The sequence below is a fragment of the Clytia hemisphaerica genome, unplaced genomic scaffold, assembly GCF_902728285.1.
Source record: "Clytia hemisphaerica strain Z4C2 unplaced genomic scaffold, Clytia hemisphaerica genome assembly, whole genome shotgun sequence".
Lineage (NCBI taxonomy): Eukaryota > Metazoa > Cnidaria > Hydrozoa > Leptothecata > Clytiidae > Clytia > Clytia hemisphaerica.
Window position 1 is genome coordinate 58445 of NW_027103888.1, and position 288358 is coordinate 346802.

Genomic DNA, 288358 nt, shown 5'->3' on the forward strand with positions numbered 1-288358 from the left:
CCCAAATTTGAAGTGAGAATGTTTAGTTGATACCTGATTCTTGAATGGCTTTCAGGCTACCTGAAAAAGAACAAGTATAAAAAGTTACAGCTTTCTGGAAATTTGAAATCTCTTGCGTCTAGAAAATTGATTATTTCTTAGTAGATTTTCCTAGCATCGCTTGATCTAACCCACTCACCCTGTAGCGTTAGTGGCTCCTTAACTGAATCAAGGTCAAGATACCAAGACAATTAATAAGATCCTGTTCAAAAAAGAATGACACATTGGAAAAATGCAATTTTTGTTGATTTTGGATAATGTCTTGTAACTTCTTAGCAAATGTTTCACGAGAGAGGGGAAAATACAGGATTGTGGATTAGGACTCTAGGAGTTCACTGGAATTTTTTTTTTATCAAAATGTGAAGTTTTGAGGCTAATATTACCCTTTCTCTATCTTTTTTGAAATAGCCTCAATTAAGCACTTATTGAATATCCACATTTGGAACTGGTTCAAAGTTGAAGATCACAGATTGAACTTTTCTAAGATATACTTATGTGAAAGAATTTCAAGTGATAAAAATGTGAACAATTGTGGCTCGAACTCGATATATTGATATTTTTTCAATAATTAAAAAAAATATATAGCAAATAAATACTAGTGATGAAAATAATGAATCTGGTGTTCTTGAAAAATTAGTAAAAAATAGAACATATTAAAAGTATTTTACTTACTAAAGTCTATTCACGATAAGTGTGCACTCTTTTTTCTTTTACCTATAACTTTTGAAGGAATTCTTCAATCTTTATAAATTTGGTGTCATTGGAAAGATATTACTGAGTGGAACAATTTAAAATAAAAAAGTCTTTGAAAAAATCCTAAAAACAAAGATGAAAATGAAGAAGAAAAAAATGAAGATCTTTTAGAGAAGTGCTATAACTTTCATTTTCACTGGAGAGATTCTTTGATCTTAGGAGGTCATCGCTGTGAAGAAATTTCACTAAAATATTTATTCAATATAAAGTTATGATACAAAGTTGATAAGTGATTGACCCCAAAAAACAGCAGAAAACAGCAGAAAACAGGGTTTTTAGACGTCAATCAGCTTATAACTTTGTTTGATATCTTTTGATTGAATGATTATATTTGAGAAATTTTTTCACAGTGATGACGTTCAATAATCAAAGATTCACTCCAGTAAAAATGAAAGTTATAGCACTTCTCTACAAGATCTTCATTTTTTTCTTCTTCATTTTCATCTTCGTTTTTAGGATTTTTCAAAAACTTTTTTATTTTAAATTGTTCCACTCAGTAGTATCTTTCCAATGATACCAAATTTATAAAGATTGAAGAATTCCTTCAAAAGTTAGAGGTAAATGAAAAAAGAGTGCACACTTATCGTGAATAGACTTTAATTTGTGAAATCATGCGGCTAATATTCACACTTTTTTGAAAAAAGGCCCTTATTTTAAATGGTAGCCACACCCATTCACAAAAGAATTCCAAAGACCTGAATTGTTTGAGACTATAGCTTGAAGATCAAATTTTCACTTTCTGAATTCAAAAGTATCAACTAATAGTTGCCCTGTGATTCTACGTGGCTAAAAAGACTTACTACAATTTCCGGATTATTAAAAACGCTACCCACATTTTTTCACGTTGTGAGTGAAAAAATAACCTTGTCTAAACATTCGAAAATTCCATTGGCTTTCTTTTGATACCTTGCATGGCTTTCTTTAAAATTGATATGTGATTAATTGTGGCAATAAAACATGACAGGGGAAATCTATAAATTAGGCTTAAAATGAAGAAAAACTACTAGTTGCTAAGTATGCAAATAGCCACACATTTAACACAAAATCATACAGGAAGTGTTACAAAAAGTATTTCTATGGAATTAGCCACATATTTAGCACAATATCCCAAAATTCCATAACTACAGCTTTTTTACATGGTGAATAAAGTCAGTACGTAAAATGCCTGTTGAAACGTTTTTCCTCAAGTCAAACATCACAATTGCAAGAAGTATTTAGCCACTTAAAATTCACATTTCTGATGTTGTATCCTTAGAAAATGAAAACAAAACCATTCAATAAGTATCATCTCAAGCAAAAAACTTTCAAATTCCACGATTAGACTTTTTTTATTCAATACTTTTGTCTCTGGGTGCATTTTAAGTCTATTAACCACATTATTTCACTTTCAAGGATCAATAGGCCACATTTTTTCACATAATCTCAAAATTTTATTATTCAATGTAACCTGTGTAAAATTTGGGTGACTGATCTTTTAAATTGAAGTTGCTACACCTTTTTGAAATTAGTTGGTAGAATTAGCCACTCAAAAAATTAGTCACAATCTTTCACACACTTTAAAGGTTAATTACTAGCCACTGAAGATCACTAGAAATTTCGTTTCAAATGCAAAAGAAATTTTTGTCATTTTGGGACAAGAGAATAAATTTTTTTAACTGTAGCCACAAAATATCACATTATATAGCCTTTTAAAATCATCACTAAAAAAGTTGAATTATGTCATTCTCTTTTGAACACGATCATAACATAAAAGCTTAAGAAATAAAACAAAATGGCTAATGATCAACCTGATCATCCTGTTGATCAGCCAACTAAGATGTTTATTCAATTCCCTTGATAATTGTTAGGCTTTGATTTACACGCTACTTAAAGTAAAATAATCCCGCGCATGAAAATTGGCCAGTGTATGAAGTCTGGCAAAGTTTCCGGAAAATGGTCTATCAGATGATGCCGCAATCTAAAATGTTTGTCTTCTCCCTGTAGATCTTTTTCCTGGGAAGTTGCTGTTCAAAATAGTTTTTGAGTTTAACATGGGTGATAAAGCACTTTCAAAGCATTAAACTTTGAAATGCATTTCAGTAGGATGCTAAGTGTGGCTAACTGTTGGAGAGTCACACATTGAATGTCATTGAACAAATAAAGTGATTCTAACTTTTTGTGAAAGTTTTTGAAAGCAAAATTTTATTAGCTTTACTTTACAAATGTTGTTAAAAAGTGACAATGGAGTATTTTTATGATAATTTCACTTTTTGAAGATTTCACATTTGACGTCTCCTAGGTATAAAAACTTGAGATAATGAAAGAATCAATCACCCAAGGACTGAAAAGCCTTCAGTAAGTATAATCAAGCTTATTTTTCTAGAACAGTTATTATCTTTTTTACCGATCATTTCTTTTGCATGTTAATAATTAAATAATTAAGTTTAGATTCAATTATAAATACTCATGTCAACTTTTTGACTTGGAAGTAGTTTTGAAAAGATGGAAACATAACAATAATGATTTTGTCTTTCAGGTATGACAAGTTGGGTAGCTTGAAAGTTAAAGAAATGCTTAAGTCAGCAGATTTAGACTCAGATTTCATTCAATTAGTGTGCTGGCTGGTTGATAAATTGAAAAGCTTGGTTGATGTTGACATTGCAAACATATCTGGTATAAAATTTTTCTTGAATGTATAATAAACTTACTGTCTACTCTGTAAGCCAACCAGCAAATTGAGGGTAAACTATGTGACCTTGAAAATTTGAATACTACTTATCCTTTCACCTTGGGTAAAACATTGAAAAGAATAATATTTGTTTGTTTGTAATGTCTTAGTTTGTCGTCTTACTGTATTTTCAAAACGTGTTTATCATCTTTATGATTATTTTTATAAAACTTTTTTGTAAAGCAGAGAATAATCCCTCCCGAATCCCATGCTAGGGTAAAATAAATTTAAATTTTGAAAAACATTCAGATAAATAACTTTGGAAAACTGGCAAAAAAAATCCTTAGATCATGAAGATAGCGTATTACCTGAGGACTGGAAGATGGCGCATGTCACGCCAATCTACAAGAACAAGGGTGCTCACAACCTAGCCATAAACTACCGTCCAGTCAGTTTAACATCTATAGTATGCAAAATGATGGAGTCAGTGCTACGAAAAGCAATTATGGATCATCTTGTGGAAGAAAATCTTTTATCTGAAAAACAGTACGGTTTTATTGGTAAGCGATCAACAGTCACTCAACTTCTTTACTACATTGACCAATGTTGTGAAACGATGGCAGAAGGCAAAGTTGTCGATTGCATCTATTTTGATTTTGCAAAAGCGTTTGACACCGTCCCTCACAGGAGGTTAAAGAAAAAACTGGAATGTTACGGGGTAGGTGGAAGTCTACTAAACTGGATAACATCGTTTTGTCAGATCGCAAGCAGCTGGTCAAAGTCAACTCAGCCAAATCAACAACTAACCCTGTCGTAAGTGGGATTCCTCAAGGAAGTGTACTTGGACCTCTGCTATTGTCATTTACATCAATGATTTGCCAGACAAAGTAGTTTCGGATGCATTTCTCTTCGCTGATGACACGAAAATAGTGAAGACTATAGATTCGGTAGAAGACTCTATCGTTGTACAAAGAGATATCGATGAAATGGAAAAGTGGTCTCAGGATTGGTTACTCACGTTCCATCCTGATAAATGTCATGTCTTAACAATAGGTAAATTCGCCAACATCAAGCATGCACACAGATACCAGCTTGAGGTAATGAACTTGAACATGTTTTTGAAGAAAAAGACCTCGGCATCTTGATCGATTCGGAACTAACTTTCGAGGAGCATATATCCAAACAGGTTAACAAAGCAAATTCAATCCTTGGAGTCATCAAAAGAAGTTTTAACGACTTGAGTCCTTCGGCACTTTGTACTCTGTACACCACCTTTGTCAGACCTCACTTGGAATATGCACAATCAGTATGGCAGCCAAAATTACGTCGTAGTATAAACTTGATTGAAGGTGTTCAAAGACGGGCGACAAGACTGATTCCTCAATATCGTAATCTCCACTACGAAGAACGTTTAAAAAGACTCAAGCTTCCATCTCTTGAGTTCAGAAGGCTTTTCAGTGATATGGTGCAAATATATAAGCATATTCATTTTTACGACCCACAGACAACTCGGAACAAGTTTGTTAAAAAATCCCGTCCAACCAGATTCCATGATCATGAATTTGTTCCAAACTTTGCTGATGATGGTTTTCGTGGGGCTCAGACAAAATCTTTCTACTATAGATCGATCCCAACATGGAATGCACTACCGCGATTTGTCATCGAGTCGACCTCAATCAAATTGTTTAAAGAAAGCCTAAACAAAGCGTGGGAAAAACACCAACTAAGATACTTGACATATTAATATTGTAATTAGAAATCGGTTCGTAGAGGTCCACCTCGGGCCTGTGAGCTTGTATACATCATAATAATAATGAAGTGCAGTATGCTGATCTTGGGTCGCCAAGTGAAAATTAAGAAACAAAGATATAAAACAACTATAATTTATTTCTCTTTATTATATTTTAGGCGAAGCCGATACCTTCTGTCTTGAATTAATTGGCATCCTTCGTGATTTGGGTAAGCTTTCAAATGTTTTTTCGATACATTTGGCGCCTAAAAGCCACAGCTATTCTTACCATAAAGAGCTTATAATATACATGTCCTTTGTGATTTAAATTTTTGTGGTTTTTATATAAATCATTTTCAAAAATTCACTATACAGAAAAATACTGAATTTTCCTCTGTTTTCTTTTTCTAGCATGTCCTTATGCAAGTATTATTGGTGGTAAGGGTTTGCAAACAGAGAAAGGCAAAATGTTCACCCTAGGTATATATTATATTGTAAAATTTTCCTATGATGAACAAAATTAGAATCAATTTTAACTGTCCACACTCCGTGTGAAACATTGAGACTGTTAAAGACTTGCTTTATTATATTATATTGCAAGTATTTTGTGCTAATTCTCAAATTTTAGGCTAGACTCAAATTTGAATCGCAAAAAACAACTTCAAGCACATTAGGTTGAAAAAGTCTCAATCTTCGAAACCTCAAAATTCTTGAATCTTAACTTTTAAAGGCTTCATGGTAGTTTTTTGTCTTATTTAAGATTACTTGATTTCTGAATTACAAGCAGCACGTATGTGTTCAAGTATGAATGATGATGATTCTAAAATGGTAAGACCAGATTTTGCTCAGAGTGTTGTTATTTTGGAGAAACTTACCCCCTAAGTAACTATCCTTTGAACCCATTATACTTCAAAATTTTATTTACATTTTTTTTATTACATGATTGCATGAAATGAAAGTGAAGCTTTTTCGGAAAGTGGTTCTTTACAAGAATAAAGCTTTTTAAGAGAGACTTAGATCTTTTTTGAAATAGGGAATAATTTCAAGATTATCAACCAGGCTATTTCGAGTGTTATGTTCTGACCACTATCATTTTCTCTCATTAATCCAGAAAGAAGTCGAAAGTCTAACATTAGGTTTTGTTTGTTATATTTTTAGGATGTGGACAGTGGGTCTGCAGTCTCCATACCTATCGCAAATATCATGCAAACTTTGAATGTCCCGATGAGTAGTAATAATAATGTGAACACCCTTTTTAACGATATTAATCAAAAGGTATGTTGAAATCATCACGTTTCTTTTTTTTGATTGAGGATTTTTCACAACAAACTTTTTATTACAAAGACTCTAATGAAAGGATCTTTGTTTTTAACAATAGTCATTCATAACAAGTAAATTACTATTCAAAGTCATTAGCCTGAATTATTTTCATATGAGGCAATAAAGTTACTGAGATTTATGCTAAAGTCAATCAAAACTATTTTTACTCCTTGATCATATAATTTTTTTTTCTTCAAAACCTTAGCTACAAGAAAGGTTGAAAACATTACCAGTCGATCACCTACAAGAACCTTTACTGAAGAAATCTCTAAGCGAAGAACAATGGGTAGGCTTTTCAATCGTTTTACTTTTCAAAATCCTTCAAAATTTATTCTTCATATTAGTTGTCGTTCATGTGATTCCTTTTAGTTGTATGTTAAAAGTTGTATGCTATGTGAAAAAGATATTCTTGAAGAGAAAAATCTTTCAGGTTTTTGAAACGTTGAAAAATAAAGATAAAAATGAAGATGAAGATTTTTTCTTCTGGTTCAAATATCATGACATCAGACTTTTTTAGAATACTCTATTTTGAACCTTGCTTTTTCAACTTTTTAAAAGTTTTTATCATCCTTGGAAATATTTTTCCAACAGTGTAGGCGAAAGGGTTAACTCTTCTTCTTCCAAATGTCAAATACTGGCTCAAAAGCCTTCTACACGTTTATTGGGCACATGTGACCAAGCTTTAGAGACATGTCTCAGGACTGTGGACTTTATGTCATTTTTTCAACTTTCAGTCAAAAGTTAGTCAAATCAACGATGCGATGTGCCAAGACTACAAACAAAGACGTGAAGTGTTGATCAAACGAGTTGATGTCACTGTTCAATCCTTCTGCTGGTCCGAAAAACTAAAGGTATCGTCAAAAACTTTCGTCTAATTAAACAGATGGGTGAAAAAAAGACGAGGTGACTGGGACGCCTAAATTACAAAGGCATCATTTAAGAAATAGAGGAATAAGGAAATTTAAAGCTTTACTTTGTGACCTTTTCCTTGCTAGATTTGACCTTTTCAAAGCCAATTCCGAGCTACCGAACATTTTTCGGAACAAAAATTGACGTCTGTTACTAGAAAGATGTTCCCCAATGAAAAAGAAAAGAATTCTCTCTCGTTCGAATTTTAAAGAACAGAATTATATTTGAATTAAAGAAAATTACAGGGAGAACTTTCCAACTGAAAGGGTCAATACTTAAGTTCGAATGACAGAAAAATTCGAATTACAAAGGTTCAAACTAGAGAGAGTTGACAGACAGTTTTCACCATTTTCTTTACTTTAGTCTACGCCCGAACAAGTTGCCACTGCGTTCCAACCCATCAGACAACAATTACACGCAGATTCAATCACATCCACTGCTGACATCCTTGCCACAAGAACTGGTAAATCATTAAACTTATTCATTTGAATAACGCTGACGCTACTTTTTTCAATTTGAGATTTTTGATATTTTGATCAAGGAGCGAGCCTAGAATCACAAACTTTTACATTTTGGACACACACACTTACCCTAATACAAATGTGTGTTACCCCATTCATTATCATTGACCATACAAAAAGAGGACGTATATACTGATTTCATTTTCCCTCCTCAACTTTAGACCTTTATCCAGTCGAGAAGACCAGTAGTGGTGCAAGTCGAGAAGCCACCAAATGTGATCTCAACAAGATCATCATACCTAAGGTATTGTTCAGGAAATTGTACAATCCTCTTTACCCATCTGGTACGAAACGTTGTTTCAACGTTCATTCGACATTAAATGATGTAGTGGATGAATGTTGACATAACGTTGTGTACCAGCTTGGTAAGTGTGTAGCGAAATGACCTCTTTCTCGGCCTTTTTTTGAAATTCTAAAAAACGGTTTGAAGAGAAATCATAGATTTGAACATCCCATATCTCTCATAATGCTTAAGACTAACCTCTTTTCTAATCAATTCTATTCCCCATTGAAGGCTTTGTCAGACTATTCTATCCAAGCGAAATGTAATTTTGAAATCTGACTGCTATTTGAGGGCACTCTTTGGAGTATCCATTGAGTAATATGGAAAAAATCTCACAACTTAATAAGCGGGGAAGGGGCGGGTTGGAATAAAAATATCCTGGGTGGAAAATTCTTGAAAAGGAGGCTAATACAGCAGAATTAGGACAAAAGAGGGAACTTTCAAAAACATTTCCCCAAATATTAATAAGCGGGGGGGGGGCTGGAATAAGAATGTCCTGGGTGGAAAATTTTCGAAAAATTAATTAGCGGGGGCGGCTATTAGGTACCCGAGAGTAGAGAAATACAGATTTGACTTTATTTACTAAGGTACCGGATAGAGGTGGCCGCCCATCGAAGCAAGCGCCACCTCCTGAGATGCCCAAGTTCATGAAGAGAGTTGCTGACCCGCCCCGTGGCGGTGGCGGCGGTGGTGGTAGAGGAAGAGGCGGATACAGAGGTATCCTTTCTTTTCACTAACTTAATATAACTCTTTTCAACTATTTGGTATGAATTTGAAACGTATTCAAAAGTTAAGACAAAAAGAAAATTTAGGGTTTTAAAATTGTTTTGCTTTGATCCATTTCTCTCTGCGTGTTTTTTTTTTTCATATTATAAGTATCATTAAAGGGAAAAGCTTTTAGGATCTTTCAATCTATCAATATTAGAACTGCGAGCTATAGAAAAAGACTTGTTCGATTTGATCTTGATCAACAATGTTGTCGGTAGTCATTGACTTCACAGCAATAAACTGGTAAACTTTAGCCTTGATTTTTTTGGTCGGCCAGTTTCACTAAGTTTCAGTTGTTAAGTTGATTTTAAATTACCAATGAATTTGTTTGTTTTAGGTCGAGGTGGCTCGTCTGATCGAGGTGGCGGAGGTATTTACTCTCGTGTTTTTCTTTAAAAAAAGTCTGAAAGTTGAGATATGTTGTACACCTCAACGATAAGAAAGTTTTTTGAGATGGTAAGCATGTTTTAGCATTAAAAACAACAAAGACTTATACAGAATTTTTTGCTATTATTTTGAGCTGAAATTTAGCTCAGTGTTAAAAAAATACGAAAAGAAACGAGAAAATCTTTTTCATAATTTTTAAAAATACGTTCTTATATCATGACCCGATTAAAGTTTATTGAAAAAGCCTTAGATAAAGTCAGCCCTGATAACGTGAAGGGATTTGATTCAAGTTTACTGGGCTTGGATATTGTTTAATGTCTTTTTCTGTAAGTGCGCCAATGTAATGACTTCAGACATATGACGCCATTCAATCCTTGTAAATTTGAACACGAGTATTTTTTTTGATCTCCTCAATTTTACCATTAGGAGGAGGAGGTGGCGGTGGTGGTGGAAATGATAGTCAAGGTGGCGGTGGAGGTGCAAGAGGCGGTGGGCGTGGTGGATACAACAGGGGTGGAAGTAAGTTTAACGTTTTTAATTTACTTGATTCAAAAACAAATATTTCCTTGTGAATTTGAATCTCTTTGTACCTTTTTTGAAGTGTGCTCTTTTTTTGCTACAGTCTGGAAACCATGTTACTTAACCCACTAAATTAAATTCCTTTTACATTTAATTCCAGAATCTAATTGGCGTGGAAAACAAGGTGGAAGGGGTGGCGGGCGCGATTATGAAAGCCGCCCTTCTTCAGGTGACAGTAAAATGTATTACAGTTGAAGGAAAGTTGATGTCACGTATCAACCTGTTGGATCACCTGTTAGTATCAATTCAATCAAACTAGCTTTCGTCCAGAATATATCGAAAGCGATGAATGGTACGATGGCAGGAGAGCATTTTGATCAATCAATCCTCTCTCGATTCGGCCTCTTTCAATTCGTACTTTGTAGATTGTTGAGTTAAAACTTTGGTGAGAGATTTCAGTCTCTGAATTGTGAATCTACCAACTACCATTGGATGGTAACGAAGACAATTTTGCACAAATCACAACTTTTTGGACCTACCTAAGGTAGTCCTTTAAATTAACCCTTGTCCGTTCGTTCGTCCGTTCGTTCGTTCGTTCGTCTGTTGCCAGCTTTTCTCGGGATCGGCTCATTAGTTTTTTCTAATTTTTTGCATAATGATGCAAAATGGCAATGCCCAAAATGTGACGGAGCCCGATTTTCGGAAAAAAATTTTTTCCGGCCGAAAATGGCGGAAATATGCCGGAAAAACTGGTTTTTCGGCATTTTCTGGAGATTTCATCATTAGTTTTTTCTGATTTTTTGCTCAAAGATGCGTATTAACAATGCCCAAAACATGGTCTAGTCCGATTTTTGAGAAAAAATTTTTTCCGGACGAAAATGCCGGAAATATGCCGGAATCGCCGTTTTTTTCTGGATTTTCATTGGACTTTTCCATATAATTTGTTTTTTTATCAAAAAGATTATCAAGCAATGCCCACCATCAAGCATCTTTCAAATGTCAATAAAAATTGTTTTGAAGCCGGAACTTTCTAAAATTCGCCGAACAGCCGATTTTTTGCCGGAAAACGGTATTTCTTGAATTTCTTGAGCTGTACTTTATACTTTTTTCATGAAATTTTGCACTGATGCAAAATGTTAATACCTAAATTGTGACGGAGCCCGCTTTTGAAAAAATTCATTTCGGGGCCGAAAATGCCGGAAAAAAACTGTTTTTTTGGCATATTTCTCGAATCATCATTAGTTTTTTTTCTGATTTTTTGCTCAAAGATGCGTATTGACAATGCCCAAAACATGGCCGAGTCCGATTTTTAAGAAAAATTTTTTCCGGCGGAAAATGCCTGAAATATGCCGGAAATCGCCGTTTTTCTTGATTTTCTTTAGACTTTTCCATATAATTGGTTGTTTTTTCATTCAAAAACATTATCAATAGCAATGCCCACCATCAAGCATGTATTTTCAATAAAATTGATTTTTGAAGCTGGACTATTTTAAAGTCGCCGGACAACCTTTTTTCGCCGGAAAAGACAGTATTTCTTGAATTTCTCGAGCTGTACTTTATATATTTTTTATGAATTTCACACTGCTGCAATATGACAATATCTAAAATGTGACGGAGCCCGATTTTCGAAAAACACTTTTTTCCGGCCGAAAATGCCGGAAATATGCCGGAAAACCGGTTTTTTGACTTTTTCTCGAATTATCATTATTAGTTTTTTCTGATTTTTTTGCAGAAAGATGCGTTTTAGCAATGCTCAAAAATGGCCGAGTTCGAAAAAAAATTTTCCGGTTGCTGGAAATCGCCGTTTTTGCAGATTTTCATTGGATTTTTTCCTTGTATTTCTATGTTTTTCACACAAAAACATTATTGATAACAATGCTCACCATCAAGCATGATTCAATTGTCATAAACTGATTTTTGCGACCAGAACTTCCTATTTATTTTTCCCTACAACCCTTCTCTCTCCCCCCATCAACAATCAATGATGAATTTATTGTGTTGTGTATATTCGCTAAATGCTATATTTTCTGACTGATTTTTTTCATTTTTCTTTTCGCATTGCTAACTAACTTTCATCATCAGGTAGGTCCATTCAGCATGTTGCTTGTTTGAGTTACACTCGGTTGAGTTGAATATTTTTTTAAACTGAAATGACTGAATAGGAATGTATATGTCAGATATGATATGTTGATATGTTAGAATAAATACTGGCCTCCATTTAGGCAAGGGATTTTAAGGGGTCTTTAAAATTCGAATAATTCCTTAGGGTCAATTTGTCAGCTTTCGTTATGAAAATTTGAGTTCTGTTTTGGAATTTTATAAATTTTGAGGTAAATTATTATTTAAAATGATAGCACGATCATTATACTAGAGTTTTTTATTGATAATTTTTCTAGGTAAATAATACAAACAATAATAAATTATACAAGATATTAAACTTTAAAAGCAAGTGCTGATTTCGTTTTAGTGTTTTGGGAAAACCATTTAAATAAGAAAGTTTGTGTTCACTTTGGTCCTGATATACGCGCAAACTTTGCCTAATTCAAATTTTCACGTTAATTCGAAAATGAAAATCCTCTAGATCTCGAGATATTACTTACACGTAATTCTCATAAACTTAGAAAACTGTTCGAAAAACAGTCTGTTATGCCAAATACCTGACGATCGCGTAACGATCGTGAAGCAGTCTGTAGTGATTTAAGAGTCTGTAGGACCCTCCAGAAACTATTTAAGACCATGTTCACACGTTACTGTTCCGTTTTGCTCCGGTATGATTTTCGTTACGGATCGAGTGTGTTCATATTGATTTCGGAACGTTTCGGAGAAAGAAAACAGAGCAGCTCCGCTCTGACGAAAAAAGTGGAGCGAAACCGTTTCGATATGTTTTGCTTTGTAACGTTTCGAATTTTGACGTTCACACTTAGTTCGGAACCGTTTCGTTTCGGAAAGGAACGGAACCGTATCGTCTGAACATGGTCTAAATTTGGTCTCGCCCTGTGTGTTCCGTGACTAGAGTTTGGTCTGGCATAAATTTTTTTTCGAAACAAGTCGTCTTAATCGATTGGAAAAACAAAGTTCACCAGATTGTTAAGTACCTTTGACAAAAGAAAAACTAATCGATTAGTCTTGACCAAAAGCTTTCGAATAAATATAACAAATATTACCGACCCTTAAAAAACAAACATTACCGTAACATCTTTATAAGCAAACCCGTGTTTTGGGGTTTTTTTTTAACTTTTTTCAAGGATTCTCGAGGAAAAAAGTTTTAGACCAAAAACAAAACGATTTTTTAAGTCCTCTAAAATCATCAATTTAGTTGCTTATAAAAATATCCATATCATAAAAATCTATTTTTTCACGGAAAGTTATCATTCGACTCCGCGCCCCCTTTTTTAAATTTTGTTTAACTGTTCGACAGTTTCCTTTTTCAGAAAATATTGAATAAATAACTAAAAAGACGTTGACTGTACATCTTTTGAACGTTATCGTAAAGTTTAATCTACTGGAGTTTTCTCAAGAGTCGTTTCTATATGATTGATTCAAGAATAATCACTTGTTCATGGAAATCCCTATAAGCCAATGAAATTAATTTTCCTAACTGGGTGTTATTTGTTTTTCCATGCAAAACCGTCACTAGACGGTAGGTTCCGCCTATATGGCGGACAAATGATTTGTTATTGTTGATATCCTTCACAAAATAATTGGAGATAGCCCAATTTTATGATCTAGTTGAGTTTTGGGGAAAAGAGGCGTTACTACAGCTACTGTTGTCCAGCAACGAACTTTGCAACCAAGCAGCATATCTTTCATCTTTGATAGTAAGTTAAAGGGGTCATTTTGTCATTGCTAAGACCCCTCATTTATTAGTAGGGAGCCGAAATATTAGGATTTGTGACAACTTTGGAGCGTAAAACCCTGAAGCTGTCTATTGTGTAGACTAGCTGCTAAGGCCTGGAAATTTTTATGGGATAAAGTCTGACACTTCAAGTAATAAAACTGCGAAAAGGCGGAAAGTGAGTGAAATTACCAGGTTTTTACTTTTTTCTAGTTTCGATTGTATACTTTAATCGTAGAAATTTTAGCGAGATTAATTTTAGCGTATATTAGCGAGTCAGAAAAATCTAGATTTTTTTTGGATTTATTTTAGCGAATCACGATTTCAAAAATTTCGCGTGGATAAATTTTAGCGAATACTCGTATTACATTATTGACTGAATTCGTTTTCTAGCATTTCTTTGCACTGAAACCCTTTCTATTGATAAAAATGTATCAAGGCAATATAACCAGAAATTTCGCGCGGATAAATTTTAGCGATCTGTCGATTCGGCGTGTTTTAGCGAGATTTATTTTAGCGAAAATAGGGAAAACTCGCTAAAACGCTAAAATTAGTCTCGCTAAAATTTCTACGATTAAAGTAGTCAGACTTTACCCCAAATAAAAACTTAAGCAGAATGGGCTGTTCCATAAAAAAACATACTCTTAGGTTCCAAATAAACGGGCCCCCCCCCCGCTTGTTAATTTTTTCGAAAATTTTCCAACCCCCCGGACCTTATTAGGACCCCCCCGTTTATTAATTTCTAAGAATATTTTCAGCTGTCAAAGAGAATACCCCTTATTTTGCTCTAAATAGCCTGATTTTAGCCTATTTTTACCTTATTTTTGGGTTTCAGAAGTACAATTTCCAACCCCCCCTGTTTATTAAAATCTAGAAAATTTTCCATCCCCCCCCCGTTTATTCGAACCCCCCCCCCCCCGTTTATTTGGAACCTAAGAGTACAGGGGGTGGACGAACCTTTTCAAGTCAAAAAGAAATTATTGAAAATGTGTGGATAACCACTGAAAAATGGCAAAATTTGCAAAAATACCCTTGAAAAATTTCTTTTCATACCTTTTAAAGCATAGATGGACGAACTAAAATCAGTCTTTTAAACCCTGGAAATTTTAGAATAACTTTTTACCCTGTTGGAAAAATGAGAAAACACCCCCTGGAAATTTATCCCAGATTACCCTCTAGAAATGTTCGTCCAACCCCCCCCCTCCCCTGTGTAAATATAAAATGGCTAACTAAAAAATAATTTACAGTCTTTGATTTCTATAAAATTGCAACAAAACTATTTTTTCTGCAGATAATATCCTATCTCTCAAAGTAACAAATTCCTTCGGGGCAATTACAGAAGCCAAATAGTCACTTCAATTTCTACTTTTTTTTCAATTTTAGAGAAAAATGTCCCGGGCCACAATCCTCATACAAATCGCTATATGCGCATGCGTGGCAATCGCTATTGTCCAATCGCAACAGGAGACAGCTGAAGTCGTGCACGACATAAGCTCACAAGCCCGATGTGGACTCGTGTACGGTCTTGTATCTACCGATTGCCGATGGGAATCGGGGCTCTCATTCAATGCTGATCAGGAAGTTCTTGGAGGACGGATAGCCGCATATAAAATCCTTTGGCCCAAAGGTTGGGGAATGACCTGGTACGTACCGGGTGTCAACGATTTAGATAAACGGTACAACGTTTACGGGAATTCTCTTTGTAGTTATGAGAAGAAAGATAACTCCATGCGAAGAAAATGGGCCTATTTTACGAGATATCCACATATGTATATTTTATGCAAACATCGTGAAGACAATCCCAATCGTAGGCGACAGACAAGGCGATCTTGAAATTTTCAGTAGTTACCAGCACCAAACCACAAGACAGAAACTTTATAGATTCCCAAAGGTTTTGGATTTCTTTTTTCTTTTAAAAGTGTTGGAATGAAGTTTTCCAACTAAGCTTTCTGTATCCTAAAGGACTTTGAGCTCAATGGCCACCCTTTGATTTTGTAATCTTTATATTCCCAACTTTAAATATGATAGCTTCATGTATATTTTATCAAAAAATACAAAAATTACGAGAATATACTTCCTTCAAAATTCCAGAAAATTGACGACTTTGGTGATATTCATAACCTCTCTGGTGCATTCCCTCCAGATGTTCAACCCTTTCAGAACGCAAAAAAAGCTTTCTTTTTTTTTGACAAACAGAAATTTTGTTTCCTGGATTTTCTGAAATTTCGATTCGTCTAATCTTGATTATCGAATGTAATAAATTTAGAAATATCCTGTTACTCGAAATCTTTTATATCTTTCGAAAAGCATGTTTGACATTCATCAAATCTCGAAATGAAAATGTAATCGAGACATTTAGGACTAATCAGTCCTCAGAAAATGTTGAGCGAACTTTCTTGAAAATAGCCGTAAGTACGTTAGTACGACAATGATATTTGAAATTTCTGTTTATAACGGTTTAGTTACAGACAATACACCCCTGTGTCACAGACCCACTGGGATCCCAGCCCCACTGGAAAATTGGCAAACATTTCGTCCCCGGTGGGAAAATACCCTGGAATTTCAACCCAACTAGAAAATTGACTTTGATTTCATCCCTGCTCGAAATTCCATGTTCGAAAATTGCACTCCAAAACCATTCCCAATGGATTTTTCAAACTTAGAACAATAGAATTTCTATCCCCATTGGAATTTCAATTGGAATTTTTATCCCCACTGAGACAAAAAGTTCCACCGGGGCTGTGAGACAGGGGTGTGACAATGAATGATGTAATGTATTGGTTAGGGTTAGGAGGCTAGTTAAAGAGGAGTGAGGAAACTATGGAACAAACATTACGATAAAGTTGACGTCTTTGTCAACTGTGGAAGTTGATGATTGATTGTGACAGTCAAAATAACATTGATTCACATAATATACCAGTTTATGTACAGTATTGAAAAAAAAACCAAAAAATAAAAATCATTACAAGCAACAAACCTTTGTACAAATAAAAATTCAATGTTGTAAAAAGTAATTTCTAGATCAACATACTAAATTATTTTAACTACACGTTCTTTATAAGAACTATAAGAAAATCAGGCTTCGATGGCCAAAATTTTTAAGAACAAGTTATGAACTTTTAAGGCTTTGGGGACTCTAAAATACCCAATTTCTTAGGAAAATGGACAAAAATGCTCAAAAAATGTTGAAAATAAGAACATGTTAAGAAGATTTTTAGGTTTAAAACTAAAAAAATTAAGAACATCCAACCGCTTCCAAAATTTAGGATGTTCATATACTATTGTCGAATGAAGTAAATTAGTTTTATTTCAATACTAATAGTTTCACGCCGTGGAGACGATCATCAGTTGAAAATAAAATCTAAAAAACTAGAGTTCGTTTAAAATGTTTACTCTTAGGTGCCAAATAAACGGCCCCCCCCCCGCTTGTTAATTTTTCGATTTTTTTCCAACCCCCCCCGGACCTTATTAGGACCCCCCCGTTTATTGATTTTTGAAAAAATTCCCAGGTACCAAAAGGAAAGTTCCTTGTTTTACTCTAAAAAGCCTAAATTTAGTCTATTTTGACCCCTTTTAGAGTTTTTTAAGGTCCATTTTCCAACCTCCCCCCCCCCGGTAATTAGGTCCCCCAGTTTATTTAATTTGAAAATTTTTTCCAACCCCCCCGTTTATTTGGCACCTAAGAGTACAAAGAACAATGTACCGGATGTTCTTATAGAAAAGAAACGTGTAAAGTTAAAGTTCAAAGTTGGTGCCTTCGGTGGTGAAGTTGAAAGTAAAGAAATTTTACAGGATCCACCTGTCTATAGTAAGGTTTAACCCGCTATACTTTAAGCATACCGGTAAAATCACAAACGCGAACTAAAAATTCTATAATTTCACTAGCCTGTTACATTTTCTATTTACGTTAGTTAAAAAACACCCTCGATGTTGGAAGCAGGATCACAACAACAACATCAATGATGTCTATAATGTTGTTTATTTAGAATATCTTTTGCTACTTCTAGAGCTACGATCGGATGACGTAATCCTTACAGTAGTAGACGAATCACGTGTCGGTGTGTCATGGTAACGCGCATGCGTAGGAACATTACTGGCAATCATGCGCGGTGATTCCTTGAGTGGCGAAACACGATTGTACACATTAGCATTTGAGGGCGGTGGCGTTATTTTGGGTGTTGAATACGTGTAGCGGATTTCCTTTACGGGCGTTTCATGGGCGGATTTTGATCTATGAGACGAAGTCGACGCCAGGTTCAAATAACGACTATTCGAAAAACGCCCAGATTGAGGTGTGTAATCGTCTACCGTAAAGTTTTTCTCCGATGACGTCATATCATCGTCCGTGACGTCATTGCCATCGATTTCTTTGTCTAATTTTTTCAACGATTTCCCGAGAATGGATTTGATGTTTTTAGTGTCTTTTGATATTGTGTTGAGTGATTGGTCGAAAGTTGAACGTAGTTTTGTTACTTGGTCGTCTCGCTTGTAATAAAGATCTTCCAATCGTTCACGTTGTTTTCTTTCAGTTTGTAGTTCTGATCGAAGTAAAGTCATCTGGAAGAAAAAAGTGAATAGATATCACGTATATAGAATAACCCTTACTGATTCAAGGAGAGATTGAAATTATAAAATAAACTTTGGCTCGGACCCGTCATCTCGCAAATCTAGTACCCCCCCCGGATAAAGTATTATACATATTTGTAAAATAAATGAAATTACTGAGAATGAAGTGCTGAAATAATAGTTTTCGGTCAGGTTATAAGAAAAAAATAAGCTCCAAAGCACCGAAATTCCAGAAAAGGCTGTGCCTGGAATGGTTGGAACTGAAGGTAATGCACGGAAAAATCACGAAAATAGATTATAAAAACACAAACGAAAATGAGCTGGGCCTCAAAAAGGCTACTGGTTCTTACAAAAAAAGAAAGTATAAATCGTGTTGTATCCCTTACCTGATCTTGGAGAATTTCGTATTCTTTTCGTTTATTGTTTTCTTCATATTTTTCTTGTAATTCTTTCAACGAAATTCGTTCGTTTTCTAGTTGTCGTTGGAAGCGTGCACATTCTCCCATGCTGTTGAAAAAAACAAGGCAGATAAGATATTTATGATGTCCATTGCACATAGAAGTATTAGGCGTGTCTAAAGGTGGATTCTTTTTCAGCTGACTGGAGTGTATCTGTTTTTCTATTTTGTTTCATTGACCAAAACGTCCAAACAACGTCAACTTGACGTCTATAACATCCATGCAACGATGAACGTTGAAACCATAATGTGTGTCATGATTGGGCCAAGAAGACATTTCAATAATATGAGAAGTTCTCTAGGTTTGAATAGATATAGAAGACTGTTTTCAAACGCTTTTTTTCTGGAGAGGAAAGGGTTAAGAGCTTAAACCCTTTGCTTCCATCTAGAATTTCAAACTCTTTTCAATAGTAAAGAGTAGTGGATGAGATATAAGGCCAGAAATTGATGTAAAAGTGATTGCATTTTTACCTGAATTCTTTTTCATCTTCAGACCTCACCAACAACCGTTGCAAATCAGATATCTGTTCTTTCAATACACTTCTCTCAGCCTCGCTTTCATTCAAAGCTTTCTCTAAATTCATTTGATTTTTCTTCATGTCAAAAAAGTTCTTTTCATACTGTTTCCCATCATGCTCTGCTTTCTCAAGTGAAAAACGCAACGAATTGAAATTCTCAGCAGCCTGCCCTGTCTTTTTGGTAAGTTCAGTAATCAAGTCCTCTTTCAAGTGTAATCTAGAAAATGAAAATATAATATGACAGTCAAATCCATCTTAACTTGTGGTAAAAAAGTTGGGTGAAAACTGAGATAAGATGTGAGTAGGATTATATTATCTTCTTTTTTTTTTGGAAAGACTAGCCACATTTTTTATAAAGTAACCTTGAAAAAGATCTGCTTTAGGCCATTCAAATTATTATTATTAGGCGTTCCCCTTTACAGAGAAACAAAACCACGCCTTATAAACCTTACCTTTTTTCAGAAGTTTGTAAACCTTCTTTGAGTGCTGTTTTATCTTGTTCCAGATTCTTGATTTTGATGAACAAATCTTCAATAACTTTTTTTTGGTCCTCAACGCGTTGTTTCAACATCAAAACACTCTCTTCGCCCGTTACTAGTTTCCTCTCTGCCGTCATATGAGCCTCGTTTACAAGATCCAGCCTCTTTTTCAATTCTGCATTATATTTATCCAAATCCTTGACATGCTTCTCCAAATCTTTGTTACTATCTTTAACCTGCTTCAATTTAGTTCCTAGCCGGTCTCCCATGTCTTGTTTATCATTCAAACTCCTGTTAAGATCATCCAGTTGGTTTTTCAAGGTTGAAATCTCGACTTCTTTTTCACCCGATTCGTTACGATATAATCGGTTTTCTTTAACAGATTTATCTTTCAATTTCTGATTATTGGCTTGTTGTTGTTCCAGCATTTCACTCAAACGATCCGAATAAGATTCGAGGTGTAAAAGTCTCTTAGCTAAATTCTTGTTATCTTCAATCAATTTGTCTAGCTCTTGTTTCAACTCTCCATTCTCTCTCGTTTTGCGCATCAAATCGTCCGCGAGCCTCTCCTTATCACCTTCCAAGCAGTTTTGACTTTTACGCATGCTGGACTCGGCTATTTGTTTTTGAGTCTCAACTTCATGTAGCCTTGCTTTCAGCTTCTTTCTCTCTTCTTTATGACTGTTTGAAAGGTTTTTTATTTCTTCGTTCATTTGAGAGATTTCGTTTTCCAGAAGCGCTGATCTCCTTTCGTAATCGCTAATGATCTCTCGTAAATCATCATTTTCTTGTCGCTTTCGATCGAAGTCTTTTTCCTTAAAAAAAAAGACACATGAATAAAAGTTCGAGTGAAGTTTACAGGCATTAATCGGCTAAACTGGGCTCTTCTCAATTGTATTGGTTTTGAGGAAAAAACTAAATTTCAATTTTTGATAAGAAAATTTTTATTCAGATCCAACAATTTTAGAAACAATAGATTCACTGCCAGATTTGGCAGTCAAAATATGTAACATGAAAATCTAAAGCCCGCAATACCTGAATTCTGAGAGTCTCATTAGTTCTTTGTTGTTGTGTTTCGAGTGTGTCTTTTAAAGAAGAGATATTATGCATGTTGCTTTGCGCTTTGCTTAATTCGTTTTTCAGCCCATCGAGTGTATCGTTCAAATCGTTCACAATCGTTCGCTCTTTGACGAGTTGACTCGATAAATCATCGATTTCATGTTGATATTTATACATTTTCGATTTATTCTCGTTGAAGAATGCTTCGATTTCTTTGGGTGTTAGTATGGTGTTGGTGTTGTTGTTGCTTTCAACTGAAAAAGAAAGTTATATTCGATTTATGATCAATAAGATTTGTGATAGAATTTTTGACTGAAGATCGTAACGAAAAGTCGCGTAAACTTTGAGTATCAAACAATTCTTATCTCAACTTCAATTTATTGTTTAATAGATCTTTACAGTGAATGCTAAGAAAAATAATAACTTCTATAACTTGACATTTTGAACCGCCAACTACTCTAAATTAAGAAAGGCCTTCCTAGATCTGAAGATGCAACTCTTCTGGCATGTTTTTAAACTAAAGTACTTTGACGAAATATGACAGTATATGCTGAAAGATTTTAAAGTTAGGAGAAAGACTTTTTTCATTTTTATCGAAAAGCCTTATGCCTATAGATCCAAGCTGAAAAGAGCAGAAAACCAGACGTCTAAACTAGAACTTATTCTTTTTTCGAATTCCCTTGAAGAGAACATATAAAAGACAAAAATGCAAAAGGTTTTAACCATCGAAAAATCTTTGCACAAAGTTTATCTGCACTACAAGTCAGCTCTGTCTTCACAAAGCATAAATAAACTAAACAGCATATGTCTTTTTATAAAGCATCACTAAATATGAAAAAAGAATTTCTCCATAAAAAACCTTATCCCGAAAAGATCTCAAAGCAAACTCCAAAAAAAATCATCTACAATACTTTCTATACGAAACTAAACTCCAGATTTATGAAAAATTCACAAGTTTCAAAAAATATATATTTCCCCATTCATGAATTATACGACTTCAACAACATAACATGTTAACTACTGACCAAGGGGAACATAAATTCCAAAGTCTCTTGAATTAAAAAAGGCTCAAAACAAAATCTTCCTTTTTTCGACTTTACTTGTGAAAAACTGATGTATGTATTTGCTAAACGGAATGTAAACACGAAAGCTAACAACTTCCCCTGCTAACAGAAGAATAATGACTGTTTGCATAAAAAACTTAGATATTTTTCCAAGCGAAGTCTGCAATTAAACTTTAGAAAATTCTTTACACACAGTCAAAGAGCCAGGGAGGGGGGTCGGTAGTAAAATCTCAGACTTAATGACGTTTACTACGGTGGTTGTGTGACGAAAATCGAAAAAGAAAATTTACTACCCAGGGTAGTTAAATACTAAAATGGGTGGTATCTATGTGTTAGATGTTGAAAAAATTTTACTACCTGGGTAGTTAAAACTGCAAAGCAAATTTTAGCTATTTTTGTAATTCTTTAAATTTTTTTGATAACTTTTCTGAAAAAATCTGAAAATTTTTATTACTTGAAAAAAATTTTCTGTTGGAAAGTTGTTTGCTGCAAACAAAAAATTCACGAGATTTTTTGTCAATATAAAAAAGACTTTAATTCTAAAAAGGGCAAAACATTAATTTTTGTACAAAATGAAAAATGTGTCACAGAAATAATTATTTTTTAGTTTTTTTTGTAAAATCAGTCCGAAAATTAGGTGGTCTTTATGAAAAATTGTCCCAAAAACTTTTACTACCATGGTAGTAAAATACCTCTTCCAAGAGTCTGGGTGGTGGTATGTAAAAATCTTTTTACTACTTTTACTCCATTATTCACTTTACAGAATTTGGAATAAGTACAATAAGATTGAAAACACAATACACCCCCTTCTCACAGACCCGGTGGGATTCTTTCATCCAGTGGGGGTATGAATAATGGACTAAAACATGATGGGGATTAATAATCCCATATTCTTTACCGCTGGGGATTTAAATTCCATTGTTTTCGCGTCAAAAAATCAGGAAAAATAGCATACTATTTTGTTTTATTTGATTATTTTTAGTGAGGACAAAACTTGGAGGATAGTTTTCCACCGGGGCAATATTTTGGATAATTTTTCCAGTGGGAAGGGGTCCCAGTGGGTCTGTGAGAAGGGGGTGTCACAATGTATTTTCTAAAACCAAAGAACCATAATTACCGGTCGTAGAATTGCCCTCTTGGTCATTGGTGACTGAATGTTTCATGCTTCTAACCAATGAATTCTTCAACTCCGAAAGATCAAATTCCATATCTGTTTTCTCGTCCTCTACTTCTTTGACGCGCTGTTCCAAAGCGGCCGCGCGCTCGATGACTTGTTTAAGTTTAAAGTGTTGTTCATCTTTCTCCCGTCTGGTGTCATGGTAAAGAGTTTCCAACTCCTCGCAACGCTCCATCAGTTTAGATTCGTTGAAAGATACATTTTCTAAATCTTGTTGTAAGTTGTCCTCACGATTTTTGAAGTATTTTTCTGATTGCTCGGATCTGTAAAAAAAGAGAGAAAAAGATTTATAAAAATTAAGGGTAGAAAACTTCGAAAGTGTGAAATTTCAAGCACGAGGACAGGTTTGGAAACTGGTCATTTTCAACCCTAATAATAAACCAGACTGGGAAACGTGGTTTTCTTAAAATAAATAGTGAAATTTGAGGTTTAAAATCAAATTGATTTTAATTTGTTCTTAAGTATCGGTAAAAACTGAGCCTCACGTCCTTATACAAAAAATACTCTACCTCTGGGTCAACGAATCAATTTTTTTCTTTAAATCTTCAATTTCAACTTCATTCTTCTTTGCAATGTCTTCAATTTTCGATTTTTCACTTTCCAACATCTTCACTTGTAAATTAGCAGTGGTCAGTTCAACCGTAGCATTATCATATTTCTTTTGTAATGTTTTCAATTCTGCTTTGAGATCAACAAGCGCCTAGAAAGAGAAGATTAGCGAAGAAATATAATAACTTTATATCATCAGGTTGGCATACCTAGCATGTGATTTACCAACCAAAGATAGCTAAGATGATTTCAATATTGATAGGGCTTATTAGGTGAATCCATGTTAACTCTCTCTAATTCGATCTACACCGGACCAAAAGATTATTTCGAAATAGAGAAAAATTCGAATCCAGCTGAGGCGACCAATACTGTAGCTCAAAAAGATTCGAATAATAAAAGTTTGATTATAGTGAGTTGACTGTACGGCATATTCAGCCAAAAATTCAATTGTAGAAAGTTAATTTCATGTATTAAGACAGTCACATCTATAAGAAATCGAACGTAATAATACCTGGTCATTTTCTCTTGATTTTCGATAATTGATATCCGACTCGTTCTTGTAATACATGTTAGATTCTTCTAATTGCGTTATGCGTTCGTTCAATATGTAAATTTCACCTTGAAGCTTCAATCGTAACTGGAATGTAATGGAGGATAGATGAGACAATCTTTTGTTTTTTAAGAACAACTTTCCAAGAACGACGAGTTTCAAAAGAACATTAACACAAACTGAAAAAAAATCGTGCTCCATCGCATTTTGGGTATTGTCATTTTGCAAAAAATCCGAAAAAAAACTAATGAGCCGATCCCGAGAAAAGCTGGCAACGAACGAACAGACGAACGAAAGAATGGACAACGGTTAATTTATAGGAACTCTGAGGTAGGTCCAATAATAACAGTTTAAGATCGATCCTGAGCCTGGAGTTGCTAAATTTTAAGCGAGTAAGTGGTGAAAGTAGTAACAAAAGGGTATTAACGCCTCAAATTTGCCCTAAAAATAACGAACAGTCGAACTTCAAAAGAAGTTTAGTAGTTCTGATAAGAAAATAGCTAGACTATACCTTGTCTTTTTCAATGATATTTCTTCTTTGTTGATCAATTTGTTGCGATAAATTGACTCGTTCAAGAGCTTCTTCTTTCAACTTCATTTCCAAACGAACGATCTCCTGTTCTTGCATCATGTTGATCTGACTACCTGTTCATTGTGGAGGTCGAGAAGATTATTTGGAAAAAGCTCGACCCGGAGGAGAGGTAATAATGGGTTTATTACAGGGAGCTCGAGTAACATATCACTCTGAAAAAACGACCGAAAATGTTATTTTTGATCATATGGTTAAATTCTTGATTAGTTATATAATACATGGTTTAGGTGACTTTAAATTATTGTTTATCTTACCAACCTATTGACATGATTTTTATTTAGGTCGACATCAGATCACAAAATATTAATCTAAAAACGCTCCAAAAACTGTGAAATAAACGTTGTAATAGTCCACAATAATCATCACATTTTCAAAATATTGAAAAAAATTATCACGATATTGCTAATATCAAACGACAACAAAGCATAAACCAACGAATAAATGATACAATCAAATATATTGACACTTTCGATTTAGTACCATTGAAAACGATTAAAAATGGATGTTCGTTTAATTTGAGATGATGTGTTATTTTTATGGCAAGTTCTAATAAAAAGTTTGGAGAAAAATAAAGAGTTGCTGGAAAAATCGGATCAGGTGACGTTATCGTGGTCGGTGTCGTTTAAGTGAACTAGTATATTTTACAAGTTCACTTAAGCGACACCACCCAAAATGATAGTACCGAACTGACGATGGCACATTTCAGAAAGTGGGCCACCGTCTAAGATATAATTTACTGACCAGCCAGAATTCACTAGTTCACTTAAGCGACACCAACTAGTTCACTTAAGCGACACCCGCTAGTTCACTTAAGCGACACCCACTAGTTCACTTAAGCGACACCCAATAGTTCACTTGACCGACACCTACTAGTTCACTTAAGCGACACCTACTAGTTCACTTAAGCGACACCTACTGGTTCACTTAAGCGACACCTTCTAGTTCACTTAAGCGACACCAAACCTTACAAGTTCACTTAAGCGACACCCGCTAGTTCACTTAAGCGACACCTACTGGTTCACTTAAGCGACACCTTCTCTAGTTCACTTAAGCGACACCAAACCTTACAAGTTCACTTAAGCGACACCCGCTAGTTCACTTAAGCGACACCCATTAGTTCACTAAAGCGACACCAAACCTTACAAATTCACTTTGCTGGCTTGGATGATCTGCTGGCTTACCCAAGCCTCGCAGCAAGTTTAGCTAGTTCCGGACCATCGCGCCGTATTCTTAGCGGCTATATCGTTCAAGATAGGTCGAATTCTTTGCGAATTTCACGTCACTGAGATGCTTTTACAAGGGAGTTTTGTACAAGCATAAAGTCAATAAAATCAAAATGCAATGCAATGCTTCGCCGCCAAGAAAAGTAGGTAAATCGTAATTACCATTCACACCTATCAAATATAAATGAAATTGAAAATGACGTCATTACGAAAATAAAAATTAGTACCTTAGAGGTGGCTCCTTATCTTGAGGTCGAGATTTCGTTTTATAGCATTATATTTTGGCTTTTTGCTATAGCATAATTTTGCTGGCTCAGCAAAAAAGGACATTTTTGCTTATTAGGACAAAAGGAGAAAACGCATTTAAGCTTATTTGCCACTGTTTTTGTCTAAGAAAATCCAATTTCGCGAAAACTAATTCCTATGAAATAAGTCAATTTTAATGATTTGCAAAATTAAATTCCATGTTAGGTTTCCAGAGGAATGGAAAACGGTAAAACGCCAATAAATAAATTGAATAATCATTGCGGTCATAAACGTTTCCCTCGGCTCCTGTCGGGGTTTTTTTTGTCTTAAATGGTACTGAAACCGTATTCAACAACCACGCACTCGGTATTCAGTAAAAATGTTGGGGGCCTCTTATACTCTAGGGGCTGAGTTAGGTCCCGTATGCGCATCGGCGTATAGTCATTTTTTCTTTTGATCATGAAAGTATAGCCCTTGAAGAGTCAGAAAACGTGTGTGGCGTTATTTGGATCAGGCTCAAATTTCCATAATGGCGGATTTTAGATTTCAACCCTTTTTAGCCCTCTTGCTTGATTTTTTTTCTTTTTTTGACTTTAAACATAGACATATTATATACCAATCGATCACAAATTTTATGCTGATTAAGAAAAAGGTCAAAATCATGGTCTGAAAATTTCGTTATCTGGAGATATGAAGCACTTTCGATTTCGATTTTTTGAAATGACTACTTTTGGTTCCAGATTTGCGTGGCTGCAACATTTGATTGGCTTCCTTAATTTACTTGAAATTTTCGGAGGGTCTTGCCTACCGTTCAAATAATAAAATTCAGGAAAATTTTTTCTCTACATGAATTTCGAAATCCATAATGGCGGATTCAAAATTTTCTTTCGTCACATGGGCTCTTAGGCTCTGCTAGCCTAAGAAAAATATTTTTTGAGCTTAAAACCCTGCATATTATACACCAATCGATCAGAAATTTTATGCTGATTAAGAAAAAGGTCAGAACTATGGTCTGAAAATTTCGTTATCAAGAGAACCGAAGTACTTACGTTTTCTAAGTTTTGAAAACGAAAGTACTTCATAGCTCGAGATAGAAAAATTTTAAGACCATAGTTCTGACCTTTTTCTTAATCAGCATAAGATTTCTGATCGATTGGTATATAATATGCAGGGTTTTAAGCTCAAAAAATATTTTTCTTAGGCTAGCAGAGCCTAAGAGCCCATGTGACGAAAGAAAATTTTGAATCCGCCATTATGGATTTCAAAATTCATGTAGAGAAAAAACTTTTCCTGAATTTTACTATTTGAACGGTAGGCAAAACCCTCCGAAAATTTCAAGTAAATTGAGTAAGCCAATCAAATGTTACAGCCACGCAAATCTGGAGCCAAAAGTAGTCATTTCAAAAAAATCGAAATCGAAAGTGCTTCATATCTCCAGATAACGAAATTTTCAGACCATGATTCTGACCCTTTTCTTAATCAGCATAAAATTTGTGATCGATTGGTATATAATATGTCTATGTTTAAAGTCAAAAAAAAAAAAATTCATGCAAGAGGGCTAAAAAGAGTTGAAATCTAAAATCCGCCATTATGGAAATTTGAGCCTGATCCAAATAACGCCACACACGTTTTCTGACTCTTCAAGGACTATACTTTCATGATCAAAAGAAAAAATGACTATACGCCGATGCGCATTCGGGACCTAACTCAGTCCCTAGAGTATTAGTTTCATGTAAAGAAATCGTATAGAGGATAGGCTGTGAAAAAATTTCGTTCGTTGTCGTTTCGTTGTCTTTCCCTTTTGATGCGTTTGCCTCTTTAAGGAAAACTTAATTTTCATTTGGGAATTGAAATGACTGTATTCAGATGAAAAAATGATTAAATTTTTACGAAAAATCGTTTAATGGAGGAAGGAGAGTGAACAATAATGTCATTACTTCGGACAAGGCTAGAACATGAGAAATCAATGAAAATCTTGCTCGTTGTCTATCCAGTGTCTATAATAAATTCTTGGTTGAATACATTCAGCTTAGATTTGAAAAGGAAAGCGGGGCGATAAGTCCGTACTAGCCCCGCTTTTTTTGTAATCGCCTTGATATGAACGAGGATTTCCGGCCTTTTTTACGCCGGCCCTTTGGCGTTATTTTTGGACCGGCATAAAAAGGGCCAAGATATTTTGCAATTTTTAGCTAAAATCGGCGTCAACGTTTGATCATTATTTCTCAATTTGAAGGGTTTTAGGTGTGGTTTAAAGACAAAAATTATCCATTGTTTTACTCCATACCGTATCACTTCGAATAAATGCCCAGGGCGTTTATTAATTTTTTTGGCTTTTATGAGGGGCGTTTATTCCAGGGGGCGTTTAAAAGAATGGGGCGTTTATTAAATAATTTGTATCCAAGGCCATTTTGTTAAAGTAAATTCTCGGGTAAGTTATGGCATGTCTGAAAAACTGAAGATTACCATAATTTTTAGATCGCATTAGTCGACAGAAAATGACCAAACAAATGACTGAACATGAAGGGTACTATGATGAAGTTTCTAACCTGATGTGTAACCTAATTGTTTTTTCGCTAATTTTCGCGAAAAACCGTAAAAACTGATTATGACGTCATTATCGATGACGTCATAAAAGCTGAAAATTGAATTGCTCAAAAATGGTTTATCCAATTGCATTCAAACTTTCACCAAAGATGTATCTCACTAAAGTTGATCATTTGAAAAAAGAAATTTTTCAAAATTTTCATGACGTCAGCAGAAATTAAGAAAAAAGGAAAAATCCTATCTTTTGCTGACGTAATCAGAATTTTGAAAAAAAGTTTTTTTCAAATGATTGACTTTAGCGAGATACATCTTTGGTGAAAGTTTGAAGACAGTTGGATAAACAACCCTTGAGAAATTCAATTTTTAGTTTTTATGACGTCATCGATTATGACGTCATAATCAGTTTTTGCGGTTTTTCGCGAAAATCGGCGAAAAAACAATTAGGTTACACATCAGGTTAGAAACTACATCATAGTACCCTTCATGTTCAGTCATTTGTTTGGTCGTTTTCTGTCGACTAATGCGATCTAAAAATTATGGTAATTTTTAGACATGCCATAACTTACCCGAGTTGGGAGCTTTTTTGCCTTTTTGTTCTTCTGTTAGTACAAATATGTTCTTTCAGAGATGTAGAACTGGTGTCAAAATTACTTTAAATACTAAAAGAATACAATCTTTAACACTGTATCTAAGTTTTTCTCCATACGAGACTTAATTACAGCTGATTGTTTCAAACGCCCTTCCCAGAGAGGGAAGGCGTTTATTCAAAGGGGGCGTTTATTTGGGGCGCGTATATTAAAAATTTTTCCCTTAAAGAGGGGCGTTTTTTGGAGGGACGCTAAAAAAAGGGGGCGATTATTCGAAGTAATGCGGTATCGGATATCCGCGGTATCTAAAACAAAAATCAGTGATTTTCAATGGAAGGATATCCCAATGCAATTTTTTTACTATATATATCATTATTTACTAATTTGAAGCATGAGTAGCCGTTTTTACAAATTTTGGCGTTATTAACGGCCCTAATTGGCGTAAGCCAAAATTGTGGCGTAAAAAGAGCCAATAAGGTAGTTGAAAAGTATCGTACGATATCTTTGGAGCATTTTTATTGGTAAAATATCGTACGAAATTTTTAAGCCAATCAAAATGAGAGTCAATGGAATGTTTTTTATAATTTGGAATGTTTTAATAATTTCCGAAAAAAATAAGGAACAGAAAAGGAAAAAAATCAAACTACAGAAGAAAATAGAGGAGACCATACGTCACCATATAATAATTTTCCCTAAGATAAGAAAGTCCAATCTGTTTCCAATGCCAAGTCCAATGCAATGTCATCTTTTTGGAAACAGATGTCTGTTTCCCAATTTATCATGTCATCTCCCTAGAAATATTGATCTGTTTCTCTTTAATGACGTCTCAGCTGGAGCGGGGAAACAGATAGTTTTAAGGAAAAGGTCTTTCCTAGATAACCGAATCTGTTTCCCCATTTTTCGAAAAAAATCTCTCTCCTGGAAGAGGGAAACAGATATTTCGGGGAAATGGGCTCGTTGGCTGCTTCTGGAATAACATGGTATTCTCGGGTAATCTTAGTTTCATGAACATTTCAAAATTAGTATTTATATACAGTAATATTTTGAAATGTTTTCAATGAGCCTCGAGGCTATTAATACCGAATAACCTTCCAAATCATGTTATTACTAATATTTACCTCTATCAAACGTATTGCCCACGCAAGCTCGGTCAATATTTTACGGTATTGCCCTCGTAAATAGTTAGTATAGGATTAGTATAGAAAATGGCTCTTCTTACTATTATACAATAATGACCGGTTACTGAGAGTTATACTGAGAAATGTTGTCCGAGGTCGTTGCGTTGACCGAGGGCAATATTTCTCAGTATAGCCCAAAAAAAAAACCAGTCATTTTTGTATTTGTTACCCTTTTCTTTCCGCTTCGGTTGATTTTTCGCACTGTTTTTCTGTAGGGGAAAATAACGAAAGCAAAAAAAAAAAAAAAAAAAAATTGAAAATAGTGAATGATAACGAATGATTTCAACGCAGTGTTCATTTTCCTTTGAAAAAACTGACGTCACTGACGGGCAACCTCTTGCAGTGTATAGGCCTGTAGTCAATTGGTCAAGCGAAATTGGACGTAAATGTCATGTAAGACCGCGTCAAAATACAAACCGGTTAACAATAGAAAGGATTGACTTGATAATGTCTTCTTTGGAACAGCCAAAATTGACGTCAAAAACGCTAATCAACAAAATCTTGACCTCAAGTTAAGAATCTACCTCTAAGGTACTCATTTTTATTTTCGTAATGACGTCATTTTCAATTTCAAGCTTTAGAGTTGATAGGTGTTAATGGTAATATAACAATAGTTATAGCCGCAAAAGACGGCCACCTTAGTTTAGTCTCTTCGTAAGTCTCTCTTCGCTTCAATGCAACGACTTCAATCTAATTCCGAGCGGGCCGCAAATGACCCGAACGGTTGATGATATTTCAGCCATCTGAAGCCTGGCGCTTTATTTTCCTCACCACGGGTATGACTATGAGTCAGAAAACCTTTCAATACTGCCCACCGATAGAATCTTTCATGGCTTACTTAATGACCGTTATATGGATAATAATTACGATTTACCTACTTTTTCCTGGCGGCGAAGCATTGCATTGCATTTGATTTTATTGACGTTATGTTTGTACAAAACTCCCTTGTAACAACATCTCAAACAGCATCTCAGTGATATGAAATTTGGGTGCAACTGTGCAACTGCAAGCCCGCCAGAGAAATCAATCTATCCTGGACGATATAGCCGCTATGAATACGGCGCGATGGTCCGGAACTAGCTAAACTTGCTGCGAGGCTTGGGTAAGCCAGCAGATCATCCAAGCCAGCAAAGTGAACTTGTAAAGTTTGGTGTTGCTTAAGTGAACTAGCGGATGTCGCTTAAGTAAACTTGTAAGGTTTGGTGTCGCTTAAGTGAACCAGTAGGTGTCGCTTGAGTGAACTAGTAGGTGTCGCTTAAGTGAACTAGTAGGTGTCGCTTAAGTGAACTAGTAGGCGTCGCTTAAGTGAACTAGTGGGTGTCGCTTAAGTGAACTAGTGGGTGTCGCTTAAGTGAACTAGCGGGTGTCGCTTAAAAGTGAACTAGTAGGTGTCGCTTAAGTGAACTAGTAGGTGTCGCTTAAGTGAACTAGTAGGTGTCGCTTAAGTGAACTAGTAGGTGTCGCTTAAGTGAACTAGTAGGTGTCGGTCAAGTGAACTAGTGGGTGTCGCTTAAGTGAACTAGCGGGTGTCGCTTAAGTGAACTAGTTGGTGTCGCTTAAGTGAACTAGTGAATTCTGGCTGGCCAGTAAATTATATCTTAGACGGTGGCCCACTTTCTGAAATGTGCCATCGTCAGTTCGGTACTATCATTTTGGGTGGTGTCGCTTAAGTGAACTTGTAAAATATACTAGTTCACTTAAACGACACCGACCACGCTAACGTCACCTGATCCGAAAAATCGATTTTTAATAAAATATATCGATATAGTTTTGTTTGATTGGTTGAAAAATAACTTTTCCTGATAATTATCTGACTCTGTTTACCCATTGAGCACTTTGACATCATCGATTTGTCTAACCTTGATTAATAAAATATATCCTTTAAAATTTCAATTGACTCCCCTCCAAAAACCATAATATGATACTCAAATGAAATAAGTACCACCGCCTACATAAGGAAACAATTTTGCCTGGCTGAATTTTCCTAAACAACTAAATAAATCCCCAATTCGTGATATTAGTCAGTCATATTTTTCTAACGGAGTCCGGGAGGTTCAGACGTCATCTTGTCTTACGTATATCAAGAATATTAGTTCCTGCCAAAGGTTCCCAAAAGACACTGTCTCACAGCCCCACTGGAACTTTTTCTCCTCAGTGAGGATAAAAATTCCTATTGAAATCCCGATGAGGATAGAAATTCTATTGTTCCAAGTTTAAACATTGAATTTCGAATGGGGATGAAATCTAAGTCATTCCAGATTATTTTTCCTACGGGGACGAAATTTTTGCCAAATTTTCCAGTGGGGCTGGGGTCCCAGCGGGTCTGTGACACAGGGGTTTCAAAAGAAACATAAAGAAACATACCTATTTCTTGTTCTTTGGATAAATCAGATACTCTTTGTGACGTAATCAGACGGTCTGTTTCTGATTTTTTCAGCTCTTCTTCTAGCTTTGTGGTTCGGCTCTCTTCAGTATCGACTTTCTCATGAAGTTGTTCAATCTCTTGCCGAAGAATGTTTTTCTCTTCAAATCGTAGGAGCCTGGAAAGAGAGAGCAAAGAAATTTAAAAGTTACAAATGCAACGAAAGACATAATTTTTCAAAGAGTTGATTGTGACATACTTAAAACATCAAAATAAAATAAAGCAAAGTTGTTACAAAAATCCCCGAGTTTCCCAAGTCTGTCTCTATCCTGTACAGTATTTACTTCTGTAAAAAGAAACATGCCATTAACATCATGACTTCACTGTCCCCAGACAATTCAACATTAAAATGGGTTATTACGCACGAGCGAGCGCAGCGAGCGAGTGCGATTCTTTTGGCAAAAGCGCGGGAAAAAAAGCTGATATGCGGAGTGATAAAATCGATTTTTACCCTTTTTCAGCCTCGTTTCCATTCAGACTTTCGTCGTCGTGTGCAACTGTCTTAAGTCCCAATATGGAGAATTATCGCCTGTACCCGACTGTCTGTTGGAAGCATTACGTAATGGATTTTTTCCAAATCTCTTTTTAAATCGAGCTCCGGCGTGAATAACAGTAGGATGTTTTTCGTACGACGATGAATACGTCATTTCTTCGAGAAACGTCGAAGGAAAATATAAGTATCCTTCTCGATCGGGAAACGTCGCTCGGTTCGAAAGCGTATTGTTGATCGGACCATACTGCCTTTTAACAGTCAAAACAAAGATGGCGGCAAAAATAAACAACTGGTTGCTACCGCTCTTTCAGGCTCTTTCGCTATTTTTCTTTGGTTTTTATGCTTTAATGAGTTGAATTGGATCATGATTTTTGTCTGATTGTTACAAGAAATGGTTGATGATGAAGTTTTCTTATTATTCCTTCCTGAATTTGATGTTTCGTTTGGTTTGGCATGATGAGAGACTGATGCAATCTCTTCTTGAAAAACAGGATATTTTATCTGGTCGATATTTTATCAACTTTCACAACAAACTAACTTCAATTTTGCCCGTATATTTACACAAATTCTAACAAGGCAGTTGACTGAATATTTGTGGATAAATCTGACCATGCTATATTTGAAAAATTTTGCGACATCAAAAAAGTTTGAACTCACTTTTTTATGATGGTCAGATGGTAGATGCGGCACCCAAGGAAATGGTTGTGGTTGGATATGAACTGGTTAGCTTTAATGTAAAAATTTAAAACCAAAGCAAAATTTACTGATTGATGATTGATGTTTTAAAAATGCAACGTGGAAACTTTTGGTTGTGAATTTGGACATTTTCTTGCACACGTGCGTTTGAAACGCGGAAATTTTTGCTGTGAATTTGGACATTTTCTTCTACGTGCGTTTTAAACGTGGAAAACTTTTGGTTATGAATTTGGATATTTTTTTCCATGTGCGTTTAAAACGTGGAAATTTTTGCTGTGAATTTGGACATTTTCTTTCACGTGCTTTTAAAACGTGGAAATTTTTGCTGTGAACTTGGACATTTTCTTCCCCGTACGTTTAAAATGTGGAGAATGTTTGTCGTTAACTTGACATGTTCTTCCACATGCATTTAAAAAATGTAGAAAAGTTTTGCTGTCAGGCAAAAAAAAAAAAATGTAGTGTTTCCGGAATGCGGGTGAATGAAAAAAGCTTTGATGCGGCCAGCCAGAAAATAATTTTTTATTTGATTTTTTTGATGACTTAAGTAATTATATAAGATCATTGAAATAGAACTTTAACAATAACTTTTATGTACAAACAGTATGAAGTAAGCCTCGAATACTAATGTATCAACTACTAACTAACAAACAATTCTTGATCTACAAGTGGGAATATCTAACCAAACTACTTTTAAAACTTAAATGCTCCAACTTGATTTCTTTTATAATGAACTATATAGATGAACCCATAGTCTGCAGCCATAGATCAAAAAATATTATTTTTCCCGGTTGGTTTCCAGAAACGCTACATTTTTTTATTTTCGCCTCAATTGAAAATTTTTTCAAGCAATATCCTGGCATGAAGACTTTTTTTCTTTTTGGAAATTTTGGAAATTATGATTGCCAATTATATATGTGACACTTTTTGCTTTTGCAGCATGCTTTTGAAAATTACAAAATGCCTTCTGCTAGGGGAATTTTTTCCTTTCGACGTTCTTTCAGATTATGAAAATGTTTCCCAGTACAGTATGAGATTTTTTTTTCTTCTTTTGCATTACACTTTTTTTTATAAGAACCAGTAAAATTTTTCTGAGCCTCGACTGTTCTTTTTTTGTTTTTTGCACTTTGAGCTTCTATCATGTTCTTATTAATAGGATGTAAGTCAGGTATTTTAGGAATTATACCCAATTTTTATTACTTTGACCCCTAAATTGATTGAAGTTAGTAGTTTCAGGCTCAGCATTGTTCTTAAATTGTTCTTATTTTTTGGCGATTTTGAGCCTTGTTGTTCTTATAAAATTGTTCTTAATATTAAAAAAAGTGTATGTTTGAAATTATGAAATTGTTTCCCTGTTTTGAAAGTATTTTACTTTTTGACATGCATTTCAAAAAATATAACTTTTGGATGCTATAATTTTTTACCTTTTTTTCAATATTTTATATATTTTACCTTTTCTCCAATATTTTATATATGAAAGTATATGCGAAATATTTCATCTATTTTGAAAATATAAATTTTCCTTTGGTTTTCTTATTGTAAAATATTCTCAATTTTTGATGAACAAGATCAATTTTTGTAGATATTCATTACCCCCTGATTTAAAAAAACGAGAAAAGAGAAAAAGTATTTTAGGTTGAAATTTTAAGATATTTGAGTTAAAAAAACTTCAAAAAACCAGTTTGTTTTGAAAATAGAATATCAACTTTCTTTTGGTTCTTTAGAGTTTGTACATGTTTAAAATGCATTGATAGAAATTTTCCTTGCACTCGTGACGATCATGAAAATTACCAAAAAAGGTTTGTTCGGCTGGGTAGAACTTTTTAAAATTGTATCATAAAATTGCTAACTTTCTCATTCCCGGGAAAACATACCTGCCCGATCTCCGGGATCTTTTCGCTTCTAGGCGTCTCCTGCAAAAATCGGTGTCTACTTTTGTGGCGTTATGGTCCTTTTCCGCTGTACACTAGCAATCGGAAAGTTTCGCTGGGAATAAGGAAGTTTAGCAATCCTACGGTATGCAGTGTAAAAAAACCTTTCGCTTGCGAACACGAGATTTTCGTATCGCGCGTAACCCCTTTTACAATTGATATCAGAAGATATCGCAAGTAAGTCAAGAGAGACGAGCATCACACAAGGCTGATGAAATTATTTAGTTCGTCAAACTAAAGATATTTACAGTAACACGAGGTACTCCTTTTTCCATGTCCAAATGTCCAAATTTTAATTAACTCTGAACTATTCAAAGTACAAAGCAGGGGACTGGCTTACTAAGAGACCCTCGTATTAAAGTAAATCTCGTGTCACTCATGATTTTTAAATGATAAACAAAAACAATAATATACCAACCTCAATTCTTCGAGCTTCTTCTTTGCACTTTGGAGTTCCTTTTGTGAAGTTTCTACTCGTTCCTGAAAAAGTCGTAAAGAATTTTCATAAGCCTCGTAGTCGAAAGACATTGTGTAACTTCATCACAACTGAGTGACAAAAAATCAAGATTTTAAGTTTAATTTATAAAGAGAGTGTTTAGTGATTTGTTTTAGCATTTTGAATAGGTAGCCATCTTGGACTTCTTCCCTGTCAAGTTTTCTATTAATTTTAAAAGGGGGATTTTAAAGCTGTTCTCTTTAAATTCTAAAGCTTAATTATTTTCAACATAAAATCTAACGAAAGCTAAATTATTGATTGGATGTTTCGAGTTGAGATAGAAAAAGACAAAGGCCACTCCCAAAACCTTATTAGGGATACACTGTGCGGTACTATACGGAGCCAAAAAGACTTTTGATAAGTTTTCCCAGAGAGATGTCATGCAGCAATGTTTTGAAAACCCCGAAGCAGGTAAATTGGCAGATGTTATGCTTTCATTTGACAGTAATTTTGCAGCTTTTTTGTGCAAAGGGAGAGACTGCTGCGCGGCCAAATTTCTAGCGTTAAGTTTAATTTTAAGGGTTAAAATTTAGGTTATTCAATTACCACAGTTTAAAATAAATTAAAAATTTATGATTGATTTTAAAATTTAGATTTCAAACCTGTATCATATCTTCAATTTGTGAACACTAAAAATTGAAATTAGAAAATATTGGTTATTGTCACTATTTACCGTAATCATTACAATAAACTTTTCCCAGTCCGAACCTTTATTTAATTCGATAGAAGGCCCCTTTGTCAGAAAAAAATGGGAAAAAATGGGAAGAAAAGGATAAAGGAAATGCACGTTTTTTTCATAAGGAACACGTTTATAACAAACTTGAGGCTGCAAATGGTCCGAAAATAAGTAGGCTAAGTCATATCTTCCTTCGTTTCGAGCGTTAAAATCCTACTAGTAAGGCTTAAAAGCCTGGATTTGTCTATTGTGTAGACTAAAAATAAGGAATTGTTAAGGAACTGGTCAGGCTGAGAATAAAAAAACAAGTTAAGGAACAGTGAGTCAAACTTGAACTTGCACGAATTTACAAAAGCCTAAACAAAAATATGACAAAAAATTGACGAAACAACATTCAATAAACATACAATGGACTACCATTGAAGAATTCAATAAGGAACATCTCTGCTGAAATTTTCTGGAAAAAAAGGGAAATCCAGGATTGGAGCCAAAAAAACGTGTAAAACAATTTACCTTCGAGAAAAGTTCTTGATATTTCGAGGACGAAGATTCAGTAGAAATTCCACTATCCCGACCACCAGACTGTTCAAGCATAGATGAAGATGGTCTAGGTTTTATCTCACCCCCTCCCTCAACACTTTGATGATCAAGTATACAATCATCATCTATATGTAACATCAATTCATCATGCTCGACATTTTCACGTTCACTGTCAACAAACTGATACTGTTTGTTTTTGTTGATTGAATCAGTTGAAGATTTTCTTGATTGAGATATGTAGTTTGGTTCAGAATTGCTCGTATTTACGTTGGTAGAATCTACAATTTTCTGATGACCAGTGATATGGTTTTGTAGAGCAACTGTGATTTGTTGTTGATGTGATTTATCAACTGTTACACGGTTAACATCGATATTACGTTGCTGTTCTGTGTTCCTCTGATTTCCTCCCCTTAAGAAATCCATTCTTTAAGAGTTGTGATAAAATTGAATTTCCACAATCACGTTTAATGATAAGATTTCTTTCTCGAATAAGATATTCTTAATGGGTTTAGCAGACACTCCAATGTCTGCTTGTTGATTTAAGATACAAGCTATTGAAAATGCAAATTGATATGATATCAAATTCTAAAAAATAAGAAATATACGATCATGCTGAATCAAAAGTTATGTTTAAATTCCAAGGATTTCAAGCTGTCAATAAAATAATGGAAAAAGGAAAAAGTCTAGAAGTCGAAAATGAATCACAAGTCTTGAAGAAAGAACAAAAGCACACAATCCCAAATAACTTAAAAAAACACTTTTCAAGTTGTCTACCATTTTGAAACAAACTGAATACAAACAAGCAAATCTTTGAAATTTAATCATGCTCAAAAAATATATATTAGCTTTTAGTAACAATAAAAACATGTTTTACTTCGATTCAAAAGTTCTTTCAGCTGATTTCAATTTTACTACGCTCTCCCTGTATTGTAGACGGTTACTATGTAATTAAAAATGGTGGTTATTTTGCTGAGATTACCCTCAAATTTGATAACTTGTTGAAAAGAATTCTCTTTTTGTAATCAAATATAATAACTCACGGGAATAAATACAATTAAACTTAAAAAAACACATGATAGACGATGGTATTCAAAAGTAAAGTTGAAATATTTTTGACAGTATTTTAAACGTTATTTTTTTCCAAATAATTTTTTCCCGAAATTTACCGATCACTGTATAGTAAGAATCTTTATAAAAATCCTTTTCGTAAGTAACATGACACAAAATATATTCCAAAATCAATACAGAGTACAGAAAATGGTGATAAGAATTCTCTCTAATTGAAAAAAACATAAGTACATTTTACATTCAATCCCATTCAACATTTGTCCGAATTATAACGTTCTGATTCTTGGAGAGATAAACTAGTCCATTTTTCACACGAACTCTTGCCAGGTTTCCTGATTATGATCAAATTGAAAACAGCATGCCAATTTTTTGGGGAATTCTTCATTTTGATAATCATAATGAATATTTAATTTGAAGTATCACCCATATTTAAACTTTGTATGTCCCGCTTCATGGAAATTTGTAAACAACACAGCATTTTTCAGTCAAATCTCAACAGAAAATCTCCCATTTATATTATATTCTTTGATAGATGACAACCAGCCAGTTTGTATTTCAATCCGTTTCTAGATGACATTTTGATGTCCAAAAACGTAGCGGATAAGGACTGAAAACCCATAATCCTTATGCGGTTTTATACTCAAATGTGATAGGACATGTAAAACATAATTTCCAACGTGATTCTGAGTTTTACAATCCCAGATGGTGGCACAGAACGTCGTAACAGCATTCATCTGAAGTCCCTAACATTCATAAGACGTTTGATGAACGTTAAAACAACGTTGTCGTTAGATGAACGTTAAAACAACATTGTGTGCCAGCTTGGAATCATCAACCTTTGTAATGGATCCGATTCCCATCAAACTCTATCTCAGAATTCTGAAGTTGCATAAAAAATCAAACTTATCTGTTCGGTTGACAACGAATGAAATCCACTTGTACATCTAAACTTTGTTTCTTATGAAATTTATAGGTCTTTGGTAAATCGTACCTCAATTCTGCCAACACTTCTACTGTGCAATTCATCTCTTCAGCTTTTTTGATCACGTGACTTCGGGTAGAGGTTTTGTGAAGTGAATAGACAGCATTGTTTGCAATCGAGATAGCTTTTTGTAAGAAGTACATGTCAATGCCTGTAAAGTTGAATAAAAGTATCCAAGTCAGTTGCAAATTAAGTGGCGGGTATGTAACGGGAATTTTATACACGAAAGGCACCTTCTATATCAAAATCACTTTCGGGGGTGTGCAATCTAATAAAATATAAGTCTTTACTATTATTCAAAAAAAAGACAGGCACTCTTTGAAAAGAAAGATTATATGTAAAAAGTATTCTTACGCTTTCGATTTTACTTTGTAAAAATTTAAATAAGTTCAAATCGGTGGACATTTTCGAGGCCAGAGAAAAACGTCGGTGAGAGATCCAAGAAGGGTTTACTAGTCATATACTAGTCATTTTATTAACACGAATTGAAAAATTTTGTGTTAATAAAAACCCCCTTAATTAAAACCAGCCGCTGTTTCCTTGAAAAAGCAGAAAAATTCATTTTAGTTTTTTGCGTGTTAATTCCAAGGCAGTTGAATACTTGCCTAGTAATATTCGTGTAATAAGGTAACTTCCTTAACAATTTCCCCATCATAATCAAACGGCGAGTTTTATAAAAAGCAAACCTTTATTGTTTTTGGTCCCAAAGGGTGGATTCATCACCACAGTATCAATGTAGCGCCTTTCCGTCAAATAATCTAACATCGTGGAGCTCTGCATCAAATCACAGGAGATTAACTCTACAGTTGATGTGACATCAAAATCATCCACATTACTTTGGCATATCTCTAATGCATCAGAATCGACGTCAAAACTGAAAACTTGACCAGCATCAAGCATAGCTGAACCTGTATTAAGACGAAAAATTATTAATAGTCTAATGTCGTCGTTTTTTCCTGAAAAGATGGTAGCATAGCTGAACCTGTATTATAACGAAAAAATTATTAATAGTCTAATGTCGTCGTTTTTTTCTGAAAAGAGGGTAGCATAGCTGAACCTGTATTAAGACGAAAACAATGATTGATAGTCTAATGTAGTTTTTCTCCTGAAGGGAAGGATACTAGAAAGGGTTGTAAATTTACAGATAATAATACAATGAACTTTGTATTAGTAAGCCCGACTGGTAAACAATTTCATTAAAATCGTGAAAATTTGAAACGAAGCGGCAAATTTGAATCAGACATGGTCCTCCGATAGTTACGACAATCGGGCTTACTATTTACAATTTTCAAATGACAGTTTAGAAGCCAACCCCCAAAGCAGCCCAAAGACTTTAAACTCTGCCTATCAAAACCAATCATTTTGACCAAAAACCTTTTATTATCTACTATGTGTTCTTATGATTTTTTGTTAAGAACTATTTCTTGTTCGTGTATTTTTGTTCATCTATAAAGTTTCTTCAATCTGGCCTGCCAAGATGCAGTCTGCAGTATTGACGAATCTCAAAAGGACAAAAAGGTTCTCTACCAACCCCCCCCCAAAAAAAAATCTCCTGATTGAATTTAGTTGGGAAGAAGTTTCTTTACGTGTACACAAAATAATCTATTCTGGTATTATTCTGGGGTACCATTTGATGTCAAGTGAAAATGTGAAATAAAAGGGAAAGAAATCAAAAAATATATTTGATGTTTACAGGAAAAATCTTTAAAAACGTAAAAGTAGGAAATTAACACCCTACCAATTGAAAGTACTCCACAGCCACATCCAAAGTCCGCTACAATGTTATTTGCAATGTCATCAAAAGTTTGGCTCATGGTGTACAGCATGTGTGACGCAATATGACCTGAAGTGACGTATTGTTCCAAATGCACTTTTGGATCATCAAACCCTTCCACTTGTTGCAAATAGCTCTGCAGTTCTTTTAGCTTCATTTTGTCTTTGTATATAGAATCGATGATTTTGAAACTATTTACTATAGCTGTGGCTGGAAAATCAAAACATTTGGTTAAAAAAGAACAATCTGATTCAAATTTCGGAGTAAAAGAAAGTCTCTTTCCTCATCTTTAAAGTATGTATTTATTGTTATCAACAGGGGGGTCTTGCAGTTACTCCTTGACACTATGTGGAGTAACTGCAATTTTGGACATTTTCTACAGACACCACCACCCTTGCAGTTATTCCATAGTGTACTAACTGATTTTACCCTCAAAATTGGTGTATACCACCCCCAAAAATGCCAAATTTGGCAATTTTTTCACTGAATTCCTCATTTTGATACCATTTTACTGGGTATGTCTTATTAACGACCGTTCAAGATTTAAATATCTCAATCATTTTCCAAGTTTGTTAAAATATCTATCATGCCTTGATTGAAGAAAAAATTTTGTGATTTTTTTTTGACTTTTGAAAAAAATGTTTTGAATTTTTTTGCTTCCGGAATTTTTAAAAACCTAAAATTTTAAGTGAAAAATTGTAAAATGTGCTCACTTAGTACACCATATCCTACCAAAATCGAAAATTTTGGGCTTAGGCACCACCCATGTTGCAGTTAGTCCACTGGTGGAGTAACTGTTTTCCCAAATTTTGGTTTATATACCACCACGGTAGTAATTGTCATAGTGTTTATATAATAACTGCATGACCCCCCCTGTTATCAACAATGTGTCAAGAAAAAAACACAGAACCACAATTTAAATTAAGAATCTTCATGAATCGTCATTCTTTCTATGATTTAATTACTGGAATCCTTTTTCACAAAATCTATTTAACTGCCTTGGGAATCAAAAATCTAAAAACCAAAAATTTTCATATTACAATGATTATAATTTAGTGTAATTAATGATTTTGGGGATTTTCAAAAAAACTCATTAAATCTGTTCTGTTTTATCTTTCAAGAATTTATTTCATAAATAAAAATTTAAATCTTAATAAATATGATAAAAGTGGAAAAAAATAATTCTAAGAAATATAAACAAACAAAATTTTACACTCTTCTATACAAATACTCGTCAGGCATGGTGGGCAAAAAAAATGCAACAACTTACAATATCTCTTGAATCTCTTGAATTGTAGTGTTTTCTCAGAGGAAATCAGTAATTTCTGGTCTTTTTAGTTCTATTTCCTTTAATGAATCTTTATAATGCAGCAGTGATTTGCACTTCCACCAGCATACTAGGCTTTGCTAGGTTGCCGCCAGTGCAAACTCTCACACCTTTATTTTGAGAATCGACCCATGCATTCCATACAGCATTCATAGCTTGAAAATCAGTATCAATATTTTTGAGCCAAATTCGAGCACTCAAAATGCGTTCACGTCCTAAACCATTTTGATTAAGGATTTTATCAATTTTAAACAAAGTCTGTTTTGTTTGCTCTGTGATTCCACTTTCATCAAGTTTATCAAGCTCGCCTACTTGTCCTGTCACATACATAATACCACCATGTTTGACAACTCTGCTGGATCTTGGATCTTGAGTACCAATACGTTCTATGGTAGATTTTTTAGCTTTTTTTCCATGACTCACGAGACAATAGAGACCAAGAGATGTCACACCCCCGATAACTCCACCTATCAAAGCCGGTAATAGTATTTTTTGGTCCATTATAAATTAAACTTTAGAAAAAAATTGGGAATAATTAGTTTCACATTAGAAGGAGAGAAAATTAAAATAAATTTTGATGGGTCATTTATAATGATCGAGTGAATCAAAAGATATGATCAAAAGAGTAAATTCTTAGAAAGTGCTCAAAAACGTCAAAAAGAGGCCTATTAATTTTTTATCAAGAAAGACAAACAATGATGACCACTTTCAATTTTGTTGCAAATTTTGATATAAACTTCTTACAGGGATTATTTGTTGTTATTTTTTGTATCAACTTATGTCAGCATTGTATTGTTGTAAAAGGAAACAGAGAGGTAACACTAGCCTAGTTTTTAATCCTGATATGGGAGTTTTAGTCAAGGCTGTCATACATCACACCATCACTCTAAAAAAGGCACAACAACGCCACCACTTAAATCTGGGGGCCTCTCTCCTTTTAAGATAAAAGTTTTTAGTTTGTTCAGTTTTCAGTCAGCCAAATGATCAGATGTTTTTGTAAAACTCTAAGAAAAATGGCTAAAAACTACCTTGGTTAACTAACTAAGTTGGTCTAATGTCGACATTGCTCTTCTAATTTCGAAACCCTTCTTTGGGGCTAAGAATAATAGGAAGGTCAGAATCAAAAAATTTTTCCTTTTGAATGCTAAGCAAAGAAATAGAGTTTCCATGAGCGATTATGACCATCCTATTATTCACATCAAAATTTGTGAAAATAACATTGAAATGGATAAAGATCAGCCTTTCTAAGCAAATTCACCACCTCAAGCAGCCTCAAGCTTACACACAGTCAATATATACAGATGACCAATACCTGGCATGTCTAAAATGCATGAAACATAATGCATATTGCATATTGTATTATGCATAATAATTGAAAAATTTCAAAATAATTAGTTTATTCTGCCAAACAACTTTCTTTAGACCTTTTGCTAGGTGTGGTATCATGTTGAATAACAAAAAATTACAGCATCACAACAATTACACATTAAAGCATAATTGGTAAACTTGTGTACCTAAATACTTTCTATTGCAGGGGGGGGGTCCATGTACAAAACAGCGGCATGTATCAGTACTTTGTAGCAAATTTCGATTTTAAACACCCACCCACCCCTATAGTACAAAATGTACAAAATACTATCCAGCAAACTCCCAAAAACACCCCAACACCCCCTATATTTTACAATATACTATCCAATACTATCCAGCAAACTCCCAAATACACCCTGACACCCCCTGTATAATACAATATACTATCAAGCAAACTGCCAAATATACCCCAACACTCCCCTTACATAGTACAATATACTATCCAGAAAACTACCAAATATACCCCTACACCCCTTCATAAAATAAAGATTTTGAGCCAAAAAACTTGAAACTTTGGGGCAAGTTTTTTATTTTTCTCATAAAAAAATTTTCAAAAAATTTTCTCGAAAATTGACAAAAACAATTGAGAATTTAAAAAAATTTGATTTTGGCTTTTTAGTACACAAATACTAAGCAGAAAATCCGAAATTTGACCCTGACACCCCCTGTATAGCACACGTATACTAAACAGCAAATCAGAAATTTGACCCTGACACCCCCATGTATGGTGCACAAGTACTAAACAGCAAATTTTTTTTGAAAAGACCCACCCACCCCATGATACATGCCGCTTTTTTGTACATGGACCCCCCCTGTCTATTGTTTCGATGACAGGCTTGATGACAGGCTTTATGACAGGATTTATGAGCAGAGCAGTTTATGCTATATTGTAACTTATAACCTGAGCGAGAATTTGCTATATAAATCACATCTCTAAAGCAGTAAAATCTAGAACAGATTTGGCTTGCGTCCAGGGAGACCTCTATCATTTTAACGGATAGACCTGAATTCCAAATAGTGGTGAACTGGAACCAAATATAGATTACAGCAACCAAAACAGAAATTTTACACATATATGAAGAACGTGGGACCCAGGTTTTGGAGTTCATGTGGAGGAAAGTGGCCAAAATTGAGTTCCAGTTTCAATTGAGTTTAGATTCCCATCCCCCAGTTTATATGTTTATAAATAAAACCCTCTGAGTAAGCTGTTTAAAAAAATAACTTTTTTGCATTAAACAAAATTACAGTATAGAAGATTATAGCAACGTAAAGCTATCATCAAAGATAGTCAGTTCCTTGATTAATATCTCAACTAAAAAGACTTGAAGATAAAAACTGTATTAAAGAGAAATTCCATAGCCTATGGCAAACAAAAGAAAACCAACTGTTATTTCCTTGTGTGTAACACAGTATAGCCTAGCTTGTTTTAAAAACTAAAATTTCAATGCTTGGTTATCCATTAATCCCTTTTTTCCTCGTTATTAAGCATTACTTAAAATTTTAATTTTGGGGCCTGAAATGACGCGAACACAACTTATTGGTGACCCAGACCCTACTTTATTTGGATTACCTTTTGCGAGATTAAATTTTGCGAATTTTTGCCATTTTCGGGAAATTAAAACTCGCAAAAACGCGTGAGATTCCTGAATCACGAAATTAAATGCATCACAAAATTTTTGAAATCACATTTTTGGTGGGTAAGCCAGTCCAAAGTCTCCATTTATGACAAAAAAATGACTATTTTTCAGCTGTTTTCAGGCTTACTTGCGAAATTAAATCCACGTAAAATTTTAAATTAAATCCAGAAAATTTTGCAATTTTTTTTGCTTGGGAAATTTAATCTCGCAAAATTTAATCAGATTAAAGTATCCGCTGTTGTTATTCGTAGAAATTGCACATCGTTAAACCAAAAATATTGGCTATAAAGAAGCTAGTTTGTCCTACCATAAGTTGGTCAAATGTTGGCATCACTCATCTAATTTTGACACCCTTCTTTGGGGATTGGAACAATAGGAAAGCCGGAATCTCTTATTGGAACAAATTGTCTTTGCTTAACGCTCAGAGAGGAAAAATCTTTCTTCTATCAGTGATTCCAACCTTCCTTTTATTCCATCTCTAAGGCGGAAGTGACAAATATCTTCATTTCGCGTCCTTGTTGGGTCTAAAAAGTGAGTCGGTCGGTCGGTTGTAAAAATGAATGAATTTCTTCTTCTCGTCCAACCTCCATCATCCATTTTAGGAGTGTATTCTTGCAGGAAACTGCCAGCCAGCAGCCAAAACATCTGCGTGTTATGGGTGGTTTCAAATTATGACCTTTGAACACTGTGACCTTCAACCCAAAATGAAGCATGTAATGATAAAAAAGTCAAAAGGGGGGGGGGGGGTTCGTAGGGGTTTGAAAAACCGTTTTCCCGTCAAAATCTTTGCTGAATCCCGGAATCCCGAAAATTGAAAAAATAATAACACCGTCACACTGGCTTGTACAGGGCAAAAATGTACCTAAATACCGTCACTGTCTGTTTTTAAAATACCGTTTTCCAATCTCTTTTTTCGTCAAATCCCGTAATACCGTACTAAAAAAGGGCCAATCCTGTCACACCGTAAAAGTACAAACCCCCCTCAAAATGCTGCGAATGCGCTAGAAATCGCTCGCAAAAAATCAGCAATAATAAAATTTTTGAACGAAGGAAATGTCATCAACAGAAAAAATCCGACAAATTTACCCACTCACCGACTCAATTTTTGAGGGGCGGTGGGGCAAAGCGAAACGAAGATATTTGTGAATTGCCGCCTAAGGAAGGTCAAGGATGTCGAAATTAGAAGACGGATGTTGACGTTAATTAGACCAACTTACGGTATATTGTCAGCCAGTCTGGAAATGGTGCACGATACTCCGAATATATTCGGCGTGGGGCTCTAATTCCTTTTGGCGTATTGGCGTAAGGAGCAGCTACAAAGTAAGATATTGGCGTAAGTCTAACCTTTTCAAATTTTTATTTCCAGGACAATACACGACGGCAGAACACTGGAGCACTTCTCGCCATTTTCGATAAGTTTAGCAAACGGCAATATTCGATTCATTCTTCTCAGTAATCCGTTGTTCACCCGAAATTCATCCAATTATAAATCGTAAGTCTAATGCACAACGTTTATTATCAGCTTCCAGCAAAACGTTGAACGCGGATGACGAAGCGGAAGAATAATACCGCCCGCCTCAAAAACCACCCGTCCGCCCGTGAGATCGCGGTTTACCGTTCGCCTTTATCGTTTGCCTTTTATCTTTTAGCGCTGGATTATTTGGTCTGTAATTATTTTTTTAAGGAGATCTCATTCTTTTTTCATTAATTCGCGAATCTCAAAGAAGTCCAACGTACTTCCTAGTCCCACAGCTAAAAAGTCAGGGCAAATGAGGTTTATGCGGACTAATATTAGTAAGATTGTCCAATTTAGCTTTCTCCCGAACAGTATTTATCAAATATGAGATATCTTTCAAGCTTTTTCAATCATCAAACCAGGAAAAATAGTCGATTCTAAGCCAACTTTCAGGCGTGAAAATGCTTAACATCCCGGAGGAAAAAGTCGCACCTGCGGCGCTCAAATTTTTCCATCGTTAAAAAATTTTCGCCTACGGCGTAGGAATTCGAGATTGTCTTTATGCCTTCGGCGTGGCCTTTGTACCAATTCCACACTGGATTGTCAGTTAAAGTAAACAATCGATTCTATCTATTGCCTTTTGATTAAGGATTCATTGATAAATCAACAAAATTTGGCTTCAAAAATAACAGAACATTACAACCTTTAAGAGCCATTTAAAAAAAAAACCTTCAGGAAAAATCAATTCTGAAATTTTCTTATATTTTAACCAGAGCTTAATATTCATTCATAAACTGAATAATCTATTGTGCTGCCGTGGTTTGTATGACGTGTTTAGGGCATTAGGATGACACTGTCTCTTTATGGACTTAAAGATTGTCTCTTATTTTGCTAGCAACTTGCAAATTGAGGTGGCAGGCTATATTTTAGAAAGGCAGGGCATAGTCCGTTGGTCGGTGGCCAAAAAGGGCACTTTTTCTTGTGTTTTTCTGCTAAAAAGGCTGTTTTTACCAAAATATTAGTGTTTTCAGGAGGGGAAGCGTCCGATGACCGGACGCTAAAAGGGCATGAAAAATGGCCTGGGTGGAGTCTCTGGATTGATGCTCTTCTTCGCACAACCGTTATACAATACGGCAAGTTTTAAGTGGAGTCTGGATCACTTCACAACCCTTATCAGTGCGTCACAAACAGCCATATAAACAAAACTCAACATTCTCACAAAAGCTGTCTTTTTGATTTCCCAAACATTCGTCTAAAGCGTTCACTTCCACAATAATTTTATTATGTAATTGCAATTTCGGTCAGTCCACAGTCGGCTTCAACATATACACGTGTTTTTATTTACGTGACCAAAGTGCCTACTAAAACAATCCGGGGGTAAGTGGCGAAGCAACACAGCAGATTGTTCGTAAAGTAAAGAAATATCTTTTGGCATTGACAATCAAATATAATATATTATACTATATTTCCTTATAATTCAAAAATCAAAAATTCATTTTTCATTCGCAAAAAATAAAAATAAAAGAATAATGAATCAATATTACATACTAAGACGCCCCCGTCTTTAACTCTCGTTTAATTTCCGATCTCGGAACGTGCAAAACGCCCGTCCGCCCAATATCCACCCAATCAGCTTATTTACTTTAATTGTCCTTTGACTTTCAAAAAATAGTATTTAAAAATTATGAATTTATAATTACAAAAAACAAAAAGTTTGATACTTCATTAGTGAAATATTCAATAAATTCCTAGTTTCAATTTTCAGTGGGGCGTTCTTCTAGGGCTTTGTTTATCGCGCAATTTTTGCGTCACACAAACTTTCTCGGCCGCTCGTAATAATTATGCATTGCCAAATTTGGTTCTCCATTGGCAAGTCAGGATCGATGGTGACGTCACTAAGCATAAAAAAGAAAGGATTTCGTCAGTTTTATGCATATATTAATTTGCGAGATATTCTATTCGCTGTGCGAGCGCACTTTTCGTAGACTAGTCAGAATACTTTCTTTTACTCGCGGGATTGATGGTAACTTTTCATCTTTGTTATTTTTAAAATGAAGCACAACCGAAAGAAAATAAAACTTCAGAAAGTTGCGTATTTCCAGTGAGTAAACGATTCTGACAATTAACAAAATTGATGATGATGATTTTTTTTCGGTCAGGCAAATGTCTCGTATTGGGGGTTCTAGTCTTGACCCCTAAGCCTACGCAAGATTGAAGCGTTTGGGTAAACGAGACAAAACTTTAAAAAAGCTGGTGTTTTGAAGCGCTTCCGTGCGATCGAAATATCGCTGTTTGTGACGCACTGCTTATACAATATGGCTAGTCTTAGAATCCCCCCCAAACACAACATTGCTCTCGCTTTTCTTGCAGCTTGTCCATCATCAGTCGGGTGTTTAAGATAAAAACTGCAATTATTGCTCTTTTCGGAAATTATTGCCGAAAACGGCAATTTTTTTAACGATGAAATGCTGAATCAGCAGAAAAATAAAAAAGTATATAAATAAATGAAAATTGCCGTTTTCGGCAATTATTGCCGTTTTTGCAAATAAAAGTTGATTTTATTATTGAACACGTGGTATTTGACACCCTCGCGATAAGTAGGCCCACTTTGCCTCGTTTAGTTTTGTTTTCAACTGGTTTTTGTTGGAAATGCAGATAGCAAAATCGCATCGAGTCATATGTAAACAAATTTACAACGGGAGTTTTGTTATCTCTTTCTGGCTGTGTTTCGGCATCGATGCAGGATCTTTTAACTTATTATTTTAGAACTTTTCATGTTATTGAGCAACGAAAAATTGAAAAAATCACTTTTAAAAATCCGAAAAACCTTTTTCTCGATGCAATTTTACTATTTTCAAACACCTCTGACATCTTTGCCCTTAAAAGGACAACACATTTTGCTGATTCAGCATTTCATCGTTAAAAAAATTGCCATTTTCGGCAATAATTTCCAAAAAGAGCAATAATTGCAGTTTTTATCTTAAACACCCAACTGATCATCCCGCATTCAATATTTCGAGACTTGCACGAGCGTGCTGCTTTTTTGGCCTTGGCAACACATGGCTTTGCAACCCTTTCAATCATCAATAATGAATAAGGTGGCATGAATATAATGAAATACTCTTCGATATACTTAGCCTGAACATTTGTGTGCGCTTCTATTGAAGTTCTTTCTTAATATTTAACTTTCTTAGAGTGAGATGATATAAGTGCAGTGAGTGTGAGCAATCTCCACAGCTCATTCTACCATTTTGAAGCAAAAGTGAAAGTGAACTTTTTTGGCGCGAAAATAGGGCGGTTCTAAACGCCAAAGGGTGTGAAGCGGGCGCTAGTATAAACCATAATGGTAACCGCGTAGCCAGCGAAGGTTTGAGATTTTTATTGAGATTTCTTCATTCATCCAGATAATTTCATTCACCAAGTTTTAATCTTGATTGCATTCTGTTTGGTTTAGTTCATGGTTTGTTTGTTTGTTCAGATTATCAAATTATATATCCTCTTAAATTCAGTCTGATTCATAGTAGCTCAATTTCAAATTTGCATTAATTAGAGGGCAAGGGGGGGTCCCCAGTTAGCGCGACTCCAGAAGTCATGCAACTTTCGTTGACGTCAAACCAAATGTTTCATTTTTCCGTGAACTTTGAACCCTTCGAAATTTTTTTCTATGTATGCTAAAGCGTTCCTGTTTTTACTAAATGAAAGCCCGTGATCTTATCTTGATCGGGAGAAAAATAAATTGCAACTATCTATCGATGATGAACATGAACAAATGTGTCTGGAAACGGAGGAAAATGTAGAGCCCCCTGCCCAGTTGGCGACCGGTCTAGTTGGCGACCCAACGTCTTTGAACCCAGAAAAGTCATACAAAAATAAACCTCTGGAGAATTTCTTTTGGTAGTTATCTGCCTTGACCTATTTCCCATACTGTGTAAAAAAAGTTCTAGAAAGGAGCGAGTAGAATCCGAAAGATTCAACTTTGCACGGATGCACATGAAATACCCGGTTTTTTCGAAGAAAATAAAAACTACCTGTGGACAAAAAAGGTTGGTAAGAAAAAACGCTTCAACTCCCACTCCAAAAAATACTTGTCCAAAACGATGAGTATGTTAGAAAGCATTTCTGTAAAAATCAGCTCGATACAGTTTCCTGCGTGTGAAATATTGATAAAAAAGTTGATGCAATCAGCTTCGAAATTTGACGTCCAGTCTGCGACCGACCAAACTCAAAAAATGAAAAAGAATAGGAGAATACCTACTCTACATTGCGATCAAAACATTCCAGACGCGAAGAGAAAAAAAGAAGACTTTACATTGCGATCAAAACATTCAAGGGGCATGTCCGCGGTCTTTAACCTGACAGCTCCAATGCGAAGTTTCTAGCTCCGGATTGAAATAACAAGGGAAACCGGTATATTGAATCTCCGGGTAGACATAAAAAATTCCCTCGTTTTTATCAAATGAAGACTCTCCATAGACTGCCACTTTCAAAACAAAACAAAAACAAACTTTAGAAAAAAATGGCAACTTGAAGAAAAATTCTGAAAAAACATGCCGAAAGGAAATGTAAGTGAGCTATTTTAAAACAAAAGAACGAGTGTAAATAAATTTAATACGGGAAAGCTTATGAGTTTTCTTATTATCCTGATCAATTAATATGACCTTACCTGCAAGTATAGCACTGATTTTCTCTTTCTTGCGATCGGTCGCAGACTGGTACGTCAGTCGGGAACTGGGCACGGCCTAATTGGAGTTGAGTCCCGAGTGGGATTCGACTTTTCAGACAAAGGATTTTCGTCGATTTTGTACTTAACCATAAATTTATGTCTTTACCTTTTTGGGTTTTCTTTGGAATCGATTCTCTTCCTCTTCTCTTCGTCATTAGGGATCCCTCGTCATTATGCGTTTAAAATAAGTCCATTCTAATTTGCCAGAACCTGATTTCAACGTCATTGTAACACGCCCGGAAAAGTACCATACCGATTTAAATATTTGGAAATGATTGTCCGTGTTTGTAATACTCTCGGGTACCTTATGGCCGTCCCCCCCCCTGCTAATTAATTTTTCGAAAATTTTCCACTACCCATATTAATTCAGTCCCGAATCTAGCCACATATTTAACACGTTCGGGACAGTCCCGAATTCAACCTTTTTGTTATCAAAATCGGGACCGTCCCGAATACTGCCTTCTTTATAAACATTCGAAAACGTATTTTTTTAAAGAAGTCGGAATACTATGTTAGGGCAGTAATTCCAAAGTAGTGTATTCCGCCTTCTTTAGAAACACTCGAAAACGTATTTTTTTAAAGAAGGCGGAATACTATATTAGGGCAGTAAGTCTATAGTAGTGTATTCCGCCTTCTTTAGAAACATTGGAAAGGGAATTTTTTTAAAGAAGGTGGAATACTATGTAAGGGCAGTAAGTCCATAGTAGTATATTCCGCCTTCTTTAGAAACACTCGAAAACGTATATTTTTAAAGAAGGCGGAATACTATGTTAGTGCAGTAATTCCAAAGTAGTGTATTCCGCCTTCTTTAGAAACACTCGAAAACGTATATTTTTAAAGAAGGCGGAATACTATGTTAGGGCAGTAAGTCTATAGTAGTATATTCCGCCTTCTTTAGAAACACTCGAAAACGTATATTTCTAAAGAAGGCGGAATACTATGTTAGGGCAGTAAGTCCATAGTAGTGTATTCCGCCTTCTTTAGAAACATTCGAAAGGGAATTTTTTTAAAGAAGGCGGAATACTATGTTAGGGCAGTAAGTCCAAAGTAGTGTATTCCGCCTTCTTTAGAAACACTCGAAAATGTATTTTTTTAAAGAAGGCGGAATATTACGCCTTCTTTAGAAACATTCGAAAGGGAATTTTTTTATAAAAGGCGGAATACATTGTTTGGATTTTTTGTTCTAATATTTTCGCCTTCTTTAGAAATTTTGAAATAAGGAAAATCGGGACTAAAAATTTCTCGTTGCCTTATATACTTTTACTTGAGTCCCGAATCCAATATGTTCGTAAAGTAAATCGGGACTAAAAATTTCTCGTTGCTATATATACTTTTACTTGAGTCACGAATGCAACCTTTTCGTAGACCAATTCGGGACCGTCCCGAATCAAACCTTTATATAGACAGATTCGGGACCGTCCCGAAATTTACATTTTCAAGACAAGCTATCATTAGCCCGTATAAATAAAGATCTGCCCCACACTTCCCTGATTTTCAAATTCAAGCCGCCATATCCATCTTTTCAGTGACTCAGATATTAAATATGTATTATATTACTTTTACTTGAGTCCCGAATTCAATATGTTCGTAAGGTAAATCGGGACTAAAAGTTTCTCGTTGCTATATATACTTTTACTTGAGTCCCGAATTCAACCTTTCGTAGACCAATTCGGGACCGTCCCGAATCAAACCTTTATAAAGACAGATTCGGGACCGTCCCGAAATTTACATTTTCAAGACAAGCTATAATTAGCCCGTATAAATAAAGATCTGCCCCACACTTCCCTGATTTTCAAATTCAAGCCGCCATATCCATCTTTTCAGTGACTCAGATATTAAATATGTATTATATATACTTTTACTTGAGTCCCGAATCCAATATGTTCATAAGGTAAATCGGGACTAAAAGTTCTCGTTACTATATATACTTTTACTTGAGTCCCGAATTCAACCATTTCGTAGGCCAAATCGGGAATTTTAATTTAGTCCCGAATCCAAACATTTCGTACGCAAAATCGGGACTCAAGTAAAAGTATATATAGTAACGAGAAACTTTTAGTCCTCGTTTACTATATAATAGTATAAATCAAACCATCGATCAATTTTTTTTTCATCGATTTCGACTTCCTAACTACGTCGTTCTAGTTCGGGACAGTCCTGAGCGGGACTCAAGTTAAATTAGGCCCTGGGCACCAGTACCGCTCGCTTTGAAAGTTTTTTATTCTAAGAAGATCGCCACAAACGAAAAATCAAAACAAACACGAAGAGCATGTTAAAAGTTGTCTAAACGTTGGTCGAAAAGGATTTTCAAAAATGTTCAAAGTAAGTGAAAAATTTGAATCAAAAAATTTCAGTCGCCAACTGGGCAGGGTACTCTATTTGAAGGCTGAAACTTTGTATGTTTATCAGAAAAAGGGTGAGGAATTCAAAAATCACATTCGCTAATTTCAGTTCTTTCATTTTCATGTAGTTTTTTTCACTTTTTTGCTTCTTTTGCATGGGAATGTCCCAAAAAAAGTTTTTATTTCTGCCAAAATGGATTTTCTTTTCATTTGGGGTTTCCCCTTTCAGAAAAACTTATTCAATTCTTTACTCATAAGTTTTTGTTCCTCCATTTCCAGAGGCCCCTTGAAAATGGGTCCTACCACCGTTTTTGCAAATTTTTTTAATATATACATATTACAATTCCCATCGCCTGAAAAGCGAGCTTTCTCAAGAAAATGATAGTACGGCTATTGTTAAATCATATATCTAGCCTAGGAAACCCTATAAATGACCCCTCTAATCGATAGTACTCTTCGAGACGCATCTGTTAACACTGGTATCTTTCGCTGAAAATTTTCTCAAAAATGCTGACATCAGCATAAAATATTGCATTTTTGAAGACGTATCAGCCAATTCCGGGAGAAGTCCACCAAATGTGACAAATGACCCCATTTTGGAGATCTACTCTTCAAGCTCTCTGGCACAATCAGTTTTAGCTAAATGAGAGCTTCAAAAATCGACTTTCTAAGGACCCCCAGGCTAAAATGACCCTACCCCCTTCAAGCCCCCATAAAAAATTTTCCCTAGCTTTGCCAGCTTGGCAAAAACTGGTTTTGGGGTCCCAAGGGACCATATGAATATGATGGGAAAATAAAATAAAAACCCATATTTACTACTTGTAAGGGTTGATGCAAAAAGGCCCTTTTCGCCGCTGGACTATTTTCAAATTTTTCCAAGCTATTTTCCTAACCTTTTTTTTGACATTTTTAGTCAAATTTTTGACACTAAAATTTGAATATCTTTACAACCACTCATCCTCTAGAGGCCTATGACCTGAATTTTCTTTCTTTTTCAAAGCTCTACAAGATAGGATAGGTTTTGAGAAAAAAATTAAAATTTGAAAAATCTTCTGGAGTTGCTGCCCCAGTGCATGAGCGTTCGTGCGCCAAACTTATTTTTCACTTTTTTCACTTAAAATCCTTTTTGACCATCTTGTAGATGAATTGAATCTGAAAATTGCGGTAATATTCGATTGAGATTTGATTGCGTTCGACAATCGAATTTCAATCGGTCGATTGCGTTCGATTTATTGGTTCGACTGGTTCGATTGTCGATTCCGTTCGATTGAGATTGTCTGGGCATTATAGGCCGATCATCGATGCGATGATGGAATTTGATTTTGTCTTTCATAGTGTGCAGAGGGGTCCAGCCCCAGCATTTTTCAGGGGGGCTAGGGAAAATAGCCCCCGGCTAAATTCTAGAAACATAGCCCTACCTTGATAGCAGCGACTCCAGAAGTCAGGCAACTTTTGTTGATGACGTCAAACCAAATTTTTCCGTGAAATTTGAACCCTTCAAACTTTTTTTCTATGTATGCTAAAGCCTTGAACTGCGCTAAAAATAGTAGATCTAGCTTTGACAGATCATTTCGATGGAAGTTGTTGGAATGTTTACATGACTCTTGACAGAAAATCCTTTTTTTTTATTGTCAATGATGACAGTGCGGTTATTTAATTTTGTTAGATCTGGCAAATTGATGTTTGTAAGTGCACTTTATAGTGTTGATTCCCATTGAAGAGTCATATTCTGGTTTTTATGTTACTAGATGCTGTTTTAGAGCTTTAGAGCTAGCCTGTATGGTAAACAAGTAATCAAATTCCATCAACCTAATAACATGGCATGGGAATTGATGGAATGAGAATGGGGGCGGGGTGGCTGAGGGCCCGTTTACATGGATTTTCGGTACGGTCTGAGATCCAGACCAATCTGAGATACTCTCTTGGTTACATGAAGTGTTTGAAGGTGAAAATGTACGCCGAAAATATTTTAAAGACAAAGTCAATATGTGCACCAACCGATTTGTTAAATTCTGTGGGGGTGGTGGTGGGCGCTAAAAATCGATTTAAAGCATTCAGTACGATTTTGTCATCCAAAGGACAGCTAGATTTTGGTATACCAGCTGGCCATTTAGCTTTGGGCAAGTTGAAGTCACCACCAAAAATTATACTTGGGTTGGATCCAAATGCTGTCAAAGCCAGTTTTGCTCCGTTGAATGGGGTAGTAAAATCATTGGCCATTGATGGATTTCCATTGCTTTTATTGTCTGGTTGACGGTAGACAACCAACAAGGCCATATTCTCAGCTTTTGAGTATAGACAGAGAAGTTGTACTGTTTTTGAAGAGTATGAATAAAAGTTCTTCAAATGATGCTCCAATGTATTTCCTCATATAAAAACATACTCCACCAGTGTGTCTTCCTCTGCTTTTCTTCCTTCTTGAAGAGTCCACATCGAGTTAGGTAAGCACAAAACTGCTGTTTAATCCAAATACTACAAATATCAGTTGATACTGATTCTAAAAAGTTACAGCCTTTTTTGCCTGCACTACAGATTATTGAGGTAGACTTTAACTGCCTTCAAATAACAATACTGCATAAAAGTTATAAGAATAGCTGACAGACATAACAATTGGAACCGTCAATAAATTTATTTACAGTATAATCTTGTGTGCTTAATTGTAGGGGAGGGGGTGGAATACACCATTGTCAACACTTTTGAAATATGTCAAACTTTAATTGTTTGTACTTATTTTTTATTAAAAAAGGCTTGCATTTTCTCAAATTTTGAAATTTAATTGTTATTTGGAAGTAAAAATCTGAAAAATGAGCAAAAAGTTAGCAAATGAAAAAGAAATTGAAAGAAATCGTTTGGAGAAAAAATGGAAAGGTGTCATTCAACTAGTCAGTGCTCTAAATGTAAAAAATGCAGGAGGAGCCTCAAGTTCAGGTAGAAATTTATTTTTTCGAATTTTGTCAAAATATTACTCTTTTTTCAATCTGTAAGGAAACTAATTTTCATGGTACCGTAAATCCTCGAATAAGCGCCCCGCTTGAATAAGCGCCCCGCTGCTTGAATAAGCGCCCCGCTGCTTGAATAAGCGCCCCGCTGCTTGAATAAGCGCCCCCCTTTTAGTTAAAATAATATTATAAGCGCCCCGCTCGAATAAGCGCCCCCCTTTGAATAAGCGCCCCTTTCGAATATTGTTATTGATTGAATATGATATTGAGTAGATACTTGTGTCTTAAAAAAAAAGCGATTAAGAATAAAATGATAGATATTGTCAATTGGATTTTTCCAATTTTTCTTTTATTCATCCTTTTTTGAAAAATCAACCCTTTGAAACAGTTAAGTTTAAGCAAATTCCGAATTTGTTGATATACGAATTTCTGAAATAAAAAAATAAGCGCCCCGCTCGAATAAGCACCCCGCTTGAATAAACGCCCCCTTAGAGCCTGAAAAATTAAATAAGCGCCTATTCAAGGATTTACGGTAATTTAATTTGTACGCTTTTAAATCTTTTTTTAACCGCATAAAAAATGAAAATTTCCTTAAGATGGATCATGGGTGATGCCTTTGGGTGGACACCTAGCAAAAGAGATGCAAGCCTTGGGGTCACCTCTGACTGCAGTCAAAGACCTTACTTTTTCTAAATTTTCCTCTATTTAGAAGAGATTGAGTTGTTTAGTTGTTTTTACCTGGGAGAAGCTGAGTTGGAAAAAACAATTGAAGAAACATTTAAGAAGCATGGCAATTTCCTACATTTAAAAATCCAAAGTGAAGCCCTCAAACAAGCCTACAGTTATCTCAGTGCTGCATTGACTGCTGCTAAGAAAGCTAAAAATAAATATGTAAGTGATATTATTTTCAAAAAAACACTTACTTTACATTGGAGCATTTTGTCACAGTCATTTTAAAGCAATCCCCAAAGAGCTTTCTTTTCTCTAAATTTTATTAATCGTTTTATGTAAATTTCCTACACCATACTTTTTTTAGATCCCAAACATAAAAAGCAGTTGTAAGTCTGAAAATTACTTGTCTGTCTGTTAACGTCTAAAAAGGGAATAAATTTCCTTCAACAATTGTTTCTGAAAAGTAATAACATGAACGGGATTCTCTATATAAGGTTTGATATTCAGCAAAATTAAGAAACAACCATTACTTAAGATATCTTTTCATCGTTTTCAGCCTCGTTTACTGCAAGACACTGTTTTGTTACTATCAAAATATCATTTTGTCATTGGTGACTATGATAATTGCTTGATGTACATCAGATCAATGGAAGATATATCGTTGGAGGGCATGCCAAGAAGAAGCAAATGTATCTTCAGTGAAGCTTTTGCATGTAAAGGTAACAGAAAAAACTTTTCACAAAGAGCTAGACATGCCAAAAACCAACCTACAAATAAGGGTAGTACGTTTTTTGGATTGTTTTTTGTATCATAATACAGTATTCTTAGAGTCAGATTGAATTGAGGGAATATTACAAAAAGACTTGCTTATTTTATATTTTAGACTTTCTTTCATTTTTAATAAGGAAACCGTTATTAAGTTTGAAATGAAGTTATCCAATATCTTGTTTCAGCCATTGCATTGGAACTTCAAGGTGACGCAACAATTGATGAAATGAATAAAGATGCTATTCAAGCGTATGAGCGGGCTGGTGAAATTGCACTGGCCATTTGCATTGAAGAAGAGAAACAAGGATCTATGAAACGAAATGTTTCCACTGCTACCAGTAGCCATACAACACTATCAAAGTTGATGGAATTTGCCATGCTACGTCCAGGTCACATGTTTGCAGAAAGTGGGTGAGAATCTTTTGTTTTGCAGATAGTTTCAAGACATGAAAATGTTAGAACTTGTTCAAGAGAGCTCTTCCATTGTTCTTTTAAATGGCTTATTAAAACAGTTTTCAACCTTTTCTTTAGAATGGTAGACGATGCTATCCAAAACTATCGAGCTTTGCTGAAAATCATTGAAACAAAAGCAACTGCAAACACCAGAAAGGTTTTTATATAGAAATGAATGATTTCTATTTTATTCAAATAAATAAAGCAAACATTTACAGATTACCTTTGGGGGAGGGGGCAAGCTTTTGAAAATACATTACGTTAATATTATAATATAATTCAAACCTGATTTGTCATGATTTTAAACTTATTGACACCGCCACCCCAATACCAATTTTCATAAAAAGGGGGGCATCCCCTTAAATTAGTTTTTATCTAAATTACAAGAATTTTCAAAATAATGGGGAATACGACACCACTTCTCGGTCTATCACTTTGGTACCTATGTAATGTGCAAGAAATGAGTCTCCCTTAGTGCCAGCCCCCCCCCCTACTAGTTGGGGGGATTACACCCTAAATTTTTCCCAAAAAAGGAGAGGGCTGGAAGTACACCACTTTCTTAGGGGGGGGGTGGCTTATGTACTTGGGGGGAGCTAAAATCTCATCACTTAACGTGGAGGCTAAAATAATTCAGCTTAATAGTTGGCTTCAATTACTCAAATTGAGTAAAGTGTCTAGGGTCAAAAGTCCTGGGGGATAACAAAAAATTCATAAATCTTTGGGGGACTTAAAACTCAGGGGGACCTAATTTTTGCCTAGGACCTAAACCCAGGCTGACGCTATGCATTCAAAGTAAGATTTCTGACGCTCTACGAATTTTTCAAGAATTGCACAACTTACATTAACATCATTCACATCATGTAAAATGTCTTTTTTTCGTTCAGATGGCTTGTCGATATTTGGCACAGATCCTGCTGTCGTGTTCTTGCTCACAACTGTACACACCACCTTCATCAATGAGTGATTCCATATCAAGATCCAATTCAAATACTGTCACTATGATGTCCACACCCAGAAAAGATAGTCCAGACTTGTTCGCCAACAACTCCCTGAAAAGGAATACATTGACAGACAGGTATTTTAAAATTGTTCATTTCTGAATAATGGTTTGATAATAATGGTCGTTAATTGGAGTATACTGGTCATCATAGTGATCCCTTTTAACCCTATAGGATTGTGTATACACATAAGGCCCATGCCATCAGGATCTGTGTGATTGAGTTTTTTCTGTAGCAGGTGTTTCTAAAAGTTCTATTTTCTTTACCACAGTATGTTTTGTCCACAAGATGAAGTTGAAGAGACATTGCTGGTGTTGCTCATTGCTGAAGCTTTGGTATGTTGACATCTATAACGTTCACAACCCACGACAATTTAATTGTGTTGCAGTACTTAAGTTGATTCCTGCGTACTTCATGCATTGTTAAAGCAAATTTCAATTATAGAAGATATGGTGTTTTATCCTCCCTGCTACAGACCGGCTATCGTTTTTTAGCTGAAGTATTTTTTTTGTAATAATGAGAGATGAATGTGGTAGAAATGATACACGGTGCCTTGTCAGCATAAAAACACGTTTTCAAGTGCAAATTTTTACCAAAAACTACTTTTCTTCCCATAGCATTTGCAGCAAAGTGAGGTGAAACACACAGAAGAAGACAGCGTCAGTAAAGAAAGAGTGTTGAACGAAACGAACATGATCTATGATTCTAATTTGTACTGACGAAAAAAAGGGCCAGTATTGTTACTTCAATGTATGTGTATTTCTGAGATATTCAAAGAATTTCTGTTAAGTCCCTCCCAGAGATTGGGTGGTAATGCATACTTTTGTATGCAACTCACCTAGATTGCTATAGTTTACCAATTGTTTTCTTAGTGTGATGAAGATCTTCTGTTTAAATACGTCTGAGCATCAAGCCCTCGTTACATACATTAGGTTCTCATTCCTCCATATCTGTAGAAAGGCAAAAGCTCTTCTATAGAACTTTGACAGCGAAAACACTGTAGCATTCTGTAGAATACGGGGCTGTATAAGTAGGTTCTATAGGCGTTGACTCGATGAATTTCTTAAAACTACCAACTGCACCTTATTTTATTCTGTAAAGTGTTTAGAGAAAACAATGAAGCTAGCATATGAAGAATTCAATTTATGGTACAACTTTGGATTGTCTTTGGTTTGTGCTGGAAAAGTAAGGGTCCTTAAAGCCAAGTTTACACTAAGTTCTCATTTTATATCTGCGATTAAGTTTAATATCCTTGTAAGAATAAGTAAGTTTTCTATAATGATCGTTCGAACTAAACAAAGTTTTTTTATTAACTCATCATTAGCGATTAGCGAACACTTTTTTTTTAACACTCTTGGTGATATGTCCAGTACAAGAGTTTCGAATTATCCCGCTGTTTTGATTCCGTGTACGCGACACGAAATAATGTCAAGTAAACAAACTCTTTGATTGGATAATACAATAAGGAACGCAGTTTTCAGCCAATCAGAATTTACTACTTTGATATTTTTTCGTGTAAATTACACAGAATCAGAGCAAAAAACATTCATTTTGTACGAAATGCTGTAGATGTAAAATATTTTTGCTGTATTTATTGATCATAATCTGCTAAATTATTATTTTTTTGTTTTGCTTTACTCTTGGTTTTCTGTTCGTCAGTTTTCAAGGGCGTTACTGATGTTTGAACAATGTCAAAAGCTTCAACCAGAAAATGCAAACGTTCTGATGTTCTGTATTAAATTGTGCATCAATCATCTCCATGAGGTATTTGAAAGCAGTGTTAACATAACATTTCTATACCAAAGATATTTAAAAAAAAAGTCTACTAGTTTGAATTGAGAAGCAAAACTTTTCATTATTAAAAAAAAGGTCGTTCTTAGTTTTCGAGCTTTTTTATATTGCAAACGTAATTAATCGAACCAATCGAACGGTATTTTTAATCGAACTTAATATGATTTGTCAAACTGAATCGAATACATGTTTTTTTTTATAAGCAAGTGTATGCCCCTTGGTCAGGCTCGTGTATGCTTAAATTCTCAAAGCATTCAGGCATGGATTATGCATATTATATGCTTATGAGTCATGCTTTTAATTCACCCCGAGCCAAGTTTTAGTGGAATTTTAGAAATTTTGTAAAAATTTGCTCAGATTTGGGAGCAGTGGTAGCCGTAGAATGTCTTTTTTTTACTTGACCTCGACCAAACCATTTTAAACTGATAAAAAATGACAATTTGAAAAATATTTCAGGCTGACACATATGCTTATGTTATGCTTAGGAATTCTGCAAATCTGAGCCTTCATATGCTTATAAGCGTTATGCTTATAAAAAAAAACATGTAATCACAATTTAAGCGACTTTTGAAAGATCGATTAAATAATTTATATACTATATACTATATAGCAAATTTGTTCTAAAATTAAATAATTTAATTGACCTTTTGTCTTTCGGTTAAGTTCGACAAAGTTCGATTAGTTCGGTAACCGTACTGTTCGATTAAATTACGTCTACCTTATTGTGAAATTCGGTCCAGCTACTCAAAATATGTGAAAAACAAAATTTCTTTGGAAAAATAATATTTTCGCTAAAAAATGTGAAGATTCTTCTAATCAGAGAGAAATTTAGACTAAATCTTATGAAGAATTTTTCGAAAACATTGTTAATAGTACGAAGATGGGATAAATTATGCGACCCGCGTGTTGGATATTTCATCAGATGCTTACATCAAAGCGAGTGCAAGACTGGCCATGGGAATCTGCATGTGCGTTCAGCATTCTGTTTTGTTACAGTTGTTACCGTAGGTTGGTCTAATATCGACATCCCTCTTCTAATTTCGACACCCCTTCTTAGAGATAACAATAATAGGAAGGTCGGAATCACTGATAGGCAAAAGATTTATTCCTCTCAGATTGCTAAGCAAAGAACATTAGTTTCAATCACTGATTCCGACCCTCTTGAAGAAATTAGAAGAGGGATGTCGATATTATACCAACTTGCGGTAGTTTTCTCTAAATCTTACACTTTCGACTCAAACTGAAATATTACTTATATATTTATCTATAAGAATCACTATTTATAAGCATAGATCAATGTTCTTAGCCAAATTATTATTTTATTATTATTTTTTTCATAAAATGAAATTAGAGCGCGATGGTTTTGAGTTTTCTGAAACACTTATTATTATTTTTGGCTGAAAAATGAATCTTTATCTATAAGAATCACTATTTTGAGCATAGATCATTGATTAGCCAAATTATTTTTTTGGACCTCCTCCGGTGCCCGGTGGAGGTCCTAGAATTAACCCTTCGTTTTCGGCCGTTCGTTCGTCCGTCGCCGTCTGTTACCGCTTTTCTCAATGGCCTCATTAGTTTTTTTCTGATTTTTGCACAATGATGCCAAATGGCAAGCCCAGAACGTGACGGAGCCCGATTTTTTGAGAAAAAATTTATTTGGGCAAATTTGGGCCAAAAATACCTAAAAATAGGGTTTTTTGGACTTTGTTCAAATCCTGTCATAGTTTTCCTGATTTTTTGTACAAAGATGGAGGGCAAGATTCTCAAAAGAATGGCTGAAGTGGTTTTTTTTTCCCGGAAAATTCTTATTCGCCTTAAAAAACGGATTTTCGTATTTTGGGGAAATTCCCTTTAACCAAATAAGAAAATATAGCTTTTAACAATGTTGACTCATTTTTTTTCTGATTTTTTGCACAATTATGCAAATGGCAATGCCTAAAATGTGTCGGAGCCGATTTTCGAAAAAAAATATATTTGGGCAAATTTGGCCAAAACTGCCTAAAAAATAGGGTTTTTTGGACTTTGTGCAAAATCCTGTCATTACTTTTTTTCTGATTTTTTGTACAAAGATGGAGGGCAAGATTCTCTAAGAATGACTGAAGTGGTTTTTCCCGGGAAATTCTTATTCGCCTTAAAAGACGGATTTTCGTATTTTGGGGAAATTCCCTTTAACCAAATAAGAAAATATAGCTTTTCTCAAAGTTGACTCATTATTTTTTTCTGATTTTTTGCACAATGATGCAAAATGGTAATGCCTAAAATGTGACGGAGCCAGATTTTCGAAAAAAAATATATTTGGGCAAATTTGGACCAAAAATGCCTAAAATAGGGTTTTTTTTGGACTTTGTGTGCAAAAATCCTGTTATTACTTTTTCTGATTTTTTGTACAAAGATGGAGGGCAAGATTCTCTAAAGAATGACTGAAGTGGCTTTTCCCGGGAAATTCTTATTCGCCTTAAAAGACGGATTTTCGTATTTTGGGAAATTCCCTTTAACCAAATAAGAAAATATAGCTTTTCAATGTTGACTCATAATTTTTTCTGATTTTTTGCACAATGATGCAAAATGGCAATGCCCAAAATGTGACGAAGCCATATTTTTAAGGAAAATTATTTTGGGCAAATTTGAGCAAAAAACAGCTTAAAAGGTTTTTTGGGCCTGAATGGTTCAAGTGATTTTCGTATTTGGGGAAATTCCTTTTTACCATTTTACATTATTCAACACACAAGCTTTATTTTTCCATTCTGAATTTTTGTACAATTATTGTCACTTTTTTCTTATTTTCATCTGATGTTAATCATTAGGTAGGTCCATTCAGCATGTTGCTTGTTATTATTATTTTTTCTAACAGAAGAAAATGTCACGGTAGAGCGCGACGGTTTGAGTTTTCTGGAAACCTTATTTATTAAGCTGTGCATTTTTCTGATAGTGGTTTTTATAAAGAAAAGCGCTTAATAGCTTTTTTATTTCTTTTTCAAAAATATTTTTCAATAGTGTTGATAGTTTCTCTCAATAGATATGCTTTCATTTTCTTTATTTTTTTGTATTTTGACCAGTTATGTCTTATGTGTTTCATTGTTTCAATGTTCACTGATTAGTTTGATTACCAGGTAGGTCCATAAAAGTATCGCTTGTCTAGGGTTTAAAGTATATGTGAAGAAACAATAAGTTTAGACTGGGCTGCGGTTATTCACTTCTCTATTTTTAATTGCATTTACTCAAGCTATGGCTACTCTTGATTTGTCTGATTTGTCTTGTTGTTTCTCAATCGAATCAAAATCTCTCACTCTCTTTAGGAAAATCCTTCGAAGAAAGCCAATGTTTACTCAAATCAGCTGCAGAAGTTTTAGAAAAGTGAGTCTCTAACACCTATCTAGAACTACACTGGAAGAGAGGAAGCCTCTTGGATTTTGGGCCTATTTTCGAGATAGCTTTGGAGATTCTCTGCATCTTTCACTAAGTCACATTTTGATTTTAATGGTTTATTTAGGGGAAATCCAACCTCTCCGATACTGGCTTATTCTGAAATAGCCTAATCCTCATTCACTTCGTGGACAATAGAAAGAGATTAATTCCGTACCAATTAATTTTTGCTTTTTAGAGCGAAAGAGCTTGACAATAACGATTCTGAAATACTTTTCAATTTGGCTTGGACTCAAGTAATGTCTAAACAAGTAAGTAAATAGAGGGACGAATAACTTTGAGGTTCGATTTTGAGCCATCATTCGAGAGAAAAAGTTTGTCAGATTCTTGTCAAGATTTGACTGAATAACTAGGCTCTAGCTTATCTTCCTTCGTTTCGTGCATAAAGCTCCTACTCTTCGGGATGTGTGCACTGCTCTTGTTTGGAGTATTGAATTTTTCAATTTACATAACATGCGCAATGAGGTTTTAATGAAACAATAGGGAGTTTCGAAACCTAAGCCAATATTTTATTTGAAATCTATTAATAAATTTCCTTTTGTAAAAAACTTTATTATGTTTGATCAATAATCAATAAGCGAATATCCGATGGGGGTGACTTAGTGGGTGCCTTTAGAAGTGCCTGTAGATCAAGGGTGCAAGCAGGTGCAAGGCCCAAAAACCTGGAGCTGTCTGTTGTGTAGACTATTGAATGATTGATTTATAAGGTTGAAAATGTGAAATACGGAGACCTCTAAAATTGGATTCTTTTTAACTTATATCTTCAATTTTTTTTTAGTTATCAAAAGGTTTTTCAACGTTGAAAGAGGCTTTGGTTGTTAATCCATCGGACATGAATTCCCTTCATTTACTGGCTTTGGTCTTGTCAGCACAGAAAAAGGTGAAAAAACTGTTACTAAAGCCATGTGATTAGTGTTTTCGTGGGTAGAACCAACTAACGAAACCCCAGAAAAATTCACTTAACCTGTTGATCAAAATGAAGATATTTCCATCTCCTTCAATCGTAAAAGGGGTTACGCACGATGATTACCATTTTCGCCTTACGCCATCGTACCGCCCCCACTTCCACCCATACCATTCTGATATCCGTACATTAGGCACCTGCTGAGATTAGAGCAAGAATCATCAGTATAGCTGATGTGTTATTCTACGTAAACTGGGTATTCTTATAATGCGTAAGTCGTTTTTCTAACGGAAATACGCCGAAAAAGGCCGGGATTTGACAACTGTCTGTTACTAAAAAACGAAGTTTATTTCAGTAATTGCAATATAAATCAACCCACCAAGAACATAACATTTTCTTTCTTTTTTTTCAGTACAAGGAAGCTTTAGATGTGATTGAAACAGCCATCGAAGAATACCCTTACGAGTTTTCGTATGTTCAAACTATTTTCATGATTTCATTAAAATTTTAATATTCGACATTTGCAATATCTCTAGAGATTATTTTTTATAGCCAGGTGTTATGTCTTTTTGACATTATTAGTCGGTCAGCTAGACAAAATTTTGGGCTCCGGAGAGGGAGTAAGCCTAAGGTGGTTTTTTGGTATCCTTAGGCATCCTAGTTGTGGAATTAGTCGGGTGGACTGGTCAAATCGGTAGCTTAATATGATTTTCAGGGCCAAATTTAGGGTTTGTTGGTCAAAAAATGTTGTAAAATGGGCTTTTCCAGAAAAAAACCGTATACCCCCTGTTGAGGAGGTCCATCATTTTGTGGCTGGAAATGCTGTAACCCCCTGGAATTCCGGGCAATTTCAGGTTTGGGATTTAAAAGGCTACCCCCGTGGAATTCCAGTTATTTTTGACAGATTTTTGTATCTCCCTATGTAATTCCGGCACATATCAAACCTTACCCGTGCTTACCCCCTTGGAACGGAAATGGACCTCCTCAACAGGGGGTATACGATTTTTTTCTGGAAAAGCCCAATTTATATCGAAATAGTTGTGATATGTTTTTTACTCAAATAATAACGAAAAGGCAAATTATGGAAGTTTATTAAAATGGCTTAATCCTATAAACCAAAAAAATTAATTTAATCTAAGCGCCTAGGCCTGGGGAGTTTATTTGATGTAAAATGGCAGGTTTACGCCAAGACCATAGGCTTCATACCAAGAGGTATGAATCTGATCATGGCGATAACTGATTTTGCCGATGTAGCACTATTTTTTATTTTAGCTAAATGGCATTGTAAATTCGCCAAAAGTCTCCTTAAGGTGTTAGCCTTTTGGACCCCAACAGAATAATCAGCTTTTAACACGTGGCTTTTTCACTACAAACATTGCATGTGCCAATATATTTCTCATTTTTTACCTTCCAGGTTGTTATTAACAAAGGTGAAATTATCAGAACAATGTCATGGTCCACAATCTGCCCTTGTTGTTTGTCACGGTTTGCTGAAACTTTGGAATGATCTTTACTATGAAAATGAACAGAATGAGTTCGAGTGAGCGTTCAATTTTGTTAATTTTATAATTTTATCAGCGGTTCGATTTATTCGATGTCTTAATGAATATTTTAAAATTTAGTTTTTTAAAGGGATAATCAGATGGTCTGAGATATTTTGCCTGCAGATAGCTTCTAGGATTTTAGGAAAAACCTCTAAATTTTTCGGTGTACTTATTTTCCTAACTCAAGTTATGCCAATTTGAAATCTCGAAAAATGGGACTTTTCAGGGACTTTTCACACTTTTCTCTATTGTTTTCAAGCAAAGGTTCAAAATTTCAAAGTGGCATAACTTGAGTTAGGAAAATAAGTACACCAAAAAATTTAGAGGTTTTTCCTAAAATCCTAGAAGCTATCTGCAGGCAAAATACCTCAGACCATCTGATTATCCCTTTAAGTTCTCATTATATACAACTTTTAAGGTCACTTCTAGACTAGAGTCTACTTTTCTAAACTTTACTCTCCTTGAGTCCAGTGAAATAGACTAGAAGCACTTTGCTAGAAATAACAAAAACACTTAATAGATTTGAAAAATATGTTGAACGGTAAAAAAGAATGCGGCTATTATATTTTGATTTTTCCCGACATGTTTCGGAATCGGTCCGTTCTCAAGGGAATGATATTTCTATAGAAAAAAAAAATTGTTTTTATACAAAATTATTTGACCTCAATTTGGACAAATACGTCATTTAAGGCGATTTCGGCTTGAAAATGGGTTGGTGTAAATGGGGCCATCCGATAAGTTGAATTTGGTCTAAAATAAACGTGTAGATCAGACTTATAGATTTGAAAAATATAATTAAGAATGAGAAACCAACCTGGATAAAAGATTTGTAATTCCTTATTTTCAGGAGAGAAGAGCAAAACACAGAGGAGACGCTTGCTAAAAGTCCCTCCTTCTCCATGACGAAAAGTTTGAACGACTCCAAACTCTTAGATGCAACTGCCAGCATCAAGAAAATGGCTCTCGTTGATACTTCTAGTTTGGATGGTAAATATTGTTCCGATTTTATTTTTAACACCGAATGGGTTTTTGTTTGTGCTGGACCCATTTTGATAAATGCTTTTTTTTACATTCTATGCGATAGAATATCATATTTCCATATTTCCATAGCACTTTTAAGTTTGACCACAGTCGAGGGCGATCTAGAGGCTTCCGTTTTGTTAGGGGGTAACTCCTCTCCCTGGATTTCTTGATTCTTTCTTTCATTGCTGTATCAAGCAGAGTGACATCAATGACCACTTTGTAAGTCTCTGTCATTTCCCGGAAGTGATGATTGTATGATTGTATGATTGTAATTTCGTTGTCATAAAAAAGTGTGATTATTATGTTTTCTTTTTCTTTTTCTCCCAAAGACGATGGCACGGGGAGTATTGCAGCCTCTGTGCGTATTGAAAAAGCTTTATCAGAAGCGCCTAGTGGAACTCTAACCACCACACATCAAGTTGGCATGACACGCACAATCGCTATGTTATCCAAATTGTGGCTTATCACTGGTAAGCCAACGTTTGATTCGTATCACAACCATATTTTTTTACTATCTTATTTTAATTTCAAACAGTCCCGGACTACGCACGTTTTTATGAGAATGTAATCTATTCATGATGAAATTTGCCAAAGAATTTAGAATATACTAAGAATGTCACCATCCTGAAATTTACTGATACTGAGAATGGCATTTTTAGAGCATTTTACCTGTGAGGGAATATACACGTTTTTTTTAAGAAACTAGTTTTACCAAGCAGCCTCAATGTTTCTTAAGAAATCGGCCTTTTGAGCCTTAAATGTTTCTTTCATGTTTCTAAACTTTTTGACATAATCAGCCTATTTTTCATTCAAAGAAAATAAATATTTGTTTTGATTGGAAGGTTCTTAAAAAAAATGAATTAAAAAATGTTATTTTCTCATTCTCAGCCTCAGCATGTTTTTTAGATGTTTCTTAGTTTTTAGGCATTCTGAGCATCATGTTTCATAAAAGTGTGTTTCTTAAAAAAGAAAAAACGTGTTTGCGCGTTTTTTACTTCTGACAAAATGATAAGCTGACAAACATTACATTGTACGAAAATTCTGCTTGCCTTATTTTAAACGATATTTCAAGTATGAAAAATATGTAGTCTGATAGGAGTCAGTATGATGGTGACGTAATAGGCTAAATTTGTAAAAAGTTGGAAAGGGGGGCTCAAAACTGTGAAAAATCTTTTTGATGTCTTTTTTTTTCTTAGCGGAATGTTTCATCAATCTGGAGGATGCGACGCAAGCCGGTGGATGTATCTTGGAAGCGTCTTCAATTTTCCCTCTCTCTCCTGATGTTCTCTATATGGTATGCTCCTCCAAAACATTCTTCTTTCTTACAGGGTGTCCATAAAAAAGACAATAAATGTAATTCACACATTTTAACGATGGAACATTCCATTTTATATCCATACACGGGAATTGACATTCCCAGGGAATAAAAAATATTTTAAGGGGGTTTTCATTCGTCCATCGTCACTTTAAGGTATAAAAATAAATTAAGAGTTTTTTCGCAAATTTTGCAGGGGGTATCCGCACATTTCCATGAAATATTTTTTTGACTTGAAATTATGGAATTGGAATGGCCCAATTTAGTTTATATAACAATGAATTATTAAATTATATACCATCACTTTCACACAGTCAACTTTTAGAATGACATCCGTCTATCTGACGGCCTTATGTATGTTCAAAATGCTGGTCCGATTGACTGAAATGTGACAGGCTTGTTCCTTGGGAATACACGTTTTTTTTTTTATTAGAACACCTAAAATTTGGCTGAGCCTGGATGTGCTTATTTTTTTAGCAATTTTCAGCCTAAAATGTTCTTAAATGCGTTCTTAATTTTTCAGACTACTCTAAATCGATAATATGATACAAAATAAAGAGCACTTAAATTTGGCAAAATTTGGACAATATTTTTTTTTAAATATTTTACGTTCAAAAAGTTTTGTACAAAATAATAAATTGGGAATGATTTCTTAAGGGAATATTGTAATGCATTGGAGACCACCCCTAAATTCGGTTAAAACTGCTTAAAAAGAGGAAAAAATTGTAGTTTCTTGTCATTTTTTCCAAACTGAGGCTGGGCATGTTCTTAAGATGTTCTTAATTTTTCGACGAATTTCAGCCTATATGTTCTTATAAACTAGGTTCTAATAAAAAAAAAACGTGTACCCGGGGTACTTTTTGAAAACGAGGCTAGCACTTTTGGTTAGCCTGGACACTTAAAAAAATGAAAAAAATATTCGACCATTTAAGTCTTGTTACCTATGTTTGCTTTCCTTGTAGAGAGGCCGTTTAAATGAACTCCAAGAGAACACTTTGGAAGCCATCGCTTGTTATGAAAGCGCGTTATCCATACATCCACATCACAAAGCTGCTCGCCAAAGAGTGGTGAGTATATTAACTTATAATAAGCCTTCGCTTCTTCATTATGCAAACTGATGAGTGAGATAGTGTTTCATTAAAGTTTTTTTTGAAAAAAAATTGCCTAATCGGTTATCAGCTTGATTTTTCCCAACTCTTTTCATTCATAGGAGGTCTCAAAAATTGTTTATCCGTATTCTGTGAAATTTCTGTATTTTTAATCAAACTTATTCTTCTTTCAGGGTTTGTTATACCACGAGAGAGGAGACTGTGCACTAGCTGAAAAGATTCTCAGAGCATGTATTCTGTATGATACAAGCAATCATACTGCTTGGTAAGAAGAAAATTCACTCTCCGATTGCTAATTAGGCTGCACGCATCCCCAGAATTTATTTTGTTATAGGGGATGCGTATCGTGTATGAAATTCTCGTCCGAGAGTTACCTCAAATTTGGGGTAACCGAAAGTTGCATAAATTTACATAATTTTGTTACATCCAATCACAGAAAGAGAAAAATGACGTCATTGTGTTATTGCTTTCATAATTATAAATTTTCATTCATTAAACAAAGAAAAAGAGAAGTCGTTGTACAGCTGTGACACATAATCAAAAAAGAGAAAAGAAAAGACGGGGGTAAGCTGGGACAGGAATATCTTAGACGATACGCATCCCCTATATCAAATCATATCAGAGGGGATGCGTGCAGCCTAATTGCTAATGAGCTTTTCCAGAAAAATTTGAATATGGGGGATTTAGGATATAACATTTTTTGGAAATTTACCGCCCGGACATAGTGGCCTTTGACCCCCCCCCCCCCCCCCGGACAGCAGGTCTAACCCCCTGGGCAAGCAAACAAAGGAAAATTACCGCCAAACCTGCGCTTACGGCCAAATATTTTAGGTTTTTAGTTTTAAATTTTCAGTTTGATCGACAATTTGGTTCGGAAAATTTCCGAAGGAATCGAAAGATTTCTAAAAAGGACTTTGACCGCTAATAACATGTTTGTTCGAAAAACAATGGCCAAGTTCCGGTCTTTAGCCGGTAAATCGTAAAATAATGTTTAAAAAAATTCGAACTATCGTATACAGGATGTCCGGCGGCAAATATTGAGACAAAGTTCTTTTCAGTCTTTCAATCATTCATTATCCATTACAAGTTCTATAATACCCCTTAAAGTATAAACAAACTTTTTATAGAATTTATTATAAGATTCATTGGAGATATACATTTTTCTTTTAGGAACGATCTGGGTATTGTATTGGAGTCAACTGGTCGGTTTGATGAGTCAGCAGATTGTTTCCTTACTGCTCTTAGACTGGAAGGTTCGGCTCCAATATCCAGTTTTACATCAATACCGCGCGCTTTTAGAGCATTTGACACATCGTAAGGGATGGAAAATAGGAATATAGTTTGAAATGTCTTCACATGGTGCTTTTTATTAGTTTACAAACATTTCCCAGTTTGTCCGAGAAAAAACGAAGCTTTAACCCGCAAAATCGAGGGCGGTAATGCTGATTTATCGTCGTCCTCAGCCGGCCAGTCGGTCGATCAGGGTCTAGACAAATCGAAGAATGACACAGTTTCTGCCATAGGAAAAAAAGCATACATACAGCTCACTATTGTTTGACATAGCAACTTATTGTTGGAACTGAAATTTTTAATTTAATTGTATTTTTTAAGTGGTAGTAGTACTTTCGGGCCAATTGGACGTTATTTCTCATTTGTGAATCTTGCCCAAAGAATGATGCGATGGGAGCTTTGTGCTCATCCTCTAGCGAAAAGAGTTTCTCATAGGAAGTATATCTATAGAGGTCTGCGATTCAGACAAGGAACTTTGTTAACTAGACTTACCAGTGCTCTAGACTCATTTGTTTAAAAAATTGACAAAGTTGTCATAGTTACCTTGCTGATCTTGGGTTCTCGGGCATGACGGTAAAGGTTTTTCTTTTTGTTCAGTGTACGGTTTTTTATGATTTATTTTTTAAATGAATTGGATTTGTATAAATTTATTGATTTGTAAAGATATTTAATTTATAAAACAAATTTAACTATGACTATACTTTGCTTTAACACTATTCATACTAGGCTTTTAGGGGCGGTTCAAAACTAGGGGGAGGGGCTTTTCCTCTACCACCCCTTAAGTTTTGATCTAGTGGGTCTTTTTAGATGAAATTTGGCACACAAGATCCTTGTCACATAAGGTAACTTTCGACAAAATTTTTTTAATGACGTCACTCATCATTTTTCCTTTGTTTTTATAAATAACAAATTTCCAACCCAAAAAGCCTAGGTTTCCAAGGAGGAGTCTCAATTTAACAAAAATGTAATATCCACATGGATTTTTAACGTTTTCCAAACTGTTTGGAAAATAAAGCCTGGAAAATTGTCATTTCTACATTTTTTTTTTTTTTTCACTTGATTTTTCAAGGGCATTGGTTAATTTATTCTACAAAACCTATGGGTAATTTACGTTTTCCAAATCAGCTTAAGGTAATCGCTTAAATTTCCAAACTTGGAAATCGAAAATTTTTTCCTGTGATTGTCAGGGTGTCACATGCCAAATTTGAAAAGAAACTGATGAGCCAATCACGAGATATAGGGGCCTGAAAAAATCTAGAAATGACGTCATCAATCTTGAAACAATTAACTGGTGACAGAAGCAAGACAATGAAGCGTCATTTTCTTGACTAAACTCGGTACTTAGGTTTGGTACTCGTTACTTCCATTTAAGCACTCGTTACTTCTTGTTACTCCTCGTTTCTTCTCGTTACTTCTTGTTCCTCGTTATAGTAACATCTGCTTTGGTCTACAATTATGGACAAAATATTTGAGACAAATTGGATTTCCCGGCGAAATTTTAAACACTACATACAAATGATTTTTAAGTGTCTTAAACTACAGTTAGAAAGTAAATTTTTAACACGAGACTAAAAGACTTACGTTACGGCCTTAGGATCTCAGGATTTAAAAGCTCAAATTTGCTCCAAGAAGACTTGGAATATACGGGGGGAGGGGGTACTTAGGAAAATGGAGGGTACGGTATGTGCCGCCCTTAAGGGTACCTTTTTGGGATTTCCAAAGTTCCGCTAAGGCTCGGAAAATCAGAAAATCAAATTTCAGTCCCACTAAAGGGTAGGAAAAATTGAAAATTTTCAACATTTTTCCCCCAGAAAGATCGAAATTTGGTCAAATTTTTCCCAGTAAGAGTTGTAAAATTCACAAAATTTTCTCGAAGCCATCAAACCCCTCTAAAGTCGAAATATTCAATGAATTCTCGTCCGAACTTTAAATTCTGAAAAACGTCAAAACACACTAAAATGTCAATATATTTTGAGCTAGACGACTAACTCAGACATAGTAGAAATAAAGCAAAAAATAATGGAGAGAACAATTTTAGTTTATACCGAGTTATACCATGAAGGTAATAAAAATATAGATGGAGAGTCAATGCCTTGTGTTCTATTCTGATTTATCATCGGAAGCAAACAGCTGTTTGGTTGCTTTGGGAATAAGATGATTAATTTTGGGTATACTCGTGGGAATATTTAAGATGAATGAAAAGACATTACATTTTTAACAAGTATATTGAAATATAATAGCCTTGTCATGAAAAATTGAAAAAAACTTCACATAATAAGCACAATACTCCAAACTTCTAGGGGAAGCTGCCCATAATGCCATCGATAGATTTAAAAAATAATTACATGTTACGATTAGGAACCTTGTATCGATCATTTTGTCAGAGTATGAAAACCGCTGCCCACTTAGACGTGAAGATTTTAAGATAAGAAACTTTCAATGATAATGTGATGCAACTCTCAATGTTAACAAAATGCCAGCCCAAAAATGTGTCCTTATGAAATTAATATACTCTTTTAGTCTTACATCAGCTGAAACTTTTTCGAATTACATTTTAACAAGGATTTTCGGCAAAATTAAGTTTTTCAAAATCAACCAAACAGTCTCTTTCTGTTTGAACCAATGATGCATGCATCTAACTGAAATATAACTGTTGGAAAAAAGAATTTTCGAAATATTTGATGACGTCAGCAAAGAATACAATCCTTACTTTGCAATTTCACTTTAAGTCCAAAATCCTTATTTTAAGGCACTTTTTGGCCCAACTTTTTTTCTCGAAAATCCGAATCGGCCACATTTCTGGCATTGATAATACGTATCTTGATGCAAAAAATCGGAAAAATAACCAATGATGAAATCTCAAGAAAATCCCGAAAGACCGGTTTTCCCGGGTGTACCATCACGCCACTGAACATCATGATGTCCAAAATTTTAGTATATCTCCCCTCTCCAAAATTTTGAAAATTGACCACCACCAAATTTAACAAAATCTTTTTTAGGATAGGTATTCTATCTATCTAAAATTAGTTAGCATTTTTAAGTAAAATCTAGGTCAAACACCTATAGTAAACCTTTTAAACATTTTGTGTGCTTGAGTTTTCTTACCGAATCATCATAAATCTCATGATCTTTCTCATTTTTAGGCCGGACAGAGAGTGAGTTGTTGACTTTTACTGGATAAAAAAAAGGATGGAACTTTCATATAAAAATGTTTCCAATCGTTTAGCATGCGTATAACTCGAAAAATTCAATATCTAAGACCTGGAATCTCAAAAACCGCAAAATCGGTATTTTACAGACTGGGCCCCTTACGGTCGTTGAGAAGGAATACAGCCGCTTTAAGACCAACTAACTGTCAGCTCTTTACTGTGATTTGACGTCAAATCTCGTCTTGATCGTACTGACGTCGGTATGTTTTTGAACTTCGAGCGGCTATATTTCTTTGCGTGTTTTAGTCAGAGAGTTGTTGTAATACATTTTTTTGCTCATAATTTCATGCTCTTTCAGATGGTACCAATCATTTTAGTTTATTTTGGCTTTTGAAAATCAGCTATTTCTCTACCCCTTATTTCCCTAGGCTGCTGGCATCCACCAACAGATTCGTGCTCATTATAGAGGATGCTTAATAAGCTATATTTCCTTTGTCCAGAGATTTGCCGCCTTTAGCCGATATACGGCTAAAGACATTTCTAGCTGGCGAGTGTCTACAAATAAAATATAACATTACGTAATGTTTAAATTTTCTGTGAGACACCAAATCATAGATTGGAAAATATATTTTGATTTCGGAAAAAAAGTAGGCGGAAGGAAGTTTGCTTGTTTTTCTTCCTCCTTTCTTGTTTAATGTGGAGATTTTTTTTGCCCCCGCAACGAGCGTAGCGAGTGAGGAGGCCTTCATAGCTTCACGCAAGGATATTGGACAGGAATCTCGAATCTTTGCGCGCGTTTGTTCGTATTGTATGTTCCGGCCAATTAAGTGTTCCGCAAAAATATGGCGGTAAATTATACAGCGGTAAATGTTATACACATTTTCATATTACGTTATATGCTATTACCATTATTATATATTGCATTTCATTAGTTTTGATTTAGGATTGAAAAGCTGAAGCGAGTGTTATAAATGCAAATTATAGAAAAAGTATATAATTACACCATAAGAAGGATTACAATATTACTTTTGCAAATCAAAACAAACAAAATGGCAGACTGGTTATGATGATGAGCTGATTCGATTCATTGAATGGAAAAAGTGTTTGTATGTCTAATTTGTTTCTTGTCTTTAAAACTGAATAAATACTGTAATTTAGTCAGAAGTTCATTTCAGCAATGATTTCAATTCTTTTTCGGGAATCTTTAAAGAAATTTGCTCAAGTTTTCAAATGTACATTTTGTTGATATTTTTGTTCAAACTTATCAAACTGTAATTTATATTGTCTGTTATTTTATTAATAACTACCTTTATTGTTTATAGAGCTTCTTAAGCTTTAAAGACCATTATATGGTCGTAACTCGGGAATATCTTTCTTAACTCGGTAAAACAAGATACCGGCAAAGTACAAAAAAGTAGAATGTAGCATATGAATCCAAAATTGAATGTGAATCGATGTAAACAAACTTTTTTTTTGGTCTTCAAAATAGATTTACCTCACTTAGAGTGTTTTCACTGTTTGTTCAGTTTTCAGTGTGGTAAATCTATTTGGAAAACCTGAAAAAAGTTTGTATAGGCGCATACATTCAACTTTTTCAGTTGTGATAGCCTACATAATAACTTGCGCTCCAGTATTTGGTGAAATAGCTCCAATTCTGGCTTTCCAAGTTAGGAGGGACCTTCCCGAAGGCATTTAACGGTGGTTAGACTAGGCACACAGACAGTCATACAGAAACACCATAAAGTGAAAGTATATAGCTATAAACTCAAAAAGTCTAGCTTCCTGAAGGCACATCTCTTCATTGTCTGCGCTGCGATCATCTTAATAGATTCAATCAGCTTTTAGTTTGGAGAAAAGATTGCATCATGAAAAAGTACTATGCACTTTAAAAAAAATTAGGCGCATTTCAACTTTTCTCGACTGTACGTCTGAATGGACCACAATGGCATATCTTTATTTTTCTTTGACCAACAACATAAAAGATTTTGCTTGAGAAGTACAATCAAAGCGTAGGCAAGTGGAGTCCGGGCCTTAGCTAGGATTGGTTTCTATTTCGCCCTATTTAAGATGGCGCAGAACTTTTTGATAAATTTTATCCGCAGTATCCTCTTGACTATTGTTTATTAGGCAAAGTAGCAATAGAGAATCAATCAATCAATCAATCAATCAGTAATTAAATCAATCAATAATCAAATCAATTAATTTTCCTGATTATTTTTTATGTTTCAATCTTTAAAGCATTAAAAGCTTTATCTCGTCAACCTGTTCCGACAAGCTCGTTTCTTGAACCCATCTTACATTTAAAATCTATTCCATGTAAATTGGAAGTTTGTTTGCTACCATGTACAAACCACTCTCAAGGAAGATACTCTCGGGTATCTAATAAACGTACATGTACGTTTATTAATTTTAACAAAATTTTCCTCAATTTCAAGTGCCTACTTTTGTTTCTAATGATAAATATCCATCTTTGACTTTTGAGGTTTGTTCTACTCGTCAAAAGAAAGCAAATTACCCATATTTACCCCTAACCTCATTAAAAAGATCCTTCAATTAGGTTTGCATGCCTCCATTTTCGACCCTGTACGTTTATTCGCTACTGTACGTTTATTAGGTACTCGAGTAGTCTAATTACTCTGATATGGTTTCCACATGATAGCAAAAATGAATGCCAATTTAAGTGGAATACACTTTAGCTTGCAAAACATAAGAGTCATTTCTTTTTAATTAGATTTTTTCATGTCTTCGTCGAAACCTTAATTATAACTAGGCCATCGTTTTTATTTATTTAGATGGAGTGTTATTGTTATTATTTTCAGGAAAAAAGAAAATCTTTTATTTCTTCGTTTAACCAAACGTGTAGTTACTTACTATTTTTTTGTCCCCATGCATTTCTTATAATCTTGCAATTGACATTGTTATGATTATACAATTTATTATAGAATTCTTTAAATATTATATTGCTGCGGTGGCATGTTAGTGTAAGCTATGTACTAGTTTAAATGAGAAACTAGATTTATTGAATTTAAGTGCCGTGATGTATCTTCTTTGTGCACCAACAAAATTTTGCTTCATAAAACTACATTTTTGATGCTTGAATTTGGACTTGTATGAGTGTATAATTTTTTACCACACTAGATTCGTTGATCACTTTGGCTCCAGATGATTGTTTTGTCAGTTCTACAGATATGTTGCAGATTATTTCAAGGTATTCTAGTTATGTATATACAGTACATTTTGGGGGTCATACTGAATATTTCTGACATTAGTTCTTTATGATTCTACAAAAGGGAGTGTTGTTGTTCCTTCAACAAGGGCCTTTAAATGTTAAAACAAACAAAGAACTTTTCTTCAGCTTTGGCATTTCACTTTTTAATACTGTGTGGCATTTGTATCTTTTCAGGTACATCTTTTTTTTTATAGGCATAACGCTTATAAGCATATGAAGGCTCAGATTTGCAGAATTCCTAAGCATAACAGGAGCATATATGTCAGCCTAAAATATTTGTGGTGGTAATTTTTATATGTTTAAAAAGGTTTGGTAGAGTTCATATAAAAAATAGGACATTCCACGGCTAGCTCACATTCCACTGCTCCCAAAATCTGCGCATCAGATTGTTTTTTATCTTCTTTCTGTTTTGTTTTTCTGGTCTGGGATTTTAATTTCGAATGTAAACATTCCATTGAAAACGTTCGAAACGATCATTTTTGCGTACGCATCAATGTCAATCAAATTATTAACTCGCCAAGATTTCCTTTGCGAACCGGAAAGCGGTTGGTAGATCATTAAGCAGAGAGTCTAGGTAATGTTCTAGTTGGGGAGTTGCTAGTTTCGGGTTGGGATGTTCGTAAAACTTTACGGCGACCGAAAATTTTCTAATTTAAACTAATGTAGCCCAAAAGTACAAATTTCAAATTAGCCAGTACCAAACATATTATTGACTTTAAGATCATGAAAATGGTAAGGTGCTGGCTAGCAAAGCCAAAATTCTTAGTAGGTTAGTACTGTTATGTTATTGTCATAATGCTGACAACATGACACGTTACATGCTGATAAATAACGAGATTGCTCACGGGAATTTCTAACCCGTGCGAGCAAACCCGCACCTGTCAATCATTTTTTAGACCTGTCAATCATTTTTATCTGCTTTTCTTTTCACTTGTGGTTTCGAAAAAAGTGTTTGTAAGATAATAAAAAAAGACGAAAGTCGATTTTTATGCATTTTTTCTAGTTCAAAGTTTTGGAATACTGGATTTTCAAGAGAAGGGAAAGTCATAACTCTTGACTCTTGACTCTCCACCCACTAACCAACCTGATCCATTTTGAAATACTGTACTCGAGTCAAACTGCACTGAGGTGACTGACACTACTTATAAATTTTTGTTTCTTAAAAATATAAAGGGAATTTCCAAAAATATCAATAAGAGCTCATAAAACCAGAAAAAGGTTGGTCAATGCTGACAAAATAACACAAACTTCAACGCACCGTATAGGATTCGAACTCTCAAAAATGACTTTCGCATATCTGATAGCTCAACGCCTTATCCACTCGGCCACCCAATAAGTTGATGTCGGTCAACAATGATTAAGAAAGCTTTATCTTTATTTGCCATGTCCTGTTTAATTTTATTTAATATATTAATAGCCGTAGTCTGTTGTATGTCAGTTTGTTTTTTGTTTGTTTTTTGTGTGTCACTTTCGTTTTAGACAGGAACCCGTCTGCGTATTTTTTTTAAATCTGATGAATACTTGACGGGTCAGAGCTGTGAGTCCGATTTTGGACTCAAAAAAATTACAGTGGGAAATTCGAATTTAGCGCTGTCCTCACTTACTAAAATAAAAAACAAATTTCGGAAGTTGCGCTTTCTTTAAGAAAGTGTGACCAGTGAAACAATAACAGAATTTGATTGGCTGTGTTTTCAACCGTTATTAGGATATGGGAAATTCAAACTGTCAGCCCATACCATGCTATATATTTCGCCATCAGTATATAGCATAAGAAATCATAGCATGGATCTCCAGGCTACTTTCGTTTTCGCAAGCAATGTTCTTTTAAAAGATGACTTTTGCTTCTTGCTCCACAAATGTGTTAAATCAGATTCGCGCCGTTTTATAAAGACTTTGTTTTGATTGATAGATTAGACTTTTTTCTCTTTTTTTTCTTTCTTTTCTTTTTTGTTTTATGTTTTCGAATGTAATTAACGACCTTATTTGATTTGAGACATTCGAATTCTTTTCAAAACAAAAGAAAATCTTTTAAACAGAATCTGTTAAAGAAAAGAACAAATATAAAATAAAACATAAGAATCACAAGGCAAGTTTGTAGAACAACAGCAACATTAAAAATACATTCAAAAAGGCGGTAAAAACTAGAGTTCTTTCTTCGTAAAAAGGGACCTTTAAACATCTATGTCGATAATTATTTTGCTGTAAATCTAAGTCATTGTTGAATTTGAAAAGTTATCGAAGTTATGACGAAGTTATTTTATAAAAAGCAACATAAAATTGCGCAATCACGCTTTTTCTTTTTTGTCTGCGTGTCCTAGCTGCCTTCCGGGGGGACTATGGTTGCGAGCTGACTTTCGGCCCTGCCCCTCGGACCCTTAGCAGAATAAAGAGGAGAAGAAACAAGGGAAATTGTGTGCATTTTAATTCACTTTTTGGAAGTAATTTGACCAAATTTCTATCTTTCTGGGGGCAAAAAGTTGAAATTTTCCTATTTTTCCGATTCTTAGTGGGACCGAAGTTTGATTTTCCGATTTTTCAAACTGCCACGTTTCAAAAAAGGCACCCTTAAGGCCGGCACATACCCATACCCTTCTCTTGCCTAAGTACCCCCCCCCCCCCCCCGGGCTGCCTTTTTTTCGACGAATCACGTGTCAGTCATGTCTATTATTTCACTCCGCTTATCTTGACATCAAACTTTGAAGAGAATTTTTCTCTTTAATTTTGATTTCATCGTGTTTAAGCCACCTTCCCAACATCCAAAGGACTTTAAATGCGTTCAGCAAACAGCTAAACCGGCGTGCGACGCCGGGTACCGGCTAGTTTTATTTAACTTCTTAAACAAATTAAACAACTGATTTTAGATCATTTCCAACATGCAGGAGCCGATAACTCATCGAGATTTTCAGGACTCTTTTAGTCTTTAGTGGGACTGCAGCAAACGGGTTGTAAACCCTGCTAGTGCCTTTAAAATTAGAACTTCGATCTGGGGGGGTTAGGACACTCTCCAATCTCCTTGAATTCTCAAAAGAATGAAGAGAAGAGCTTTTTCTAGTATACAAGTACCCATATACAGCAGACAGGATTCACAGAGCGTACACGCACGGGCGATTAAACACGATCACGCGGAATGCGGGTCAGAAAATTCCCGTGAGCAATCTCGTTATTTATCAAAAAGTGACACGTTCTTGTAAAAATATTGACAAAATCTTTAAATACAATGATTGTCAAACAAATTCCCCAAAAAATATTGATCATACTGCAAGTGATGCTTATTGTATAAAAGGATATAAGTTGACAGTCAACTTAGCCTCAAAAAATTCGTAGAGATAGCTTATAGAGCTAAAAAAATAATGACACTTTCTTTTGTCATTTTATCATTGGAATTGACACTTTTTAATAAAAATTTTGATCACATTATAAAATACAATGGTTCTAAAGTCACTTTAATCAAGAATTATATTTATACTCAATGTGATGCAGGAAATATAAATGGATATGAATTGACAGTACAAAATAGCTTTCCATGCTCTCAGCGCACGTGTTTAAGGCAAATAAGCATATTACAGGTGGTATATGTATTATAGGTATTATATGTGTTATATATTACTCTCATATTACATTTACTTTCCAAATCGTACTTTTGATGTATGTTATTCTTTTTCGGTAGCCGGTAATTTTTTAACTCCCCAACTCGAAACTAGCAACTCCCTAACTCGCGACTAGAATAGTTTCCAAACTCTTAAGCAGACCTATACTACCTGGGGTTTTATAGAGGTCTGCGATTCAGACTATTATTTCCCTTGCACTTTTGCCTATGGCGTTACTATTTTAGAGATAGGAAACAGACCGACCTGGCACATTGAAAAGGAGCGATTTTAATCAATAATTTATCGATAAAACAAGTCGATGGGGAGAAGGTTAAAATATCGATAATTTGTCGATAAAACAAGTCGATGAGGAAAAGGTTAAAATATTGAGATTTTTATCGATAAAACAAGTCGATGAGGAAAAGGTTAAAATATCGATAATTTATTGATAAAACAAGTCGATGAGGAAAAGGTTAAAATATCGATAATTTGTCGATAAAACAAGTCGATGGGGAGAAGGTTAAAATATCGATAATTTGTCGATAAAACAAGTCGATGAGGAAAAAGTTAAAATATCGAAAAATTATCAATAAAACAAGTCGATGCGGAAAAAGTCAAAATATCGATAATTTATTGATAAAACAACTCGATGAAGAAGAGGTTAAAACATCAATAATTTATCGATAAAACAACTCGATGAAGAAGAGGTTAAAACATCAATAAATTATCGATAAAACAAGTCGATGCGGAAAAAGTCAAAATATCGACAATTTTTTGATAAAACAACTCGATGAAGAAGAGGTTAAAACATCAATAATTTATTGATAAAACAAATCGATGCGGAAAAGGTCAAAATATCAATAAAACTCTATAAGTTTAACTATCTGCGCAGATAGTTAAAACATCGATAAAATTATGTAAAAAAGAATGGATGTGTATTTTTTGAAGATTTTTCTGTTTTCTCAAAAGTATTTTTGTGGTCATAACTTTGAAAGTGTTGTCATAACTTTGAAAGCGTTGTCATAGCAACAATTTAAGAGTTCTGTCCACTCAATTAAAAAAATCAAATAAAAAAATTGTGTAATAAAATGAACAATCAAAATCTGATGATGAAACAAACGCGTAGGGTGTTGGTGGGGATAGCTAAAGCAGAAAATGTACCATTTAGTGGTCTTAATAAGAGGTCATTGATAGATCATATTCAACACTATCGTGATACAGTGGGTACATTGTATAGAGAGAAGAAAGGCGATCTGAAAGCTCTTGCTAAAGCAGAGGGTATTAGAGGTTATGGAAGTTTAAACAAGCGTAAATTGATAGATACAATTTTGTATCATCGAAGGGTAATACAACCTCATATCGAAGATCTTAGTAAACTTACAAAATCAGAGCTAGTCAACTTGGCTAGAAGGGAAGGTCTGAAAGTGATTGGTGGAAAGAAGGTTCGTATAGCGCAAAATATTGCACAAAATAGAGTCTCAAGTAGACTAGAACCTATGAGGCACATTGTTGAAGATGTTGCTAATAGTAAAGTTGTTGAATTGGCGTTGTCAAAGCGATTTAGATCTGAGGAAATAGAAGGTGCATTTGATGGTGGATATGTTAGATTTAGAAGTAAAGGTGTTGAAGAACATCAAGGCGTTGTTAGTGTAGAGGAATATACACAACGAACAAGACACCATGTATTTAAAGTGTTAGAGGAGATGATTAGACGAGGGGAAAGTTGGAAAGTTCATTTAGAAATAGCAATTTTGTTTAGAAGGCGAGATGGAAGCGAAGAAACGAGGAAAATAATATGGTCAAATCCACCACATGTTATTATGGAAGGTTCTGATATAGAAGAAGTTTTAGATGAAATGCGTGCGTCTTTGATGCGGCAATATGAAAGGATAATTAATACAATGGAGGCTAGTGATTTTGTGTTTATACGTGTGATTGAAATGATGTATCACTGTCACAGGGTGGATTTGAATCGAGGAGGATCATATATTGAACTTCCAGAATGGGTTAAAAATAAGAAATGTTGTATCAACCCAAAAAATGAAGATGATGAGTGTTTTAAGTGGGCTGTAACTGTTGCTTTGCATCATGATGAGATTGGAAAGAATTCACAGCGTATATCCAAGATAAAACCATATGTTGATAAATATAATTGGAATGGTATTGATTTTCCCACACCGAGTAGCCAGTGGAAGAAATTTGAGAAACAGAACCCTGATATTGCTCTGAATGTGCTTTTTATTGACGATGAAAAAAAGAAAAAGATTCGACAAGGATACATCTCAAAATACAACATGGAGAGATCCAAGTGCGCAGATGTGTTGATCGTACAGGAGGAAAAGAAGAGGCATTACGTGGCGATCAAATCAATATCAGCTCTTCTTAGAGGTGTAACTTCAAACCATGACGGAGACTTTTATTGTCGCAACTGTCTTGGTAGTTTTGCAAGCCGAGATGCTCTAGAGCTGCATGTTCAAGCATGTAAGGATCATGATTTTTGTTATGTAAAGATGCCTGAGGAAGGTAAAAACATTTTAAGATATCAAGAAGGTTCTAAATCGATTAGAGTACCATTTGTGATTTACGCTGATACAGAATGTATACTTCGACCAATTCAAAGTGTACAAGATAGGGAAGATAAACCATCAACTCGTAATGTTGCAGAGCATGTAGGTTGTGGTGCTGCTATGTTGATAAAATTTGCACATGGTGAGTATGAAAGGGCGTTTAAACATTGTAGGGGAGAAGATGCAATCACAACATTTTGTAAAACTCTGAAAGTTGAAGTTGAGAGAGTATTGAGATATAAAATGCGCAAAATGGAGCCTTTAACTGATGAAGAAAAACTGAATATCGCGAAGCAAGAGCATGTCATTTATGTAGAAAGAGATTTGAAGTATCAAAAAACATAGGAGATCGTAAAGTGCGAGACCACTGCCACTACACAGGGAAATATCGTGGAGCAGCCCATAGTAGTTGTAATTTAGCGCATAGAATACCGAAACACGTGCCAGTAGTGTTTCACAATTTGAGCAACTATGATGCGCATATTATTATTCGAGAATTAGCGCAACAGTTTGATGTTGATGAAATGGAAGTTTTAGCGGAGAATACTGAGAAATATATAAGTTTTTCGGTTCCAATTTATGTTGATATTAGAGATGAGGATGGAAATGTTGTGATGTATGAGGATAAGACTGGAAAAATGAGGAAGAAAACAAAGAAATGTATGCTAAGATTTATTGATAGTTGTCGATTTATGAAGGCTTCTTTAAGTAGTTTAGTGGATAATCTTGTTGGTACAAATACGGATGGTATCAAGTGTTGTGAAGATATAGATTTGGAATTAGTGGAAATAGATAGCAATTATATGGCAAGATTTGAATGTGAAGAATGTAAAAGCATTAAGACAAGACAATTGGAACGGGAAGCAATAGAAAAAAGGTTTAGCAATTTACGCATAAGATGTGTTAATGATGAACATTTTAGATTGTTTTTGCGTAAAGGTGTATATCCTTATGAGTATATGGATAGTTTTGAGAGATTTGAAGAGGTAGGTCTATCTGAAAAAAAGGCGTTTTATAGTCACTTGAATTTGAGCGACATATCAGATAGAGATTATCAACATGCTGTGAAGGTATATGACGCGTTAGAATGTAGAGATTTGGGTGATTTTCATGATTGGTATTTATGTAGCGACGTGTTGTTGCTAGCAGATGTATTTGAAAATTTTCGAGACACATGTCAAAGCAAGTACGGGTTGGATCCCGCTCACTTTTACTCTGCGCCTGGCCTATCATGGGCAGCAGCTTTGAAGTTTACACGTGTGGAGCTTGAGCTCTTGACAGACGAAGACATGCTGCTGATGTTCGAGAAGGGGATCAGAGGCGGCATGTGCCAAGCGATCAATCACTACGCTCGAGCCAACAACAAGTACATGGGCGAGCGGTATAAGGAGAATGTTGAGTCGTCACACATCATGTATCTCGACGCCAACAATCTCTATGGGTGTTCGATGTCTAGAAAGCTGCCTACAGGTGGCTTTGAGTGGGTTGAAGACCCTGAGAGTATAGACATTTTGGGATATAGCGACGGTGACATTGGCTACGTGCTGGAAGTCGACGTCGACTATTCAAAGACTCTGCACAAATTGCACAACGAGCTTCCGTTCCTTCCTGAAAAGATGAGACTAGGCAAGGTGGAGAAACTAGTATGTTCTCTCTATGACAAGGAGAAGTACGTCGTGCACATTGATACGCTGAAGCAGGCCATGGAGCACGGCTTGGTGCTGAAAAAGGTGCACCGAGCAATCTCGTTTCAGCAGAGTGCATGGTTAAAGCCTTACATCGATTTTAACACCCAAGAGAGGGCAAAGGCCAAGAATGACTTCGAGAAAGACTTTTACAAGCTAATGAACAACAGCGTGTTCGGCAAAACGATGGAGAACGTTCGTGAACACAAGAATATCAAGCTGGTCAACAGCGAGAGGAAGCGCAAAATGTATGCCTCGAAGGTTAACTACAAGAACACGGTGCGCTTCACCGATAAGTTCATGGCCATGAACATGAGACGGAACAAGGTCGTGATGAACAAACCGGTCTATCTCGGCTTTGCGATTTTGGACTTGAGCAAGACGGTGATGTACGAGTTTCATTATGATTACATCAAGCCGAAGTATGGTGGAGCAGCTAAGCTAATGTATATGGACACCGACTCACTGGTTTACCACATTAAGACCAAAGACTTTTACGGGGACATCGCGGACGATGTAGAGGCCAGGTTTGATACGAGCAACTATCCGAAGCCCAAAGATGAGAGCGACGTCAAGTATCGCCCGCTGCCCATTGGGCTGAATAAAAAGATCATAGGCAAGATGAAGGACGAGCTGGGTGGTAAGATCATGACAGAGTTTATTGCCCTGAGGCCGAAGATGTACGCTTATGAAAAGCTCGACGGAGGAGTTGACAAGAAGTGCAAAGGAACCAAGAAGTGTGTGGTTAAGAAGCAAATTGAGTTTAAGGACTACAAGCAAGTATTAGAGACAGGAGATATCCAGTATAGAACGCAGCAGCGGTTTGTTAGTGAAAAGCATCGAGTTTATACACAGTCTGTGCGGAAAGTAGCGCTAAGTGCAGATGATGACAAGAGAATACAAGCTGGAAATCAAACATGGGCTTATGGAACTTCAGTCGGTATTATATGTAGAGAAGAATTGGAAGTTAAAGCTTGGCATTTTGATCGTGCATATGACTGGTGTTTTGATGAAGATCATAAACAAGAGGTTTTAGAGCTTGATCACATTGTGGCATGTTAAAAGAACCGCTAGAAAAGACGGGATAACTATGCTTGCAAGAGGCTATATTGAGATGTAAACATTAATTAGTGAATGAAAAAAATTCGCTAATTAGTTACAAGTCATTAAATAGATTGTCAACTTCCGAAAGTAATTTTTGATGATTAGACACAAATAGGTTGAAAATACTGCTTAGTAAATGTGGTGGTTGGCCGAGTGGTTAAGAAGACAGCTTTGTAATCACAAGGTCCCGAGTTCAAATCTCACGCAGTGCGAAAGCAATTGCAGATCTCTCATGTCCTGGTTGTAAAACTTGCATGAGTGCGCACTCTCCCGTAGTTGAGTTGGATAACGCGGATTGGTTAGACTTCGGTCTGACTGACAATTGTCAGTGTCAGGTGGCTCTGGTCCAAAGAGACATTCAGGTTACCGTCAATTCGATCGAAATTCAGCAATAAACGCCAGGGCAAAGAGTGTTAGCATGAATCATAAAGATTACTCGAGAACAACTATCGCACATAATAACATCACGCATCAACAATCATCAATGGATCTCGAAGATAAAAATCCATGGGGATTCTCTGGAAACAGAGTTTTGACTTTTTTTGAAAAAATAACCATAGAAAACAACTGTTTAAAAATAAAAAATGATCATAGAAGCAATTTTCGTATTACCAGTTTATGTTGTAATTTTTGTAATTTATTTTCGCTTTCAGTCTATAATAAAAGCTATGACAGAAAAAGCAAATGATATTATATCTGAATTGATTTCTGAAACAGAGTCTCAGAGTGATATTAGCAAGCGTGATTTTTTGTTGGAAAAGATTAAGAGCGGAGAGCCCATTGCGAACTCAAAAACCCTATGGACTGTAGAGCGACTCGAAAAAGCCTCAGACAAGGTTGTTGATAAGCTGTTTGACAAATATCAAAATCCTCCACCAGTCAAAATCAATAAGCAAGAGGCCTTAGAGTTAGGAAAAACTATCTGCCCTGTGGTCATCGAAATGTACGCGGAAGGTCTGAAAACTCTCGTAGATCAGATGCCTTATATCAAAGGTCGCTATATAATTAACAGTGAAAAACTCAAAAGAAACATATCAACAAACAAACTATTTTGTGATAATTTAGCGATAAAAATAGGATCAAAAATGATTGAACAAATGGGTGAAAACTCTGCCACGCGTGTCGGTGTATCTTTAGCGGCAATGACCTGGGATGCTTTGGAGAAGAGAGAGGAAAGAGTTGAAGTTGGCGATAGTTCTGAAAATAAAAAAGATGAGTGAAGAAATATATAAGTGCGATGAATGTGGAGATAGGTTTTTCATGTATAAAATGGACTCTCTTGACGCTTGGAACTTTTATCATATTATACAACCTGAAGATGAATATACATTTTGTAAAGGCTGCGTGTATAAACTTTTATATAAGTATCATCGCAAGAATGTACTCGATATGAAAGACTTGGTTGAAAAATGGTAATTTGTAGCGTGTTTGCACTACAAATAAATGACTGAAGAAACGCTAAGCAATATTTATTATCAGCCTGAGAATCTTTGGACGGGGCGCAAAGCCATCAAGTTGTTACAAAAAGAGTCTGGAGAGCCGTCCAAAGTAGTAAAGACTTGGCTAGCAAAGCAAGCTCTCTGGCAAATTCATTTACCAAAGCCGAAGAAGATTAACTATGCTCATTTTTACGTTACAAAACCAAATAGAATACATCAAGCTGATTTACTGTATTTGCCGCACGACAAAGTTTATCAAAATACATACAAATACACCCTAAATGTCATCGATATTGCTTCGGGATATAAAGCAAGTCGACCTTTGCGAACAAAAAAGGCGAGTGAGGTCGCAGCGATGTTTAAAGACATTTATAGAAAAGGGCCTTTAAAATATCCAGATGAACTCCACGTTGACTCTGGAACTGAATTTAAAGGCGATGTTTTGAAGCTGATGAAAGAGCATAACGTGCCTGTAAAAAGTGCTGTCACAAAATATCATCACAACTTTACTGCTTTTGTAGAGAACTTTAATAAGCAATTAGCGGTAAAGTTATTTAAACCTCAAGACGCGCAAGAGTTGCGCAGTGGAGAAGACTCAAAGATCTGGGTGAAGAATCTGCAAATGCTTGTATCAAAGCTGAACAGCACCAAGCTTGAACGTGTTGGCATGACGCCTGCGAAGGCAGTTAAGCTTGATAGTGTTGAGTTGAAGATCAAGCCATATGAGTCGGAGAAAGTCGCTTCTACTGATGGTTTATATAGGTATTTGCTTGAGCCTGGAGAGGAGAACAGTGATAGCAAAAAACGAGCGACTGACAATATTTGGTCTAGGGAAACTTTCAGACTGGATCGCATAATAGAAAATTCAGGACAACGCGTCTTATATTACCTCGGCGAAGGTCCTCAGAGGGCCTTTGTACGAGAAGAGCTTATGTTGATTCCTGAAGATACACAGAAGCCTCCTGAGTTGGTAAAAGATTGGTAGATTGCCTACCCATAGGGCGCACCAAAGGTGTAGCGGCTCAACAAGAGCAGCCAAAGCGATAGTTGAAGAAATTAGAGAATGTAATGTGTTTACATGCTTATTTCTCATTCCAAGCAACGTAAGTACTGTAGAAAATTTGAAAAACTCAAAAGTTGTACTTAAAAAATATATAATAAAGAAATGGGAAACAGTTTGTCGAAGGAAGAAGAGTGCGAAAAATGTTTGATATACGAGAATAAATGCAAAGAATATGAGCGTCATATCCAAAAAATTAATGAGTCACACTTAGAATGGCGTGATTTAAGTGAAAAATTACGTAAAGAAGAAGTAGAGTGGGTTGAAAATTTAAGTGAAGAATTACGTAAAGAAGAAGTAGAGTGTGTTGAAAATTTTTACGAAGAATTACGTAAAGAAGAAGTAGAGTGTGTTGAAAATTTTTACGAAGAATTACGTAAAGAAGAAGTAGAGTGTGTTGAAAATTTTTACATTGAGCGTTTAAAAATAAGTGAAGAATTACATAAAGAAGAAATAGAGTGTGTTGAAAGTTTTTACATTGAGCGTTTAAAAATAAGTGAAAAATTACGTAAAGAAGAAGTAGAGTGTGTTGAAAATTTTTACATTGAGCGTTTAAAAATTATATCTGATGCAGCTGTGAAAGTCATCAAAGAAGAGCGAAGTAACAATTAAGTGCTCTTAGCAGAGCCGCAAGCGATAAAGTGAGTTTGTGCATTGGTGGTGCCGCTTTAAAGAGGATGCAATCCAAGATTTTTACAGAAACCACTTTAATTTAGACGAAGAAGGGCGAGAAATATTTGAGACAGCTTTTGATATAAAAATCAATGTTAAGATTTAAGTAAGCCCGCAGACTTACTTAAACTGTAACTTTACGAATATTTATAAGCAAAAATCCCAACTAAAGTCATTCCACCGATAACTAGCGCAATTTCTGAATCTTTTTGCTGTCTTGACGGATTGTAAAAATCACTTAATTTTGGCTCTTTCAAAGGAGTAAAGTGATTTCCAGTCACTTCATGATATCTTTGCATTGCAGCCCCGAGATCAGTGAAAGTTTGTTTGGCATGACGTTGATCACGAAGAGTTTTGTTGATATAATCTAACCTTTGCTGACGTGAGTGTGCATATTCATCTCTTGCTTTGCTTAGTTTTTCCATAGCAAGATTGTGACGTTTCATCTCTGCTTTGCCATGATCTCCGAGTTGTCCAAAAATAAAGTTTGTTCCAGAGAACGCTAGTGCGTTGACTAGTGCCCCGCCTGCGATAACTGCTAAACTTGCCATTTATTTATTAGCCATTTTTTGAAAAAAGAAGCCATTTTTGAGCTTTTGCATAGTCGTAAATCAGATCAAATCCCATTATAGATGCTGTTATAATTGCAGTATTTTTGAAGGTTAAATTAAGCGATGGTTTGCTACCTCCCATCATGTAACCCACACCCATTAGGCCTAACGTCTTAAATAGGCCGTCTTCAAACGAATGAATTAATTCTTTCTTATCGATTGTAGACATCTTTATTATATATTTTAGTTCATGCGAAAAATGTCATTTTCTGGTTTTGCAACAGGTTGTGGCGTTGGATTTGAAGTGTTGCGTTTCCAGAGAAAAACTACTGCGATTCCCGCTAATGCGACAGCTGCACCTATACCATAGACGCTAGAACTTGAAAAAGTACTTGAAGAGGTACTTGAAGAGGTACTTGGACTCACTTCATTAGTACCTGCGGCTGCACTTGAATTCACCTGATTCTTGTTCTTAAGCAAGTCTTCCTTGTTTTTGCGGTTCCACTCAGCAAGTCTCTTGCCTGCTGCAACTCGACCGTCATTCTTAGTTTTCACGACTTGTTCGCTCATCTTTATTTAGAGAACTTTAAACATTCTTGGATGTTCTAGTCGAACGTAGAGGCAAGCGTGTTTCTCACGTTTGAGCTGCTCTTTAATTTTAGCGAGTTCTTCAGAGTTCATCAGATTTGTCTCTTCGTCAATTATCTTTAAGTCAGATTTTTCCGATGGATACCAGGTGAATAGCTGTTTTTTCTGTCGTCTAAGATTTTTTGGAACTGCTGTGTAAGATTGAGTTAAAAGCCACAAACTGTGCTGACGATGCCGTCCAGAAATAGCCAACTCAAGTAACGGTTGACGCTTTTTATCCAAGGTTTCATCTGATATCATGTCATCAACGATAAACAAAGTCTCTTCACCTGAAAACAGCTCTGAAAGTTTTTCAATGAGCTCGAAGAGATTTTTCTTAGGCTCAAATACAAAAATGTAGCCATCTTTCCAGATCCAAGATCTTTCGAGATAAGTCTTGTTCCATCGTAAAGTAGGGCATAAAATTACAATGTTTTCAAAGTGATGTTTATATTCTTTTTCGATCAAATCGAGAACTTTTTGCGTCTTACCACAGCTTGTGGGACCTGAGAAAATTGCAGTGTGAGGTTGTTTTACATAACTCATTTATTTTGTGTATCCTTGATACACGAAACTACTTGGTTTACTTAGGCCTCGACACTGTGAAATCTTCCATTTGAAATGTTCAATTGAGCATCTTGAAATACAAAAATGTGAAGGTTCAACTTACCATTCCCAGTTCCGGCTACTCGATGTATTCCCAAAGTGACACCTTCAGATAAGTTTTGTAAATTAGCTCCGTTGCCGTGTTGAGTGGCATCTGTGCTAGGTCTCAAGTCGAGACAAAGAGCATATTTTTCAGTTAGAAAATCGCCTAAAGATACACCGTTTTCATTAAACAATTTTAGTATTTGATCAAAAGTGTTTTCTTTCTGCATACCCGAAGCATATAAAGCATTGACTTTTTCTACACCTTCAATTCCGATGCTAACCTTGGTGATGTCGAGGTTCTTAAACTTCTCTGTGTGAGCAAACTGTTTTCTGTCATCGGGATCTATAGCTAGAATCAGAATATGAGACATGCTCTTGGATGGAGCATTAACCGCTAAGTTTACGACAGTGTCAGACTTGTTGATTGACATGAACCGATGTTCAAAGACTCGTGTAAAGGGCAAAGCTAGCCTTTGGTAGACGTTTTTCATTGAACTAGCCAGGCTTGAAGATGTCACCTGATCCCACTCTGTGCGAATGTCAGTCACCGAGTAGTCGTAGTCAGCATCTGTTGCTGCTGCCAAAGTTGAAGTGCTACCTAAAATGATTGCCTTTTTATCGTTGAAGGTCAGCTTGATTTCAAGCTTGTCGGCAAGCGACGCCTGATGATAAGGTCCGATGTCATTGAGCAGCTCAAAGTCTATGGGGATTCTAAAGCGATTTTCATATGTTTTAGCAATCGCCGTTTCTTCAGACGTTCCGGTTGCCGCTTTTGAATCTACCCTTAATTTGAGACCATTTTCTGTATGAATGCCTTGAAAAATTCGTCTTGATTTGTCTTTTTTTGACAACCAAAAGTCTTTATACGTCATGATCTCGTCATAGTTGTTGATCGAGAGCACTTCGTTTCCCTCGAAGTAAATCTTGAACGTTTTGATGATTTTTCTTCCGACGTTTGGCACAACGCTCCTCGCCTTGTCTTTATCACCCTTGAGGTTCAGTGCAAAACTAATAAAAAAGCTACCAGGCACAACAACATCGTGTTCTCCCAGGTTAGGAAATCTAACTTGAAGTGTTTGTCCCGGTTCAATAGAGCTTGGATTGTGAGTAACAACCACATGTTGTCGGTGTGCCCGACCAGCTTTCATAACTCTCCTGTTTCTGTAAGGATCAATATCTACCATTTATTTTATAAAAGAAATGATTGAACCAGATTTCATAGATGAAGAACAAATTCCTCTTCTTCATAGAGAAGATAATTTTGACGATGTATACGATGACAACATAGTCAATGAGACTAGTTTTACAAAACACGATGATATAATAATACAAAACGAAGCTACGCAAGCAGAACTCCGCTTGCGTGAAAAACATCTCGATGAAAAAGAAAAGCGAGTCAATGCCTTAGAGCGCGTATTTCAAGTCGAAATATCTTCCGAAGAAAGATCTAAATTTCGACTTGTCAACGACGTTCTACAGTATGAAAAATCGCCTGGAGAATACACAAACGTGACAAAGTCTAACGGAGAGTTTCTAGCCGAAAGCACACTTCGAAGTCGTCTCGGTGCCCACCTCGCTCAAAGGCTCCTCGGAATTGAAACATCTAAAGCAGCTAAAAGTCGATTTAAATCAATGCTTAAAAAACTACCTACAGAAATTGAAATGGAAGATCTCACACCACAAAGGCTTGAAGAAGTCCTCAGAGAAGTAGTTTCAGTTGCAACCAACACCGACCTAGACACGAGAGAGTTTGACGGCATCGACAACGCTCTCACCAGAATGAAAGGGGAGCTTTTAAACAACACCTCAAAGCTCTCCGAAATTGACAAACACATTGAGCGAGAACAAAAGAAGCTAAAAGACATCGATGAAGATGCAACTCTCGAAGATCACCGAAAAAAAATCCAAGATCGACTCAAAGATCTTCAGCAAGAGCGTAAAATCAGGCTTGAAATTGCTTCTCAAAATAGAAAAGAACTCACGAGTCAAATTGCTCGTATTCGAGACACTCTCTATGAACTCTGTGAAGATGATCTGAGCCTGCGAGAAAAAGTCAAGCTCGTTTTTAGAGAACATGGATTAACCATAACAGCCGTACTAACTGCTGTTGGATTGCTTATTTCAACTATTATCACCTCTTTAGCAGGAAGTGGTAGTGCAGGAAAACCTTCAACTCCTTCCAAAAATCCAAACACAATCAAAGAGTGGGTCAAAAACAAGTTAAAAGCTCTGGCCAGAGTCCTAGGTAGACTCGCAGCAAAAGCGGCAGCTGCCATTCCAGGGATCATCGGATCGATCATCGCTGGCATCTTAAACTTTCTCAAAAAAGCTGTCGTTGCTGCAAGTCAGCACGTATGGCTGTTCCTTACCTCTATCGCAACGTTAATAGGCTATCGCTTATTATACCCACCACCAAAAAAGCGTTAAAACACTAATTCCTAAAATGATGGCTGTTTTTTCATCCTCGTGATCATCAAGAGTATGAACCCTTTTGACATGTTTACTCTGCACCTGGTGCACCTGCTGCACATGCTGCACCTGCTCATGCTGAGCCGCCAGGCGATTGTGCCCTACCGGATCATGCTGAGCCGCTACACCTTTGGTGCGCCCTATGGGTAGGCGATCCGCTAGATGACTTTTTGTGACTGAACTCTGCGGTGTCTTTTTCAAAAACACCAAAGACGGTTTTGGTAATATAGCCTTTCCCAAGTTAAACCCAGACTTGTTTATCACAATCTTGTCGTTGTAACCGTCGATGACTTGGTTAAGTGGTTTCAACAGCATATCTGACGGCAACATATAAAGACCTTTGCCAACGCTATAGTCCAAGCTTGATCGCGCATATTTCAACGTGTTTTGATATCTCGAGACGTCGTCTTGCAACGATACTGCCTTGTTAATGACGTCTGATAAGTTATCGTGAAACAATCGCTGAGCTACTATTGCCTCAGCGTCATTTCCGAGTATGCCATGTCGCGCCCCAGCTTGCGAGGTCAACACGAGGTAAGTGTAAGCTCGGATGCTCTCGCTAATCTTTTCCAAGCCAGCTTTGGTGAATCCGTGTGAGTCAGGCATGATCCACTTAAAAGGTGACGCGTGTGAATCTTGCCACTGGTAATAACGACCTGCATAGATGTGAAAGTTTCTCGACGTCCCATACTCGTTAGAAACTCTGATGGCTTGCTCTTTTGAGCAGTTGTTGTTGTATTTATCGAAATTTTCCTCGTTTGGCAACGGAGCCAATATCCGCCTCAAGATCCTTCTAACATGATAATAGGCATGGAATCGATAAAGAGCTCTGACGAGGGGCTGCTTAGCGTTGAGGTGCTTCACAGACACTCCGAGAGCCGATGTAGCGCAATGAACAGCAAAGTTCAGCTGCGTATCCCAAAGCTTTAGAGGGTCGTGCTGCATGTTATAGGCGCTCCTTGCGCTCTGAAAACCTCCTGCATCGTAAAAATCTCCATGACCGTAATACCGATATGTGCTCGCAGCAAAAAGCGATCCTTCCAGTTTGATGTCGAACCCTGTTGAAATCTGATTGTCATCTTGCACAACAATACGTAGCTCTGACAAGTCTTGTCCTGTTATTTTCTCCTTAAATCCTCCTGACTGAGCATAGTGTGCTTTTGAATTGTATTGAAAATTCATTTATTTAAAAGAAAGGCGATGCAAGTCATATTAACAAAATTAGATCCCATAAAAATTGAGAACCTCCCTAATGGAGAAATAGACCTTCAAGAGCTAAAGCTTTGGCCAGGCTGGACTCACCCAAAATTCACAACCATTCTAACTTACCAAATAGCCTCTGATAACTATGCTCTCCAAGTAATAATGAATAAAAATTACACCTTTGACGTTCTCGCTCAAGACATCAATAATGCTCTCAATCAAAACGATGAACAAATCGTAAAACTTGATCACAAAAACGGGAGAGTCACTTGGCAAGTTTTACCTCCACCTAAAACTGAAAAATCAAAATTATCAACAGGAATGATAGCCTTTCTAAGGCCACACAACATAAAGCTATCAGACGAGCTCGTCAACCTCTTTAAACTAAACGGTGTTCAGGCAGACAAATATGGCATCATGACTGGTAATCCTATCGATAAATCCTCAATCTCGTTTTGTTTCTCAAACGCTTCCACCATCGTCTTCACATGTGATGAATGCGATAAAAAAACCATCGTAAACAACCAAAAAACCAATGCCATTGTTGCAATGCCCGTCACAGCTGATATGGATGGTTATCTTACAGCTACACTCACACAACCGGCTACTTTAACATTTAGCAACAACTTTACAAATCGCCTCAATTTCCGCGTTCAAGATGAACACGGCAACAATCTAATAACACGAAAAGTATTTTGCAGGCTTAAAATAAACCATGAGCGTTTATCCCGAGAAAATTTACCCTGATATCGCAAGTGCACCCACTGATGAAGGGCCACAACAAAGTCAAAATTATCGCCTCAAAAAAATCGAAGAGGCTGAAAAATTCTTACAAGATGAGGCAGAAAAAAGAGGTAAGCTTGCAAAACAGTTCAAACGACGAGCGATTGCTTCGACGATCAGTGATACTTCTCTAATCACTGCTATTACAATTTTAGAAGTTGCTTCTGTCGCGACCTTAACAACAGGAGTTGGAGCTCCTATAAGCATCGTTCTTGCTTCAGCTGGACTTTTGCTCGGTTTAGGTTCTGGAGTCATACACAAAACTCAAAAGGTTTTTGAATCTAAGACTAAAAAACACGACAAAATCAAGACCTTGGCAGAATCTAAACTGGATTCAATTTCAAACCTAGTTTCAAAGGCAATTAAAAACGCACACATTTCCCACGAAGAGTACCATTTCATCTTAAAAGAGGTCGAACACTATCGCGTCATAAAAGAACAAATACGAACCAAATCCAAAAAGGTAGCTGATGCCATCACTGCAGAGCAGCGCGAAGCTATCTTAGCTCAAGGTCGAGAAGAAGGAAAGCAAGATTTTTTACGCAAAATCGCTGCTACTTCAGATATCCCAACTGCCAATGCCATGTAAGCTTTGATCTGCCGCCAAAATATAGTGATTTGTAAAGGTGTGATTCCTTACAAATTACATGCTAATATCTCACATAATCAACTTCATAGCCACAAACTTCGCCAGTTTTCTCATCAATCTCCAAATCATCTTCATATACAATTTTACCCATTTCTGCATGCTCATAGCCAAGCCGCAGGCGATCAGCTTTAAATTTCAAATGCGTGACAAACCTTTGCAAGCTACACTTATCACACACTTCAAAATCTGTCTGCGTTCCAACACTTACCTGGTTCTTGCGCAGCTTTTTCGGTACTGGCTTACCTTGCAGTGCTAAAATAAGATCATCCTTATTCATCACGGAATACCTTTTTATACCCTGCGTCTTCGCTTGTTGTCGCAACTCCTTTAACTGTGTCATTTATTTTTATGACACAGTTAAACAACTTTCATAACTTATAATACCATATCATAACCACTGTCTTCCTCGTCATCGCTCAGCTGACTCTCAAAGCTAGGGTCTCTCTTCGTATATTTACACTCCTTCAAAAAGACCTGCAAGTGATAATTTGATCCCTGTCTATAAACGCTCCCTACCTTCAAAATTCCAGTCGCAAAACAAGACCCGATGTTGCTAGGTTTTTCCCATGGGTTTCCCTTAAATCTCGTTCTAATTTCACCATCCCAAGTGATAAGCTTTGGATTGATATACTTGCCATTGTTTAACGGTTCCCCCTCCAATTTTTTACCTAAGAGGTCTTCAATTTTCTTCAAAACAGCTTCATATTGTTGAGTCCAAACTTCATCTTCACCAACATTAAATCCCATCTTCCACGGAGAACTTTCATTATATTGTGAAACTCCTGATGAAACACAATCTTTTGGAGTTTTGATATATAGCGGCACAATCTGGCCTAACTCTACTTCATAACCAATAGTGTATCGAGTATCATGCTTATTCGCAACAACTCCCTCACTGACTCGAATCTTTTCCAAATCTACAATGTTAGTCAATTTATATTCGCTGTTAAATTCTTTGCTTGCAATTTCGATCTGACCAAACTTATACATTTATTATATATTTTTTGAGTCCAACTTGCATCAACTTTTAATCTTTGTCACTAGAAATCTCGTCATATTCCCAATCTGTCGCTTCTACACAATCTTCACCAGACAAGCGATCATAATAACTTCTCTCAATTGAAACATTGCTATCTTTGAAAAGTGCTTTTCTAAGGTAATATTCGTCTTTCTCACCTTCCCAGTCTTCAGAATTGAGGCTTTTTTCAATTTGAAGCAATAATTTATCACGCTTGATTTTCAATCTCCTGATCTTGTCTTTTGGAATCGGGCGAGTTATATATAAATCGGTGATTTGTGATTGAAAATTTTCAACTTGATAAAGTTTATCAAAATACCATTTACAATTATACTGACAGCTACATTCAGTCATTTATTATAAATTCAAATCCCCCAAATAACAACTTTTTAATTTTTTCTAAAGTACTTATGTTGCTTTGATTAAAAAATAAACAAATAAGCATTTTGATGACGTCATAGTTGGGAGTTTGGATGGCAGGTTGTTAACCTGCCATATCAGCTACCAACTTAAGTAGAAATTCATCAAAAACAAACTCTCTGCGCAGATAATCAGGATATCATGAAATCCTCGATTATAAATGGCTCCTATCATCAGGGCAAAAATTTTTTAAAATCCTAAACTAACATCAACTTTTTTTATGACCACAAAAATACTTTTGAGAAAACAGAAAAATCTTCAAAAAATACACATCCATTCTTTTTTACATAATTTTATCGATGTTTTAACTATCTGCGCAGATAGTTAAACTTATAGAGTTTTATTGATATTTTGACCTTTTCCGCATCGATTTGTTTTATCAATAAATTATTGATGTTTTAACCTCTTCTTCATCGAGTTGTTTTATCAAAAAATTGTCGATATTTTGACTTTTTCCGCATCGACTTGTTTTATCAATAAATTATTGATGTTTTAACCTCTTCTTCATCGAGTTGTTTTATCGATAAATTATTGATGTTTTAACCTCTTCTTCATCGAGTTGTTTCATCAATAAATTATCGATATTTTGACTTTTTCCGCATCGACTTGTTTTATTGATAATTTTTCGATATTTTAACCTTTTCCTCATCGACTTGTTTTATCGACAAATTATCGATATTTTAACCTTCTCCCCATCGACTTGTTTTATCGACAAATTATCGATATTTTAACCTTTTCCTCATCGACTTGTTTTATCGATAAATTATTGATATTTTAACCTTCTCCCCATCGACTTGTTTTATCAATAAATTGACAATATTTTAACCTTTTCCTCATCGACTTGTTTTATCGACAAATTATCGATATTTTAACCTTTTCCTCATCGACTTGTTTTATCGATAAATTATTGATTAAAATCGCTCCTTTTCAATGTGCCAGGTCGGTCTGTTTCCTATCTCTCCGCGAGAATGATCGCTACCGAAAACAAAAACACTGCAGATAAATACCGTGAGTATCATCACAAACACAGCTCGAATAAATTTTAATATTGTCTCTTTGAAAACTTGACCTCTGATACTCAGGGTAGCAGATAAAGGCTTCAGACACGTTACGGCTATTATTATATAAACCACTTTTTACCGCGAAAAATCTGGTCATTTACTACCAGTTTTGAAAATTTCAACCAGCGACCCCTTGCAACAAAACCTCAAAACCGGCGGACCTGAGGAGCCAGATTTTGCCGCAGAAAACAATTTGAGTTCCGAGAAGAATCGTATCCAGTGAAATAATACACAAATATTGCATAATGGTAGCCGAAGCACCGGCGATTAGACCAGCTTACAGCTTTTTTCAACATTTAAACGAAACCAGACGAAACCCTGCTTGGCTTTAGATTTTACTCCCAAAATGTACCATGGTGAAACAAGTCTGTGATTTTTTGGCATAAGAAGGTATGATATTAATATGTCTAATTTCTTTTCCTTGGAGTCTTCTGTTGCACAATTTTTTTTTCAAGTGATTTTGATTGAGAATTAGAATTACTGTGACGCGTGAGAGTGGTGGGGAGTCGGCAGGGTCGTAGCTCCGGCGTATTTCTATTTCTATTTCTATATATTTATTTGCATAAATTCATTAGAATTACTTTCGCAAATATTTAACAAAATATTTTTTAGGAAAATGAAAAAATTTAAGTCTATTAAATTAAGTTTATTTAAAATGTACATATAATGGTTAAAATATTAAAATAGTAAATAATAAATAATTGATAAGTAAGTTTAAATAGTAAGTTAAAAATAGTATTTCCAGAAAAACTAACAGTAGTTAGGAATTTAACGAAGGCAGAAATTTGCAAAAGTTTGTCGCGAGGTAGATTATAGACATGACTGAAAATTAGACAGAAGCTTAAGTGTTTTGTCTTAAGTAATTGAAAAGTGTATATGATTATAATACTTATTTAATAGTCAAAGAGTTTCTAAATTCGTCCCTTTCATTTAAATTTACAATTCCATTGTCCAAGCTATTCCATAGCTTAATAGTGAAAGGAAAAAATGAGTTTTCATAAACTTTAAGTTTTGCATGGATCAAGTTATATCTTACATTAGAAGTCCTTTGTCTTTTTGGTAGTAAAGACTTCTCCATGTATTTAAAGCCATTTACGCAATCAAATAACATTTTCAAACAAGATAAGTCTCTTCGCGTTTCAAGAGAATCGAGATTCAATCGTTTAGCCATTGCTGTTGGGCTGTAATGGTATGCCCATTTGTTCTCAATCCATCTACAAGCTTTGCGCTGGACCATTTCGATCTTGCTAGATAACGTTGTGTTGTTATGAGGGCACCAGACAGGGCTAGCATATTCGAGAATTGGGCGGATGAATATTTTGTAGCATTCGAGTTTGGTCTCTTTAAGACATGATTGAAGGTTGCGTTGCAGGAAAAGTCTCACATTGGTAGCTTTAGAGACAATCGTGTTAACGTGGTCTTTCCAATTTAGCTTTTTGTTGATGGTTACCCCTAAGTATTTGGCTTTGCTGACTGTTTCTAGTTTCTCATTGTGGATGAAGTAATCACGGACAGTAGGTTTTACTTTGTTTGTTATTCGCAAAACTTTACATTTCTTGGGATGGAATTCCATGGACCAATCGTCCGGTATTACTATTCGCCGGAATTAGCCAGAATGAACCAGAGCCACCTGAGTCACCCAGAGCCAGCCAGAGCCAGCCAGAGTGACCTAGAGCCAGCCAGAGCTACCCAAGAGCTAGCCAGAGCCAGCAATCAGCCAATCAGAATCAGTCATTTTGTCCTTATAAGGACAAGTTATGCTAAGTTAAGCTCAGTTGTCAGTTATGCTGCAGCCACCAGCGGATTTTTCCAAATATCTGTTCTTTTTTTCCAGGAGAAGAAATTTTATGAATAAATCTAGGAAACATATCCTAAAAGAACACCAAGGAGAAATCCAAGAACAGCCTAGAAATCTAGAAAATATCTACTCAGAAAATCCAGGAGGACACATATTCAAGTAAACTACATCTAATTTTCCGGGAATTTTCCAGCAATGTTATGAAGAACACATCAAATTTCCTGGAGACCTCTTTTTGTTCCAATAGTATAACCACCTTATCTCTAGAGAACAGCTATTATTTTCCAGGAGCGTCAAATTTCTGATAGAGTTCCCTGCCCAGTTACTTTTTACTTTTTTGAAAATCCTTTTCGACCAACGGTTAGACAACTTTTTACATGTTCTTCGTGTTTGTTTGGATTTTTTATTTGAGGCGATCTTCTTAGAATAAAAAACTTTCGAAGCGAGCGGTACTAGTGCCTAGTTCCCGACCGACGTACCAGTCTGCGACCGATCGCAAGAAAAAGAAAAATTGGTGGAAGGGCGGGACAAAAAAAGAATGAGCATCCCCTATAAACAAAACTAATTTTTCTTCAAAAAATTCAAACTTGAGTTTTATTTGTTATAAATCACAAAAATAATATTTTTTCCCGACCGACCGACCTAAGGTCGGGTGACGGCAAACTTACCTTTTTTAAATTCCAATAAGTATATTCACGTTTTTTAATAAGCACATCTAAATATTGGCTGTTGCTGGATGTGCTTATTTTCTTGGCCATAGGTTACACTTGCAAAAATTGCTATTTAAAATTCAGAACTCGGTATACTTGAAAAAAATAAAATAAAAACCCGGAAAACTTGGAAAAGACGAATTTAAACCATTAGTAATCTCATTTTTCACGGAATGAAGTCACACGAGGGGGAGAGATCGAACATACTCAAATAAAAACAAATAATTTATCAACAAAATCATTTTAGTGAGTTAGAACACAGTGTTTGTTTTTCCCTCGAAATCCAGAAAATCTATTGGCTAAAACACAAGTCACATGACTATCCGCGGCAAAGAATGGTTTTGAGGGAAATATGGGATAAAACTTCGACTTCAATTTCGAATTTTTTTGAAATTTACCGGGTGTAATGAGGGAAATTACAAATTAACGTAAGCAAAAACGTCAATCGAATTTATTCAATCATAAGATTACTATTTCTTAAGGTAGTATAAAATGCTTTACAAAATGCTATGCTATTTTTTCAGCATATAAACAAGAAAACGGATATGATATCAAGATAAACAACTACCTTAAAGGGGAATTTTCGCGGTTTTGGGTGGAGCAGAAAAGTCAGGAAAGGCAGAAAAGAGGAGTCTTTCACAGTCATCCGCCAAAATAAGTTTTCGCTAAAATTTAAAAACATGCCATTCGGCAGAAAAGTTCCCTTGAATAAAATTCGTTAGTAGAGTAAAAGCTTGTCTCTCGCCGTAGAGAGCCAAACGTAAGGTTCAATTAATTTCTGTCAAACAAAAACAATAAGTTCAGTTCAGTTCAGTACAGATTAGTCAAAGTCTAATCGAGCTAAGTACAGACTAGTCAGGACTAGTATGCTCTGGGGAGAATGAAAAAAAAAACGTTCAAGTGGGAGAGGAGAAATAGAAATATCAATGGAAATACAAAGTACAAACTATTATCAAAAAAGTTCCGAATACATCAAATCACGTTAACACCGAAACTTGCAAGTCTCGCGATAGCATTATCTGGAAGTTTTTTCCTAGTTTCTTCGTCGACTATAATTTTTTCGTAGGAGAAATCTGGAAAAACTTGTCGTAGACATTCTTCCTTGAAGTGAACGTACACGGTTCCAGTTCGTGAGCGTACCTTCCTTTTGCTGTCAGTCCAGACGGACACTCCAGATGTTTGAATGATCAGCAAATCCTTTTCATTACTGATTTTGCGTATGCATTCTGCTGCATTGCAACTAAAAAAGTAAGAAGTAAAAAATAGTTTAGTTTACCTTGGTTAAAAAGAGTTAAAAGTGCAATATTATCAAAAAAAAAAAAGAAGTTGAAGATTTTTCGAAACTTGAAATGAAAATGATATGAATAGGAGAAAAATCAATTTCTGGTGGGATTTTATTATAATTGTCATTCTCGAAATGTCGATTTTTTGAGAGACAATATCATTCCTATAAAATTAAAAATGAATTACCTGGAAACATTTACGTGCATGCTTTTTAGACGCAAAACCATGGCTTTCTCTTCCTTGGCTTTCGGGTTTATTTTAGACAAATCGAAGTCTTTCAACACCTGTGAAGAGAACTGGTCACCAGTTTTCTTGACACAAAGCTTTGGTATTTTACTTGGCAATACACGCTCTTCAACAAAGACCGGTTCTTTAAGATTTCGTTTTCTGCTTTTCTGGCTGCCTGGCTTTCTACCAACCGCTCCAGATATTTTGTACAAATCTTTCGTTTTTGGTATGTACTTTCGAAATCGCGCCACATGATCGTCTCTTTCGTGCTGTTTCATGGCATACCAAGCCCTGCTGTCCATCTAAACACAGAAACATAAAAATCTTGAAATTTAGACCCGGACTTCCCAGCAACTTCAACCCAAAGTGAAGCTTATTATATATCTAATAGGAAAATAATTTTAACTGTTTTTGAAGACGTCACTTTTTAGTGTCATTAAAAAAGATCAAGAAAATTAGATAAACTGATAACCTAAAAAAGGGTGCCATGTGGCGGTGCTAAAAAATACATAATCTTTCTGGGAAAAATTATGATGCAAGCATGTATGCTTAAAAGTCTCTAAACATTGCGTTTCACTGCTTTAAAGCAAGTTCTGTCTTTGAAACGGTTTTGCCTGTGGATTCAACTGTTCCTATAAAAAGGGATGTCACCTCAGTGGGGTTTTATCAAGTTTCGACTTGTGAGCACTTATAAAAAAGAAAAGGTATGGAGTGAAATTTCAACTAAAATTAATTTTTTTCTCTGTTAATTTGCTTAACCTCTCTTTTATTTTTTCCAAACGCCACAAACTTTTTGTGAGTAGCTCGACCCGTATCAAAATATCGATTTCCCCTGGTTACAAATAATTTACCTCAAAGCATTTGTATTCTTGTGAAAGTCTCCAGTCTCCTGATTTCGTGATAGCTCGCTCTTCTTCCAATCGTTGACGTTTAATGAGGCTTTCAATAAATGGGATCAATTCGATAACTTTTTTCTTCTCGGATATCTTTGATTTGAGAGAAGAGTGAAGAGACTCGATCGCATTGTTGTAAAACAAATCCTCAATGCCACTCGATTCTCTAGCAGATTCTATGACGCATTCAATAAACTTCGAAGCTCTGTTACGTGAGAACCAATTGTGAAATCCATCTGTGAGCGAGTCCCAGATTTCCTTTAGCGAAGAAAGTTTGGCTTGAAAATCGTCTTTGTCTAGCGAAGAAGCCAACCCAAGCTCTTTAGTGATACCATCATTCGAGCCATAGATGTCACGCAAAATCCTCTGGTGACCAGTTCCTCCGATCTTTGATAATTTTCTTTTATCGGCATCACGAATATGCTTCACACATAGCAGACTGTTTAGTTCCGGAAAAGCGATTTTAAAGCCTTCGTACATGGCCTTTTCCATATCAGTACCTAAAAGAAAATAGGCCAGAAACGTCGCAATCGCCATAATCATAGCGTCAGCTCTCTAATTTTTTTTTGGAGGGGGGGGGGGGAGTGGGTTAAACCAAAAAAAAAAAACTCAAAAAGATGGGGCTGAAATTATATACCAAGTATTTGGGTCCAGCAATTACAAAGGGAAGGTTGGGTCGAAAAACGATTTTATGGCATGATCAACCGCGACATTAAAATGCACAAAAAGTTTTTTCGACTCGTATCCAATATACATAAAAATCATGTCTTTTTTCGGTCTTTTTGGCGTAAAAAAGCCTAATTCATCTTTCAAAGCTTCGGAACCGCGAAATTAAAATGCCGCAACATACACTTTTTCTCTTGGACAGCGAAATGCAATTTTCGGCAAAAAAACAGCGAAATTAAAATGACCGCGAAATTGTCATGCAATAAAGTGGTCTCAAGACTGTACTGTAACAAAATCTGACCAAACAAAGGAAAACTCGCATAATTCGAAGCTCATTAAATCGAATGAAATCCATTCGAATGAAAAAAATACATGAATAAAACTGTATGATATAAAAAAATGAACTATTTTGCAATTAAGGGAATAGTAGTTAGCATTTGATAAAAAGTACTTACCTAGAAAACCTAGGGTATTTTTCAACCCAGACACAACCATGTCAAGTGCAAAACGAGCAAATGTTTCAGTTGTCTTCTGCATATGCAGGAGACAAGGCCCATAAAACCAAGGGTGATCGCCCTTCGAGTTGACCAATCGCAGGTTTTGATAAGCTGTATCTGTCAGCCATAGGTCGCAAACGTCAAATGTTGTGTCCATCACCAAGGGGCGCGTCTTTGTAGTGCAAAACATGTTGATATCATTGATTTGTTGGTCATCAAATGCAGTAATAAAGTATTCGTTTGGAGTCAAGACGACGTTTTTATTAGGGATTCAGGGTTCATCTTCATGTGCTTCACTATCTGAAGCATTTCATCTACGGTGACATCATCTACTTCGGTATCTCTTATATCGATCGTCTCAAATTTATTCTTCTGGGCAAGGTTGTAGATCTGAAAAGGAAAATATTACCTTGTGAATCATTTTTATGTTGGCCATTTTATTGGCATAATTTTTGGTCTTTGGGCGTAAAAAGGGTTAAAAGTGGACTGTGTTTTCCTAATTTAAAGGGCCTTAAGGTGGAGTCCTGGTAATTAGCCATTTTTTGACTAAAAATGCTCTGATTAAGCTAATTTTTGGACCTGAGGTAGGTTTTTATGAACATTGTGTGACGTCACGAATCGAAAAACCCATGTAAGGTATATGAATAAAAAGGCAATTTTCAGTTTTATGATAATGAGCATCCATTGATCTAATAATCTCCTTCGTGTATAATCACAAAATGAAGACTATTTATTTAATCAGCTCTGCCAGTATTGAAAATAAATTTGCATCACTTCTAAACATTGATAATCAATCCTTAAAGGTTCCTTGCCGCAATTTAAGTGTGTTGTGCCATTGTACTAGCTGACAAGGCACGTGCTTTTCGGTAAGTTCAAGTTTTTGTTTTGATTTAGAGAAAACGAAAGTGGTGAAATTCCTGATTCAGCCAAATGCGCATGCTTGAATACTTAAAAAAAACAGCAAATTTTGCAAGGTCAGCATTTTTTTGTATGTCAACATATAAGGAACCTTTAATAAGGGTTCCCAACAGTCCCTCAGAATAAATTTCCCAACTTCTGCCTAAAATCATACTCGCTGACAAAGGCTAGTTTTCCCTGACTCAAGATAAAATAAAGCTTTGTTTGTGACCGAAATTTTTATATTGTAATAACAGTAATTTTCCATTTCATTTTCCAACAGTCCTATGGTAGTATATGTAAATAATATTTTTTAATCTTTATTTTGATTATACCTGTTTCATGTTCCTTGGGAAAGAAGATACTGATGTACCATTCATAGGGCCTCCTGACGATTCAATATTATTGATGTAAATATCCTGTGGTCTTTCTCCATTTTTCAAGTTGTCTTTCATGGTATTGATTATCCTTTTTTCAGTTCGGAGAAAAGGAGTTTCTTTCATTATTTCAGTTTTTGCGTTGCCATGACAGGGCACAGTAAAATTGCTTTCTTCTTCTCCTGATTCCCACTCATAAATGACCAAACAGTAGCGTAGTGATACACCATCAACATTTTTGATTCTACAAACAACATTTGTGAATCCTTTGTAAAATGTGTGTCTACGGTAAGTTCGATATAAAACATACACGTTATCTCTATTGACAAACTCGTCGACATATCGTTTTCCAGTTCTTCTTTTGATAAAGTAACCATTTTCATTTTCGTTTTTGTGAGCAGTGTAACAGTATCCGTTTTCAAAATACACGTGATTAGTTGGAGAGCCCTCGTATGTGTACACTCCATTATCGTCAGCCAAGATATCATCGAAAGTATACTTGTTGTTGTCTACTAAGTATATTCCACTTGTTTTTCCTAAAACAGCAATAGAGTTACATAAATTACATAAATTTTTGAAAGAATGAAAAAAAAACCCTGTAGTAGGGGCCAATTTGTCGCAAAAAAGCTTGTTCAAGAAACAAGTGATAAGTTTTAGCCCCTCGATTATCTTAAAGCATAGTTTCTCCTTAAAAATTAATTTCAAGGCTAAGATTAGAGGTGTTGGCAAGGTTGTCAATAGCTAAATTTAATATTTCAGGAGATAGAGCAAACTCAAATGATTTGATGAAATTATCAATAGAATGACATCTTTATGAGAAGAATATTTTTCATTTGCGGGCACCCCCGCTGCGCTGTGAAAAAGAAGTTTGAAAGTTAGAAGTAGAGTTAGGAGGAGCTGAATATTGATTTATAGAAAAATTATACTTTTTAGAGAATCAACACCCAAAAAAACACATAAAATCAACTTGTCAACAAAAAATTGCAGATTTATTGCACTGACCTTTTGGTGGTGATGGACTACCATTAAAGAAAAGATCCTTGTCAGGTGATGATGCAAAGATTTTGCCGAAGATATATTGGGCTGTAAACTTTCTTGTCTTCTTCTAAACATAAGGATACAATCATGGACAAAGACTGTAAGACAAAAGCACAGGCTCGGCTAGCTCAACTTTCAGTCAAACATGATGATACATTAACTTCATTAGACATGGATTAGGAAGAATGACTTCTAAGACTCAGATAGGAAGGATCCGCTGAATATTGCAACATGAGGAAGGGGAACATATTTCTCGATAAGATAATTACTTCAAATAATTCAAATTTCATTTGAAAGAATCAAGGAATTATTGTATAAATCATCTCAAGGACCCTTGAGAGCCCGAGCACCACCGAAAGGATATTTGAAATTTTTTGAAAAAAAAATTACAGAATTTTACGCAAAAATTAGTTACTGTAAAAAAATTCTCCATTAGAAGTAAAACAATGTTCAAATGCAATATTATATAAAAATGATTGAAAAGGAAACCAAGTCCATTTAGTTACAAATACTATATCGATCAGAATATTAAAGTAAAACTTCTCACCGTTTTGCCATAAGTTTCTTTAGTACTGCTACTGGTTGCTTTTTTGCAACTGGGTGCTTTTTTGCAAACGGGTGCTTTTATAGTACTGGGTAACGTCTGTTCACTGTGCGATATTTCGTTAATGCTTTGTGTGATCCTGTATAAAAAAATTGAATGAATTAAAGCTTTTCAGGCCAGTTAAATGTTTTTTTCCAATGTGCTTATAGATATATATAGAATTTGGCCCAGTTCCATATTTATGAGCAAACATTTTAGCAACTCAAAATTTCAAACCTAAACTCAAATCTTCTGTAAAGATAAAAGGTTGGTTTCTGTAAAGAAACAATTTCATTGGCAAAAAACATTTATCTCATAAGAAAAGCTCATAAACGAACAAACAAACGAACGAACAAACAAACGGGCAACGGTTAATTTATAGGACCCCAAGTTCCGAAAATCAATAATTCTTTTGATGGCCGCCACATGCAAAATTGGGGGCAAAGAGATTAAAGTTAAAAAAAAAATGCAAGAAGGTTTTAAAGATTTGAAAAGTGCTGTTAAGCTAAATTCCAACCGAGAATTGCTGAAAAATAGGACAAAAAACTTTTAGGAAAAGTTGTATAGTTGTTTTCCTCATCTCGCAAAACGTAGTAAAAATAGTAAATAAGAATATCTACCAGCCCTTTAAGCTAATTCTTTAACTTAAAATATGAGCATCTAACCTGTTGGCTGGTCTCAATATATTCTGATCCATTGGTATGCTGCCACCACCCAGGTCACTTATCAAAGCTAACAGGTTTGTACTAGAAAATTCAAAACACAAATTTAATTTTTATAAATAAACAAAAACAAAACCATGAAAAGGCATCTCTGTACTCAATTGAAAAGGTTGGTTTAAAAGGTGGATAGGTAATTCCCCTACAGTTAACATTTGGAAAAGAAAAATTCTCATTGGATCTCCGCTTTCAGGGCTCCCAGTCAACTTTTGTACTTACAAGTTAAGTAAATAGGACAGTTTTTTTTTAGTTGAAAAATAGGACAAATAAAGACCAAAATTGAATAAAAATGCTTTCAACGGAATTTTTTGACACTGTGTTGAAATTTTTAAGGACATTCTTGTGTTAAATGTTCTGTAGATATATGTTAATCGATAGCTTATTGAACACTTGGAAACAAATTGAATGTTACCCACCACCATGGTAATTTTTTTCGATTTTGAAAGATGTGAAAAGCTACATTTAAATGAATCTACTTTTCTGTCTCTAAAAGTCTTGGGGACGGAAATATTTTCAAAAACAAATTAGAATCGGGTGGGAATAAAGAAGTCCTGTGTGGAGGCTTTCAGTTTCTGAGATTTTTTCTCAGCTAAATACAAGGGTTGAAAGATGGAAAATATATTATAGATTTATTTGAACTTTTAAATTAAAGAAATCATGAAATAAAAATTAAAATACACGCAGCAATAAGATGTATACTTAAGATATTCAAAAACAGAATCTATAAAACAATTACACATCGTGTTGTTCATCCGGTTCACTGGTTAGCTGGTTTGCTGGATCATATGATTTAAAGAATGAGCTATGAGAAATAGAAAATAAGAGTTTTCATTAATGAAAAAAATGTTTCAGATTCTGAGGACTACTTTATTGCATGAAAGTTTCGCGGTTTCGTGGTTGAGGTAGAAAAACTGTGAAATTAAAATGCCGCGAAAAACGATTTTATGGTCAGCATAAAAAATCTGTTTTTTCGACTACGTATCTAAAATATATAAAAGTTGTGTATTTTTCTAGTCTTTGAAGTACAAATTGGCCTATTTTCACCTTTTACTGCTTCGGAACCACGAAATCAAAATGCCGCAAAATACACTTTTCTCTTGGACCACAAAATTAAAATGACCGCAAAATTTTCATGCGATAAAGTATGTAAAGGTTTAGATGTATACTTAAGATATTCAAAAACAGAATCTATAAAACAATTACCCATCGTTTTGTTCATCCGGTTCACTGGTTAGCTGGTTTGCTGGATCATATGATTTAAAGAATGAACTATGAGAAATAGAAAAATGAAAATGACCACAAAATTTTCATGCAATAAAGTACGTAAAGGTTCAGAATACAAAATGTGGTGAATCTGGACAGAAAATCAAAATGCTAAGGCTTTAGTGAGTCATTTTACCAAAATTCTTTAATTATTTCCCATTTTGAATAAGAGGACGTATGGTAAGCAGAAGTGAAGTAAAGTGAACTTTGGTTAAAATACACAACCCTACTTGTTGTATACCTGTGCATAGACATGTGAAGCAGTTCATGATTTTTACAAATTCTTTTCCAAAAAATATCAGCTAATTAGAATTAGCCTCAGGCTAATTAGGACCCAGCAGCTGCAAAACTTTTTAGGTGAAGTCAAAAGTATAACAGGATCAATATTTCACTTTGGTCTCTAATTCCACTTTACCTAGATGTGTAACCAATCCCTATTCTGCATGGATTATTTAATATACACTGTAAATCTTATTCTAATGACATCTTTCAATAAAATTTCCTAAGATTGTATAATCGCAATCCTTATTTTTTGCCTAAATTAGCCTAACCTCAAATCATCTTTAGGAAAATTTCCATCAGCTGCAGTACACCTTTAAAAGAAAAAATGCTTAGCATATAATTTTGTGCAAGTAGAATAGATAACTTAAAACACTGTAAAATTTAAACAAGTGTGACTCTCAATTTAGGCTACTACAAATAGACTACTAAATTCAAGCACATAATATACAAGTCTAGGGTTGACTACAGACTAGCACAATACAATCTGTACTAACATGTTTATCTCAAAGTTCATAGTGCCTTCACATTCTTCCCCTGTTGTTCTTTCTTCTTCTGCTTCTCTCTGTTCATCCAAATATTCATAATAATTAGGCTGAAAAAAAGATTCTATATATAATAAAAGCTGCAAGACAACGACTGTGGGAAGTTTGAGAAGTTTCGAAATCTAATCATTTAATCTAAGCCAAACAAATAAAAAACAAGGAGATAAAATTCTACCTATTCCAAAAATTTTACTCTATTTCCAGAAGAAACCACAATAACCCCTCAACAGAAAACAGCTGAATTATCTATCTACGCTAACCTTTAAAAATGCAAGAATTACACCAACCGTTTTAGCAACTCAAAATGGTATGGTAAAAAGCTTTTTAAACTCATAAGTGGGGGGGGGTGTATGGAAATTCAGTGTCACTGTGTTGATCCTATATTTCTTTGGTTTTTCAGCGAACGGCCTATTTTATTCCGGTGTTTCAGTTTCCAGAAATCCTATCCTGCATCCACTTATAAGTAATTAGAAAAGACAGTTGGCAACATTTCTTACCTCATATTCTTGGACATCTTCCTCCATATAATCTAGGATCACATTCTGTACCACGACTGGTACTTCTGTGATCCCTACATTGACCAGGCCAGCACCTTTCCTGTTCCAAATATCTGTAAGGTAAAGTACCGAAAAAGTAGACAAAGGGATGGTTTGGGCTACACATTAGCTATTCAGAGGCATCGTTATTCTTAAGAATTAATAGAGATTTGTATGTAAACGATTAAATGATTGTATGTAAAAGATTTGTGTGAACTTTTTGACTAGGCACTGAGCCAACCAGTTACTTTTCGGGATTGATCAAATAGAGGCAATTGAAATCATGAGACTACTGCCTAAAGTGAGCAAGAAAAATACAGAACAAAAATTCAGACGATTCATTACCATGTGACTCCTGCGTTGTAAAAGGTTGAACTGTAAGAGGAGGACAATGGGTCCCCATGTTTGAGGCTTGCAATTTAATCATCCTTAAATCATCGTAGTTGTCGACCAGGTACTCTTTGGAGTGCCTTCCAAGGTGTTCTTTAGGAAGAAACTTTTCCAGTGGCCCAATTGGAAGGTGTTTCAACTAAAAATGAATGAGTTGTTTTGAATGGGGTTTTAAAAGCACTTAAGAGCAATTTTGCATATAGGAGAGACCCTGAGAAGGCAAAAGTTTAATCATGGGGGTCTTGAATTTTTCTTATTTTTACATATATCATAGGGTTTGGTATAGCTGGGAGACCCGACTTCTCTGTCTATGTGGTTTCAAAAAAATATCAAAGTATAGACAGTAGTAGCCGGGGATTATACAAGATGCAAGAATTAATCGCAGAATTTGATTGGCTAATATCTTATTGTTATGATTTGATAAACAAAAGTATGACGTCAAACAGCTCTATTGTTTCAAGAAGTGGCGCAAACTTTTGAATTGTTTTGAAAAAATAACGGTTTTTTCTTTTGTGATTTGAAGTGATTTGAATCGAGTCAATAATTCCATACTCTGTATTTCAGTGAAGTTGTTGGGATTTTAACAGGATAGAAATATTTTTGTAACAGAGTATGGTCTCCAGACTAGGTTTGGTAAGAAAAATTCACAGCCAAAGTTTAGCAGTTATGGGCTGTTAAATACACAAATTTTTAAATCCTTAATATCTCCTCATTAGCATCATAGAAATTACACCATATTTGACACAGTGATAGGTCCTCACAAGAGGCAACTAAAAAAACAAAAAAAAACATCAAAAAAATTATGTCCATAATGGCAGAATTGCTGATTTCAACCAATACTTAATCTCCTCATTGTGCTGACTTTTCTACTATTTATTATACGTTAATTCTATTATACTTTAGGTCCTTATTTTTAATGTTTTTTGATGACAAAACACGATTCTGTTCAAAAAAGAATGACACATTGGAAAAAAGCAATTTTTGTTGATTTTGGATAATGCCTTGTAACTTCTTAGCAAATGTTTCATGAGAGAGGGGAAAATACAAGATTGAGGATTAGGACTCTAGAAATTCACTGGAATTTCTTTTTTATCAAAATGTGTAGTTTTGAGGCTAATTTTATCATTTTTTGAAATAGCCTCAATTAAGCACATATTGAAAATCCCCATTTGGAACTGGTTCAAAGTTGAAGATCACAGATTGAATTTTTCTAAGATATACTTATGTGAAAGAATTTCAAGTGATAAATGTGAAAAATTGTGGCTCGAACTCGCTGTATTGATATTTTTTCAATAATTAAAAAAACGATATAGCAAATAAATACTAGTGATGAAAATAATGAATCTGGTGTTCTTGAAAAATTAGTAAAAAATAGAACATATTTGAAGTATTTACTTACTAATTTGTGAAATCGTGCGGCTAATATTCACACTTTTTTGAAAAAAGGTCCTTATTTTAAATGGTAGCCACACCCATTCACAAAAGAATTCCAAAGACCTGAATATTCACTTAGTTCTGAATTCAAAAGTATCAACTAATAGTTTCCCTGTGATTCTGCGTGGCTAAAAAGACTTACTAAAATTTCCGGATTGTTAAAAAGGCTACCCACATTTTTTCACATCGTGAGTGAAAAAAATAACCTTGTTGAAACTTTCGAAAATTTCATTGGCTTTCTTTTGATACCTTGCATGCCTTTCTTTAAAATTGATATGTGATTAATTGTGGCAATAAATGACAGGGAAAATCTATAAATTAGGCTTAAAATGAAGAAAAACTACTAGTTACTAAGTATGCAAATAACCACACATTTTAACACAAAATCATACAGGAAGTATTACAAAAAGTGTTTCTATGGAATTAGCCACATATTTAGCACAATATCCCAAAATTTCATAACTACAGCTTTTTTACATGGTGAATAAAGTCAGTACGTAAAATGCCCGTTGAAGCGTTTTCCTCAAGTCAAACATCACAATTGCAAGGAGTATTTAGCCACTTAAATTCACATTTCTGATGTTGTATCCTTAGAAAATGAAAACAAAACCATTCAATAAGTATCATCTCAAGCAAAAAAATTTCAAATTCCACGATTATACTTTTTTATTCAATACTTTTGTCTCTGGGTGCATTTTAAGTCTATTAACCACATTATTTCACTTTCAAGGATCAATAGCCCTCATTTTTTCACATAATCTCAAAACTTTATTATTCAATATAACCTGTGCGAAATTTGGGTGACTGATCTTTTAAATTGAAGTTGCTACACCTTTTTTAAATTAGTTGGTAGAATTAGCCACTCAAAAAATTAGCCACAATCTTTCACACACTTTAAAGGCTAATTACTAGCCACTGAAGATCACTAGAAATTTCTTTTCAAATGCAAAAGAAATTTTTGTCATTTTGGGACGTGGGAATTAATCTTTTTAACTGTAGCCACAAAATATCACATTTTATAGGCTTTTTAAAATTATCACTAAAAAAGTTGAATTATGTCATTCTTTTGTGAACACGATCACACATTTAGATTGTTCAAAACATCAAATTCAACTTCAAACTTGCTCAAAAATTATGTTGGTGAAGGAAATTGATAAGCTTTATATATACCCTGTAACTAGGATGTTTCTAGGGAAAATCGGTCTAAATGGTGTATGCAGCAAATTCCTTGAATATATGATGGTTAAACATCTAAGTTGCTCAGAGTCTCATTTTATGATTCAATTCAGCTCAAAACCAAGTTAAAACGGCTCCCAATAGACTCAAATACCTCGTAACTAAGGCGTTGCTAGGGTAAACCAGTCCAAATTCACTGAAATGAGGGAAACTCCTTAACTATGGCCTATGTGATGATTATAATACATTTTCCAAATTGCTCAGAATTTTATTTAAGGCTTCAATCCAGCTTATGGCCAACTGGAAAAGGCTTTCATTAGGCTCTTATGTACCCCGTAACTAAGGCGTTACTAGGGGAATTCTGTCAAAATACCAACAAAGCGGAAAGTAAATAGCCAAAATTGCCAGAAATATAAAAAAAAAATGTTCCTGGGATTTTTTCTGAAACGAAATTAGAAAGGCTATATTTCCAGGTGCATTAAAACTGTCAAAATAGCTTAGTGCCGCTGTTTCCCAAAATTCATTTGAAACTGGACCACCAAGATAAAAGAAAAATTGACTGAAATCAGCAATTCCACCTGATTCCACCATTATGGATCAAATTTCTTTGATGCTTTTTGTTTTTTTAGTTGTGAATACTTTTTACCACCGGACAATCACTACACTGGACACCATTGGACAAAGTCTGGTGGGTATTATTTTATAGAAACAGAAGTGTCTGTTGTATAAAAGTTCCAAAATCTCACACAGGACACACACCAGACACAAAAATGTTTGTTGAGGGCCAAAGCAAAGGAATAACTTTGGACACCGAACAAAACCAACAGACAGTATGATTGGGTTTCGATCGTTGAATCGATTACAGTAAGTAGCCCTAATGTTGTCAACAGCCAAAATATTGGATACTGTAGAATTTATTAAAAAATGTTAAGTGATAACCAGACGATCTCAATCGAACGGAATCGACGATCGAACCAATCAAACCAAATCGACCGATTGAAATTCGATTGTCGAACGCAATCGAACGTCAAAATTCTGGGTAATATTCGATTGGTTCGATTGTTGTTCGACTGGTTCGATCGTCGATTCCGTTCGATTTAGATCGTCTGGCTTTATTCTTGCAGCTTCCCAACATCCAAGCTCTCAAACATCACAAGCCAAATGAAATTACTTTCGATTTCCCGTAGAAATTATGCGATGAACAATCCGGGGGTCAATGAATCGACGATCGAAAGCAATCGAACGCAATCGAACATCAATCTAACGCAATCGAATATCAATCGAATCTGAAAATTATGGTAATATTCGATTGAGATTCGATTGCGTTCGACAATCAAATTTCAATCGGTCGATTGCGTTCGATTTGGTTCGATCGTCGATTCCGTTCGATTGAGATCGTCTGGTGATAATGACATTGTGGAATTCTATTCAAAATGAATAATGGCAGAATTGTATTATCGTCGAATCGATTACAGTAAGTAGCCCTAATGTTGTCAACAGCCAAAATAATTGATAGGATTTATTAAAAAATGTTAAGTGATAATGACATTGTGGAATTCTATTCAAAATGAATAATGGCAGAATTGCATTATGATTACACTAAAACCAATAATCTATGAAAAAATCATAGAATAGAATTCCAAAATATCAATAACGCTTTACATTCTTCCAACATTAGGAAGGGGGTGTTTTAAATTTTTAATTGAAGATACAGAAGATATGAACATATAAAAAATTATGGCTTAGAAGGGCACACACACCAGACTGACTACTGACAGACTGACAGAAGGGAGGGGGAGCAGACAGTTATTTTCTTTTTAAAGAAGGAAAGATTTGGACAAAGACACAAACTGAATACTGTAATTGAAGATATTAGCTTGTGTGAAATGTGTTAACACTAACCTTTCCTTTCAAAAAAGCCAGAATTTCATCCATATTCTCCTATTTTTAAAACGTCTACCACTTTGAAAAGGAACTACGCAGACGAATGTGCCGCTACAATGTTTTCATCGAGGTATATCTCTGGTCTCACTAAATTTGAAAAATTACAAGGCAAATTAACCGCGTGAAGCTGAACACAGAAACTTTAATCTGATTGGCCGATGGCTGGCTCCGGCTGGCTCCGGCTGGCTCTGGCTGGCTCTGGCTGGCTCTGGCTGGCTCTGGCTGGCTCTGGCTGGCTCTGGATGGCTCTGGATGGCTCTGGGTGACTCAGGTGGCTCTGGTTCATTCTGGGTAATTCCGGTGAATAGTAAGACCGACCAATCGTCTTCCCATTTTTGTAACTTGTCAAGGTCGTTTTGGAGAATAGTGGTGTCGTTTAGGCTACGAATGATACGGTGTAGGAGTGAGTCGTCAGCAAATAAAGCAAGTGTGGATTCGGTTGTGAGTGGCATATCGTTAATATATATGAGAAAGAGTAATGGGCCCAATACAGATCCCTGTGGTACTCCTGATTCAACTTTTGATTGTGGGGACGTAGATCCTCGGACAACAACACATTGGGTTCTGTTGGATAGAAAGTCAGTGATCCACGATAATATTTCATTTCGAATGCCGTAGTGATGTAATTTGATGAGTAGCTTTCTGTGATTAACTTTATCGAAAGCCTTGCTAAAGTCTAGAAGGACTGAGTCAATCTGTTCACTGTTGTTAAGGGCTTTTGCAAATTTATCAACCGTTGCTAGTAATTGTGTTTCGCATGAGCGTTGTTTGCGAAAACCGTGTTGAGCATCACTAAGTGTACCGTCTTTCTCCAGATGGGTCATGATATGGCTGAATAGGATGTGCTCCATGATCTTGCAGGAAATAGAAGTGAGGCTGACTGGTCGATAGTTTTCAGCAGTTGATCTGGGTTTGTTTCCTCCTTTGTGAATTGGAGTGACAATGCCTTTTTTCCAGTCTTCCGGTACTTTCCCTTGTTTAAGTGAGGCGGTGAATAGTTTAACATATGCATCTGTAATCTCTTCAGCACATTCTTTAAGAAATCGAGCAGGTATATTGTCAGGTCCGCATGCTTTACCGGAATCAATGTTTTTCAATAGTTTTTCAATTCCATTTCTTGTAAAGTTAATATTGGCAATGTCTGAACCTTTGGGACCGTTGATTGTTGGAGTTATACCATTGTCCTTGGAGAAAACACTGCAATAATGTTGATTGAGAAGTTGGGCGATTTCACCATCATCTGAATGGGTTTGTCCATTTTTGTCAATGAGTGGTGCAACTCCAGCAATATCATTTCGTTTAGATTTGATATATTTAAAAAGTTTCTTTTATTTCCTGTTACTGTCTCTTTAACGAAATTGTTTTTTGTGGTGTTACAGATCTTTCTATAGTGTTTTGCTGCTAGTTGAAATTTCACCCAGTCTTCATCTTTTCTTGTTCGCTTGTAAACTCTATACCGTCTGATTTTCTGTCGGTTAGCTCTTTTGCATATTTGATTGAACCAGGGTTGATCAAAGCGTTTTTTTGTTGTGGTTGTTGGAACATGGCGCTCTTGACATACTTTAACCATATTTTTTATACCGTTCCAGATTTCATTTACTGGGGTTTCGTCAGATGTTGTATTACAAAGGATTCTGCATTATCTCTAACGTCGTTACGGAGTGCTGTAAAATCAGTTCTGTTCCAGCACATCACTTTGCGTTGGATCGGTTTATGTCTCTGAGGGTGGCATATCATGTCTAAAAGTACGGCAGTGTCGTGGTCACTAAAACCTGGGACTGGTGAGCAATTTGACACAAAGCCTGGTCGGTTTGTGAGCATAAGGTCAAGTATTGCTTTCTTGCGTGTTGTAAAATTGACCATTTGATGAAGACCTGAAGTTTCAAAGACTTCAAGGTATTGTTCGTTTAGTTCTTTCGAATACTGATTGGAAGTGATACTGTTGGTGTTCCAATCTATATCTGGCAGGTTGAAGTCACCCCCTATCCAAAGATGATGATTTTTGTATTTCTTACAGATGTCTGTTATTTCTTCTGCTAATTGTTTGTTTTGTTCTTTAGAGTTATACATTGAACGGTAACATGCTGAGACTATGACAGGTTTCTGATGTGTTTGTATTTTAACAGTTACAATTTCAGGTACTTTGTTGGGTATTTGGTCAACTTTCATCCAATCTCTGTAGATGATTATGACTCCTCCTTTTCCGTCTTCCCTATCTCTACGTTCTGCTAGGTAATGTGGTGGTAAGAATTCAGAGTTTTTGGTACGTTCTTTAAGATGAGATTCGGATCCAATTACTACGTCGATTTGGTGGTCCTTGAAGAACTTTTCTAAAGAGTTACATTTGCTCCAGATACTTTGAAAGTTACATACTAGAATTCTGAGTTTATCGACTTTCTTCTTATTCTTTTCATTATTGTCAGGTTGGATAGCAACATCGGTATCAGACTCTCTGTTCTCGTTCTCAAGAAGGATGGTACAATCACTACAGTGCCAAGGAATGTCTACGTCGTTTGTGTGTGTTATGAATGTTTCAATGTCCATGGAAACACATATTTGATGGAACCATTGATCACAGGTGTCGCATGCTATTGCATTTTCATCTTGTTTGAATGGTTGTTTGCATGGTTGGCATATCATCTTGGATCATCAGTTGTACGGTTGCCGCCTTTTAGTGGACGGGTTTCCGTTGATTGTATTTATTTTAGTTTTGTTCTCTAAAATCTTTGACTTATTCACTTGTAGTCAAAATCAGGAGTGATTGGTGTTTTTTTTAATGTCATGCGTAACATTTCCCTCCTTTCCAGACTGGGTAGCAACTTGCTTTCAAGAAAGTCCGTTAAAATACCTATCAAACTGTCTAATTCTGTTACCGTCAACTGCTTTAACTTGGGACAATTTGGTCAAAACATATAGGACTGGGTTTGATTGATATCTAGCCTAGCCTGTGTTTTCACCTACTGTTAAATCTCTTTGACAACAAATTTGTTTTGATAACTCCACCAAGTTTATCAATCATACATTCTGTCATAACATATCACGATAACTTTCACTGATAGTGCGCCCTTTTTAACTTTTTTGTTTTCATTCAAAATGACTGGACGCCGATGGGATTAAATTAACAAATAACGCTCGACATCGTTTTGCCACTAATTTAGTCTATTTTGTTTCAGATATTTGCGTGTGTTCCACTACTGATTTTTTCATATTTCGATTTTTAAAAAGCCTAGAAATCTTTTATTTTTTGATACGCTGTTCATTAACTCAAATCAAATGACTTTGGAGGTTCGGGTGAGGCGGCAATCATAAATATCTTATATCGACATAAAAATATCGACTCTCGAAAATTGAGTAGAATTGAGTCGGTGAGTGGGTAAATTTGTCGGACTTTTTCTGTCAATGGCCTTTCCTTCATTCAAAAATTTTATTATTGAAGATTTATTGCGAGAGATTTCTAGCGCATTCACAGCATTTTGACTTTGTTTATCATTACATGCGCCATTTTGGGGTCCGGGGTCACAGTGTTCAAAGGTCATAATTTTAAACTACCCATTACACGCGGTTGTTTTGGCTGCTGGCTGGCTGGCAGTTTCCTCCAAGAATCCAGACGTCCGCTCGATAGGATCGATCATCGGAACGGCTCGATGACGGATAGATATGTGATCGATGGATTACTTAACGATCCGGATAGGAGATCGATTGAAGATCGATACTCAAGATTTTTTTAAGCTCATGATTAGTTATCGATTATTTATCGATCTATCATCGATCTTTTATCGATCTTATCGACCCTATCAACTCATACCGTGAGTGGTCCTAAATCCAACAGCCCTGCCTAATTCCGATGGGGACTTTCAAAGATACAAACTAAAATAAAAACAAACCTTTTGCTGTGATGCAACGAAGATACCAAAGTGTCAAATAAACTGAGAGATTTAATACATTGAACCCATTAAATAACACATTGAACCCATTAAATAACACATTGAACCCATTAAATCAAATAACATTAGTTAATAACATTTTGAACACAAACAACGGATTCAGAATAAAAGGTAATTATCTTTACAATTCACACTTTTTTGATCATATTAATTGACATCTTGACATTTAAGTCATCATTGTTAGATGTTTTGTTCTTGAAATAGTTTATCGTTCAACTTGGAGAGGGAATGTTTATAAACATATAATTTTTTTTCATAACAGTTATTTGGGGGGTCGGAATTAGGCAGGGCTGTCGGATTTAGGACCACTCACGGTACTCGATTTACGATCGATAACAAATCAATTAACGATCGATGACGAATCGATTAACGATCGATGACGAATCGATATACTCGATTGAAATACTAGCTCGATAATGGATCAACGAAGGATCGATACTCAAGACTTTTTATGGCTGAATCTTCAATCGATCTCCTATCCGGATCGTTAAGTAATCCATCGATCACATATCGATCCGTCAACGAGCCGTTCCGATGATCGATCCTATCGAGCGCGGACGTCTGGAAGAATGCACTCCAAAAATGGATGGAAAAATGGAAACCTGAAAATTTTTATGACCGACCGACTCACTTTTTAGACCCAACGAGGACGCGAAATGAAGATATTTGTGATTGCCGCCTGAAACGGTGGCCAAATTGCTGTCCCATGTTTTGTCAGAGAGTCCCAAGTTAGAGCAGTTAGGGGTCTTCAACAAAAAACTTTGGAATTTTTATCAGCATTGGGCCAATAAGGGGATGGGGTCCATCTACTCTACATACCGATAAAAAAACAAGTATTGGCACGAAAACCTTTTTAGCCAATTTCTTTCTGATTTCGTCCACCAACGTACTCCACTGAAAGCATACAATTTCACTTGCTTTCACCTTCGCGCACAAATTTGCAACTTTAAAAGTACAGTTTTCATAGCTGTCAACTTTGCCTCGCAAAAATGCGGGAGAGCTTCAAGCTGTAAAAATTTTCCCCGATAATCCAATTTTTCCGAATCATAAAATCAGGAAATCGAGGGAATTTCCTCGCAAAGTCCGATTTTATCGGAAATTTTTTTCATGAAATCGGGGAATTTTTTGTCTCAATTTTCCAAATTCAGGAAATTTTGCCATATTGCTTTTTCAAAATCTGAACTTTTTTTTCAGGAAGTCGGAAAATTTTTGGAAATGCGGGAGATGCGGGAGAAAATCCTGAAAATGCGGGAGATTTTACTGAATTTTTTTCCCGAGGGAGAAAACGTTGGGTTGGCATGTGGGAGTCTCCCGCCCAATGCAGGAGAGTTGACAGCTATATATGAGTTTTGAATTAGCTTTGATAAAAAAACCCTTTTTTCATTGGCCAGCATCATACTGCCGTTTCTTTCGAAATTTTGCGACTTCATCCCGTCTTTTTAACTTTTGTTTTGATTAACAATATCAATGCGGGTATGAACAAACTCAATGTTGGTGCAAAGACATAGACAAAAATTCGACAATGGCGGGTGGATAGGCGAGATCAATGCAAAGGCGGACATGATTGTGTTTTCGAAGATGTAAAAGTTGGTTTCGAAAAATTTTGGCTGATAAGGGCAAGGGGGGAGGGGGTCAGAAGCTTATCAGCCCAATGCTGTTAAAAAATTCGAAAGTTTTTTGTCGAAGACCCCTTAAACGGTTTCTACTAGGATCAACTTTTATCAAATCCCTTTTTTCGTAATTTGTGTGTTTCTAAGATTACTTTTATCAATTTACCACCTTATCTATTACTGTAACAAATTGTTATGGGTCACTCCTTAGTTTTATCTATTACCTTGATTTTATCTATTATAATAGCTTTCTGTGTACCATAATTTGGTCTAATGTCGACACCCCTCCTCTAATTCCGACACCCTTTTTATCAGCTGAAATTCATAGAAAGGTTGAAACTGTTTTTCTTTGCTTAGTGGTCAGAGAGGAATAATCCTTTTTCAATCAGTGATTCAAGTTTTCATATTATTCCTTTCCCTAAAGAAGGGTGTGGGAATTAGACGAGGGATGTCGATATTAGACCAACTTACGATAACTTTCAAAAGCTAGCTTCTTAGGTTAGAAAATATGATCTTGTTGAAAAGTTATGACAACTGAATGACCGAGAGGAATTTGAGTTTGACCAACTAGATTTTGAGTTTGACTGACTGGATTTGATTTCAGTTGGACATAATACAGTATAACCTTATCTCTTCATATAAAATTTACAGGAAACACATATTTGGACTTTGAACCCAATGCTGCACGCAAGCACTTAAGCTGAAGTCCCACAATAATATCAGGACAAAAATCTGTTTTTTGAAGTTTGCAAAAAAACGCCGCACAGTTAAGATCTTTCATTCAAATTTAGTAGGTGTAAAAAAGCAGTAAAAATACAACTTTTGCATATTTTCTTTTTTTGCAAAAATTCCAAAAATGAAAATATAGGGATGATGATGATTGAATACTATCCACTGATGATCCGTGGGAACTATCTGAACCGCTCCACTCTTTGCTTGAGAAAATTATTGACGGATTAAAAATCTTTTCAACAGTGAGAAGATGGCCTTTTCTCGACTCAGCAATCCTCAAACCTTGCAAAATGGTAGAACTCGTCTGTGACAGATCATTTTGAGAGAAGTTGTTTGAAAGTTTTACAAGGTTTTTGTCAGAAAATCCTTTGTTTGATTGTCAATTGATTAGTATTGGGTGTTTAAGATAAAAACGGCAATTATTGCTCATTTTGGCAATTTTCTCAATGTATGAAATGCTGAACCAGCAGAAAAGTAAAAAAAGTAAATATATAAATGAAAATTGCCAATTTCAGCAAATTTCGGCATTTATTGCCGGTTTTGGAAAAAAAAATTGATTTTATTATTGAACACGTTGTATTTGATACCCTAGCAATTAGTAGACCCACTGTGTACGGTTTAGTTTTGTTTTCAACTGGCGTTTGTCGGAAATGCATATAGAAAAATCGAGTCATATGTAAACAAACTTACAACATAGGGTTATATGTTTTTCTTTCTGGCTGTGTTTCAGCATCGACGCAGGATCTTATTATTTTGGAACTTTTAAATGTTATTGTAGAGCAACAAAAATTTGAAAAAATCAGTTTTAAAAATCCAATAAAACGTTTTCAAAAACTGCCGTTTTCTGCAATAATTTCCGAAAAGGGCAATAATTGCCATTTTTATTATCTTAAACACCCAACTGATGTTAACTGTGCCATTATTAATTTAGTTAGATCTGTGAAGGTGATGTTTGTGAGTGCACTTCATAGTTTTCATTCCCATTGAAGAATATTCTGGTTTTCATGTTACTACTGTTTTGGAGCTTTAGATTAGAGCTAGCGTAGGCAACAAAGTTTGATTAAGAATTGGTAAATAACGGTAAAAATACAGTTTAATTAGTTTGAATAGTTACTACCGGAATATAATGTTTTATATAGTGTTTTATATCTGCTCAGATCTGCTCAAAATTGTATGCATTGTTTATTGTTTTTGATTTGTGGGTGAAATATATGTTATTTAGGATCGGGAAGCTAGCTTGAGTTTTTGTTGAATTTTCCTTGCTGAAGACAGCTATCTATCACATAATAAACCTGTAGCACCTGCCCCAAACTGCCCAAACTGCCACATTCTTAAAAACTGGCTCTTAATTAAAGCAGCTGTTGTTGCAGCAAAGTTGATAGTATTTAATGGTTGTAATCACTATGTCAGACGTGATGTCTTTAACCTCTATTCACTGAGTTTTCAGTACACTTATACAAAGGCCTGATTGCAAACAACTCTTGTTGTGAATCATTATATTGCATCCAATCAGATTCTAGTATTTTCTCTCGCAATTATAACGATAATTTGCATGGAAAGGCGGGCATGTTTTTGCCAAGTTTGTTTGCAACTAAGCTAATAGCATTGTAAGGAAGCAGAACTAAGGTGATATTATGATTTGATATCATGATTGTTATATGTTATAGGATAATGTATATTATATGGTACATGGATAATATGTTTGTATAATATATATTATAGCTGGGTCTACCATCTTGCCCTGACAGTAGAGATCATTGTTTGAACATGTGGCTAGTCTAGATCTCTACTGACCCCCAGTGCACTTCTCCTTTGAGTTCCTTGCTGGGAGATTGGGCCGAGTGAGCTCTCCTCCTTGTGCCATGTGGTTTTGAGAGTCCATTCTCTCCAGCAAGGGCAGTTGAAGCCTGACCATCGACAAGACAACAATGAATCTTCATATTCATCTAACTAGGATATTGGCATAATCCAGATCAGCTAAAATAAAGTTTGGTATTATTTGGATAGTATGTCTTCATTGTCAAATATATTCAGTCTTTTTATAACATCATGTCTTCACCTATCGTTCGATCTCATCCAACCCACACTAGCGTTTTCCGCTTTCTCACAGTATACATCTTTAAGTCAAAATGATACTTTTAGCTTAGAATCTTGGCTGCATTCAAAGTGGCTTTTCTTTGATGTACCATCTAAGAAGCAAACCAAAAAACATCAATATGTAACTATCTATAAGAAGAGAAAGAGGCTGTTATGTTGATTTTGAAGAATTTGAATCCTTTTTAAAATGTGATTTGAAATAGTTTCAACTGATGTAAAACCAGTTAAGCTAAAAATGATAAAGTGGATTCATAAGAATACATTTTCGGGCCGATATTTTGTGAACATTCCTTTAAAGGTTTCTTCTCTTAAAATCTTCATGTTTGAAGTGGTTTTAAAAATGATTGATACAAGTTTCCTTATTGTAGCATGGTATTCTTTTTTAAATTTATCGATTGATTTTATTGGCAGCCCCTAGAATTTTGGGGTAATGTCCTTATATTATCAAGTTTCTCTAAATTTTTCATGACAGGCTATTATGTTTCAATATACTTGTAAAAATATAATGTCTTTTCATTCAGATTCTATCATTTTGAGTATTAAACGATACACATAATATTAATCATCTCATTCCCAAAGCAACCAAACAGCTGTTTGCTTTGGATGATATTTCGGGATATAATAAAAGGTATTGACTCTCGAACTTGTTTATCACCTTCATGAGCAGACCATACGTATTTTACATACAGTATTTTTTTCCTATTTCTTGCACAAAGATGCATAATTAGCAATGCCCATAACATGGCCGAGTCCGATTTTGGAGAGAAATGTTTTTCAGGCCGAAAATGCCAGCAATATGCCAGAAATCGCAGTTTTTGCAAATTTTCATTGGACTTTTTCCTAATATTTCTTTGTTTTCTTCACACAAAAACATTATTGATAACAATGCCTACCATCAAGAAGCATGATTCAATTGTCAATAAAACTGATTTTTGCAACCGAAACTTACTATTTCTTTTTTCTCTACTACCCTTCCCTCTCCCCCCATCATCAAATCAATGTTGAAATTTAATGCGTTTTTGCTAAACCCTATGTTTTCTGATTGATTGTTTTTATTTTTATTTATTGCTATCTAACTTTCATCATTAGGTAGGTCCATTCAGCATGTAGCTTATATCTTTCTTTTTTCAGTACATAGAATCAACCAAGATGAACTAGGACAATATCCATCAAAATGGCTACTGGTATGTTTTTACTATTTCGTAAGCTAAAAATGAAAGATAGGTATATACCTTGTATCTCTGAATTTGAGTGTCATGATAAAACCTTTTGGCCAGCTATGAGCCTTGTTGAGTCTCATTGGGATGAAATTATACACACTTCAACTTAAAGTTTCTATTTTAGGGGTATTGGGACCCGCTTTTAGTGCAAACATGCACCAAAATAATTTCAGAGCCTGGAGTGAATTAGGCTGGACTGAAAAAAAATGCAATAACGTGCTTTTCGAATTGATCACGACATGCATCAAACTAGTAGTTTATAATTAGAGAAAAACTAAACGCCCTATCTGAAAATGAAAATCAACAGTCTGTTTACATTTAGGTAATTTTAAATGGAAAGCTCAATCAAGTTCAGGTGACGTCAAACCAACATTTAATTCCAGCCTTAGTTATAGATTATTTTCTCACATCTAGACTGACAGTACTCTTCAAATTAAACATAAACTTCTAGTATAATAATTTTAAGTTTTTGCTAAACAATTCCTCCTCTCTCATAGCTGTCACTGCAGATGAATACAAGACCAAATATGAAGCTCTTGTCTTGGAGAAGAACCAAATGGAACGTGACTTTGGTCAAAAAAGGGCGCAATTTCGTCAATTGTATTTAGATGTGGAAGGTACTTTTTTATATCCTTTATTTGCTTTTTCATACCTAGTGGATTAAATTTATGTGGTTTAATTTTAGCAATTTTCGCAAATTTGGGCCATTTTTGCGAAATTTAGTCTTTGCAAAAAATTTAAGATCAGCATTTTTGCAAAAAAAACCCTAGGAAAATGAAAGAAATTAGGTACAAAAGAAACTTAATCACCTTTTATTCGCAAAACAAAAGTCCATGTGAAAATTAATTCACTAATGGTACTAAATTTTGTTTTGACCTGTATGTAATATTCTCTAGATTTATCTTGTATCTTCTCTTGTTTTTTTTTTATATCCAATATGCTCTAAGTAAAGAACTTCGATTTCCCAATGCTTTCAAAAATGTATGTAAGACAATGTTTTTTGTCAACAATAATATTTCATTGTTTTAATGTTTTTCTATTTTATAATATGTATTTTGTTATTGTACCAAGGCAAGTTGAAGAATGAAAAGGAGGTTGTCAAACAGTTAGAAATCCAAACCAAGGATTTGACCAAAAAAAATGAGGATTTGAAGTCAGAGAATGAGGGGATTCGTATTGCTGCTCAACTAAGCAGTGAGGAACAATCACAATCTATGATCAATTCACACCAAGAAGAAATTGCATCACTGCAACATATTTACCAAGGTATTTTATTTCAAAACACACAACTACACCCCTGACTCACAGCCCCCACACCCCATGAAACTTTTTTACTCATTGGGGATATAAATTCCTATTGAAATTCCAATGGGGATAGAAATTTTATTGTTCTAATGAATTGAAAAATCCAGTGGGGATTGTTTTAGAGTGCAATTTTTAAAAATTGAATTTCGAGTGGGGATGAAATCAAAGTTAATTTCCCAGTGGGGCCGAAATTCCAAGGTAGTTTCCGACCGCGGACGAATTTTTAGCCAAATCTTCCAGTGGGGCTGGGGTCTTAGCGGGTCTATGACACAGGGGTGTTACAATAACTATCCTTACGTACAAAACTAAAATATAGGAATTTTTTTAGTTTGAGGGAGAGAGTTTTAGTTTACATCAGAGGAGGAAAGATTTCGTGTGACGGTTTTGGAAGTATTTCTACGGATTGGATTAAATTGTTGCTTTGGCTAAACAATTAGATTTTTATCCTCTATGTAGCACCAAAGCTCCCTTGATATCGAAAATTTAGAGATTTTGTCGTCGGAAATAATTCTATAAACTTCGTGATAAAAACATACTGATTGTAGATGATAAGAAGCCAGATTTGAAGTTACGAGTATCGATTAGGAAAATTTGTTATGTAATATCTGTAACTCGATGTTTATGTGCACATTCTAATCGTGCATAAGTACTTTAGTTTCAAAAATAAAATCAACAAGTAGATCTATAATATCAACAAAGCTCAAGATTCCTTGATACTTATAAGTATCTAAGTTAAAATGTCTACAATGTTGTTATTATTACAACAAAATTTATGGTATCTTTTGAATGTATCTGTTAAGAAGACTCTTTCAAAAGTGGAATGATTATCTAAAGATTTTCAAAAGTAGCGGTTGTTTTTGTTTCTGAACTATACCTGTTTGAAATACTTAAGTATGTTTTCAGCCAACAGGCTTATTCATCTTAAACAGTGAAACAAACACAAAAAGCCGGACAGACAGACAGACAGACAGACAGACAGACAGACAGACAGACAGACAGACAGACAGACAGACAGACAGACAGACAGACAGACAGACAGACAGACAGACAGACAGACAGACAGACAGACAGACAGACAGACAGACAGACAGACATTAGGTTACATAAGGCAACCACAGTTACATAAGGCAAGCATAGATCCAGTCTACAGATCGAAGTACTTTAAAATGAAAGGGCTAAAAACCCTTATAAACAGCAACGACATTTCTACGTAATTTTAAGGATAAAAACATGGTGACATTTGAAGTTAAGTGCATTTGAAGCCAACAACTTTTAATTTTTCAAGATATATTTCGAAACTCTAAGGTTCCATCATTAGTTTTACTAATCTAAAATTGAAATAAAAACAAGCTAAGACAGGCTAAAATACTGTAAACAATCATTAGCAAAAATTCTGAAATCTCTAAAAAGTGTACACTATTTCTACGAATTATTTCTTTCTTTTTTTCTCGTTCTCACAGAACATGCAAAAGAAAACCAAGCACGCCTGGCGAACCAGTACGAAGATGAAAGAAACAAACTCATTGAAACCATCAAACAATTAGAAAATAAACTCAAAAATAACGATAACAAAACGCTGGATTCAACAATAGCTTCATTAGTAGAAAACCAAGAACAACAAAGTTTGATGTCTTCTCTCTCCAACACATTCATTAAGAAAGTCAGCAGTGCAGGACCACCACCCAAACTGAAACAGGATGGCACTACCACAACTAAAGACCAATCCCTTGATGTCTCTCAACAACTGGTTTGTAATATTTAAGATATATTTTTTAAAGTTTTTAAACTCAAGTGGGTTTATCTTTTGTAAGCAAAACACTCTTATCATTAGAGTAATTTAAACTCGAAAATTGCAAAAAAGTAATTCCCGAGAACAACCCTCAGCTTTGAATGACTTGTGATTTGAATCAAGGGTGAAATGGAGATAGAGCCTAGAAGCTTGCCCATGACATATTAAAAGTACAAATTAAAAAGAATTTTTGTTCATAAAAGTAGCTCTTTTTGGACCTACCTCCGGGTTCCCCGGTGGAGGTCCTATAAATTAACTTGTGTTCGTCCGTCCGTCCGTTCGTTCGTTCGTTTGTTACCAGCTTTTCTCGAGATTGGCTCATTAGTTGTTTCTAATTTTTGACACAAAGGTGCAAAATGGAAATGACTAAAATGTGACGGAGCCCGATTTTCGTGAAAGGAAAAGATTTTCCGGCCGAAAATGCCGGAAATATGCCGGAAAAACTGTTTTTTTGGTATTTTCTCAAGATCTTATCATTAGTTTTTTCTGATTTTTTGCTCAAAGATGCGTATTAACAATGCCCAAAACATGGCCGAGTCCGATTTTTGAAAATTTTTTTTTACCGGAAAACGCCGTTTTTCTAGATTTTCATTGGACTTTTTCCTTACAATTGGTTGTTTTTTTATTCAAAAACATTATTAATAGCAATGCCCACCATAAAGTATGTTTCAATTCTCAATAGAATTGATTTTTGAAGCCGGAACTATTTAAAAATCGCCGGAACAACCTATTTTCGCCAGCAAGATAGTATTTCTTGAATTTCTCAAGCTGTACTTTATATTTTTTTATGAAATTTTGCACACTGATGCAAAATGACAATGCATAAAATGTGACGGAGCCTGATTTTCGAGAAAAAACAATTTTCCTGCCGGAAATATGCCGGAAAAACCGGTTTTTTGACATTTCTCAAGATTTTCATTCTTAGTTTTTTCTGATTTTTTGCAGAAAGATGCGTATTCGCAATGCTCAAAACATGGCCGAGTTCGATTTTTGAGAAAACAATTTTTCCGGTTGAAAATGCAGGAAATCGCCGTTTTTGCAGATTTTCATTGGATTTTTTCCTTTTATATTTCTATGTTTATCACACAAAAACATTATTGATAACAATATTCACCATCAAGCATGATTCAATTGTCAATAAAACTGATTTTTGCGACCAGAACTTTCTATTTATTTTTTCTCTGTAACCTTTCCCTCTCCCTCCATCAACAATCAATGATGAATTTATTGCATTATGCATTTTCGCTATATTCTCTGACTAATTTTTTTGGACCTACCCCGGTGGAGGTCCTATAAATTAACCTTTGTCCGTTCGTCTGTTCGTTCGTTCGTTCGTTTGTTATTAGCTTTCCTCATGATTGGCTCGTTAGTTTTTTCTGATTTTTTGCACAAAGATGCATAACTATAAACCCTCGAATGTGACGGAGCCCGATTTTCAAAAAAAAATTTTTAGGGGCAAATTTGGGCCAAAAAACGGCTAAAAAACGAGTTTTTTGGACTTTGTGAAAAATTAGGTCGTTCATTTTTTCTGATTTTTTGCATGAAAGTAGGGTACCATCGTAGGTAAAAGATGGCTTAAGCGAATTTTTGCAAAAAAATTTTATTGGCTCAAAAAACGCATGTTTATCTATAAGAATCACTATTAATAAGCATACATCAATGTTCTTAGTCAAATAACTCATTTTTTTAATGAGATTTTTGCTCAGGAGGGCTTACTTTTAAAGAATATGTGTTTCGACATGAAATTTTGGTTGCTTGGCGTGTTTTTATAAAATAACTGGCCAAATTCGATATTTTTTTATAAGTACATTATCAATTACCTAGGTATTAGCTTTTCTCGAGATTGGCTCTTTCATTATTTACGATTTTTTTAACAAAGATGCATAACTATAAACCCTCGAATGTGACGGAGTTCGATTTTCAAAAAAGATTTTGGGCAAATTTGGGCCAAAAAGCGGCTAAAAAATGGGTTTTTTGGACTTTGTGAAAAATTGGATCATTAATTTTTTCTGATTTTGCAGGAAAGTAAGGTACCATCATAGGTAAAATACGGTTCAAGCAGATTTTTGCAAAAAAATTGTAGTTGGCTCAAAAAACGCATGTTTATCTATTAGAATCACTATTAATAAGCATACATCAATGTTCTTAGTCAAATTACTCAATTTTTTTTATGAGATAGATGTTTTTTTTGCTCACGAGGGCTTACTTTTAAAGAATATATGTGTTTAGACATGTTTTTATAGAAAAGCTGGCCAAATTCGATATTTTTTTATGAGCACACTATCAATTACTTAGGTATTAGCTTTTCTCGAGATTGGCTCTTTTATTCTTTATGATTTTTTGCACAAAGATGCATAACTATAAACCCTCGAATGTGCTCGATTCTTGGAAAAAAAATTTGGGGTAAATTTCAGCTAAAAAGAGATGTTTTTTTGCTCTCGAAGTCTTCAATATGAAAGAATATTTCAAGAGCATGAAATTTTGGTTTCTGAACCTGTTTTTCTATAAGAAACAAACGACTAATTTTAATAGATCGTCACTATTTGTGTTCTGAATGATTGTTTAATGGTCACGCTTATGTAGATATCAATTATATATGTGATAAATGCATAACCAGGTAGGCCCATAAAAGTATCACTTGTTTCATTTTTCTCCTCGCATTGCTTTCTAACTTTCATCATCAGGTAGGTCCATTCAGCATCTAGCTTGTTTGTGTGTTCTTGTGATGCTCCAATTTTAGCTCTGTTCTTTTATCTCTGTGATTTTGCAGCGGTTTTCCTACTTCAATTTTTATCTTCTGTCTTTTTGGAATCTTCTCTTTCTTATTCAGTAAAGAAAATTTTATTCAGTTGTGATTGGAATGTTTTTCAGGTTCAGAAAGATGTAGATGCATGGAAGTCTATTTTGGCTCCACTCGAATTGGTAAGCTTCTTGATGTATTCGTTTTCTTTCAGAAAATAAGTCATAGATTGAGTAGTCTCTGTGACTACTTCAACCTACTGGGAAGTTTTGAAATCACAAAGGCTTTTTAGCCCCGTCTGAACTGATACGTTGTTTTCTTTCTTTTTACAGGAAATACAATCACTAAAGTCGCAGTTAGAAGAAGCCAAGAAAAATACTGTAAGTCCCCCTAGTCTCGATCAGCTCATAACCAATTTTTCTTCCAAAAGCTTATACATTTTTTGCCATGAAACCCGTCCATGTTTTTAGATTTTCAAAGCTTTTGTAATAATGGATGAAGATCGTTCCAATTTGATGTCTTTTTTTTTGTAAATATGTCGTAGAAAGTTTTTGACAACGTTTTATTAAAGGCCTAGCCTAGCTCATAACTCTTCTCTTTCTCTTCTCTCCTTTTCCACAGCAAACAACAACGATCACGGAACAAGAGATGCAAGAGATGAAAAAAGTAGTCGATTCTGAACGCTCAGCAAGAACTGATCTCGAAATGTATGTTGCTGTTCTCAACACACAAAAAGGTGTATTGCAAGAAGACACAGATAAACTGAAACGAGAACTTCATAATGGTATGCTTTTTGAACAAGTTTTCAAACTTTTTTTTATCTCATTTGGTTTAGTAGATTGTTGCTCATTTTAGATATCTGCTTTGCCTTCTTCAATACCATGGGCCATGGGTTCGAGTTGGCAATTCTGTGATTTAGGTTGCAAGTATCCTTCCCGTCTGAGCTTTTCAATAGTATTTTAGATCGATACCATTTAATGAGACTCAAGGTTTATACTTAGTGTTTGCATGCTACAAGTTCTTGTTTGCTTCCGGCCATTGTCACATTTTTGACTTTTTTTTGTTTTTATTTCTTTCTACAGTAGATTTTTATTTTGTTTTGTTAAGTCGGATAGAAACGGTTTTTCAACAGAGACACAATTTGCAGCTTCGATTGAATTAGCCAATCTTAAAAGCATAATTCTTGATTGGTTATTTTGTTTTGTTTTTTTATCTCGATTCCTAAACTCTTTCAGTCTGTCGATTGTTCGAGCAAGAAAAGATGAGTCACGGCGAACTCAAGCAGACTTGGAAACTGGCTAACGAGCAATTTCTGGACCAGCAAACCAAATTATCTTTTGAACTGGATTACACAAAGAAACTATTAACGCCCCAGCAGTTGGAACAAGTTTCGAAAGAAGTTCGGCAGTTCAAGGCATCTCAACCATCCGCCCAACAAACGCCAAAATTGAACACAACGCCCAAGACGAAATCGAGAAATGAACTGCTCGGAGATTTCGACCCACTAGGAAAGAAATCGAATTCAAAAGAGACGTTAGCTCAAAAAGCAAGTAGAAGCCCAGCTACAAAGAAATCCGATATAAAGCAGGTTACTATATTAGAGTGGAGTCTTCATTACTCAAAACTCTATAACTCGAATTTTTCCTTAACTCGAACAAGTTTTCTAGTCCCTCCATAGTCCCTCCATTATTAAACACTGCCTTAAAAACAAATCTACATTACTCGAAATCTCCATATTTCAAACAAATTTCTGTTACCCGTGGTCGAGTCATGGAGATTCCACTGTACTCGATTTAACTGAATTTTCAGTTTCAATTGGTAGCGAGCTACTCAAAACAGGTTGACTCAGCTCCGTAGCTCCGAATTATCAAAGCTTAAACAGTTTCCCTGTACTAGTTTGGATTGATAGGTTAGGATTTTTTGCTAAGTTTTAATCTTTTTCTTTTTTAAGCCATCTATGGGTGAAAGCTTTTTTAACGCACTTTTCCCAGCGGCTTCGCAAGCAAAACAATTCAATGAATACATGCAGGTAACTTCTTGCAGTCAGCTTTCTTTGTGTCACACGTTTTTTATGAGAACATCATTACTTTTCGAAGTCTTCTGATGTTCCTAGCTTTTTTGAGTTTTAAGCCTAAAAATGTTCTTAAAATGTTTTTGCTTCACCATCTTTTGAGTATTTTTGTGCAATTTCCCAAGTAATTGGGTGCTTTAGAGTAAACAAAGCCTTAACATGTTCATAACTTATCGGCGATCCAAAAAATATCTGCAATCTGATTGGTTATATTTATATTGCTCATTAAACCTTACTTACGTTCTTGTATATTTTTTTTTATAAAGAAACGTCTTTAACATGTTTTCCAAAACCAGGATTCAAGAGCCAATATTTTTACATAAACATTTTTGCATCATTTCATTATAGGGAAACTAGTACTAAAAACTTTATGACGATCATCTTCCAAAAATCCCTTTAAAATATATTATCGGCGATTCAAAAACTATCTGCAACCTGTACAATATAACAATAGCGTTCAGTTTGAGGTCGTTGTTGTTATTTTCTGCCCGCGCAGTTTGATTATTAGCCCGAGAGTGTCATTTGGGCCAGACGCGAAGTGGAGGGCGCAGGTGGCACTAGAGGGCTAATAATCAAACTGGAAGGGCAGAATTAATGACAACAACGAACGAAAGCTTAACGCTATTACTATTATTATCCATATTGGAAATTCAAACAACGTTTTTTTCTAGCGTCAGCCAAGTCTTTTCGCTTCAATGCAATGACTTCAACAAGTTTTGAATACTCTTGCGAGCGGGTCGCAAATGACCAAAAAGTGTTTTTTTCTGACGTCGGTTTAGTCTCACCGCTTCAATGCAACGACTTCAATAAAGTTCCGAGCGGGCCGCAAATGACGTTATCGCCCTATAACCAGGGCGGTTAATGATATTTCAGCCCTCTGAAGCACGACGCCTTAGTTTTCTCAGCGCGGGTATGACTATTTGAGTAATAGAACCTTTCAATACCGCCCGCCGTTCGAATCTTTAATGGCTTACTTAATGACCGCTATATGGATAATAATATATTTTGTATTTTACATGTACAAAATATAAATTGACGAAAAGATGTTGTTGCATTGTAGCGGTAGAAGCAATCTAACGTCACTTTACTACAAAAGTGCCCTGCGCATTTTTCCTACACAAAAAGTGTTTTTTTTTGGTCACCGATAAACCAGTTATCAGACATTTGCTCGTACAATAAAGAAATATTTCACTCGTTCCAAATTTTCCGTATATTTTCCGTATATTAATATTACATATTATGAAAAACTCAAAATATTTGAAGCACATATGAAATGTGGCTATCATCAAACAATAGTTCAAGAGTCTGTACTGTAGTAAACATTCAGTGATTTATCGCTTGTTTGGAAAGCTCGCCGGTATATACCGAAAGAAAATTGAATAGGAAAATTGATTTGGGATAAATAAAGATCGAATAAAGATCCGTTTACATTACAATCGCGTAAGCGTCAAACAACCTGTAGTATGTTTTGATTTTTAAAGAAAAATCAATTTTGATATTTAGCTCTGCAGACGTATCGAGCACTGTCCATGACAATGTCCATTTAATCGATTGAAAGATCAAATTCTAACATTCGTTTTGAAGATGACGATGAAAACAAGACTTTCCTCGTCTACTGTAGTTATCTTTTTCACCACCATTCGAATCAATTTCCATTTTTCAGGACATGGCGACTACAGAGAAGCCGTTGGTTCTTTCCTCGTCATCCGATAGCGATAGTGAGGACGATTTGAATCGCGCGATCCGAGCACAAAATAAACAACGATATCAACAACACCATGTTGTCGTCGATGAGACAGGTTTGTTCATTAGGTTTTGTCATCTTTCGTGTACATTCTTATACCGGGTGACCCACGAAAAAGTTCAGACGTTTCCCGACGTCTTGAGGCCGAACAAATGTCCCAAAGTGCTTGGAGTTTTGATATTTAGAAAGTAGATATCCTAACTTAAAATTTGAGCTATCACTTTTTAAATTTGCCCAAATTGTTCTCTACTTATGAGCTTTTAAAGTCAAAATTCTCTTTTCGGAAAGTGTAAAAAACACGTAAAAAAGAGATGTTAAAATTATGCAATCAATTAGAAAATCACTTACAAATTGACTTATTTAACGAGTTTTATGACATTAATAATTAATAAAAACACCTTTAAAAGTAATTTTTGTTTAAAACAAGACTAGTTTTTATAAAAATTGGCGCCTTTGTAGATTTTTCAGATTTTTTTCAAAAACTGTATATCAAAAACGTCTAAAAATACCAAATTTGATACCCCTTCTTTACTTGTTTTTCACATTTTCCGAAAAGTGGATTTTGACTTTAAAAGCTCATAAGTAGAGAACAAGTCGGTCAAATTTAAAAAGTGATAGCTCAAATTTTAAGTTAGGATATCTACTTTCTAAATATCGAAATTCCAAGCACTTTGGGACATTTGTTCGGCCTCAAGACGTCGGGAAACGTCTGAACTTTTTCGTGGGTCACCCGGTATAGTATAGTAGAATTTAGTATATTATTCTTAAAACATAGTATAGTGAGGACGAGCGACCGTAGCATGAAGGTAGAGCATCCAGCTACGGTGCGCAAGATTGTGGGTTCGATCCCCAGCCGGGTCATACCAAAGATTCCCGAAATGGTACTTGATGCCTCTCTGCTTGATGCTTAGCAACTAAAGAGACAGAGCAAGGGTAAGTGAAGAAATCCAGGGGAAGGAGTTGCGCCCTCCCCTACCTTTGGGTAGACAACTAGAGAAAAGGGAGCCTTCGGGTCGCCCTCGAGTGCAGTCGCAAACTTATTTACTTTACTTACAGTGAGTCTCTTTAACTCAAACCTCTATAACTCGTGATCTTGCTACACATTAACCTCGTGAAAACAGTCAAAAGTTCCGTCTAAATTCCAAGATAAATTTACTATCCGAGTAATGATAGGTTATTAACTCCATCTATCTATACTTTTAATCATTACTCACAGGACAAGAAGTAATCGAGGACGACAAAGCGACTCCGCCACGGCCACAACCGCTCACACCTCCACCACAAAGCACAACAGATGTTGTGGATGTGGCAGATGGTGGTCTTCTTGATGAAAATAAAAAGCCACTCAAAAAGTCGAATTCCAGTGGTGATATACTGAGCCCTACGCGGCAAATGTTGTCAGCTGGTAAGATCACAACCCGACCGGGGATTTTGTTTTTACTTTATTTCAAAGTCTCACACTTAACAGACTTTGACACTGTAATGTTTAGAGTTAGGGAACACAATTTGGGAAATTGATAGTTGCTATTCTTCGGGAAATTGAAAGATTACTGACTACATTAAAAGTAGCTTTTTCATGGTCGAAACGAATCATTGGTCATTTTTAGACACCAAAAAGTCGCTATCAAACTATCGGTGGTCCCGATAACCTACGATTCATTTCGACCATGAATATACACCTATTTGAACTTTCATTGCAACCCGATCTTTCATAGGGTTCTCGTCTGTTCTGTCTGTCTCACATTTAACAGACTTTGACACTTAATGTTTAGGGTAAGGGAACACTTTTAGTCGGGAAGTTGCTAGTCGCTAGTTTCGAGTTAGTAAGTTGATAGTATATTATTCTTCAACACGAGGGTGTTGAAACTGTCAACTACCAAAAAAGAAAAACCTACATTAGAAATACGCTTTAGAAATATTTGATTTGTATTCTCAAAATGAATCATGGGTAATCAGGACTGATTGCGCTCCAATATAACGGCCTCCCGTTGGTAAGACGCCAAAACTTTCAAAATTTTAAGATCAACGCCCTGATTACCCATGATCCCTTTTTCGATCGTGAAATGGCCTATTTGAACTTTCATTTTCTTCTACAGACAACTCACTTCATGAGAAATCGTTATCACAAGGAGACGTTTCTTTCAATTCGACCAATCGATCGTTATTGACGGACGAAGTGGATTCCAAATTATCGCTCAATGAGACTGGATGGTCCACCATGTCATCAGATGTAAGATACGTTGTGTTTGTACACTTTTTTATAAGAACATTCAAAAAATTTTGACTTTGCCTACGGACGTTCTTAACTTATGGAGTTTTAAGCCTACAGATGTTCTTAGCGTGGTGTTTTTAAGAGTCCACAAAGCCTGAAAATGTTCTTAATTTGTTGGCCATCGAAGCCAACGTCTTTCCCATATGATACAATGCGATGCAGATTTGTTTCAAAAGACCCTGTTGATTGTTGTCTTGTGGGTTCTCCTTATGTTTTATCTTTCTTCCAATTTGCTTCAAAATAATCTTTCAATATGTTCTTTATGAGTTTACGTTTCAATATATGAGTTTTACAATCCGACTTTTTTATGCAGATCAATACAGATCATGCAGATCAGAGTTTTTTACAATATTTTTTCATCCATACACACATTTTGTTTTAAAGCATACGGGAAAATCGGGTCGAGACTCAATATGCTCAGCAAAATCTGATTTTCAGCCTTAATTTATGCTTATTTATATGCTTAGACTCTGATTTGTTGATTTTCTTTGGGTTCTTGAAAATTTGAATTTTAATGTCGGTACACAGTTTTTTTTGTAATTTAGCGCCGCAGGCGAAAATCTTCGGTAAAAAAAGCTCAAACAGCTTTAAAAGTAACCCAAAAAAGGCCAACGTTTTAGAAAAGCTGCACCCATTTTTTTGCATTTCAGCTTGGAGATATGCTTAGCATTATGCTTATTTTTTACCGAAATTGAGCCTAAGTATGCTTATAAAACAAAATGAGTATAGGTAACACAAACAAAACGTACAACGCTAAAGGTTCCTAACCTCGTGCAATAAAGACCACTAGACCACCAGGAGGAAGAAACCTCAAATAGACTAATAAAAATGAGCAACAAAAACAAAATTTACAATATATTTCTACCTTAGAACTATTACAACAACACGTGTATGATGTGTCAGAATTACGAGAAACAATTACAATTGGTGCAAAAAGATTTGCTTGATGTCAAACACAATGAAACGCTTCTCGTCACCAACCTCAAAACTCTACAGGTTTCTATCACATAAATCCTATATAAAACACTAGATAGAGCTATTTCGTCTCTAGCTGAAGCAAAATAATCCGCCAGCCTTGCTAAAGTAGACCACAGTTAGGTGGCGACAATTTTATCGATCAAGACCATTCTCTCGCCTTCTTGTTTTGTGCCGTACAGGTTGTCTTGTTTGAAAAAATTGCCGGTACGGAAGGTCTACTTCCAACAAATACGGTGGATTATTTTGTCTCAACTGTCATTGTTTGGGAAATACAAAGGGGCTCTGTATAGTGTTTTAAAATATCTTCTTTATTAAATGCCATAAAGTCACAAATTTCACTAGAGGGTGGGTCAGAATTTGATCTTTAGTTATAAAATGAACACCGATTCACCAGTTTTCCTCACGATTGGTTTTCTCAACTTTTCTCATTTTTACCACACAAAGATTTGAATCCTCTATTTTTCTATTTCTAGAGTGATCTTGATTCAGAAAAAGAAAAATTTTCATCACTGGAAAGAAGTATTGAAAGTGTAGATGTTGACACAAAATCTCAAGTAAATTTTTCTGCCAATTCTTCAAGCGTACACTAAGTAATAGTTTTCGCACGATACCAAGTACAAATATGGGATATATTTTCCGAGTTCAGAATTTTTGTTATATTTTCCGAGCCTTTAGGCATTTCTAATCATAAAATTGTGTAAAATATATGATCTCTCGCTTACCAGGCCCCTTTTTTGAACGCGGTCTTGTATTTGTACGGTATAATATGAAATACAGCATTTGTGTACGCATTTTTAGCCAATCAGATTGCTCATATTTTTCAAGTTGACGATAATGTAAATAAAAACATGGGAAAGACTTTGATGATGTTATGATGATGTTATGATGATGGGTTTGTGGTTTTAAAATGCAGGGGTGTCTTAAAATCGAATCTTAAAGTCGTGGTCCAGTGAAAAATGCGAGCACCTCCCTATACAGCTATTTCATGGAATAGCCTGTCTCAGCTCTGTGAAACCACTACTTACCAGGTAAAACACCTCTGCTCGACAATAGAAAAGACTTAGGTTTGTTGTCTCGATTACTTTCAGATCAATATATACAAAACCAACCAACAAGAGGTGGATAAACAAGTCACTTTACTTCATTCACAATTCAAAAGGTTCCAAGATGATATCGTTAAAGAAATCGTAAGAAATTATTTTTCTAGTGTCGAAATTTTTAATATGGAATCCAGAATTTTGAATATTTTTTTGAAATTTCTTCTACAAGAAACGAATGATTTTATTAAGGGGAGCCTGGGAATGATTTAAATTGATTGGCATGTCTTGACAAAGGGGTCTATCTACTAGTAGTTGAACCCCGCTATTTATATATTCACAAGTTACGAATTATGAGTTACGAGTTACAAGTTGAATTTTAAGTTAGATAGAATCACGAGTTCCGAGTAACCACGCACAGGGCTGATCACATGTTTCGAGTTACGAGTTGCATTTTAAGAAACTAAATTCACTCGCTTAAAATACGAGTGGTCCATCACGGCCCTCATAGGCCCAGATCTACCGGTGCAGGAAAAATCGAGTAATTTAATCAAGTGAAGTACGAAAAAATGTCACACAAATTGAAATATTATTGTTCATTTTCATATTCCCAGTTTTCAGCTCGCAATTGGTAATATTTTTAACTCGGAAATCGTGTTTTTATTTTTCAACTCGCGACTCGTTACTTGTGGGAAAGAATCCACTCTACTAGTAGGCCTACTAAATTTATCTTTCTTTTTTACATAGAAAGCAATGTCTGAAGAAAGGGATCGAGCACTTGCTGAGGTAGCCATCATGTTTCTTTCCTTTTTACATATCTGAGTTTGCTTATTTAATATTATTTGTTTAGTCTTGTTCCGAGATTATTAAGATTTTTGAGTAATTTTATATAACATATCTTGCATGGTTTTTAAGAAAATTAAACAAAATATCAGGCAGTAAGCATTCATGAAAATATGCCGTATTACTTCGAATAAGCGCATCCTTCTTTTAAACGGCCCCTCGAATAAAAACCCTTCCTTAAAGGACAAATTTTCAATAAACGCCCCCTCAAATGAAAACCCCCTCAAATAAACACCCCTCGAATAAACACCCCTCGAATAAACACCGCCTCGAATGAACGCCACTTTTAATATCCAATAAATTCAATAAACGCCCAATAAACATTTTTTTCTTTCACCTTTCTTACAGGTTGCGCAGAATCAAAACACGAGCGGCGAAGAATTATCCTTTGAACGCGAAGAAGAGCTCAAAACTGAAGTAAGAGGATATTCGAACCCTTTCTTATCGAGTTAATGTATCTGTGTTTTTCTGAAACGAAGACGGTTAGCTTCTGACTTGTCTAGATTCTGATCGACTGAGAACGATGGCAAATCAGCAATTTTACCAGCTTTTATCATCCTCGATTTTAAGGGTCAAAACTGGGCGTTTATTCCAAATTCTTAAAAAAATATAAACTCGCTCTTGTGTCGATTTCTATGACGTGATTTTTGGTCTCATAAATTTATGCAGCTCTTAGCCTGTGAATTTGCTAGAACGTAACAGCATAGATAAGGCTAAACACAAAACACCCTTTTGATTAACCTGGCTACTTGGTTCACAACCAGAAATAGGATTCTGTCAGATTATGTCTCTTTTTTTTTTTTCTTTTTTTTTTTTTTTTTTTATCATTAATTTCTTGATCTCCAAAAGTATATTGGTTCTTCTTACAAGAATTTGAAATATTTTATGTATATGTAATGTATATAAAATTCTACGATTCAAACTGATACGAAGTGGACAGCTAAGTCAGTAATGGAAGCTACATAGTATTGAAATAGTAAATCAATGGGCAACTTAATATAGAAGACGCTGAAAGATAGGTTCTTCGGATAAGATGATATAGATAAAAAATCACATAGGTCGAATTGTGTAGGTTGTCAAAGTCCTAGTTATGCAATGAAATAGTAAATATTAAGTATTAGGGAGAAAAACTACTAATATAATAATATTTTAATATATTCATAGGAGATAAAACTGAGAAAGAGTCTCAACTTGATAGTCTGATAGTTTTTAATATGTAGATCGCAAGCCCACTGACCTTTACATATCCCTGGACCAAGCTATACCCGCCATCTTTGATCGAAGTTTTTTTTGAATTGGTACCCGTAAAGAAGCCATTGCAGTGTTAAAAATTAACGTCTAACGGCGCTAGATTATCGAAAGTTTTCGAGGGAAAGTAGATCTAGCGCTCTCGATGCATTTACACCGCTATTGAGTAGTGCCGCCATTAGGGTACCACTTTTCAAAAAACTCCGATCAAAGATCTTGCTTGGCCAAGATTGAGAAACTTGGTCCAGGTTATATAAAGGTCATTGGGCTTATACGGTGAATTGTGCTTTATTTTCTTTCCTTATCATGTGCGCTCAGTAATCAAGCATCGTGCTAATAAAGAAAATACATGGCACACTCACACTCAAATAATGTAAAAGCCGGGTAATTTACAGAGACACAAAGAACCCGGATTGGCAAGTGAGTGTATTCAAGGAGATGTTATAATCTAACTCTGAGATCCCTCAGGTGTACTTCAAATAATGTAAAAGCCGGGTAATTTACAGATACACAAAGAACCCGGATTGGCAAGTGAGTGTATTCAAGGAGATGTTATAATCTAACTCTGAAATCCCTCAGGTGTACTTCAAATAATGTAAAAGCCGGGTAATTTACAGATACACAAAGAACCCGGATTGGAAAGTGAGTGTATTCAAGGAGATGTTAAATTTAACTATAAAATTCTTCTCGTGTTTTTTTTCTAATTTTTTTAATAAAGAAAGAAACTATAAAAGAAGGAATAGCGAAGACTAAATATAGATTTCACAAGAATTATGTTTTCAATAGAGAAATTTATAGATCTAAATTATAGATTATATTTCCACAGAAGAGAATTTTCTTTAGAACGGTGCATTGATTATGAATGGACGTGCAGGTATGAGGCTAGAGTAGACAGCACAATCCCACAGCTTGCACGGCTGGTTGGACCAGTTATATCTGACACCAGTGATGCTAAATAGATTAGAATCCAAGGTAGTGATAAGCGAAACTGTATTGTGTGACGTCAATTGGGCGCCTTCCGCTGGTAACCAAATGAGCTGATTGGTCCGTTTGTTGGTAAATTTAATCTGTAGAGAGAAAGAAAGATATTTTGTAAATTCATTTTAAGGTTTGTTTTACACATGTCGTGTTTTTCAGCCCACGAAACTCGGAAAACTGGAGTTACGATAAGTTTTCAATACCTCATTTTCAAAAAAATTAAATTTTATTTTAGATTAAAGGCCGGTCTCCACTTGCGCGCGCTGCAATCGCACTTTTTGGCTTCAATCCTTTTTGCTTGGAAAAAAGATTACGTCATAAAAATGTAGCGCGCGCACGAAAAAAAAGTTGAATGTATTTCAACTTTTTTTTCAAGCGCGCGATCGTTACGTCATGTCGCACCAATGGAGTTGCTTCATTTTTCTTTTGACCAATAGCGTGGAAGCTTTGCTCGAAGAAGAGCGATTGAAGCGCGCGCAAGTGGAGACCGGCCTTAAAGGTATTCCAAGCACACAATTGGTACCTATGACACTTACCTCAAATCCTAAGTGATGTTTCAGTAGGATTCCCGTTGATGCCACAGATAATGGTTTGAATATAACGTTTACATTCCATTTCAGAGGACCTGCTGTCGTTAATTTTGCCAGGGTGATCTTTTCTACGATCGGTCCTTTCCAATATGTGGGCTGAAAAGAGATTTTTGAGTAAGGGACCTGTATTTTAGAAAGTTGCACAAAGTTTCTCAGGCAGTTTTCCCTTTCAAATTCAAGTCGTTTCGATCGACCATAGACTATTCTGGTAAATGATAACCGCCAACTAAACCACGAAATACTGAAATAAAGGAGATTACCAATTGATAAGCAACTGCCAGGGCTCCTTCCACCAAACGTCTTGAAACTTCAAATTTGAACCTTGGATGGATGGCACCATAAGGGTTATTGACGTCATCCGGCAAATCTAATGACACTGCCATGAAAGTGTTGGCAACTTTTTGACTGACCAGCGTTTGTTGGCGACGCAACTCGGGTAGATTCTGCGCCATCATTTTGAGAAACGGATGATTTGGATTTGAACCCACCGTAGAAAGCTTGTGAATGAAGAAAAAAATACTAAACGCTCGTTCGTTCGTTCGTTCGCTCGATCTTTCACTCACTCACTCACTCACTCACTCATTACTGGTGTTTCAGACTCTATATTCTCGCTGTCTTCTCCAGGGGAGGACTGTTTTGAACCGACCTATAAAATAATTTGGAACAAAAGTGTAACCAGCATTTGGTAAAAGAGGGATCTTGTTAAGTTTGACTCCAAAATATGTCAAGTTTTTTCTTTGTTTGTTCGAATTACTACACTGGTACCTGAACAAATCCGAACGGGAAATCTTTTCTTGTTGTTCCCTGGCTTTGCGAATGCCATTCTCTTCTCCAGCTATTAATCATATTAGTGAATTCGCACGCATAAGGTGCAGCTCGTGGTGTATTCGATTCCCCCTGATACCACAGTGCCCCATAGATAGACATCTTTAACAATGGGTGAATCATCGAGTTCCATAAGACTGAAATCTGGTTTTGCGCTTGTTGATCTACAGGGCTGAAAGGGACGAGATGGAGTTTTTACAAGCTCTTATTTGATTTGGTTGGTTGTTAAACAAGAAATAAAACAATTTTGTTACTTTTTCTAAAGAAATAAAAACTCTATCTCATCTGGACTGAAAAGTCGGTTTTTGAAAAGTTTAAATATTATAAGTCATATGAGAAGGGATACAGACTTCAGTTTCAAGCGCTACTATTAAGCGTACAAACTTCGTACATAAATTTTCTCGAAAGAATTTCGAAAGACATTCACTTTAATGAGAAAGGCCAAAAATCGCAATCGTAAAAATTTCTGCTCGCGAAAGTTTTTACACGTGAAATACTTTCCAGGATCCCCGGAAGTCAACGCAGGGTGGAATGGAGGAGAACATAAACTTTTGAAGTTTATCATCTCCGTGGGATCCTTTTCGAATTGAAAAAATAATCTTTGGGCTTTGCAGACTCCAAAAAAATGAATTTTCAGAATATTGCAGAAAAAGACTCAAAAAATGGTAAAAATAAGAACATTTTAAGAACCTTTTTAGGCTAAAAACTCAAAAAAGTTAAGAACATTGGAACGCTTTGAAAATTTTGGATGTTTTTATAAAAAGAAAACGTGTAAATGGTTTCTTTGGATTTCTCTTACGTAGTTATACCACACGTTGCCAATGCTTCTTTCGTTGTCCAAGCCTCGATGGCACTTCCTCCAAAGGCTGTTTCAATCAAACCAATGGGTACTTGTGAACCCATTCTCGCGTAAAGCTGTCTTGCGTACATCCAGCATATTGCCGAAAAGTATGAATATGGAGCTTGTCCACCAACAGTTACTATAGAAACAAAAACAATCATATCTGATTGGACATTTTTGATAGTGAAGGGTGAAATTTAGAATATGGTTTTCGACTTTTGTTCCTTTGTTTTCTCCTCCAGATTTGGTGTTGCGCCTTATTTTCCAGTATTTTCACTGATGATTGAGTTTGAAACATAGATATTGTGTCAAACTCTTTATTATAATTTTCTGGTACATAAATATCCACAGCCACAAGCTATCGACTTAATAAATCAAACCCCTTGGCTGGTTTTCTAGATGCCTTCTCAATAGCGGTGTAAATGCATCGAGAGCGCTAGATCTATTTAGATCGATTTTTGATGATGGCGGATAGGGCTTGGTCCAGGGATATGTAAAGTTCAGTGTTAGAGCCCAAGAACCTCGGCTCTAAGCATTTGAAAAAAGTCTTAAAGTGGAATAGACGTTACTACGTGGAAAAAAAGCCGTACCGTCTAGTATAGACTGACTTACGTATATCAAAAATTGATATACAATTAACGATTATTCATGATATGCACTACTGGAGAGTCTTCTGAGAACTTTTTAAATTTTCCACTCAATTCCTCACTTAAACAATAGAAAAAGTGACGTATTGGTGGAACAAAAACAGAAAAGTTTCATAATTTCATAAAGTCATTGCAGTGGTGCATATCATGAATACAGGTTATACAAATAACGATATTGTCCTGCATTTGCGGGAGCCCAAGGCGAAGGTTGTATACAGGTTATACAAATAAACGATATTGACCTGCATTTGCGGGAGCCCAAGGTGAAGGTTTATACCACAATTTGGAAGCATTCATCTCTTCAACCGGGATAGCTGAACCTTGCCGTTGGACTGCCATCAATCGAATCCTTGGAAAATGATTGGCCAAAGGTATTTCTTGTGCCCTACGATGAGCCTAAAAAACAGCAGTTTTATGGGATTATAATTTCTATATTTTTAGATATAGGTCAGATTAGACCATATAGGGTTCGTAAAATTCACAATTTTTGTTTCCTCCTTTTTAATCCCGCTAAGGGTCCGAGGGTCCAAAGTCGAGCGGTGCATATCCCCCAGCTCGCAACCCTAGTTAGTACCCCTCCCCCCGGACGAAATACCATACTTTGACCACTTATCGTGAAGATAAAACACACCATGAACAGATTCATTTCCATATTACTTTGACCACTACATAACCATACATCACCAAAGTAAACATCCAACAAGTAAATCACTTGTGGTGGAACACCAATGACTCCATGTTGAGTGATCACCAAATTGAAAGGACCACCTGCAGGAACTGCATTCAATTTCACTAGCCATGTTGGCACACCATTTTGACCGACTATAAGATGGGAAATTGGTATGTTAAATACAAATTTGGAGCTATAATGTCATACCACACATCACGAAAATTCTTCAGGTTACATTTATTTATTATCAATTTATTTTCAGTTGGTAATAATGACAGAACCTAACCTAATGTCCTAAATAGTTACAGCCGTGGTTGTTAAATAGTAAAATCCAACTTTTAAAAAAATAGCTGTTTCCCACAATTTGCATAATGGGCAAGTACAAACATTCTCCGAGATAGAAGGATAGAAGATGTAATTTTAAAGACATTAAACATTAGAAATTTAAAACTACTTTGATCTGGCCGGGGGTCAGATACTATACATCAAAGGCAAACTCAAAAGACTGAGCTGAATATTCATGCAATGGAAAAACTTTCCATTTTGTAAAGAAAATAATTGTTGGGAATATTGCCTTGCCCTTTGATGAATCGAACACTGGCCCAACCTGATTTCCTCTGAGTAATCGAAAATCACATGTGTGGTACAACTTACCCGTATTAACCACAGTTTGTCCGAGTACGGTATTCGTTCCAGCTACGGAAACCGTGATTTTAGCACCTTGTAAACTATAACCCCAAATAGTTGCTTGTTGTGGTGCTCTTTGCAAAACCATATGATTTCCATAGGTCGACGCTAACCTGAATACACACCTTATTTGCCGTAATAGGCTGCAAATTACGATTAAACGCAGAACGTTACCTACCAACATGTCTTAGCAATCAAGGTTTAAAAATAATATATAAACAATGAATTTCTAAGTTTCCAAAAATAATAAGGTCGTTCCTTTTGACGAAGATAACTTTAAATGACTGGTTAACGTGGTCTGAACTGTATTTTAAGCGAGATTTCAATAAATAACTGTAACTTGAGAAACGTCAATTGTTATTAAAAATTGAAAAATGGCTTCAAATTATGACACAACGACAAGGTCAATCGTTATCTTACTGAAAATATTTGCAATTTATTTTCTGAGTCAATACAGCCTATGTTTGTATTTAGATTTAAACAGGTGAAGGTTGAGAGATTTTTGTGATTAGAAACAAGATTTTATGAACCGCCGGTTTAGAGTAAGCAGTGTTGCAACTTCCCCGTCTATAGACGGAAATCCGTCCAGTTGAGACTTTTCACTTAGATTTCCATCCAAATTGTAAGCCATGGAAGAATCTAATTTTTATCAAAAAGTTTTCTATTATTTTGAAATTCCCGTCCAGATTTATAAACGTTTGTTGCAACACTGTATTGGGCAATTGAATTTGAAAAATTGCCCGTTCTTTTTTAATTTATTTTCTTTCACCACAGAAAAGACTTGGCTTAAACTTTAGGCAACAAGGGCGGTTTGGATGGCGGTCAGGGCGGTCAGGGCGGGTTGGATGGTGGCAGTCAAGGGAGGTGGAGTAGGTTTTGCGGATTTGACTGTATGGTTCAGAAAAGTGCGATAATAAGCACTAAATCGATTCACTAAATGCGAATTTAGTTAAAAAAAGCTTGGGGCAACGCAAATGTGTTGAGAATAATCTTTTGAGGATTTTCTTTTTTCCGCCTTATTGCGGCGTGTGATTTCAATCGCTATATCTTTAATTTATGTCTTGAAGACACTGATCTTAAGAGATCTCATGGACATTGCAAGGGCTTCTTTACGGGTATAACTTTTAAAAAACTTCGATCAAAGATGGCAGATAGCTTGGTCCAGGGTTTATAAGGGTCTGCCTGTAAAGCAAATTTAATGTCCTTTTTCCAAATCTTTCAGATAATGTTCTTGAAAGATCGTATGATGGCGGAACAAGTCGACAAAGAAGCTATCGAAAGTGTTTTACAAGGTGATCTCAAAGATGCTAGAGACCAAATAGGTAAGCAAACCAGTTCTTAGTCCCATTAAGTCATGTGCAACTTAAATGTATGTTTCTGATGTCAATTCTGGATAAAAATGTTGAAAGCAATAAAAAGATTTACGAAAATAAAAGGCGCGCAAAACTAATGGATATAATATGAAAGCACAGCAAAGAATTCTACATTTTCATATTTTGCAAAGAAAAGTGATGAGCCAAGAAAACTGTGTCACACATCACTGGAGCAACCAGGGTCGGCAAAAAGTGTTTTGAATTTCGAAATTATGATGGAATTCGAATTTTAAATTTCCTCCTCTTTTTTCAGTATATTTACAACAAGAAGTTCAAACGTTAAGAAACGGTGGCAATCCACATTCTCGACAACAACAGCAACAACAAGCAGCACGTTCACAAGATGAGGTAATAGAGGCAAGACTTTCGATATTACGTCACCAAATAGCGAGATACTGGATTAAAGTCCTCACTTGGGGGCATTTCAGTCAAAAGTTATAAAAGTTGATTGGTCGAAAAACATTCAAGAAAAAGTCCTCAAAATAATTCTTTTGACCTTGATTTGTTTTAAAGGTTTTGTTTTTAAATAGGAGTGATAACGTTTGCTTACTCATCAATTTTAATTCACAAGCTTTTCACATTGGATTGACACGGATATGTGGAGCAAGATTGGTCAGAAAGAAGAAAACATAAACATTTTTTTGCTTATATCAGCATAATATAACAATAGATATACACTGTCCTGGTATCAAATATGTGTCTGATATGAAACGGGAACACTTGTGTAAAAAGAAAACCTTTAACCCTGTAAAAATACGAAAGAATTGATATTTGTTAAATTCTAGATTCCAAAATCCTAGAGGTTTGGAAAGGCTCTGAAATATAAAGCCATTAGTTTTTTTTTTAAATACATCATTTCCTTTCAGGATCCGCCTCTACTAACGCTGTAGCATGGAGTAGAAATTTGATTCAATATTACTTTTGGTGTAATTTGTATGACATAGATGGAGAAGAGAGAGAGGTACCATGTAATACATATCAAAATTCTCGCTAGCAGCTTAGTTTGGTGTTATTTGGTCGGAAGCTGAATTTCGGTATGAATATAATCGTCACCGTTCGAACGATATTGCGGTTGCTGACTTACAAATCGGCACCCAGCTGTCACACGACGTTATTTAAACGTTTTTCTAACGTGCGCAACGCAACGTCCATATAATGTTAGGTGATTGTTGAAACAATGCTGTGTCTCAATTGGGACACGACAAAATTGAAGATTTTAGAAATACTTAACTGTTACATGGATGAAATTTGATGAAATGGCTGAACTCTGGTTTTAAAATAACTACGCTCTGTTTTTGGGCGTGACTTTTCTTTTGTTAATATTCCTGTTTGTTTGAGAACAATTTTTGAAGAAATTATCTGGATCCATAGTCAAATTTATAGTTGGCAGTGCCTTATTATAGTGAGCTAGTTAAAACATTTTATGAATTAAAAAATATAAAACGCACTAAACTTTTTCAGATACTGTATGTATTTTCCCAAAAATTAATTTAAATACTTTTTTATACTTTTAAAATAAATAAATTGTATTTTAAAAGTGCAATAAACTTTTGGTGGTGCTTTGGAAATGCACTAATGGTTTCTTTCATAGCTTTTGTGGATTTTTAAGTCTTCGCGATTTCAATGAAGAGTTTAGAAAAAATGCTTTTACATTCCCAATGAGTGCATCCATTTCATTGACATTTATAAGATTATGTTCATTTTTTTCCAGGCAAACTGTATTTTCCCAGTTTTCTAGCACTTTTCAATATTTTGGAACCTAGACACCGTACTTATGTCAAATCTATAACTCTACCCTAAAATAATTTACCGTTTATTGAGCACCTGGATTACCAACAACGACTTGGACTAATTTTTTACAAACAATCTATGTTCGCAAGTTTAAAATGCAACTCCTGACTGGTATGTTCGAGCAAAACTTTGAAAATTGATCCTCTGAGAGACTAAATTTTGTTAACTTTTCGGGACAAGCTGGAGTTCTTACAAGCGCTTTTTTGATTTGGTTGGTCATTATTATGTAGCAAAAATAACTTTATTACTTTTTCTAAAGAACGCGTCATTTTTATTACTTCAAATGACCAATTAGTGAAGTATCTTATAAAAACTCCAACTATTATCCCATTTTTTCACCTTATTTTACATTTGTACGACCCATATACCCATTAAAGGGAATTTTTCCCAATTTTCAGCAAAAATGTTCCAACTTTATCCAAATTACGAGAATTTATGACCCTGTGAGGGAGTCAATTTTTTTACTTGACTTGTGAGGACGTAAAAGGGGACCCTTGTGGCTCGCACAAACCTGACACCCATTTTGTCTAAGTACACCCCGCTGTAAAGCACTGATATCAAGACTTTTTCAACAAACACCCTTTAATCTGACGAAAAAAAGGGTTTATAATGTTTTCCGAATAGCGTACTAGTTAAGTAAGATATTGTTTTTTTAAATTATATTTTTTTTCCTTTATTCTTTTGAATTTAGCTAGGTTTTAGAAATTAACTTAAAACATGCCATTATGTTTATATACATTGGAAATTATTATGTTTTTTCATTTGCATTCGTCAATCTTCTGAACAGGGTTTATTTTCTGCCTATACACTGTCTGCACCCCAAAATGTGTGTGAACCCCAAAATGTAGGTTTTTGGTTTGACGTCCACTGAAATTTTTTCAACGTGTTTGCAGCCAGAAAACTTTGGAAATGGATAGCCTATGAATATATATACTTATCTAAATAGAATTCATCGCTTATTTTGATAATTTTCTTGCGAAACCAGAGATGTTTTTCCAAAGTGACGTCTGAATTTTCGGTCAAATTTTCAATCAAATAAAAATTGGTACACCAAGACTAAAAGATAAGTCCTAAAAACTAGGGTCGACTTTAAAGCCCTGTTTATCCTGAACATTGTGTCAAAATTTTATGCCGGTAGCTCAAACCCAATAAAAGATACGTCATTTTGAAGCACCCTCATTTTTCGAAATTTTGACAAAACTGACGTCAAAAACGTCAAAAAGTAGCAATTTTTCCGTGAAAAACGGAACTGAAACTGATTAAAATGCTATTTTAAAACACCAAGCGAAGCAAAACTTTTAGGTTTCTTTTGATAATTTGACAGAAGGTCTCCGGTTAAAAACTTTTTTACAAAAAAACATAAATTTTGATGTAATTCTTCTGCTTTTTTCTGCAAACACGCAAAAATACACCTACATTTTGGGGTGCAGTAGAAAAGCAATTTAGATTTTTGAAATTTTTTTGGATCAATTCCCTCATTTTTAAAATTTATATCGATTCTGTGTTGTATTAGGTCTTACCATACAAAAAATCAACAAGATTTATTGATTTCACTAGAAGTTATACGGAAAAAGGCTAGCCTACATTTTGGGGTGCAGTAACTTTAAAAAATGAAAGTTCGGGCGTGAATAATTTTTATCAACAATGGTTTAAAATGGAATTATGCATTGGGAAAGAATCTTTAGGTGACAAATAAGTGTTATTAGGCTCATTTTTGTATTTCCAATGATTATTTGAGGCGTCAGAAAGAAAACAAAATTCATCGACATTTTGGGGTGCAGACAGTGTAGGTATAAATAAGCTCACTATCAAAAAGGCTTCAAAATTGAAAAAAATATTTACTGTCAACTCCCTCTATTTCGAACCTCTATTATTCGAGTCTTTCCATATTTTGAACTAAACTATTGCTGGTTATATCAGCTAGAAATTAATTTAGAATACTTTCTCTATTTCGAACCTCTATTATTCGAGTCTTTCCATATTTTGAACTAAACTATTGCTGGTTATATCAGCTAGAAATTAATTTAGAATACTTTCTCTATTTCGAACCTTTATTATTCGAGTCTTTCCATATTTTGAACTAAACTATTGGTTATATCAGCTAGAAATTAATTTAGAATACTTTCTCTAATTCGAATCTTCCTATAATTCGAAGAAAATTCTTGGTCTCTTGGTGACCAAATAAGAGACAGTGAACAAGAGACAGTCAGTCCAGTTTGACATTTATAATGACTTGTTTAGGGGAAATGTATTTATTTTAGGACGGTATTTCCAAGAGAGGAACAGGTTAACTTTTTAGCCCAGAAGCCATTTTTTTTTAATGAACCCTATTAGATCGGGCTCATTCAATATGATGATTATGTCACCGTTTCCAAGGCCTAAATATAACCTGACTGGAGAGAAAATCATTGAGCATAGTCAATAGGATAAAAAATATTGACATCATTGCGAGGGACTGGCTACAAGCCATTGCTAAGTAAAACCTTTTTTGGCCCAAATTTATAAAATCGATGTACTTAGTTTTGACATTAAAACTACTGAATTAATATCATTTTGGTTTAAAATTTCGTTATAATGTATTTTTTAAGGTAACTGAACTGAACCAGAAAATCTAACACAAAAATATAAAAATACAGGAAACCCCCAAAAACACCCAGAAAAAGGTTTTCAAAGTTCTGATTGGAGCCATTGGTGCGTATTCATAAAGAAACTCTGCGTGTTTGTCTTTTTCAGTTCAAGAAGTGCTAATGCGCATGACACTTTGTCTTTAAATTCCTGGTCGTTCTTTTTGGTCGGTGAATGGTGGTGGAACTGTGAAGTGATTGTAGGCTGGGACGAGCTTTCTGCTTTTGTTGGTGACGTATGTGAGGATGCCATTATGGATTTAATTGAATGCCTGACGTAATTGTTATTATTATTTGTCTGTGCTGTTTGTGTTTGAGGAGACAAAGTTGCGTAGCTTTTTTGTTGCTGTGGTACGTGAATTTCATCTTTCAAAATGGTAGTATTACTGCGTGGAAGACATTGTCTCCACCATGAGAAATCGTATCTATGAGATGGAGGACTTGGTGTGAATGGTTGAACTTTCGCCTTCAAGTTGACATTAGTCGGTAAAGAGTTTGTAGATTTGTGGCGATTTTTAGTCTCGCCTCCACCTTGCCGCCCGGCGCCCTTCAGTCGTTTAGCATTGGCGTTTGTGCTCATCAGACTTGTCTTCTTTGAGCGCCAATCCCTAATCTGTTTTTCATTGATACCTAGATAGCGTGCTGTAGCCCGGTTGCCATGGGATTCTGCATGACGAACAGCGGCTAGTTTGAATGTGATACTGTAGGAGAGGCGTGATTTCTTTTTGTTGACATTTGAAGAAGAATTAGGTGATGGGATTAGAGTGGATTGTTGTGGATGGTGCAACAGTACGTCCATTGTGGTTGATGATTGTATATGTGTCTGTTACCTTGGTGATTGACAAGGGTGTGAACTGGGACTAATTTCGTTATCTTCGAAAATAAAAATCTTGGCACAGTTTCAGGTCAAAATCCTTCTAATCAGTTCTTCGTCAGAACTGCTTTGAGCCAATGAAATGAAATCTTATTTATGAAGAATAAGCAAATCGCCGAATCGGTGAATAAACGTGGAAGGACTTCAAAATTGTTGATAGGATAAGAAGAAATAACCAGTTGCTTATCATTGAAGAGAATATGTCGATATGTTGTTGTGATACTACTTTTGTCAACTCCCAAGCAAAGATTCAATTACAATGGCATTAAAATCTATTGGCTCTGCTATAAATCAAAGTCAATCAATCAAGTTCACCATCTATGAATGTTCATTCGAGTGCCAAGGTTGTCTGATACTATTTAAGAAACTTTCGTGTCTTTATGTGAGCATCAACCATTAACCGAAATCAACGCAAATCAAATTATCACGGATTCAAATTCAAATTTCCATAATTATCGTAATATTAGCAGTAGAGTCTTGCAAGTGTAAGAAAATATCTTAGCAGCGATCAAAAAACGTCTAGCTGCCTTAATTACAATTGTCTTTGCTAATTACTTTTTTTGCAGCGAGCTAATAATGTAATTTTGTTTAGCTCAATAGAAATGCATCAAAGCGTGCAAAGGAAACGGGCCCAACAGAAATATTTCGCGGTGCGTATAAATTTAACTCACTGAATATTTGTAATTAAACGCGTTTGCGCTAAAATTACGATTGTTTTTAATGTTTCGATAATTGTTTAAAACAAAAATAATTATTTTTAAAAGACAAATAAAACAATTAAACTATCGTTAACTCTTTGTTTAAAAAAAAAGCAGATCTCCCTAGTACAAATTTTCAAACAGAAGTCGCAACATTCTAAACGCAAACACAATGAAATTAACAGAAATTCTCATTGAGTATAATTGTTTAAAATGTGTAATTATGTTTGATTACTATAATTAGTAGTGGCTTTGTTCTGTCTGTTCTTGTTTAGTAGTCTGACTGTTTTGTAAACGCAGGCTGCAAGTTAAACACGGTTGACCGAACAAAAGGGTTTCCGATAGAATTAGGTCATCATTGTCTATGTTTGATTTAAACACGTTTGTTGTAAAGGTTTCGACCGATCAATTAAGTCAAAATTTCGGGGATATATTTGAACTACAGCATACTACACTTGACCAGCGTTATGTATATCGGCAATAAAACTTCACTGTCATAATTTCAACAAAATGGCTAGAGACAAAAAGCATTTTAGGTAGAAATTAACTGGGTACAGTATACAAATGCTAAAATGGTTGGTGGGTGACTTGAAATTTAGCAGGTTGCCTCAGATGATTTAGGCATTGACTTCCAAGCCCGAAGGGCTAGACTCGAGACTCCTGGATGGGAAATGAAGCCACTTATTTCCCATCCAGAACGCCCGTACGTGGTTTTTACGCAAACGCCGGATTGAAAGTAACATCTATTGCAAGATTTCAAAATGCAGTCCTCAAAAACATAGGAACCACTAGATACAATCCGTCATCATGACTCCAGCGCGTTCTAGGCGCGTTATGGATGGGAAATAAGTGACTTCAGTTTTTCTTGCTTTGGAAATGTTAGAGATTCTACTCCAGCTCTTCGGGCTTTAATCTCAATGGGAGACTCCACTGATCCACATTTCAACTCAAAAACTGTACTAGTTTCATTTACAGTAAAAAACTAAATTCTACATTCATTAAACAATTTTTCCGGTAAATTTTGCTTTGAAATGAAAAACAAAACTACAAAGCCAATCAGCCAATATATTTTTAAGCAATTGTTACATTCTGGTCTGTAAAAAACCACACGTTTTTTTGTTTTTTTTTTCATAAACATGAGGCTCAGAATGCCTAAAAACTAAGAAACATGCTGAGGCTGAGAATGAGAAAATAAAATTTTTAAGTTGGTTTTTTAAGAACCTTCCAATCAAGGCAAATGTTCTTTTTCTACTACCAATTGTGTCCATTTCAATGATTCGGAGATGAACTACTCTATTTTACTTTCATTAACTTTTAATCGAACAATCAAATAACTTGCTTGACAATCACTGCTTTATCAAACAGTGAAAGTTAGTTAAGTACTTTCAAAAGTTTTTATCTTAACTAAATTTTTAATCAGTTAGATATTTTATTTTATTATTAAATTCTCTTTCATCACCAATACGGTTTGGTATATATATGTTATGCCCCTTAAAAATATATGTGACGTCAATTTTTACGTCAAAAATTGAAAAAAATAAATAACTTCATTTTCCAAATAAAAGTTAAGGCAGGTCTCCATTTGGCGCATGCTTCGATCGCACTTTTGAGAAAAATGAAACAATTCCATTGTCGCAGCGCGCGCAAATAGAGAACGACCTTTAGAACCAGTCGCTTTGTCTCAGCTGGACAACCAGGCGTTATATCTTTTAAATAGTTTTCAAAAAACGCAGTCTTCAAAAACAAGGGAATCGCTAGATGCAATCCGTCGTCATGATTACGGCGCGTTCTAGGCGCGTTTTGGATGGGAACTAACTCTCAGCCAAATTTGATCATCTTCAAAATTACTAGACTGTCTAGAAGCTGTGTGAAAGCGTGATCTTTAAGAAATATGTCGAAAAATTAACTACGATATTTCCAAATGGGTTAAAATCCCATATCATTCTTCAAAATTCTAAGAAATAATTTTACACATCCAAAAAAGATTTTCAAATTTTACGTTTAAAATATTTTGTTATAAAAGAACTGTCTCTATAAAAAGTTTTATGGCGAGACCAAATTAAATTTGTTGTTTTACAGGAAGGTCGTTAGAAAAATAGAGTTGGTCGGTCGGTAAAATAAGAATAAATTTTTCATTTATCAGGGTTGGTAAGGTACCAAAAATATTTTCCAAAAAATATCTGGATGAAAAATTCACTTTTTTTATCTTCGATGAAGATCATAATAAAATTTTAGTGTGTGGGAAATGCTTGATTTTCTAAATTTTTCAATTTCTTTAATAAATTTTCAGTTTTATTCAAATGTAATTCTTACAAATAACTAGTGTGTAAAGTATATTGTAGTGGAAATTCAATATTTTCTTTTTTTTTGATTTTAGCAAAAATAGAACAACAAATTAAATTGTCTCGCCTTATATCAAGAAAAAAATCTAAATGCAAAAAATAATTTCAAAAAATAGCACATTTCCATCCCAAGAAGGAATGTTAAGAAAAAAACATAATGTACTAAACATTCAAAAAGAAATAATACCGAACCAATTTTTAAACGTGACAATAAATTTTACAATAAAAGATTTTCGTCAAAATGACAGATTATCGCGAAAATCAAATTCATTCCTTATTTCACTTATAAAAATTGAATTGCAAATATTTTTTACTACTTATTTATCTACAAAATTTTACAAGATATCTTATCTAAATGAAAAATAAATTCTAAATAATTAAAAAAGTTGAACAGACTGAAACGGACACTTTTGTAAAACGGGCATTTTCTCCTGAAAAGAGTGATTGTAGTCAAAATCATCTACAGATTCACAGGTTTTCGATTTTGAGATTTATAATGGGAAACTTTTGTTGATGGTCCTGTATTACATAACGTACCAAATCCCAGATGGGGGGACTCGAGGTAAACGACCTACCGTACGTGCGGCCCTTAAAGCTTTTTTCACATACACGTAAAATATTACTCATGACGTTACGGAAAATCGTTTGTAAGGCTGTTCTTTGGGAATTTCCCTGACTTTACGTAGAGTTTTTATTGATTAAGAGGGTCTTACATAACTTTTTCTTCCGTTCAAAACTTTTTGAACGTGTGTAAACTCTACTTAAGCCCTTAAAACATTACGTAAGCTTAGGGAAATTCCCCATTCTCTAAGATAAAGTAAAATTTTACGTGCATGTGAAAAAAGCTTAAGGGTCTTTTTTTCCTTTGTCCTTCCCAGAATGCACTGTAGGGTCAAAATCAGCACTGGAAGGATGTAAAAATTCCACTCTAAGGGTCGATATGAGCAATGTAAGGATGTTAAATTAGGAAAATCAGACGATATTGTGCCTTGAAATTGTCAAAAAATTTAGAGAAAATGCACCGTAAGCATCGACATCCCATGAAATTCCATTGATTTCGAGTTCAGAAATTATCCAAAATAATAACAAATTATAAAAATGCATATTAAAAAAAATATCAGATTTTAAAGAGTTTTTTTGAGAAAAATATTAATCTTATGTACCTTTAAGATCTTTAATGCTTGGGGACACGAGAAGTTTTTATCGCGTTGGTGCAATGCAACATGCTCCATCCCACCAACACAAGAAAAAAATTTCTCGTGTCCCCAAGCCTTTACTGTAGCCACAACTTCAAAAAACAAATGAATCATATCGATCAGATATCTAAATGATTTATCTTAAAGCTAACCCTGATAATATAATATAAAACTACCCATGAAACCCAATTTCAATCCACAATATAAATTCAAAATCGTCATACATACCGAAAGCATCGATTAAACGGTAGTTAAATAGGTAAGATTTCATTTACGAATGTCCCAAAGACCCATGAAATTCCATTCATTATAAGTTCAAGATATCTGCCTCATGCAACACCGAAAGCGTCAGATACAGTGCGTACAACCCAAACAAATAAAAACCGATATATTTTGATGACATGAACTTATGCAACGGTAGAATGATTATGGCGGACAGTAAAGAAATAGCAAGCACCATTGCTGATAAAATGTACTGCGTACTGCCACGTATAATCTAAAGATAAGATACAAGATAATATCCATGATATTCATGATGTAATGTTTTTTACGGAAATCGATTTTAGCCAGTAGTGGCAAATTTAAACTAGACAAAAATTGTATAAAATTTGCCACTACTGGCAAAAACCGGGGTCTTTCCGTAGAAAACATTACGTCATGAATATCATGAATTAATTCTAGGTGCAGTGAGTATATGTATTTGCACTTTTGAGGACGGCAGCGTGACTGAAACGATTGTGAAAAACCCACACTTTTGACCCGTGAAATCAAGGACGAGTGCTGATTTACCGTCGTTCTCAGTCAATCAGGATCTACACAAATCAGAAGTTAACCGTCTCTGTCGTAGAAAAACACACCTACATAAACTCACTAGTGAAGTTAAGTAAATCAGTAAAATCACGACGACGAACGAAAATTTAACAGGCTAGTGAGTTTCAACCAATCAAATTTCGTATTTTCACTCATAGTGTCCCCCCCCCTTTAAAAGGGGGGGAACCAATTTTCCAATTTTGGATGGGTGAGCGGGGAAATGAAAATTTGAATAGTAAAGGGGGGGAAAAGGGGGGAAGAGGGGGGAGAGGGGGGAAAGAGGGGGGAAAAAAGAGGGGGGAAAACATCGATAGTTGGCAAATTTGGTGGGGGGGGGAGTGTGTGTGTGTGTGAGGTGTGAAATCACTTCAACTTTATCTTGTGTGTTTTTTGAAATTTGTTTTGATTTTATTTAGAATTTTAATTTTTCATTTCATTGTTGTTTTAATTCTGCTTTTCTAAGCATGTTTGTTTACATTAACACATTTTCGTTCTATTTTGTCTAGAGTATTCCTTTTGCAGCAAAATTTTACGTTTGTGTCAGGTTGAAATTTGAGAAATTTATATGGGTATATGGGGGAAACTGATATTTTCAGAATTTTCTGGGGGGAAAGTAAAAAAGAGGGGGGAAACTAAAAAACTGTAAAGTCATAGGGGGGTAAAAAAAGGGGGAGATCTGGGTAGATTTAAAAAAATCAAGAATTTGGTGGGGGGAACAAACCCTGGAGGACACTATGTTTACTAGCCTATTACATTTTTTGTCCGTCGTATGCTTAACCTCAGTACTATCAATACTTTAAGAACCGAATTGGAGATAAAATAAATCTTCATAGATTCAAAATTGACAAAAAAATGAATCATAAAAAGTAAATTGTTCTTACAGATTTTTCACCACCGTCTCTGATAGCTGATATTGTACAAGAAATTCCAACTCCTAATAACATGTCTATGTTTGAAAAAAATCAACGAGTTAAGTCAATAAATATTCTTTGTAATATTCTGATTTTTGAGTTTGTTGTGTCCCAATTACTTCAAAATTCGAACAGACAAGATTTTTCATAAAAATTCGCCTTGGAAAGCCTTATAATGGGCTTTTCCAGGAATAGTCTGTACCTCCTATGTTGAGGAGGTGTGACATCCAGGGTGGTCTGGTTTTTTGAATGATAAAATCCAGGGTGGTCAGTAAAATCGGGTTGAAAATTCAGGGCGGTCAGTATAACGAGGTCGAAAATCCAGGGTGGTCCAAAGAATCGGGAGAAAAAATCCAAGGGGGTCCTGAAAAATTGAAAATCTGAAAAGATCTCCTCAACATAGGGGGTACAATTTTTTTTCTAGAATAGCCTAATTAGGAAGTGCTGAACAAAACTCAAATCAATCATGTTACAAACTCTCTCAAAATCTTCCTCCGCTAAATTAAATTATAGAGAGCTTTTAGGCTCACTTTCTGAACGAAGAATCTTATGAGCTGCTGCCTTGTTTTTTTATAGAAATAAATTCTCAATGAAAAGGATACTGAGCAGTGGGCCACCGTAACAAGCAGCAATTGCCATCCTGGGCGCACCATTTCGAGCCATCGTTAAATTCGAAATGAAATCTAAACAAGAAACCCAGCAACATAACAAGTACTATCCGTACTGATTGTTACAAGGCGCTATTTCTTCCAAAATAAACCTGAACCGACAAAGCGCTACTTCTTCAAAAATGGATAAAAAGCACCACGGACAGCGACATGCTAATGAAAGGCCCGATGCCAATTACGAAAGGAAAAGTAAGAATAGGAAAAAATCAATTTCTGTTCAGTCAGTCAGAGTTAGTTTTCGAAACCTTTTGTCAGACACTGTAGAAAATTTTGTCTTGACCAAAACTGTACCTCCTATGCTATTTCCCCATGCCAATAATGTCAATCCCATAATTCCGTAAGACAAATGAGATATCCAACCAAATGTCTAAAAATAACAATAAAATAAATCGAAAGAATTGACTCATGTATTTCCTCATGTAATCATCGTGTTTTCTAGATGGCCATATAATTATGCACGCTTTTATTTCGTAAGAACGATTGGGCTGTTCCATTAAAAAATCATACAGGGAGATGGATGAACCTTTCAAGCGAAAAAAAATCTTTGAAATGCATGGATACCCGCTGTAAAATGGCGAAATTTGCTAAAAAAACCCTAAAAAAGTTCTTTTCATATCTTCATATCTTATATTTACGGTGGACGAAGTAAAATCAGTCTTTACCCCCTAGAAAACTGAAAGAACACTCAAATAGACCCCATGGGAATTCTTCTCGGACTACCCTTTGAAAATGTTCCTCCACCCCCTGTGTAGATATAAAATGTTTGCGAACGTTGGAGCCAATATTTGGGTATACTTTATATACCTGCAACAGATTGACAACTTCTTGGGCAGTACACTTGATCCACACAACAGCTACTGCGAACCCAAATAAGGCAAAAATCTGAGAAAAAGTAACAGTACAGTAACCAGTGAATGTATTTGAAAAATCTAATAAACAGGCATAATAATTAAATAGGCAAAATTTGTCTCGGGTTGGGAAAATAATCTGACAATAGAAAATCAGGCCTAAAAATCCAAATCAGTTTTATCAAATCCCAATTAAGATTGCTGTCGATAAAAGAATTTGAGCCCCGTATTCAAATAAGACAGAGATTGCCCTTAAGTCCATTCTCAATTATGATATCCTGAAGCCTTTGAATGTTCTCAACTTTCTGAGTTTTTAGCCTAAAAATGTTCTTAACGTGTTCTTATTTTCCCTATTTTGTGAGTATTTTTGTCACTTTGTCCAGGTCTATTGGCAATATAAATGGGGTTGGGTGGGGATCGTTTTCTTACCACATGAAACTTTGGCGTGTAATCACTTGATGAAATGAAATACAAAAGACATCCCAATATTGATCCAATCACAAGCACCAAATGATACACCAAGAAGTCATTGTATACCGACACTGTGCCAACTGAAAATAAGTACGGGAATATACAAGTGAGAAAAAGAATTCTTCGTTAAACTTTTAGATAGATCGACCTTTTTCATTCTTTTTCTTCAAATAAAAATTAATTTTGAGAAGCATAATGAACAAGCACAGTCAATTCTCTCTAGTTCGAATCTCTTTTATTCAAAATCTTTCTTTAATTCGAACTAGAATATTGGTCCCCTTAGCTGGAAAGTGGTTAAAATCATTCTCTGTAATTGGAATAAAAATTTTGCTCCCTCAGAGATCGAATTAGAGAGAATCAACTGTAGTATGAAACAAGCAACATGCTGAATGGACCTACCTGATGATGAAAGTTAGATAGCAATGGGAAAAGAAAAATGAAAAAAATCAGTCAGAAAATATAGCGTTTAGCGAAAATACACAACACAATAAATTCATCATTGATTGTTGATGGGGGGAGAGGGAAGGGTTGTAGGGAAAAAATTAATAGAAAGTTCTGGTCGCAAAAAAACAGTTTTATTGACAATAGACGATATCGGATTTAGATAAATGCAATGCATTCTGGTTTCTAGGGACTCTCAAAGGAATTATAATAGATCAATTATAATAGATTATAATTCCTTTGAGAGTCCCTAGAAACCAGAATGCATTGCATTTATCTAAATCCGATATCGTCTATTGAATCATGCTTGATGGTGAGCATTGTTATCAATAATGTTTTTGTGTGAAAAGCATAGAAATATGAGAAAAAAATCCAATGAAAATCTGCAAAAACGGCGATTTCCGGCATTTTCAACCGGAAAAATTTTTTTCTCAAAAATCAAACTCAGCCATTTTTTGAGCATTGCGAATACGCATCTTTCTACAAAAAATCAGAAAAAACTAAAAATGAAAATTCGAGAAAAAGTAAAAAAAACGGTTTTTCCGGCAAATTTCTATCATTTTCGGCCGGAAAAAATGTTTTTCAAAAATCGGGCTCCGTCACATTTTAGGTATTATCATATTGGATCAGTGTGCAAAATTTCATAAAAATATAGAAAGTACAGCTCGAGAAATTCAAGAAATACCGTTTTTCCGGCGAAAATAGGTTGTTCCGGCGACTTTTAAAATAGTTCCGGCTTCAAAAATCAATTTTATTGAAAATTGAAACATGCTTGATGGTGGGCATTGCTATTAATAATGTTTTTGAATGAAAAAACAACCAATTATATGGAAAAAGTCCAACGAAAATCCAGAAAAACGGCGATTTGCGGCATATTTCAGGCATTTTCGGCCGGAAAAATTTTTTTCTCAAAAATCGGACTCGGCCAAGTTTTGGGCATTGTTAATACGCATCTTTGAGCAAAAAATCAGAAAGAACTAATGATAAAATCTTGAGAAAAACAGTTTTTCCGGCATATTTCCGGCATTTCTGGCCGGAAAATTTTTTTTTTCCAAAATTGGGCTCCGTCACATTTTGGGCATTGCCATTTTGCATCATTGTGCCAAAAATCAAAAAAAACTAATGAGCCAATCCTGAGAAAAGCTGGTAACAGACGGACGAACGGACGGACGAACGAACGAACGAACGAACGAACGAACGAACGAACGAACGAACGAACGAACGAACGAACGAACGAACGAACGAACGAACGAACGAACGAACGAACGAACGAACGAACGAACGAACGAACGAACGGACGGACGGACGGACATCGGTTAATTTATAGGACCTCTACCCCACCGGGGTAGGTCCAAAAATAGTGTACGGTTATCTTTGTAATTATTCAAACCTTGCAAAGCAAATACAACGAAGATGGGAGAAGCAAAACAATGCCATATGGATAACCATTTATCCCATTTCTGTCCTTGCACATCGCGATCCACCACTGGACAGGTTATGCTCAGCATAAAGATGATGGGTACCTGTGGAAAATAGAACGAAACATTGGGACGATATGGAGTTTTTACAAGCTCTTATTTGATTTGGTTGGTCGTTAACCAGTAGTAAAACAATTTTGTTACTTTTTCTAAAGAACGCGTCATTTCTATTACTTCAAATGACCAATTATTAAAGTATCTTATAAAAACTCCATCTTATCTGAATATTCTAAACATTCGAGCGATCAGAGAGGTTTCCCGTCTCTTGAGAAAATGCTGCATTCATCTTTATTCTGGCCGGGTAGCTCAGTCGGTAGAGCATTCGCCTTGCAGTTCAAGGTTTTTTGGGTTCGATCCCCGATCACCACCAACACTGCGAATGAGTAGTTTACATTGGGTCCCGGTTGGGTAATCTAATCAAAGAGGTATAAGCTATTGGGAGCTGAATGTAGGTGTGGCGCTTCATCTAAGCATATCTTTATTCCAAAGTTATGCGAAATTCTAAGTCTATTTATTCTACTGACGGATAAAAAGCCTCACGCCTACACTTACACTGAAGTTCACGAAGCACAAACTGACCTGTTTCTTTAAAGCAACACATCTGTAAGATCGACATTCTCCAACTAAACTTACCCATTAGAAAGAAATTTGCATATACAATAGACTCTCACTTATGCGAGCTTCTAGTATTTGAATTTTTCTATAAATCGAAATAAGTATTCCCGGTTCCCGTCAAAGGGAAAACCTCGTCGAATGCTCTCTATAGTTCTAATCTCTCCGTAATTCGAGAAAATGAAATTCCCCGTTGAAGTTCGAATAAGAAAGACTATAATGATGAATATGTTAGTTACCTGGATTATGGAGAAGGCTTTGGATAATTTTGATTGGTTTTGCCAATTAACCTTCCTGATACCCGTCAACCGTTCAACAATGTTCATTGGCCGCACGAAATCTTTCATCGTAACTAAAAGGGGAAAAGTAAACAAACATTTTTGAGCAGTGTTTTAAAAACTTAACGAACAATGTTTTCAGACCAATAATAAAACGTAGTACAGAACAGTCAGCGTAAATAGGTTTGAATTTTTGCCCGAGCCGAACCGACGTGGACAATGTAAACATAAAATAACGATGACTACAATTTTTTTCCAATACGTCTTAAAATCCGTCTCAGAATGGGATGTTCTGGAGTTTTTATAAGATACTTCATTAATTGGTCATTAAAAGTAACAGAGATGACGCGTTCTTTAGAAAAAGAAACAAAATTGTTTTATTACAGGTTAACGACCAACCAAATCAAATAAGAGCTTGTAAAAACTCCAGCTTGTCCCCTCAGAATCCCTTCTCATAATCAGTATAATAAAACCCGGCCTTTTGTTTCTTTCTATTGTTAACAACTTGAACTTGCGAAATAAACTAGAGAAATAAGTTCCTTCGCTCAATGTTTGATAACGCGATTGAATTTTGAAGAAAATCCCAAGAAGAGTTTTTAGAAACGTGATCAAAACAGAGCAAATCGATTTATATCGAAAAACGCTAAAAAGTATCTTTTATACGGACTGTGATTCTCTCTAGGGAGACAAGATATCCGGTTGAAATTTCTAAATCAATACATCTCTAAATCTATAGGACGAAAAAAGCTCCAGGAAGGTGCAACTTTAAGGAAGCTACTTCGTTCAATCTTTCAGTAAAAGTGGAATAAACGAGATTACGATGGGACGGGGATTAAGTGAGATTGTTCCCAGAAAGTAAAATAAATTTTCGTGAAAGGACTGGGAACTAGTTTGTAAAGTTAAATTCAACAAACCTGAATCATTATTAGTATACACCAGATCCGAAAAAATATTCTTATCATCTTTATATCGATTTTCTTTGAACAAATGAGCGACATCTGACGAGTAGTTGTACGACGAAAAGTCAGCGCTCAACGACATGTCGCGAATAAGTCGATGTTTTGGGTGACGAGGACGCTTTGGTTGAGGAGACTCTGTGATGGATATTGGGCTGATTGGCTAAAACGACATTTTTAAATAATAAAATGAACAGATGGGGCGAATTGCCGGGTCTGCTACTTCTGAAACCCCGAAGATAGGCTAAGTCAGTCTATTTAGAGAAAAATAGGGATTTATTTTTTACCAGTTTAAATAATAAACGACTAATGGGCTATTCGAGAAATAGTCTGTACCCCCCTAAGTTGAGGAGGTTTGACGTCCAGGGTGGTCTTGGAAATAAAAAAATCCAGGGGTCTGGTTTTTCAAGTGTAAAAAAACCAAGGTGGTTATAGTAAAATGATGTGGAAAATCCAGGGTGTTCAGTAAAACGAGGTCAAAAATACACGGTGAACCGAAATAGGGGAAAAAAATCCAAGGGGGTCTTGGGAAACTGAAAATAAAATCCAGGGGGGGGGTTCACCTTTCCCAAATTTCCCCTAGATAGCCCGAAAAACGGCAAGACCAGGTGTAATTAAGTCCGGGGGGAGGAGATGAAAAAAATAAAAATAATAATAATAGGCAGGTGCTTTTTATTAGGCAGCAAAGAGAAAAATTGCTTTGTACAGTTGACGCTCTCTAATTCGACGTTCTACTATTTGATAGGCTCCCTTATTCGTTGAAATATAAAGTCCCCGTCAACAAGAACATCTCATAAGCGATCCTCGCTTATTCGATAAAGCTCCCATATTCGATAAAAATCCAATTCCCCTTGAAGATCGAGTTAGAGAGCGTCAACTGTAGATTATTTCCTCATTACATAAAATTATACCTGTGATTCATCAGCTCCTTCCATTCTTGGCACCAACTCATCATCTTCATTGATAAGTGGTCTTTCATCGTTATCACCACCAACATCCATGGGTGAAGGAATGTCCACTTGTTGTTGATCCAATCCTTGATTTACGCTGTGATTTACACCACTATTCTCATCATCTGTGCTTGCAACTGTGTAAGAAAAATAAAATGTCGGTATGAACTCACCCAGTGTTCAAAAGTATCTAGACGTGAGACTTATTCGACTTTAAAAATATTTTTTTTTGAATGAGCCTGACTAAGATTAAAATTCAAACTTTGAGTTTTTATCTAATCTCTTAACAGCCCATCCATTCTGCGTATAACACACTCTGCTCTGCTCTGCTGTAAAGGGATAGGTATTGTTTTTGTCTGTACACAAACCCAGTATCTACGGCTAATTTCAAAATTCATTGCCGTAGAGGGTCTGTTGTCATTGTCTTTTCTGGTTTCAGATTTTTCAAACCAACCGCTACGATGGAGTGCTGTTGGAGTATGGCGAGAAATCGGAGGCGATAAGACAAAATGGCCGTCAGAGTTGTCAGAAAGTATAGAAGTTTGTCGAAAAAAGGTGTTTTCATAACAAAACTGACTTCTTTATTTTTTAATAATTGGAATAAAAGAGAGATCTAAATGAAGACATTCCATTGCAAAATAACTTTTTTTTTTTATTTTATTTTTATTTATTCCAGTTGAATCACTCCGCCTTACCGGCGGGCAAAATATACAAAATTTTGCAAATTCTTGTCCTAATTATATTATTTCTGGTTATAATTATATTATCATACCACTGATATAGTAATACGAAAGTCAGTAGAAGAAATTCAACAGTCGATAGTAGTAAAAAAGACTAACTTCTACCACCCTCTTGGAAAGGGCGGCAGAGGCGTAGAATGATGAAAATTGGAAGTCCGTTGGTTTCTTCTCCCGCTTTTTTTTTTTTTTTTTAATTTTTTTTTTTTATATAAACTACAAAACAAAAAAGAAAACAAGCAACATGCTGAATGGACCTACCTAATGATTAACATCAGATGAAAATAAGAAAAAAGTGACAATAATTGTACAAAAATTCAGAATGGAAAAATAAAGCTTGTGTGTTGAATAATGTAAAATGGTAAAAAGGAATTTCCCTAAATACGAAAATCACTTAAACCATTCAGGCCCAAAAAACCTTTTAAGCTGTTTTTGGCCCAAATTTGCCCAAAAAAAATTTCCTTAAAAATCTGGCTCCTTCACATTTTGGGCATTGCCATTTTGCATCATTGTGCAAAAAAATCTGAAAAAAATTATGAGTCAACATTGAGAAAAGCTATATTTTCTTATTTGGTTAAAGGGAATTTCCCCAAAATACGAAAATCCATCTTTTAAGGCGAATAAGAATTTTCCAGGAAAAACCACTTCAGCCATTCTTTAGAGAATCTTGCCCTCCATCTTTGTACAAAAAATCAGAAAAAAGTAATGACAGGATTTTGCACAAAGTCCAAAAAACCCTATTTTTAGGCAGTTTTTGGCCCAAATTTGCCCAAATATATATTTTTTCGAAAATTGGGCTCCGACACATTTTAGGCATTGCCATTTTGCATCGTTGTGCAAAAAATCAGAAAAAAATAACGAGTCAACATTGAGAAAAGCTATATTTTCTTATTTGGCTAAAGGGAATTTCCCCAAAAATACGAAAATCCGTTTTTTAACGCGAATAAGAATTTTCCGGGAAAAAAACCACTTCAGCCATTCTTTAGAGAATCTTGCCCTCCATCTTTGTACAAAAAATCAGAAAAAAGTAATGACACGGATTTTGCACAAAGTCCAAAAAACCCTATTTTTAGGTAGTTTTTGGCCCAAATTTGCCCAAATAAATTTTTTCTCAAAAATCGGGCTCCGTCACGTTCTGGGCATTGCCATTTTGCATCATTGTGCAAAAAATCAGAAAAAACTAATGAGCCAATCCTGAGAAAAGCTGGTAACAGACGGACGGACGGACGAACGGACGAACGGACGAACAGACATGGGTTAATTTATAGAACCTCCACCGGGGTACCCGGAGGTAGGTCCAAAAACAATGCTGTGGAATAGCATAGGGGAGTCGATCGAATACGGTCTCAGCTAGTGGAAAAGAAAAGGAGGGGTTGGTGGCGGAGAGACGTATTAGATGCTTTCCTCTTTGCTTTTCCTCAGCTCGTTTTCTTTTTCAAAAAATTTTCTTAAATTTTTAACATTTTCTGTTGAGGAATCAGTTAAATTTTGTACCGTTAAGTTGTGACTTGTCAGTTCTTTCAGATTTTTACATTCAATCACATGCTCTGTAGTATGTTTGTTTTCATTGCAGAACGGACAATTTTGATTAGCCAGGTTGTTGTTTCGGTAGTTGTCTTTTAAGTCCGTCATATTTAGTCTTATATTTAAAACATCAGTCACCTCGTTCTTTGTTAATTCATGAGTATATTTTTCCCGTTTGAGGTTGGTTAGCAGCCTTGATTTTGATCCTTTATTTTCGTTGAATTCGACGAGCCGTTTCTCATCGACTGCTTTTTCGACTCTCTTTTTCCATGCCATTTTTGTTTCATTCGTCACTTCACTTAAGTCATCATTTAACTTATACTTAACGCTCAAAGCCTCTAATTGGCTGTACCAATTGTTTTCATATTGTCTTTTTATTTGCTCTTCAAGAATTTGTTTTGCAATTCTTTCATTATTTGAATTCTTGAATTTGTGGAAAAGCATGAATTTCCTTATATTTATTTCATGCTCTATTTTTCGTAACCCAACTTCACTTAGGAACCCTTCATAAGGGGTTGAAATTTTCATGTTGAAGAGATAATACAGCACCTCTTTTTGTAGCTTTTCGATCTTGGTCATGTCTGTTTTCGTGACCATGGACCACGTTTCGGTATTATTTAAAATGATATTTTCGATAATTGCCTTATATAGCTTCAGGGCTACGTCACAATACTTTACACCCGTTCGCATAGCTTTCTTTTTGATTAATACTTTCAGATAATTAATCTTATTCTCCTTCTTTGCTATTGAGTCGGAAACGCTCCCACGTTGATTCATTACCTCTCCTAAATACGTATATTCATTACATTCTTCGATTTTTCCTCGCTTGACTTTTCCGAAAGGCCTTGTTTTATTTTTCTTGTCAAATTCAATTACTTGATATTTGCTCTTTTCGACGTTGAAAGTCATCTTTTTCTTTTTCTCCATTCTTTCACAGTTGCGTATTGAAGTTTCGATTGTCTTTACAAATCCTGCATTACAAATATCATCTACGAAAACGAGTGGTTCAATTTCAATTGGACCGTAATTGTAGATAGCTCTCTCCCCCATCTTGTTGATTTTCTCTGTAGATACCGCACATAAAAGCGGGCCCCAGATCGTGCCCTGTCTTACAATCTCAACCGCAGTGAATTCATTTGCAGGTCCAAATGGAGTTTGGACTATGATATCCAGGGGGGGGTCGGTACTAAAATCTCAGACATCATGACATTTAGTGACGTGGTGGTATGCAAAAAAGCTCAAAAATAATTTTAGTACCATGTGTACTAAAATACTAAAAAGGGTGGTCTCTTAAAGAAATTTTTGAAAAATCTTAGTATTTTGTTCTAAAATCAGCCAAAATGGAGTTTTTTTTTAACAATTTTGGAAAAAATTTGATTTTTTTTTTCAGGAATTTTCGAAAAAATCTGCAGAAATCTTTCAGAACTTTTCCAAATTTTTAAATATTTTTTGAAAATATTTTTATGTACAGTTCAGCAGTTTAGTAATAAAATTATATTATTTTGCAGATTGATGCACTAAATTCGACTAGGTTTGTAACAATGACCCCATTTTGGTAAATTTAGAGCCGTAAAAGGGCAAAAAATGGGTGGTATCTATGTTAAATTGTTCAAAATAATTTTAGTACATGTGTACTAAAATAACATTTTCGAAAAAATAGGTGGGGGTATGTCAAAAATTAGCGAAAATCCTTTTAGTACTCATGTATGTCTGAGATTTTAGTACCGACCCCCCCCTGTGATATCGGCTGTTTTATTCATTTGGTATATCAAATTCAATTCTCTTTTCGACATACCAGTTTTACTTAACTCAATCAAACAATCTCTGATCCATAGTTTATCGAAACACTTTTCAATGTCACCATAATAAAGGTATACGTTTCTATTGTAATACCTTCCCTCATCTATAATGGCTCTCAAAGTGAAGAGGTGGTCTGACGTGCCACGCCCTCTTCTTCCTCCACATTGAAATTGTGACATATTCTCCTCAATTAGGTCTTGGTTTCGATTGAGTAGAATTTTTTCGAAAATCTTGCTGGTCGTATTTGTGAGGAAAATTCCTCTTTGATTTTTCATCAATCTCCTATCTCCTTTGCTTTTGTATATTGACTTTACGGTCATTTTTTTCCATCTTTCAGGAATTTTGGTCGTCTTAAGAATTTCATTTAGAAGTAAGGTTGTTGAATTTAAAATATCCTTACCTCCGTATTTGAAAAATTCGTTTACCATACCGTTTCTATCAGCTGCCTTTTTGGTTGACAAAGACTTGATTTTGCACAAATCGAATGTTTTTTGTTTACATTTTGGATCTTTGAGTTCACGAACGTGAGAAAATAGTTGTTTGATTGGAATCTTGTTTTTAAAGTGGTTTTAACTTCAGTTCTTTGCAAAAGAATATACTCAGAGTATCTCTGCATGTTTTTATGTTCAAATTCAGTATTAGTTTTACGGCATTCGATCTATGTAGAGTGGCTATAGTTTGTTTTGTTGGCATAACTTTTGTAATTAAAATGTTTGTATTTTTCTTTGGTGGACTACATGGAAAAATGGGGTAATTGGAAAATAATTTTCTGTTAGACAATTTTGAATATGTCTTCGTTACTTTTCAGCTTTTAGTTTGGCACAAAAACATTAAAAAAGCAGCCAAAACATGCTTAGAAAGTGACCCTCAATGGACCCCATCCCTTTGTTTACAATTGTCGTACTTTGGCGGCCATTTTATTTCAAAATTATACTTCATCGCAGAGGTCTCCGTACGGAAAAACTTTTATCAAACAGACAATGCGCACAGAGTGAACTACGCTACGATAATCGTGAGATACACTCTGGTACAGAGTAGTATTGTTTATGTATATCGTCGTTCACGTGACTAATAGTTCAATCTAAAAATTAGTACCTTACAAAATCAAAATTTCTGCCATAACTTTTATTCTTGATATTAAGATTTTAATGAGCACTTCTCATGCAGAGGAAAAATCAAAGTATACAACAAAAAGGCTAATCTCACAAACAGAACAGAAGTGCACAATTGTAATTTTACCAAGACACTTGTTTTGAGATTGAACCTTTGTCATGCGAACAACGAATGATTGACATTTTGCTTTGGTGTGATTGTTTTCATTAGGCCAATCAGCGCTTAAAAGCTTTAATATTAATTCCAAATTTCGATGTGGCCTTTAGAGTGAATACGTGCCATGTGCGGAGTAATCAAAATCTGCTCTGAGATTAATTTTTATCTAGCATTTTTCAAAATGACTTTTCCGACTAGGTAGGCGAGACCAATTGAATTTGTTGTTCTACGGGCGCGACCGACCCATTATTTGCTGCAAACGAAAAAATAATAATAATTGAATTTCCTGTGCCACGAATTTCTAATATTAGTCATTTAAAAAATTTACACTTCAAAAAAGTTGAAAAGAATCTAGAATCATGAATTCTATAGACGAAAATTTTTATAACAAACTCCATCAAAGATGAATGATGAATTTTCGACAAAGATTATTTGAAAATATCACTTAAAGCCTAATATTACTTTCCTTGATTAATGAAAATCTTATTTTTATTTTACCAACCGACCGACCCATATTTTGCTAACGATCTGCCCGTAGAACAACAAATTTAATTGGTCTCACCTAACCAAACATCCTCGTACGTTTTCATCAAAGTACCGAGAGATGAGTAAAACAGGGGACGTTTAAGTATACAGTGAAGCTACAAGTTAGAGATAATAATAATATTAAAAAAAATTAAAAAATATGAAATTACCTGTCATTAACCTTTCTCTTGATTGGCTGAGCGTTCTCCGACGTAGAAATCGATTGACGATTTGTCCAATAATAACAATTGAAACGTATAACACGTACAATGCTATAAATCCTGGTGAGAAAAAGAAGTAAACAAACGATGAAGTTTTTTTAAGATTTCTAATTGAATGAAGGAAGCACTAGCTTCGTTTTGAAAAATTTCTTTTTTTTTTGGTAGCTTTTGATCTAGTTTAGCCCGGGTACCTTGAGACGAAAACCAGTGCTGAATCTAATCTTTTAGATTTTTATGCTGGCGTTTGCTTCAGTAAAAGCTTTGGTCATCCTAGCACAATTTTCTGTGCTCGTATTTTGATTGGCCTAGAGATCTCAAGAAAGCCATTATTTTATGCGTAATGACTTTTGGAAATTATCTATATCACGTCAAAAGACAAAGAATGTTTCAAACATGAAAAGTTAATGTATAATTGTGACACTACATAACATTATGTGAAGGGATGTGTAGGTGTAATCTAGCTCCCTTGCTAACAGCATAGCAGAAAACAGTCATAGCCAGAATTTTTGGCTAGAACTAGTTAAGCTAGATTGTTGTTTAATAGTTGGTTAAAAACTAAAGTTTTATGTAGTTTCTTTTGAAGCACTGGGCAATATTATCAAAAAGAATGTTATTGTAACTTGAGACATAAATGTATGAAGACCATAAATATCAATGAAATCACTTTTTAAAATTTTGAAAGGAAAACAAGCTGACTAAATTAATCTGTTATGTCAATGGCCAACACTTTTGATGAAAAATGACTTGGCTTTTGAAACTGTTCATTTTGGTTGTTGTTAATTGTCTTCAAGGTTATTATGTCAACAGAATCAAGATTTTTTTGCGTCCAGAATAGAATCTTTTAATGTGTCGAGAATTGCAGATTTTTATAATTAAAATTTTTCAGACTTTTAAAGAAAGTAATAATAGGCTTTATTAACCTGACTTCAAACAATTTAACTTCTTTTAAAGCATTTTTTGTTGTTGAATAACCAGATAAAATTTTATAAAACTTGAGCTAAAAAGTACCAAAAATAATGAATAATTTTACTTTTAAATTTCTTGTTACTTTGTCTACCATTTTCATTTAGCATTTTTGCAGACTAGTTTTTGTTTACATTATTGCTACCATTTTGCTAGATCCAAACCATTTCTTGTACATATATTATTTCCAAACCATTTCAAGTACATTAATGATGACATCATCAATATTTATATATAAATATAGGATCACTTCTCACTCAATTCATTCACTCATAAGTCCTTGAAGAGTCAAGACATTATGTTTGATCAAGAAAAATTTATCTCAACTTTCAAATAATAACTCAATTTTCAATTGTCAATTCAATTTTGCACATTCAGACTTTGTCTACGTTTGGACATAGTCATTTGGCTTTCAGCCATCTTGGTCAGCTTCCAGCTGTCACTTCTGGCAACTCTGGTACGTTGTTTTATCATGTTTTCTCTCTTTTTGTTTCTTTGTTTGCATTGTGCCTCGCCTTGAATGAACTTTAGGTTAGCCTAGGTTAGGGACATGTTTTCAGATATTTGGACTTAGTCTTTTTTCAAACTTTTGGACTTTTTTTCATGAATTCAGACATTTCAACTCAATTTAGACTCAACTTATACATAGACTTCATACTCATTTAATTTTATTTATTTTCCAGTTATTTATAAAACTTATTTGTATCTATTTCAGTTTGAACCCCTTCTATTCAATAAATGGTTCCAAACATAACCAATGTGTGATAGTCTGTGAAGCACCCGATAGACAACATTACAGTAACTTGAGACATAAATGTATGAAGACCATAAATATCAATGAAATCAATTTTTAAAATTTTGAAAGGAAAACAAGCTGACTAAATTAATCTGTTATGTCAATGGAGCACTTTTGATGAAAAATGACTTGGCTTGTGAAACTGTTCATTTTGGTTGTTGTTAATTGTCTTCAAGGTTATTATGTCAACAGAATCAAGATTTTTTTGCGTCCAGAATAGAATCTTTTAATGTGTCGAGAATTGCAGATTTTTATAATTAAAATTTTCAGACTGGTATCTCTCATAAATATGCTTAAACTAGCAGTCTTCTTTATAAAGAAAATGCCTTTTAGAGAAAAAATTATGGAATGCTATTTTAAAACTTATATGCATACTAATATTCCCTTTCTTTAAACTCGCCCACCACTAACTCCTTACCTGAAGGTGCAGGGGGTTCTAACACACTCCATTAGGGTGCAAGTCTGTGATTGAATCCTTCAAACTACTCGGGATAATGTTAGCAAGGCAAAGCTAGTGGGTCAATGTATACCAAATTCATCGTCCTACATCTTGTTTTTGCAATTTTGTTAGGGAAGCATGATGATGATAGACTCTTTACCTTCCGTCGTATATTACTTTCTCACTCAAACCGAAGAATCAATCGATGTCAAATTGATCTTTCTTTAAGCTCAAGTTGGTAGTATCTCGCCAGGTAATATATACACTGAAACAGTTCTCGATTTATATACAGTTAAGATTGAATTTTGAGAGATAATAGTTAAGATAAGTTTTGCTAATGACAATTTTCAACACTGAAGTGATTAATATTGTCTTTCCATTTAATCCAAAAATGTATGCCAAAAATATATATAGGATTTAAGAAACATTGGTGAAGAAAAGAGAAAAACAGACGTCAAAGTGACAGGTGAAAGATGGTGGAAACGGATTGCCTAGCAAAACTTTTCTAATAGATCAATCCATTTTGGCTATGCAGGGCAAGGGCGCCAGGCTTCACAGTGGAAGCCATCCTTGAGGATGACTAAGCAGTCATCCCGACGTAATCCGACGTAAGTCGAAAGATGATGATGAGTATCTTGCCTTACAAATCAAGATTTCGATTCAGTAAGACGGAACAAGCCTCCATCAAATTGAAGATACAACCAAGATATGGTCAACACAGCAATTGGGTTAGTGTTTATCATGCACACAATGGTACTTCCCCAATGACACCTATTTGGCATGATGACACTGGTGTAACAGATCATGGAATCAAAATGTTTAAGCACCAATTACAGATCCTTTACATCAAGAACAAAAACATTGTTATCAACTTTGGTCGCTTATCATATCCGATGATTATTTATGTGACTGTAGCCTTTCTGAATGAAAAAGTCGAGAATGGTCCATTGTTTTCAACTTTTGATATCAGTGTGAAAAGAAGTAAGTGGAAAGTTTTCGACTAAAATAGAATTTTGTTGGAAGTCTATGCCCTAGAGAAAGGTGACAGGTAATTGTCCTGAGGCAATTGTCTGGAGGGCAATTGTTTGAGGGGGTAATTGTCCTGGGGGTGATTGTCTGGGAGGCAATTTTCTGGAGGCAATTATCCGGGGAGCAATTACCCGGGGGCAATTATCCGGGAGGTAATTGTCATGGGGGACAATTGTCCTAGAATCTAGAAAAATGAGTATTCTCAGGGGATCTCCACTCTGACTTATTGGATTATAGTACCGGCAAACAAGTATTTTTAGGGGATCTCCAGTCCACAGTACCGCAGATGATTTCCAATTGTTTTTTTTATTTAATGTAAAAAATCTTGTAAATAACTTCTAGCTTATGTAACTTATTAACTGAAGCCAAAAATTGAAACTCAGAGTTCCTTTTATCATCTTTTGATTTCGTTTCAGGATAGTGGGGAGGCTAAAGATATCATCCAGACGAACAAAACATACGATTATATGAATTATTACGTATTTTAACTGTCCCTTTTTTTAAATCCTGGTCTTTGAAGCCGGGTGTTCATTGAAAAAAGTAAGTTAGTCGCAAATACCTGTTCACAAAAATTGAATCCAGATATATGTCTGGAATTAAAAATCCATTGTTCTTTTTTGGGACTGAACAAAAGATAATAAGCGGTGTAGAATGAAAACGTTTTCATTCTTTTACCCCTGATTTCTTTTTGTTATATCGCAAATAAAACAATAGATTTTTAATTCCAAACATGTGTCTGGATTTATTTTTTGGGACAACAATTAGCAACAAACTCATTTTTACCAGTTGACAATAAAATATAAAATAACGCTGTTAAAAGTAAGTTAGGGCTTAACTCTAAACCCGAATTTCAAGGTAGAAAAGAATTGGAAAAACAACAAACCTGTAGCTTCAATAGTTTTAATTTCTCTCCTGTATATCACAACAAACGTCCAAATGACAGCCACCAAATAAAATATATTATCCCGTAAAAAAGGTCGACGTGCCATCATGAAGGTTGTCGAAAAGTTGATCGAACCAGCCACAATGGTAGTCACAAAAATGCCAGCACCTAAAAGCACATAGATAGTGAAAATGACTCAATAAATCATTATTTTGCACAAATTTATGGGATTAAGTGATTCTAAATAGGAGTATAAATATTTTAAATTTGTCAAATCTTAGACCTAAAAAACGCTTCTAAAGGCCAAATCATTCTTGATTTCTATAATTTGTCATCATGTCCTTTAAACTTACCAAACAGTTCTTGAAATGCCATTGCAGTGGTTCGAGGGTTTTTGTTGTTGACAGCTGCAATGACACTAAAAATATCTGGAGCTCCATTTCCAAGTGCTAGTAGTGTTACACCCTTTACATCAATGATGATTTATTGTTAAGAAAATTAAAGCAACGAATAATTTTAAAAATAGGAAAATTGAAAAGCAGTACAAAATCTCAAGTTAGTATGATCCTTGTGTAAGTTGACTCAATTGTTAATTTGAACTTGAACAGGAAGTCTAATTTGTTTGAATTACCAAGAGATACAAATTATAGAAAGTATTTTATACTGTTTCTTTCTTGACAGGGAATAAGAACTAGTTCGGATTATAGAAAGATTTGAATAATAGAAATTTGAATTAGTGTGAGCCAACTGTACATAAAAGAAAGCAAGTATATAACAATTATAATTCTTAGAAATTACCTCTCAGTTTATTATAGAGATTCAGGAGAAATATTTTCAAAGATAAAGATCTTAGCATTTGATTTCTTAAAGTTTGTTAAAAATTTACAACCCTTTAGTGCAGTCTAAATGTGCCAAAAGTCATTAACATTGTGCACAAAGGCGTACAAGCATGAGACTTTGCACAATTGTAGTTTAGGGTTCAAAAATGGATTTAAATCTCAGACCCAAAAAATTGGCACCTGTTTGTGTATTTTACAGACCAGAGCAGGTTCCCAGCCTAAAATGAATTCTTTTTTCTCTAAAGTATGTCATATTACATACCGTTGGAAAGCATTTTTTCATGCTCGTTTAGAAAAACATTACAACCCATATCTGAAAATGAAGCCAAAAAAAGTTATTTTTGTTTTGAAAAAATGCAGAAAAATGATGTAATTGCCGACGTCAGCAAAAACTCCAGGACCACTCAAAGACGTTCGTTTTTGTGAAATTCAATAATGCACCTCTCGGGTACTAAATACGATTAATTAAATCAGATGCAAACTTATTTTACTAGGGTGGAAAATTTTGCCTTAGAAGTGCTTATCATGGGCATGCCTGATGCAACCCATTTAGCCTCTAAGGCTTTCGAAGGGTCAAAAAACGCGATATTCAATGTCAAGTAAGGTTAACTCTCAACCAAAGCTTTCCATTTAGACATTGAAAGGTCCTCTATTCAATTTAATAGAAATAAACTTTTTCGGGTTGTCCTTGAATTTTTGCTGAGGTCAGCAATTACGTCATTTTTCTGCGTCTTTTGAAAAGCCTTCCTCAATAACTTTTTTTGGCTTCATTTTCAGATGCGGGTTGTAATGTTTTTCTAAACGAGCATGAAAAATGCTTTCCAACGGTATGTAACATGACATACTTTGGAGAAAAAGAAATTCAATTTAGCCTGGGAGCCTGTTCTGGTCTGTAAAATACACAAACAGGTGCCAATTTTTTGGGTCTGAGATTTAAATCCATTTTTGACCCCTAAGCTACAATTGTGAAAAGTCTCATGCTTGTACACCTTCGTGCACAATCTTTACACAATTAGACCGTACTACTTAGAAATATGATCCAAACATCTGAATTGAAAAGGATACAGCTAAACTATCACTCATTCTTAGGAATTTTGATATGGCCTTCAAAGATGGACAAAAACTGAAAAAGAAGAATGAAAAGACCATCACTATTCCATCATTATGGAATTATGCCAGTGCTGATCATTCGTTTTAGATGGAAAGTTTTTCTATAATAAATAGTGTCTAGATTTTTCAATGACAAATTTAGTTTTCAAAAATTGCTCAATTGGCTCACAATTGGTATTCAATAAAGAAAACTTACAAATCTTCAGCTGTTACCCCAAGACTTATAAACATGTATAACATCCAGAGTAACTGAAATCAAATGATAGGACACAATGATAAGGTGCACTAACAAGAATTATTATAGCACCATAAACGAGACAACTGTGACTGAAGGTCATATCGTAATTAACTATGACTAGTTACACAGAAAAAAAACTTGATTCCAATCCTATTTTGAATCTATCATAAATTATAAACCTCCAGGTTTTGGGTGTTGTTTAGTTGGCAAAACTATTCCTTAGTTACTGTCATTGTTTCTTTATCATTATCATTAACCAAAAGAGATTCATTTTTATATATTGTCTGAGGCCTAATGGGAAAAGATTCCAATTCAGAAAAAAAAAATTACCAGTAAAACATAACACCATGCTCTATTTTTCTCTGAAAAAGAGCACATTGTTAATCCAATGTAATCTATAAATCCACCATCATATTGGCAGTTTGGCAAATTCTTCACATAGGAACATACTGTTGAAGCATTTGAATATGCATGATAAGAGGAACACTATAAGAATGAAAACATAAGCAATGAATAAATTAGTATAAACAGTAACAAAAAAAGACAACATTGGGCTTCTCTCCAGTCGCTAAAAACATACAGGTGGGGAAATCAAGCATAGCCAAGATTGATAAACATACTTTAATGGGATTATATTTTTACTATGCATGATTTGACAGCAAAAGGCACAAAAATGTGAAAATAATGTCTCCAAAGGGGCCATTCAAAAAGTACGTTCGTCCAAATTTCCCTATTTTCAGACCCCCCCTCTCCCCTTGTTCATCAGCGTTCGTTTTGAAGTACGGGGGGGTACTTTCGTACTTTTGTACGTTTGTTTTTATCTCAAAATTTTTACCCCCCCCCCCCTTTCAAACACATGTTTTAGTAAAGAAATGTTTCAAAAAAAATTACTTTTTCCTTTGAAGATAATTGGAGAATTTAGACAAGGCAAGTTCAAAGAATATGATTTTAGCGTTATTCTTTAATCTTATTGCACCTTAAGTTTTTGCTCTCTAATTATCTAATAATTGCTAAACAATTATAACGTACACAATTGTTTAGGGGATTAACAATTATCTTCGGTTATTGATTCAAAGAAAAAATGTAATTAGGAGATAGATAGAAAAATATTTTTAATAGACTAAGTTAAAAGTCACGCTTGTGACAAGCATCCCCCCGCAAAAGCGAACGTACACAGATCGACTTGACCCCCCTTCCCTCCTGTTCTTTTTTGCTGACCCCCTCCCCCCCTCGGCGACGAACGTACTTTTTGAATGGCCCCAAATAGTGACATTGACAAAATTAGGTCCTGCAAAATCTTAAAAAATCGAAAACCTTACATTGATAGATAATATGTTATATATATTAAAAAAAGAATCATGGAATCATTGAAAGTTACCAATGAAGGTAAAATTAAATGAAATACAAAAAAAAACAGAATCATACTTGTAAATCAGATGCTGTATCTAAAATATTTGTAAAATTCAGCTGGTCTGTTAAATTCATTCTGAAACCTGAATAAAAATTGAGAAACAAAAGATATTACAGCCATTGAGTCATGTGTGATTCAAAGATGTTTTTACCAGAAAAAGGATACTTTGTAATCAAGGAAAAAATTGGTGAATTGTCTAATGAAATACTATGGTGCATTTGTGAGTGTTTATGTGAATAAACAAAATTGAAATATTTGAATCCTGATTCAAAAGCATATAATCATAATGTAACAGTATCAGAAAACAGCAAAAATGTGTTTGTCTAGTCTTCTTATTGTCTGTTTTAAAGTGCCGAACAAATCACTGCTCCAGAATTATTATCCCTAAAGGAGAGCTGATTCAAACAGTGTGAGAGAAATGGTGAATCATCGGATTTCTAAATTGGATGATTGAGAGACTCAAAAAACCCATCAAAAGTAAGTAAATTTGTAACAAACAAGGTTTTTAACTACAAGTTTGTATATATTTTTACTCATTTTCAGTTACATTTTTATGAAGCCTAGAATCATTCATATTGTCTACCCAAGATCTACAGCTAATTTCAAAATTCATTGCCGAAATGGGTCTGTTGTCATTGTCAAAACAGAACTGTCATCGTTTGCTTTTTATTTAGCCATATAAATCAAGTTTTAATATAAATTTGCGCTAAGAAATACTTAAATGAATAAGTTAATAATATTCAATATACTTTGCATATCTCAGAAAATAAACACTTGAAAAATGATTTGTAACACCCCCGTATTTGGAACATTCTATTGTGGGGGCAAAATAAGGCAGAAACTAAGTAGCGTCCTCTGTGAAAGTTAGCCACCTCATCTTTATTTGCCCATATGAGAACGCAAGCTAATTTTTTCATTTTTTGGGAAAACAAAAGTGATCAATATTCTTCAAAGGAAAAACGTCTGAAAAAACCATTGATCAAAAGATGTATCGTGTGGTTGAGAATTGATCCTGTGAAGATGGAAAAAATTTTTTTTTCGAAATGCTAAAAAACTCTAATTTCAATCTTCTGTCAGGTAAAGAGGTTGCGAGATTAGGGTTAGCAAGGCAAAAAACACTAAAAAGCTGGTAAAATTGTAATCCTGGAATATTGAAGTTCTACTTACACTGAAACTTATCATGTATGCAATTTTTGTGTGAAAAAAAGTTTGGTCCAAGCTATGGAAAGTAAACCCTGCTCGCTGATGCGCCAGACAAAACTGTCTGGTGTTTGTTTTCGTATTAACTATAACATAATATACACAAATCCTTGACACTGGCTCACTGGACTTTTTTAACGTTTATATCAAGGCGGAAATCACAAATATCCTCATTTCGCGTTCTCGTTGGGTCGTTAGTGAGTCGGTCGGTCAGTCGATTGGTTTGTCGTAAACATTTTAGGGTTTTCCATTATAAGTAAGACCTCCATCATCCATTTTTGGAGTGTATTCTTGAAGGAAACTGCCAGCCAGCCAGCAGCCAAAACAACCGCGTGTTATGGGTGGTTTCAAATTTTGACCTTTGAACACTGTGACCTCCAACCCAAAATGGCCCATGTAATGATAAACAAAGTCAAAATGCCGCGAATGCCGCGAATGCCGCGAATGCGCTAGAAATTGCTCGCAAAAAATTGGCAATAATAAAATTTTTGAACAAAGGAAACGTCATTGACAGAAAAAGTCTGACAAATTTAATGACTCACCAACTCAATTCTAGCTACAATGTAGTCGTCTAAGAAAACAGCTATTTTTTTTAGAATCTTTCTTACAATCTAGTTTTTCTATTTATAAAAAGTAGATTGCTGACGTGTGGAAAGGAATTTCGGCATGATTGATCCTTTTGTTTTGATAATAACATCAAAGCGGGAATTAATTTTCTTCTCGTTTCTTTCTTTCCTTTTTCTTTCTTATCAGTTAACGCTTTACCTCACCACTCTTAAAGCGTGGTTAGCTCAAGCGGTTAGATTGTCTGTCTCATATTCTTGGGGCTCTGAGTTCGATTCCATTTTCTTTTTTTAATTCTCTTTCTTTTATAATGAAGGTCAATCAAACAAGTAACTAGCATATATATTAACTCCATTCCCTGTGTAAGGTTTAGATAAGCTATGATAGCATCACTTAATAAGAGCATTTTTAAGTTGTTTTTTTTTAAGTTGTTTTTTTTCAATTTTTTTTTTTGCCACAAGCGATTATTCAAGGCTGAGATATAGAAGAACGGGTATAGGCGTTTGCTGACTGACAGTTTCAGTTTCAGTTTCACTTTCAGCCAGCTAGTGAGCGAGCGATGATTTCAGAATCATTGAACTTCTCGTTTTATACTTTAAAGGCAGAATAATAATTGATTTCTGGGTCAAAATGTTCGGCACTCAATCCAATTGTTTGCTTATCTTTCTTGCGTGGTCGTTATCTGAATTTCAGTATTCAATCCTTATAAAATACGGTTGTTATAAGAGTATTAAACTCCTCACTAGGAGGGAACAGATCATAGATTTGAAATTGAACGCGTAATAGCAATTAACATTACATAACGCATCAATATCTCTTCACTCTAATGAAAATGTGATATAAAATTAAAGTGATGAGAGAATCACAAAAAAAATCAAGAATTGAAAAAATTGGACATCCATTGGAATCGAACTCGGAGCCTCATGCATATGAGACCGATGTAACTGCTTGAGCTAACCACACTTTGAAAGTAGTGAGAGAAAGCGTGAACTGATAAGAAAGAAAAAAGAAAGAAAGAATCAAGAAGAAAATTAATTCCTGCTTTGATGTTATTATCGAAACAAAAGGATCAGTCATGCCGAAATTCCTTTCCACACGTCAGCAATCTACTTTTTATAAATAGAAAAACTAGATTGTAAGGAAGATTCTAAAAAAGAATAGCTGTTTTCTTAGACGACTAAGTTCTACTCAATTTTTCGAGAGTTCGTCGAGTGACGCGAAACAAAGATATCTGTGACTGCCGCCCAAGCACCATGTATGTCGGGTTGGTAAACGATATTATCCACCAGGATTATCCTCTCTTATTCCCCCCCTTTTTTCTATTTTCCTATCTTTCATCCTGATTTTCTGACTTTTTCAAGTATTTCTAACTGTGTATTTTTCTGAGATTTCGAACCACCAAATGCAAGCAACCTTGAATTACAAACTCAATGCTAGTAGTATAGCTTGTAGCTATACCAAATTCTAGTTCTATCTAGTTCTATTAATTTCAATCACATAATACGTTTAACGTACATCATCATGATATTGTTGAAAATAAAAGGGCCATTCCAGAAAATTTTTGTTATCCTCCGTCGGACAACGTGCATTTTTTAATTTTTTCTAGCCTCAGAAATAATTTATTTTTCCAGTGGTAGTTGGAAATTCCGATGAAAATCCATGTACTTTCGTGAAATGCATCAGAAATTCCACTCTTTTTGCCTTTTTTAATTCAATTGCAGTTGGAAATTCATACATTTTCTTCTCTCGCCTTGGAAATTTTTAATTTTGGTGAAAACTTTTGCCCTCGGAAATCCTGTGTTGTCCGCCCCCCTGTTACAGACAAATTCTGGAACGTACTTACTAAAACGTGAAACGCCCAGTAAACGAGGGGAAACGAGGAGAAACGGCAGGAAACAAGGGGAAACGGCAGGGAACGACATGGTAAGGACATGTTTTTTAATTGTTTCGTTTTTAGGGGTCTTGGGAAATCATCATTCATTTCTAATATAATGAATGAACTAAAATTATGCCCTGATGATGATTGCGTGGAAAAGATGAACTTTAAAAATTTAAAAGAATTTTTTCTAAAGCTTAAATCTGTCATGACTTATGCTTCAACAAAGTGCGGTCCAAAAATGAGCCAATACTTAGCATTTTAGTAGGAGCAAATACTTAGCATTTGGATATAGAGGCTTGTATCTCTCTCAATTTTTCTGCTATGACTCTAATACTTTGCACATGCCTTTTTATCTGAAAAAGCTAATTAAAATTCAGAAAACGCGTGTCAAACTAAAAATCAAAAACATTCAAACAGAGCGAGAAATCATTTTCACCAACTTAACGTAACAAGGACAAAAGTTGAAAACCAACAAAACAAAACAGCGACAAACCTTAAAACCAACAACAATAACAAAATAAAAACAAAGAACCAAAAAGTAAAAAACAATCTTACAATAGACAAACAATCAATATAAATCTACAAATTTAGCGGAGAGAAAACCGGTAAGTGAATTTAAAGAAAGTTGAGAAATAAATGGAAAGCGGATAGATGAAGACCAAAGTCTGGCATCAGGTGTGGCCATGAGTAAGCTTGCCCTGCTACTCTAGAGTCACCCGTCATCTAACGAAAGGTTAGAAAGTGTTGCAATCACAATCTAGAAAAGAAAAGATTTAGAAAGAAAGACGCATAATCGAAAAGTTTGAAAAGTTGGCCCAGAGCCCGGTTCGGCGTGCCGTATCCGAGTGGCCGTATATATAGTGGCTTATACCTTATAAGATCAATATACCAACATAAGCAATCACTAAAAATGGTTGTATGGTCCTATTATGAGCATGTTTTTAGCATTGGGTGTGGCTTTTTTTAATCCACCAGCACAGTTAAGATAAACACAAAAGAACTATGATATTGATATTATGCATACTTGAGGCATTCAAAAAGATAGAAAAACCAAATTTGGCCGATATAAAGCATTCCAGGGTCCTTTTATGAGCAAAAATTTAGCATTGACTGGACACAGAGTTCTTGAAGGCCATGTCTTTATGCTAAAATTTGAAAACCCAAAGGTTATTGTTATTTCATAGCTCATTTAGGCGCTATTTGATGCTTGGATCATTCACGAAGCTTAAAAAGTCTTTTCTGTGGTCTTTATCATAGTTAAATGGACCAAAAACGAGCAGTATTTTAGCATTTTAACGGAAAATGTTAAATATTTGCTCGATTCTGGACCCTGAAAAGGTTTTGAACATCAAATAAGTTATCATTAATGTTTGATACACAATTGAACAGAACTTCATGAGGTTATTTTATGTTCCTAGGTCTCAAAATGAGCTGAATTTAGCAAAAATTAGACTAGGTGTAAAGTTAATTTTAGTAAGAGAAGCTGAATAAATTGCAGTATTTCCAGTGGAAAATGCTAAATTTAGCTCCAAACGGGCCCTTTAACAGCTCAAATGTTTTATTGGTGTTAATAACTTGATTATTAAACTACTTCAAAGGAAGTTATGAAGGTTTTACACCCACTCCAGCCTTTTAATTAGGTGTTTAGAAACATACTAGTAATTCTGCTGCAGTATTTTTAGTGGAAAAATGCTAAATTTAGCTCCAAACGGGCCCTTTAACAGCTCAAGTGCTATATTGGTGTTAATAACTTGATTATTCAACTATTTCAAAAGAAGTTATGGAAGTCTTATACCTAATCAAGCCTTTTACTTTGGTGTTTTGGCACTTATTGTCAATGGGGAAATAGGTGCTAAAAAAGTGCTCTAAAAAGGGCCCCATAATAGGAAAATGTGGGCCTTTTAACAATAGGCTACTTTAATTGCCATCCCTCTATGAGAATCATTGGTCAGATAGACAACTTCCTGGGTTTTTAGCTCTGATTTAGATCATTTTCCGAAACACATACAAATGCTAAAATTTGCTCCTAACTGGCCCCTACAACAGCTAGAATTTTGGGAAAAGAACTTTTTGGGGTCCTATCATCACTACTAACATCCTGTGAAAATTTCGGACCTCCAAGTTACCCCAATCAAAATTTAGCTTTTTTGAAAATGCCAAAAACGAAACAATTAAAAAACATGTCCGTAACGACTTGGAAACGAGAGGAAACGACAGGGAAACTAGGGGAAACGGTTAGAATATAAGAGGTTGAAGAACCCCTCGCATGTCAGTTGTCTGATATTTCTGTACCTGTACCCCATTGACCATAGATAAGCAAAAAAACAAAATTGATCGAGGCGAAGCTGTTATAGGACTTGATTTGAAACGGTAGATGTAACAACATCAGTATAACCAATCAGTGGCTTTAAAAAAATAACAGTCGATGAAATATTTCTTCCCCAACAAATTCTTATTCGTTTCTTTCCTATAATAATGCTTTAACATATGATACAGATGAAGTGTGCAGGGAGTGATTAAAGCTAAGAAATTGCCTACCCTAAGTATCAGACTTCAAGTTTTCAAAGATAAATTATTAATGAATTTGGAACTGTGGTCCTGTTATCCTGCAGGATAATTTGCACCCAGAATTAAAAAAAACAGTTAAACAATGAAAATAACTGAAGCTACCTCCAGCTGAATATAATTGTCTTAAGTAACGATCTTCTAAATTGAAAAAAAGCTATCCAATATTGAAAAATCAACCTATCCCTTCGATTTCCAGACAGAAAATGACTTAGTTTCCAATACTTTTCAGTTTTGTCTCCTGTTTCCCCTCGTTTCCCTCCGTTTCCACTCATTTCCAAGTCGTTTTTATGGCGTTTCCCTGTCTTTTTCCCTCGTTTCCCCTTGTTTCCTTGGCATTTCACGTTTTAGTAAGTACGATTCTGGAATGGCCCACAAAGTCTGATAAGTACTTGCATAGTTGCCAACTTATGAGAAAGGAAATGCGGGACAACGAGCGAGTGAGAAAAATTGAGCTGGGGGTTTGGGGTGCTCTAAGCTCTAAGGAATGGCTAATTAAACAATACAAAATTAGAAATAAAGCAAAATTTTCTGTCCAACGCGTATCTGATGTTGCTGAAAGTTGCGCTTTCTTAAAGAAAGTGTGACCAGTGAAACAATAACAGTATTTGATTGGCTGAGTTTTCAACCGTTATTAGGATATGGGAAATTCAAACTGTCAGCCTATACCATGCTATATATTTCGCCATCAGTATATAGAATAAGAAATCATAGCATGGATCTCCAGGCTAGGTCCCCCAGCCTGATAAAATTTTAGGTCCCAGTATAGGGGAAAAATTTTATGGCATTCACAAAGCTCTATTTACTTGTGTGTGCACTTTTATAGAATGCAATAGAATGTCTTCATTTTTGTATTTTAAGGATCACTTTGCGCAAAAACATTGTCACGGTGTCAATCGAACACCGAATCAATCAAACGTAATTGAACGCAATCGAATAATTGCAATTCGATTGTCGAACGCAATCGAATTGCAATCGAATATTACCCAGGATTTGCTGTTTGATTGCTTCGATTAAGTTCAATTGTATTCGATTACGTTCCATTGTATTCGATTACGTTCGATTGATTCAATTGACAATTGTATTAGATTTTATTCGCTTTGGTATGGTACTTAAGCGCTCGGCCGCCCATGCTAAAAAGCTCTAACAGAGTGATCCAATTTAATTTAATTGCAATCAAACTCATCAAATATAATCGTAATCGAACGAAATTGTAGATTAATCCAATGTAATTGACAATCAATCGAACCAATCGAATATAGTCAATTGAACCAATCTAACCTTACTCGAACGCAATCGAACACAATCAAATATTACCCAGGAATCGGCTGTTCGATTGAGATTCGATTACGTTCGACAATCGAATCGCAATTATTCGATCGCGTTCGATTACGTTCGCTTGGTTTGATTGCAATTTTTGTTCGAAGTTGTTCGATTAACACTGTCAGGATAAAGGTTTAGAGAAATTAAAAACCAACAGTAAAGAAAAATATTTAGGAAGTGTTATTTAGAGCCCCCCCCCCCAGAGTTACATAAACTAATGCAGGCAGACCATTTTTCATGCCCTTTAAGCGTCCGCTTGTCGGACGCTGCCCCTCTTAAAGCTACTAAAATATTGGTAAAAAAGCCTTTTTAGTGGAAAAACACTGGAAAAGTGCCCTTTTTGGCCACCAACGGACGCTGCCTTGCCTTTCTAAAATATGGCCTGGCAGGTCCCCCGAAGATAGAGCTCCCCCTCCCCTGCCTGTCGGGAAAAACAAGCAGCTCCCACCTCTTGAATGGCAAATTTTAGATGTAGCTCCCCCCGCTCAGGCGTAATTACAAATTAGTGTGTAATTTTTACTGTGACCTTAATTAAGAAAGCTCCAAACCCTACCAGTGCCCCTACAAGGATCCCTATGGGATCCTAAGTTAAGTCTCAGGGTACGAACGCCCCTAAGAAGGCCGCCAACCCTATATAACCCTATCTATCTATATATTTAAGTAACATTAGGCCCGAAGGCCCATCATTTTCGCTACATAAAATTCTATCTAAAATTGCCTCATTGGTGACGACTAATAAAATAAGCCTAACTGATGCTAACATACCTCTATAGCTGTGCCTTATCTATTTTCATATGCCTATGTGCAATGTGAACGTGATAGGTATGAAGCACAGATAAATCAATTGGCTTTTAGAGGGTCTGACGTCTGTGACTGATTGTCTCTGATCAATCATCTGATTAAAAAAAAATTTTGTTTTTGTATTTAGCCGCCTCGTGACTTTCCAAATCCACCAGGCTAGCTAAGCAGCAGAAGCGCTACGATAGGGTCTCTATAACGATGTAGCAGCTGCCTTCAGATGAAATTCGAATATTTCTTAGTGTGGAAAAGGCTTTATTCATTCATGGTTTGTAGTGTGCATAGGGTGTTGCGTTCAAAATAAACAAATATGGCGCCTCGAAAATTCTCTCCAAACCTGAACCTGGAAGGGAAGCCGAATCAAATCAAATGATTGAAAAAAATAATGAAAGCAGCAAAAGAAACAAATATCAAGTTTTAAAGCAAAAAGTTCTGAAGAGGTAGATTATTGCATTTCAGTTAGGAGTGATTTCCTGTATGCAGCAACAATCACATCACTTTTGATTATTGAACCTGTTTTTTTTTTTCTGTGACCTGGCTGGCTGGCGACTGTGAGCTTCTTTTTTGTTGAACTGAATAGACCTTTTTTCAAAGAGGCCACCCTGTTGAATAATTATATAGTCCAGCAGAAAAACAATGATAAAACCATGCATAATCATTACAATATGCATGATACAGTAATTATGCATGGCTCTATCATTGTTTTTATGGCTGGACTAGATAATTATTCAACAGAACGTCCTCTTTGAAAAAAGGTCTATTGCTTTCTATACTTTCAAATTTTTATGCATATATACAGTTTCATATGGCATTTAATAGCAATTGATTACAAGCAGTTAGTCACACTAGCCAGTCTGTGAAAACACCTCCATTTAAAAAGCATGTTCAAAGTTCACAATAATAGCAACTTTCTTGTTTTTATTACGGAAACCAAACCAGATGATCTCAATCAAACGGAATCGACGATCGAACCAAATCGAAGGCAATCAACCGATTGAAATTCGATTGTCGAACGCAATCGAATCTCAATCGAATATTACCGCAATTTTCAGATTCGATTGATATTCGATTGCGTTCGATTGATGTTTGATTGCGTTCGATTGCGTTCGATCGTCGATTCATTGACCCCCAGCTTGTTCATCGCATAATTTCTACAGGAAATCGAAAGTAATTTCAATCGGCTTGTGATGTTTGAGAACTTGGATGTTGGGAAGCTGCAAGAATAAAGCCAGACGATCTCAATCGAACGGAATCGACGATCGAACCAGTCAAACAACAATCGAACCAATCGAAAATTATCCAGAATTTTGACGTTCGATTGAGATTCGATTGCGTTCAACTTGGTTTGACTGGTTCGATCGTCGATTTCGTTCGATTGAGATCGTCTGGACCAAACAACAATTTGTGAGAACAAGTCTTTAAAACTAAAAGTCAGCACTCTGTGGTCGTGGCGTATGTTTTGTAATTGATTTTCAAATTTTCTTGTCTCTATGTCATTTGCTAAACCTCTTAGTATAGTAGGAGAACGTAGTGTCATTCAATAAGGAATTTTATACCAGACCCGATCAATCAAACTTGTCGAACCAATCGAACAATCGAACTAATCAAACTCCATCGAACGATTAAAGTTCGATTAAAAAAATTAATCTAACCTAATCGAACACTCACAATTTTTTAAGCAATAGCAGTTCGATTAGTACGGTCAGCAAAAAGTTCAATTAGTTCGATAATATTAAATCCTCATATCTTCCCTCGCTTGCAAAAACTTTGTCCTGGCCACGCGATTGCCATTTCGACAGTTCCCGGACTTAACAGCTTGACGTTTATTGTTCCCGGATATTTGTCTATCCGGAATAAAGTCCGTAACCCCTCTGTTGCGATGTCGTGCGCGGCCGAGTGGCGGAATACTACACCCCAACAAACCGCCTCTGGCGCTAAAAGGATACAGGAAATGTGTGTAATCTGTTATCAGAGGTAATTTCCCGATTTACATTCCGAATTTGGCTTTGAAAAGAAGCTAATATACGGTGGCGGAGCAGCAAAAACTTTTCGAACAAAATCTGTTTATCGAACTGATCGAACCGAAACCCATTGATCGAACTTAATCGAACACTCACAATCTTTTAAAAAATCTTAGAGTTCGATTAATTTTTTTAATCGAACTTTAATTGTTCGATGGAGTTCGATTAGTTCAATTGTTCAATTGGTTCGACAAGTTCGATTGATCGGGTCTGGTTTATAACACTTCATTGGGAGATTAAAAAGACAATTAGAGTACAGTTGGCGACCGAAATTTTGTGATTCAAATTTTTCACTAACTTTTTACTTTTTTGAAAATCCTTTTCACCAACGGTTGGACAACTTTTAACATGCTCTTCGTGTTTGTTTTGATTTTTTATTTGAGGTGATCTTCTTAGAATAAAAAACTTTCGAAGCGAGCGATACTAGTGCCCCAAGTTCCCGACCGACGTACCAGTCTTTAACCGATCGCTAAAAAGAGAAATTCAGTGCTCTACTTGCAGGTAAGGTCATATTAATTGATCAGGATGATAAATAAAACTCATAACCATAAGCTTTCCCGTATTAAATTTATTTGCACTCATTCTTTTGTTTTAAAATATTCGCTTTTTGAGCATTACGATTTTACCAGCTTTTTAGCAATTTTTGCCTCGCTAACCCAAATCTCGCAACCTCTTTACCTTAAAGGAAAGATCAAAATTAGAGTTTTTTAGCGTTCCGAAAAAAATTCATAGCAGAAATTTTTTCATCTTCACAGGATCGATTGTCAACAACAAAATACATCTTTTGATCTTTGGGTTTGTTTCTGACGTTTTTCCTACAAAGAATATTGATCACTTTTCTTTTCACCTTGAGCTCTCGAGAAAAAAATGATTAGCTCGCATTCTCGCGCGGGCGAATAAAGATGAGGCGATAATCTTGCACTGAGGGTGCTACTTAGTTTCCGCCCTATTTTGCGCCCACAATAGAATGGTCCAAATACAGGGTTATTCCAAATGATAAACTATGTCGTTCTGTAAGTATTTATTTTCTGAGAGATACAAATAGTGTATTGAATATTGTTAACTTATTTATTTAAGTGTTTTTGAGCGCAAATTTAAATATATGGTTAAGGTATGTGTACACCTTTTTCCGATTTTTTGTCAAAAAACTTTTTTTCAGTGAAAGTGGAAGAAAAGTTACTGGATTTCATTTTGGTAAAATCGCGATCTTAAAATCTTTTTTTGATACAGAGTTATAACCATTTAAATAACCATTGCCTCTTTCGGAAACAACAAAGACAAAAGAGAGAATTCAGCTGATGTTTATTCTCACCTCTATTGAATAGTAATTTTTTTGAAACACTTTCACTAATTACTCAAATAAACAGCAATCATCTCGTTAAAAATTTCAAATTGATGTAGAAAAAAACGAAATTTTACCACACCATACTACTTTTAACGAAGTTAAAGTCACCCATAGCATTTAGATATCGACTTGATTCTTTTTTTATGAGATTCCCAAAAGATCAAACTTAAAAAGTGTCTTAGGATTTTATTTCTAACCGAGTTGTTTTTCCTCACTTTACAGGTAACTGAAAAAATCACATTTAAATTTACTTTTTGGACCTACCCCGGTGGGGTGGAGGTCCTATAAATTAACCCGTGTTCGTTAGTTAGTTAGTTAGTTACCAACTTTTCTCGAGATTGGCTCATTCAATTTTTCTGATTTTTTGCACAAAGGTGCATTACTATAAACCCTCGAATGTGACGGAGCCCGATTTTCGAAAAAAAAATTTTTCCGGCCGGTAGAACCGGAAATATCCCGAAAAAAGCGGTTTTTTGAGATTTTCTCGAGATTTTATCATTAGTTTTTTGCGATTTTTTGCACATAGATGCACATTAGTACTGCCGAAAAGGTGTCGAAAACCGTTTGCCGAAAAAAATTTTTTCCGGTCTGTAGAACCGGAAATGTGCCGGAAATCGTCGTTTTTTTCACATTTCCGTCACATTTTTTCAACTTATTTAATTGTTTCTTTACAGAAAAATGTTCTTTATGATGATGCCCAAAACTTAGCATTGTTTGATTTCCAAAAAAATCATCCTTTGAATCCGGAACTCCTTAAAAATCGCCGGAACAAGCCGAAAACCGGCGTAAAACGGTTTTTCCTTCATTTTTTTTTCAACTTATACTCCACAGATTTTCATGATTTTTTGCAACAATGATGTAAAATGGCAATGCCCAAAATGTGACAGAGCCCAATTTTCGAAAAAGAAATTTTTCCGGCCGCTAAAACCGGAAATGTCCCGAAAAAAGCGGTTTTTTGAGATTTTCTCGAGATTTTCTCATTAGTTTTTGCGATTTTTTGCACATAGATGCACATTAGTACTGCCGAAAAGGTGTCGAAAACCGTTTGTCGAAAAAAAATTTTTTCCGGTCTGTAGAACCGGAAATGTGCCGGAAATCGTCGTTTTTTCACATTTCCGTCACATTTTTTCAACTTATTTAATTGTTTCTTTACAGAAAAATGTTCTTTATGATGATGCCCAAAACTTAGCATCGTTTGATTTCCAAAAAAATCATCCTTTGAATCCGGAACTCCTTAAAAATCGCCGGAACAGCCGAAAACCGGCGTAAAACGGTTTTCCTTCATTTTTTCAACTTATACTCGACAGATTTTCATGATTTTTTGCACAATGATGTAAAATGGCAATGCCCAAAATGTGACTCCTCAATCTGTGATGAAATAATGACAAGAAGCCCGTTGGGCGTGAAGGCCCAGCGAAAAGTAACGTGTTGAAAACGAGCGTGCAAAACAGCAAATGTATGACCATGTTGATCAAAGACAGGAAAAATATTTTCAAAGTCACCGCGGTACTTCTCAATAGTTAGACGCTTGAAACTTTATTGAATGATCTCCATTCCAACCGGGTCTACAGGCGCAGGTTCACGGTTGAATACTCTTGGGTACCTAATAGCGGGGGGGGTTTGGAATAAGCGGGGGGAGGTTGGAAAAAATCTCAAAACTTAATAAGCGGCGAGGGGTTGGAATAAAAATGTCCTAGGTGGAAAAATTCCATAAATTAGGCGCGCCCATAGAAAAATATAAAAAATACCCGCAAATATATAGTGAGTGGGCGCTTTTTAACCAATTAGGTGCACTCACATATGCAGGGAGAAATATCCATGCAGGCATGTTAGTTGGACCAGACTGTAAACCAGAAAAATAATCTTTAAAAAACTAGACGGTGAAATAGTTTACAGTCTGCATATCCAGGCCAATAAAATTCATGTGGTTAATGTGAGTTAACAGTTGTGACAGATCCAGAAATGATCATTTTCACTGTTCATGCGTTGCAACCATGAAAAATGTTTCAATATAGTTCAAATTTACCCATGAGCTGCATTTTCGTGTCAATTAACAAATTCCAGAATCAGTTTATACTTTTTAAACAATAAATAATTATGTGAGTCGAGTTTGAAAAATCAAGCAACCGATCGTTTAATGCGACAGATCCAGAACAGAAATGGCCATTTTATTTCATCATCATCATCATTGCTCGACCGCACCGCAGTCGAGACCATTTTATTTAATATACGTAGAATCATGAAAAAAGTCCCAATCTTGTTCAAATTTACACATTGAGCTGCATTTTAGTCTCCAATAACTTAATTCCATAATCAGCTTACTTGAAATAATTCTGTGTCGAGTTTGAAAAATCAAGCCACCAATCGTCAAACGAGACAGAACCAGAAATAACCATGCGTAACATCATGGAAAAAGTTCCAATCTTGTTCGAATTTACACACAAGCTCCATTTTAGTGTCCATTACCAAATTCCAGAATCAGTTAACTTGTAATAATTATGTGTTGAGTTTGAAAATCATACCACGCACACGTCCCACCACTGACTGTTGTTTTGGTAAAACAGCGACATATCCAGAAGTGACTGTTTTCTTGTGTCGCATCAAGAAAAAAGTTCCAATCTTATTCAATTTTACACATCAGCTGCATTTCAGTTTATTTATTTCTATATCGGAAGCCATTATTTCCTAAAAATAAAATCTTTTTGAAAACAAGAAGCTAAAAAATGAAGGTGATTTTTAGGTAGAATTTTCACTCATAAAACTTTATTAAAACTTGAGCAAAGACTATAAGATATGACAGAATGTTGAAAAAGGTTTATAAAGAAAAATCATTACAAAATTTCTTTGGTTTGAAAGTCTCTTGACCACTAATTAAAGCAAAGAAAATGTTCAAGAAAGTATGAATCAACCTCCTCGCTTCGACCGCCATCTTGTTTTGTTTTGAAAATTGTTTTGAAGGAGCGCGGAATCAGAAAATATATCTTTTATAGCCAGTATCCGACTTTAGCAAGCTTTTCCCTCTCCAGACGGCAAAATTAAAAAGTGTGTTACTGGTTTTAAGCGCCGTTTCTACCAAAACGGACGGACAGACAGCGGAAAGGATGATGAGGACGGAAAGTTGCAAATGAAAGGCCCTATCGCTAGCGCTGGGCCAAAAACTGAAAACTAAATGTTTTTTTTACTTCAGTTTTAATTTTCTCTGAATGATTGATTAAAGTGTCGATATTATTTTTCTTTCACCGTTAAACATCGATGCGTTTCTTAATTACTTTCTCCGTTCCAATAGATATATAAATCGAAATTTAAAATTATACATTACTTCCATTAAATTCTAATTATTCGTTTTATAAATAGGTAGGTCCATTAAAGTATTACTTGTTTATCAATATTTTTACATAATTTAGGATTTAAAGAGTTAAAGTCAATCCCAAACAAAATCCCAAGACACTTTTTTAGTTCAATCTATTGGGAACATAGTATCGAAATTATTTTTTCAAAATTCAAAAGCTACGGATGACTTTAACTTCTTTGAAGCAGGTAAGGTTAAAATTCTTAAGATTTTAATTATATCCTGCCCAGTTTTTTAAATTCAGCTGAAACTTTTACCATTAGAAAGAGAATATTATTAGGTTTCAGAAAATATATACTTTTGATGTATGAAAATTTGTTGTTATAAAGATATGATCAATTAAAGAGAATGTGTCAAGAAAGGTGAACACATACCTTAAATAAAAAACAAATGATAGCAGTTCTGTTTTTTCTTTAAACCCCCGGGAAAAGTTTTTTTGCCAACTTTTTTTGCCAACTATTTTACAAATCTCGGAAAAGAATTCCCATAGGAATTCCGATACATAACCCGATTGGTTAATTTCAGAACAGCTTCAAGAAAGTCATAATGGTAGATAATTTTAAAAGTTTCTGAGGAAATGTGTGTAATTTATCAATGTTGATGGTTTGTTGATTCTTTAAAGAAAAAAGATAACAGGTATAGCTTTTTATAATCCTGGAATATATCGAGGTTCCAGCTACACTGACTTACAATTTTCCCTTCAGCATGTTTTTTTAGAATTTTTCTTCAAGTTGCCATTTTTTTCTAAAGTTTGTTTTTGTTTTGTTTTGAAAGTGGCGGTCTATGGAAAGTCTTCATTTAATAAAAACGCGGGAATTTTTTATGTCTACCCGGAGATTCAATATACCGGTTTCCTTTTTTCCATTCAATCCGGAGCTAGAAACTTCGCATTGGAGCTATCAAGTTGAACACCGCAGGCATGCCCCTTGAACTGGGCAGGGGACTCTAGTTTCTTTGTTTTTCATTTTCGCATTTATAGGGAAGAATGAAATTTTCAGAAGATGCTTGATTCAATATGAGGGTTCTCATTTCCGTAAAATCGCAATTCCCCCCATGGTTGCGAAATGGTAGCTATGGGTAATTCCTTTGTTCTTTTGCTATTTTCTTTTGTTCTGTGTGACGTAAAGACACTTTGCAAATTGAAGTACTTTTTAACTAACTGCTAGCGTCCGCCAAAATGCGTATATCAAAGATTAATGCTGCGAAAGCGCTATATCGTTTACTTGACTCGCAAGCAAACAAATCCGCTGCAAAACTTCTAAAGGATTCATGAAAAATAACATGGCGCTTTTTAATGAAATTAAAATTTTAAAAACTATGAGAAATTGTCTGAAATTTGAGCCATAGATGAAAAGATTTGAGCCAAGCCAACCTTGAAAACTAATTTGAAGATCAACTTCCCAAGAAAAAGATCTACGGGGGAGACGGAACCCGGCGGCTAGATCCGCGCACCGGCGAATAGGCTATTTCCTGGAAATTTTGCCGGACCTCAATTACTGACCCATTTACATGTGCAGAATTATTTTTGCTTTAGCGTATAAACAAGGCCTTAAAAATCAAAGTGCTGTCCTGGGAATTGTACTGACAAAATTTGGTTGGTTGATATATTCTGGATGTTGCACGTTCGCAATCTGTCATTTAGTCTCATTTTAAGTTTTCAAGTTTTAGCTTTTCAAGCTTTACTCTATGTTGTATTGCCCAACCTTTCTTGAATCTACTTTTGCAGAAATCCTGCATCCAAATTCTACTAATACTATTGTTGGATTCATCTATAAACACCCTCTTTTTTCCCTTGATGAATTCAATAAACTTCTTGAACCACTTATGAATAAAATCAACAAAGAAAATTCTTTTGCTAGGTGATTTCAACATTAATCTTTTGAATACTTCTTCTGATCCCAGTATCTTATCTTACTTGAACAACCTTGGATCACACTTTCTTATTACCTAATATTTACCTTTTCAGGAAATTTGCTGATCTCTGATCATCTTCCTCAATTTCATCTTGTCTGTGGTCCCTCTGTAAAACCAAAGAATGAAAAAATCTTCCGAAAGGACTGGAAAAACTTTAAACAACAAGATTTTATTTTTGATTTTTTTAATATTGATTGGGTAAATAAATTATATCATATAGCAGATGTTGATCAAGCTTTCAAAACTTTTTATGATCTTATCTAATACCTTTTTTTGTATTCAATCTTTAACGAGTATTTAACTAATGGTTATCATTTTTCACAGAACATAGTAAAATTATTTAGGAGTTTGAACTTTTTTTACAGAATTTCAAAAAGTCTGTTAGTTCTGAAGATATATTAAAAAGTTTAGACATTGCTAGTTTACATAAACCAAACAGCTGTAAAGAGGGATGTCAACATTAGACCAAGTTACGGTATTATAGTAGATAAGCCTGGAAATACATGCTGTGATTTTTTGTTATATATTCTGACGGCAGCCGTCATTGAATTATATGCAAAAATTACCAAACAGTCTCAATTATAAGTGGAACCAACAATCGAACCCAATCCACAGATTGTGAAGTTTGATTGTCAAACGTGATTGAATCTCAATCGACTATTATTGCAATTTTCAGATTCGATTGATATTCGATTGTGCCCAATTGCGTTTGATTGTGTTTAATTGTTTGATTGCTTTCCTGTAGACAGCAAAAAACCATGTGTTTCCATTTTCAAGAAATGATGCGCAAGTCATTGTTACGCAAGCAATCAACAAAAGAAACCAATAAAAGATTAAAGAGAAAAGCTGTAAGTGGGAAAAGATTATCTTTCGCCTATCTTGGGGATTTGCCAAAATCAAAATTAAGTTAGCAGGTTTTATGAGCTTTCCTATTGTATAAATATGAAGACTCCCCAGATTGGCAAACATGAAGAAATGTAAGAAAAGCATAATCACTCGTCCGATTTTGCTGAAATTTTGGCTTGTATTATCAATACTTAAGACTTGTCAAAATTTCAAGTCAATAGCAATTTCCAATCAACAGATGCAGTATCCTATGGATTTTTATGCAAAAAGGGCAATCTTGGGCCAGTCTGTTAAATACACGATACAAAGAGGTGGCAAAAAGTTGACCCTCTGCCTCAAAAGTACATGTCACATGAAGTTGTCGCATAAAATTTTAGCAAAAAAAAAAAGTGAAAATAAGTTAGGGGGTCCTATTTTCGGTATTTTCAAATCAATGATGCCAAAATTTTCACCAAAGATGTCAATTCATATTTGGTGCAACCTTGAAAGATTTCAAGTTGATTGGATAAATATTTCAAAAGTCATCAAAAAATTCGTTTTTGTGTTTTTTTTTTGGGAGGGGGGCTGGGGGGTGTTCCTTTTTGCCTACCCCCCCCCTCCCAAGATGCTCGAAGGGTTAATAGGTTTTACAAGAGAATTTGATCCTGCAAGAAAAACATACTAGGAAGGAGCAATTGGTGAGATGGGATGGGAGCCAGTCATTGACATTTCCTCTAACTCTATAGTGATCAAGTTCTTCAAGTAAAATGTTGTGATCAACTGAGTCTAAAGCTTTCTATAGATCAATAAAATACACCATGTATTCAAACCGGTCAAAAAACAAATACACTTTCTTTTTTTTTATAAGAACAATTTAAGAACAATCCTGAGCCTGGAGTTGCTGAGTTTTAGGTAAAATAAGGGCCAAATTAATGAAATTAGGGTTCAAACCCAAAAATACCCCCAAATTTGCCCTAAAACTAAGAACAGGATAAGAACAATTTGAGGCTTGAAGTGCCAAAAAAATAAGAACAGCCGAGCCTCAACAAAAATTTACTGGTTCTTATAAAAAAAAAGTGTAATCTATTTAGTCAGCCCCGGTGACTCTTCAAATCGGTTCGAAGATTTTTTTCCCGCTGGTCGTCGTCGTTAAGACTTTCATTTTTAATTCCGATTTCGGATTTTTTTCGGGAAACAGGATTTCGGGATTATTTAGCGCGCGAAAATATTTTTTTCTTAGCAAGATAAAATTAGAAAAGAAAAAAAACACATAACATAAAAAGAAGCCTTATAATTAATAATAAGAAAAAAAGAAGAGAAAAAAAAATCTTTTTTGCGTCATATCCAATAGTTAATAAAAGATGCTTTCGCATTGTAAATAAAGAGAGCTAATTATAGAGAAAGCATATATGGAGAAAGTGAGTATATCAAAGAAATTTTTTTCCTTCGAATAATGTTAAAAGTTATATACTACTTGTAGTGTAGACTATTTCTTCTATCTGGGTCTTTTATTATTCTCATGGAAAGAGTATAACAACAACGGAATAAATCTTTTTCACCGACTTATGCTTTGGATACGGATTCCACTATGCGCTGAGCTCTGTTTTCTTCTGAACGTTTCAAGCAAATAGATACGTTCTTTCAAGCTGCTCAGATTTCAACAAAGCCAGATTTCTTACCTATACTTCCTATTAATCATTCTAAGCCTTCTAAGCATTTTGGGCTGACTTTCCAGCGCAGCTGGTTTATTTTCCTTATTTTTGGATTTATTAAAAGGATAATAATAATTGAATATTATCCACTGAGATGATCTGCAGCACTGTGTGTTTGAATAAGGGAGTTGTTGTTGTAATACATTTTTTGGCCCAAAATAATTATCATGATTTATTTCAGGGGGGGGGTCAAGCAGTTAATACATGACACCCATGACAGTTAGTACACCCAGTGTACATCAAAGATGTTGAAAAGTTTCACCAAAGGCAAAGTTTGAAAAATGCATTGGTCGAAAATGCGACTTTGGGTAATTTTTGGAGTGATGTATTGAAAATTAACCTCAAAATCAGCTAGTACATTGTGTACTAAGTCGAAAGGGATGATGGTCCTTTTCAAAATTATTGAAAATCAGTTAATACTCATAGTTCCGTAGCAACTGCCTGACCCCCCTATTTATTTTGCATTTAAATTATTCTTTTTTCTAGTTTTCCTTTTCCCTTGCAGTTTGCCTATTGTATCATATTTCTTTCATTATGAATATTTTCGGGGCCTAGTTTGCGTTCATCTTCAAGTTTCGAAATGCATTGTACTTTCGAAATGAATCAGTTTGATTTACTCATATTACAGGATCCTAGGCTTGGTCATTTTTTCTGAGCAACATGACAACATGTATTGATTGCCAATTTTTAGGAACACAATTCACAAATACTGTAGACGACTAAAAGCTCTATACTACAGTGAATTTGGTTATTTCCTGGTAAGACAGGTTTAAGTTCAATTCTCACTCACTCAGTTTTGTTTTGTTTCGAAATATTGGAATATTCTTTGGAAATTAATTGATTAAATGGATAAATATTGGTGATTGGCATTGGTATGGTGTGTTAGATTTGTTGATGAAAACTCTCTCAATCCCTAACATTTTCTAAGACATCTTGGTTTAAAGACTTTCCAAGGAACCTAAATCTGATAAGCAAATTGTCCCAATCACTTGGAAGTTTGAAGTTTCCTAAGTTTTCTGTCAAGGTTACTCTTTGGAAACCATGGCATAAATTCTTCGTTTTATGAGAAACTATTTTTTTAAATGAATAATTAGAGAAAGTAGATTGACCAGCTTTTATTTCTGTTGCCAAGGGAACAGTTTGATGTCAGATTAATTATTGATAGTGTATTCAAATTAATTTCTTATAATCTTTTTCTTATTTTCATTTCTAATGTATAATGATATATAATATATACAAGAAGTGCCCAGTGGATTATTTTATTTGGGTAATCGTCGCTTTCTTATTTTTAACAATGATAAAAATTTTTTTTTCAATTTTAGAACATTCATTTCAAGATCTAGCTTTGTGTTAGGCTTATCAGTTACTAGTTAATATCTAGGGAGGGATATATACCTAAGGTTCACATTTTCTTATTATTCATAATCAAGTTTAGTTTAGATAGAATTTGTGCTGTTTTTTTAAAACTACATATTCATATGATAGATATTATACGAAATTATATGCTATGCTGACACAAGATTTAGCTGGGTTTGAATTTAGTCATAATTTATAACGAACGATTAATTTTTTTCTACGTAACTTTACATATTATTGACTTTGTTATTCTAGTCATCAAGTATTTAGGCCTTTAAAAAATGGTCATCTCAAATTTCAAAACCTTTGTTTATGTTATGTTTTCTTTTTTTGTGTTATTTTGTATCTGTGATGTTGTACAGGTCTTGAATTTGCGTTTTTATACATATCAAAGGTCTTGTTTTTAAATAAGAGTGATTCCGTTTGCTTACTCGTCAATTCTAAGCTTTTTCACACTGAACTGACACGGATGTGGAGCAAGGTCAGAAAGAGGAAAAGAAAAACAATTTTTGCTTATGCCAGCATAATATAACAATAGACAGACAATGACCTGATATGAGACTTGTGTCTGATTTGAAACGGGAACACTTATGTAAAAATAAAACCTTTAATTAAATGCCGAGTGAGATATCGACTATAGAGACAGCACTTGAAAATCTCTAAAAGATAACAACGAGTCACACGACTTTCACGTCTTACATTTTTTTGTTACAATGGTTACAATGGTAGCCATGCCTGCATCAAATCAACAAAACCTGAGTGTAAACAAACCTTTTTGGCTGTGATACTGTATTTGTTCAAAATCTTTTTGGCAATTTGTAAAAGCACTGCTATGGAAATAAGCGCGATCTAACATGTAACTATATACTCTTTTTGTTTTGTTTGTCAAGAATTATTCTTTCTTTCACTTTAAAAATACATAAACTTGCTCTGTGCTTTCTTTCAAACGTCGTACATAGATTTTTATTGTTTAAATGACACTTTTACTTTCTGTCAGGGTGGTCTTGTCAAAATTCTTTTTGAGAAAAAAGATTTTTCAGCCTTTTTAAGATTTTCTTACAGTGTTATACATTTTCTATATCACGTTCTTTTTAAGGAAGAGTTTATCAAAATGTTATTGGAATCGAGATATTATCTTAATCTTGAAATCTTTTAGAAGTAGTGCTAGAATAAACCTTATATAATGTAGCTATAATCTTCATAAGAGGAAGAAGAAATACTGCCTTTATCAATGATGTCTTGTTCTTCAAAAAATATGAATTGGAAAGAATTTTACATTTCCTTTAAAACATTATTCAAGTTTTGGATGTACAATATATTGTAGTTTATCACTTTATCATGGAAGTCACAAGTGTTGGGAAAATGGTTATTCTATACATTTTTGAGGAAATTTATCGTTGTTTTTAATTTCTCAGCTGCGTTTTATGTTTTTTAAACTTTAAAGGAGAAAATGATGTTTAAGTTATAGTTGCATTCATGTTTGAGCATTTTGCAGTTCCTATATCATCATGTCATCCTTTTCCCTGAAATTGACCAATAAAAGCATTTAACACGTATTATTATATGATCTAAATTTTCAGTCAAAACCCAATTTTAAATAAATCAGTTCTACAAAATAAGTTTTTCTAATCTCAAAAGTTATTTTTTATTGGAATAGTCTTAATATGCATTGCCTCCTGTTAAATAGTAAGATCATTACTTATCGATGGATATTGACTATACTTCAGTAGCTCTATTCAAATCTAGAAGCATCGACTTCTTATAGAAAAACATTATGGTCAGACGGAACAGATTTCTATCATTCCGGTATGCTATTTGTTACGGATAGAAAGTGTTGAAACTTATTGCGGAACGTTTCGGCGTAACGAAACAGAGCAGTTCCGTTTTGATGAAAATAGTAGATAGAAACTGTTTCGATCTCTTTTGCTTTGTAACAGCTTCTTTTTGACGTTTTGAATTTTGACGTTCACACAGTGTATCGGAACCGTTTTGTTTCGGAGCGATAAAAAACCGTAACGTAAATGGCGATCTCCACTTTTGCGCGACATGAGCGAAAACTTTTTGACGTTTTTGTAAGGTCATTGGTCGGTTGAAAAATGAAGCAATTCCATTGGTCGAAATTGACGTAACGGATGAAAAAAGAACTTCTTTCAACTTTTTTTTTGTTCGCGCGAAACTTATTTATGACGTTATCTTTTCTTCAGGCAAAAAAGTTTAAGAAAAAAACTGTCGTCCATTTTGCGCGAAAGTGGAGACCGGCCGTAATTAGTTTCATATTTAAAATACACATCACATTGAAATGACGTCATAGGAGCCTGGAGTTGAAAAAATGATGTCACAAAAAACTGACACATGCTACCAGATGATCATTTTTTGTTATTTGCATTCTTACAAGATTATAGATATTTTCGATTTGATGGATTTTGTTTTTGTTTATATAAGGAGGATCTCACATACAAATTTGTTATCTTATGTCATTGCGTCATCTCTAACATTCTTGTCATAAAAAATATACAAAATTAAATTCAAAAACCAGTTGAAGGTAAGGTAAAGTGTTTAAAAACTTTTAAGATATCCTGGGGTTGACATCCTCGATATCGAGATATATATGATGTGGTGATGAGTCCCAATAAGGACAGCATACATACACCTACTCTGCCACTCACATCTCCTGAGTGAATATAGTTGAACAGAAATCCTTATTTTTTCACATAACTATTTCACTCAGGAGATATGGGTGGCAGAGCAGGTACGTATGCATTTCGTCCTTAGTGTTATTGGGACTCATCAGAACTGCGTTTTGCACCATGGCTGGCCAGATCAATTTAGCCAGCTTCTCTGAACCACAACAAGAGAAAAAGTGGACTGAACGGAAACTCCTTACGGAATTCTTTATTGACTCCTGTGGAGCAAAGCTGTTTGGTCTCAAATTAGTTCTTTTAATTGCACGCCTCTCTCTCTCTCTAACAAAAAATGTTGTATTCAAATTTGAAATTTAGAATTTAACTTTATTTTTCTTTTCATCTTTCAGAGTAGTAAAACTAAAAGATATGAAAATTAATTGATAATGATAACAGAATGTCAGAAGTACCAGATGCAAAGCAGTTCCCTGTGACAAGTATGTATAATTCATTTCGATAATGCTTTCATAATTCTATAGGCTAATTTTAGGCTGCACTTAAAAAAATTGGTTTGCCGTCACCCGACGTCACCAAGTGAGTCGCCTCGGTTGGTTGGGAAAAATTTATTTTGAAGATTTATTAATTTTGTAAAACATCAACATTTCTATTCTATAAAGGTATTCTTAAGGTTCCTGATTTAATGTTTTTCAGGGGAATCCGGGATTTGACGACCCCTTTTCAAGCAACGTATGAGGGGAGGGGGTTGGGAGTATATTATTTTAACAATAATCCACATCTGGGCTTTTTGATTTTTTATTCTCTAGATACTTGTTTTACCCTGGACAAGTATCCAAACAGTCCCTCTGGACATTAAATCTACCCTAACTACATGACAGTGTTTCATAATATTCGATACTCCCGGACAATATATATTCCATCCCCTTGTAGGTTTTTTTTCTGGAAGTGTTTTATATGACAACTGTTAATTTTTAGATTTAATTTCCCTATACATGTGCACAACATGATAAATATTAAACCTACATCAGGATTAGAAGAACATGACCAAAGCTTTCTAGGACAATTCTTTTTAAAATTGTGTTTTGTTGAAGTTAGATTATGAATCTTTCAATTCTTTCCTTCTAGCAACTGGACGAAAACACGCTTCAAGAAATAAAAGCTTTGTAGAACAGGTACTATTCATTATGTGATCAATTCTTTTCGAACTTTTATCCCTAACTGGCTCCCAAAATCAATTTTGCAAAAATCATCTAATGTTATTTGAATGGGCTTTTATGGACGCCGGGTTGACGTTGTTTTGACGTTGTTTATGACGTTGTTTAACGTTGTTTAACGTTGTTTGACGACGTTTGTGCAACCTGGGTATACGTAATAAGGATTTCTATTCGTCCAAATAATTCAGGTTTTTTAGTGCAACTATTTCCTGTGATGATTCGAATATCTTTAAAATCTCATTTGCCTCGTGCAGCGATTGTGTCTTTTTAACATCCTGCACCGATATATGCAAGAAATTTCCTTCTATTTTCCTTCTTCTATTTTCCTTCGCTGTTTTCCCTCCTGTTGAGAGTTACTGTAAACTTCATCATTCTCGATTTCAGTTTGATTTCAACATTTGTTGGACCCGATTTTTTTCTGAGAATAATACCGTAGCACTTCGAATAAACGCCCCTTTTCTTTTAATAAACGCCCCCCCCCCTCGAATAAACGCCTTTCCTTTGAAGAAAAAAAATTCAAAGAGCGCCTATTACCTATTTCTCCTGATTCCTTTAGGTTAATAGAGTACTGCGTTCAAATAGATTACAACAGAAACGAAAGAAATCGTCAACTTCAGACGAACCAACAGATTTTCCGGACAATATGGGTCCAGGTGAAAATTCTTTCCCTCTTCATAACTGCACGTTTAAAAGACAGTACACACCATTAGTATAAAACCCTGTCTTGATGACCTAGTGATAAAAAAGCTTACATTTTCCTACTTCTGGATAAAAGTTAGATAGTTTCCCAATTGACTTGAAATATAAGGTATTTTTCAACATAGAGAAACTTTCAGAGGGGTTGGTCTAAAAAGCAGGGTAGCCAATTGGGGTAGCCAATTGGGCTAGGTTGTGGGGTACCTAAATATTTTACAGACCAGAATAGAAATACCGAAAATGAATATATAGAACCACATTTTACTGACCAGGGAGCACGAATCTGATTGATACTTAGATTGATCATGTATGATTACAAAGATAAACAAAGATATAAATTACCACGTGTTAATGCACGAGGAGTAAGAAATAGAGCTTCATTATAATAGAGCTATTTCAAAAGACTTTTTGTACCTATTATAAGCTGCCATATTAAAAATTTTTGAAAGGAATTGATTGTTTGAAACATCTAAACATGATATAAATTAAACAATAGATTCAATAACAAAGGATTGTTAAGATATGACAAGATTAGAGATCATATGGCCCAAAGGCGATTCCAAAGCTATTATCATCGAATTACAGCTTCACGGAAATAACAATTAAAAATATAAATAAAATCTAAATATTAAATATTAAAAACTGTTTTGTATATATTTTTTATTCGGGTCTGTAAATTTTCAAACGAAGCCAAGAAGGAAGACAAAATGGCGCCAGGTCTCTTGAGAAGTAACAAAGTTCAGTACCTTTGGAAAAAAGGCTATTGTGGCTGAAGTTCGAAAGGAATCTTAAATTCTATTACATGGAATCATTAACAAGATGTTGTATAGTTATTTCCACATGAAAATAGGTTTCAGATTTCAAAAGTTTAGGCAAAAAGAGGTACCCCATAACCTAGCCCAATTGGCTACCCCATTGGCTACCCTGCTTTTTAGACCAACCCCTTTCAGAGGCAACTTTTCCTTCACCTTCCCTTTTGATTCGTTGCATACTGTTAACTTGAATTACAGGAAGCTTAAATCAATGTTAGGGCAGATTCCTGATTCAATATTTTAAATTTTTTCTTTCTATCTTAAATTCTCATATTCTCATATAGCATGCACTAAGAAGGCAAAAGTGGATTGCAAGAATTCTGTGGTTGTTTTGTCACCAAGAAGGTATTTAAATTTCGTTATTTTTCACCATGTAATTGACCTCCAAACAGTCCTTTGTCCTTTGTCGTTCCTTTTTATTGGACCTACCCCGGTGGGGTGGAGGTCCTATAGATTAACCTGTTTTTGTCCGTCCGTCCGTCCGTTCGTTCGTCTGTTACCAACTTTTCTCAGGATTGAATCATAGGAATCTTTTGATGTTTGGTACAAAGGTGCAAAATGGTAGTGGCCAAAATGTGACGGAGCCCGATTTTTGAAAAAAAAAATTTTGGGCAAATTTGGGCCAAAAACGGCTAAAAAAACGGGTTTTTTGGACTTTGTGAAAAATTGGATCATTAATTTTTTCTGATTTTTTGCATGAAAGTAGGCTAACATCATTGGTAAAAGATGGCTCAAGCAGATTTTTGCAAAAAAATTCTGTTGGCTCAAAAAATGCATGTTTATCTATAAGAATCACTATTAATAAGCATACATCAATGTTCTTAGTCAAATTACTCAATTTTCTTATGAGATAGATGTTTTTTTTGCTCATGAGGGCTTACTTTTGAAGAATATGTGTGTTTAGATATGAAATTCTGGTTGTTTGGCGTGTTTTTATAGAAAAACTGGCCAAATTCGATATTTTTTTATAAGCACATTATCAATTACTTAGGTATTAGCTTTTCTCGAGATTGGCTCTTTCATTCTTTATGATTTTTTGCACAAAGATGCCTAACTATAAACCCTCGAATGTGACGGAGCCCGATTTTCGAAAGAAAATGTTTTTGGGCAAATTTGGGCCAAAAACGGCTAAAAAACGGGTTTTTTGGACTTTGTGAAAAATTGGATCATTAATTTTTTCTGATTCTTTGCATGAAAATAGTTTGTTGGCTCAAAAAACGCATGTTTATCTATAAGAATCACTATTAATAAGCATACATCAATGTTCTTAGTCAAATTACTCAATTCTTTGATGAGATAGATGTTTTTTTTTGCTCACGAAGTCGTGAATATGAAAGAATATTTCAAGATCATGAAAATTTGGTTTCTAAACGTTTTTTTATAAGAAACAAACGACTAATTTTAATAGATCGTCACTATTTGTGTTCTGAATGATTGTTTAACGGTCATGCTCACGTAGATATCAATTATATAGGTTAAATTCATAACCAGGTAGGTCCATAAAAGTATCACTTGTTTATTTGTCGTTCTTTTTTTGTTCCTTCTTTGTCCTTTGTCGTCCTTTTCGTAGGGTTGGTGTCACTTCTAGGTCGGGGTTTGGGATGGCAAAATATGACGTTCTTTGTCTTTTGTCGTTCTTTGTATCATTTGTTGTTCTTTTTGTCGTTCTTTAACAGTTATTTGTCATTCTTTTTAGATGGTGTGGAAACGTTAGACAGTCTCTCTTAAATAGTATGTCCCAAATAGATTGATTAAATTAGATTGGTTAGTTTAATTTCAAGTGAATTTTTTCTTCGCGAGAATCTCTAAATTTCCTTATTCCACAATTTGACCCACTTCAGGTATATTACTACTCAATTATTATTGAGATTGTATTCACAGAAATTGTTGAGAATTTGTTGTAAATCTTGAATTAGGCGAGCAAGTTTTGAGAATGCAAAACGTCGAACAAATTAGAACCGATGATTGCAAGTTGTTCTGTTTATAGAGTACGCCTGTCCCGTGTTAGTGAATCAGCTTGGCATTATTACATACAAATCGGACAAAATCTGTCTTTTATCAAAATCGTTTTCTATTTTGGGGTTAAATTAACCAGAAGGCGTTATTGAGTTTTATGTTTTGTCTCAAAAAATACATAATTATTTTGAAGACTCGAACCACAAAGACAGGCTCCCCTCTATCCTCCGTTTAGAAGTTTTTAAAACACTTGAAACAGGGAATGATTCTTCTCTTTATACTATATTAAGTCTAAACTAAGAAAATTATCAGAATTTTTCCCAAAGATAATGAGAATATAATATATGTTTTAATATAAAATAGAGGAAAAATCTTTCCAAAACAGAAATTTGTTGTGGATTTCCCCGGAGATTCATTTTTTAAAGATTGTTTGCTTTAATGTGCTCGTGTTTTTATCGGATCGTCATTGGTCTTAATTATCTTGGCGAGCTTTAGATATCAGGAATAAGTTAAAGTTTTTGATTTTAAATAAGAGTGATATCGTTTGCTTACTCATCAATTTTAATTTACAAGCCTTTTCGCATTGGATTGACACTGATGTGAGATGCAAGATTGGTCAGAAAGAGGAAAAGAAAAACATTTTTTGCTTATATCAGCATAACATAACAATAGGAAGACACTGTCCCGATATGAAATATGTGTCTGATATGAAAAGGGACCTTTAACCTGTTTTTTTAGGCACTAAAATTTTAAATCTTATTCTCGTCAGCGTTTGAAATCTTTGGGCCTTTTTATTTGTAAAAGCAATTTTCTATTGGGATTCCAATTATTGACAGAGTAGACGGAGTTAGTTCAGATGAGATGGAGCTTTTATAAGATACTTTGATACTTGGTCATTTGAAGTAATAAAAATGATGCGTTTTTTAGAAAAAGTAACAAAATTGTTTTATACTGGTTAGCGATCAACAAAATCAAATAAAAGCTTGTAAAAACACCATCTCGTCCCAGTTAGTTAGATCAAGTAAGTTTAAATTGGCAATCGATTATTTGATTAATTAATTAATTTATTAATTGATTAAAATGGAACTGAAGAAATGTAGGAAAAATGTCGTTTATATTTATTTATTATATTGGGGAAATTAGCAACAAAAACAAAGTATAATTTCCGGACTTGAAAATCATCATTATTGTCCGTAAATAAAATCGTCCGAACTTTTTCATGAGTAAACTTTTAAAATACATCAAAATGTGCATACATGCCGACCTCGAATAATTGTATCGTATCTCTGATACGTTTTCAACTTCACAACAAAACAAAAGTTTCACATTAAACTTTTACAGCATCTTACTAAAATAGTGTTAATTCGACATAAACTTTAATGAGATTTGACTGTGACTAATACAGATTTTCTATGAACTGTGATTTTTTGAAAGAAGACCTAATGTAGAATTGAAAATCGAAACGTAACCTTAAATTTCGGATTGGTTTACAAGGTTGATTGATTGATTTAGTTTTTACGTCAAGCCATTTTGAAATGGTTATTGGATGTTTATAGTCAACTTTCTATAACTCTTAAGGAAGAAAGAGTCGAATTATTTCGAATTACAGTAAGATTCTAATAACGACTTTCCATTTTAAGAGAGCTGACTGAACCCGGAATTGAACAACAGTTGGCTTTCTCTAATTCGACCTTCAAGGGACCAAGAGAATCTCAAGAAGATTCGACTTACAGGAATAATTGAGACCACTTTCCAGTTGAGGGGACCAATATTTCAGGAAGATTACAGAAATTAAATTCGAAAGAGAGAGAGAGTAAAGAGAGTCGACAATATAGCGCCATCAATGATGTATTATTAAGGGCTCTGACCATAGTGAATTTTTTATAATTGCCGTGTTTAAAATGTGTTTTCTGACTGATGTAACCAACAAAACTATGGCATGTTGTACATTTTCTGTTAGACAAACTATTCCTGAATCTGAAAATTCAAAAATTGCATTGAAAAAATTTGATAAAGAAGAAAATGAAGACTTTTGCGAGGAAGAGTATTTCAACTTTGAAGAGCTTAGTTTCGGCGAAGAAAAAACATTTTGAAAAAATTTTCGCAGTAAATGGTGTATCTTTTACCGAACAATAAAAATTTTTGCGGAAAATTTTTGTAAATGCTTCTTTGTCTCGAAATCTTCAAAATAGTGGTTTTTCGTCAATTTTTCATCTGGATTTTGCTTAAAAAACAGTTATAACTTTTGAGACATTTTTTTAGAAAAATTTTCCGCAAAATTTAAAATAGTTCAATTCTTTGCGGACAGTTTGAAAAAAGTCCGAAACGAAAAGGTTAATTACCCATTAAAACTTACCACTTTTTATAAAAGAAGGTGATGCAACATATTATTAACGTCTTTTTAAAGTTCATAACGTCATTTTTGCAATTACTCTCGGGTGCCTAATAAACGTACAGACCAAAATAAACGTACAGGGGAGAGAATAAAATTGGAATTAATAAACGTACAGGCTGAAATAAACGTACAGGCGAGAAATCAGAGCTAAAATAAATAAACGTACAGGCTAAAATAAACGTACAGGGAATAATCTACCAATTTTTCAAAGGTAGAACATCTAGATCGAAACGACTGACTTAAGTACAGGTATCTTATAGATCAATGACAAGTACTAAATAAGCAAAACGTTCGAATTTACTCGTGTAACACTCGAAGTCTCCCACAACACTTTCAAATGTAATTAACGGCCTTTCAACATATCTTATTACTTGAACAAAAAATAACTAATTTTTGCAGTATGAATTGGGCGATATTGGGTGAAAGTAAATAAACGTACAGGAGGGAATAAACGTACAGGCGGGAAAATTCTTCAGAATAAATAAACGTACAGTTCCTAATAAGGTGCATACAGGCGGGAAATTTGACACGAAAAAAATAAACGTACATGTACGTTTATTAGGCACCCGAGAGTAAGTTCTTAATTACTCTTAAGGGGTTTGATTAAAAAGCAATTTATAAAGGCAATTCTTTGTTAAAAGTGTTAAAGAATCTAAAACATAACTTTTATGCTCAGATACTAAAATCAATTTTTTGACTATGGTCAGAGCCCTTAAACTGGCAAAAAACTGACTTTACCAATATATTACAATCTTTCAGTTTGAATGATAAACTATTTTCATGTTGATTTTTTTACTTTTGCAGCAATAAGATATCACCACTCCCTCCACAACAACATGTCGACATCAAATTGAACAACAACGATCTATCGGTGGATGAGGTATTAGTACAAGGGACTGTCAGTCCTTTTCATAAGACGCATCATCATATAACAGCTGACGAAAGGTACTAGACTATAACCTCATGCCGACGTATTTATCTCATTATTCACTCTCTCGAACTTTTCAGTCATTATATAGAGAAAAATATGGCACTTTTCTAGATTGACAGCCGTAAGTAATTTGAAAAATAATGAATGTGGGATGGTTCTTAGATCTGTACGGGGTTTTAAAAAATTCAGAAAAAGAACACATCGTCGTGGGCTTTTATCTGGCACCCGAGAGTAACTATTTTCCCCCTTTTATTTTAAGGTTTGGAAGTAACATACCAGACACCATTATGGAAGAAGAACAATTAGAAACAAGTTCAAGTACTGACACGTCATCTAGTGAGAGCTTAAAAATGAATTCACAGAACCGAGTCAATTCTATATTATCAAGTCGGGAGGAAAGCCCGAATCGAGCCGACAGTAGTAAACCGTTTCATACGAGCGTACCGAATTTACGGACTCAACAGAAAGGACTAACTCTAACAAATCGTGTAACTCGAAGCTCCAGTCATGATGAGGTTAAACTACGTAAAAATTTAGGTTCAACGGACTTGTTCAGTAGAGCAATGTTTAAACGTAATAGTGTAGCGACGCCCGATATTTCACGTCACGGCTCCGTAGAAAACGTATTAAATCCGCGTAAAGAACGACGAAAATCGAAGACGCCAACGATAGAGAACCGGATACACAACTTAGAGGTAGGTAAAAGCACTGACCTTCATATATCCTCGGACCAAGTTACTCAAACCCGGCCAACCAAAAATCTTTGATCGGAGTTATTTTGAAATTGATACCCTAATGGCGGCACTACTCAATAGCCCGGTATCACTACTCAATAGCAGTGAAAATGTATCGAAAGCGCTAGATCTACTTTTCCTCGAATACTTTTGACGATGTAGCACCGTTAGACGGTAATTTTTAACATTGCAATGACTTCTTCTCGGGTACCAATTCCAAAAAAAACTTCGATCAAAGATGGCGGATATAGCTTGGTCCAGGGATATATAAAGTTCAGTGGGTAAAAGCACCCCTGTCGATGACCGATTGGTCAAGGCGTCAATACACAAGGGCTCGTTCCTCCAGTTCCGACTCCTTCCAATTCTTAGATAGCCGAGCAGCCGGCTGGCCGTAGCCCTCATAAAAACAATCCGGAGACTGTCTTAGAAAAAGTCCTAGATTAATGGGGTAGCTACGCAAAATATCGACTCTTTCAATCCACCTTTTTTAAGCTGTGAGAGGTAAGCCTTTTATGACTTTTTACACTTATTGTTTTTTTCTCTAACCGGAAGATATCGGCACAACGACAGACTTTTAATTTTAAAAGTCCATTGACACCTACGATAATAATTTTTTTAAATTAGTATAAACAAATACAATCTGATTTCAAATTTCAAGCATGCTTGAGACTCGACTTTTACTATTGACGCCAGCTACGTCACTAGTTGGTATTATTTTTTTCATATGGCCCAGGAAAATGAAGTATTCTTTACGTTTGTTTGTTTTCTTCGCCCTGGATTGGCACTAACTTATCGACCAAAACTTAGTCGGCCTTAATTTTAGTCAGGCCTAATTTTAGTCACCTCGTCAAAATTTAGTCACTAAGGGCCGACTAAAAATTTGGGCCAATTCTAAATTTTCAAGCGGATGGAAAATAGGAGAACCCTTAAAATACTGGAAAATAAGGAAAGCTTAATTATAAACTTTTAATTTGGCCCAAATTTTTAGTCGGCCTTAATTTTAGTCGGCCCAAATTTTTAGTCGGCCCTAATTTTAGTCACCAAGCCAAAATTTAGTCACTTAAGGCCGACTAAGTTTTCTTCGCCCTGGATTGGCACTAAATGTGACTTTGACTTCAATGAAGCCTCGGGAACAAAAAACAAAAAAATTGTGTTTGTTAAAAAAATGATGTCTTACTTCCCCCTCCCTCTTTCGATTATGAAGTACCTAGATCATGGTTTGAAACATAAACAACCACAAATACACCCCATTTCCCTTTTGATAAGGGCATAAACATTTTTGACGTCCGTTATATTTCAACAATATTTCAAAGTACAAATTGTTTCAAGTGGATAGTCGTTGGTTGTGTTATTTTCTTCTGAAAAAAAAATAACTAGATTATATGGCGCAATTTAGCACGAGACAATTTCTTGATTGTATTTGTCCTAGGATACTGTGTACCCTTTATATACGACAGTTGACGCTCTCTAACTAAATCACTGTCAAATTTCCTTAAGAAACTCTCATACATGACCCTCTTCTATTCGACAATCTATAATTCGATAAGCTCCCGTTTTTGATAGAAATCTGAAGTTCCTTGAAGGTTTTTCGCTTTCTAATGTTGATATTTCTTTTTTTGTCAGGCTGATCAAGTGAATTATTACCAACTCAAAGAAGAAATTGGAAGGGTAAGGATTTGATTGACTCTTTTTATCTTCAAAACCTGGAACTAGATCTTTTTTTCTTTTTTTAAGGAAGATAGAATGATAGAGGCTCGAATCATAGAGAGATTATCATTAACTTTATTGGACCACTCCATTTTATATACATACAGGAGGTAATCTGAGAAAGATTTCCACGGGGTGTTTTTCATTTTTCCAAGGGGGTAAATAGTTATTCATTAACTAGTCATTCTTTATTTGACGTCAACGTGATCGGACGTCAAATTTTTTTGTGGCAGAGCTTCTAGTAAAAATACAACAAATTTTTCACAAAAAAACACAAAAATTTACCAAAAATCTGGTATTTTTACTAAAAAATAAGCTCCCACAAACACTTAAAGATCTTCGTAAGCAAAACTGTAAGAAAATACTTATTGGTCAACTAAATCTCAACTCGATAAGGACTAAAATTGAAAATTTATCAGCTATAGTATCAGGAAATCTAGATATACTTTTGGTTTCTGAAACCAAATTGAACGATAATTTCACAACTAATCAGTTTGAAATAGAAGGTTTTGAGGAACCGCATCGTTTGGATAGACCTAAAAACGATGGAGGTGGTGGACTTTTGCTTTATGTAAGAATTGGATTACCATCTAAGTTAATAAGATCTGAAAATACGTATGAAGGCATGTTTGTTAAGGTAACAATTAATAAACAAAAATGGCTGATATGTTGTTCCTATAACCCACATTTAAATAACATCAACCAGCACCTAGAAAAGCTGCAAATTAGCATAGATGCGATAGATATCGATTATAACAACATTCTGGTTGTAGGAGACTTGAATTGCGAAATTGAGAATCAGCCTTTGGTTGATTTTTGTGAGGGCTTGAATCTGAAAGCTCTGATTAACTCACCGACCTGTTTTAAAAATCCTGATAGGCCAACTTGCATTGACCATATGCTTACAAATAAGCCAAATCATTTTCAGAAAACTGCTTACACTATTACCACTGGAATATCGGACTTTCACAAGATGACTCTGATAATCCTAAATGAAAACTTTAAGAAATTGCCACCGAAAACAATCAGATACCGATCTTACAGGACATTCAACAGTGACACTTTTCGCATGAAACTAGATCTGATCATCAATAGTGATAACAGTGAATTTGAATCAAAAATAAAATGTATCATAGAAGAACTAGACAAACAAGCTCCTTTTAAATATAAAACGGTTAGAGGTAATAATATGCCTTTTATAAATAGAGATATGAGAAAAGCCATCATGATAAGATCCAAACTCAAGAACCTGTACTATAAGAATAAAACACACGAAAACAAAACAAAATACAACAGACAAAAAAATTTTTGCTTATCGCTATTGAGGAGGACTAAGAAAGACTACTTTGCCAACCTCAAAGATTCCAACATAACTGATAACAAAAAGTTTTGGAAAACTGTACAACCATTGTTTTCAAATAAAGGTTCAAACAATAAGAGTTATACCTTAGTGGATAAAGAAAAGATCATAAATGACGAGAAACAGATAGCTCAAATATTCAATGACTATTATGGCCAAATAATATCAAAACTAGACTTGCCTGAGCCTCCCTATGTTGCATTTGACGAAACAAATAATCATACTGAAATTTGTATTCAGAAATATAGACAACACCCAAGTGTCACTGAAATCAAGAAAACTGAGTATCTAAATAAATTTTCTTTTATACCAACAACGAAAGAGGAAGTAGGGAAAATTATCAAGGACTTAGTTCAAGGAAAATCACAGCCAAGCTCAGATATTCCAGTGAAAATCATAAAGGATAATTGTGATATGTTTTCCGAGTTTTTGTGCTCAGAAATAAATGCCTCATTCGAGTCAAACTCTTTTCCAAAAGAATTGAAACTTGCTGATATAACACCTGTGTATAAGAGAAAAGGTTCAAAGAATGACAAGGGCAACTTCAGACCGGTGAGTATTCTCCCAGTTCTGTCAAAAATTTATGAAAAAGTCATACATACCCAAGTCTCAACCTACTTTAACAACATTTTGAGCAATAGACAATTTGGATATAGAAAAGGAATGAGTACACAAACTCCACTTTTAGTCATGACTGAAATTTGGAAGAAAGCTACAGATGAAAAGAAAAAGTTTGCAGCGCTACTCATTGACTTATCAAAAGCTTTCGACTGCATCTCGCACGAACTATTGATTGCTAAACTTGAAGCATACGGATTTTCAAGGAGTGCCTTAGGTCTCATAGCAGCCTATCTATCAGATAGAAAGCAAAGAACGAAAATTGGCGACCATTACAGTACCTGGCATAATGTTAAAGTAGGTGTTCCCCAAGGATCCATTCTAGGGCCGCTACTATTTAACATCTACATGAGAGATTTGTTCTACTTTCTTGAAAATAGAAATGTACTGAATAATGCAGACGATACAACACCTTTTGTGATAGCTGATTCTTGGGAACAGGTTGGTGAGGAGCTCTCGAATGGAGCTGCTATCATCTTTGAATGGATAACCCAAAATCAAATGAAAGGAAATGCAGACAAGTCTGAGTTGATAGCTAACAATACCAGCAAAGAAATCTTCATTACTATACAGAATGAACGCATCTTTAACAGCAACTCAGGCAAGATCCTAGGATTAACTTTTGACAACTGTCTGACTTTTGAGCCACACATTAACATGATTTATAAGAAAGCTAGCCAGAAAATCAGTGCACTTGCGAGGGTAGCACCGTACATAAATCAAAAGAAAAAACAAAGGCTCATGAATGCCTTCTTTCGAAGTCAATTCAATTATTGTTCGCTTGTCTGGATGTTTCATGTTCGCAGGCTAGATCAAAAAATAAATCACCTCCACGAGATGTTTGAGGATAGTGTATTCTGATCATACATCTACTTTTGAGCAGCTTTTAGAGAAAGACGGTGCCATCAAATTCCACCATAAAAATCTTCAGTTGTTAGCAATAGAACTTTTCAAATGTAAAAATAACATATCAGATCTAACTAAAGAAATTTTCAAACATGATGAAAATATCAAAGTAAATCGCAAAACGCCTTACTTCAGATCAAGAGAAATAAACTCTGTTTTTCACGGTTCAGAGTCACTTTCATTTTTAGGGCCAAAAGTTTGGGAATTAATTCCGGATGAGTATAGAGATATAGTTGATCTTAGTATTTTTAAGGAAAAGATTAAGCAATGGAGGCCTACATCATGCCCGTGTAGAAACTGCCGAACCTATATTGACGGTGTCGGCTTTTTGTAATCACCTTACAAATTGTAAAGTAGCGTTGACTTTTATTAGCCTTTGTTGCTACCTGTTCGTCAACTTGAAATAAACTATTACATACATACATACATTATTCTAAAATTTCGACTGGGTAAAAGACTAACTTTAGCTCTTCCATCCTCATTTCTAAGGTATGAAAATATTTTTTCAAAGGGTTTTTTTTGTAGATTTTGCTATTTTCCTGGGGGTATCCACACATTTCCAAGAATCTTTTTCTGACTCGAAAAGGTTCGTCCATTCCCTGTAATGGAAATCTAATGGAACAGCCCATTATATTATATTTTTTATTAATTTGAATTGAGCAGTCGGGGTAATGGAAAAGTGGAGATAACTGCCTGTTGATAATAGTCGTCTTTCTTTGTCCAAGCATCGGCGATTTTTTACAATCTAACATTTTCTGTTCTTTATCAAAGGGTTCTTTTGGCTCCATATACAAATGTCATTCGTCCAAAGATAAACAAAATTACGTGAGTATTTTATATTTTAAACTTCCCACATAAAGCCACCTGTTTGCGGGTATCGTTTCTTCAAGACATCAAATTTGAAAGGGAGGAATATAAAACTTGTGGTATTAGATTCTTGGGCCAAAAACAGCTTAAAAGGTTTTTTAAGTGATTTTTGTATTTGGAGAAATTCCTTTTTACCATTTTACATTATTCAACACACAAGCTTTATTTTTCCATTCTGACTTTTTGTACAATTATTGTCACTTTTTTCTTATTTTCATCTGATGTTAACCATTAGGTAGGTCCATTCAGCATGCTGCTTGTTATTCTTGTAGTTTTCTTCTTTTTTAACCATGACAATATCATTTACTTTACCTTTTTGTGCTTCCACAACAGGCGATGAAAGTCATGAGTAAACGAAGACTAATGCGAAAATCTGGACTCGCAGGTAATTATTTTTCATATCAAGCTACTCAGGGTTATCCTTAAATTTTTACGACATATTACATCACATTGAATCTGTTAATTTATTTTTTAAATCCGCTCAGTTGAGATTGAAAGTTTTGATTTACCATCTTGCTTATTAAATAAATTAAAGCCAAATAACTCACTTAAGTTACAATAGTCTTTGAATGTTCATATCTGGTAAACCCGGCTGTCGCACTTTTGAGTGATTACCGAGTTTATGTATTTGCACTTTTGAGGACGATAGAGTGACTGAAGCGATTTGGAAAAACCCACAATTCCGCCCCGCAAAATCGAGGACGGAAAAAGTGCTGATTCACCGTCGTCCTCAGCTGGTCAGGATCTAGTCAAATTAGAACCTTACCGTCTCCGGCGCTGAAAAACACACATACATAAACTCGCTATTAATATGCATTCTAGTGAATTTTATTTGTGTATCAATAATCAATTCTTCTTAGGACGACGTCCCAATCGTAAACACAACCCATTAGAACCTTTACATCGTGAGATCGCCATCTTGAAAAAGATGGACCATCCGAATATAGTCAAGTTAGTCGAGGTAAAAACATTTATTAGCTCTTTACTAAGTAATACTGTGACCACACTCGGAGACGACCTGGAGGCTTCACTTTAGATACTTATCTATCCAAAGATAGGGGAGGGCGCCACTCTTTTTCCCTGGATTGCTCCACTTTCCCTTGATCCTTCTCTTTAATGTTTGAGCATTAAGCTTTGGTATGGCCCGGCCAGGGATCGAACCTACGACCTTGCACACCGTAGCTGGATGCTCTACCTTTTCACTACGGACCATATTAGGCATGACTTAGTATCTTGGTGTGATTGTTAAGCTTTAGCCAGTTCCTGCCTAAAAAAATCAATAAATATTCTCCAGATGTTAAGAAAGCGGGGACGTCAATCTGATCGTTTTTGAAGTTTTGGTATTTTTTACTGTTTCTACTTTAATTATATTACTGATTTTATTCAGGTTGCGCGCCCTTATCCTTCGGCGGGGTGCTATTTTGTAATACCCCCTTGATTTGTAATACTTCGCTCCCCAAAATCTCTGATACGCGCGCCTGCTTTCCCGCCGTCGCGCCACAAACAAGAAGCAGTTTTCACTGCGTCAAAAACAAAACTGTTGAACCATTCAGAAGAAATTAAGATTTTACGTTTCAATTTTAGAAGAAAATGTTTTTTTTATCAAAATCATTTTCCCACAATGTCATATCATTACTATTACTTATTTATATGCTCAGGTCATGGATGATGTTCAAGTCGATAACGTTTACATGGGTATGTATGAGTTTACGATTCGATTTCAAAAAGTTTTCTTTCCGAAAAAAAAAACAGTTTTTCCAAAGTACACTATAATGGTGTAAAAAATGTGAAAATCGTTTCTTTTTTCTCGTAGTTTTTAGGGCAAATTTCCAAAAAAATCTTGCCATTTTTTGCCTTAAAACAAAGATTTTCCACCACTCATTTTAAAGGTATTTCTTACTTTTTCTTTTTCAGTTTTCGAGCTCATGCAGAATGGGTAAGTGGGTCCACTCCAATCACAAAAAGTTCGAGCAATTTCTTTTATTTGTTTCAAAATTAAGATCGCCTGAAATTGAGAAAGCACAGTTTCAAATTTCTGTAAACTTGTTTTTTTTCAAAGTCAACTTTGGCATCATTTCCGTATAAATAATTTTTAATTTTATTTTGGGTACGAAAATATTGTAAAGCGTTATACGTGTTTAAAGGCATTTAGATGTGAAACTTCACTTTAGGGACAAGAGATTAATTTTTTTGTTCGAATGATTAACATAATGAAATTTAAAAAAAGATAAATCTTCCCCATTACAGAGTTGTAATAGAAGTTGCAACGGATAAAGTAATCGAAGAAGAACGAGCGCGCCGGTTGTTTCAAGAACTACTACTCGGAATCGAATATTGTAAGTTGAAAGCGCTTTTATTGATGAAAGAGACCGGAGGTATCTCTTTCCATAGCTATCTAGGTACTGGTGTTTTCACTGGATTACTTGCCTCACTGGATTACTTGCCTCGCTATTGCTAAGCACTAAGTAGGTTGCCAGCATCCTTTTTTGATGTTTTGTTATAAGGGGTGGGAAGAAATGACGTCTGTTTAACAATTTTTCGCTGAACAAGCTTTTTGAGTTGAATATCAACCGTCAACATCATGAAAATTTCTTTGTGGAAGGAGATTATGGTACACATGGTCGTAAACTTGCTTTCTTATTAACCTTGATGACAACAGTTGAATAAAAGGGTCACACCACTTAAGTCTTGGCAGTGGTTTTCGAGTCTGATTCGTATTCCCTATCTATAACTAAAACTTCTTTTGATAATTTTTGCTAACTCTGAGTACAGTAATGTGCCTAACTGCGCGATCCAGTCTATAAAAAAGATTAAGATGAACTCCAGGCTAGTTAATCCCTGAACGTCTTGTTTAAAATTTGTAAATTTTGTAAAGCAAACGGGTGAATGTTCACTTCATATGTGGCTAAACACACTTGTATATCTTTTTTGAACTTGAAGCTTTATGCCGACCACATGGATCAGCCAAATGAAAATACAAGTCTCATTTTCTTAACGTTTCCAACATTTCATTCATCACAGTGCATTATTCGAAGATCATACACCGTGATATCAAACCGGCCAATCTCCTACTTGATGACAACGACCATATAAAGGTTTGGAAAATATTATTGAAGCTAAAATTTATTTAAAAGCGCTCTTTAAACCAGATCAAATTTGGCAATGCTTTATAAATAATAAGAGGAAATTCGTGAATAAGGTTGGTTACCAACTCTAACTACCCATCTTAGATCTTAAAGGGAAAAAATTTTCGCGGTTCAAAGCTCAAAATTCGGAAGTTTCGCGGAATTTTTAAGCACCCATTTATTTGATACTTTACACACACTTTTTTGAATTTAATTTTGACAGATTTTAGAGATCTGTGATTCAAATTAAATCAAACAGTCAAAAAAAAACCTTTTTTCATATTTTCTCTCTTCGCGTTTAATCATAGATTGCAGATTTTGGTGTATCTGATATGTTCGAAGGGGAAAACGACTTATTGAGTAAACACGCGGGTAGTCCAGCATTTCAAGCACCCGAAGTTCACGACCATGGTAAATAAATTAAAGTTCTTTAAAATGTGTCATAATGGTTAAAGGTACCGACTATATTCTGAGATAACTTCTGAAATAATTTTCACTTGTTATATCAATAACTCATTTTTCTGCTAAATTTGAAAAGCTTTTTAGTGGTGGTGAGAACGAGAAATAGCCCATCCATATTTCTATTTACACTGAACCTGGATGGTTGGGCACAAAAGTAGAACGCCTTGCATGTTCATAACTTCCTTACTTACCTTAAGAGAAGAATTATTTTGCAGGGAGAAATTTTCGTGGAATTTACTTTCATGGTTTTTGAACAAATTCACAAAATTAAATTGTGCGAAACACAATTTTGAAAATCTTGCTAAAATTGCTTTTTAGGGCAAAAAAGGTCATATTGTAATTGTAACAATAACTTCTCCCAACCGCGAAATAAAATTCCTGCGAAAATTTCTTCCCTAAAGGTATTATTTTGATCAGTTCGGGTGGCAGTGACTGGGAGTTGGTCTTCACAAGCTTAGTTTTATGAAGCTACAATTATCGAGATTTTTATACTATTTTATCGCCTTTCAGATTCCAGAGACAAATACAGCGGCAAAGCAGTCGATGTTTGGGCAATGGGGATAACCTTATTTTGTTTTCTTTACGGAAAGGTATATATCATGTTCACCGATTTTTTGCATGAAAGTAGGGTACCATCATAGGTAAAAGATGGCTCAAGCAGATTTTTTCAAAAAAATTTTGTTGGCTCATAAAACGCATCTTTATCTATAAGAATCACTATTAGTAAGCATACATCAATGTTCTTAGCCAAATTACTCAATTTTTTTATGTGATAGATGTGTTTTTTTGCTTACGAAGTCTTGAATATGAAAGAATATTTCAAGAGCATGAAATTTTGGTTTCTAAACGTTTTTTTACAAGAAACAAACGACTAATTTTAATAGATCGTCACTATTTGTGTTCTGAATGATTGTTTAATGGTCATGCTCACGTAGATATCAATTATATATGTGTTAAATGCATAACCAGGTAGGTCCATAAAAGTATCACTTGTTAGACTGGTAACTTGTTCTTTCTTTCTTTCAGTGTCCATTCTACAGTTCATTGATGGGCGAACTCATCACTAAAATCAAATCGGAGCCGTAAGTTCATGGGGTTAAACTTTGTTTTGATAGGCTTACGAAAGACTTAAAAGACAGCGAATTCTCAGCAAATTCAGCATTTTTGGTCATTACTCAATATTAATTATTTGATATTACCATTATTATCTACCAGTATGAAATTGTCTAACTTATGGTTCAGCTTCATTCAATATACCAATATCAGTTATATCAAATCTCTACTTCTTTATTTTAGACTGGTGTTTCCAGAAAGTCCCATCGTCAACCCACAAGCCAAAGATCTGATATCAAGGATGTTGGCGAAAGATCCTAAAGAAAGAATAAATGTTCTTGAGATGAAGGTATTCTTATCGTTAATCTTTTGCTAATCAATTTTTATGCCTTCAAACCTAAACAACGAACAATCAAGCAAAGCTAGTTTGTTAAAATATCAAAATTTGCAATGCGGGATGAATTTTAAAATTTGAAGACATAACAGCCAAACAATCACAAATGCTTCTTGGATATGATTAAAACTGCTTTTCCTGGACTTTTTAAGGCTGATAATACTTCGCCACCATTTTAGTTTAGTGTTCATCCGGAGTTTCTTTAATAATTCCATGCTATAGTTAACCCCCTTCTCACAGACCCGGTAGGACTTTTCAGGCAGTGGGGATAAAAATAACGGACTGAAACTCGATGGGGATTCATATTCCTATACTTTTATGCTTGGGTATTTCAATTCTTTTGTTTTTAAGTCAGAAAATTCCGTGGGGATCGGAAAAATAGTAAATAGTGAGGATTGGTTTAAAATTAGAGGATAATTTTCCACCGGGACGATATTTTAGCCAATTTTTCCAGTGGGGAGGGGTCCGAGAGGGTCTGTGAGAAGGAGGTATTATTGTAACCAACTTCGAATTACTCGCCATTACAGGAGCATCACTGGGTAACAGATGGTGGTCGTGTTACATTAGCGGCAACCGAAGATCATTGTTCTGTTATTGAAGTCACTGATGAAGAAGTCAAAAATAGTGTTAAAATTATTTCCAAACTTTCAAGTCTCGTAAGTTTCGATAAGAATTTTATAAAAAAAGTCTGCAACCGCAGTCGGATGCGACCCGAAGGCTTTATTTGATAGCTATCAACCATACGACCCTTCCTTTATTCGCTAGCTATCAATCCGAGGTAGGGGAGGGCGCCACCATTTTTGTACTAAATACGAAGTCTTTGGTATGACCCAGTCGAGAATTGAACCCACGACCTAGCGCGCCGTAGCCGGATGCTCTACAACTGCACAACGGTCGCATTTTAATCGGATTAATTTTCGCGAGACTTGGGTTGTTTATTTGTGTGAATTTGTTTGACTTTCTCGCAGAATTAGATCTCGCGATGTGAGATAAAATACAGAAAATGCTGCAATCCTTTCGCACATGAAATCTAATACTTTAATCGTAGAAATTTTAGCGAGACTGATTTTAGCGTTTTAGCGAGTTTTCCCTATTTTCGCCAAAATAAATCTCGCTAAAACACGCCGAATCGACAGATCGCTAAAATTTATCCACGCGAAATTTCTGGTTACATTGCCTTGATACATTTTTATCAATAGGAAGGGTTTCAGTGCAAAGAAATGCTAGAAAACGAATTAAATCAATAATGTAATACGAGTATTCGCTAAAATTTATCCACGCGAAATTTTTTGAAATCGTGATTCGCTAAAATAAATCCAAAAAAAATCAAGATTTTCCTGACTCGCTAATATTATACGCTAAAACTAGTCATAGCTTTCACTAAATGCCCCCACATAAAGATCATGTCATGCACTTATAAAGCTTTAATGCTTTAAAGATTAAACATTTAAAAAATAATCAGGAATAATTGATTGATTTAATTATTGATTGATTGATTGATTGATTGATTGATTGATTGATTGATTGATTGATTGATTGATTGATTGATTGATTGATTGATTGATTGATTGATTGATTGATTGATTGATTTATTGATTGATTGATTGATTGATTGATTTATTGATTGAGGCGTTTGCTTGAAAAAAAAAATTATATTCCATTATAAAAAAATACATACTTGAAGAATTCATGCAGCTTGATAACTTAATAGAATTTAAGGAAAAGCTGGAAAAGCCTCTCAAAAATATATTTAAAAAGTTATGGTATCATTATCTTACTGATTTTCACATCACCTGTTTGTTTGTTTTTTCTTCTAGTTTCTTTCTTATAACGATATATGTCATGATTATTATTCACTAAATAGACCTTTTCTAATAATGTCGCAGACATCTTAGATTGTAGGCAAAATATATGGACATACGCAGTGAATAAATCCACAAGATAACCAATCAGAAATAGCTTGTTTTTTTCATTGGCTGCTATATTTCAACATTTCTCTATTGCTACTTTGCCTAATAAACAATAGTCAAGAGGATACTGCGTATAAAATTTATCAAAAAGTTCTGTGCCATCTTAAGTTGGGTGAAATAGAATCTCACTTATCCTAGTTAAGGCCCGGGCTCCACTAGCGTACGCTGTGATTGCACTTCTCAAGCAAAATCTTCTATGTTGTTGGTCAAAAGAAAAGTAAAGGAATGCCATTGTGGTTCATTAAGACGTACAGTCGAGAAAAGTTAAAATGCGCCTAAATTTCTTTTCATGATGCAATCTTCCTCCAAGCTGATCGCAGCGCAGACAATGAAGAGACGTGCCTTCAGGAAGCTAGACTTTTTGAGTTTATAGCTAGCGATAGACTTTCCCTTTATGGTGTTTCTGTATGACTGTCTGTGTACCTAGTCTAACCACCGTTAAATGCCTTCGGGAAGGTTTCTCCTAACTTAGAAAGCCAGAATTTGGAGCTATTTCACCAAACCACTGGAGCGTAAGTTATTTAGGCTATCACAACTGCATGAAAAAGTTTAACGTGCGCATGTAAAGTTTAACGAGTAAACAAACTTTTTTCAGGTTTTTGAAAAAGATTTACCACACTGAAAAGACGTAAGTGCAAGTGAGGTAAATTATTTTGAAGACCAAAAGAAAAAGTCAACCACGTTTGGATTCAACTTTACATGCGTACATTCATATTTTTTGTACTTTGCCGGTTGTTTTACTAAGTTAAGAAGGACTTTCTCGAGTTACGACCATATGATGGTATTTAAAGCTCAAGAAGCCCTATAAACAATAAAGGTAGTTATCAATAAAATGACAGACAAAAATAAATTAGAGTTTGAACAAAAATATCAGATCTACATTTGAAAACTTAAGCAAATTTCTTTAAAGATTCTGGAAAAAGAATTGAAATCATTGCTGAAGTGAACTTCTGACTAAATTACAGTAGTTAGTATTCAGTTTCAAAGACAAGAAACAAAATTTGACATACAAAACACTTTTTCTAGTCAATTAATCAGCTCATCATCATCATAACCAGTCTGCCATTTTGTTTGTTTTGATTTGCACAAGTAATATTGTAATTCGTGTTATATCATACAATGTTTTGACTTGCATTTATAACACTCGCTTCAGCTTTTCAAAGCTAAATCAAAACTAAAATTGTAATATGTAATAATGATAATACCATATAACGTAATATGAAAATATGTATACTACCGTCCCGGAAAAAAACGAACATTTACGGAAGAGACTAACTACGGATATGCTTACGCGACAACAACAACAACAACAAAACAATTCGCAAAATTTTGAGATTCCAGTCCAATATCTATGCGTGAAACTATGAGTGCCTCCTCGTCGCTACGCTCCTGCGGGGGCAATTAGTCTCGCTAGAATTTCTACGATTAAAGTATAATTTTTTTGGTTCAGGTATTCATGAAAGTTTAAAAACCAATTCACAATTAAAAACTCCCTGGGTTGTGTTTATTTACTTATACTTCTTTGGGAAGAGAAAAAATACTTTTCCATTGTGAAAAGCTGATTTGGGGAAAATCTTACCTGATCGTTTTTAATTCAAATTTTCTTAACGCTTTGATCACATTTATTCCGCTTAAAGTAAATTACGCTTTCTTTCTCTTTTCTAGGTATTCGCAAAATCCATATTAAAAGGTCGATCTTTCGTCCCTGGCAGAGGAAAGAAAAACAAATGGAAGAGGAATCACTCCTTACCAACCCCTAATTTATGATAATTCATGTTAATTTATTTTCAAATCATTTACCATGTACGCACCTCACGGTTTCGTTGCGTTTGAAAACCAAACGAAGCTATCTAATCGGTCTATTTAAGGAGTAACATCATTTTTAGCCAATAGAATGCCTTTGTTTCTTTTCGTAGAACAAAACGGCACGTAATATGGGAACATAGTCTTGTTAACTTTAAGCTTGTAACTCTTTGTAAAAATGGTAGCTTTTTGGGGTTGAAACTGGTGCGTAAAGGTATCTTTGTCACATTGACAACTGCTGGAACACAACGTTGTTTTGACATTCATCCGTCGTATGTTCTGGACTTTGACAATTTGCTTCGACTGTGTTGTCAATACTACAGCTACTTTTGCATTTGGCTTAGCCAGTACTTAAGAAACCAGGAAACACAAAAGCTATAAATGTAGAGAATATTTAACCAAGTCAGACCTTTCTTAAACATTTGGTTCAATTGGCACCAAAATGTCGAAAACCTTTGCTAAAATAATTATCTAAATATGCCAATACTCCATTGCATTTTTATGTACATACTACTGTTTTTGTCGAATATATTTTTATGTAAATATTCTACTATTTTGATACTTCCCTCTATATATGAATTGTTGTTTTTAAAATTTTATTAGATAAAGTATCATTTACAAAATGAAGAAAATACTTTTTTTAATTTTGCATTTAAAAATTTTTTTAAATTGTGTACTTTTCTACACCGATTATTCCATATACACCGATTATTCCATAACATCGCCATGCCAATGGCAGGGGCATTCGATTTGAAAACAATTGTGCGCGAGGACAAAAGTTTGACTAAATTTAACCACATTTGAGCAATAAATCGAAGAACCGTCCAATCAAAACAAATGAATATTTTTTTTTTCTTTGCATGAAAAATAGGCTGCTTGTTAAAACTAGTTTCTTAAAAATACGTGTAGCGTGATGGGTAGGCAATTTTAGTAGAATATCTTTGTAAAAATTACGCAAGCGAAGTGAGCACGAAAAAATTGGCACCACGCAACTGGACTTATGGTGCATTATGTATTTTTTTAATTCCTTGGCCATCATAAAATTAGCAAAGTTGATCAAATTTTGTACGTTTCCAACTTTCTACACCCTACACCCACAGATATCTAAGCCCGGAGGGCTAGATTTGCAACTTTAAGCTTTCTCCAGCAAAAAAAAGTGAAGCAAAAATTTGACTTTTTAAATTTCGTGCCGATGGATAGGATCTAGCATTTTAATTGTTTTCGGAGCGCGAGATAAAAAAACGTAGGCGACGAACGCTATTTCACATCTCTCAAACCGGTGAAATTGCATATTTTAGTCACGTGACTCTGGTAGGAAATCCTTCCAAAGATGAGCTTCACTTTTTGATAAAAGCCGCAAATCTAGCCCTTCGGGCTTTACAGATATCTGTGCCTACACCCGTTAGTCTAGCAAGCTAGACGACTAATTCAGACATATTAGAAATAAAGCAAAAAAGTAAATTTTAGTCGTGTAGAAACCTTTGTGCACTAACTCCAAACAAACAAAAAGTGTCAATATCGCAATTAAAATTTTTTCCTGCTCAAAAAAAATTCTTGAAAATAAAATGTGTGTGGATTTGTGTGTTAAAAACGTTTCATTTGAGTTGATTTTATTTTGAGAGTTTGTTGTTGCTTGATAAATTGTTTTCTCGCTACGCAAGTTTCTGCGTAGATAGGCCCGGTATCTATTAGACTAGTAAACCACGTCGTTGTATTTCGCTGCAGATTAAACTTTCAATGGGATCTATTTTTTTTATATGTTCACTGAATACAACGACTAGTTCCAAGAGGCGCTATTTCCTAAATAAACGGTGGAGTGCTTTTTCATCCGTGGCGGAGTGGTCAGTAAAATTATCGCACTCACTCTCACGGATTTGAAATAAAAAGTAAATAAATCAAAACATTCCATTTCAAAAGAGAAAAGCAAAGATGGCTGAAAAAGGAGAGGAAGAAACTCCTGTTAAAGTTTGGTATGAGGTGTCTCCAAATGGAATTAATGTATGTCTTCTATGTCATAAGGAGATACCACCAAAAAGAAGAATTCCTCTTTGGAATGAAGAGGGGCTTTCTCTGCAAGGTGAAATTATACAAGATGCATTTGACATTGAGTTGGCCAAAAAGGATTTTTTTCAGAAGATCTGCCAGTCATGCTTCCAAAAATCATCCAATTTCTTGAAGAAAAAACAGGAGTTGATGGGACAAATGCAGGCTGGTAAAGACCTTTTGAAAAAAAGTTTTCTGATCAAGAGAGTGAAAAGAGGCAATAAAGACAGCTCTTTGCCTTCAGCTTCAGTTAAGAAAAGTACGTCATGCAGTAGAAAGAAGAAGCTAGACTTTGGAAAGAAGAAAATCGAGAACAAGAAACCAGAAAAAGAACCAACAGCAAACTATTTGGCAAAGTCTACAGCCTTAGATGTGAGTACTTTTGATCAAAATTTGAAGATTTGAGAACACGTGATCATCTTGAGGTTAATCTGATTTCCATTTTTTATAGACTTGAGAGAGAAACATAAGGTGTAGATTACACAGTTTTGACTGAGAAATAGTGAACGTTTCAAGTTCTTCCTCCCTTGCATTGTCTTTGTGATTTCTGAAATTTATTTTCAGGTATTGCTTTGCTATACAAGACTTGAATGAACTTTGAAATTTAAAGCTTATTGAATCTTTTTAAACTTTCGTTGAACTTCTTCATTTTCTCTTGTAATGAAACCATTTGACAATTTTTGAAAAATTTTCAAGAAATTAAAAAAGAGAGACATAAAGTAAAAGCGTAGATTACATAGTTCTGACTGAGATATAGTGAATGTTTCAAGTTCTTCCTCCCTTGCATCGTCTTTGTGATTTCTGAAATTTATTTTCAGGTATTGCTTTGTTGAATGAACTTTGAAATTTACAAAAGAAAATTTTCTATCTTAAAATTTAGACATTACCATCAGCTGAAGCCAAAGCCTACAGAAAAGTTATAGCAATCGCACAGAAAGGAAAAGCAAGAGAGGTAGTCAAATCAGTTTGGAGAGATTTCCCAGGAATTTTCAAGGAGGCAATGACTGACATCATTCCAAAGGTTGTTCGCCAAGAAGCAAATTTATTGTTTAGACAAAATTGTTTTCGTCTGGAGAAAACGGAATCAATTTTGAATTTTTCGTACAAAAGACAAGACGAAATGGTAAAGAAGAATGCACCTTTCATAAACATGTTTTCTGAAGCTCTTGTAGTCAATCCAAGAATCAAAAGATACAAAAAGAAAACCCAAACAGATTGTGTACCAGGCAAGATGACTGGATTAGCAACCTTGTTATTTCAAAGAAATAATCAAAACAATGCTACTCAAGTCATTAATACTTGTGTTTTGAGAAGAGGTCAAGTCAAAAAGGAAGTTTATGGAAGGTATAAAAAATTTTTTAATCAGTTCAATGATATATTATATTTCTTTGTTCGAATACGCTACTGAATATCATTAAAATATAATATCAGGTTTAACTATTAAAGGCCCAAACAGAAGCCTCCAAAAAATTTAAAATTATTTGTTTGGATTTTTGTATTTCTAATGTCAAAAAAATTATAAATGATTTCAACAGAAATTTTTGAATGCATTTGTAAAACACAAATTGTAACAAAATTAAAAGAAAAAGATTGATTTTTCTTCAACAGTCAAATTAATTTCCCGCCAGATTTAAAATATAGTTTAATCATTCCCTTGATTCTGCTATTTCAGGCATTAAAATTGGTTTAATAGTGTTTTTGGGCCAAAATTTTCCTTCGTTCGCTAAATTTAAGTTTCATTTAAGAAAATTTAGATTATTTTTGCATTCAGTCAAATATTGTTTTATAAAGGAGCATCGTTACAAAATATCTTTTTTGATGCAAAAATCAGCACATTTGAGAAAAATTGACCCAAGGAAACAAAATTTGTTGATGGGACCAAAATATTGTAGTCTCTATGTCAAAATGTACCCTAAAATTTTAGTATATTTGGAAAATAAGAAAAATCAGAAATAAAAATTGTTTATTCTGGTACAAAATTCCTCACATACTACTTATGTTAGTGTTTTTAGTACCCGGGGAGGAAAAAATGGGTGCTGGGTATGTGCGAACGGTAAGGGTCGGTTTTCAAAGTCTCACTAAGGGTCGAAAAAATCTGAAAAATTAAATTAATCTCTCTAAGGATCAGAAAATTTACGATTTTAAGAATTTTTTTTGATTTAGAGTGAAAAAATTGTAAAAAAGTAGGGAATTTTTCAAAAATCATTGGGTCACCTTTTCAGCAAAAATTTGTCTCTCTAAGGGTCAGCTTTCGGAATCCCATCCGCACATACCTCTCATCCGCTAACCCTAGTACCCCCCCCCGGGTTTTAGTACCTGTGACTGTGACCAAAAAAATCCAGTATATCACAACGTCTAAGTTTTAATACTGAGCTTGACTAACCCTCACTACATATCATATGTTTCGTCTATCCTGTATAAGAAAAAATTTCTTTTTTAAGATTCAATAAAGTGGGATTGTGTTTGTCTTACACCTCAACAACACGTAAACTGGCTGAGCTTGGAGTTGACCATGACAAGACCGTCAAATCTTGGGGCAATAAAGTCAGAGACGAACAAGAAATTTTGACCAAAAGCGTTGAGGAACAGCTCCTTTCTCCACAGAATATTCCAATTGTTAAAATATCAAATCTAGCAAGTGAGTATAATCTCGGCAGAAAATGAAAACAGCATTTCTGACGATAGAAAGAAATAATTTTTGGCTTTATAAATAAGTTTACTACCGTTTCCTACTTAGGGGGTTAATACAGAGAAAGGCAAGAATTATATTGTTTCGACACTGTCAAAGTGTATTAATTCTATTAAGCAAGAAAAAGTAACAGTAATTTATATAATTAGATGTCAATACTGACAAGTTATTTACAACTTTTTTAAATAAACAAGGTCTAATTTAAACAATTATAAGTAGATAAAAAGCAACCCTAAGGCTTTCAACACTATTCCCTTGTCAGAGCGTATGTCGTCATTGAAAATAATAAAACAATAAAATTTTTAGAGAAAACAAAACCAGATGATGAACCTGATGATCAACAAGAAATTGATGAACAAGAAGGCGAACTTGACAAAAAAATGCTAAAGCTTTCCTTGTACAGAAACGACCTATCAATAATTGAATGTTTCAATGGTAGATTCATGTTGGTGGATGACAACGTTGATATAATGCTAAAACGTAGACATTATACAACATCAAAATCAAATCAGGATTTGCATTTGTGTCATGCTATTGCTGTAAGTCCAAATATGTATTGAGTTTAAAATTCATAAATTAGACGTCGGTTTTGCAGAAAGTTTCATACAGTAATTCATTAATTCACAATATTTTTATTTGATATAATTACTTTTTACTATTTTTATCTGATAAAATTGTTTTTTCTTCATTTTCAACCAAAGGTTAAATGTCGCATTCCGATTCCAGACGCTCTCAAACATTTAACCACTGACGACAACCAAGCACCAGACATTACGTTATGCTTTCCATCAGAGAAAGATGATATCCAACTTCGTAAAGAGTTCAAGATCTTGATGGCCAGAGACCTGATCAAAAACATCCCTGGTCTAAGTTGGATGAAGAAATTTGTTCCAACGTATATTTCGCACGCATATGATGAACTGGTTAAAAAGAAATCAGAAATAGTATGTTAGAAGCTGTTTGAAAGCATGTTAATTAATTTCAACTTTTCAATGTTTACAATACAAGAAAACAGGTACTAATAATGCTAAAAATATGACAATCATGCATCAAGGAGGGTCAGACGTTCAGAATCAATTATAATTGGATATGACGAACACCAACTTACACTCAGATTATATAGACTATATTTATCAGATAAGAGTCTCAATTTTACTCCTTACCATTTAGACTTCAGTTGGTATCATCCAAGAAAACGAAAACACCAATCGAGGCATATACATGATCATGAAGCATTTGCACCAATATGTCCCTGGAAATGGAACATCGTCATTGACCAGAATATTTGCAGTTGGTGACTTGTTGACTGTTGAGAGGTAAAAAATAATTACTTTAAAAGCCTGCGGGTGACGAGCTTGGTTTACCCTTTATACACACTCTGCTAGCACAATCCTATATAAGATATATATTTTGAATCAATTTTTTTTTAGAAGCCAGAATGTGCAATGTGCTGTTTCGGACAGTAGGACACCAGAGAATCGCATGGAAGGACTGATACCTGCCCTTGCTGATTTCCATTCGTATGGGAATTTTCTAGAGGTATATAAACATTTTGTAATTAAATGAGTATATATCTGACTATAACATATATTGGGTTGACTTGTAAAATAACAAGCTATAATCCATATTTAAAATTTCTCTTTTCAAAGGTAATTTGGCACTTACTTTATAACATCGAGTCTGCTGGAGATATTGGTACATTGTTCCAAGCTAGAACGTTTCTGAACGCCAGATCTGTGCCAGGATCACCAATGAAAGACGTTAACGCATCAGAAGAATTGGTATTCAAATATTCTGAAGCACTTGTCATTGCAGCATTCAATACCATAAAATCGTAAATATTTTTTGAATTCTTCTGTTTTTATTTCTCTTTTTCTGTAATAAAACTGAATAAAATGAATTCGAAATGTGTAAGATGGAAAAACATGCTAAAATCGAATTTATTCAAAATAATACGTTCTTTTCAATCACAGAGAAAAAGATATATTAAAATATTTTTTTCTGAATTTAGTTTCAAAAAAGATGACCACACTGAGGAGAATTTCAACAAAGTAATGGATCAAATTGTAGATTTCGCATTTCCAGACAAGGAAGCAAACAAGTCACTTACTTTCGACTGTAGTGAATGTGACAAAAAGTAAGAAAACTATCTAATTATTAAAAAGTGATGGGATACTAGTTTCAATATATTTTTCTGATGCCTAACTGACAGCTATGTTCTAATGAAGAATTACAATGAAAACATTCATAAAAAAAGCTATTTTTCTGTTTTTTATTTACATGAGGACTGTTCTGTATAAAAAATGTAACATTCTAGATCTGATTTTTGGTTCTTTTTTACTTCAAATTTAACAATTGACAAATTTATCTTTATTTCAGGTACACTAAACTTCGAAAACTCATGGATCACAAGAAGAAGGAAAAACATCTGAAAAAGGATAGCAACATTGATAGTAAATTCAATTATTCAATCAATGCCTTAAAGCTTTGCTTTCTTGCCAAAGATTTTGTAGATGCGAGAAAAAGAGGTGACGGAGAGAGGATCTGTCGGCTCTATAAAAATCTTCTAGTTTACTACAAATTGGATGGTCGAGACAAATATGGCTACCAAACGCTGCAACTGCTTGCACAGCTCAATTTCTTGCTCCCACCAGGTATGGCTCATGAGCTAAAATGGAATCGCTTCACTAACACAAAAGGGCGCCCAGACTCAAATGTCGAACTCGACCGTGAACTGGAACACAGAAATAAATACGTGAAGGAAGAGATAAAGTCTTTCAGAGGCAAAGTCACCGCAGATGCTATTGATCGTGCAAGTAAATCATATGGCCCAATGGAAAAGATAATTGAGAATTTTGATATAGAAAGTGGTCACAAGAAAGAAAGTGGTAAACATACCCCTCCTGACTGGAGTGATGATGTAAAGGAGCTTGCAGCTATGTTTGTAACTGAAAGGCTTTTCACTCCAGAGAATGGAAGAGGATTTACACATTTTCCCTCGATTCCAAAAAACTATCTCTCAAAGCTCAATACTGAAAAGATTGAAAAATGGGCAAAAAAGAAACTGACCCAGTTTCAGCTAATGGATCTTTACCAACATAAGACAGTAACAATCAACAACACATAATCTGTCATTTTGGCTGACATTTACATGCACTTTCTACTGGATAATAACTAATTATACATGTTACACTGTTTGAATTTTTAAAGTATTTTTTATATTTATGTGATTACCTTTTGTTTTTTACTTTTGTATTGTAGCATTTACAAGCAAACAAGACTTTCCTAGAAAACTAAGAATCAAAATTTGGAAAATTAAAACAAATTTGATTTTACATTATAGCAAGCTGAAGGATTTTGTTAATTTGCTTCTTTTTTTAAATTGTAAGTAAAAAGCACTATTGATGAACTATTCCAAACTTACCTCCTATATTTTGTATATATTATATCACAATACCTATATTTTAACTGATAAGGTTTCATAAACTATCAATTTATCAAAATTTAAAAATTTCAACAAGAACACAATCTTAAAAATTTGAACTCAAATGTATTGCAAGAGTTAACTGTTTCATTCATCTCTTACTTTAATGGGATAAATTTTCGCGGGGATTAAATTTCGCGGTTGAGGTCATCCGCGAAATTTTAAGATTTTGCGGGGATTAATTTTCTCGGATGAGGGATTTCCTGATTTTTTGCGGGGATTTAATTTCGCGGATTGGGGTACAAATTAAAATTTTTGAAAAGGGTCAAAACATTGAAATAAAATTTTTCCAGGAAAACTAAGAATTTTTCAAGTAATAAGAGGGTGTTTTGGAATAGGGCGAGGAGATATGTATTACAACTATCAAAAGTTGATAAAAATAGAAATTTTGCGGATTGCAAAAAAAATTCAATTATTTCGCGGAAACTAATTTTCACGGATGGGCCTTTTCCAAATTTCCAATGGGACTTATCTTCGCGGATGACACCCAAATCCGTGAAATCCGTGAAAATTAATCCCCGCAAAAATTTATCCCATTAAAGTAAGTTCTTAATCATCATCATCACCACCATCTTCCTTCTCTTTGTCTGGTGATGATAGGCTTCCTGTTCTGCATCTATACTTATCCACATTGTCAAAATCTTCACACTCTTCATTTTCAGATTCAGATTCTGTTTCTTCATTTTCCTGCTGTGCTGATAAAATAAAAGGCTGAATATATGTTGGAACTTTTGACAAGCCTTCCTCCACTTCAGATTCACAGATATCGCAACATTCTTTAGCTGGAATATCATGACTATTTACATCAAATTGTTTCAATAGCATTTTTCTGCGGCAAATCAGTTTATTTCTAACATATTCTTTAATTTCAGGTTTCAACTTCTTAGAACCAAGACATTTAGGGTAGTTTATTATACAAGCGTAACTTGGTTTGCCATTCCTGCCTGCTCTTCCTGTCTCCTGAAAATAGTCTTCTGTTGCTGAAGGTGGGCCGTAATGGAGAGCAATATTGAGGTCTTTACAATCTACCCCCATGCCAAATGCTATTGTAGCAATCAAAACTCTTACACTGCCTTTTGGATCCGAAAAAGATTGAATAATAAATTTCTGAATTTCTTCTTGGGTATAGCAATGAAACATGGCAAACGGTCTCACTGTATAATCTGGGAAATCTGATTTTAATGCTCTTTTGAAAGCCCCAAAAATAGCTGTAACATGATCAGTCAGTCTACAAAAAATGATACATCTTGGTGCTTTGTATTTTTTCTGTCTTAATTCTTCAATGATATGCCCAAAATTTTCATCAGGGTCTCTAGTCGAGGTCTTAACAACAAAGTATTTAATGTTACTTTTATGTGGTACTGCAATGTATCTAGACGGATCTGTCATACCAAGGTTGGTTTCGATGAAGGATACTGTAGCGTTGGTAGCTGTTGCAGTTAATGCAATAAATGGAGTTTCTGAGGGAAGTATTGACTTTAACTCAACCAGCTTACTAAAACTCTCTCTGAAAGCCTCAGACTTTTCATCAGCTGTTCCCCTATAAATCAATCAGTATGAGATTATTTTTAACAATACTAAAAAAAAAACATTTAAGTAAACATAAATTCTAAACTTAAAAATTGATCAGTTATTACTAAAGGTTAGCGCTATTAGGCAAGAGCTAATTCTCCCTAACAAGCAAACGAGGAGTCTTTTTTCAATGCTTGCACTACATACTGATAGAACTTTAGAATTTATAATTTACCATTTTTGAATACAATGGCCTTCATCAACTGCAACTGCAACTATGCTTTTTGATGCTAGCTTGACAACTTTCCTGAAAGCACCGTCGCCAGTGACAGATTCAGGTGAACAAAAAATAATGGGATAGATACCATTGACAACATCCTGAAATAGATACGGTTGTAATTATACAGATTAATGAAATTTTAGCTGATAAATTTTAAATTCACTAATTTTATTCTCTTTGACTTTCTATATATTTGATGTGTTTGCTTGTTTTTGGAGAGTAAACAAAATTACACAGTTATTATATAAATGTTATTCTTAATCTTTTCTTAGTAATTGCAAAAGCAATTTCATAAAATACCATAATTTGGTTTGCATTTGTTTTTTCATGTTGACTGCTAGACTGACTCAGGTATTATATATACCTCATGTTTTCTTTTTTTTTAAGCTACCTTATTACACGAATATTACTAGGCAAGTATTCCACAGCCTTGAAATTACCACGCAAAAAATTAACACAAATTTTATTTGCTTTTTCAAGGACACCACGACGGTTTTAATTAAGGGGGTTTTTATATTAACACAAAATTTTTCAATTTGTGTTAATAAAATGGCTAGTAATATTCTCGTACTGTAATAAGGTAATTTCTTGTACTCCCTCAAATCATCATTTTTAAACAAAAATATAAAATCATATTTCAAAATTAATTTTTTGTAAAATCATAACCTATATTATATACTTACGTAATATGTTTTTAAAGTCTTTAGAAATCAATGGGTGTTTGACAGAAACGAGGGTATTTTTAACTACTTCCTTTTTCCAGATTTTCCCACTTGATACACATACAGTCGATAACTTCCTACTGATACTGAAAATTCCTGTCATCCACCCCCTATACTGAATTTTTTATGGAAGAGCCCATTTTATAGCTAGCTAGAATGAAGAAATGTACCTCGGTTACAAACTCTTTGTCACCATCAATTGAAAGTGCTCTTATGCCCTTCTTTCTCAAATTACAGCACTGATCTGCCATCAAACTCTTTAGAGGTGATATAACTAACACTACTTTTGAAGTTCTGAGAAGAACTGTCTCTCTAGTTCCATGTTGGTGCTGTTGACCATCATCATTATTTTGATAAAAAAGAAGGAAGGGATAGAAAAATCAACGACTTCCCACTTCCAGTGGGTTGGCAAACAATCACATCCTTCTTCCCCAGTAAGTCTTGTACTGCTGATAGTTGAAAATCTTTAAATTTCTCTACTTTGAAAAGTCTTGCAATTTGATATTCTCTGCTTACACTGGTCGCCATATTTTTGTTGTTTTTTTTTTTTTTTTTTTTTTTTTTTTTTTTTTCCTTCTCTTTAATCACCAGTAAACCGGTATATCTAAAAAAAAAAAATACGTTACAACTTTTGTTTTGATGAAATATATTATAATGAACATAAAAGAAAAAAAAAAAACTAGTTTTCTCTGGAAAATAGGTAAGCGGAGAAGAATTACGTAGGGCTTGCTCAAATGGGTTACGAGAAATACGATGATTCCCCGGGGCAGACTGTGTTTCCGCTACGGGGCCTATCCGTATGGAAAAGTAGTCTGACCAAGGGAATGATCGTTCCTCCCAATAACCCGCGACTGCAAAGATGGAATCGCCTTCGAGGGGATGGACTCGGTGGTGAAAATACCTATCTAGAGAACTTGAAAATGGCGATTCCCTGAGTTAAGAAAAAATAAAAACACAGAGAAATCAAAGCTCGATGATAGTACCTTAACCTAGGAAAGAAAAAGATATAATAAAAAATGTTTTCGTTTTTTGAACACGTATATACACGTTAAAAATAAGCTATATCCCCATAATATCTAAATGTATAAACAGCCTGACAGCCAGTACCCAGCACTAAGAGGATTGGAAGTAAAGTGATCTTGGTGGAAACTAAGAGGGCGTAGCGACTAAACCCTCTTCACTCTCGACGCTCTAGGGCGTAAGATAATAGAGACAAAAAAATTGGAGAGTAAATCTAGACCGCGAGGGACGATTGAGAAAATAGGGAGTAGGACCTAGCCGAATCAAAACAAAACAAGGATAGATTGGAGATGAAGAATTCGAGAAATGGGTTGGTCTGTCTGGCATGTTGTGAGAAAAAGTGTATTCTATATGCACTAGGATATAGTGTTTTGCAATAATTTTTTTAATATACTATCAGGTAGGTTATGGAGAGCTTTGAGTGTTATCATTTGCTATGCTCAGGGTGGAAAAAAGCATGAGATGTTAAGGTGGGAACATCAGCGAATGATTGACGACTCAAGGATCTCCCTGAACCTATTTCTATATTCATAAATATGCCAGTTATCAATGCAATCACGTAGTTGGAGTACGTCATCAGTTAAATCTAGATTATTGATTTTAATCGATTTCCGATTAAGAGTACAATCAAGTATGTCAATGTTGTAGTCAATGCAAGTTTTATTTATTTCTGTGATGAAGGAGAATGATCTGTCTTTTTCGTTGAGAGTCAAGACATGGAGCACATACTGTCGAGTATTAGCGTTGACTACTAGTTCATTTAGTAAAGAGAGCCTTTTGCTGTCAAGGAGTGATGAAATTTGCGATATGTTGTAAAGTTTATCAATAAGATTTTTGGAGAATTTCGATACATCCAACATTGACTTCAATGCACATCTGGCCTGTCTGTCCAGAAAGATCCTTGCGGAATCTGAAAGATGTATGAGTTCAACACCATAGAGTAGCTTCGGTACTACTAGACTTTTAAATAGTGAAATGATTTGATTTGGGTGGAGTTTACGGACGCCAGCGGAGATTAGTGATGAAGTGACAGCCCACATCTCGCGAAGACGGTAGTCATGTTGCTGTAAGTTGAGAATACCGTTGTGTGGAGATTTTGTCCATAAGAATCCAAGATGTTTAAGCGTTGTTTGAGGTAGAACCAGGTTACCATCTAGTTGCAGAATTGGGAACTCAAGGGTGTCTTTTCCAGATACAAGAAATTGAGTCTTTAGTTCGTTAAACTTGAGGTTGTGCTTCTGGCCGAAAGACACGCAAATATCGAGAAGAAGTTGCAAACCGCTTAGGGTGGGACTCATTAGAATTAAGTCGTCCGCAAATGCTACAATTGATGTATTAGTTCCGTCGGGTAATCGACATCCAACGTTAAGATCGAGAAGTTCATCAATAAGGTCTTTGGTGTAGACACTGTAAAGGTAGGGTGACAGTATTGATCCTTGTTTCACCCCCTGGGTCATGTGGAATAGATTGGATTTGTTGTCACCGTAGACGACGGATGAAGTGCTCTTAAGATAAGAGTCTATTAAGAACTTAAGAACTGATTTTGGAACTGCTCCTTTGTCATCAAGTTTTTCGAAAAGTTTAAGCCAGTTGCAGCTGTCAAAAGCTTTGGTAGCATCTAGACTACATACGTATACTGGTGAATGGTTTTTATTTAATATTTACTTTGGTTAATATTTACATATTTTTCTCATCCATAACTCCGAGAAACTCTAATTTCGCGATGAGAATAGAAGAAAAAATAAGCCGTGTCCATTCATTTTATCTTCCCTCTTTTTCGAGGGAACGTTGCCTGAGATTAGATTGGAGCAAAATCCCGTATTGCACCACTTAAACTAAATCCCGTATCATTATTTGTGTTTATTATTAGTATTACATGCATTATAAACGACTCCAGTCTATACACCCGTCCATCCTATCGACCCTTACAGTGCATTTTGGGAAACCTGAAAAAAAACTTCACTAAATGGGCCAAACCTACGGGGTAGGTCACTTACCTTGAGGACCCTCTCTCAGGGATCATAACAAATTATCAAGGCTACTTTTATCACTCTCTGCTCTAAAGGACTAAGGCAAATGTATAATAGAATTAAGCGGCTGTTCTGCGGAAAACCCCGTAAAATTTATCCAATTTATCCTTGACAGGAAGATGGGTTTAACTTTTGTTTTTCGAAAACAAGTTAATTGTCATAAAAAGTATAATACGGTGTGTCCCCAAAAAAAGGGTACAAAACTCATTATCTAAACTGGGGCTTAAAATTATTGAAATGATGATTATCATTCTCTGGAGAATAAATAGATATTCGGATATTCTATTCCCCCGGGGTGGGTACTACTTAGGCAAAAATGGGTGCTGGGTATGTGCGGACGGTAAGGGTCGTTTATTTTTTCACCTTTCAAAGTCTCTAAGGGTCACAAAAATCAGAAACATTAAAATTAGTGTTCCATCCCGTGCGTTTTGCCGTACCAAGTTGACTGTTTTCGATAAAAAAAATTTTCGGTCAACTTGGTACGGCAGAGACTTTTTAGTGGATAGTGGGACGAACTCGAATTCACAGACACACTTCGCTGGACTGCACTGCACTGGTGACTGGGATGAACGAACTGACTAACGATTACCACGTGTGTGGTGTGGACTGAAGGAAGAAGAAGAAATATATATGTGTATATCCTTGCACAAAGATAGACGTTTTTCTGGCATAAGCATAAAGTATTTAAACGTACACTATCTGTTCCAGCTCAATTTTAGTTAAAAACCCATACCAAATTGACTGTGTCACTTAAGAGCCAACTAGTCACGTAAGGGCCTCCGGTCAACAAAGTACAATGTTATTTACAACCTATACCAAGCTGACTGTGTCACATATAAGCCAACTTAGTCATCCCAGGTCAACATGGTACAGCGTTTTCATACATACCAAGTTGACTGTGTCACATATAAGCCAACTTAGTCATCCCAGGTCAACATGGTACAGCGTTTTCATACATACCAAGTTGACTGTGTCACATCAACTTAGTCATCCCAGGTCAACATGGTACAGCGTTTTTATACATCCCAAGTTGACTGTGTCACATATAAGCCAACTTAGTCATACCCCAGGTCAACATGGTACAGCGTTTTTATACATACCAAGTTGACTGTGTCACATATAAGCCAACTTAGTCATCCTAGGTCAACATGGTACAGCGTTTTTATACATACCAAGTTGACTGTGTCACATACTTATAAGCCAACTTAGTCTTCCAAAGTCTCGCTAAGGGTCGGAAAAATCAGAATATCAAATTTCAGTCCCACTAAAGCTAAGGCTACACTGATAGTTTTTTCAGGCGGCTGCAATGCAATTAGCGTTGCGTTGCAAGCGCGTGAGAAAGAGAAGTTGCAAAATGTAGCACGTCAATTTTTTCTGCAATTGCTCTGCAACGCAATAAAAATATTGCAGAATAAATTGCAAGTGTCTGCAACAAAATCAGTTTGAACTGATTTAGTTGCAGAAGAATGTGCAATTTTTTGACGATGTATCTGACATTCCAATCTTATTACGTCATTCGAACGTCAGACCTTCGAAAATCGAATGTTTTTGATAAAATCGAATGTTTTGTAATTCGAATGTTTTGTAATTCGAATGTTTTTTTGAAGTTTTTCCTGGTTCCTTTTTTTAGTAGACAGCAACAATTGCATTGCAGCCGCCTGAAAAAACTATCTTATCAGTGTAGCCTTAGCTTAAGGGTCGGAAAAATTGGAAAATTTCAACTTTTTACCCTCTGAAAGATCGAAATTTGGTCAAATTTGTCCCGCTAAGGGTCGTAAAATTCCCAAAATTTTCCTTTGTTTTCTCCTTTTTAGTCCCGGTAAGGGTCCAAAGTTCTAAAGTCGGGCGGCACCCGAACTAGGCTGCACACATCCCCTCTGATAAGTTTTGATATAGGGGATGCGAATCAGGCTCACAAAACCGTTCCCGAACTTAGCAAAAAATCTGCTAACGAAAAAAAGAGTTGAATGATAGAGAACTTTGATTGACAGTTTGTCGTCTTTTGTTATCTTGAGAGTTTTGTTTGCTAATTCAATTAATTTCGATAAACAAAAAGAAAGAGAGGAGAAAGAGAGATTTCTAGCCATATGTTCTTTTTATCATCAAATAACTCAAACAATACGCATCGAGTTTTTTGAAAAATACAAGTCGCCAAAATTCTGCAAAATACATAGCTATTCGGTAATTTTCTCGGAAGCGATATCAGAGCCCGATTCGCATCCCCTCTACTATATCAAAACAAATTTGGGGGGATGCATGCAGCCTACTCGCAACCCTAGTACCCGGATTCCCTAGTACCCACCCCGCCCCCGGGTGCGCGCATCGTAAATTACACAAACCGCGACCTTCAGAGCAAAGCGTGCATATTTCCACATCTGGTACCAGATAACCGGGTGCTCATCGAACTTTCGCTGTTACTAGCAGTGGGCTATAGAGACCTTTTTTTTCAAAATTAAGTTTGCATAATTTTTTTTGGTTGGTTGGGACCCAAATAACATAAATCTAAGATATTTTTGGATATTTCCAAAAAATGGCGGTTCTCCGCCCTTTTTTATGCCCAAAATGGGCCATTTTCGGGCCATTTTGCTTGGAAAAAAAATCTAAAACCTGCTGTGTTGGTGCTACAACCATCAAATTAGGCTCAAAATGATCCTTGAAAAAAAGAAGGATTAGAATGTAACAATTATATACCTCTGCCATATATATAAACTTAAAAAATTAGGTTTTTCGGCCAAAATTGACCAAAATTGCGAAAAAACAGGGTTTTGCCTGGAAAAAGATCTAAAATCTGTTCTGTTTGTGCTACAAGCCTCAAATTAGGGTCAAAATATTCGTTGGAAAAAAGTAGGATTAGAATGTAACAATTATATACTTCTACCATATATGTAAACTTCAAAAAATTTGGAAATTGGGCCAAAATTGACCAAAAGTGGGGAAAAAAGGGTTTGCTTGGGAAAAAAATCTAAAATCTGTTCTGTTGGTGCTATGAACCTCAAATTATGCTTAAAATATTCCTTGGAGGAAAGTAGGATTAGAATGTAACAAATATATACCTCTACCATATATATAAATTCAAAAAATTAAGTATTTAGGCCGAGATAGACCAAAACCGGGAAGAAACTAGGTTTTGCCTGGAAATAAAACCTAAAATCTGTTCTATTTGTGCTACAAACCTCAAATTAGGCTTAAAATGTTCCTTGGGAAAAAGTAGGAATCGAATGTATCAATTACATACCTCTACCACATATATAAAATTCAAAAATTAGCTATTTAGGCCGAAATGGACCGAAACCAGGAATTAACTTGTTTTTGCCTGGAAATAAAACCTAAAATCTGCGTTGTTCGTGCTACAAACCTCAAATTAGGCTTAAAATGTTCCTTGGAAAAAAGCAGGATAAGAATGAAGCAATTATGTACCTCTAAGCATGTATATAAAATTAAAAAAATTAGGTTTTCAGGTCAAAATGGACGGCAACCGGGAAGACACTGGGTTTTACCGGTTTCCTTCCATTTTGACCTGAAAACCTAATTTTTTTAATTTTATATTCATGGTAAGAGGTACCTAATTGCTACATTCTTATCCTGCTTTTTTCCAAGGAACATTTTAAGCCTAATTTGAGGTTTGTAGCACGAACAGCGCAGATTTTAGGTTTTATTTCCAGGCAAAACCCAGCGTTTTCCTGGTGTCGGTCCATTTTAGCCTAAATAGCTAATTTTTGAATTTTATATATGTGGTAGAGGTATGTAATTGCTACATTCAATTCCTGCTTTTTCCCAAGGAACATTTTAAGCCTAATTTGAGGTTTGTAGCACAAATAGAACAGATTTTAGGTTTCATTTCCAGGCAAAACCCAGTTTCTTCCCGGTTTCGGTCTATCTCGGCCTAAATACTTAAATTTTTTAAATTTATATATATGGTAGAGGTATATAATTGTTACATTCTAATCCTACTTTCCTCCAAGGAATATTTTAAACATAATTTGAGGTTCATAGCACCAACAGAACAGATTTTAGATTTTTTTCCCAGGCAAACCCTTTTTTCCCCAGTTTCGGTCAATTTTGGCCCAATTTCCAAATTTTTTGAAGTTTACATATATGGTAGAAGTATATAATTGTTACATTCTAATCCTACTTTTTTCCAACGAATATTTTGACCCTAATTTGAGGCTTGTTGCACAAACAAAACAGATTTTAGATCTTTTTCCAGGCAAAACCCTGTTTTTTCGCAATTGTCAATTTTGGCCGAAAAACCTAATTTTTTAAGTTTATATATATGGTCAGAGGTATATAATTGTTACATTCTAATCCTACTTTTTTCCAAGGATCATTTTGAGCCTAATTTGATGGTTGTAGCACCAACACAGCAGGTTTTAGATTTTTTTTCCAAGCAAAATGGCCCGAAAATGGCCCATTTTGGGCATAAAAAAGGGCGGAGAACCGCCATTTTTTGGAAATATCCAAAAATATCTTAGATTTATGTTATTTGGGTCCCAACCAACCAAAAAAAATTATGCAAACTTAATTTTGAAAAAAAAAGGTCTCTATAGCCCACTGCTACTGTTACTTACCGCCCGTCCATCCGCCCAACAGAAATGGTTGAAGCTATAAAGTACGATCTACATGACTTCGAAAAATTGTGTGGCAAAATAGCCTAACCCTCCACTTGGCTAGTGAAGATACGGCTTCTCTAACCATTAGAATAGACAGACAACAGACATTCTCCAGAAAGCATGGTAATTTTGAAAATACTGGTGTAATTTTTGGATTTTGGATATCTTTGGATATCTTGAATGGCTTTAAAAGATCTTTATCTTGTACAGGCCTGCTTTTTTTATTCTGTTTATACTGCCTATAAGCCCTATAAGCTAGGTTAGGTTGCTGCATCCGTTGGTTGTGTCATCGCGATGTGATAATACCCCCATATCGATGGGCAATGGGGGTGGGCATTTAGCTAATCTTTAGCATTTTATAGTCGTACCTACTGACTTTTAATTTATCATTCAATCCTCATACATACTTTTTATAAATGTTTAAAACCACAAAGCTCGGGAAAAAAGCATGTTATATACATTTGGCATTCACACTGTCATATCATGGACATGGATGTAGTACCTAGCTAGCTAGCTAAACTTTTGGACTGTATAGCCACACTAGCGTCTCGCTCCAAATTGTGTATCAAAGATTAATGTTGCAAAAGCGCTTTATCATTTATATACCTGACATGTAAGCAAAAGAATGCACGTCGTCCGTCAGGCAGGGGTAACAAAAATTTTCTGGAATGGCCCTTTCTGGCTTCTTCTTTGAGTCAGCTAGCTTAAAAGTGAAATAGTAGGCAAGCAGTGGTTTGTCCAGAACAATTTTGTGAAGAAGGTGTCTTCAGTTTTGGTGTTTTTTGAATATATATATACTCCTTTGGAGCATGCAGTTTGTCAAATCTCTTATAATTGCTCTGGTGAGGGGTGTTGAACAAGCAAGGACCCTTCTTTGGAAAGACTTTCCTTCAGATTTTCTTGTATTTAATATTGACAGCTTTTTAGCAAATTCTCCACCATTCACCAATCTCTGATTTTTATGGCAGAAAATGGGGTTTGAACAAAAGCTGGCTCGCCAAGTTGGCCCGGGCCATTTGGCCTACCATATGGCCCACCTTTTGGCTCGCTGATTTTGCTGAATAAGCAGTTTTTAAAAAAGCGAGTAAGAGTAGATCGTCGATATAAGGGGAAAATTACGAAATTTATAGACCCGATTTATAAGGTCTATTATTTATTACGGCTTATTACGGCACAATATTTTAGGTCATTGAACACACGAGGTTCTATGTTCAAGGTCAGTTTTATAAGATTATTATATATATATAATTTAAGCTCAAAAAGATTTGGAGAGAGCCTATTAATCAAGGTAACAGCTGCCTTCCTTCCAAAAAATGTTTTACGCACAGGGTGAAAGGGACGATATTATTGTCCATATGTTCACAGGGAAGGGGTCAGTAGTCATGTGTCACGCCCACGTAAAGATATTTTCTGAAACAAGCTAATCGAGCTAAAAATCACAAGAAAGTATTCAAAGACGGAGGTCGATAAAAATTGAATAATTTCGAACAGGTCTAAGAAATAGCGAATACACGAATGAGGTATGGAATGACCAATGGGACTTTAGTAATAGGGTACCGAAATTCATGCAAAGGACATGAAATTTTCTCTACCCTAGCACCCGCCCTCACCCTAAATCTATATTCTGGAAGTAGAAAAATCAAGATCAGTGTTTTCCAATCATTATAATATCTTTAACACTATAACATTGAAGAATATGTAGTTTTCAATAAAAAACAAAAGCTACATCACATGTCTAAATAAGTATCAATATGAAGAATTTTAAAAATTAGCCTCAGTAAGACCCTTAAACGTTCTGATGCTATACTCGAGCTTTTTGTAGTAAATATTATCCAAAGTCTAAAAATTAAATAAAAAATTTTTTTTTGGAGATACTATATATAAGAGACGAATAAGAACAATATTTTTAAAACGAAAAAATGTCCCAGGGTGAATGGTTGTTAGTTTGCTACGCTGAAAGCCCAAACTTACTAAGATTTTGACTAATAGAAAATTTGTAAAATGTTAGACATGACAACGGTAAATCAAATGGTCAAGACAATTTACCAACTGACAAAAAGCGTATACCTAGAATATGAATTAAAAACAAACACAAAATACCTTACGTGGATTAATTTTCGTGATTCTCGCGAATTCTGGCCATTTTCACGAAATTTAGGCCACATGAAAAATCCGGGAACCAATGAATCGCAAAAATAAGTCAACGCGAAAATTAACCCACTAAAGTTAAAAACTAATCAAAACCTTTAACAAATAAAACAAAATAAATTTTGTAAATTTTTACCTCCTTTCGTTTTTAGCAGAGTGTTATGGAATATTTTACAGTCTAAAAATATATGGCAAAAATAAATTAAAAACGAAAAAAAGTTTAAAAATCTTTGACAAATAAAATAAAATAAATTTTGTAATCTTTACCTTTTTTCGTTTTTAATAGTCTTATAGAATATTTTACAGTCTAAAAATATATGGCAAAAATAAAATAAAAATAAGTTTAAAAATCTTTGACAAATAAAATGAGCGTCAGCATTGTTATAAGTTTTCTTATAAAAATAATGTCGGCATTTTTAAGAATTTGCAAATCCAGCTAATGTGTTTGTGTGAAGTTAGCATTCCAATGCCTTATCCTTCAAAATACAGTTGTTTGTGAAGGGATATTAATGTCCAGCCTGAGGACTTCCCTACATAATAGATCATTTGGTTTGAGCGATAGAAACACAAGAGACTTTTTCTATGAAAACCTTATTACTATTCTACTGAAACTAACTTATTCTAATGAAAAACATCAAATGATAACGTTTGGGGAGAGCACATCAAGCGTTACTAAGATAAACAAAACATGTAGATTTTTAATCATTATACATGGTGTGGAAATATGTTAGCTCAATACATCGACTTGTAAGAAGGCAAAAATACTAGGATTTTGAAAAACTCGTCTTATCTTTTCTGAATAAATGTGAAAGCACTGAGACAAAATAAACAAAAGGGAGAAAATCAGAACACAGTAAACAGCACTGTTAAAAATCTACAAAAAGATAAAATGAAAGAGTGGAAATTTACCAAATCAAAACAATCGTTCACGGAGGAAATCTATCAGACTCTTTGTCAATGTAAATGGCAAAGCTGACAAAGAGATTTTACTTGGATCAAATGATGGGTTCCTTGATCGGATACACGCTTCGTTCATGTGATAATGTTTTGCTTGGAAAGTTTTCTTCCAGAATGGTGACTGTCCTTTTACCAAGAACGTGTCGCGCTCTTTGTGACGGATACACAGTTCCTTATCAAATTGAACAAGATTTTTACCCTCTGGACCATCGTTCAATCTACCAGTACATCCAGCACACACACAGAAATTTTGCCGTGAATTTGAAGGAGTTCAAAATCAGTGGTTGTTGTTTCAACATACTTTGGCTTAGGGGGCAGCTTGTTTTTTGTAAAGAGAAGTTTCATCCCATTCGAAGAAACACTAAAATTATTTATTGTGGCTTCATCATTACATAGGATGTCACCAAGGGTCGACGAACCACCACCGAGAGGGTTACCAAGGGTCGACGTACCACCACTGAGAGGGTTACCAAGGGTCGACGTACAACCACTGAGAGGGTTACCAAGGGTCGACGAACCACCACCGAGAGCGTTACCAAGGGTTGGCGAAACACCACTGAGAGGTTTGCCAAGGGTCGACGAACCACCACCGAGAGGGTTACCAAGGGTCGACGAACCACCACCGAGAGCGTTACCAAGAGTCGACGAACCACCACCGAGAGGGTTACCAAGGGTCGACGAAACACCACCGAGAGTGTTAACAAGGTTTTCTTTATTCGCCACAGAAGTTGATTGGTGCTGATGAAGATTGTCAGGAGATTTCGGTCGATTTCGTTTTCTTTTAGGCTTTTTCCTGCCGGCTTCAGGGTTGACGTTGAAGGTGGTGAGCTTTGTCAGGTTTCCAGTAAATTTTTTCTCCATGAACCAATGAATGTATCGAGGTACGATGTCTTCTTTCATAGCCACTCCCAAAGTATGAGCGCAGATTTCTCTGGTACCAAACCCTAAACAATTTCGGTCACAGGATATACCTCCAGACATCAATACCTTTACAATGTGAGGATTGCGGCTGTCGGTGGCGCTTTTCACAATGAGCTCATTCTCGTTGAACCCAGGGCGTATGCCATCTTTCTGAAGGGCTTCGGCTTTATTTTTCAACAGCGATACATCTTTATCACCAAATAATTGACTGAGATTGTCGATGCATTGATGTGGGCATTCATTCAAGCTTGAACTAGATGCAGTTGGTGCAGTGTATTGGAACGCTTTGACCATTTTGTACTGAGCAGGGTCAACCAAAACAGATGCTTTTCTGATAGAATCAGGAGTGATTGGGCCATCACCAACAGGAACTTTCTTGGAGACATCTCTTAAAATAAATGGAGAATCAAGACCAACATAAGCACAGCCCACATCATATTGCTGTTTCTGGACAATGGATTTCATGTCGTCAATGAAGGATGCTATGTCTTTCAACTCGAAGTTCTGCCATCTTTTAATCTTTGCATTTATCGATTCTGAAAGATTGGTTGTTTGGATGCAATCTCCGAAGCCGTTCTTGCGACTATTCTCGAGAAGTGTATGGTTAAGCACATCTTCCTTTTTGTGGGTAATGAAATAGTTTGAAAATCTGGGTTTTCCATTTTTCTCAGATTTTTCAAGATCGTCCCATTTTGGAATGAGAAGCTCAACTCTCTCATGATAGGCCTTGGTGGATTCAGCATGGACAAGTCCATCTACTCCAAATATATCATCAATAATAACATCACTAAGTCCTTGTGATAGACGTAATGTGTCATTACAATACATGGAAATGTTCTTTTTCACATGTATAAAACACAGGAAGGCAAGTGATCGAGGGAACTCACGAGCAAGTGCATTTCTTAGGGCTTTTTCCGAGTCTGAACAGTAACCTTCCAAATGTTGACGGATTCCTTGTATTTTGGCAGTTACTTTTTGAAACAAGGATAGGTAAGTCTCCTCATCTTTCAGCAGACAGAGCATCATGGGACCAATCATTGCTGGTGAACTTTCAGTATTCTTCACATACAAAGCTGTATTTTTGTAAGAAGACACTAATAGGAAAAAGCTACCTAGCTCAAAAGTTATGTCTGAGTAGTACAATGATTTATCTTCTGTAGCGTTGCAACAAAAGTTTACAATATCATCAATTTGGCGATCATTGAATAATATGACTTTCATTGACTGGTCGTCGAGTTGATAAGTTCTGATGAACCGATCTGTGTTGCTTTCAACGTTTCTCATAGCATTGGTGATTTGATACAATGGATCAACAGTTTTAGTTTTCTCTTTGGATTTCTCATACTTAACTTGGCGAACATTACGCGGTAATTGACCAAGTGCACCAACTTCCTCCATCGAGCTAACAACATCATAGTGGGCACGTGATGGATTGGGTATCGATTTTACTGATTTTAGTATCTTCCTGCGAGTGCTCGTGTAAGTGCGCAAAAATGGTATTGGGGCTTTTGAATTTCCATTTCCATGCTTTTGAACTTTTACTTCGTGCTCAGGACCATTGAATTTGTAAGACAGAAAAACAAGATTATGAATTTGGTTGTTCATTGAAAGTGACACAAATGCTCTCTTTAATGTTCCATCTGATTTATTAATATAGGAACGTCGAGTAACGATTACCATGTCAGTGCTTGGATCATCTGCATCATTATCATACAAGGATATTCTGGAAACATGTCCTGATTTGGTGCGGTGGACTTGGTATTGGTATTTCTTTGTAGCGGTTTTAGATTGCTTCCAGCTACCAAGGTCATCACAGAGGACATCAGCAGGATCTTCGAGTTTATCAAGGTCGACGATGAAAGCACCATTGTTTTTAACATTTCTTGGAACGGATGTTGACACCAAGTGATTGAACACAAAAGGGGTATTCATCAAGATCGGAACAACGGTATCATTTTCAACACAAGTCAATTTCTTGGGGTCAATAAGAAGGACTCCTTTGCTATTGTATTCAGTGGCTTTGACATACATTAAGTGCTCAGATGGTATATTCTTTATGCTGCTCCTAAAAATGATCAAAGGCATAGTGATAACTTTCCATTTTAAAGTATTTAATGAATACCATAAATTTCTCTAATGTCTTTATTTTTCATAACTGGTCTTGTAGTTCCTCATAGTGTCCTTAGGGGTCTTAGTCCCCTCCAAAAAAATTACCTCAACCCTTTTATCTTAGCCCTTCCAGAAAATCTAAAATTTCCAAGCCCCTCCCCTCCCCCGGACACATGTTTTGGGGATTTTGTGGGAACACTACTTCGAACCATCTGAGGTTGAAAATTACAGATCAATAAAAAAATTACTTACAATTTCCTGTCATTGATTAGTTCAGTTGTGTCATCAATTGGCAACGACATTGCATAGTCCAGAAAATCTGATTGCATGCTATAATATAAATTGATAACCTTTCAAGACTATGATTACAAGCTCTAACACAATAAGAAAGCTTAAACCTTTTCCTAACATTGACCAATTTAACATTTGGTGATGTATTTTTTATTTATTAGTTATTTTTGTAAAATTCCTTTTGAGATGAGTAAATTAAAATTTAAAACCCTAAACTTAAATAATGATTCTAAGAGCTTTTGAATAGAAATAATCCAAGCAACAACCCCCAAAGTTGAAACCCAATAGGCAATTTTGTGAATTCTAAAAAGCCTCTAAATCTATGAGGGGTGGAACTTTTTAAGGAGCTTTCAACAAAAGGAACAAGATTACTCTTACCCAAGTACCCAGTTCTTTGCTCAAAAATCAACCCCCCTGAATCCAGGCGTAGAAAGCCTTGTCATACCCAAGCTAATAAAGGAAAAAAAATATTAAAAATTAGAGGGGAATTTACCTATCATCAGAGTCATATGTTCCAAAGAAACTAGGCAAATCAACTTCCAAGTTTACGTATCTGAAAAAAATAAGTAAGAAATGATATATCTGGATAATGTTCTACTTCCAGATTCTTGATCTGCACTTTCTTATACAGTGGGACAACAACATTGAAATAAGAATTAACAAGCAACCTTTTTACCCTATTGTTCAAAAAAAAATTCCTTGTTATATCTTTTCACTGGATAAATAAAATTAGCTGTTCAATTATTTCAGTCACCATTTAAGTTTTTTCACCTGTTACTTGAAAAGTAAAGTTGTTTCACTTCAATTTACCTTTTTGGTTGTTCATTCCTTTCCAAGGCATCATTGCTATTTTCAGAATCTGTGGAAACCAATATGACTTCGTCACTGCTTTGATTTTCCATTTATTGAAATTTGAAACTAAATGGGCAACAAGGTTACACATTATTACATTAACGTCAGTGTCGTACTGAGTTCTACTTTATAGCTTTAACCCAATAGTATAACTGGTGAGAAACTTGTCCCCGGCCCAAACAATAAATATTTTTTTAAATGAGATAAACAAACTTTCAGTCAAATTCAAGTATAAATTTTAAGGCCTTTTGAAATCTTTTAAATTTTTGTAGTTTTCGTAACTTTACAGAGGATAAAAATTCCTACCTATAAAGGGACCATTTTTGTTGTTTTTGTAACTCTCAAGGAGCATTTGGAATGTGTCCTTAGAGGGCTGAAAAAACATGTTTTTTTTTTTATAAGCATACAAAAATCCGAAAACAGGCTCAGAAATACTTAGGTCGAAAGCTTAATAAGGCTGAAAAATGCTTGAGGGGATGCTTAAATCTAAAGCATAAATTTAGGGAAATACTGAAAATCGGTAAAATTCCAGCCAAAAAAAGCCAAAATCAGGAAAAAAACATTTTTCGTAGGCTCAAGTAATGCTTGCCATATGCTTAATTTTTCCCCATATCTGAGCCTAGATATGCTTATAAGTGCAATGCTTATAAAAAAAAAACATGTAATAGCCCTTCCCATCCAACAAGAAAACATCCATCAAGAAACAGGCCCCTCTTTGTAAACCTTGACTCAAAAATTGCAAACTTAACATGTAATTAACAATGTCGTAGCAACCGGAGGGGGGGGGGGCAAGGGGGCAATGCCCCCCCCCCAATAATTTTTTCAAAAATGGTTTTCTGGAAAAACAGAATTTAATAATATTCCTTTCTTCCTATATCACAACTATTAAGCAGCTATTTTGATGCATTCTTAGGCTCAAATTTTCAAAATCGCCCCTCGGGCCAAACCATTGTTTACCCTCGCAGTGTAACTGAACTTTAGCCCCCCCCCCAAACAAAAATGCGTCCTACGCAATTTCAAGACTTAATCACACACAATTAAGCTAATTAACTCTGCGGTTAGGTCCTTCCTTAAATCAGAAATTTCATCTACTGGGAGGTACAAAAAGGATCTTTATAAATCTCCAAACTTTTGAAAATAAGAACATCTCTGTATAAATTCTATGTGAAAGAGTGTAAAACAAGATGATTATGACTTGTGTGGCCCTAACATTTTTGGGCCTCAAGCTGAATTAAAAGTTGGAAAGGCCCCCAAGCCTAGGAATGGCCAGGACCAAAATCCCAGCTGACGTGCATTTCAAGACTTAATCACACACAATGTTTCCCTGAAGTCTGCAGAGTTTTATTTTGAAGCCCCTGAACATGGTCCAAAAAGGCTCACTGTGGGTCGTGGATTAGATAGGGGTGGACAGGATTAGTCAAACTGATGAACTGATGATACACTGTACACTATACAGTAGGTCTTTTTTCAAGATCTGGAATATCTTGGAAAGTTCAACTTTCTCCCTCGTTAACCCAGGCTTTAGATAATTAAAACACCTACCGGTTACTACTCTATGTATAAGTTATCCAGAATAAAATAACAAGCATTGATTCAAAAAATAATAACAAACATGTTTCTTCGTCAGTGCTTTCCAGCGTGGACTTTTTGAGAAAATAAAATTAAATTCAGCAAGTAGAATTTTAAAAACATGAACATCCATAGAAGATTCTGATTGGCTAACGAAAATTAATCAACCAATCAAATTCGTCAAAAATGTAAACAAAAACCCGTATCGGGAAAAAGCGGGGATAATCGGAATAAAAACTCAGGGATGGAGTGGTCAATGGTCCTTAAGAGGAAAAGGAGCGCGAGCCAAAAGGTGGGCCATATAGTAGGCCAAATGGTCCGGGCCAACTTGGCGAGCCAGCTTTTGTTCAAACCCCAGAAAATGCCTCCTTTCCTTTCGTCAAAATTGAAATTTAGGGCGTTGCTTTCAATGACGTTCCAGGTTTAGGTAAGTTATATATTTGATAGTCTTTCGAGGCTGTATAATAGACCTTTTCGCCTTTCCATCCGTCTTCTTGAATTGTATGCAAAAATACAGGATCGAAAAGCCGTGCTTGGATTTAGTTGGAAAATATGCAAAACATATAATGCAAGTTTACCGTCAACTGCTCTATAAACTAGGGACGATTGGTCAAAACATGGGACTGTTGATATCTGCGTTATAACTAAAACGTGAAACGGGTGGAAACGATATGGAAACAGGGGAATCGCCCTGGAAACGGGGAGAATCGACAGGGAAACTGGTGGAAACGACATGGAAACGGGTAGAAACGATTGGAAACGGGTAAGCGACCAACAGTGAACAAAGCTTCTGTTGTATCATTAGTCGGTTCCCGTCGTCGCAAATGCCGGTTTAGCAAAGCCCTTAGGATGATAAAGATGGTATTGTTGATGCTCTCAAACTTTATTTTTAAGGGGAATTCGAGTAAGTTTTCCAACCAAAATATAGACTTATCATATATCAATCGATAGGAAATTTGACACTGATTATTTTTGAGATACAAAGTTGGGTCTGAAAATTCCTTTGTCTCGAGATATATATCACTTTCGTTTTCTCAGGTTTTGCTGCAGTTGTATGCGGGTTTTCATGGAGTAAGCCAATTCTTTTAGTTATTTCTCAAGAAATATGCATTTAAACATATCAAAACTTTACGTACTCCTAGAAAAGGCATTAAGGATTGTTTACGCAAATTTTCAATAAGTTTGCACTAAAAATGTGTATCTTACAGACCAGAGTACAATTTTCCATCCGTCAGTTTTGTCTCGAAATTGGCCTTTTTCTCTGAAATGAAGGGGTGAAATGATTCTTAATAAGGTTAAGAACCACTCAATTCTTTGTAATCTCACTCATGGAAGGTACTTAGCAACGAAATAAGGGCTAAATGTGTCGGGTCAGCACTTTATAAGCATGATTTTTGGCAAAATTTGATCCCAAAAACGATAAAATTTTCAAGAAATTACTCAAAAATTTGACAAATTCTCTCATTGTATCCCAACATCAAAGAAAGTTGAACTTTCTATTCTTTAGTTTGACAAATGCAAAGAATTATGAATGCATGCAAATCGTCGTGTGTATTTTACAGACCAGAATTAAGTGATTTTTTTAAAAATTATCTTACCCAAAACCGCTTAGGCTTACTACGGGGAAACCCAAGCATGAAAACTTTAATGAGTTTAATCTGTCAAAATCCTCGATCTTTATTCATGCATGTAATGAGATTAAGAAATTTATTAAGAAATCTTGATTTTTAAAATTTTTTATTTATTTTGGACATGGATTATTGATTGGTAATGCCATTTTCCTTTCCTCTCATTAAGTTTTAAGATTTTGGAATCATCTGATCTTTGTGGCTTCGTCAGAACAATGGTGTTCGAACACCTGTGTAGTCTCATACTCTAGGGTATATCTTATCCCATGTGAAGGCGCAGTAGTGTAAAAGTATTAACTGTTGTCTAGGAGATCGGAGCAGAACTCCAACTCGGCGCTGTGTTCCACTTAATGAAAAGTAAATGTTCCTTTGCCAGGACCAACCCACACCATATGAGAGCCGTTGGGTGGACAGGAACTCTCCTGTTCAACTGCTCTAATCTACTAGTGCCTAGCAAGCTTGCAAGAAATAATAACCACCGTGTTGACGACTCTAATGATACGACTCTAGCGAGCAGACTCTTAGCCTTTTGAATCCAAAAAAAGCCTGACTTCTTGTGCATGCAAGGCTTAGTTGGTACAGTGCTCAAAACCAGACTATTTTCATCAAAATATTATGCCTTTCCTAAAAGTAGCTACACAAGTTCTGGAAACATTCTAGTTTCAGAGTTATGACAGATCAAAGTTGAGATCCGGAAAGGACCACCTAGCGGCCAAAAAAGAGTAAAAGAGCTAGACCACTCGATAGGTCATCTCATTGGACATCTGGCCAAAGAGAAGCCATTCATTGTCATTCCATGCACGTGTATTAGGTATAATATCCTACACTGTTGTGTGAATCGCGAATCTAAAATGATTACCTGTAAGGCGTAAAGCAATATGTAATGTTGTTGATTTTTTAAAGAGAAGTACTATTTTGAAATTAAAGATGACTATGCGATGATTTGAAAGTACTTTAGGCGTACAAACTTTCGCGAGCATAAACTTTTGCGAGGACGAAAAATCGCGAAATTCACGACATTTACTTTCGCGAATTTAACGGAAAAATATTTTTCGCGAGCATAAACTTTCGCGAATCAAGACGTAAAATTGAGAATTTTCACATGAAAAAATGGCTTAGAGGCACAAATACTTCTTGGGTTGGCTTGAAACATTTGTCCTTTGACTTATTAGTCTTTTAGCAGGCTAAAAAGTGCCACAAAAGTTAAATTTTATTCAAAGTTTGAAGTTTTACAGATTTTCTATTTTGTCAAGAATTTTTCGCGAGCATAAACTTTCGCGAATGGCCCTTCCTAGAATTTTTAAAGACATTTACTTTCGCGAAAAGGGCCAAAATTTGCGAAAATCGTGAAAGTTTCTGCTCGCGAAAGTTTCTACGCCTAAAGTAGTTCGACTAGCTCCAAAGGTCGTATTTTTAAGTGCTAATTCTCAAGACGGCGAAAAACGACTATAAATTGTTGATGAAATAAGCTCCAGAAAGGTGGCAATTTCAATATAAGTAGCTATTTAGCTCAAGAGTTTGTTGGCTTCCCTTACCAAAACTCAGTATACTTTAAGTATATTCTATATTGTACTGCAAGTATACTTTCAGAGGAACTAAAAGTATACTTTCAGTATATATTTTGATGTTATAGAAAGTATACTTAAAGTACTAAATTTTTGGAACAATATTCCATATACTTTAAGTATACTGCATGGAAATATACTTCAAATATACTGCAAAAAAGTATAAATAAAGTATACTTTCATACAAATTGCTAGTATTAACCACATGGCCACTCAAAACACAGTCTTCAATGAAATTTAAAAAGTTCATGCCTATAAAGCTTATGAATTTGAAGAAATTTTAAAACCAAACTCTATTAATCTGGTAACATTGAAAGTAAAGTAACTGTCAGTAACATTGAAAGTAAATAATCTTAAAAGCTCTTAAGCAGATAAAGAAAATCCATATCCACTCACATCAGGTTTAACTTAAAACTACCTAACTCATCATGCTGCCACAGACTAGTATAATCACAAACAAGATTCATTACATTCACATAGTGCACCATTAGCGGTCCATTAGTTTTGAATAATATACAGGTAATCTATATACTTACATAAGCAAGGTCGCTGTACATCATCCATTAAAACCTTTGCTATTTGTTAGCAAACACTTCATCTTCAAATTTATAAATGTTTAAAATTTCAACTGTTCAAAAAATGGTAAAACAAAGTTCTCTCACAACACCTCACACACATTAATGTTCTGATGTTATGAGAGAATTTTTTCATGTGTTTCAAAGTTTTTATGAAATTCACTTCTTTTTAGAAAAATCTTTCATGCATGAAAATTAACAAAGGAAAAATGATTTCAAAACAAATAAGAACTTTCCCTCTCCAAGGGCAGTATACTTAAAGTATACTTTTTGATTTAATGCACCCAATTATTTTTCTTTTTATCTTTTTTTTCAACAACAAGTACAGTAAAGTATAAAAACAGTATACTTTTCTTATACTTTCTGCTTGCAGTATAAATGCAGTACAAATTTTGTTAATTTGAGTGATGCTTTGATTTTGATAAGTATACTTAGAGTATACTTTAATCCTTAAATTTGAGCAAAAGTATGAATGCAGTATACTTTCTATATACTTAAAGTATACTTTTCTAGTCAATGTTTTGGTAAGGGTTTTTACATTATGGTTTCAAATTCGATCAGAAACTTCTTTAGAAGCATTTTTTAGTTAAAAGCCCTCCAGTATGTCGTTCTTTAACAGATCGCAACTGGTTGTGACTAGTTTAAAACATTGAATTAAACCCTATCAGGCGTTTCTATGCTATTGAAAGGAGGCTTCAGAATAAGCTGGACGATACCATTCATACATGCGTGGGCCACTCTAGATGCCAAAAATATACTTCAAAAGGGAGTGAAATTAATCTCTCTGATCGATGGAAGTCTCTCGATCTAAACGAGACCCCCGATCGAAGAATATCACTCAACTGGTAGTTAGAAACTACCCATAGCAAATAACTGATGAAACGAATATAAAGCGATGTATATTGGACCCTCATGCACCCTTAATTGCAACAGTACCCAGCGTAGTCCCAAGTGGGTTCTCAAATATAGCCCGCAGGCTTTCAATATAATAGTATAGGCTTAGCGGCTAAAGCCGGCTTTTCACACACCACTTTATTTGCCTACATAAAATCTTCAAAACATGTAAGCGAAATTCAAGCAAGAATCGTCCAAAAACTGCAAACAGTTCACGTATTTTTAAAAATCGAAGTAGTAGTTGCATTCACGCTAGATTTTACTGAAGTTTGCTGAATTTTGAGATTCTGAGCCCGCTAAATCTTGTTACACGCATTAATAAAGATCGATGAATTATGCTGGATGTTTACGCTGTGATTCTCTTGACTATTTTTTTCAGGAGGCCTATTCTCTTTAGGGAAGGCCTATGCTCTATGCTCATCAAACTCGTAAAATTCGTAAAAAGCTCGGGTTTCCCGTAGTAAGCCTAAGCGTTTTAGGGTAAGGCAATTCTTAAAAACTTTGTTTATGTTGAGATACAATGAGAGAATTTGTCAAATTTTTGGAGTAATTCCTTGAAAATTTTATTGTTTTTGGGATCAAATCTTGCCAAAAATCATGCTTTTAAAGTGCTGACCCGACACATTTAGCCCTTATTTCGTTGCTAAGTACCTTCCCTGAGTGAGATTACGAAGAATTGAGTGGTTCTTAACCTTATTAAGAATCAAAACTAGGCCAATTTCGAGACAAAACTGGCGGATGGAAAATTGTACTCTGGTCTGTAAAATACACATTTTTAGTGCAAACTTATTGAAAATTTGCGTAAATAATCCTTAATGCCTTTTCTAGGAGTACATAAAGTTTTGATATGTTTAAATGCATATTTCTTGAGAAATAACTAAAAGAATTGGCTTACTCCATGAAAACCCGCATACAACTGCAGCAAAACCTGAGAAAACGAAAGTGATTTATATCTCAAGACAAAGGAATTTTCAGACCAAACTTTGTATCTCAAAAATAATCAGTGTCAAATTTCCGATCGATTGATATATGATAAGTCTATATTTTGGTTGGAAAAATTTTCAGTTTTGCCTACGGGGGTCCAATAACCAAAAATCCGCCATTATGGATACCCAGATGAGAAGAGAAGTCCAGGTGGCCCAGAAGCTTAAAATCTTCTTATTACCATAAGGAACAAGAAAAACCCCAAGAAAGTTAGTCCACCAAATGGATAAGATACTTCCCGGCTCGTACCTGTCTATACCCTTGATAAGTTCTATTGATTAACTAAAAATTGATTCACTTGAAAACTACAGGAGATTCCAAGAGCAATTTTTTGTTGTCAATTCTACACCCTTTTAGGGGCATGATATCAAAAATTTGCCCTGATCTTAGGGTGCCCTACGAAGTGACACAGTCGACTACCTCGGCTGCTGGTTTAAAGTACCAGTTGCGCTTCTTTGATTGTTGATTCAATTTCTAAAAATTAGAATAGAATAGAATGTCAGAAGCTCGACCCCTTGCTCGATAAAAAAAGCCCTCAGTTTTAAGCCATTTTTGTAAACGCTGTCAGATCACCAAAAATCTTGAGTTTAACTTCAAGTAGAATAAAGCTTAAAAATGTACTATGTAATACGTTGGAAAAATTTAAAGTCAATATTTTTATTTTGTCTTAAAATTATTCAAGTTATATAATTTTTGACAAGAAACACTAAGAATTGGCTAAAGATTTGAAGCAAATTAAACCCTGAGAGAAAGCTAAAGAATTTTGCATAAAGAAGAAGATCCTTATTCATATTGTCAGACTATGAGCTCACTCAGGCAAATTGGGTTCATGGACATAGTGTTGATAAGGGACTCTTTTTTAAGGCTCTAAAATTATTTGAATAGGTTGCAAGTTCATCAACTTTTGACAGTTATAAAGGTTACAGAAAATGTCAGGTTTGCATCTGACAGGGTCAAAAGTTTTAGGGTTTAATAAAGTTTCATTTATTTAAAGTTTTGCGTCAAGTCAGTGTCTGACAATACTAAAAGGCTCTATCGTCTTCATATTACTGCTAGAAGAAACACTAACTGTTAGACTTTTGGCCCCTTTCTAAAGATCTATAAACTGGTTAAACCTGTATTTCAATCTTGTTTTTGTTTGAAGGAGCGTTCTGACAGACCTCTTTGTTGTCAATGTTTATGCTATAAAGAAATTTGAACCCTTTCATGACAATGTGATGATGCACATACACTTTTAGAGTAAGTAGGTTGGTCTATCAGATTTGTTTATTTTTAAGAGACTTTTTGTCACATGACTCTTTGACTGATCCCCCACTTACGTTAGAAACCAACGTACCATCTTTTGTTTCTGAATGTCCTTGTTATTTTTGTTTACTTTTCCATCTAACATCAATATACTTTTACCTCATGTCAAATGTACTATTTTTTAAATCAATTGGGTCCATTGTGTTGTTGTTGTTTTTTGAATTAGTATTCACGTTCTGAGGTCTATCAGCCAGTATAAGGAGTGGGCTGGTAAGGGGTATGACAGTTTGAGATAAAGAATAATCTTTTTAATTTATAGATGTTCTTTTTTAAAGTTATATGGATTTTTTAGTTTCAAACCTCTCAAAGGAATTCCTGGGTAAAGGCCAGAAATTTTTTCTTGGCCGAGACTGGCAACAAAATAACTTTTGTTAGTGCACAGGATTATAACACAAAAGTTTCCAGCCCTTTGCTTTGAGTGCAAATTTTGAAAAATAGCCCAGCTTAAGGTTTATTTTGTTGATCCATTTTGCAAAAAGTGCAGATTCATTTCAAATGAGTGGGCAATTAGTGACTAAATGACCCGAGACACACAGTTACATTTCTATTTATTGTATATTTTAGGAGAAAAGAGATAAAGTAAAAATCATAAACAATTCACTCAAATCACCATCTTCAATTACAACCATGAATCTAACAATTGCTTGGTGGACTGGTAAACGCATAGGTGTATTGTTGGCTCGACCATCAGTCCTGTCCATGAAGAATCAGTATGTCTGCAAGAGGAACCAGAGTACAATGTAAGCCATGTTCTTTTTCAGAATATGTTTCAGGGTTCCCACTGGTCAGGGAAAACCTGGAAATTGTACTATTTTTTGTAAAAGTCAGGGCAAACCTGGAAAAGTCAGGGAATATTTTATTATGTCTTTCCAAGTCAGGGAAAAGTCAGGGAATTCTGTTTTATAAATGCTTAAAATCAAAAGACTTCTATCAAATAGTCTCTTATTTTCCAAAATTTTCTGTGTCGGACCCTGCTTTCGTCAGGGAGAAATACCACTTTTTTTAGTAAAAAGTCAGGGAAAATAATGTTTTTCACATTGGATTGACACAGATGTGGAGCAAGGTTGGTCAAAAAGAGGAAAAGGAAAAAATATTTTTGCTTATTATATCAGCATAATATAATAATAGGCAGACACTGTCCTGGTGTGATATGAAATATGTGTCTAATATGAAACGGGAACACTTATGTAAAAATATAAACCTTTAAGTGTAATAAGTTCGTAACAATTATTGTTTCAGGTTAGCTGAAGTTGGCAGATTTGAAACTCCAAAAGTCCAAGGAAAATATGAAGCAGGCCAGGTAATTATTCTAAATTGACAGACTTGGTTAGCACTGGTGAAGGAAGTCTAAAATCCGAATCTGAGAAAATTCAACAAAAGAAATACTGCAAAATACTATTTGAAACAGTTTGAAAATGTTCACATCCAAAAGATAGAATTGTTATACATGTTTTTTTTATAAGCAAGTGTCTGCCCCTTGGTCTGGCTCGTGTATGCTTTTAAGTTCTCAAAGTATCCAGGCATAGTTTATGCTTATTATAAGCAATGGAATGTCGCTAGCCGTGGAATGTCTATTTTTTACTTGACCTCTACCAAACCTTTTTAAGCAGATAAAAAATGGTAACTTGAAAAATATTTCAGGCTGACATATGTATGGGAATCCTGCAAATCTGAGCCTTCATATGCTTATAAGCGTTATGCTTATAAAAAACACGTATTTTGCATATCTACAAAATAATGAAAATGGAAGGATTATGATTAACTAATGCACAATAAAGTGCTAATAGGGGTTCTTTATACAAACACAGTACAATTTTTCATTCTCCTATTTTTTCATTCCACCTACAGTTGTTCCTACATCGTGTGTTTGGGTATAGAGGTGTCATCTTGTACCCATGGATCGCCAAATTCTATGATCTTGATTCCATTACCGATGGCAAAGACAAACCGTAAGTAGTTTCAAACTTATTGGATAGAAAAGCTATGGATCGATGTGTCTACGTTCTGAAATCTTCAACTTATTTTGGCTTGGATCGCGAGTTTTACATCTGGCTACATGTTGGAGAGATCATTTCACCTATACAATGGAGATATTATTTCACTTAATCAAACACAATGGAGAATATTTTCTTCATAATTTCTTCCGAGACCTTTTTTTGATTCTGATCAACCATAATTATCAAACGTAAAATGTAGGAAAGTTTCGGACAAGAAATTTGTTTCAGCCTCATTAAGATAAGTCACAAGGCAAATCTCCATAATGTTATTTTTGGTAGGATTCTTGAAGAAACACCACAAAATGAAAAAAAGAATACTAAAGAAACTGCAATGAAGCCGTCATCTTCTACTTATTACCAAGTTCTCATTGATGAACGTGATTATCCGCACATTGTAAGTTTCTCTATTCATTTATTGTATATATTTGTATACCGGGTGCGTGAAAAAAAACGCCCCTATTTTACAATCTTTACATTTTTCTATTCAGTTGAGCTGCTTGAATTTTTTTGTGAGTTGTACATTTTATTTTCAAACATTTCTCGAAGTATATCTGAATATTTGTTGTTGGTACATTTATATAGTGTACTCTCTAACTAACGAAAGAACATTGGGGTTCCTTTAGATTTTCAACCTTATCAGTTAAAGCCAGATTTTTTGTAATAATTGCCAGATTTTTCAGATTGTTTGCTGTTTGGTTTTCCGGACTAAAAAATGTAGCCCCTGACTTTCTCCGATGTCCGCTAATTAGAGAGCTTGTTTAAAATTTATCCCAATGATTTTTTAAGCTTCATTCACTCACTGCATGACAATATAAACATAAGTATGCACAAAGTAGACTACCTCTTTGGTGAGTAGGAGGGTTCTACAAGCACGACACCAATTTCATATTTTTGCAGTGGACGACCTTCCCATCTTACAATTTCCGTTTTTATCATCCGCAGAGGGCACAATCGGAGGCTGTTACATTTTTGGGCAACCCAGAGGATACCACACTGTATGCTGTACCCGGTAAAGGCTCGTTAATTTATTAAGGGTTTCTAAATTTGATGAATTTGAATTGAATTTAAGATTTTGATGGATCCATCTTTTCAATTAAAAGATTTTCTATAACAACCTTATCCTTTGTTGGACCTACCTGGAGGTCCTATAAATTAACCTTTGTCCGTTCGTCTGTCCGTCTGTCCGTCTGTTACCAGCTTTTCTCGAGATTGGCTCATTATTTTTTTCTGATTTTTGGAACAAAGCTGCAAAATAGTAATGTCCAAAATGTGACGGAGCCACATTTTTTCCGGCCGAAAATACCAGAAACATTTTTTTTGGCATTCTCTCGAGATTTTATCATTAGTTTTTCCGATTTTTTGCACAAAGATATGACCGAGTCCTAATTTTGAGAAAAATTATTTTCCAAAAATGTTGGAAATATACTGGAAATTGCCGTTTTTGTAGATTTTCATTGGACTTTTTCTAATAATCGTCAATACTGATTTTTGCAACCGGAACTTTCGATTTCTTTTTTCCCTACTCCCCTTCCCTCTCCCCCCATCAACAATCAATGGTGAAATTTGATGCGTTATGCATTTTGGCTAAGCGCTATATTTTCTGACTGATTGTTGAATTTTTCTCCTCATTGCTATCTAACTTTCATCGTCAGCTAGGTCCAATCAGCATCTAGCCTGTTTTGAACAAAACAAAAAAAAGTAGCAGTCGAGTAGTCGCTCGATGACAAAAGATTTACACAAAGATATAAATTGAATTTATATTCAATTATATAGCCAGGTTTTTTATTCTTTAACGACTGGTGCTATTAATAAAAGAGTGAAATCCAATGATCTGGTGTTGTCTTTTTTTAGGTTTGGATTATGTGAATCACACGGATATTTTACCGTACATATCAAGTTCTGAGCAACCTATCGAACATGATCTGTTCAAGAAATTCCTTCTCCCTAACCAAGACCAAGGTAAAGTAACTCATATTAATATTATTCAGACATTCACCAAATGTTCATAATAACTCGGTGTCTGACAGTAGCTTGGTGGGTCGACCAAAATTGGGGCAAACTGGGGAGACAATTTTAAAAGATTTTGATTTTCGCGCCCCCTATTAAAAGTAAACATCTTTGAAAAAATAACGCCAGAGAAACGAGCACGAAATTTTTTGGGTATTTCTGTCCTTTTGATCGAAAACTACCAATTCTAAGAGGTAAAAAAGCAAAGGGGCGTCAAAATTAGTAATCAGAGGCATATTTTTGCGCCCTTTTTATTTCGGCGCCCCCCCCCCCCCCCCAAAAAAAAAATCGGCCGCTCGGGTGGCACTGCCCCCTGTCCCCTGCCACCACGCTACTGGTGTCTGCTTCGGTTACCTCCATATCTTGAGTATCACCACATCTCTCGTAAACTTTTCTGGAATTATTTATCAATTATTCAATATTCTTCGTTCTACAGTACCGGCTTTCACTGCAAGCCCATCATTGCGCACATGGCATCAAAAGAACCACAAGTGGCTTGAATTGTCCGAAGTGATCCGTGAAACTACGGACAACATCCGTGTCACTGCTATTCCTTTTTACATGGGCTCCAGGGTAGGTGCTTTTATACAACATATCATAAACGTCAAAAGCTGAAGAAAAACAGAAAATCCAAAAAAGCCATTTCCTTGAGCATTAACGTAATTTCGAAAATGCTTTTTACAATAGTAGGGTACTAAGGGTTCAGTCAGTAAGGCCTTCTAACCGAGGGTTTTTTAATTACCTTCAGTATTTTCGTTTCTTTTTAGATGGTTCACGGCGCCAAAAGCTACTGGGTAAGAAGAATCTAGTGAAATTTGTTCTATATAATCTCTTTTAACGGGATCCGTTGAATTGTATCCACCCGTCGGACGGGATGTCGGACGGATAAAATGCATTGAATTTTGTATCAGTGCATATAAGAATTCCGTAGGGAATTTCCCTTCTGTCCACTATTCTCTAAGTTTGAACCACAAGTGATTTTGTGGTTTAGAGATGCTGAGGTATGCAGAGCTGACGAGTCCTAATAAGGACGAAATGCATATGCTGTTCTGCCACCCAAATCTCCTGAAAGAAGGTAGTTGGACAGAAATTCTTATTTCTTCACATATATAATTGGTTTATAATTTATCGTTGTTTATGATTGGCATGATTAGCAAGATCAGTTTTTTATTGCAACCAAAGAGGAAAAAAGGGTAAAATTCACCGAGATACCAATAACATGTATCCATAAATGATTGATAGCTTTTTCCTTTCTTTTTTCAGTGGCGATATTCCATCCGCTTAGAGAACATGGGTATGGAGTCTGTACAATTGAAAGAAAGACATTGGCGAATCTTTTGTCTGTCTGGCGTATTGGATTCAGTGAAGGGGCGTGGAGTGGTGGGACAAGAACCTGTTCTCTCAACTCGGCAACCGGCATTTCAGTATAGTAGTCACGTGACGTTACCCTCACCAAGTGGACACATGTGGTAAGATACTAATACCCTTTTTTATGAAGCCCCATAATAACATCGCATTGAATTTTTTCCAACGTTATTAAAGTTTAAAAGGTCAAAAGTAAGAAAATATACAATTTAGGACTTGCTTTTTTGATTTTGATACCTGGATTATTTTGATAACAGGGATGTTCAATGTCATCTTGATCTTCTCTAAGTATATTATATTCCGTATAAAAAACACTGGTCTAGAAGCTTATTGTTTTAACTTTTTGTTAGCTTTTCCCTTGGTTGTTTGGTTATTAGACAAAAGATGAAAATCGATTTGCTCAGTTTTTGATCACGTTACCAAGTACTCCTCTTGGGATTGTTTTAAGATTAAATCACATGATCAAAAAGTGAGCATAACAAACTAATTTCTCAACACAAGTTCAAGTAAGAAACAATGGAAAGAAAAAAGGCTTTCGGACCGGGTGTTCTTATACGGACTACGGAGTATATAACAGCGTATCTTACTGTCTACCCTAACCCCTTTCTTGTGCGATCTACTTTAATGGGATAAACTTTCGCGGGGATTAAATTTCGCGGTTGGGCCTATCCACGAAATTCAAATATTTTGCGGGGACTTAATTTCGCGGATTTTCGCGGATGACACCCAAATCCGCGAAATCCGCGAAATTTAATCCCCGCGAAAGTTTATCCCATTAAAGTATAAGAATGATTGTAACATATCCATGCTGTGGGGCCATGCTTATCGAATAATCCATTATTTATTCATAGGGGTACGTATCGTTTGGAGCGTCCTGACGGACGAGTGTTCGACGTCCGTATTCCGTCATTCCCGTTGGAAAGTAAAGAAGACGATCCAATAACTACGTGATCGGAACGATTCCTTTCGTCAGCCTTAGTGGTGGTTTAGAGGAGTAGATGCATTCGGGGAAAGAACGAAGTGTGTGTAAAACCTCTACTCGTTGAGATAGTCCCGAGAAATTATCCTTTACGCGATTCTAACCAAGCGTCGATGAAAGTAGAATAGACCTTATCGGAGTTTTATATTTTTTCGAAAAAAAGCGATGTATTATGGGATTGTTTCGGGGGTATTGCAATAGAAATGTCTTTTAGAAAAAATCAATCATCTTTTTTAGAAAAATCAAAAACTCCGATAAGATCTATTAGAAAGTTTAAAACGCTTAGTTTTTTCAAAAACTATCGGTAATATTATTTTGGTGGTGGAAGTGTGACAGTTAAACAATATGATTTATTGTCGAATAGCTTAGAGTTGCTATTGTTTTTGTACGGTGGAAATGGACGTGTTGAATAATGAACTAAGCTTACATAAACGGACACTTCAATCGAATTAATTTCGGCGATCTCGAGGTACCTAAGGCACTCCACATAAAAAAAACATTTACGTTATCACGTTGCGACCGTGCAAGAGGTTCCGCCCCTTAACGTAAACGTTTTTTAGTTTTTTTTTCAAAGCATTTTGATATAGACAATGGGATGGGGCATGGTCAGATGCACTTACTGAAAAATATAAAAATTTTGAGAAAAACCTAATTTTTTAGCCAATTTTCATGATTTTGATGACGTCACAGAAATAAGAATTTGAATAACTTCTAGTAGGAGAAAGCTTTTGCCCTCAAAAAAAATTCAAGATTTTTTGCTTACGTCAGCATATTTCAGCAAAAACGGTTTTTTTGAAAGTTTTGCTGACGTCAGTAAATTTTTTTTTCGTAGATCGCTTCCTTTCGTCGATTTACACCGTTGGTGAAAATTTGAAGTCAAAAGTCATACTTAAAGTTATTCAAGATTTTCTTTCTATGACATCATCGAAATGGAGAAAAATGAAGTTTTCTCGAAATTTTTCAATTATGGAGCAAGTGGGACCATCTGACCATGCCCCATCTCATTTTTTTTATCGAAACACTTCGAAAAACCTAAAAACATTTACGTTAATGCGTGGTGCCTCATGCGGCCATTGGGGAGTGCCTTAAGTACCCCGAGGAGATTTAATTTCGAATTTTTTTGAATATATGCCATTTTCGCGAAAATAAGCTATGGCTGACTCGACTCGAGGAATCAGATTTTTGCGTAAAGTACACTGAAAATTCAATATTTTGGGCGTTTTCAAGGCCTTTTTTAGCCTGGTTAACCAAGCCAGTTTTTACAAGGCTAAGATACGGCTAGGCCTTTTTAAACTAATGCAAGTTTTTTGGTACCAATTCTGATATACAGTAGAGCTTTCGTAGTGCTTATTACACTCGTTCTAATTAAAGGTAAGTCATTTCTAGGTTATATGGTCTGTACCATTGAGTTTAAAGCCCGAAGGGCTAGAGTAGAATCTCTAAACTTTCCCAGGCAAGAAAAGTGAAGCCACTTATTTCCCATCCAGAACGCGCCGCAATCATGACGACGGATTGTGACGACGGTTCCTTTGTTCTTTGTTCCTTGATTTTTTATCTAGCCATAGATTTTAGTTGCAATCCGGCGTTTGTGTAAGGGAAATAAATGGTTTCATTTCCCATTAATTTGTAAATTTTGCGTTGGTATATAACAAATTTTTCATGTACAGTATGTGGCCCCCAAAACGGCGATCAAATTTAAAATTTCTCTCAAATCTAGAGGAAAAAAGGTTTTACAAAGATTTTTGCTGCATGAAAAACTTTAACATCTCTACTTCATTTTCCAGAAGTTCTTTTTCAAAATTTTCAATTTTAACAATATTTTTCAATCGCTTAAAGATAGGTAGCTTTTTTCTAATGGCCCCCAAAACGGAGGTTTGCAATTTTAGCGATTTCTCGAGATATCTTTAAGATATGAATACAAAACTTTGACCATAGTTTGGAAATTTGATTTAAAGGGTTTTGGGCATAAATTTGTTTGATAAAATTTTTACAGTATACCCCTGGTTGTCAAAATACAGGTTTGGGGCCCCCAAAACGGAGGTGGAGTTAAAATCAAATTATTAATCCCAGTGGTAATAGGGGGAAAAACTATGAACATATTTGTGTTTCCCCTTAAATTTACGACCCGATGGATGTAAAATTTATGATTTTAATGAAATATTTCAAGATTTTCGATATTGCAAAGTCCAAACTGAAAATTTAGAAATTTTCAAAATGATCATTTTGATTTAACAACGTCTTAATCAAGTTTCTGAAAACAAATCTCTTTTGAAAATAGTTCCATTCATGTATGGAATAAGCTGTAAAAATTTTAGAAAGAAAGCTTAACTGAAACTGAAAATATTAAGCTTTAAAGATATTTTTCTTCTATATTTTGCAAAAAAATGAGAGAATTTGCCGTTTTTGCTGATTCAGCGAAAAAAATTATATATAATGTTAATTTTTTGTTATAAACTATTAACTCAAGGTGATAGGAATGGAATTCCAATATTTTTTGCTGTTTCTCATATTTAGAACTTTCGGTTTTATCAATGCTGATTCTAGGGTCCCAAAATACTGGTTGACCTTCAAGATGCTATATCTTTTACCCAGCCTCTAAAGTCACAGATGTATCTGCATTTTCTGAACGGCATTAGGTGTAGAAAGGTTCCTATACCCCGTTTTCATAACTTATTTTCAATATCCAAGGAGCTAGAGTGAGTTATATGCAATTTTTATCTAATTTTGGTGTTAAAATATTTCCTTTAGACGCAAATATGTTATTTTGAATCTGTCTCAAACCAGCAAAAACATGCTCATTTTTAAGTATAACCATCTTTCTCTCAAAATAAACAAAAATCGTTTAATTCTGATAAATCTACAAGTCAGAATCTTCATTTTAATGACGACCTCCGTTTTGGGGGCCGTCTCCGTTTTGGGGGCCATATACTGTACAGATAATATAGATCCATCATGTATATATCTTTCAATTAGATAACTTGTATCAAGTTTTTGTGTCTTTTTCATTATTTTGTAAATGTAAATAGTAAACTTCTTACATAAAAAGAAAGAAGGTGAACTTCGAAAGTACAGCAATGTTTTCATTCTACGAACCCGTTTCTATTAGCCCATGAGCTACAATCTTTCAAGAAATATATTGAGAATTCCGGTTATTTTGACGTTTTTCGAGATTTAAAGTTCGGGCGAAAAAGCCGATTTTGGGCTATCTCTTTAATTTAATCGAATATTTCAATTTGAGACGGGTAGGCAGACTTCCAGGCTAGATTCGGAGCCTTACTGGACCATTTTTGAACTTTTGGATCCTCAGATCCTAAGGTCCTCCTAAGTCTTAAGTCTAGCGTTAAAACTCAGAGTTAAAACTCTACCCTTTGAACCTACTTTAGAGCACTTACAAATCGATTGTGGTTTCAACACACCCCGGTGGATTTCCCTTTTGTCTCAAATATTTCTTGAAGGATTGTAGACACTTTTTGGTGCTCACTGGACGGAAGAAGCCTCGCTTTGATTTTCGGACTAAAATTTTAAACTTTCTTAGGGGTTTATTCATTTTTGCTTGGTTTTCCTTAGGAAATGAAATTACCATGTCATCTTTAAAATAGTATATCTCGGTCAATAATGTTCAAAAATGCACCAAATTTTCAGGAATTACTTCTAATATACTAATTTTTTTTTAAGCTGAAAAAAAAATTGAAAAAAATTTTCTAGGGGGTTTGTACCGGAGAAAATTACCGAAAAAACCGGAATTTTAGCCGTTTTTTGCATTTTTTGGACTTATTTCCTTAGTTAATTATCACATTTCATCTCTAAACAGTGTCATTTGGGTTTCTTTACATAAATATATTAGAAATATGAGAAAAATGGCAGGTTTGGGTCCGACTGGGGGTGTCCGGACCAAAAAACCGGCGAAAACCTTCCGGAAAATGGCCATTTTTGACCCCTTTTAGTCGTACTTTCAAATTTAATCCCTGAAATACGAATAATGTGAGTTGTGTGAAAGCGTTTATCCATAATGATCTGTAAGGAAAAGGTAAAGCAATGGTTTTGGACCATTTCAGGTGGTTTCCGGACCAAAAAAAGCGAAAAAACCCGGAAAGTTCTCTCTATTTCACCCATCAAATTTCAAATTTCTAATTCCCCCCCATACCTCAAAAAATTGGGCAAAATCAGAATCTCCCCCAGGACACTTATAAGTGGAGAAGTTTACGAAAAGACAAGATTGAATGGATGATAATGAGCGAAATGATTAGAATTTTCTTTTTAATAAAATCAATTGCTACTACTTGATTACAACAATATAGTATTATTTTCTTCGAAATATTGATACGACTTGCAAAATCTACTAAGAATAAGCTACTTTTCAGGTAAGTAAGATATTGAAATCGTGATTACTTAACTTTAGTAATGTGAAAAAGATTTTCAACTGAATGAAAACAACTTTTAAAATAAATAACTTTTCATTTGTTTCCGTCAAAAAAAGAAGTCGTATTCCCAATTCATTCACTTAGGCGAGACCAATTTGATTAGTTGTTTTACGGGTAACGAAATAGAAATAGAAATAAAATTGATTTTGGTAGTACATTTGTATTTTCATTGCAGACTGCCAAATTTTCAAGATTTTGGTAGTTTTTCCAAGGTTTTGAGAGTTTTATGTTGAATTTTTCATTTTATCCATGAATTCGAGCTTTTTGTGTCTGTTTATTTTCTATTTCGCATTTTTGTAAAAATGTAATAGTTTTTGCTGCCTTTTTAGGAGATTTTATAGGTGAAATTCAACTTTTATTTTCATTTTTTCACCGACCGACCGACCCTCTTTTTTGGGTAGCTTGGCCCGTAAAACAACAAATTAAATTGGTATCGCTTTATTGACATCTTCCCAAACCTAGCATTCTAATCTAGGGTAGGGTGTTATCTTATGAAAATCTTTTTCATACTAAATATTGCTTGTCAATAAATCACTTATCTAATTATATAAATCAAAATAGAATTATCAATTAATAGAATAAATTAGGTTTTTTATAAAATTTTTGCTCGAGACTAAGATGTATAAAAATAATAAACCCCTATCCAACCTTCCATGGCCAAAGTCTCAGGCGAAAATTTTCATATACACCCCTGTCTCACAGCCCCGGTGGAACTTCTTCCCTCATGGGGATGAAAATGTCTTTCGAAAACCTATTGTTCTCTGGTAAAAAATTACATTGGGGATAATTTTAGAGTACAATTTTTTCTATATAATTATAAATGGGGATGAAATCAAAGTCAATTGACTCCAGTGGGGCTGAAAATGGAGGGTATTTCTCCCACCGGGGACGGAACTCTGGCCAAATTTTCTAGTGGGGCTTGAGTCTCAGCGGGTCTGTGGCACAGGGAGGGATGTTCCTATAGAAAGGTGGGCTGATTCAAGAAAAACTATTGACAATTCTATATACAATGACCGACGATGAAGTTCAACAAAACCCAAACATGCAATAAAAAATTGGAACCAAAAAGTTGGGAAATATCAATATTTTCAAATTATTACAATAATAATTCGACTGAACAATGAACTATCCAAAACCCCAAAATAAAAAATCTTTGTGTGGTGTCAAAATAAAAAAATAAAAAAATTTACTCCTTTCTGTTAAACTTCTCAAATGATGTAAAAAATATATTTTAGTTTTGCATTGCCTTTTCTTGAGGTCCCTCATCTAGGCTCTCATTGGCTCTTTTCCTTTGATTTTCCAGACCTCTCAATTCAACAGTTTTACTTACGTCATCATAACCTTTCGTGACGTCATCGAGTTCCGCTTCCGTGAGTCTATCCCCGATCACCGATAAAGGGTTGTGCGGGATATTACAATATTCTTCACCCGCGAGGATAACGGAACTACCGGGCCGTGTACTCCGAACAACCAAATCTAAAGTCCGTTTCCATTCTTTTAAGGGGATCACAAAAACAGAAACATCATCGTACGTAGCAGGCGCGTTATCGATCGTTCGCCACCCGCGTTCACTCAAAACGCCCCTCGATTCGTCAACAAGTGCTTGGGCGGCAACTAGGTATTTCCGATTCTCCTCTAATGAATGTTTCTTCAAAGTTGTGTTAACAAGTTCCCCGACGTTTTCATTTGTTAAGCGTTCCCATAATCCATCAGTAGCCATCACTAAGACATCTTCGTCACTAAAAGTCTCGTTTTCTAAATCATACACAAATACTTCTGGTGAAGACAACATGAACGGTTTAATTTTCAACCCATCCATATACGGTACCTCCAAATCATGATCACCGAAACCGCGCGTTGTCCCAATGGTATCCAACAAACGGGCGCGTTTTCCTTCACCACAAATAACCTGAGGCTTGAGATCATTTTTATCCACCACTTTGAACGACCACCCATCCATCAAGTGGTTCCGGTACAATTGGCGAGTTCCGAGATCCTTTTTCCGACATCTGTGTTGAAATTGTAAAGGTGTGTATTCACCACGAACCAAATCGGGATTATAACAAGTCACCGTTTGAATCCGTTTCCGTTCCGATTCGGGAGTGTGGTCACGTGACATTGCAACTGGATTATTATCGCGATAAAGAACAGCACGACTGTCTCCAGCACCAGCCACGTACAGTTTACCTATATTAAAAGTATCATTAAGATAAACAGTAAATTTGCAACAACAAAGGGTTCGCATGATAGGAATAACCTAAAAGAAACCCAAAACCAAGGAAGATGGAACCGATTCGACAAAATCCAGTTAGGGACTATCTTCAAGCAAACCTCAAGCAAGTTGCCTGTTCCTAACTGACAAAAATTTCACCCACGAAACAAAAAACTATGCGCAGGTCTAAATGGGAACTATTTGAAGATTTTGAGTTATGAAGGTGTCACGAAATCATCCTGTACATATTCTTTGCACTATTTCTTAGAAAAAATGGCTAATCGTGGGTGAAAATGACGTCACACGGAATTATATACTTATAATTTTTTTTGAATTTTGAAAGATCATTCGGTAATAAAAATAACTTAAGAAAAAAGAATCAGCAATTCTCAAAAATTTTCTTTTTAAACTTGAGAAATTCTTTTTTGTAAAACCTTTGACTAAGCAAATTCTTTTTCTTGTAAAATGTTATGCTCATAAAGTTTTTTTTTGAGAACTAAAAAAAATAAAATTTAAAATTACTTAATAAACTATACAATTTCCTTTTTATAAGCAACTCCAATCTTCAGGTTAGCCATGGGGCTGCCTATCATTCTTGCTCATCTTCCGAAAATATTCCTCTGATATTACTGTAAACCATATTTATGCTTTTTGGGCCAAGGGTTATCTGTCGTTTACCATGGTTAGATTATCTAAAAAGCTTTTACTTTACAGGATAGGGAAAAAAGTGGGCAAATCCGGGCCCTCGAGCCTTAGCAACCTGTTTCCTAATAAAATTGTGTACCTTGAGAGAAGAAATCTTGGTGGGAATTCAATTTGGTGGGTTTGGCGGATGGCCGAAAAAATTTTTGCTGAGGAAATTTAATTTGGCAGTTGAAGGAAGCCAAAAAACAATAATGTAAATCTGCCCCAATCTTTCCAGCGCGAAACATTTTTGAAAAATGTGAAAATTTCAACATTACCTTTGAAATCGAAAACTTCAAACTGGCATAAAAGCTTGTAACTTAAGAGTTAGTTAACTGTTTTGGTACTATTAGAAAGGTATTTTTATACACTGTCAAAAAGTATTCTGTTTATGCCTTTTAAAATAAAGTGGTTAGGAGTTATAGCTTTAGGTCTGGGACTTAAGATATTGACTAATTTTGAACGAGTATATACATCCCTTGGGTATGAAGGGTTAAGGTGCTTACCTTTGATAATTACGCATACTACCACGGTACAACCACCTTGAACATGAAAGTCAAATCTCTCTTGTCTCAATTCATCATCAAACGTATGAAAAGCTTCCTCCAGAGCACCAATAATCAATTTATCAGCATCAATATCCATAATAAGGCCCATAGTAAAATATTTTCGCTCTATTTCATCTTGTGGCATGACTAACATGTTGGAGATTTGCGTTAATCTCTCTTTGACATGGAAATGTAACCTGTTCTGAGCAAACAAAGCTGCATCGTAACCTAAGTGAAGTAATATATAAAGGAGAACAAATTCGATATATCCTCAGATTTTCGAGCAATAGTAGTAAAAATGATCAAAATTAAGTCTATTTTGCGTTGGGATCATCTACTTTACAATCAGTTTCGGAAGACAAAATTCAAGTAAAGTAAAAACTAAATCTTTTTAAAATGTCTTTACTGTTCATTTTTTTCCTTCGATCCTTTCCAAGTATATTAATCCACCCACTTTAATAAGAATCATCTTGCTTCCATAGGGGAAAGTTTGAATCAATTAGTATATAAAATCAGTAGAGAGAGTGATACAAGCAAAAAAACAGTAAATAAATATTTTTACCAGCATGTCCATCAAAGACTGCAAAATAAACACATGGTAATTGACACTGCTCTTTAGTCCATCCTTCCTCTCGCATATTTTGTGGTACTGTGATGACAAAAGAACAAAAAGTAGCTTGATCCTCATTTGTCTGTGGTGTTTTGCCTGCATTGATGACCTCAGCATATCCTGCATTCATAATGAGTGGTCTTTTAGGTAGAATAACTGGTCTGATCTCATGATCGCTTGAAGCTATTGTTGCTTCTTCATCCAATTCCAGGAAATTTGGTCTTGCATAAGTGTATTTACGTGGTAGTGAGTACCGTGTGTAAGCTACAATGCTAGGGTGCTGTTGCTGTGCATCAAGAAGATAAGAGAAAGCACGACTTGTTAATTTCTTGAACGAACTAAAGTTTGAAGTCATAGTGCCAGTGCTTGTGCTTTCTTGCTTAGATCTTGACGATTTGGTCTTTCTCTTTGGAAAACAATGGTTTTTGAGCATTAGAAATGTATTTTTATTACTTCCATGATGTTTTTTTGTTAACTAAAAAGGGAAAAAAAACAAGGTTCATGAAGGAACACTTTTTCCCTTTGAAAAAAATAAGAAAATATTTTAAAAGTGTGTTGGTACATGTTTTGACGTTTTCAGGTTTCTATTTCCTTCATCCAAATGCAAGTAATGGGTTGTTCCAATCCATACAGGGTGTAGAAGAACCCTTTCAAGCCAAAAAAATAAGAATCGCTTAAGAGAACGAAGGTCTTTTGAATAACTAAGTAGCACATTTAAAAAAAATATAAAAATATCATATAATTGATTTGTCTTTTACAACACAGTAGTTGTAAGCTAGGGGCAAGATAATTTATCCTGTTTGTACTGGCTGAGGGAAAGTAATGGATGGTTGAGTAATTTGTTTTTACAATAAACAATCCAACGACCATTCTTAAAAAGGTGTGGATACCCCTGGAAAAAAAGCCCTTGGAAAAAATCTTCTGTATTAGGGTGGGGCGTCAAATGTCAAAGTCAGAAAATTCAAGATGTAGTGTTTTTTTATGAAAATTTAACCTATTGTGAGGCATTCTGCGAAATTTTTAAGGTCAGAAGTTCAAAATTGGCCGAACCCCCCTGGGGGTACTGATTCGCACTACAGGCAAAAATTGGAAAAAATGGCATTTTCTGGCCTTTTCAGGCCTGTAAATATGTCATTACTATTGCAAATCTTATTTTTTTCACTTGCTGTACTAAATTTTATGAAGAAACAACAAAATAATCATATTGGATTGAAAATTGTGCCCATTAGAGCCCTAAAAGAGCCGTTTTAAGCCAATTTTGGGTAGCAAAATGCTTTTTAAAATAAGGCCAATTTTTGCAAGCTCATAAACTTTAAACTGATTGATTCACATGCCTGAAATTTTCAGAGATGGAAGTCTTCAATAAAGTCTTTAAGCAAAATGAATTTCAAGTTTTTCACTGTTTTCAAAAAATCATAATGGCGTCTTCAAAATTTGCTTTTTAGCAAAAATAAATCATATTTCTCAAAAAATAGCATTTTTTAAGGCAAGCTTCTACAAACTGAGTTTAAATGCTGACTTAAATTTTTTTTGCAGTGATAGTATACTGGAGATACTCCAGGGAAATCAAAATCAATTGCGTCTGGGATGCGTCTATGTCCGCCATTATGGAAATAAAATCCTTGCTAAGAGCCATTTTTCAGTCCAAAAACCCAAATTTGGACTGAAAAAATCTCTAAAATGTCAATAGACATGGGTCCAAATTTTCTTGCAGTGATAGTATTCTGGAAATACTACAGGAAAATCAAAGTTATCTGGGCTTGGGATTTGGTTATATCCACCATTTTGGAATTGAAATTCCTGCTAAAAGGCAATATTTCAATCAAAAATCCAATTTTTGACTCAAAAAATCTTAAAAATGGCAATAGACATGAACTAAAATATTTTTGCAGTGATAGTCTTCTGGAAATACTCCAGGGAAATCAAAATTGTTTGGGTTTAGGATTTGGGTATAACCGCCATTATGGAATTGAAATATGTGTTAAAACTGGCTAAAATACAACGTTTCAAGCAAAAGCCCCGTTTTTGAATAAAATTCGCTCTAAAATAACAATAGACATGGACCCAAATTTTTTTGAAGTGATAGTATTCTGTGAATATTCCTGGAAAAACAAAATCATTTCAGTCTGAGATTTGTTTACATCCACCCTTATGGAAATGAAATCTCTGTTAAAATGCTACATATTTCCATCCGATACATCATAATTGACTAAATATTTTGTACATTATATTAAGCAAAGAATGTGAATTTACAATCCTTTAATCTAGAAATACTAGTTGAAATATATTATTTAAAAACTCCCATTTCACTCAACAATTCTTTATAGCCCACTTGCATTTCCATTTTCAAGCTTTTACTTGAAACGTTGCAATTTAGCCAGTTTTAACACATATTTCAATTCCATAATGGCGGATATACCCAAATCCTAGACCTAAACAATTTTGATTTCCCTGGAGTATTTCCAGAAGACTATCAATGCAAAAAAATTTGGGTCCATGTCTATTGTCATTTTAGAGCAATTTTTATTCAAAAACGGGGTTTTTGCTTGAAATGTTGTATTTTAGCCAGTTTTAACACATATTTCAATTCCATAATGGCGGATGTACCCAAATCCTAAACCCAAACAATTTTGATCTCCCTGGAGTATTTCCAGAAGACTATCACTGCAAAAAGATTTTAGGTTCATGTCTATTGCCATTTTTAAGATTTTTTGAGTCAAAAATTGGATTTTTGATTGAAATATTGCGTTTTAGCAGGAATTTCAATTCCAAAATGGTGGATATACCTAAATCCCAAGCCCAGATAACTTTGATTTTCCTGCAGTATTTCCAGAATACTATCACTGTAAGAAAATTTGGACCCATGTCTATTGACATTTTAGAGATTTTTTCAGTCCAAATTTGGGTTTTTTGCCTGAAAAATGGCTCTTAGCAAGGATTTTATTTCCATAATGGCGGACATAGACGCATCCCAGACGCAAGTGATTTTGATTTCCCTGGAGTATCTCCTATCACTGCAAAAAAAATTCAGTCAGCATTTAAACTCAGTTTGTAGAAGCTTGCCTTAAAAAATGCTATTTTTTGAGAAATATGATTTTTTTTGCTAAAAAGCAATTTTTGAAGACGCCATTATGATTTTTTGAAAACAGTGAAAAACTTGAAATTCATTTTGCTCAAAGACTTTATTGAAGACTTCCATCTCTGAAAATTTCAGGCATGTGAATCAATCAGTTTAAAGTTTACGAGCTTGCAAAATTGGCCTTAAAAAGCATTTTGCTACCCAAAATTGGCTTAAAACGGCTCGTTTAGGACTCTAATGGGCACAATTTTCAATCCAATATGATTATTTTGTTGTTTCTTCATAAAATTTAGTACAGCAAGGGAAAAAAATAAGATTTGCAATAGTAATGACATATTTACAGGCCTGAAAAGGCCAGAAAATGCCATTTTTTCCAATTTTTGCCTGTGTTGCGAATCAGTACCCCCAGGGGGGTTCGGCCAATTTTGAACTTCTGACCTTAAAAATTTCGCAGAATGCCTCACAATAGGTTAAATTTTCATAAAAAAACACTACATCTTGAATTTTCTGACTTTGCCCCAAAAATGACTGTTGACGCCCTACCCTATCTGTATGTACCTTTTACTATCTGGATGTTTTAGAATAGCTTTAACCCCTGGAAAAGATAGACCTCCTGGAACTTCTTCTCAGATTAGCACTTTCTGGAATAGCTGGTCCACCCCTTTTTGGTTATAGAATGGAATGGCCCAATAGAGCATACAACAGTTTTTATTATAATTATAGGTGCAACATGAGCTGAGAAAATTAGGGAAAGATTTTTACTAAATAACGCTGACAAGATGACACAACACATTGTTTGACAAGTAATCCTTGTGAGAAGTTTATATTGAAAGCTGCAACAAAAAATAAGCGCAGCGCTCCTTTCCACCAATCATAGCAGAGGGCATTTTGTAAAATCGCTCGATTGTTTTGGTCAAAGCACTTGTTATACATTTTTGGAAAGCTAATTGGTAAGGGAATCGAAATTACGATGTTTCCAATTTTTTTTCGGACACTTTGGTGTGATTTTCGGACAAATATGACGGTCTCAGGCAAAAATCATAGGGTTAAAAATTAATGAAAATTTAGCTCGAGAAAACGGAGACCTGTTGTATATTTTTGGAAAGCTCTCAAAAAATTAGGATTAGAGATATATTGCAAGTATAGGTGATTTCAGTACCTAACTCGAGATATTGAGCTCCAAAAAGCGCAAAAACTGGACAAAATAGCTGTTTCTGGCTGAAAAACACGGTTTTCAAGGGTTAATATCTCGAGTTAGGTACAGAAATCACCTATACTTGCAATATATCTCTAATCTTAATTTTTTGAGAGCTTTCCATAAAATATACAACAGGTCTCTGTTTTCTCGAGCTAAAATTTTCATTAATTTTTAACCCTATGATTTCGGCCTAAGACCGTCATATTTTGTCCAAAAATCACACCAAAGTGTCCGAAAAAAAATTGGAAACATCGTAATTTCGATTCCCCTACCCCTTAGCTTTCCAAAAATGTATAACAAGTGCTTCTAACAAAACAATCGAGCGATTCCAAAAAATCGAACAAAATTCCTCTACTATCAGATTGCCGCAGTCAGGTGCTGGATAGATTGTAAATGACTCTCCACGATTTTTCTACTTTCTCTATTTTCTATCTTCCATTCAACTTTCTGATGTTATAATAGGTCTTTGAACTAACAGAACTAATGTTATTTTCTGATTTTTCTAGGCTGATTCAATTGGCTTGAAAGGGTTCTTCTACACCCTGTATGGATTGGAACTGAACCCATTACTTGCATTTGGACTCGTGGATTGTAGAAGGCACTGTGGTATAGTGGTCATTGACCTTGGTTGCTGCACAGGGGACTGAGTTTTGCTTCCCACTTGCAGCAATTCACTTGGCAAGAGAATGAACCTTCGCCCGGGTCAACCCGGGTCAATGCCTTGTGAAGGGAATTAGGTAGTCAGTCGTCCAAGGTGCTAATGGGGCTCTCATTGAAAACGTCTATAGTTGCGAAAATAGGCCTCAAAGCCTCCTGCAACTCAATCAAATAGAATAGAAATAGAGATTCTGAAATACAGTCTCAAGCCTCAGCCGAAATTCCTGGATTTCCAATACAAAAGCAATTGAAACTCCTGGATTTCCAATACAAAATCAATTTTTGGTGGAAAATTGTGACTCCCCAAGCAACTTGGAGTAAACAAAAGCCCAATCGGTCTAATTACCGTTGCTCTTTGGCCTCTATTGGACCAGTCTTTTCAATGTAAGGGCGTTCAAATATCGAAAGAGGCCGATGCATGCCTGATCATGAAAAGCGGCCAAAGCTAACAGGTTTTGAGGCCGCTAAAGGGGCCCTAGAATGGTCAAATGCCCGGTCCGCTTCGTCCCTTGTCCGCAATTTAGGGATAGAAACTTATTGATAACGATAACAAAATTTGCAATAAAAATTAGCAATAAAACTTTATTGATACAACTTAGAAGTCATTGTAATGTTTTTAAGTGTCCAAATTTTTACAAACAAAAATGTCTAAAGACATACATAGTAGGTTGCATGAGTACTATAACAGAGTTTTTAAGAAACAGAACACCCCTATTTCTTAGCCACAACTTTTGCTTAGCCGATCCGTTTGTAATATCATAGAGGTTCTCTAAGGCATTATGGTTTTGTCCATAAATTCCCCTAAAGTTTCTAATGCACACTTTTATCAACTTGTTTTTCTTTGTAAGTTTTAACAATAATAGTCAACAAATGTAAACTCGTTTTCTACATTTCTTTCACAAGCATCTCTTATGCTTAGTTTTATCAACTGGCTTTCTTTGTAATTAAATTTTCACGAGCATCTCTTATATGCTTAGTTTTATCAACTCTCTTTCATCGAAAAAGGCTTATCATTTTTGGTATAGAATTTTCTAACAATAAAACTTATTCGAGACTTTTTATTAAACTTCCTTAGCGACACAAGCCAGCCTATCGATGAAGATTCTGCAGTTATCGATAAAATTGATTAAACTATCGATAATTTTACTATTGGTTCACCTTTTTAACATATTTTAATACATCAGCTTTATATTGAAAATATTTTATGCTAAGCGTTATTGATGTCTCCTCAATTCTATTCACCGCTTGGAAGTCTCTTGCTTAAGAAAGGGCCGCTAAAAAGTGATCTCAAGTGGAACTTTGAAAATTTTTCATGCCTGCTTGGAGGCTGATCTTCACAAGCGAAGGACTGCTAAAAATTATATTTTGACCGCTTTAAAGCTGGGCTTCCACCCGCTTTGGGCCGACCGGTCTTTTGTGTTCTCCAAATCGCTTGGGAGTCACAATTCTGAAATTTCTGAAACTCTTTTGAAAATGTTGACAAATTCTAGGGAATTTCCAAGCGTTTGCGAACAAAATATTGAGTGGAATTTCCGTAGCACTTTTAAGAGTTGACTGATTTCTGAGTGCTTTTTTATGTGAAAATTCCTGTCATCCACCCCCTATATTGAATTTTTTCAACTGATGTTGTGGTAAAATAAAAGTTAGATTGTGATTTTGATATGAAATTTTTAAGAAAAAAGAGCTTGATTGTGTACGTGATATCATAATCAGGTTTTTACAAGGTGATAGCTTCCTCATAAAGACAAAAGACAGAAATATGTTTTTAGAATCCCGGCATTCGGGAATAGTGTTAGAACCTACATGTGACCTAGTTAGGGTTAAGTATGGGTGTGGCCATGTATCAAATTGGCTAGGATTTGGGTTGTTATCAGTTAGGGCTAGAGTTGGAGCCTGTTGGAGCTCGAAACAAGCACTCTTTTGCAATTTCCTCTTAATAATTTTATGGTTTGTAGTTTGTACAATATAAATAGTCGAACGTGCGCACCGCACTGGGCTCAACTTCAGATTTTCCCGTTATTAGAAGGCCCAATTGTAACATTTCAAATATTTAGTATTAGGTAAGAAATATACTTTGTCCGTTTTGGCTGAAACCAAAGGAACAAGTGTGCCAAATTTCTGCCAAATCGGACCGTTTTTAAAGTCTCCAAGCTGCCAGCCTCGTTTTGGTGAAAAACTCGTCCCCAGGCCCCAAAAATCAAAATTTTCAAAAAATGAAAAAAACACCCCCAGATATTCACCCAAGGAACAAGTGTGCCAAATTTCAGCCAAATCCGACCTTTTTTGAAGTGTCCAGGCTGCCAGCCTCGTTTTGGTGATAAACTCGTCCCCAGGCCCCAAAAATCAAAATTTTCAAAAAATGAAAAAACACCCCCAGATATTCACCCAAGGAACAAGTGTGCCAAATTTCAGCCAAATCCGACCTTTTTTGAAGTGTCCAGGCTGCCAGCCTCGTTTTGGTGAAAAAACTCGTCCCCAGGCCCCAAAAAATCAAAATTTTTGAAAAATGAAAAAAAAACCCCCAGATATTCACCCAAGGAACAAGTGTGCCAAATTTCAGCCAAATCCGACCTTTTTTGAAGTGTCCAGGCTGCCCCAAAGTTTTAGCCTCGTTTTGGCGAAAAACTCGTCCCCAGGCCCCAAAAATCAAAATTTTCAAAAAATGAAAAAAACACCCCCAGATATTCACCCAAGGAACAAGTGTGCCAAATTTCAGCCAAATCCGACCTTTTTTGAAGTGTCCAGCCTGCCCTAAAGTTTTCGGACGGACATACATACAGACAGACATACAGACATTCTCAGATTATAGCTCAACTGAAGTTGAGAATAGCCGGGCATGAACCCGTGGCGCAGTGGTAAAGGCGTTAGGTTCCTGATCTGTAGAACTTTGCATTTAGTGGGTTCGAATCCCATCAATGGCGATCTTTCTGTAAGACATTGAATCAGTTGAAAAACATAGAAAAAACTCCCAGAAAACTCCAAATATGTCCAGATATGTCTTTCGCCTTTAAAATAAATTGTACCAAAATTGTAGAGGGGTATTGACAAACGTTTTTCACTCACCCCCTATGGAAATTTTGAATAAAAACTACCGTCAACTTTGGACTATCTGACAAAACAAATTTGGCCACCATTTCACCGAAGCTCCAAAGTCATTTGATTTGAGTTAATGAACTTAGGTTAATGATTTCTCTTTCGCACAGAGTAGGCATTTAAATCGAAATATGAAAAAAATCCGTAGTGGAACACACGCGAATGTCTGGAACGAAGCAGACCAAATTAGTGGCAAAAACAATGGAGCGTTTGACATCACTCACGCGGCAAGTGCCAAACGAGATTTTACAGTAAGTGAAAATACAGGCCAGATATCAACAGTCCCATGTTTCGACCAATCGTCCCAAGATAGAGCAGTTGACGGTATGGTTGGCAAATGATATCATCCACCAGGATGCATCCTCTCTTATTTTCCCCCTATTTTCTACTTTCCTATCTTCTATCCTGATTTTCTGACTTTCTCTAGTGTTTCTAACAGTTTTCTAAGTATTTTTCTGAAATTTGCCCTTACCGGTGAAATAAGTCTCCGACCCCGGCTTGAACCACCAAATGCAAGCAACCTTGGTTTACAAAACCTAATGCCTAACCGCTTGCGCCAACGAGACACGACTGAATGTTGTCATTCACAAATACTTAAAGCGTGTAATTTACAGACCTTTATTAAGAAAGCTCCTAACCCTACTGGTGCCCCTCATAGTGTCCTTCAGGGTCTCTCCCCCCCCCCATGCCTAGAATGAAAATTTTCCATTCTCCCCCCCCCCTCATTTTTCCCCACCCTGCCTCCAAAAATTTCTCTGTCCCCCCCCTCAAGCAAAAAATTAAAAAGCTGTAATTTGATGAACTTAACGCTTATTGTTTTCCCTAAGGTAGTTCTAATTCAAGAAGAAATGGAAAGGATGGTTGTTTTTAAACCATAATATTAATAAAACTAAGCATTATGCTATATCATCTCATAAAACCAGATGTTTTTCAATTTTGAATTGATTTTGGAGAGTTCCCCCCATGCCTAGAATGAAAATTTTCCATTCCCCCCCCCCTCGTTTTTCCCCACCCTGGCTTCAAAAAAAATTCTTTCCCCCCTATACGTCCTTTTAACCTCAAAACCCATTCCCCCCTGAATCCAGGGGGGAGGACACTATGCCCCTACAAGGATCCCTACGGGATCCTAAAGTAAGTAGTTAGGTCTCAGGGTACGGATGTCCCTAAGAAGGCCTTCGGCCTTATATTGTGACTCTCGAGCTCGAACCCTAACCCTAACTGATAATAATGGAACCCCCGTCTAGGTCCGCAGATTGAAAAATTCCACTTGCATCCTGGTGGATGATATCGTCTGCCAACCTATATGGTATCCCCTGGGGGAAATTGGGGGTCAACACAACCCACGCCATGGCCTGAACATGTTCGGGCCTCTTGATTAATACTGTTTAAAAATGGCCCGCGCGTGGCGCAGTTTCGGACCATGTTCGGGTCAGATTTTTGAAAACTTGCTACGATCGCGCGTGTAATTTCAAGACCCAATATTTATATTTTAAATTCCTTATTTTAGCAAACAAATTTAAAAATCTTCATCTTTATTCAAATATATATATTGTTCAAATATACTATTGTCGAATGAAGTTAATGAGTTTTATTTCAAAACTAATAGTTTCACGCCGTGGAGACGATCATCAGTTGAAAATAAAATTTAAAAAAACTAAAGTTCGTTTTGAATGTTTACGAAGAACAATGTACTGGCTTCTTTTGACAACAATTGACGTCAGTCCTTCGAATCGTGTTGTTTTAGCGTGAACTTGTTCACGTGGCGGCATTTCGAAATCAGTTCGTTTCTGGAGTTCAACAGCTTGTCGGGCTGGTTGAATGTTGCAATTTCAAACTTTTCACTGAGACAAAGTGAACATTTTACCGAGGCACGGTTGAAGGGCGGACAACGACGGATTGTTTTCCAAGTAATCTTTGGGTGTCGGTTTTTACGTTTTCAACCTCCAAATTTCCTGAGAAATTTTTTGTCTCCTTTTCGTACTTCTCATTTGCGAATGAAGACTTGTGGTTTGCGAAGCGTTTCTTAAATTTGGGTTCAGCCATTGTCACAGGTGGCACATTGTTCAAATATAAAAGTTAATCATCTATTTTCCAATTAAGTTAGGAAAATTATTAAAAAGAATGATTTGAATCTTACATAATATGGTCTTCTTTTTATTCTTTATCCCGTTCCCTTTTCTCGTGGTCTTCTCCTATTCGAAGCAGAATTTTTCTGGATCGTTTTTTGTACTGTTATACAACTTTGTGAATCAAACTGGTATTTGGAACTTTGAATTTGTCTAATGAAAATATTTAACAATGGATGATGATAAACCAGGAAAGGTAAATAAAATGAACATGGCCCGAGCAAATCCGTATCAATTGTAATTACATGGCCCGAACATGGTCCGAACAAAATGTTCGGGCCGATTCAATAATACTTTTTTGTGGCCCCCCGAGCATGGTCCGAACAGGCCCGAACATGTTCGGGCCATGCCGTTGGTCGTGGGTCAACACTACTGGAAAGTCAGATTTTGTGAAAAAGGGCCTGGAAAATTACTGATGGTGATGTCAGTTTATGAGGAGAGACCCCCTGGAAACCTTCTTTAATTTAATAAACCCCTTGGAAAATCTGAAAAATGAATGAAAAACACTTAGAAATCAAGCCTCATCCTCGGACGCCCCCCACTGGCACTGGAAAAGTTTGTCATTACCCATTTACTATAAAACTGGCTCTAAAGGAATATTGAGTAGCTTATTATGAGTACACAGATCTACCAGTCTACCTGGTACCTGTATACCTGTATACCTTCAAGAAAGTCAGCATCACATCACGGTCTCTCGGTCAGCATCTGAAAATTAAAATGACCTTTTTGTTTATCTTGTGTTCAGGATAAGGTGGGAGGGGGGAGGGACCAAGAGAAGACGAGAAGTTTAAACTACTGACCTGGGTCTTAAAAACGGCACTGTCAATTAGTAATAAAGATTAGTTTGATAGCAAGGGGGAGCCGTGTACTAATACAAGTCAGTAAATTATA

At 35.1% G+C, this 288358-nt stretch overlaps 16 protein-coding genes and 1 long non-coding RNA gene across 21 annotated transcripts; 7 read left to right on the forward strand and 10 right to left on the reverse strand.

Annotated features, from left to right (window-relative positions):
* The first annotated feature begins 3015 nt into the window (after positions 1–3015).
* On the forward strand, positions 3016–12111 carry LOC136808517 (protein FAM98B-like). The gene is made up of 15 exons (XM_067065043.1): positions 3016–3126; positions 3308–3444; positions 5348–5398; positions 5580–5648; positions 5929–5996; positions 6327–6443; positions 6694–6774; positions 7223–7339; positions 7761–7860; positions 8080–8162; positions 8789–8918; positions 9307–9339; positions 9783–9875; positions 10036–10419; positions 11989–12111. Exons 1-14 carry the CDS (start codon positions 3089–3091, stop codon positions 10128–10130), a joined length of 1212 nt encoding a protein of 403 aa, XP_066921144.1. The 5' UTR covers positions 3016–3088; the 3' UTR covers positions 10131–10419; positions 11989–12111.
* Positions 12112–16589: 4478 nt separating this feature from the next.
* LOC136808518 (interaptin-like) lies at positions 16590–38588 on the reverse strand. The gene is made up of 14 exons (XM_067065044.1): positions 37724–38588; positions 37137–37163; positions 36457–36518; positions 32864–33039; positions 24641–24774; positions 24091–24216; positions 23540–23730; positions 22971–23293; positions 20766–21043; positions 19704–20545; positions 19205–19468; positions 18663–18783; positions 17438–18267; positions 16590–16754 (listed from the first exon to the last, which is right to left on the reverse strand). Exons 1-13 carry the CDS (start codon positions 38171–38173, stop codon positions 17689–17691), a joined length of 3573 nt encoding a protein of 1190 aa, XP_066921145.1. The 5' UTR covers positions 38174–38588; the 3' UTR covers positions 16590–16754; positions 17438–17688.
* A 373-nt stretch (positions 38589–38961) lies between these two features.
* On the reverse strand, positions 38962–41804 carry LOC136808519 (rRNA N6-adenosine-methyltransferase METTL5-like). The gene is made up of 3 exons (XM_067065045.1): positions 41539–41804; positions 40487–40708; positions 38962–39951 (listed from the first exon to the last, which is right to left on the reverse strand). The coding sequence occupies exons 1-3, from the start codon at positions 41729–41731 to the stop codon at positions 39722–39724; spliced, it is 645 nt and encodes a 214-aa protein (XP_066921146.1). The 5' UTR covers positions 41732–41804; the 3' UTR covers positions 38962–39721.
* A 1130-nt stretch (positions 41805–42934) lies between these two features.
* LOC136808509 (rutC family protein YoaB-like) lies at positions 42935–43402 on the reverse strand. Its single transcript, XM_067065034.1, has one exon. The coding sequence runs from the start codon at positions 43400–43402 to the stop codon at positions 42935–42937; it is 468 nt and encodes a 155-aa protein (XP_066921135.1).
* Positions 43403–57193: 13791 nt separating this feature from the next.
* LOC136808520 (tetratricopeptide repeat protein 7A-like) lies at positions 57194–63007 on the forward strand. The gene is made up of 10 exons (XM_067065046.1): positions 57194–57355; positions 58076–58257; positions 58595–58757; positions 58992–59217; positions 59338–59416; positions 60144–60334; positions 60529–60592; positions 60875–61442; positions 61917–62021; positions 62922–63007. The coding sequence occupies exons 1-8, from the start codon at positions 57232–57234 to the stop codon at positions 60974–60976; spliced, it is 1131 nt and encodes a 376-aa protein (XP_066921147.1). The 5' UTR covers positions 57194–57231; the 3' UTR covers positions 60977–61442; positions 61917–62021; positions 62922–63007.
* Positions 63008–65347: 2340 nt separating this feature from the next.
* LOC136808521 (tetratricopeptide repeat protein 7B-like) lies at positions 65348–73354 on the forward strand. The gene is made up of 11 exons (XM_067065047.1): positions 65348–65402; positions 65650–65722; positions 66250–66351; positions 66788–66846; positions 67790–67915; positions 68767–68906; positions 69272–69412; positions 70139–70236; positions 71220–71324; positions 71540–71631; positions 72537–73354. Exons 2-11 carry the CDS (start codon positions 65711–65713, stop codon positions 72682–72684), a joined length of 1023 nt encoding a protein of 340 aa, XP_066921148.1. The 5' UTR covers positions 65348–65402; positions 65650–65710; the 3' UTR covers positions 72685–73354.
* A 17227-nt stretch (positions 73355–90581) lies between these two features.
* LOC136808510 (uncharacterized protein PF3D7_1120000-like) lies at positions 90582–91088 on the forward strand. Its single transcript, XM_067065035.1, has one exon. The coding sequence runs from the start codon at positions 90582–90584 to the stop codon at positions 91086–91088; it is 507 nt and encodes a 168-aa protein (XP_066921136.1).
* Positions 91089–100850: 9762 nt separating this feature from the next.
* On the forward strand, positions 100851–151594 carry LOC136808523 (rab GTPase-binding effector protein 1-like). 2 transcript variants are annotated; one of them, XM_067065050.1, is made up of 21 exons: positions 100851–100970; positions 127352–127404; positions 127938–128057; positions 128512–128706; positions 130206–130492; positions 133406–133456; positions 133607–133654; positions 133896–134058; positions 134510–134862; positions 135226–135303; positions 137009–137144; positions 138306–138494; positions 139186–139319; positions 140232–140357; positions 140813–140893; positions 141428–141526; positions 142124–142162; positions 142568–142636; positions 149928–150027; positions 150332–150426; positions 150945–151594. In XM_067065050.1, the coding sequence occupies exons 2-21, from the start codon at positions 127395–127397 to the stop codon at positions 150966–150968; spliced, it is 2397 nt and encodes a 798-aa protein (XP_066921151.1). In that variant the 5' UTR covers positions 100851–100970; positions 127352–127394; the 3' UTR covers positions 150969–151594. The 2 variants fall into 2 exon arrangements, with proteins under 2 accessions (XP_066921151.1, XP_066921152.1); XM_067065051.1 differs by lacking the exon at positions 100851–100970 and adding an exon at positions 126736–126848.
* Positions 103897–106912, reverse strand: LOC136808527 (uncharacterized). The gene is made up of 4 exons (XM_067065055.1): positions 106615–106912; positions 105452–105993; positions 104559–104902; positions 103897–104328 (listed from the first exon to the last, which is right to left on the reverse strand). Exons 1-4 carry the CDS (start codon positions 106844–106846, stop codon positions 104061–104063), a joined length of 1386 nt encoding a protein of 461 aa, XP_066921156.1. The 5' UTR covers positions 106847–106912; the 3' UTR covers positions 103897–104060.
* Positions 106903–113413, reverse strand: LOC136808525 (uncharacterized). 2 transcript variants are annotated; one of them, XM_067065053.1, is made up of 10 exons: positions 113239–113413; positions 112855–112967; positions 112310–112407; positions 112085–112126; positions 111007–111072; positions 110217–110297; positions 109516–109651; positions 108933–109035; positions 107889–108466; positions 106903–107046 (listed from the first exon to the last, which is right to left on the reverse strand). In XM_067065053.1, exons 1-10 carry the CDS (start codon positions 113318–113320, stop codon positions 106903–106905), a joined length of 1443 nt encoding a protein of 480 aa, XP_066921154.1. In that variant the 5' UTR covers positions 113321–113413. The 2 variants fall into 2 exon arrangements, with proteins under 2 accessions (XP_066921154.1, XP_066921155.1); XM_067065054.1 differs by lacking the exon at positions 112310–112407.
* Positions 144224–149092, reverse strand: LOC136808524 (sialate O-acetylesterase-like). Its single transcript, XM_067065052.1, has 8 exons — positions 148673–149092; positions 147980–148170; positions 147591–147744; positions 146660–146840; positions 145801–146032; positions 145296–145532; positions 144982–145131; positions 144224–144534 (listed from the first exon to the last, which is right to left on the reverse strand). Exons 1-8 carry the CDS (start codon positions 148887–148889, stop codon positions 144307–144309), a joined length of 1590 nt encoding a protein of 529 aa, XP_066921153.1. The 5' UTR covers positions 148890–149092; the 3' UTR covers positions 144224–144306.
* A 7721-nt stretch (positions 151595–159315) lies between the features above and the next one.
* LOC136808522 (mitochondrial sodium/calcium exchanger protein-like) lies at positions 159316–190225 on the reverse strand. Of its 2 annotated transcripts, none has more exons than XM_067065048.1 (18): positions 187746–187854; positions 181825–181892; positions 180730–180885; positions 180358–180410; positions 180117–180174; positions 178566–178677; positions 178213–178380; positions 174052–174162; positions 167988–168163; positions 167035–167239; positions 166082–166194; positions 165143–165275; positions 163270–163391; positions 162797–162874; positions 162284–162359; positions 161927–162007; positions 161295–161359; positions 159316–160099 (listed from the first exon to the last, which is right to left on the reverse strand). In XM_067065048.1, the coding sequence occupies exons 1-18, from the start codon at positions 187837–187839 to the stop codon at positions 159911–159913; spliced, it is 2058 nt and encodes a 685-aa protein (XP_066921149.1). In that variant the 5' UTR covers positions 187840–187854; the 3' UTR covers positions 159316–159910. The 2 variants fall into 2 exon arrangements, with proteins under 2 accessions (XP_066921149.1, XP_066921150.1); XM_067065049.1 differs by lacking the exon at positions 187746–187854 and adding an exon at positions 190107–190225 and having other exon boundaries at positions 159319–160099.
* A 15465-nt stretch (positions 190226–205690) lies between these two features.
* On the forward strand, positions 205691–228874 carry LOC136808529 (calcium/calmodulin-dependent protein kinase kinase 1-like). The gene is made up of 20 exons (XM_067065058.1): positions 205691–205779; positions 206426–206472; positions 207071–207167; positions 208307–208367; positions 213178–213318; positions 213564–213999; positions 215662–215706; positions 219401–219454; positions 219830–219881; positions 220357–220457; positions 221155–221191; positions 221411–221432; positions 221744–221832; positions 222518–222591; positions 222930–223032; positions 223594–223673; positions 224110–224165; positions 224380–224485; positions 225058–225186; positions 228166–228874. Exons 1-20 carry the CDS (start codon positions 205740–205742, stop codon positions 228265–228267), a joined length of 1872 nt encoding a protein of 623 aa, XP_066921159.1. The 5' UTR covers positions 205691–205739; the 3' UTR covers positions 228268–228874.
* A 4545-nt stretch (positions 228875–233419) lies between these two features.
* On the reverse strand, positions 233420–234906 carry LOC136808535 (uncharacterized). The gene is made up of 3 exons (XR_010846899.1): positions 234701–234906; positions 234199–234341; positions 233420–233955 (listed from the first exon to the last, which is right to left on the reverse strand). It is a non-coding gene; the product is annotated as an uncharacterized lncRNA (long non-coding RNA).
* Positions 234907–236532: 1626 nt separating this feature from the next.
* LOC136808511 (ATP-dependent helicase wrn-1-like) lies at positions 236533–239284 on the reverse strand. Its single transcript, XM_067065037.1, has 3 exons — positions 239204–239284; positions 238267–238409; positions 236533–238059 (listed from the first exon to the last, which is right to left on the reverse strand). The coding sequence occupies exons 1-3, from the start codon at positions 239282–239284 to the stop codon at positions 237069–237071; spliced, it is 1215 nt and encodes a 404-aa protein (XP_066921138.1). The 3' UTR covers positions 236533–237068.
* A 23771-nt stretch (positions 239285–263055) lies between these two features.
* LOC136808530 (polymerase delta-interacting protein 2-like) lies at positions 263056–269043 on the forward strand. 2 transcript variants are annotated; one of them, XM_067065059.1, is made up of 10 exons: positions 263056–263231; positions 263731–263791; positions 264340–264440; positions 264768–264882; positions 265386–265497; positions 266340–266447; positions 266932–267068; positions 267263–267289; positions 267759–267964; positions 268712–269043. In XM_067065059.1, the coding sequence occupies exons 1-10, from the start codon at positions 263119–263121 to the stop codon at positions 268809–268811; spliced, it is 1080 nt and encodes a 359-aa protein (XP_066921160.1). In that variant the 5' UTR covers positions 263056–263118; the 3' UTR covers positions 268812–269043. The 2 variants fall into 2 exon arrangements, with proteins under 2 accessions (XP_066921160.1, XP_066921161.1); XM_067065060.1 differs by having other exon boundaries at positions 265431–265497.
* A 4695-nt stretch (positions 269044–273738) lies between these two features.
* Positions 273739–277789, reverse strand: LOC136808531 (protein phosphatase 1H-like). Its single transcript, XM_067065061.1, has 3 exons — positions 277267–277789; positions 276663–276932; positions 273739–275447 (listed from the first exon to the last, which is right to left on the reverse strand). Exons 1-3 carry the CDS (start codon positions 277745–277747, stop codon positions 274492–274494), a joined length of 1707 nt encoding a protein of 568 aa, XP_066921162.1. The 5' UTR covers positions 277748–277789; the 3' UTR covers positions 273739–274491.
* Positions 277790–288358: the final 10569 nt, after the last annotated feature.

Coding starts and splice junctions, on each gene's coding strand:
- LOC136808529 (XM_067065058.1), top strand. CDS start 205,740: ATGTCAGAAGTACCAGATGCAAAGCAGTTCCCTGTGACAA. Junction 223,674..224,109: donor TTTGTTTTCTTTACGGAAAG/GTATATATCATG, acceptor TCTTTCTTTCAG/TGTCCATTCTACAGTTCATT. Junction 225,187..228,165: donor TTTCCAAACTTTCAAGTCTC/GTAAGTTTCGAT, acceptor TCTCTTTTCTAG/GTATTCGCAAAATCCATATT.
- LOC136808524 (XM_067065052.1), bottom strand. CDS start 148,889: ATGTTGGTAGGTAACGTTCTGCGTTTAATCGTAATTTGCAGCCTATTA. Junction 146,841..147,590: donor TTGGGCTCCCGCAAATGCAG/GTCAATATCGTT, acceptor TTGTTTCTATAG/TAACTGTTGGTGGACAAGCT. Junction 146,033..146,659: donor GCAACGTGTGGTATAACTAC/GTAAGAGAAATC, acceptor CGTCCCTTTCAG/CCCTGTAGATCAACAAGCGC.
- LOC136808518 (XM_067065044.1), bottom strand. CDS start 38,173: ATGGATTTCTTAAGGGGAGGAAATCAGAGGAACACAGAACAGCAACGT. Junction 19,469..19,703: donor TTACAAACTTCTGAAAAAAG/GTAAGGTTTATA, acceptor TTCATTTTCTAG/ATTACACTTGAAAGAGGACT. Junction 18,784..19,204: donor GAAGATGAAAAAGAATTCAG/GTAAAAATGCAA, acceptor TTTTTTCAACAG/CATGGGAGAATGTGCACGCT.
- LOC136808522 (XM_067065048.1), bottom strand. CDS start 187,839: ATGTTGTTACATCTACCGTTTCAAATCAAGTCCTATAACAGCTTCGCC. Junction 165,276..166,081: donor AAGCCTTCTCCATAATCCAG/GTAACTAACATA, acceptor TATTTTCCACAG/GTACCCATCATCTTTATGCT. Junction 162,875..163,269: donor ACACGCCAAAGTTTCATGTG/GTAAGAAAACGA, acceptor ACTTTTTCTCAG/ATTTTTGCCTTATTTGGGTT.
- LOC136808520 (XM_067065046.1), top strand. CDS start 57,232: ATGAGCAAAAAGTTAGCAAATGAAAAAGAAATTGAAAGAAATCGTTTG. Junction 58,758..58,991: donor TGAAGCTTTTGCATGTAAAG/GTAACAGAAAAA, acceptor ATCTTGTTTCAG/CCATTGCATTGGAACTTCAA. Junction 60,335..60,528: donor AGGAATACATTGACAGACAG/GTATTTTAAAAT, acceptor TCTTTACCACAG/TATGTTTTGTCCACAAGATG.
- LOC136808519 (XM_067065045.1), bottom strand. CDS start 41,731: ATGAAGCTAAAAGAACTGCAGAGCTATTTGCAACAAGTGGAAGGGTTT. Junction 40,709..41,538: donor CTGTGGAGTACTTTCAATTG/GTAGGGTGTTAA, acceptor GTCTTAATACAG/GTTCAGCTATGCTTGATGCT. Junction 39,952..40,486: donor TGGGACCAAAAACAATAAAG/GTTTGCTTTTTA, acceptor TCAACTTTACAG/GCATTGACATGTACTTCTTA.
- LOC136808531 (XM_067065061.1), bottom strand. CDS start 277,747: ATGCTCAAAAACCATTGTTTTCCAAAGAGAAAGACCAAATCGTCAAGA. Junction 276,933..277,266: donor AGTCTTTGATGGACATGCTG/GTAAAAATATTT, acceptor TACTTCACTTAG/GTTACGATGCAGCTTTGTTT. Junction 275,448..276,662: donor AGTATGCGTAATTATCAAAG/GTAAGCACCTTA, acceptor CTTTTAATATAG/GTAAACTGTACGTGGCTGGT.
- LOC136808510 (XM_067065035.1), top strand. CDS start 90,582: ATGGGAAACAGTTTGTCGAAGGAAGAAGAGTGCGAAAAATGTTTGATA.
- LOC136808523 (XM_067065050.1), top strand. Junction 139,320..140,231: donor GGTCCACCATGTCATCAGAT/GTAAGATACGTT, acceptor TTTCTACCTTAG/AACTATTACAACAACACGTG. Junction 150,028..150,331: donor AGATGCTAGAGACCAAATAG/GTAAGCAAACCA, acceptor CTCTTTTTTCAG/TATATTTACAACAAGAAGTT.
- LOC136808525 (XM_067065053.1), bottom strand. CDS start 113,320: ATGATTAAATTGCAAGCCTCAAACATGGGGACCCATTGTCCTCCTCTT. Junction 112,968..113,238: donor TACAACGCAGGAGTCACATG/GTAATGAATCGT, acceptor TTTACCTTACAG/ATATTTGGAACAGGAAAGGT. Junction 110,298..111,006: donor CCGGATGAACAACACGATGT/GTAATTGTTTTA, acceptor TGAATTTTCTAG/TACAAACCTGTTAGCTTTGA.
- LOC136808509 (XM_067065034.1), bottom strand. CDS start 43,402: ATGGACCAAAAAATACTATTACCGGCTTTGATAGGTGGAGTTATCGGG.
- LOC136808530 (XM_067065059.1), top strand. CDS start 263,119: ATGAATCTAACAATTGCTTGGTGGACTGGTAAACGCATAGGTGTATTG. Junction 265,498..266,339: donor CACACTGTATGCTGTACCCG/GTAAAGGCTCGT, acceptor GTCTTTTTTTAG/GTTTGGATTATGTGAATCAC. Junction 267,069..267,262: donor CTTTTTACATGGGCTCCAGG/GTAGGTGCTTTT, acceptor GTTTCTTTTTAG/ATGGTTCACGGCGCCAAAAG.
- LOC136808521 (XM_067065047.1), top strand. Junction 68,907..69,271: donor TGATACTTCTAGTTTGGATG/GTAAATATTGTT, acceptor TTTCTCCCAAAG/ACGATGGCACGGGGAGTATT. Junction 71,325..71,539: donor AAGCTGCTCGCCAAAGAGTG/GTGAGTATATTA, acceptor TTCTTCTTTCAG/GGTTTGTTATACCACGAGAG.
- LOC136808527 (XM_067065055.1), bottom strand. CDS start 106,846: ATGTTTTGCACTACAAAGACGCGCCCCTTGGTGATGGACACAACATTT. Junction 105,994..106,614: donor AAATACCCTAGGTTTTCTAG/GTAAGTACTTTT, acceptor ATTTTCTTTTAG/GTACTGATATGGAAAAGGCC. Junction 104,329..104,558: donor ATGCACGTAAATGTTTCCAG/GTAATTCATTTT, acceptor TTACTTTTTTAG/TTGCAATGCAGCAGAATGCA.
- LOC136808511 (XM_067065037.1), bottom strand. CDS start 239,284: ATGGCAGATCAGTGCTGTAATTTGAGAAAGAAGGGCATAAGAGCACTT. Junction 238,410..239,203: donor ACAAAGAGTTTGTAACCGAG/GTACATTTCTTC, acceptor TATCTATTTCAG/GATGTTGTCAATGGTATCTA. Junction 238,060..238,266: donor GGCCATTGTATTCAAAAATG/GTAAATTATAAA, acceptor ATTGATTTATAG/GGGAACAGCTGATGAAAAGT.
- LOC136808517 (XM_067065043.1), top strand. CDS start 3,089: ATGAAAGAATCAATCACCCAAGGACTGAAAAGCCTTCA. Junction 3,127..3,307: donor CAAGGACTGAAAAGCCTTCA/GTAAGTATAATC, acceptor TTTGTCTTTCAG/GTATGACAAGTTGGGTAGCT. Junction 9,876..10,035: donor TGGATACAACAGGGGTGGAA/GTAAGTTTAACG, acceptor ATTTAATTCCAG/AATCTAATTGGCGTGGAAAA.